This window comes from Parasteatoda tepidariorum, chromosome 1, assembly GCF_982258835.1.
Source record: "Parasteatoda tepidariorum strain Cologne lab strain chromosome 1, Ptep-v5.0, whole genome shotgun sequence".
Taxonomy (NCBI): Eukaryota; Metazoa; Arthropoda; class Arachnida; order Araneae; family Theridiidae; genus Parasteatoda; species Parasteatoda tepidariorum.
The window spans coordinates 108,161,238-108,449,595 of record NC_141755.1 but is presented as its reverse complement, the minus strand read 5'-3'; the positions used below and the strand labels follow the sequence as shown (position 1 = coordinate 108,449,595).

The 288,358-nt window shown below is 31.6% G+C and overlaps 1 long non-coding RNA gene across 2 annotated transcripts; it reads left to right on the top strand.

Moving 5' to 3' along the window:
- Positions 1–69,948: 69,948 nt before the first annotated feature.
- On the top strand, positions 69,949–180,291 carry LOC147816692 (uncharacterized). 2 transcript variants are annotated; one of them, XR_015428749.1, is made up of 12 exons: positions 69,949–70,690; positions 76,169–76,259; positions 84,979–86,573; positions 100,042–100,093; positions 117,644–117,695; positions 134,588–134,630; positions 148,617–148,703; positions 154,201–154,281; positions 158,358–158,409; positions 161,341–161,404; positions 172,348–172,420; positions 179,351–180,291. It is a non-coding gene; the product is annotated as an uncharacterized LOC147816692 (long non-coding RNA). The 2 variants fall into 2 exon arrangements; XR_015428748.1 differs by lacking the exons at positions 172,348–172,420; positions 179,351–180,291 and adding an exon at positions 167,310–167,379.
- The last annotated feature ends 108,067 nt before the right edge of the window (positions 180,292–288,358 follow it).

The following is a 288,358-nucleotide window of genomic DNA, read 5'->3' as shown; positions in this document are numbered from 1 at the left end:
GTGATTTAGAAAATTCGAAAGAGTAAATAATTAATGCATTTTTCCGCCAACAAAATGCGGGAACATCGCCTATAATATGAAAATTTTAAAAAAAATATTACAATCAGAATTAAAAATTTTTATACATTTTTATTCTATACTTTCTTCTGTAAACACAAAGTCTCCGTTACTTTAAATTAGTAATTGTTATAATTAAAAATATCTTAAAGCAAAATATTAGTGGTTGGGAAGTTAGTTGCAGAAAGCCCGAAAATATTCTGCCACAGGGCTAAAAACTAGTTTTAGATGAGCGAATGGCTTTTTGAAATTTTAAGGAATTAAGTTTTGTAAAAATTATTTTTAACAATCTTTCTTTAAAACTTTATCAATGATAAGCTGCGTTCTTAAATAAGAACTTGTATTTACTATATACTTATCAAATACATCGATAATTATAAGTTCTCTCTCCTCTGTATTTCCTATAATTTTCAATTTAAGTACTTTTTGGCAATTCTTCTAAGTGTCTTAATGTTATGGAATTTTCGACTACTTTTTAAATAATTCCAAGTTTTCAGCTCAGATTTAGTAACTTTCCAGCCGATTTTACGACATTTAACGTAAAAAATATTGGAAAATTAATATACTAATTAATATTTTTTTTTATTGTGCATGGATTATGATGAACCCAATTCATTACGCATCGCTTTATGTATACAATTATACTTAATCATAAAAACACAAATTTTTATTGCATTTTGAGAGATGGTTTTCTAATAGTAAAATATTCAAATGAATAAATTGGAAGTAAATAATGTCGCATTGGTGCTTGAACATTCGCAATTGATTCTTATATTTTCAGTTTAACATTTATCTTGTAATTTCCGTTGCCTTAATCTTTAACTGAACATTTAATAATGTTATAAGGAGTTTTAGATGTCCATGTACTACTATGTAGGATTTTAAAAATATTAAACTAGAGTACATCAGTGATATGTTTTGTAGTTTATGATGCTAAAACTGGTAAGGGAGGAAGGAAGAGTTAAGAAGAAAGGGGTTACGAATCACGTGTTATAAACCCTGTGGAGCTTATGGTGAAACAAACACGAAGAAAAAGAGGAATTTTTTAAGCCCTTAAAGAGTAACCACATACATGAGTTCACATACATGATGGATAAGATCATTTTATCACATTTATTGTAGCCGTAACTAATTTAATTGTTATTAATTATATAACTATAATTAATTTCATAATTAATCATTATAAATATTCTTGGTGGATAGTGGGAATTAAATTTTATGCACTTCTAAACCGTTAAGGGTTAAGCACTGAAAGAAAAAGAAAACTTCTATAATGTTCGCATTTCTCTTCATTTATATAACTATTTTACTGATAATTTTGATTCACTTGATTACAAATAGTAATCCCGTGCGAAATTTTTTTCAAAACTGTTGACAAAATTTCACAATAAGCTCCTACAATGGCATCGCTCAACTCGTGGAACGATTCTACCACAGCTCAAAATCTTATTTTTCTTTTAGTTTTAAATGATCAAATGAAGGTATTGAGGTTAGAAATTTGTCAAAGGTTAAGCACACTTTTACCATTAAGCAGTTAAAATCTTTTTGTGGTGCAAAAGTTGCGCACATGATGAGATTGTGGTGCCACTGGGACTGCGATGCTTTATTTTTTTCTAGTTTTGTCGAAACAAGCTCTGTTCTGATGTCAGTGCCCAAGTTAAAATTTTTGATGTCATGGTTTTCCATTGATGGAACAACATAATCTTGATGGTAATCATCAATAATTCCATCATGAATATTTTTAATGGTATCCAACTTAAGTAACCATCACCCCAGTGTAGGAATTCTGACTGATTTATGACGATCTAATATATCAGTAGTTACTTGTTTTGATAGTTTGGTCATGTGAAGCCATCAGAAAATTTCCATCATGGTTTCCTAGGAATCTAATGTTAGAACCATATATGGTAACGTTACTTTAAAAAAGTAACGAGTAAAAGTATAAGTATTTTTAAAAAAAGTAACGAGTAAAAAGTTCTTATTTTAAAAAGTAACGAGTAAAAAGTACAAGTAAAAGTACAGGTATTAAACAAAAAAAGTAACGATTTAAAAGTACATTTCTAGGAAATCGAACCTAAAATTTTATAGAATATTATTTTTATGTTCTCTAATGTTTTTGCAAAATTGTTGTTATTTATTTAATTATTTTTAATTTTGAAAGTTATGGACATTTATTTATTTTTAAATTCGGATGAATATTATAATATAATTTTATAATTAAATCGTATAATATAATTTTACTATCAAACTTTTTATGGATTTGCACGAAAAAGAAATTTTTTCTATTTATTTTAATTTTGAGTTTATTTTTTATTATTTAAATTACCATTGATTTAAAATTGTTTTGCTTTATAGAAACGCGTTTTAAAAGCACAAACATAAAAAAAAGCAAGCATGGGGTTACAGAAAGCTTTGTGATCTTTGAGCTAGTAAAAAATAATTGAATGTGTAGTATAAGTTGAAACAGAACAGTCTACAATTATATTTGTAACAATGGCTAATGCTGAAGTCATGCAAGAAAATCATTTTCCGAACATTTCTGCCTAACGGAATAATTAAAATTTGTAAACGAATTTTAGTATAGGCGACTAAATTAATACCTTCGAGTTTTCAAGAGTTAAAATAGTAATTATAATAGTTTTCAGTAGCACAAATAGTTCTGAAGTTCTTAGACATTTGAATGGGCATTGTTTGACAAGGTCGGCATAAGCATAATTTTAGTAAAAAATTTACTAGGTAAAAATGTGTTTAGTAAAAAATTTATTAAGACGAAAATTGTATTATTAGTGAGTTCAAACAGAAAATTGAAAAACGTAATAACAAAATCCAAAATTTTTTATTTAAAATGTATTAAACAAATGCATAAAACTCGAAAATGAATGAAAATAACTTGCTAATTAATATTTTTATTCATTTTGCAAAATTGTAATTGCATTTCCAAAGCATTTTTTTTTTCAGAAAGCTTACCGAGTTTTAGAAAAAAGTAACGATTTTCCGTTACAAATACTTGTACTTCTTCCCTAAAAAAGTAACGAAAGTACAATTAAAAGTACTAAATTTAAAAAGTAACGAAGTACAAGTAAAAGTACGTACTTTTTACTCGTACTGGCGGTACAAGTAGCGAAAGTAAAAGTACTGCCATATGTGGTTAGAACGATCATGAACAACCATCATTCTAATGTAGGAATTCGGAATGATTCGTGATGGGCGAACGGAAAATAAAAACGAAATGTTTTGATGGTGCATTCCTGAGAATCAACAAAAGTTCTTATTAAAACCATCATGGAAATGTGTAGTTGGATCCATCATGGATCATCACGGACTCTGTTGATCCATGGGAATCAAACTCCTCTTGATGGTTAATCATCATAGTATAAGAGTAGGATTTTCATCATGGCATGATGAAAGTTTGCTGGCATATCATAAACCATGAACGCATGATGGAAAATGTTGGATGGTGACTATCAAATGATGTTGGACCATCAATAATTTTGACTTAGGTGGAGATGGAGGGAAAAAAGTAGTTAGTAGTATCTGTGGTTTTGCATCGTGGGTTTACTTTTATTAAAGAAGAGGTGCCAACAATTACGATTTGTTCGTTATTATTACGTTTTTATAGTAATTTAAATTTCGGATTTGGTGAATTTACGTTTAATATAAATTTTCTTAACCCTTAACTATTAGCTATGAAATTTTATTGTTTGCAACTAATAGAATTTTCTACTCCTCAAACAATTCTGAAAGCACTAAATAAAAGAAAGCATTCTGGTAGAAGTAAGAAATTTAGAAAAAAAAGGAAATAAATCTCATATTTGAGCCTTCCAACAAGGTATTTTGAAAACTTCTCTTTAAAAAAAAAACATAAAAGCGTTAACTCAAATCTGAAATGCACTGAGAGGCTAGTTCTAGTTTAACCAAAAGCTTGAAAATTGATTACAATTAATAATTTTGAATTTATCGTCAGATAATAGGGTGCGTGGCGTTTTTAAAAAAATGCTTAAAAGTGCATCTTTTTGACTTACGGTTTTTGAAAGTCCTTAAAGGTGCTTTTGTTCGTAAGTGTTTAATTTTCATTCTTTTAAAATAAAATTTTTTCTTTGGTGTGCAGATCGTCGTCATAAAAATTACAAAAAATGCATGATTTTCACAATTTTCCTCTGCAATATTTATCAGAAACTAGTTATTTTACTATGATTACGTGAAGTCTTTGAAAATATTTTTGCATTTTGTTGATTGTATGTATATAAATGAAGAACTTATATAGATAAATAAGCTTATAAATGAAAAACTTATGTATATAAATGGAGAACAATAGGAAGAAACAATTTTTATTACTGCACATATCCTGATTATGAATTTTGTTTTGAAAAGTGATTAAAAACATTGTTTGAGTGCTAAAAAAGTGGTTAGTTTTTGTGGAAGAATCTGGCTACGCACCCTGAATAATGAAGTATAAAATAGTAGGAATGCAGTATGACGTATTTTTTTTATTTAGACCCTTAAAAATTTGTAACTATTTTGTTTAATAGTAAACACATGCATGACTTTATTAGTATTACATGCCTATATAAACTTGAGTTGTATATACACTTTAAAATTGCGTAATTGTAAAATCGTGTAAAAAAACTAATTTCTGTTTCTGTAATCTGTTTTACACCAACTTTATATATTTTTATGTTCTGATTTCTAAAGCTAGTTCGGAAAGTTGGCACCTCTGTTAAAGGGACCACTCTAAAATTTAAACTTTTGAGTCAAATTTAGATTAGAATATTAAAGAAGCATGGATATATCTCAGAGATCGGATAAAATGTTTCAATTTTGGTAATAATTTTTAAGTCAAAAATAAACAATCGATGTTTGGTGTTTTATGTTGTTGTTATAGTTTTGGTGATAGATGAACCCATTTGGTGTGAAAAGGTTTAACCAAAAGTTTTTCTTAATGCGTAAATTGCGCTAAAATGGATTATCAACATTCACAAAAATGCTTAATATTCTTCCTTTTTTTAAAAAAAAGTTTTATGTGTGTTTAAAATGAAAATGAGAGTAGAGACATTTCCCGAGAGGAGGTGTGTGTTATTTTTCATTTACTAATTCCTTGCATTTTTCCCTTTGGGAACATTTTTCCCTATGAATAAGATTGAAAGCTCCCTTGCTAGTTCAATAAAATTTTGGTTGTAACATTAGTTGCTTAAAATGAAAATGTTGAGACATTTTCCATGAAGAGGCGTGTGTTATTTTTCATTTACAAATTCCTTACATTTTTCCCTATGGGAGCATTTTTCCCTATGAATGAGATTGAAAGCTCCCTTGCTAGTTCAATAAAATTTTGGTAGTAACATTGGTTGTTTAAAATGAAAATGTTGAGACATTTTCCATGAAGAGGCGTGTGTTATTTTTCATTTACAAATTCCTTACATTTTTCCCTATGGGAGCATTTTTCCCTATGAATGAGATTGAAAGCTCCCTTGCTAGTTCAATAAAATTTTGGTAGTAACATTGGTTGTTTAAAATGAAAATGTTGAGACATTTTCCATGAAGAGGCGTGTGTTATTTTTCATTTACAAATTCCTTACATTTGTCCCTATGGGAGCATTTTTCCCTATGAATAAGATTAAAAGCTCCCTTGCTAGTTCAATAAAATTTTGGTTGTAACGCTCTTAGGTTCGTAATGCCATTACGAGTTTATCGCTGTGTTGTCGCTTTTGACTCTTTTGCTTAAAAAGGTCTGCATTATAATTGATACCAAGTAACATTTTACTACAACTTCATAATAAGCAACATGAAAAATATTTATCTGCAGAGTCCGTGGTTAGATATATTTTTTGTCCGTAAAGCAAAGTAAATAAATTTGTGTACACTAAATTTGATGCAGATTCTATTATTTGTTAATTTTAGCTTCAAAAGAGATAGTTTTAAAACTCCCATATAATTTATCTTTTGGTATTTTTTAAATGCTACATACTTAACTCACATATTAGATATTTAATATTGAAACTGAAATATTTCGCTGGATAATTTTATAACACTTAAAAAATATTTTGGATTTTTTTAGCATCGTTATTTACAAAACAAATTAAGAAATTCGTAGTAGTATCTGTTATCAAAGTAAAACCTAGCTCTAACCTTTTCATATGTTTAAGACACGCATAATTGCTTATGATTAATAGAATATTCTAATGATATTTTTAAAACACAAATTTCTTCATTTTATTTTCCTTCCAAAATACTAGAAAATTGAAATTTATTTGCAAAGCTGCACACATACAGTTTATTAAGAGTGTTTTTGAATGGTTAGATTTCAGAAGAAAAAAAACTTTCGATCGAAAAAAAAAAACTTTTAAACTTCTGTTTAATCTGTTTATGGTTTGTTATGGTTTGGTATGCCGAAATATTTCGTCATACGTGAACTACTGCTGCAAATTACTTGAGGTGTAATGATTTTCGAACTTTTTTTATTATTATAATGAGTTAAACAAAAGTTTATTCCCCGGTTAACTAAACAGTCGATTCAGCGTTAGAATACTTGTATTATCCAAGCTAGATAACTTGCATTAATATCAGTTATGCAGGTTTACATGCAACTAAACTCATGTTGTTCATTTGACAATTATTAGCTACCCTACTGATGAATTCTATTCCATTTTAAGTATATTGCGCGTCAGTTTAAAAGTTATTGTAGCGAATAAATTTTGTCAAAAAGTTATCAACTTAAAACATTTTATTTTATCCCCGATCCCTGAGGGATACGGGCCTGGTACGTTTTCTGGAAAAATATTACTAAAATCTTTTTTCCATTATGCATTAAATAAAATTAAATTAAAATAAAATAAAATTAAAGCAAGTTTCAAATAAAACAAAATGAAAATAAAAGGAAATTTTCCTCACTTTGAAGAAGGGTTCCAAAGAGTAATCAAATTTAGGGTGTAAGAAATAGTTGATTTTACGAAATGATCTCTAATAGTGCCTAAGTTAAAAACTATAATGTTTTTCATTGTTTTGAAACTTTTCTTTAAACAGAAGTTATTAATTTTTAGTTTGATACTTTTTTTTAGAATTAAAATATCATTACGTACTAATAACCATTTTTTTTGCTTTCTATAAGACGGAAATTCAATGATGAATTATGATAAACTTTTAATAATTAAAGTTCTATTTGTTATAAAATTCTCTATATACTATATTTATGAAGCACATATATGCTTGGAAATAAATTCTGTTTCTATCATATACTCTGTGAGAAAATCAAATAGGAGTTGAAATCATCAGCAACCATTTCTGTACATTTTAATTTTAGTCTTTTTTTTTATTCGAAATGTTAAACTTGTTTTTAACACAAAAGATATTTTTTAATATGGGATTTAATTCCTAATTTTTGCAGCTCATTATTTTTAGAAAATAACGCTTTTAATTTTAAGCTGCAGATTACTATTGGAACTCTAACAATCGTCGAATTTTTAATTGCTTGAATTTTGGAAAGCGTTTAACTAGACGTACAAAACATTTCTTAATAAAAAAAATGTTTTTTTCTAAATTTCTTATTTAGCTGTAAGCAAGAACATCTGATATTTTTTAAAGATTTAAATTTATCTACAAATTCTAAAATAGCTTTCTTAAGAGCTATCAAGGTGCGTATCGTTTTAAAAAGTACTTAAAGGTGTTAATTTTTGGTTTACATTTTTTAAAAAACCCTTAAAGATACTGTTTCAATTTGGGGATTGTAGAAAGTGATTTTTTTTTCTTTCAAATTATTTTTTTCTTTGCCTTGTCGAGTGTCATCATAAGTTACCAAAATACAATGATTTTTACTATTTTCCTTTCAATATTTATCAGAAACTAATTTTTTTTATCACAATTATTTAAAGTCATTGAAAATATTTTTACGTTTGCTTGATTTTATTTTATAAATGAACTTTAAACAATCGAAAGAAATTTTTTTTTATTGCTGTGCATATCCTAATTATGATTGTTTTAAAAAAAGTGTTTAAAAATATTTTTAGATTGCTTAAAATTCTTAAAGAGTGCTTATTTTTTGTTGAAAAGTTTGGCTACGCACCCTGACCATGATGACAGCCTTGCTAATAATATTAACTTTCGGTGCATAAAACGGTAGCCTTCTCTTACAACCCCCATTTTCTTGTGGCAGTCATTTTTGTCTGTTTTCAACAATCACAACAAAGAATCATATTGATCTTATAATATTGAAAAAACATCCCTTTACGTTTTAGGTTTTGGAGAAATTGAAAAGTTAAAATGTTAATTCTCTAATTCTGTTTAAGAGTGAGCACGTTTTTCTCCCTTCTTAGTGAATTTTTTTCCCTTTATTATCCCGCATATTAAATTCATTCAATAAAAAATTTATTCCAACAAGTATGACAACATGCGTATACTTAATACACGAATCTTATAAGCTTAAGTGAATCGTTTCACTTTCAAAAATGCTCTGATTCTTTTATTCATTTATGTCGATACACAATCATTAATCTTAAGAAATATTTCATTATAAAAATTCTATCAAAATTTCATAAATGGCTGAAATCAAATTCGTTATTTTCTGTTGCAAAATGTTATACAATTTAATAAGCTATGGACTGAGAATAACAGTAACTTTTCCTTTTATTTTTGTTTAAGACTTAATTTTTAAAACCGTTTGATTTTGTTGCATTGACTACTTAATAAAGTTTACGATTAACTTAGTAACTGTTTCCAGATTTTAAGCAATAAGACTAAACATTCAACTTATTCACGTATCAACACCATTTCTTTTGAAATCTTTAACACAGTTCAGGACTCGGAGACAGATATATATATACTTATGAACTACACTTTTTAGGGTTATTTTTAATAACTAATCCACTCTTTGCTACAAGGAAAGGAAAACTATGAAACCATATTTTTGCCCGATGATGCTTGATAATTATACTGTAATGAAAGTCCAGTCTGTCACTTTTGGTAATTATGTAGATTTTTTTATTGAAAATAGAGGTAAATAACTTTCATGTTTTCTAAAAAATAAGGAATCTTTTATTTTTTTTTCGTTATGGTTTATACAAGTTTATACAAGATAGTTTCTACAAGAATTATTATTCATGACTGTCAATTAATCAAAAGAAATTACAAATAAGGAGGGTTGCAAAAGTGACAAGGTCTCAAGTATAAAAATAGTCAATTGCTTTATCTAAATATCTTACCTCGTCGTGTTATAAGTGTTCTAATTAAAAATACACCAGTCTTTGGTTTCATTTGAACTTGAGGGCCTGTTTAAAAAAGATCAATATCAACATTGATTTATTTCATTAGTATTATATTTATATTATATTGATATTACATTTATATTTCCATTAATTCATTTAATTCATAATCAATCATTCAGCAAAAGAGGAAGCACTTTAAAAAAATTATTTTAAAAAAAATTCACGATGAAATTTTTTTAATTTACTGTGATTTCAAAACTTAAAGGTTCATAAGAGGAAAAGGTTCGAAAGGTAAAGAGAATCGTAGAAAATTATAATTTTTTTTGGTTAAACGAAATTAAATGAATTCAGTTATTTTAAATTCGTTATATTGCTAAAAATTAATCGATTTAATGGTTTTTCTATAACTTATTGACAAATTATATTGGTATATCCTTTACTATAATGAAAAGTCCTCCTATAAAATGCAGCAATAGCTTCGGAAAAAGCTTATTGTTAAATTACGTTGAATGAAGGTTTTATCATCCTGAGCGTTTTTAGTTTGGCAAACGTTTTGAAAACACTAATGTTTTTAACTTTCGTAGATTGCATTTTACCTTATGATTCCATTCAAGATATTTAAAACATAAATCATTACAATGTGTATACTTTGCATTGATTTAAATTAAAAGCAATTTTCCGTAAAACTGCACTAGTTTCATGTGATAATTTAATATAGTTATAACACTAGCAAGAGCTATAACACTATATAATTAATTTAGTTATAACACTAGAAAGGTAAACACTTTTCATAAAAATTTTAATATATCAAACGTTTATCAAATCTACACAGTTTCTTCAAGTAAGCATTAGTGCTAAGTTTGATTTTTTTTTGTATTACTTGCGCTTTTGCAAAAAATTCTGTAATATAATTATCTGTAATATAAAATTACATTATATTGTAGCATTGACATTGGGTCAACAATATGTAAGAGTTTTTAGAGATTAAATTAATTTTTTAATCTTTAAAAACTCTTATATATTGTATTTTTAACAATATTTATCTTATAAAAAGAATCATTTACTTTGAAAAAACATCAATTTCTTATGAGGGTCAAGTTGACTCCTAATGGCGGTTTTAGGAAAGTCCAAAATCCGGCTGTTCTAGTGTAAAGCAAACGTTTTTTAATTCTTTTCAAAAATCAAGTGGTAGGTAACAGGAGAAAATATTCATTTAGTGAAAAAAAATTTTTTTTTAATATTTTTTACGTTACGGCATGTAAAAAAATTAAGGCGTTAATGGGTTTTAATAGTTGTTAGACGTGCATCGGTATTCCTCTAATGCATGATAAAAACTAATTTTTTTATCAACATATTAAACTTTTCTCAAAAACGGGGAGGAAAAATGAGTTTCTTTTAAACAATTTCTTTACTCAGAAAAATTTCAGCTAATCAGGGTAGAAATTTAATTTTAAAAGTCTTTCTTTTTTTCGAAAAAAAATGTCTAGAGACCATTTCAATTCTTATGCTCATTTTTTTTGTCGTATTGGTTTCTTTTTGGAGTATTAAAAATATTTACTTGATTTTTGCTATTAAGGATAAGTTACTGATCAAATGAAGAGTTTTGTTCACAGTTTAAAAACTTAAGATGTAAAAGTATAATTATTAATTTTGTGATTCGAATCTTAGAACTTTAAAATATATATATATATATATATTTATGCATGCTTGAATACTTCCGCAATTGCAGTTTTTTAATTGTTATTCAAATTTAAAAGAAAATTTTTGAGGTGTGTATTATATGTTATAAGGAGTGGAAGCACGTTTGCAATCTAAAATAACTAGATTTTTTTATCCGAAAAGAAACTTATTAAATAAAATTAACTAAGTTAGTTTATTTGATTATTAAAGTGATTCTAGAGTTCATTACTGTGAAGATGAAAGCCGTGATCTTACAGCATCATTGCACTGAATAGCTTTGTATTTGGCCCACTTCTCAAAATTATTCTAATATTAGTACTTTTTTTATCTAGAAATTTTTTTATCAACATTTAACTGTATAGTTAGCATATACTAGCATAAACAATTCAATATAACTTTCGACGTATAGTTATAATCTAAAGACACACTGTATAGTTATTTAACATTAATTCAGCGTATAATAGATACCTTTATTAGTTATGATTGGTTTTCAAAGCAAGAGAAAAATGCATAACTAATAACATTAAGATTCCAATTACTTAATATTGTGTTTACGATGTAATTTTTTCTCTCAATGGTCTCAGCCAATTGCAGATGGTTTACCCGTTTAGACTTAATTATGACTACGTTATATCGAGGAACATCGAGTTATGAGCAATTTTGAACTATATTTTGTGTAAATGGGATTTGGAAAACAAATCGGGAGATTATTCTAAAAAATTGCGGTAAAGATTGAAAACAAACCTTTAGTTTCAAAAAATTTTTCTTTTTTCTTTTTTATTTAAATTAAAACATTTCACGAAGAAACTGAAGCGTAATTAACTTTAATTCTGGGGTAAATTCGACAACTTTAAGCTTCCAAAGGGATTTGATTTTTTCTCTTTTTTTTGTTTTAAAAGGGCAAGAAATAGGATAGTGACTATATTCTGTGCAACCTCATTTGATGGAGCTAACAATTATTAAAAATGTACTGTTTTAAGAAACAATTTAAGTTAGAATCTGGTGTGCAGTTATGATTCAAAATTACATTACACAATTTATGCATAAAATTTTACAATTTAGATAGCTATTCCTGTTCATCACTCACTAAGGTTTTTGCAAGGCATGAATTTGTTGAATAATTTTTTTTATACAGTGTATTTTTTTCAAATATTAGATTTGATTCCTTATCTCGTGAAATATGGAATTGAGATGTTTCAAATAATTTATAAAGCTTGCTGAACAATGAAGAAAGAGTTTTTAAAAACTTTTTTGAATAATTGTAGTAAAACGTGATTACGCGATAAATTTAGAATGTCATTTCCGGAAGATTTTAATTGAGAAATTCGACTTTTAAAAAAATAATTAACAATAATAATAATTAATAATAACAGCTAAAATAATAATAAATAATAATTGAATAATTATTTTTCATGCTCAGAATATTTCATTTCAACCATATCCGTCTGTGCAAACATTGCAACATTTAAACTAAGAGAAAAAAAATTTTGAAACTAAGAGAAAAAAAAATTTCAACGTCAAGGGCATCAATAATATTTAATTTCATCTTTATTTGACATGGAAAACAGTAATTACGCAAAATATAAATATACCATTTATTTAACGAAACTTCTTCACTTAGAAATGCTGTTTGAAATACTTGATAATAAAAATGTCTTGTAAAATAATTTTTGATTTATTGTACGAGGTTATACAAACGAAGCAAAAACATTTTCTGCCACATGAAGATTTCTTTAGCTTCGAATTCACAGCAACAGGCTGTTGGAAATCAACCGTAGCTAATCTGTTCTTTGTTGCATATAAAATCTTGTATGATCAGCCTTTTGTCAGATAACATTTTATGATGATATTTGAGTAGTGTGTTTTAAACTTAAAAATCATATTATTCGTAGTTATGAGAACGCGTCATAAGCAATTTAAAATAAAGAAAAAGATTTTTCAAATTTTTTTAAAAGATTTTGCAAATTAACGTTTTTGTTGTGCGTGTAAAAAAATCTTTTTAAAGATGGAACATCTAAAATATTTGCTCTTTTTCAATGTGCACAATACCAATAATGCTAAATAGTTGCCTTAATATTAAAACGATCGTTAACGAACCTTTCCTACCACTGAATGTTCTATGATTAATAAGATGCCGAGCTCTAATTAAATAAATATATTGGTGCAAAATCTTTAATGTCTGTCATATCTAACCATTTTAATTTTATGCACGAGTTTGAGTATTTTTATGCATCGCCTAACGATATTTTATCAATTATGTATTTGTCTTCTGAAAAATTTTTTTTAATTTTAAATAAATATTTTTTTAAAGAATAGATTGGATTTAAACGGTTCCGTTTCTTTTTAAAATTTCGATCTCTTCACGTCTTAACAAGTTTTTAAATATGTTAAGACGTGAAAAGGAAATGTCACTTTGTAATTGAGTAGTTGGTAAGTTTTGGATATTCATAATGTTTCGTTGTCTTCCCGTTTGCATCGTTGAGGTTTAAAAAATTTTAACAAAATTTCATTATTTTAAAAAATTTTTAAATATCTTTTATCATCAACAAAGTTTTTCATCTTTTTTACATTAAAAAAGCATAACTTTTTTTAAGACTCGTTTTTTAAATTTATTTTGATTCTGTTGCTTTTTATGAATGTTTCGCCCCGAATAATTCTTTTTAGATAAAAAATAATTAGAAAATACTAAATTTTTGAAAGGTATATATTGAGCTTCAACTGTATCCGCGTTATGTCCTCTTAGTACAACAATGACTGTTGATAAAGTGGTGAAATTTTTTTTTAATTTTGAAATGTTAAGCAATTTTTTTAAATGTGTTGATTTGTTTCCAAAATAGTTCAGTTAAATTATTGGCGCATTAATTTACATTCGTTGAGTAACTTCAGGTAGTTTCATTATTTACGATACTGCACTCTAAATTCAAAAATGTTATGTCATTTCATTGTTAAACTCGATATTTCGTTTGCAAAATGCCGGAAATGTATTCATGGTAATGCCGGTATATATTCATGGTAAAAGATTTGTTTATAATACTATTTATGTAAAAATTTTAGAATATTAATCTTATCGTTATGAGGATCGTATTGAAAATCGTTATAAATATGTGTTCCCACTCAAAAATTGTTCTAATTATTTAAAACTTAAATCTTAGCTATTGTTAATTAAAATACATGAAAAACGTCTAAAAAAGTATCAATCAACACTGGTGCAAAGATTTTTCAAACAAAAAAATCGGAATATTTATTTAAAGATGAAGAATGTTTAAAAATGATCTAAGGGCAGTTTTTAAAAAAAAAAAATATTAACTGAATATTAGGAAAATAGTCAATTTTTGAGGCATTTAAAAAAAAAGTTTTAATGTTACTTTTCTTTTACTTTTTCTTTAATGACACTTTTTGAATTAAAAAGAATTATTTAGTATTTTTTAAACAATTTTATAAAATTATACATTTTAATAAATCAGTGCATGACTAGTCGTCCCAAAACTTGAAGAAACCGAGAAAAAAATTTTTTTTTTCGGAAATGTGATTTCAAAGCTACATCTTGAAACGAAAATAAGAAATCACGTTAACCCTTCTATTAGATTTTTCATTAAATCATTTCATAAGCAACTTACAATTTAAAAGAAAAAAAACGTGAGTCATCTAAATCTCACGAAAAAAGAAAACGAAAAAAATTCTAAAACTATGAACTACCAGAGAAGTAATAGCGATTCCACGATCTCTGCAATATTATTTGTTGATATTATCTATAATTCTAAATACACTGAAGAAGCAAATTAAATTTGTATCTAAAATTGTTGATGACAAAATGACATTTCTTAATTTGAAGCATAAAGTTTAACAAGTTTCATAGCCATTCGTGTGCATCATACACAAATTAACGTCTTAGCCCTTAGTTGTTTATTAAATGCTTGAAATTCATCTTAGTATTTATGATTAGTGGGAAAATCAAATTATAGCATTTTAGATATTTTATTTATTTGAAAGAGTGTTTAATTTACCAAAGAAAAAGAATTGTAGTGGTTTTAAACTTTAATGTTGTTTGATATAAGGGATTTAACATTTATTTAAAAAAAATTAAATGCTTTCAGTTTTTAAAATTTTTTTTTTGCTGTCTTGGCGTATATAACAGACCGATTAAATATTTTAGAAAAAAAAACTTTAAGGCTTTATTAATTGAATGCAAAATTTATTTAATAACTGGGCATTAAAAACTGAGAATGTATTTTTCAGGGGATGAATTTTGAAATGTAAAGATTGAAATTAAAGATTTTAAAAAAATCTTTATTACGTTTCAATGCATTCTTTTTTCAAATATTAGATTAGATTCCTTATATAGCGTGAAGTTCAGAGTTTAACTGTTTGAAGTATTTTTTAAAAAAAACTGAAAAAGTGCATTTTGATAAATATTAATGCTTGTGGGAAGGAATGATTAATGTCAAATTTTGAATAAATTATAATTGTTTTAACGAAAAATTAGCACAGTATTTGGTAAATTATGTTTTTTTTTTTTTGAAATTCGAAACTATATTCTCAACTATATCCTTATGAGCAATTAATATTGGTCATGTTTCATATGTCTTTGAATACTATCAGGTTGCGCATGCACGCTTAATGTCGAGTGTCGAACTGAAAATTGAAAATCCTAAGAACCTTTTCAGAAAGAAAACACGAATAAAGCGCCGTAGTAAAAAGTTATTTTGACTTTTTACTGTGTAAATGTTTAACAAAAAGCGAAAGCATTTTCTGCCACAAGGAGAGATTCTAATTGACAGCAGGAGACTGTTTAAAAACGACTTATGCTGTTCCGTTCTCGGTTGCATAAACAACCCTCTATGATTAAAGTCTTTGCTGGGAAACATTTTATTATAAGATTATACATGATTAGTAAGAGTTTTATTTTATTCTATATGTGTTTTAAACTTAGCATATTTATTATAAGAACAGTTACAGAACGGTAATAAGCAACATAAAATGGCGAATCTTTTGTAAATTTGAGTTTTGTTTCGTAGTCCAAAAAGTATAATTTACCTCTAAAACATCTTAAATAATGTTACGCCTTTTTTTATCACAATACTCATAGTAGCAAATGGTTGCCTCAATATTTAAACGATCGCTAAAAAAAAAAAGAACTTTTCCTATCACAAAATGTTTCCTGATTAATATGATGACGAACTCTAATTTAATGAATATATATTAGAGTTAACTTTTATCAGTTATCTTTCATGAATTGAACAAAATTTCCGATTACTCATGATAAGGACTGGGCATATCTAACGATATTCATTTTATGCATGAGAGTGCACAATCATCGCCCCCTTTTTTAAAGAAAGATACTATCTTAACATAATTTTTAAAGAAAACGAAGCATCAATTTGTAGTGGGTAAATTTTGGATGTTCATAATTTTTTGTTGGCTTCTCGTTTGAGAACGTGTATATCGATCGAGGTATAGGAAAATTTTATCAAAATTTAACCATTTTTACAAGACAAAGTTTTGTAAACCTGATTTTTACATTGAAAAGCAAACTTTTTTAAGAATCATTTTTTAATTTATTTTAATTCCATTTCTTTTTATAAATGCTCGCCCCGAGTAATTCTTCTTACATAGCAAATAATTAGAAAAATATTTATTTTTTGATAAGGTTAAATTGGGTTTCAATAATATCATAACGTCCTTTCATAATAATGATACTGTTGGTCATAGTAGCAATGCTGACAAAGCATATCAGCTTTACCGACATGTATGTCAAAATCTATGTCAAAATCTAAAATCTTGTATTATAACTCATTATTGTATAAAAACTGATGCAAAGATTTATATAAAATCATTATCTAAAAGTTATTATTGCAAGTATGTACTTTGTGTATTTTACGTAAAAGTTGTCCTATTTAATATTATTTTTTTTAATACAAAGATACTCCGGAAGAAAGATATTGGACCATTTTTAGAAAAATGAAACTTTTTCTTGAATTTCACTATCCCCCCTCTCCTAAACTGGCTAAAAATATAAAGTTACTGAGTTGGGTCAATAAGCTGGATTTTTTTTACGAAAAAAGCTACTTTTACCCTTTTTTAAAAGTTCTATAAACTACGTTGTGATTGTGACGACGAATGTGATTATGACGACGAAATTGAAGTTTTGGAATTCCAAGAATAGTGTGAACTCAGTTCGTAAACTCGCTGAACGATGTGAGCTCAAAAAGGAGTAGCTTCTTGAACAGTGAGTTCAAACATAAGCAGAATCAACTGGAAATACTGAATCTCTGAGAACAGAAGAAGCATAAAAATAAGACATAACAGGAAAATCCAAACTTTCGTCAAAATAAACACTTAATAAGCAACTAAGCAATTTTTAGCGGAAAGATTTGAAAGCTTCTAAAATAACATTCACAATTTTAAATATAAGCTGCAGATTTTTAATTTGAAAATCAGAAGTATTAAAAAATTATAAGCGTGTTATATGGATTGTTATTTTTTTCCAACTTACGCTTATTATGTCGTATAAATTGTTAACTAACTGCCTGAATAGTCAAGTGAGACAATGATTATGCTTACATAAAACGCAGTTTACTCAAATTCCCTAAATAAAGCTTTGAACACTTAAGAAAAATCATCTCAATACCTAGGAGTTCCATGAAAATCTGGGCTTCTGATTCTTAGCGAGTGATATCGACAAAATTGTAAAGTTTGCGACGAAACCTGATATCTAAGAAGTTGAACTGATCGGCTTAAAAGATCAGTTCATAAGCGAACATTTTTCAATTATCAGGTCAAATTTATGCCTTTTAACTCATACTTTTATACTCATATACTCATACTCAAAGATTTACTAAGCGTCAAGAATTGATTCTTCCTCTGACAAATACTGAGGCAACTTGATGTGAAAGCTGCCAAATATGCGAAAAAAGTGAACTAATGGGAAACAAGATCACACACCAATAATTCATTTTTCCTTTGTTGAATAATTAAGACTGAGACAGATACTTCATATGAGATGAGTGAAGGATTCGAAATGAAGAACTATTAGACATGAAGATCTCGTAACTGTTAGTGATCGGACTATTATATCGTTCCTCTATGATCCATGCAAAAGTGTACAAGGAAAAGAGAAAACTAGCTAAGATAATTATTCGTACGAACGCTGGAAAAAGAAAAGATACAGGAAGTGGTGGACCTATCTGCGATCGGGGACATCCGTGGAATGTATGCAAAATTAACTTCTATGAGAAGAGGGTACCAACCACGAACCACACTTTGTCATGGAAAATTTGGAATCTTGGTTGGAGAAGACGAAATTTTGGAAACGTGGGCAGAACATTTTGAAAACCTTTTAAACGGAAATGAAGTAATTGGACAAACAAAAGGTGAATTATTAGTTATATCAGAGAATGATTGTGGACCGTTAGAGATGGAGGAAGTTAAAGAAGCTGTTTAAAAGTTACGTATCTTAAAAGCACCTGGAGAGGTTTTAATTTCTCCATAACTAAGAAAGTACGGCAGTGAAAAGTTATTCAAAATGGTGTATGACCTTGTAAATGAAGCTTGGGCGAATGAACAGATGCCAAACGAATGGAACAGCTCAGCGATATGCCCAATTTTGAAAAAGGGAAACATACTGGACTGCAATAACTATAGAGGAATTTCTCTGCTCAACCTGACTTATTAAGTATTAGCGAATGTCATAGCTACAAGACTTATGCCATTGATAGAGAGAGAAATTGGATACTACCAATGTTGCTTTAGGCTGAATAGATCAACCATAGACCAGATATTCAGCATAAGAAATATCTGGGAAAAATTCAAGGAAATGAATGTTAATGTCTATCAGCTCTAGGCTGATTTCAAGCAAGCATATGATTCAATAAATAGAGTATTGATGCTACAGACCTTACACGAGTTTAACATCTCTCATAAATCAATCAGGTTGATTAGAATGACAACTTCATCTACTAAAGCGAAAGTAAAGGTACAAAATAAAATGTCCAGGGAGTTTGATATTGTGACTGGATTGAGACAAGGTGACATTCTGTCAAGCTTGTTGTTTAATGTATGCCTTGAAAAAGTGATGCGTAACACGGCATACAATAGAGGTACTATTTTTAATAGAACGGAAGAATTCCTTGCTTTCGCCAATGATGTAATATTGATTGCAAGAAGTAAAAATGCACTTGTTGACCTTTTTAAAGACTTAACTAAAGAAGCTAGTCTTTTTGGTTTAGAAATAAATAGTGATAAGACCAAATACATGATAATGGATAGTAAGGGAACGGATATGGACACAGAACTACAAATCAATGAAATGACAAAATTTGAAAGAATTTGGGAATTTAAGTACTTTGGTTCAGTTGTCACTTAAAACAATGATATTATGCCAGAGATTAAGCAAATACTAAATGCTGAAATCGCAGTTATTTTGCACTTAAGAGATGCTAACATCAAAAGTAATAAAGAGGAAAACACAGCTTCAGGTTTATAAAACTATAATCAGACCAACTGTTATCTATGGATCAGAGACGCTCCACCCAGAAACAAGAAAAAATGCTGATTACCTGGGAAAGAAAAAATTCTTAGAACTATTTTTGAACCTGTCAAAGATAGTGACCTGGGGAGAAGGCGATACGATTTCGAAATTGCAAGACTATTTAAAGAAGCAGATATAATAAATTATGTAAAAGCAAAGAGAATTCAAGGGCTAGGACACATTGAGAGAATGGAGGAAAACTGAGGCACTAAGAAGATATTCAAGTGGCAGTGCCAGGGCCAAAGGAAAAGAGGAAGGTCGGTCAAGAGATGGTTTGACGAGGTGGAAAAAGACCTTAACACTCTAAAAGTCCGAAACTGGAAACAAAGAGCTAGAGACAGACGACTGTGGAGGAAAATTGTTAGTGAGGTCACGGTCCAACGTGGACTGTAATGCCAGGGAGTTAGTTAGTTTATGATCCATGCATCTTGAAGATCAAAAACATCTTGAAACGAAAATTCAATTCTAAGAATTCCTTTTTCTTGTGTTTAATAATATAGTTTGAAACTGATACTTCAGGTAAATGTTGTCGAAGGAATTTAAATAAAGTAAACTATTTATTTGACATGAAGATCTAGTGGTTGTTCATGTAGTTCGAAAGGTGCCATTTTGATCCGTAATTAAACAATTTAGCACAGCATCTGCAATACTGTGCATACTGTGCACAAAATGTGCGACGCACTTGAGAAAACTTGCTTGATTGACTCATAAAAGCAGTTTTGACCCGACTCCCATCGAACTTCAATTTTTCTTCTTTATTTACGCCAAAAAACAGTGTAGAACATCGAATAACAGAAACAATGTTATAAAATGGGGGGGGGGATTAAAAAAATTTGTAACTATATGAAGAAATATGTTTTAGTTTATTTATTACTTCTTGTTTTAAAAGCTTGTAATTTTCTGCTTATTTTTCTTGAAGTGTTTACTATGTGAATGTAATGAATACGTTGTGAATATTGCAGTTTTTCATAGAGGCTTGTTCTAAGAGTGTTTTATAGTTCATTGTTAACTTACATGCATACTTCATCTGTAGTATTCTAATTTTGATGTATAATATAGTTTACTTAGCTACTGGAAAATTAACATTATTCTTTTGGTTGCAAGTAGTTTTATTTTTTAAATTGAATTATATTGATAAATATTTTAAACGTATAGTGCAATTTTTACCTTTTTTTTAATGTTCAGCCAGTTATATCATAATATATAATTAAATGTATGATAGCATTAATGACTTTAAATGAAAGAAAATCCATTCCACCCTATCCAAAAAAAAAAAAAAAAAAAAAAAATGGGGCATAAAATTTTTTATTCCAAATTTTTTATTTTTTTTTATTTCTTTAAATGTGATTTTATTTAAAAATTATTTTCGGACAGAATGGATTTTCTTTACTGTTTTTAAAATTTTCATGCTTGAATAATTTATAAATAGTTAATTCTTGCCATCAAGAAAATCCATTTCCCCCCATCGTAAGAAAAAAAAGATGGGGTATAAAGCTTATTCCAAATTTTAAATTTTTTTTTATTTCATTAAATGTGAATTTTTTTTTCTTTTAAATTATTTTGGACTGAATGGGTTTTCTTTCGTATTTTGATAGTTTTTTAACTTATATAAAACACTTATTTGTAGTTAATTCATATTATCTTTCATATAATTTTATCATAAGCAAATGTTTCATATTTCATACATCTTTTTCCATTATTTACATCATACCCTATCTTAAACATTCTTTTGGTTATTTCAAATAAATATTTATATTTATATTATTATTATATATTACTATTATATTATTATTACAGATAAATTTACATTTTTTAAAAAAAAAATTCTTTAAATGTGTAATAAAGAAAACGAGCTGAATGGTTTTCTTTTAATTTGGAAAACTTTATTATTAGAGCAAGCAATCGCTTTCAAATTATTTTCGGTAGTTTCATTACATTATTTATTAAATGGATTTATTTTTGCTTGCTATTATTAAGAATATTTCTTTCTAAGTTTAAAAAAGCATTTTAGTTGAAATGCATTCAAATTTAATAAAAAAGATATATCACCCAATTATTACAAATTAAATTCAGTATTATCTATAGATAAAATATGTTTAACTAATTTAAACCTCCATGAAAAACTTGCAAATCCTTTTTGGTTTGAATTTTCTCTAGATTGTAATCTATTGTAGCTATGTATTATGTAAACAATTTAATAGTTTGCTTTAAAATGAAAAATATATAAAAGAAAAAAAACATAAAAGAAAAAAAACATAAAAGAAAAAAATGTAAAAAAAAAAAATATTAAAAATGTATATAAGAGAAAGAAATTATAAGGGGAAAAAAATGGAAAAAAAAAGAATTAAGAAAAAATTTGAAAAAAAAAAGAATAAAAAAAAAATGAAAAAAAAAGAAAAAAAAAGAAAAGAAAAAAAATGAAAAAAAAAATTGAAAAAAAAAAAAAAAAAAATTGAAAAAATAAAGCAAACTGTGGTAATAGTACTTTGTATATTACTTTTGTATTTATATTTCAATTTGTATACCATGCATTTTTTGTAGTATTCAACTAAAAAGCTAAAAATTTAAAACTAAGCATGCATTTTTGTTTTTAATTTTCTATTTATTGAAAAATTGTTTTCATTTTATTTATCTATAAACAATAAGAATGTTTCTATATTTACAGTAATTTCATACATTACTTCAAGAGTTTAACAGTGTTTTCTTTTTTTATGGCTTTGAATATTTTATTTAATTATTAGCTATTTGTTAAATATATTAACTTTTCTAAGACTTTTTTAACTAAATCATTTTGTTTAATTAAAAAAAAATTAATCTTTGCATCAGTGCTTCATGAATTGGGTAAAATATGTTTTAATTTCAGAAATGTTGAAAACCCTCAGTAAGAGTTATTTTTTTATGAATTAAATTTTGAAGAGTAGAGTTTCCAAGAACGAATTTAAGTAATTCGAACCAAACAAAATTTCTTTTTCAATTTTTGAATATCTTTAAACTAATAGATTCGAATCAATTAATAATCATCAAAAATATTAAATCAAATGGATGATTTGGGAAATGTTTCTATTAAGATCATCGACTCAAAATTTTACTATAATCGGCAGTATCATAAAATGATATTGAAAGGATGTTTGTACAAAGTTGAACCTGTTATTTTTTTTAAAAAATATTTACTATGAAATATAAAATTCTTTTAAAAATGGGGTGAAGCACAATATCTCTCGTTTCACTTCACTTACTGGAAGCCATTCAAAAAATTTTATGTGCTGATATTAACTGGAATTCTCAAATCCATTTAAGTGTAAATTCTATTAAATATTTACTAAGCTTCAGTTTGTTGAACTGAACTTCAATTATATTTCAATATGGTTAACCAAAGCTGTTTTTATTTTGGAAGTGGGGGTGGGGTGGTGGGTGATACTCAAGCCAAAATGAATGTAGGTCATTGAATGCCAACCTTTATCATGAGATAATCTTACACTAGTACCAGATGTTTTCAGAGTAAAGAAATAATTATTCTTTCCAGTTCAATTAAACCACATTGAATTATTTCAACTAAAGCAACCATTTACTAAAGATTTTTACATTTTTGTTTCGATTTTAATGAGTGCAAAATTTTTATAATTTCTGGAAAAGCATAAAATCATTTGAATTACATTTTTTTATTTTTCCGCCTGCAAAATTAAAATGTAAAAATTAACAAGCTGTTAAGAAGGAAGACAATGCTAAGATTAAATGAAACAATAGTTGTCGTTTTTTTTGCTCAAGTCTATTTGCGTACCGTCCTAAAGTTTTTAATCGTTTTTAGAAGAATTTTTTTTAATTGTATTTGTAGTGTGCTTTAATCAAATTAAAAGTTCCATCGACAACTTTGCTTTATTAAAATCCGCATCACAATGTCATCTAACTAATATTTAAAATTTCTGTCTTCGCAAAGAAGTAAATTTTTCCCCAATGCAAAGCAATTTTATTTATGTCTATGGCAGAAATGTAAAAATTAACAAGCTGTTAAGAAGGAAGACAATGCTAAGATTAAATGAAACAATTGTTGTTGTTTTTTTGTTCAAATCTATTTGCGTACCGTCCTAAAGTTTTTAATCGTTTTTAGAAGAATTTTTTTAAAATTGTATTTGTAGTGAATATTGTAGTAAATTTAATCAAATTAAAAGTTCTCTCGACAACTTTGCTTTATTAAAATCCGCATCACAATGTCATCTAACTAATACTAAAATTTCTGTCATCGCAAAGAAGTAAATTTTTCACCAATGCAAAGCAATTTTATTTATGTCTATGGCAGAAAATGTTTTGTCGCTTTTTGTATATCAGCCGCAACTGCGATTAAAAGAAAAATCTACAATCCGAACGTCCAGTGAGTGGCGATAAATATAAATCTTGAGCCGCGATGGCCAAGGGGATAGAGCGTTCGCCTTCCAATGAGGTGAACCGGGTTCGTATTCCAGCGATGACATGGCTGGTAGATACGAATCCGCATCCGGCTTGGACCGACCACAGGAAATACTGCAAATCTTGCGCCGCGATGGCTCAGGGGATAGAGCGTTCGCCTCCCAATGAGGTGAGCCGGGTTCGTATTCCAGCGATGACATGGCTGGTAGATACGAATCCGCATCCGGCTTGGACCGACCACAGGGAATTACTGTAAATCTTGCGCCGCGATGGCTCAGGGGATAGAGCGTTCGCCTCCCAATGAGGTGAGCCGCGTTCGTATTCCAGCGATGACTTGGCTGGTAGATACGAATCCGCATCCGGCTTGGACCGACCACAGGGAATTACTGTAAATCTTGCGCCGCGATGGCTCAGGGGATAGAGCGTTCGCCTCCCAATGAGGTGAGCCGGGTTCGTATTCCAGCGATGACATGGCTGGTAGATACGAATCCGCATCCGGCTTGGACCGACCACAAGGAATTACTGCAAATCTTGCGCCGCGATGGCTCAGGGGATAGAGCGTTCGCCTCCCAATGAGGTGAGCCGGGTTCGTATTCCAGCGATGACTTGGCTGGTAGATACGAATCCGCATCCGGCTTGGACCGACCACAGGGAATTACTGCAAATCTTGCGCCGCGATGGCTCAGGGGATAGAGCGTTCGCCTCCCAAAGAGGTGAGCCGGGTTCGTATCCCAGCGATGACATGACTGGTAGATACGAATCCGCATCCGGCTTGGACCGACCACTGGGAATTACTGTAAATCTTGCGCCGCGATGGCTCAGGGGATAGAGCGTTCGCCTCCCAAAGAGGTGAGCCGGGTTCGTATCCCAGCGATGACATGACTGGTAGATACGAATCCGCATCCGGCTTGGACCGATCACAGGGAATTACTGCAAATCTTGCGCCGCGATGGCTCAGGGGATAGAGCGTTCGCCTCCCAATGAGGTGAGCCGGGTTCGTATTCCAGCGATGACATGGCTGGTAGATACGAATCCGCATCCGGCTTGGACCGACCACAGGGAATTACTGTAAATCTTGCGCCGCGATGGCTCAGGGGATAGAGCGTTCGCCTCCCAAAGAGGTGAGCCGGGTTCGTATCCCAGCGATGACATGACTGGTAGATACGAATCCGCATCCGGCTTGGACCGATCACAGGGAATTACTGCAAATCTTGCGCCGCGATGGCTCAGGGGATAGAGCGTTCGCCTCCCAATGAGGTGAGCCGGGTTCGTATTCCAGCGATGACATGGCTGGTAGATACGAATCCGCATCCGGCTTGGACCGACCACAGGAAATACTGCAAATCTTGCGCCGCGATGGCTCAGGGGATAGAGCGTTCGCCTCCCAATGAGGTGAGCCGGGTTCGTATTCCAGCGATGACATAGCTGGTAGATACGAATCCGCATCCGGCTTGGACCGACCACAGGGAATTACTGTAAATCTTGCGCCGCGATGGCGCAGGGGATAGAGCGTTCGCCTCCCAATGAGGTGAGCCGGGTTCGTATTCCAGCGATAACATGGCTGGTAGATACGAATCCGCATCCGGCTTGGACCGACCACAGGGAATTACTGTAAATCTTGCGCCGCGATGGCTCAGGGGATAGAGCGTTCGCCTCCCAATGAGGTGAGCCGGGTTCGTATTCCAGCGATGACATGGCTGGTAGATACGAATCCGCATCCGGCTTGGGTCGACCACAGGGAATTACTGCAAATCTTGCGCCGCGATGGCTCAGGGGATAGAGCGTTCGCCTCCCAATGAGGTGAGCCGGGTTCGTATTCCAGCGATGACTTGGCTGGTAGATACGAATCCGCATCCGGCTTGGACCGACCACAGGGAATTACTGCAAATCTTGCGCCGCGATGGCTCAGGGGATAGAGCGTTCGCCTCCCAATGAGGTGAGCCGGGTTCGTATTCCAGCGATGACATGGCTGGTAGATACGAATCCGCATCCGGCTTGGACCGACCACAGGGAATTACTGTAAATCTTGCGCCGCGATGGCTCAGGGGATAGAGCGTTCGCCTCCCAAAGAGGTGAGCCGGGTTCGTATCCCAGCGATGACATGACTGGTAGATACGAATCCGCATCCGGCTTGGACCGATCACAGGGAATTACTGCAAATCTTGCGCCGCGATGGCTCAGGGGATAGAGCGTTCGCCTCCCAATGAGGTGAGCCGGGTTCGTATTCCAGCGATGACATGGCTGGTAGATACGAATCCGCATCCGGCTTGGACCGACCACAGGAAATACTGCAAATCTTGCGCCGCGATGGCTCAGGGGATAGAGCGTTCGCCTCCCAATGAGGTGAGCCGGGTTCGTATTCCAGCGATGACATAGCTGGTAGATACGAATCCGCATCCGGCTTGGACCGACCACAGGGAATTACTGTAAATCTTGCGCCGCGATGGCTCAGGGGATAGAGCGTTCGCCTCCCAGTGAGGTGAGCCGGGTTCGTATTCCAGCGATAACATGGCTGGTAGATACGAATCCGCATCCGTCTTGGACCGACCACAGGGAATTACTGTAAATCTTGCGCCGCGATGGCTCAGGGGATAGAGCGTTCGCCTCCCAATGAGGTGAGCCGGGTTCGTATTCCAGCGATGACATGGCTGGTAGATACGAATCCGCATCCGGCTTGGGTCGACCACAGGGAATTACTGCAAATCTTGCGCCGCGATGGCTCAGGGGATAGAGCGTTCGCCTCCCAATGAGGTGAGCCGGGTTCGTATTCCAGCGATGACTTGGCTGGTAGATACGAATCCGCATCCGGCTTGGACCGACCACAGGGAATTACTGCAAATCTTGCGCCGCGATGGCTCAGGGGATAGAGCGTTCGCCTCCCAATGAGGTGAGCCGGGTTCGTATTCCAGCGATGACATGGCTGGTAGATACGAATCCGCATCCGGCTTGGACCGACCACAGGGAATTACTGTAAATCTTGCGCCGCGATGGCTCAGGGGATAGAGCGTTCGCCTCCCAAAGAGGTGAGCCGGGTTTGTATCCCAGCGATGACATGACTGGTAGATACGAATCCGCATCCGGCTTGGACCGATCACAGGGAATTACTGCAAATCTTGCGCCGCGATGGCTCAGGGGATAGAGCGTTCGCCTCCCAATGAGGTGAGCCGGGTTCGTATTCCAGCGATGACATGGCTGGTAGATACGAATCCGCATCCGGCTTGGACCGACCACAGGAAATACTGCAAATCTTGCGCCGCGATGGCTCAGGGGATAGAGCGTTCGCCTCCCAATGAGGTGAGCCGGGTTCGTATTCCAGCGATGACATAGCTGGTAGATACGAATCCGCATCCGGCTTGGACCGACCACAGGGAATTACTGTAAATCTTGCGCCGCGATGGCTCAGGGGATAGAGCGTTCGCCTCCCAATGAGGTGAGCCGGGTTCGTATTCCAGCGATAACATGGCTGGTAGATACGAATCCGCATCCGGCTTGGACCGACCACAGGGAATTACTGTAAATCTTGCGCCGCGATGGCTCAGGGGATAGAGCGTTCGCCTCCCAATGAGGTGAGCCGGGTTCGTATTCCAGCGATGACATGGCTGGTAGATACGAATCCGCATCCGGCTTGGGTCGACCACAGGGAATTACTGCAAATAATGCGCCGCGATGGCTCAGGGGATAGAGCGTTCGCCTCCCAATGAGGTGAGCCGGGTTCGTATTCCAGCGATGACTTGGCTGGTAGATACGAATCCGCATCCGGCTTGGACCGACCACAGGGAATTACTGTAAATCTTGCGCCGCGATGGCTCAGGGGATAGAGCGTTCGCCTCCCAATGAGGTGAGCCGGGTTCGTATTCCAGCGATAACATGGCTGGTAGATACGAATCCGCATCCGTCTTGGACCGACCACAGGGAATTACTGTAAATCTTGCGCCGCGATGGCTCAGGGGATAGAGCGTTCGCCTCCCAATGAGGTGAGCCGGGTTCGTATTCCAGCGATGACATGGCTGGTAGATACGAATCCGCATCCGGCTTGGGTCGACCACAGGGAATTACTGCAAATCTTGCGCCGCGATGGCTCAGGGGATAGAGCGTTCGCCTCCCAATGAGGTGAGCCGGGTTCGTATTCCAGCGATGACTTGGCTGGTAGATACGAATCCGCATCCGGCTTGGACCGACCACAGGGAATTACTGCAAATCTTGCGCCGCGATGGCTCAGGGGATAGAGCGTTCGCCTCCCAATGAGGTGAGCCGGGTTCGTATTCCAGCGATGACATGGCTGGTAGATACGAATCCGCATCCGGCTTGGACCGACCACAGGGAATTACTGTAAATCTTGCGCCGCGATGGCTCAGGGGATAGAGCGTTCGCCTCCCAAAGAGGTGAGCCGGGTTTGTATCCCAGCGATGACATGACTGGTAGATACGAATCCGCATCCGGCTTGGACCGATCACAGGGAATTACTGCAAATCTTGCGCCGCGATGGCTCAGGGGATAGAGCGTTCGCCTCCCAATGAGGTGAGCCGGGTTCGTATTCCAGCGATGACATGGCTGGTAGATACGAATCCGCATCCGGCTTGGACCGACCACAGGAAATACTGCAAATCTTGCGCCGCGATGGCTCAGGGGATAGAGCGTTCGCCTCCCAATGAGGTGAGCCGGGTTCGTATTCCAGCGATGACATAGCTGGTAGATACGAATCCGCATCCGGCTTGGACCGACCACAGGGAATTACTGTAAATCTTGCGCCGCGATGGCTCAGGGGATAGAGCGTTCGCCTCCCAATGAGGTGAGCCGGGTTCGTATTCCAGCGATAACATGGCTGGTAGATACGAATCCGCATCCGGCTTGGACCGACCACAGGGAATTACTGTAAATCTTGCGCCGCGATGGCTCAGGGGATAGAGCGTTCGCCTCCCAATGAGGTGAGCCGGGTTCGTATTCCAGCGATGACATGGCTGGTAGATACGAATCCGCATCCGGCTTGGGTCGACCACAGGGAATTACTGCAAATAATGCGCCGCGATGGCTCAGGGGATAGAGCGTTCGCCTCCCAATGAGGTGAGCCGGGTTCGTATTCCAGCGATGACTTGGCTGGTAGATACGAATCCGCATCCGGCTTGGACCGACCACAGGGAATTACTGTAAATCTTGCGCCGCGATGGCTCAGGGGATAGAGCGTTCGCCTCCCAATGAGGTGAGCCGGGTTCGTATTCCAGCGATGACATGGCTGGTAGATACGAATCCGCATCCGGCTTGGACCGACCACAGGGAATTACTGCAAATCTTGCGCCGCGATGGCTCAGGGGATAGAGCATTCGCCTCCCAAAGAGGTGAGCCGGGTTCGTATCCCAGCGATGACATGGCTGGTAGATACGAATCCGCATCCGGCTTGGACCGACCGCAGGGAATTACTGTAAATCTTGCGCCGCTATGGCTAAGGGGATAGAGCGTTCGCCTTCCAATGCGGTGAGCCGGGTTCGTATCCCAGCTATGGCATGGCTGGTCAATACGAATCCGACTTCCACCAACCACAGTGAGTTGCTAATAATGTAAATCTAATCAAAATATTACTATGGAACCCAGGATTTGCATTTAGATTATATTAACGGATTGTGATATTTTACAGTATTTTCTTTTATCGCTGCCAAATTTATTAATTAAAAAGATGAATTTTAAGCATATTTAAGTGAGATTTTAGTTATTAAAAATTAAATTTGAAAAGTTGTTTATAATTTCAATTTGTGATGAAAAAGAAATATAAGTTTCGAAATATTTAAATATGATTTTAAACTTGAATCGTATATCTAAATTATTTTCAAATTCCTTCAGTTATGTCTATTGGTAAATATACAAAAATGAGTGAAAAGTTCTTATGACCAAAAAAAAATATTTTTGGCTCAGTTTTCTTTATTAAATTATCATTTCCACTTTTGATGCATACCTTTTTTATGATTTTAAGGACAAAGAATTATTGAATATAAAAAAATCCACGCAATGCTTATAAAATGTACTACAAAAATGCAATTTGCACGAAAGCCGTTGAAGCGTTTATTATAATCTCTAAAGCTTTTCAGTCAGAAAACAATGAATTTTTCAAGCAAATTATTTTTCTGATTGTCAATTAGAAAACTAGTCATGTACTGTTATATTCGTCATATTTACTGTTATTTTTAGAAATTTATTAATAAATGATTAATAAATTTCTAAAAAAAAAATATAAAAAAGAATGAAAAAAAAATTTTAAAAATATAAAAAATATGAAAAAAGAAAATATAAAGAAAAAGAAAATATAAAAAAAGAAATATAAAAAAAAGAAATATAAAAAAAAGAAATATAAAAAAAGGAAATATATAAAAAAGAAAAAATATGAAAAAGAAAAAATATAAAAAAGAAAAAAATATAAAAAAAGAGAAATATAAAAAAAGAAATATTAAAAAAAGAAATATTAAAAAAAGAAATACAAAAAATGAAAAAAATAAATAAAAGCAAACTGTGTCCATAATGTTTTATCTAGTTTTATATTTTTACTGTCAAAAAATTTTGTAAAATTTTTTTGCCCTCTTATAGGCTAATTTTGAAACATATTAATTGCTTTGAACTCTTTCAACTGAAAAAATTAATATTATGCATTAAAAAAAATCTTAGCATTAGTGTTTCATACTTTTTTCCCAATACTTCCTTGTAAAATGAGTGAGATATATTCTTCTAAGTTCGGAAATAATGAAAACCTTAAGTACAAGGTTATACTTTTGTGAATTAAATTTTAAATGACGAACTAATTTAAGTACTTCGAATCAAACAATTTATTTTCAATTTTTTAACCTCTTTAAGCTAATAAATTTGAACCTATTATCGGAATCTTCAAAATTATTGAACCAAATGACGATTCGTGAAATGTTTCTATTTAGATAATCAACTTAATATTGAACTACTATCAAGCAGTATAAGATGATATTAAGAGAACGTTTCTTAAAAGTTGAACCTGTTATTTTAAATATTTACTATGAAATCAATAAAATTCTTTTTAAAACAGGCCGAAGCAAAAACCTATCGTTTCACTTATCGTTCCAATTACTGGAGGCCAGAAATTATGAAATCAGAGTATTTCTAAAAGCAGAGTGAAGCAAAATCTTTCGTTTTGAAATGAAAACTTCGTTCTATTCACAGGAAATTAATAAGAATTTTTCGCAGACTTTCTTAACTTGTATCTTTGGAATCTAATTCCAAATTGCTAATTTTTAAAAAATAATTTTGAAGCTTTTGTTTAGCTGAAACCTTTTTTATTTTTTTGTGACGATACTCAAATTTATGCTTAAATGATTGTTCTTAAATGAATGGCAATCTTTATCACGATATCCTCTTACATGAATGCCAGATATTCTAAGAGTAAATGAATATTTAATTAAATACTTTTTACAGTTCAATTGATTGAATATATTGTATTTCCATTTTAGACCATTATTGTATTTCCATTTTAGATAAAACACCAATTTACTAAAAATGTCCCGATTTCCTTTTTTTTCTTCTGAAAATTAGTTTGTGCGAAGTGTTTTTGTACTTGACAAAAATCTGAAATTTGGTTATAGAAACATCTTAATTAAACTTATTTTTCTGTCATAGAACCTAATATATACAGCTGGAATCAACAATTACAAATGGAAACGAGTTGATTAAAGAACATAATAATTGCTTTTATGTTTAGCCATTAGTAAAAATGGAAACTTATTTTTTTTAAAATTTAGCATCTTTTTGGTATTGTGTTTATCTCGACCTCTAATCAGATTAAAAAGATCTACTTTTATAAACGCTTCTAATGTTGAGTTTTCTATTTTAATTTCTTTTTCTGTCTTTGCAAAAATTTCTTCTACTTTTCTGCGACGTAATCCATACGAGAGATAGGCAGAAAATGTTTTTTCTTCGTGTTTATCAGACTCCTTGATTAAAAGAAAATTATTTTTGCAACTTAAGTGCAGTTAATTGTTATAGAACATTTTTATTAGGTTCTGCTCAAAAAAAAATTCGTGATAGCCACCTTGAGTAATTTAATATTTATTATAAGTTATTAGGTATCGTATATTATTTTTTTTTAAATTTTCTTCTTTAATTGATGTTTAACACTTTTAGTAAAACGACTTCTTATTCTACCACATTTAGACGACCATCTTGTTTTAATTTTGATTTCTATTAAGGCTATGAAGGCATTTACGAGTCAAATAACTGACTCTTTCTAATTCTAAGTTCTAATTTTTTCTAATTATTTTTTACACGTGCCTTCGATGAAGATTCTTTTCAAGAAACCTATCGCTATTTGAGTGAGAATCACCTACCTTTAAAATAATGATCCATATACTCAAGAGGGAATTCGATAACTGCCCTTTAATCCGTATAGATCAGGATAAGGAATCTAATCCAAACCTTCTATGGAACCAGGATTTGCATTTAGTTTCTATTTACAGATTGAGAATGGTGGAACATTTTTAATCACTGCCAAATTATCAATTTAAAAAAAAGCATATAGTTTAGATCACTGTATTTGAAGCATACTAAAGTTTATTATTAGTTTTTAAGTGTAAAGGTTTTTAATTTCAACTTGTGATGAACAGGAAGCATTGAAAGAGCTATAGATTAATCAAGTATTAATAGTTCTTCTAATGTGCTTTCGAATTTTTTCAGTTATCGATGTGTCTACGGTAAATGTTCAAAAAATTAGCGAAACACTTAGATGCTAAAACTAAGCCTTGTTTTGCAGCTTTATTTATAAATGTTTGCTTCCCTTTTTTGATGCACACCTTTTTATGACTTATATATTTGATATAAATGAAAAAAGAGAAAAAAATGCTCGCCATGCTTGAAAAAAAAGCACTTCAGATATAAAATTTTCAAAACCTCGTTAGATTGTTTTAAAATTTTTAAAGCTCTTGAATCAGCCATTAGTTTTCTGAAACAAAATATTTTTTTAAAAAACAAAACTAGTCATATAATGAAATATTTATAATTTTTACTCTTAATTTTGAAATTTAATTGCTAACTGATTGTTGGTAAATGTTTAATTTGACTGCTATAATTATTAATAGTTAGATTTTTTTCAATTCTTTTTTAAAAAACTTTGTTATTTTTCAAAACAAGTACTTTTTTAAAACTTGTTAATAAGAGTTACTTCAATGAAAGATAATTTTATGGTCTTTTGCTTTTACTTAAAACTTCAAAACTGCTTTTTTTTTTAAATTTATCTATTTTTTTTTATCCATTTCTAAAATGTATTTGATCAATTAAATGTTCTTACATAAAATAATAAGAATAAAGTATTCGTATCTTGCTACAATCTATGCATAGAAGGTATACGTTTTGTGGGAAGGTTAGGCACAATGTGTTACAAATCAAATATAAAAAGCATTTTATTTCAGCTATTGTTGGCAATGGTTACTTCAAAAATTAAAAATTAATGGGTTGATTTATACTTTTTTTAAAAATATTTTTAATTTTGTAGCTCTTTAAATTGAATGGTCACTTTTCCTAACGAGAACTAGTATTCCAGGTAAAATTTTCCTTGCCTAAATGTGCTTCCCCTCTTTGATTCAATATTTTATAAATAATTGAAACTGTTACCTAATTGCTAACTAATTCAAAATTGCCTAATCGTTTCCAATGTAATTTTAAGCTATTAGCTAGCACCAGCCAAACTCCCCCCCTCCCCCCCCAAAAAAAAGTAACCTGAATTTTTCATGCTAATGTGCAAAATATCAGCTTTTAAATATTTAACCAATTATTATAACAGCAATTGACTGTCTGTGAAAAACACTGACATTAATGATTGCTTAAAGATAAAATTATCCCGCGTATAATTGTATTTTTGACTTAAATATTTATTATCCAGGGTGCGCAGCGTTTTTAAAAAGTACTTAAAGGTGCTTATTTTTTATTCGGGGTTTGTAAAAAGTGCTTAATTTTCTACCTTTTAAAAAGTAATTTTTTCTTTGCCGTGTCGACTGTCATTTTAAATTACAAAACATGCATGATTTTTCGAAATTTTCTCTGCAATATTTATCAGAAACTAGTTATTTTATCATGATTATATCAAGTTTTTGAAAATGTTCTTGAATTTTTTTGATTATGTTTATAAATTAAGAACTTTAAACGATAGAAAAAATTACTTTTATTACTGCACAGATCCTAATTATGTTTTTTTTATAGTGATTTAAAATATTTTTTGAGTGCTTAAAAAGTACTTGAAAGGAGGTGCTTATTTTTTGCTGAAAAAACCTGGGTGCGCACCCTGTTGTTCCTATGGTTTAGTATTTGATCAGTATGTAAACTACAGTGATGAACAGTAATTTGTCTTAAAACTACTGCAAATTGCAAAATTTAAAGTCGTTGGTCGGCTAAAACACAATTTCAAAAAGAAACCAATATATCACGAAAAAAAGCTTTTATTTTTAAATTGATTGCGTAAAATCTTTTTTATTATCTTGATATTCAAATCAGTACTTTTTTTGCATAAATGCATTGAAAATTCATTGCATTTAAAAACATTTTAATTGTAATAAACTTTTAATTCCTTCTTGCATTTAGTCTTACAAGTCAGTCATTAGCCATATTGTAATCGGAGTACAAATACTTTACAAATATCAGATTTAAAAAAAAAAATTTCCCCACGCTTTGGTTTGTTTATGACCAATAGTTAATATGTAAACGGTAATCATTCAATTTAAGCTTGTTATGAGTTTTAGATCAATTTTATCGTATTTTTAAGTTGTTAGCAAATCTATTAATACGTATTGCAAGAACGAAATTAATATCCTGAGCATTTTTTAGGTTTACTGCGTTTATGACTCATTTCACTGAGTATTAAATATAAAATTAGATGCCTGAAATTTCACTAATGAAGCTCTTTTTTTATGTAGCTATCTTAAATACATAAAAGAAGTTATATAATCGACAAGTTATAAAGCATTCACCGTGATGAATGTGTTATCAAATTGATTATAACAACACAGATTTCTCAAAATGGATCAAATCTAAGCACAAAAATACTCCACGGAGATTTATCTCTTATTTTCATCGGTTTTACTTTATTTCAGATAATTTTTATATACTTAATAAAGCAAATTTGTAAAATTTACGAATATTACATGTAATCAGCTATTTTTACGGAACATAAAATGAGAAATCATGTATATAAAAATGTTATAAGAAAGTCTTTTTGCTATATTTTACTTAAATTTTATGAATTTCGCTTAAACAAGCCACACGTATGGTCTTTCAAAGCTTTTTTCATCCCTTTATAATTCCTTTTTTTTAGCTTGAATCTGAAAATTAAAAAATTAAGCTATAATTTCAAAAATGGCTCGTTATTCATTGGTAAATGCTTAAATAGTGTTAGTGTATAGTATCAAAAACCTGTGCAAAGCCATGTCTAGTAAACGTATTTCGCTGCTTTGGAGTGATAAATAAAAATGTGAAATCCATGAAATCGCCAATATGTTCTTTTTCTGAATTTGTAACTATTAAACTAAGTTAAACTGTCTTCGGGATATGCATAAAAAATTCTCAAATATTTTGACAATATACAAAATGCGTAAAGTTTGAGGGCTTTCTTATAGTGCTAAAAATACAAAATCCAAGAAATTGTCAATACGTTTTTCACCATTAGATTTTAATAAAATTGAAGTAAATAATACACTAGAAAAGATATAATTTTCGATTTTTTTTTCTTTATTCAAAATTTTATAAAAATACAAGAGATTTGTGTTACAAAGTATACCAATCCTCAAATTTAATAAATTTTTAAAATTCATTTCGAGGGTGTAAGTATTCTTTTTGCTGTTGGCGGGATCGAATGATGTGTAATTCACTTCTCAAACTGGTTTTTCAAAGTCGCAAGTTCGATGATTTGTTTGAGACTTAGGGCATTTAAGATTTACTGAAATAGCGTTTGAAAATTGAAATTTATTTTCCGCATTTTACCGCTTTATCTCTTATTTATTTTATTATAATAACCATATTAATTAATAAGTCTTAAATATTAACTAATACAGGACTGGCAACTTTCTAAGCTTTTTGTAAAAAAATTTATTCTAGTGGTAACCATGTTTTAATGTATTGTTTTTGATTTCTTTCCACACAACTACATGTAAATGATTTAAAAGTTTGTATTCAACTCCACTTTGCTACAGTTATTTCGTGATGAGAACCGTGAACTTAATACAGCTCTCACGACAAACGCTCAAAACGGTGAACTTAATACAACTCTCACATGTCACTAAATACGGTAAACTTAACACAGCTCTCCCTGTCTTTCGCAAATACTGGTAACTGTACATCGAATTCTATCCCTGATAAAATTATGGTGGGAGGAGTGTTGTGGCGTATCTACCACTACGATTGTTTAACATCAATTCACTAGTATATGAGACATGCTAATTTGATCCAATCTTGGGGAAGCTTATGATAGATGAAAGTAGGCATTGTCAATTTCTACTCCCTACAAGATGTATCAACTAATGAGAGCTTAGCACTTCATTGTTTAAGAACGCTATTATCACTACTCAACTAGTAATGGTTGTGTAAACTACTTTTGAACTTGTAGAAGTTTCCAAGTGATAAACGATACTATTACGATTAACGATACTAAGTAGTATCATTTTTTAGCCATTCTTTTCAGTTCTTATTTCAATTTAGTATTTATTTTACTTCCCCCAATAATAATTAATTAAATGCTTATCATTATTTTTTTGTTGAAAGTAATGTTTGATAGCACAATTGCTGCAGGCACTTTCACTGCGCCAAGCCTAAACATCGCTGCGTGTTCAATGCAATGAAATCATACGGTGATATAAAATAAGTTTGATGGAAAAATAAGAGGGGCAAAATTATTTGTAATTCACATGCTCCTTTTGGATGAAAACTATAATTTTGAATAAATTATTTATTTCTAATTAGCTAATTAATTATTTTAAATAAAATCTCGGTTCAGCATTCATTACTATTTTTAAATTAGTATTTTTTTTATTTCATACCTACCTTTATTGGTCACTGTTATAACGTAATTAAAAGAGCTTGAATAGAGACATCATTCCAACTTATTTTCTAGTGTTTCTTTAAGCAGTTATCAACCTTTTTTTTAAACCACCTGAACGTTAAAAATTTATTTATTGTTATTAAAAAGGAAATACACGTAAAATGGAAATATATTTTCGGAATTAATCTAAAGAAATCCTCAAAATTTTGTCTATAAAAAATATTTGTCGTTCGAAAAACTTCTATTAAATACGTTATTGTATTAGTCTGAAAACAATTATTCAGATTAAGTATTTATAAACTTTCATTTTTAAATATTTTTTTTTCAATCTTATTTTGCATTATTTTCATCTTTATAAATATTTTATTTTTGTTTAAATATTTTAATTGCTATATTTTTTTCAAAGATTTATTCTATAATATTTCAAACACAATAGCAAAATTTTTTATATATATTTATTTTTAAAAAAAAATAATTTTAGAACAAATGAAGTATTTTGTAAAATTTTTTATACTGAGTTGAATTAGTAATGGTAGTATTTTGAAAAAAAATCAGAATGATCCGATAAAAGTTGTATTATTTTGTATTTTAAATGACCATCGTTCTGTCCTTCATTATTTAATCACTTTTTAGGGGTGTGTGAAACTTAATTCCTGCCTTAGGGGTAAACAGTGAGAAAGAATGCAAAGTATTGACCACATCGCTCGTTAGAAAGGAAAACCTTTTAAAAGCCATACTAAGAAATCAAAAACTTAAGAGTGCTTTTATGTCTTGATTGAAACAATCTCGAACAGTTTTGCAATACACTACAAAAGAATCCGGTCCAAATTCCGATAAAAAGTACCGACATCCACGATTCTGGTACTTTTCCCCGTAAAATCCTTTTTCACCGAAACATGTTCATTTGAAAGAAAAAAAGGATATCGTCTGACAAGTTTCATACTAGCTCATCTAATTAGTAAAAAAAGTTTATATTTAGATTCATATATTTTTTAAGATTAGTTTTTAAAACACATTTCGAATTTTTTGATTAATAAAATTTTTTTTTGGATTGGTTACACTCAAACCTTGTACAAAACAAACTTATAATTGTTTTTAAAATGCTACCTTTTCTTAAGAAAATTGTTATTTTTTTAATTCAAATTTTCAATGTTATTTTTTCATTCAATTTTTTTTTTCTTCAACCAATCCATTTTTAGGAAGGTTGTCATATTACACAGGGTGCGTAGCGTCTTTAAAAAGTGCTTATTTTTGGTTTACGATTTCTAAAAGTCCTTTTTTTATTCGGGGTTTGTAAAAAGTGCTTAATCTTTTAAAAAGAGATTTTTTCTTTACCGTGACGATTCTCGTCCGAAATTACAAAAATGCATGGTTTTCGCATTTTTCTCTGCAATATTTATCAGAATGTAGTTACTTTATCATGATTATATCAAGATTTTTAATTTTCTTTTGAATTTTATTGTTTTTTTTTATAAATTAAGAACTTTAAAAGATTGTTTTTTTATTTCTGCACAAATCCTAATTATGATTAGTTTTAAAAAAGTGATTAAAATATTTTTGAGTGCTTAAAAGGTACTTATTTTTTTTTTGTTCAAAAATCTGGCTACATACCTTGTTACATAAAATCGACAACTGAATAAAAACAACGATAACAAAATAGCAGTTTTTGCTGACCGTTTCGATATTTTAAAAATAAAAATAACAGTAATTTTTGAAATTGTTTGATTCCTTCTCTCCAAAAGAGGGACGTTACTATAATTTTTATTCTAAGCTTATTCATGAAATAAAAAAAAAGATCATTTTAAAATCCAAATGGTAGCTCATATATTTTTTTTCTAAATTAGATATTTTGTGATTTACAGGTGTTTTGAAATTGACAATAATAGATTTTTATAATTGTCAAATGGCTACTGCTTCTTATGAAAGTGGAATATTAATATAAAAAAATATTATTGTTTTATAAAATATTCAAAAATAGTTTAAAAAATATTTTAAAAAATCAAATGACAACAAATTACTCAAAAGAAAATTTTATTGTACTCAGGTATGATTCATACTATAAACGTGAATATATTTTGATATTCATCTCTACTTTAAAATCTTATTGAACAAATATAATTTTAAAAGGGTACAGAAAATCTTAATCCCTTATTCTAAAAATACGTCTTCTCAAATTACATCAGATGAAATAACTAGGATATTTGTAATAGCGTTTAAAATTTCAAATTTATTTTTCGACCAATATTTACAAATTGATCAATGTTTACAAGTTCATCATCTTTTCAATCATTTATCGAAGAGGCCCATCCTAATAATTTATTAAATAATTCCCATGTTTAGTAGGAAATTAATGCAGTTAAAAATTTGTAATTTCTCTAAGTTAACGATACTAATTTTTTTATTAGTAGGTTATTAATTAATGCATGAATGGAATATTATATCTAATGTTTGTTCACACGCAGCCGTATTTGTGTATCTTGCCTTTTCCTTGAATACGTTTTACTGTAGAGAATTAAGTATTTCATATATACAAATTGCAGTTGTATTTGGCACTTTCACTTTTAATGACATTTTATTACTGTTAACATTAAGTCTTCTAATTTTTTTAAAAATAGTTTAACATATAAAAAGTCAAAAATAGTTTTGAAAAAATATTATTGGTTTTGAAAATAAAACTAAATAAATGCTATAAAAATCTCTTCAACAATCTTCTACAGTTATTATTTGGATTTTGAAATCCTTTAACAGTACTAAAAACTATTTCTTGTTTTGTTGTCAAAATCAGTTACCATTGTCAGTTGAATGGAAAGATTTTCGTACCGGTAATTAAACTAAAATAATCGCGAAGCTTTTCGTAACTTCAGCACAATGGCCCACGAGAAACTTAAAAACAAATAACTGGTAGAAGTGAATCACCTCGCATAGCTCCAGAAAAAGATAAGATTCGAACATGTGTCCACCAATTCTTTTGCTTTTATTACTTCAGTTGCTTTATTTCCTGGCATACCTTAGTTTAAAATGAAGCAATTATTAATTGTTCTGCAAATGATCTAGCTTGGATAAAATTACCAATATTTAACAGCCACCTAAAAAAAACGTTTTAAATCCTATCCACAGTTCATGGTTACATTGTTCATGAAACCAGGCGTTAAGTTTCGAAATAAGCCTAACTGAAGTTTTTAGAAACCTTCTATTTCAACTTAAAATGAATTTGCAAATATGTTGTTAACCTTTTGCTTACGGTGCTTAGCATAATAAAACATGTTGGTCTACTTACCGTGCGAGCCGTAAGAAAAAGGTTACAAAATCAGCATTGAGCGAAAGTAAAAATGTTTCAAAAGCAATTTCCTTGTATACACAGTAGCAGAAACCCTTCAGCATAATCACGGGCACTGCAGGAGTTTTTTGTTTTGTTTTTGTAACTTCTTGGAAGAAATAGAAAAAAAATATTTAATATTAATTATATATTAATTTTAAAAATATTAACAATATTAATTAAGATAAAACGTTTACACAAAACTGTCAAATTCAGCATTTTATTTTACATATATATTTATGTTTTAATACTAAGCTTTTTTCATTGGGCTTACCGTAAATATCGGTTAGGCCGAAGCTATTCATTTCTAACTATGCCATTTTTTGAAAACGTCCTTAAACTCTTTTTCAATCAAAAATATATAGCTGATTTGACAGAGAAGAATCAATCAATTGTTTACTTTATCATATAACAAACAATAATCAATTGTTTGTTATATGATAAAGTAAAACTGAAGAAAGAAGATTTCAGATTATTTTGCATTTCTCGCAATTTTTGGAAATTTTAGTTTCATAAGTTGGAAGAAAAGAAAGAAAATTTGGGGAAAGGAAAAAGGATTAAGAACAGTAAGCGAAGAGAGAGGATTACTCCCTTCGTATATGCAAAAATTTCGAATCCATACAAAATTTGAAGCTGTGCAGATATATAAACTAAATAAAGTTTACTTTCAAACAGTCCTGATATATTTTTTTATTTTAAAAAATAAAGGAAATTAACAAGAAAATTACTTTTATTTTCAAAAATTTTGGATACTTCGATAAATTTGGTTTTTTGTGTAATATGGTTGAACACGCGAATTTTCCACATAATGAATGTCATTTAACTTTAAATGTAAAAGTTTTGTTAGTTCATTATTTTTATTTTTGGAAAGGTCAAAAATAAACTGTTCAACTTTTAATTTATTCCATTAATGAAATAGTTCGATAAATACAAAAAATCTTATACTTTTCTTTGAATTTTGAATGCTTTTAGATTTCGAAATTCCTGTAAAAGTTTAGACAATTTTAAATTGCATCTGGAAAATTGTCAAATAATTAAAAAAATTTTTTTATCAATTCTAACACAGATTTTCTTTTAAAATAATTTTCTAGTTTATTTCCGACTTATCTGCAGACGTCCCTTAAATTGAGCAAATAAAAAGAAAGCTCAAATAATTTACGAGCATTCATCAATCACATTAGTATAAGTAATTCAGTTATAATATTTCAACTATTTTAAGCATTTAAAAGTTTGTACTGTAATTCTTATTGCAGCAGTTTAGTATCATTGAAACGCTGTTATGAAAATATATTTCTTTTGCTTATCAATTATTTGGTAAATCCTTTTACCGTTCATGGTTTATAATCTCCGCTCTTATTGTTGAGTGTGTTAATCTAAATATCGTAAATACCATCTTCATTTTTTTTTCAGTTCCAACCCTCGTAAATTGTAGAAATCAACATCGTTTTTTTTTTTTTTACAAACATTATTCTTTAACATGGCATTTTTACCACGGTTATCGCGTTGAATATTTACCTTTTCGTACAAGACATAGAAAAAATCGCATTAGCATGGCGAGTATGAAGGTTGCTTACGTTACTTGAGAGAGAGAATTTTACATCGATATTAAATCATTCCAGATTTTATATTCGTGATATAATAGGTCATTGTGTAAATTTATGATAAATTCTTATGGTAAAAGTTTAAAAATGTTTTTTTAATGATGTTTTAAGATATAATGAGATATATAGATTGAAAATAAATTATAGCAAGGGAGTTGGATGATGAGTTTAACCTTTATATATAGCAAGGGAGCTGGATGATAAGTTTAGCCCTTATATATAGCAAGGGAGCTGGATGATTAGTTTAACCTTTATCTATAGCAAGGGAACTGGATGATGAGCTTGACTTTAGATATAGTAAGAGAGCTGGATGATAAGTTTAACCTTTTAGATGAGTTTAACCTTTTCACACCAAATTTTTTTTTAAGACGTAAGTAAAATAGAACTGGAAAAATGAGAAATTGAATGAATTTGAAGTAAATTATGAAAATTCAACCGAAAATACCTCTTAAATTTTTATTTTCCCTTTTAATATTCATAATCACAAGGATAAAATTAAATAATTATTTGTCCCATTTTTCTATTATATATAAGGATAAGCAGTCTCGGACTATGAATTATTTAGATCTGACTGCACTCAAATAATGTGCCCTATGTACATAAAAGAAATATGTTGAATGTCTTGTACTGAAATATGTTGAATTTAATGCTTTCTTGATGCTATGGGCTGAACCCGAGAGCTGAAAAATATTTCAAAAATTAGTGTTGCATCCAATAAATGCCTATAACCAATATCAGCGAAATTTTTACCAAAGGAAACTTTTTAATCGCTTAAACTGATTGGTAGGAATAACTAGACTTCTTAAATTAATATATTAACTCCTGAAAAATGGAGGATGAAATAAATCACATGATTAAATAAGTAAGATGCGGGTATGCCCACAATCCATTTTTGCAAGTCTATTTTCCGCCTTTTCTTTTTTAGTAAAAAGTTTAAAAATCGCAATGAAGAAAGTGGCGAACATAAAAACAATGGGTCCATGATAGTTGAAAACTAAAGAAAAAAATCTGAAATGCAGAAATGGTGAATAACAGAAACCGATGAGAGGGTGTTGGTGTACGATGATGTGAGGAGGAATCAAAATAGGAATGTTCGATTCAGAATCAGTGCTTGTTTCGAATGCCTAGAAAAAGAAATAAGGGTTTCTAACACGAATTAAGAATATGCCTCTGAAAAATTTCATTTTTCCGATCATGAATGACGTCATGGAGTTACTCGGTCTTCTCAATGAACTCAAAACAATAATATTTAAACTTTAAATACGATGTAAATTCCCCTTTTTGTTTTGTTTTCTTAGCAATTGAATTTAAAATTTATGTCTATATACTATCTGCAAAAGGAAGTAAACAAAAATAAATCAAAATTAAAAATTTTGTATTTTTGAAGGAATTAATTTTTATTCTTTTGTATTTTTTGTATTTGTAGCCTGATGTATATATGCTTCGAGTAACGTGGAAATGAAAATATTCATTATTGCCTCATTCAATGAAGTGTCGTCGGGGAAAAAAATATATGGACCCACTACTCCATGAGAGCATCATTAAGGGAATCCTGCGATTTATGGGGTGTAACGCTCTACCATAGTTTCCTCAATGGTGATTTCATAAAGAAGTGCTTTCATATGTATGATCTGTGGCATTCCATTGATGAGGGGCTGTGATCGATGCATCAACCATACTCATAGGGTATATACGTGAGAAAATTAGGTCGAAAATCAACTCTTGCGAAAATACGAAATTTAACTTTAGTTATTTTTAAATTAATGCAAAATATCAAAATTTAAGGGGTGGATTAAGTTTTAAATATATATTTTACAATTTTCCTGCATATTTACTTCCTTTTACATGTTTTCCTCCCTCTGATTTTTACTTCTCTTCCTTAAATCTCTGGAATTATTTTTCTTGCTTATTTTTTGTCTTGCTATTTCATATTATTTTATTAAATATATTTTTATTATAAATGCAAATTTTTCTTAAATAACCATTTCTTTTCCTCCGTACTTTTAACCCATAATTGCCTTTTTACCGTCCCTCCATAGATTTTGCTTGTTTCTAATAACTAGATTCGACGTGCGCTTTATTTAACCACCCAACTTTTTATTCTTATTTACCGTTTATTATTTCTACTGAGTTGTCGATGAAATTATTTTGAAAATGCATAATAAATTTGTCATTGTTAAAATTTGATATAAAAAATAAATTTGTTGTACATACGTTGAAACCTGATTGAAAACTGTCTTTTAACTTATTTTAATGTATATTTAATTTTTCTAGTTTATAGCTTGCTTCTCGCAAAATAGTGCCAAAGTTCAAATTTGAGCTTTGCGTAACTGAAAATGTGAGCTTGTGAAAAAGTCCACATGCGACAAACTGCGCTCATTATATTTTTAACGACATGCAGAATTAAAATGGACTATCACATAGCGATTTATACAGATTTTAATGTATTATCTATAAATTCTCGTAATTTTGAACTGAACTCAGAAGCGAAGAACCTTAAAACCAAAAAAAAAAATTTTTTTAAAGATACAATAGAAAAAAGTTTCCGGTTTTGTATAATCCCGATGTGACAGTATAATGTATGATCTATTTGTTTGTAAAGAATATTTTTCAAAATAGACGCGAGACAATTAAACATAATGCAAACGTAACTCCCCAGGCCAAAATTCAAATCTTAAAACAACAAATTGTGTTCTACAGTTTTTTTAATTTTTTTTTTACGAAAAGTTGTGGTTGACTTGGCTAATTTGTTTTTGTCTTTTAACTGAATTCAACATTTTCCCCAGGGGGTTTGCTTAACCCTACAATGCGTTTAAAAAATGTTTTTAATTAAAAATTTAACAAAAAAATCCTTTTTAAAAAATTTAATTTTTAAAAATTTTAATTTTTAAATTTCATGAAATTTTAACTTTTGTTTGCAAAAATCTGTTAATAAATTTTTCTATGCATTTTTTGCTAAAATGACCATTGGTTCATCTTAAGCATTTTGAGGGTTATTAAGTTTTGACAAATAATTAAACGTGGAAAATCTTCACGGGAGTTATTACGCTGTGAAGATGGGCCGTGCATAAAAAAACCCGGTTCCTATGTAGACAAGAACTAAGAAAAGTATAGGGAAGACCAATGAGGAAGAGGAATAATTAGTGGGAAAGGATTCTGAGGAAAAAACAATTCGTGTCCAAACCGATTTAAAATTTATTTTCGAAATATCAAAAGTTGTTAACTTTAATTTGAAATTTTCAGTGGACGTAGATCAATGCTTGTAATATTCCTGTATATTTTAATTTCTTTCGATTTTCATCATATGCTTCCTTTGAAAATTAACTTGCTTTCAAATTTATTTATCTTAGAAATAGATTTAATGGACTAACTTTTCCCTCCTCTTGATCTTCAATTGTAATTGCATCAGCTAAAATTGTAGTGTTAAGCAAATACGGGCCTCACGTACCCGGGTGCCCCAGTGACGTCCATCTTTGTTTATATATGTAATTTTTGGAGCAAGTCATGCTTGAAACAAGTCATGCTTGATGATGACTAGGCTACGGAGTTGAACATTAGTAGTCGTAAATCCAAAAATTGGGTCGGCTGTTCAACAACGGTTATAAAAAATATGTTACCGAGTTAATGTTAGTTAATGTTATAGAGTAAAATATTATCGCTTGTTAGCCAAAATTATTCTTTTTAAGGAATTTAAAATTCTTTTTCAAATAAATTCTCTAAAGTCTGATATCTCTACATTATATCGTCTCTTCCCCACAAAAATGAAGATGGACGGTTCCTTATCGGTGACAGTATTTTCGGTTATAGGTAATTTTTCAACTCTGATCTCGGCGTCTTTTTAAGTATTTGTTAAGATTTTATTTAATTTTAAAAATAGCCTCCAAAAAATAAATTATCAATCCGTTAAATAAATGGTTCACCCGACTTGCTCAAAATTTTAAACATCTGATTTTTTTGTATGAAATAATAATCCTTTTAGATAGCTGAAAAATAATCGAAATTAGGAGAATTGTTTCATTATCCAGCTTTACTTATAAAAAAAATATTCGATCAGTATTATCTAAGATACTTCTTAGAAAAGTTCATGTGCTTTAAAAGAGAGAAATTTTGTAATACTTTCATAGATTTGAAGATCTAGAGCTTTCAATTTTTATTAAAATCTTTGAATCGTGATATTTTTTAATGTATGGAGAAACAAATGCATTCAGTAGAAAATATTTTTTATAAAGTTTCATTATTAACATTTTAAGTGTTTATTTTATTAGGTTTTTTTGGTAATTGATTTAGTAAAATCAGCTCACCTAGAATTGTTTCATCTAAAAAATTGCATCACTATTAATTTCTTTCTATGGTCATAGTCTTTTGATTAAAGACTAAAAATGGATTTTTCTAATTTTTACCAAATTTAAATTCCGATGCATTTGTTTTTCCAAATTGAAAAGTTTCTGTTCTTAATTTAAAGAAGTGGTTGCATCTATTTTAAATAATAATTAATAAACCTTTTTACTCAAAAATTGCATTTTGATTTAAAACCAAGCATGAAACGTGTGTGGTTAAAAAACTATAAACGTCATATTTATTTTAAAAATTATATGTAAACATCATGCAGTATGATCAACGTATTTTAAAAAAATGTAAGAAAGGTAAGGTAAAGTTTATTTTTGGAAACAGTTGCAATAAAAATTGCTTCTTTAAGTGCAGAAACTTCTTTATAATTTTTGAGTGCATATTTTTAATATAGTTCTATACTTTAAAAATACTTTTTCTAATATAAATAGTTTATTAAATAGTTTTCGACAAATCTTTTCTGTACTGTTGTAATTTTTGAGGAAAAACTATTTTTAAAAATATTACAATAAATAGAATAAATTTTGTTACAAATTTTAAATGCAAATTTCTTTTTATGAATAAAAAAAAAAGATTACTCATTTTGAATAATCTTTGTATTTAAATACTCTTCTTTTACAATAATCATTGTTTTCCTATCTAGGTGAAAAATAATTTTCGTAATCTGTTTTTTTAATACACGAGCTTCGCTAAAATCAGTACAGAAAGCATTTTGCGAATATTAAGCACAAATCATATTGAAGTATCCAGTGCGATAGTTGAATTTATATTCAACTATCGCACTTGATACTTAGCTTAATTGTTTTGGAATTGCTTGACTCTTGCTAGGATAATTATTTCGAAATACATTTTAGAAATACTGATTTGTTCAAGAAATTTTGTTTTACATTGCAATATAAAAAATTTAAGTTATATTTAAAAAAAGAATGTGCGTGTTTGTGGTGAACTCACTGTTATTCTAAATGGCTGAGTTTTTCGTTCATAAAAATGGCTCTTTCACCTTTGAATTGTCTTAAATTGAAATTGTCTTAAAAAGAAATATTTCAAAATTTTACATCTTAAGAAGGAAGCTAAAATGTGTTTAAAGAAGTTGAAATTTCTTAGCTGTTATTTTCAAAATTCATATTTAAACATACTCATATTTCGGTCTCTAAAATGTATCCTTGAAATAGAAAAACACAGTATACTCTCAATATCTCAAAATTGAAGGGACGCTAAAACAATTTAGATGTAACAAGTTCAGAACTAAATATGTTCTAAAAAGTAGAAAAATATATTCTAAGTATAGTACTCTAAAAGGTAGTCATGAAAGATAAGAATAACTACTATTATAGTCAAGTAATTATAATTGACTATAATTTAAAATTGAGTCATAAAAATTTTATTTTTAAAAGTAAGACAAAAATAATTATGCATTAAATAGAAAATTGGTTTATAATAAACTTACATTGTGATTTTTCTGAAAAATTTAATTTTCTATTACGAAAAATATTCCACATAACAAGGTTTTGAGAAGAAACTCTGGCACATATGTATTCAAATTAACATTATTCGAATGTGTACAGCCAGGTGGGGGAATATTTTTTTGACTTTGCAAGGTTTTCGAGATATAGAAGTTCAAGATATCGAGAGTATACTGTAATTAAATTTACTATATTTTATTTAATGTTTTACTATATTTTAGTTTATGTTTTACTATATTTTAGTTAATGTTTATTAATCATTAACTGTTTTATTTAATGTTTAATTAAGAAAATTATAAAAACAATTATAAATTTTTTAATTATAAAATTAATAGCCAAAAAGTAGGCTTTTGCATTTTTATTGTCACATTTTTGTATTTACATTGTTACTGTGGATGATTGAGAGAAAAACAAATCTATTTTATCTCCTATATTGCACGCAATCCACCAATTTAAGAGATTTCAATAGGAAAATTTTAGTAATTAATTCAATTGAATGATCAGTTCTTTTTCCTTCCTGGATTTGAATAAGCCAAACTGTGGTGATTTAAATCTTGAATACTTTTTGTAAATCAGAAATTCGTGTTTTTACAATATTGTATAAAGCAAATACATAAATGTTTGCGCATCATGCATTATGTGCTTTTTTTTTTCGGATGACAAGATTTTGTTAAAAATGTTTTAAAATGTTGTTTTTAAATAGAAAGTTTCATAATTAACCTTACATTGCACAAACATACAAAAGATTTCGAAAGGATAAAAATAAGTAGTTGTTTGGTATTTAGCCAAAGTTTGTTTAATGCAATGGTTTAATTATATAAATGATAGCTTTTTTGTTGGTAATTATTTAAACTAAAAAAAATGGTGATATTTTTCAGTTCTAAACGCATATTTTTAAGATATCAATTTGTGGTACAAATTTTAGATCTTAAGGAAATGCAATGCTACTGCTTAAAAAATTTTCCGTTCTTACGAGTAACAACTGAATTATAAATGCACGAAAGGTTGAAAAGATTCATGGGTACCTATTTTCAAACTTTATTTTCATTTTAATCTGACTTATATGAAACATTCTGAAAATTTCCTTAAAATTAAAAAATCGACATTTTTGTTTTTTGAACGTTAAATATTTATTTGTTACATGAAGCGAACTAGATTTATATTTTGAAACTTTCTATTTATTCTTCTTTTTAAAGAGGTGCCAACTATTACAATTTATCCGTAATTATTACGGTACGTAATAAGGAGTACGGTTAAGTAATTAAAATTTTAATTTATAAGAATTTTTAAAATAATCTGTTAAAAATATTTTTTTTTCCTTGACTACCAAGAGTTATGAAATTATATAACGTTTGCAGCTTATGTTTGAAAAAAAAGTAACACTTAATTATTTTTTCATTTAATTCTAAACTGACGTATATTATTAGATATATATAGAATTAAGTATTTAAAATTTGATTTGATTCCTTTTGGTTATATACATTATTGCATACGTTCTATATTATATATATATTTATGTTATTTATATTATTATATATGCTACCTGTTGTGTATGCTAAAATTTTGTATATTATTGCCTATATTGCATATTGTATAGATTATGGTATATTAGTGATATCTTGCTAGGAAAGTTGGCACTTCTATATAATTTATTGACATTAAGTTTTCATTCCCTGATTTTAAAAACCTTAAATTTTTTGATCTTTTTTTGTATTACTTAGATTTTTGTTCCAATGTAAAAAAAGCAGAGAAGTGTATAATTTAAAGAATTAGAAGACTAATATAAATAATTTATATTAGTATTCTCAAGTATGTTTGTTAATATTCTCTGTTTTCCTAAATAGAAAGCTTCTAGTAAATGTGATTGTTGGCTTAACATTCAAATCAGGAGCTCAAAATGATCGATAGACTAATAATATCGGATTAGACTGCTACCCGAATCATAAGACCCACTCCTCTTAAAACTAACTTTCCCTGATCAAATTAAATTAATCAAAATAGACTCCTTTAGTAATAAGTTACAAGTAAGATTCATTGATTTTTAGTTGGTTTTTTCAAAGATGATTTTTTTGTAAAAACGTAAATAAACTAGCTTAAAAAAAGTTGTTGGTGAAAAAATTTGGTAGTTGGTTCAAAAAAATTAGAAAAAAAAGGGAAAAAATAAATCACAAAAAAGGGAAAATATTGCCAGCTGTTTCTCATATTTAAAAGATTTCATTAAATTTTCTATTTTTTCTACGCAGTTAAATAACTTATAGTTCTAAATTGAGTTATGAAAGAGTTAGGTGAACTTTCTGAGAAACTAGTCAACTTATATAGTTATAAATTGAGTTATGAGAGTTAAGTAAACTTGTTACCCACTATGTTAAGTTTAAGTTCGTATATTTTAAATTTTATGTTAGTTTCGTATATTTTAAATTGTTAAGCTGTTTTATTTTTAGAAAAATGAAGAGTTGTGATTAAGGAAAAATAAAATTAATTTACGTAGGGCAGAATATAATGTACAAGTAAAAAAACAGACTAACTAATTGCAAATTTTATTTTACGAAGTAATTGGAAAAATTGAAAGCAATTAAAAAAAAATCCAACTTCAAAGAGTTTGCGCTAAATGTAATATTTTTTAAAAAATAGTTCATAAATTTTAATGTTACTCCAATTGTTTTCAACTGAATTTTGAATTTAATAGGAAAATATTTTCGTTATGAAATCGCTGTTTTTTGTTATGGTTGCGTTTTTAAAAATTAAATAAGAAACAAAATTTGATGCTACGAGATTATTGAATGTTTATTCAATTTGAACTTATGTCACATATCATTAAGATTTTAATTTGAAAAACCCTAAACTAAATCAAACAAAGCAAACATTAAGTTTCATGCATTAGCAAATTAAATGTATTGTAACATGAATTCGGATAGCTTAGGTTATGCCTTAAATTTAATTATAAATTAAAGCAAAATATTGAACTAAAGATTATAAGTTTACAGTTGTAATTTATTTTTTCCAAATTTGTAATTTATTCCATAACATATTGTAAAAAATCCAGCATATATTGAACTTTGAATTCTCTACCTCGTTTTGAAAGAAAATATGAGTTATTTTATGTCCAATTTCAATGAAGTAATTATTAAAAATACATTAAAAACTTTAAAGCACTAATATTTTCTTTTATAAATGTATTATGAAACACCCGTTACATTTTTCAATCTTAAATTAGTTTGTGAAATATTATAGAATTTCATTTTGATTTAACTGGTGATTTAATTCAGAACGTTGCAACATAGTAATTTTCAGTCAGAAAATATTGTTTTTTTTATTTTATTGTCGCTTTGAGTACAATTAACAGTATACAAAATATATAATGATATATTGACTACATCACACTATATATAAAGAATGAAAATAAGAATATAGCTCGAATTTTGTCTCACTAAAGAAAATATTATTTTATCACGTTAAAGAAAATATTAATCACCGATGAATTTTTAAAAAGAAATTATCAGAATATAGTACAAATTAAAAAGAAGGAAAAATCACGTGTAGAGGGTTAAAAACATTTTTTTTAAAAATATTTTTAAAGAAATTAAATATGAATTTTCGGCCGTTTTTATTCGGCAATCCCATGTGGTTGCCTAGGTTCACCAAATGCTATGCCTAGCCCTGCCCAAACCTTGGTCATAAGAGTCTTCCTAGTTGCCAATTGGCAATCATAGATGAGCAGTCTACCTATATTATTATTCTATGAAAAGCCTCTCTTCTGAATGTGTAGCTAACTTCATTTATTCTGTTTTGTGCCATGCATAAAACAGAAGGTAATATTTTAAGTAAATATGGATAATGGAATGTTTTAATGCCTTCTGAGTTCGGAGTTAAAAAAAAAAAAAAAATTAGAACTAACGTCTAGAAAGAACGAATGAACGAATTGCGATTTGTCTGCAAATTTGAATTTTATTTTGCATATTAATGATATTAACGCGCTGTGTTATCAACCGCTAACGGTAAACTTAGTGGAAGAAATTCAGTTAATTTCTTAATCATCAATTTCAATCGAGAAAAATTGATGTTCATTTTTAAATTTCCGAGGTCGATTGTCATATGTCTACTTTTTACTCTTTAAAAACTGTTGTACAATGTTTACTTTTTAATTATGTATTTCATTTCAGATTTTAATCTAATATTTTTTTCAGGTGAAACTAATGAATATTTTAGATATTTTCAGTTTATCGATGTCGTTATCCTGTGTTCTCTGATCTTATTCGTATGGATGAATAGCTTTTTGTATGCTTAAACACAGATGAAGAGAGCAGGAAATATTTAGAAAATACCCCATGCTCATCTTTTAATATATCAGGTTAGTTTAACAATTGTACGATAGTGAATTCATGCTGATTTGAAACCGATTTCCGTAAAAGTTGTTTTAAATAAAAGTAATTTTTTTATTTATTTACAATTGAGTAAAATCCGCAACTTCACCATGAGCGGAAGTTTCATGCCGTGCGTAAAAGAAAAACGGAACTTCCTGATTATATTTTGACCTAATCATCAAATTTTTACGTAGTATGACTCAATCTTAACGGTTCAAGAGTTAAACCTTAAGTATGCTAATTAATTAGTGCCGTATGCTAATTAATTAGTTTTTTTTGTTATGAAATCAGATACAAAAACGCGCTTTTCTCTGAATAAAAATACCTCTTTTCCCTTTGAATTTGGATTGTTAACCCTCAAAATATGGGTGGGGTTAGCCGAAATCTGGAAAATAGTACCCAACTACTTGTTCCAGTTTAACGTTAATTTTACTTTTTGCGTATTTTGCCAAAATTTTTCGACTCAATTTTAAAAGTATTTAAAGATAATTCCATGCGAAAAATATTTTTAATAATTATCTATAATTTATTATTTTATCTAATAATGGTTGAAAAAAACTTGAATAGTAAAGTATAAAAAATTTTACATAATTTTGGCGAAAATATTTTTGAATGATAATAAACAAAATATCAAAAAAATCGGCCGAATAATTCTTGAGAAATTAAATTTTAAATGCATGGTATTTTTCACGCACTGCAAGCACTAAAAAAAAACTAAACTCAGTGGCGCGACAGCCCATGGAGAGCCAAGGCCTACTGTGCCCATCTCAGTTGTCTTGACCTTGGGCTCTGGGGTGCAGGAGCAGATGTTCCGGTCAGTACTTCAAGTACTAATTCATGTTTTGTAAACCGATCCATATATTATTGACTCTTTATTATTCAAATAAAGCACTGGGATCAAACGATAACTAAAGTCCAATTTTTCTTCGAGTTATTACGTTCTTTTCAACTCTCAACAGTGATAATGATTGCTTGTACGGTCGTTTGGAACGTATTTAAATCGTAAAATAATGTAACCTAATCATTTGCTTATGGTGTATCAATTAAACCATCACTCGTGTTTCACATGTTGTAACAGCCATAAGCAAAAAGTTAAGATTATTAAGATTAAGAATTTAAAAGAAACAATGAACTACTTCAACACCCTAAAGTAGCTCACGGGTTCTAATTTTTTCAGTAATGGAACCCCAAACTGTCGACTTTTGTTTTTGTTTGCATACAAAACATCCAATTTTCAACGAATATAAATTGGAATTATAACCGTTGTTGAACTGCCAACCCACTTTTTTGATTTACCACTATTAATGATCAACTCCGTAGCCATGTCATTTTGAACCCAATCCAGAAGACAAGGGAACTACTGGATCGAGTATTGGGAGAAATTTGCCTTCGTGGAGGACTTTTTGAAAAGCGTTTGCGTTACATGGAGAGGAAGACCACGAGAACTTTCTAAGGTTAGCCTGACGTCAAAGGACTCTAACCCATGATCCGTCTATCACTGAAGATATTTCACTTCTGCTCTGTAGTCGATGTAAGCTGGATGCGGATTCGTATCGACCAGCCATCGCTGGGATTTGAATCCGATTCACCTCATTGGAAGGCGAAAGCTCAATCCCCAGAGCCAGCACCCCCCTCTCCATCCCCTGAGCCATTTGAAGAATCAACATAGCTATATTTTCGATGCAACATCATTTTAAGTTAATTAATACCGCTGTAAAAATCGCTAGATTCAATTGTTTATGCTTACAAATTTTTTCACGAATTGTATATATATATATGGTTCAGTCATATAATATCATTTGATTTAAAGTTTCAAACTTTATGGGACTTAGTTGAAGTTTTGTCGTTTCATAATTATTGATTCTTCGCTTTTGTCTAATTTAAAAACAATCTATTCTTATCAACAATACAGTAATATCATAGAATTCTTAATAGATTTAGGTATCATGTTCTAAATTACTGCTGTCAAAAATATGAAACGGCATATTTCTTGTATTTTTATTCCGAGTTTTTCAAATCCTTTTTTTAAAATCATATGAAAAAAAGAAATTTTGAACTCAATTAGAACTCCCACAATAAGACTTTATAAATTCTATAGTTACAAAAATTTGAACAAAGGAACTATCAACATATAGATTAAAGATAATTAAAGTTTCTTATCTACAAACAGTTTGTTATTTCAGGAATTTTAGAATTTTTCAACATAATTACGCTAAAGAAAACCTTGAATAAATAAATTTTATTAATGAAATATTATGAGTGTAAATAAGTGAACATATAGTTGTTTATTATTTGAATCAAATAAAATCTTCTCTAATACAGATTAGTTGTTGGAATGGATCTCTTTGTACTGTTGATTTAAATTTATTTTAATCCCTTTAACAGCCAGTTCAATAATCAAAACTGATTGATAACAAATTAACTTAAAATTGATGTATTTGAATAAAAAATATTACGTTCTAATTCTCTTTTAAGAGATTAAATCTTTAATTTGAAATATTAGGATTGAATTAAAAACAAATATTAAATTAAAATGATGAGTGTCTTCAAATAGCTTCTTAGTAAGAAAGGTTTCCTATTGATAGTTCAATTAGTTATAACATTTTGAAACGTAACAAGCGAAATTAATTTATTGTGTATGAAATATATATTTTTTCATTTAATTAATATTTTATTACCCATTGGCAAAATGGGTGCTCTTTTGGGTTTGATGGCGTACGCACCTTATTTGGACATCGCACTTTTCTATTGTGTTCAAGAGAAATCGTAAACAGTGAGCATGCGTCGTCATTGCATGCGTTGATATGGCGACCGCTGCTGCTGAATAATTTTTTTTACAATTCTTTTATTTGTCTTGCTTTTGTTTTCTTTTTGATATTAATTAGATATAGTATAAATGGTGATTGATAGTCAGGTGCGCTTTGCATCCATTTAATTAAAATAAAATATATATTTTTCAATACAGCATGACAATTTCATGGTCTTTAAATTCCTATTTTATTTAATTATTTATTTTTTATTCTAGTGCCATTGGGGCTGACGCTCTTTTTAACAAACTGGATGTGGAGGGTATGATTGTATTTCATCATCAAATACTGTTGAATGTTTTGATCCTGAAAAATATGGGTAAGTTATTTGTTTCTTCTAATTCAAATAAGTTATAAATAGGTTCAAATTTGTTAAATTTAAAATGCAATTTTTTTTTCATTATTATAATCATTAAAAACTGTAGTTTTCGTTAACTAGTAACATTTTTTGATTGAAAAATATGCTTCCGATGTTTTAAGTTAACACGCAAACTTTTGATATTTGTTCCCTTCAAAATTCTATCATGTGTATGATTTTAAATATACTTTTAAAAATGAGATACATTAATTGTATCAAGTATTGAGGTTTATTGTGAATCTTGCTGGATTTTTAGTTTAAAAACTTTCAATGCTCTTGAATCATTTTATGAAAAAACAAATTTTTTTTCTCAATAATCAAATATTTCTCGAAATCAAATTTCGCTAATATTAAGTTTTTGAAATACGAATTTAAGGCACCTTTACTTATCTAATCTCGTATAAGTCTGTTATCAGAAAACTCGTGATAACAGGAATTTTATTGATAAGAAATTTTTTATACTTTTCTGCTATTTAAATGAGCAAAACTGCAAGAAAGAACAAAATAGATATTATTTATTTCTGATATAAGTGCAGAAAAACGAACATCATTTCACCTTATTTTCTTCATCAAGTTTTAATTTATTATGTTAATAAAACAAATATGTGTAGACAACCCTTGTCCAGAGTTACCTTCCCCTTTACTGAAGAAAAAAAGTCTTTGTTTCTTTCAAGAATCCTGCCGCACGCCTCAAATGAGTGTGTTATTCGTTGGCTACTTATCTGCAATAACATATATTTAATTTTATTTATCTGGAATAGCATCTTATATAGATTTTGATTTTACTTCTTTGCAATGGGATCTTATTTTGATTAAGATTGTAATCTACGTTCAGTATTCTCAATATGCGATGGCTCGGGGATAGAGCGTTCTCCTTCCAATCAGGTGAACCGGGTTCGAATCTCTGCGATGGCGGGTCGAAGCGAATCCGCATCCGGTTCGCACCGACCACCGTGGTGACGTGACATATTCTCTGTGGCAGACGGATCGTGGGTTAGAGTCAGGGCTAAAGAGAATGGAAGGGCTAGTTCATTCCGCTCTTAGAGCTGAAGCTACGATTTCCCTCCTCATGACGTCACACTGCACACAGATCTCGGAGATCGCAAGCAAAAATATTATGAAAACTTTGTATCATTCACTCTGTAAAAATAAGTTCGGCTTTTTCTTGATACTAGCTCTCAAACTTTATGCAATTAACATATTATTTATTTGATTTTCTTGGCCAAAATATAAAATTAAATACAATTTTAAACTAATAAAAATATTTTACTAGTTGTCGTAAATGACGCTATAAATACTTTATTTTAAAATTTTCAGTTTTAACTTTTATTATTGAAAAATATTTAATGCATGTATCGACACTTTTTTAACTACATGTACAGTTAGGTTAAATTTAGAATCTTGATTTTAAAATATGCTGCTAATGGCAATTTGTTTATACTTAATCATTAGGAAACAACAACCTTAAGCTCTAATTATTCTAACAAAATAATAATTTAGGTTCATGAAAATATTAGAAATTTTACAATTGCTTATTGATATTTAAATTTAAAAGAATATAATTATATTAAAAAAATAATTATATTATAATTTAAAAAAATAATAAATATTTAGAATAACTACATTAAAAACTACGTTATGAAACTAGGAGAATTTTAATTAATAATTATCTATACTTTTAATTTAAGTTCGTATTTTCTTTGCCTTATTAATTTTTTAATTTTTTCGTTTATCTTTTTTTTTTTTTTTGGAGTAGCTGGGTGGTTTCAATTTAGATGGCGAATTCTTATAAAAATTCTGAAATGCAAAATATTGCTGTTTTATTTACTGCTGGATATCGTCCCTCTAGTTCACTTATAAATTCTTTGACACTTTCTGATTTTCTGTCCCATGCACGCTTTGAAATATGTTCTCAAACTCTTGACACACTTCCATCCAGGCTGCTGACAGAACACTTAGTCCTCCCTTAGATAAGAGAGTACCTGGTAGAGTTGGAGCAATTTTAAAATCATTCTAATCGGCAATCCAAGCAAACGATTTCTCATATCATCTTCATAATCTTGTTTTAAGAAATCCTTACTGCATTTTCGTTCATATTTAATATTAACTGGGTTATTCCTTTGCAATGTTGAAGCCATTCTTTACATAGTTGTTCATTTGCTTTAGGGAACACGTGGAAAATTATATTTTTTCCTTTTGTGTTTCTATTAAAATTTTTGTAAGTTGCAATCGCACAAACTGGCATTTCATAAATAATTTTAAATTTTTGCAATTCACTTCACAAAACTGAGAAAAATCATTATAGGAAACACCGAATGTCTCGAAATGTATCACAAAAAGGAATTTTCCAATATTAGTTAAAGCTAGTTAGACCGAACGCTTCGTTCTTGAAGTAAAAGCTCAAGCTTTGCTCCACCGTGACGTCAAGGGCGAAAATCGGAGGTTTGGAGTGGCGAGAGTTTCTTCAAAGGAGTGAACTAGCCCTTCTATTCTCTTTAGCCTGGGTTAGAGTCCCTTTGCCGTTAAGCTAACCTTGTAGTCTTCCTCTTCACGTAATGCAAATGCGGGCCTTCAAAAAAGTCCTCCATGAAGGCAAAATTTCTCCCAATACTTGATTCAGAAGTTCCCTTGTTTTCTGGATTGGGTGTAAAATTAGAAGGGTGCGGAGTTGAACATTAGTAGTCGTAAACCTATAAATTGGTTCGGCAGTTTAACGACGGTTTATAAATATAAATAACATCAATAACTATTCTACAGTATTTTCCGGTCTACCGTAAGGTTGTTTTATGGTTAAATATGAGTACTTGCTTATAACGACAGGCTTGCTAAGATGACAATCTACTTGTTACTACGGATTGTCGTTATTGCGAACTTTTATTGAATCATAATTTAATGTTAAAACAATGACTAGAGCAGGGATGGGCAAACTCTTTTGATCGAGGACCAAAAATCGAAAAAGAAAAGTTCGTTGGGCCAAGTGAAAATTTTTAAAATAAGGAAACAATATGCAAGTTTTAATTTAAATATTTTATGACAGGAATAAAATTGCGATTTAATTTATATAAGTTCCTTATATTCAGGTTCGAAGTGAGATGTACTTATTTCAAGTCTAAATGCTTGTCTGTTATTATACTTCTGAAATTATTTTTTCTAAGATTCATAGTTGAAAACATTTGTTCACATATATAAGATGAAGCAAACATAAACATAGCACTGATTTTCTGGGCATGAGATATTAAATTTTGGAAACTAGCTTTTGGTAAAGATTTGTAAAACTCAAACTTTGACATATTTCGAAACAACTGCTTCAGAAGATTGTTGTATTGCAACTCAATTAATTCAAAGCTGCAAATCCGACCTCACTGTTTCACAATTTACTTTGAAAGGCATGGTAAAAATATATAATTCTGTTTGAATGGCACTAAAATCTGAAACTCAAAATATTTTCAAAGCTATATTTATAATTCTTATGCTTTTCCCTATTCGCTGAGGGTATTGAATTTAACCTCGAGAAATGAGACAAGTCGTTTCTAGTTAGTTGCCCGGCAAACAAATTAAGCTTCAATTTAAAAGCTTTGAGATGGGCCCAGATATCATCGAGCAATTGAATTTTCTCTTGCATCTTAACATTGAAGTTGTTCATATGACAAAAAAGATCTGAAAAAAATGCAGGCACTTTCAAATTTAAAAGTCATTCCTAAACCTCACAAAAAATATCACATCTCATTGTAGTTCTTTTTAAAGAGCGCATGCACGCCTGTTCCTCGGTAATTTCGAAGTTCTCATCAACAGTTTTTATAAATAACACTAATTGAGCAGTATCATTTATATCAGTGCTTTTAACCATATCTATTGAGCAAAATGTAATTTGTGCAATTTTTGACTCCAATTGTGATATCAAATTTTAATCGATGGCTTCTATTCTAGAAGTCACCGTTTTTAGCGATAAGCCTCAAAATTATTTTTCATGTCTGGACATAAAACATCACAAAATTGGAGTATACATTGTTTAACAAACTCGCCATCACCGAAAGATTTATTATTTTTAGCACTATTGCATGCTACAATGTAACTTGCATTCGTAGTTGTTTCTTGAACACTGTTTATCTTCTTGAAAAAAATTTGTGGACCTGAGAACTCTATAGGAAGACTTTTTGCATTTTGTCTTCTTTCACATTCAGGCATCGCTTCGCAGTTTACATTCTTGTGCTTGACAGTAAAATGTCGGTTAATGTTGTGTTCTTTAAAAACTGCTACAGCTTCATTGCAGATAAGACATACTGGTTTATCATTTACATCTGTCAAAAAATATTTCTAAGTTCATTCATCATTGAACGAACCGCACTCTGAATCAACTTTGCGTTTTTAGTAGCCATTTTGGGGTTAAAAAATATTTCAAATAACTCAAACAAGTACTAGCTATTTTATACATTTTATAACTTCCATTATTTACAATAACGTTATATGTGTGCAATCTTTCAATATGCAATAAATTATGTTGGAACTCGCCCCGGCAGAGAAATCTCCTTGTTAGAGCTTAAAATGCGCAGTCTGCCACACGTGAAGTACTATTCACCTATATTAGATTCAGTATGCCTGCTCCTCGAGAAAGACAAACGCTCGTTGGAGCCTATCTACGGCTATTCTATAAAGAACTTCTGCTTTCAACATTTTAGCAATTGAAGCTGTCTTTACTAGCTATTTCCATCAATTTTTGTTTTATAGAGAAAAAAAAATATCGAAAGTAAAAAGGTTATCAGTACTTTGTTAAAAAAAGAAAGAGCGAAAATTGCTTTAAACACAGTAGACAAGAAGATGTTTGTATATTGTTTATATTCGCTACGGAAGTTAGTTAAAAATTAAAATTCTATCCGCGGGCAGGATAAAACCTTCCTGCAGGGTGTAGTTTACCCATCCTAGAGCCCCTGAATTAGACAGGCCGACTCATCATCTATTTTTGCTCCAAAGAGCTAACATAAGCACAATACTAACATAACGTTAACTTGCGAACTTTTTTGCTCCAATATTGCTTGATAGGTCAGCTCTGATAGTATAGGAGCCTTAGCCCATCCGACTGAAATAGTGTGACGTCATTCATACCACTGACTTGTATTGCAAACCGCGAAGATAAATTAATGTAGAGCAATGTAACCAGCAAAAAGCGGTTATTTTGAAGTGTGTGGCAGAAATACAAAATAAAAGTTTTTTTTTTTTTTTTTTTTTTGCAAGTGGTAATTTGGTATTAAGCCCAAATTTGTTTAATGTAAGGATTTATTTATGTAAATGATAGCTTTTTCTGTGAGTAATTATTTCAATTATGAAAAATGTTAGTGATAATTTTCACTTCTAAACATTGATTTTTAACACATCAATTTATGGTTTCTTGTTATTAGAGCTTAGGGAAATGCAATGTTGCTGCTTTTTAACATTTTCAGTTTTTACGAATAATAATTTATGTATAAAGGCAAGAAAGGCTGAGCAAGCTCACAAATACCTATTTTCCAATTTTATTTTAATTTTAATTGGTCTTAAATAAAACATTCTGAAAATTTCCTGATAATTAAGAAAATCTACATTTTTGTTTTTAGAATGTTAAAAAATAATTCTTTGACACATTAATGAAGCGAAAGAGCTTTCGATTTTGAAACTTTCTATTTATTCTTTGATTTAAAGAGACGACGACCATTACCATTTATCCGTAATTATTACTGTTTCGTAATAAGAATTACGGTTGAGTAATAAAAATGTCAATTTTTGAGCGATCGGGTGAACGGGTGAAGATAGTAAGAATAATGAAAAATGAAATGATGTTGATTTCTAACTTTCCTGCACAAAGATATCAGAAATAAATAATAATGCCTTTATTTCTTCATTTTTGCTTTTTTTTCATTACTCACTAAAACAGCAGCAAAAACGAGTTTTCCTCTTTTCTTTCTTTTTTGCAATAGAGGAAAGGATAGTGGTAGTTTTTACTTTTTACGAGAGCAAATTTTTTTTTTTGTCTTTTTGTTGCTTGCTTGGAAACTTGTAGTAATAGGTGGTTTCTCGTTATTAGAGTATGCGGTTAGAAATTTTAAGATTTAGATTTATCATTTCAAAAAATTTAATTAATCTCTTAATGATTTTATTAAAAAACATTTGAAATTAAAAACTCTATAACCAAAGATTTGGAAAGTTGCTGAATGTACTTTTGATAATTGGAGATTAGTGGCAAGAACGGTTATGGTTCATAAAAGCTGATTCTCAAAAAAAATAACAAATAAATAAATAAAAAAAACGAATTCACGCGGACACTAATCGTTTATCCACAGCATGGCCAATTTTCACACCATAATTCCTCTCGGGGAGCATTGGTTTTCCCTGTTATTGATTTATCTAATACTCAAATTGTTACAGACTGAGAGTCAGTCATCATTTTTGCGAAAAATAGGCAAAAAGCATTCTCTCATTTTGATCTTCAATTGTTTTAACTTTAATTCCCTAAAACGTTTTTTTTTTTATTTATTATTATTTAATTAAGGAACTCAATATCTCCTTCACTCAATTTTATATTTTAACTAAATACCTTAAGTCTAAATCTTCAAATTGGAGTAACATTTCAAAATCAGTTAAATTTTTTTAATCTCTTATAATGTCGTGGTAAATATAATTAAAACCAAATTCATAAATTTGTTGATGTCGGTGGGGATATATTTTCTCGCCGACAATTTTTGCGGCCTTAAGAAATCATAGGGGTTGAGCCGTGGTGGCTCAGGGCATAGAGCACTCGATTCCCGATGAGGTGACCCAGGTTCGATCCCATCCCAGCAATAACTGGTTGATTCGAATTCCGCACTCGGCTCGCATCGACTATAGTGCTAAGGTAAAATATCCTCAATGATAAACGAATCATGGGTTACAGTGCCCTTACCATCAGGCTAAATATGGGTGGCTATCTTTGTTTTCCACTCCATGAAACGCAAATGCTGGTTAGTTCTATCAATAAGTCCTCCACGAAGGCTAAATCTCTGCCAGAAATCCAGGAGTTCTCTTGTCTACTGCATTGGGTTCAAAATTACAAGGCTACGGAGTTGAACATTAGTAGCCGTTAACCGTTAATTGGGTCTGCTGTTCAATGATGGTTATAAAATCACAGACGTTGATAACTTCAAAAAATACAAGAGGAGAAAAAAAACAATGAAGACATTTGTTTTCATAAATCTATGTAACAGTAACGGTTAGCGTCGGATCAGGAAGAGAGGTGATTGCTCGGAAGATATTGTCTCCTCTGCGTATTCACCTCGTTTTCTAAATAAACAAACAAACAGCTAGTTCAGCGGAAGTAACCTCCCCCGGTCCGTGCGAACTTCCGCTACATCGCTATAGCCTTCTTATTATTACGTTTTGCATTAGATTGTTGGCGTTTTCTCTTTTCTTGACAGCGTTTGTTGTTTGGAAATAAAAATTTGTTTTATTAGTTCGATATGAGCTTTCCTATTATCACAAGTTGAATGATGATGGCAATAAAAAATTGTCATATAATAATATTCAGTTGTCTGATCCTTTTTCTGGAGAGTTATTTTAAAGATTAAAATATGAAATGCAATTAAGTTTTTAAAAGACACTGGTCTCTAGCAGCTAAATATTAAGTTAAGATATATTCACCTCGCAGATATACTACTTATTCATGGTATTCTAAAAACATGCACAGCTTAAAACTTGTAACTTTTAGATATGACATTAAGAGAAGTACAAAATGTGGCTTTATTGTCAATTTGCAGCAGAAATTTTATTTTCTTCAAAAAATTAAATTTCATAATGGAGATATTTTTTTTCTTTCTTAAATAAAAGCAATATCTTCAATTCCCGCCCGCAAACACAAAAACAAAAGATATGTACTTCATTAAATTTTCTTAAAATGCATTTAATTTCTTTTTCTTTAGGAAGTTTAATTGTTTTGAGCAGATTTGGTCATCACTGAGCATCTTGTGCACCACTTTTAGAGTAAAAAATCTTGAACATGGCAATTATTAATATAAATTTTATATCAAGTCAATAAGTGTTAGTGTGTTAATGTTGTTCATTGAATTATTACACGTACAGTAACTCTTTTTTCTAGATCAAATTAAGCTATAAGTTAGTAAATATCACAGATGTTACCTTTAAAATCTTGAAAAAATGAAATTGTTTCTAGTGAAATTTAAACAATGGCTAACATTTAACCAATCACAATTTTTTGCTCATCATTTTTATATATTTAAATGAGCAAGAAAATAATGAACAGAAAATTACATGTAATCACTTTTTTTTTTTTTAAAGAAACAATTTTACAATTACAAATAATAAGGAGCAAACTTACAAGGATACAAACACTAATGTGATTTCTGTATTGTTTTAATTTTAACAAATTCTTTTATATTAAAAATTTGTTTAAAAAACTTTTTTTCTTCAATTTAAATTGAATTTGTGTGCCCCACAAAATGCCACCTCTGGTTCAAAGTAACTTTATTTTTTGTATGTCAAATATATAGCACACACAAATCTGAATTATTTAGTGTTAAAAGTCATGTTTCTATATTTAGATATTACCCTAAATTTTACATTGCATTATGGGAAAGTACCAATTTTATTTTAAATTACGTTTGATGAAATCTTGAAATTTAAAGAATTTTTTCGAGATTATATATATCTTTTAAACTCAAAATTTCAGAGAAGGATAACACGGGCCCTTGGCTTCATCACCAAGTAGAAATAAATATAGTCAGTGTTAAAAAAAATAGTGTAGAGCTTTATACTGTAATAATTCCAGGTAATGTTTGCGTATAGATCTTTATATTGAGTTATTTAGAGACTTTAAAAACAAACACACTTCAAAGAACCTTTATTTCTTTTTTAACTTTTATGTATTCAAAGAATCTTTATTTAACTTTTATGTATTTTTTCTAAAAATGAATTTTTCATATTAATCAACGATGATTGAATCAGCCTAAGGAAAAACATTAGAAAAGAAATAAGTTCCGGTTGCTCCGGAAGTTTATACGGACCATAACGTCTGCAAGCGAAAATAAGCTCCGCCTACAGATAAGGTGAATTGTGCGTTTTTCCATTCCGTATTATCGATTTATTTGTAGTTATGAGCACAGAATTAATAAATTTGGTTATTCATAAGTGCAGAAATTAAAGTTTGTAATCAATTTTTTACAGTAGGGCGCGTTCCACCTTCTCCCCCAAAAAAGTTTTTTTAAAAGTCAAATAAACTTCAGGTAATAAGCTAAATTAATTTCTTTTTATAAGCCAATCTCACTCCACCCGTAAGCTACGTGGTTCCCAGCAGATCACCGAAGTCGAGCATCACTGGCTGCGGTCAGTGTGCGGGTGGGTGACCACTTGGATTAGTCTGCGTAGGGACTAAGGGTGTGCGGTATGGGTCCTCGTTAAACTGTTCTACTGTAAAGTGCTAGACTTCACGTGCAGGTCGTCTGGCTAACCGAAGTGGGGGTGCCATCCCCTCTGCAGAGGATCAAAATTGTGATGGCATGTCTCCGGATCATCCTCAGGGATGTTTCCCAGACCGTCGCCAATAGCCCATTGTGCAGTTCTAGTGCGACGTAAAATGAACTACAACTACAACAAGAACAACCGTAAGCTATGTTTCTAATAATCCAAGTTTCCTTCCAAAGTGAATTTTCCAAGCCGATCCCTTCCCTTGTAAACTCATTCTGTTTAACTAATAATTTAATTTTAAAAAAATTAACTTCACTATACGATTTATTGTGGTGATTACTAATTTATTTATTTTGAATATGAGTATTTCTATTTTCAACTATAAGATGGCTATTTTTTCTCTGTCTTAATTATGTTGGTAACTCTGCCATGAGAATACAAGTTAATATAAGCGATCACTGTAATTCTTACGGATATATTTTTTACAACCGTCGTTAATTAGCAGACCCAAATTTTGGTTTTATGACTACTAATGTTTAATTCCACAGCCTTGTAACTTTGAACCCAATCCTGAAGACAAGGAAACTCCTTGATCGAGTATTGGATGAAATTTGCCTTCGTGGAGGACTTTCTGATGGAGCTAACACGCATTTGCGTTACATAAAGGGGAAGACCACGAGAACCTCCCACGGTTGGCCTGATGACCAGGAAACTTTGACCCAGGATCCGTCTACCACTGAGGATATTTCACACCAGCACTGTGGTCGGTGCAAGACGGATGCGGCATTCGTATCGACTGGGATTCGAACCCGGTTCGCCTCAAATGGATCAAGTATTGGGAGTAAATTGCAGAATTAATGAAAGATTACTTAAATGTTTCATTTTGCACTTTAGTATTAAGGATACAACTGAAAACTAATTTTTATAGTCTTGAACAGTTTCACGACTATAAAAATCCACAGCATTAGACTACACAATTCAACGTATTTTTGAAAACTGCAGAAATGCTTTTTCTCTTCTATTTTTAAATATATCTTGTTTAAATAAAGCATGTTATGCTTAAGGAACTAACTATTTTTCTTAAAAATGGAAACACTAATGAGTATTAATGACTGACAGCAGTGTACATTTAATCAAAAAATGTTATGCTTAAGAAACGAACTATTCTTCTTAAAGATGGGAAAAAATTAGCGAGTATTAATACATGACAACAGTACTCTTTCGATTGCCCATTATCAATAGAGTTTAATTTTTTTAATTTTTCCTCCCTAGAATCTGAAGAAAATTTCTAAGAACTCCAGTAAGTACCCGTCTGACGTACATGAATGAAATCAGTGTAGAGTAAATGAATATTGTCGGTAAGTTTTAATTCACTTTAAAAGATTTCTTACTTGAGGTTCAGAAAATAGTTACGTGCTTAGCAATGTTAGTAAGTAAACTCTCACTTGTAAGGTAAGACACTTATTTATCCTTAAGTTCTGAATGGTGCTATACTGGAAGCAAGCACTCATTTATTATTGCAAGAAGGTAGAGTGGCTTTTTTTAATGACTTTTTTTTTTTTTTTTTTTTTTTTTTGGATTGAAACTAGAAACAATTTTATTCGATTATTTTTTACCTGATGTGTTTCCTTTTATCCGGTGTTGGCCTTTCCAAATTATTTCTCCCAGTGTTTGTGTTTTAACCTTTTAGACCCAGTGTTGGTGTTCTAATTAGATGCTTTCAGTGTGGTGTGTGCTTTCCAAAATATTCCGTATGTGTGTTTTGAATTTTTTTCAATATTTTCCTGCAATTTTTTTTTTCAGATTTTCCGATTACTAACATTTATGTTCAAATGCATTCAATCTAATTCGCAATTTATTTAATCATCCTTTTTTGTTTATTGAACAGCTTTGTGTGTGGTTTTTGCGTGTTCATTTTTTCCATATTTCCAATTTTATTCACTTTTCTAAATTTTGTTTTTGAATTGTCCAGTTTTTTTAAAAAACTTTCTACGATTTCCTGTTCTTTTATTATTTTTCTGCGTTATGCATTGCGTTTCAGCTTTTCATCGATTTTTTTTAACATTTAGTATAGTATAGTATATTACAGTATATAGTATAGTATGTAGTATAGTATAGTATAGTATTTAGTATAGTAAATAGTATAGTATAGTATTTAGTATAGTATAGTTTTTGTCATAGTATTCTGTTTTTTTTTTCAATACATGATCCGTTTTTATTTCCATATGTATTCTGATCCATTTCCGGCTTCATTTCCAAATTTTATTTTCCAACTTTCAATTTTCAATGTACGTTTCAAATTTTTCTTTCGATGTGTATTTCGTTTTATTTTCTTTCAATTTGTGTTTCAATATTTTTGTTTCACTGTGTGTTTAAATTTTTCTGCTTTCAATGTTTGGCCCAATTTTTATTTTCCAATGTATGCTTCAAACTGTTTTCCAATGTTTTTTGTAACAATCCTTTTCTATCCTGTATTTGTGTTCTAATAATTTTTATCCTGTGTTTGTGTCCCAAATATTTTCGTCTTATGTTTTTGTTCCATAGTTTTTCGTTCGTTCTTGTTTTGAAATTAGTTTCCTTCAATGTGTGCTTTAAGTGTGATTGGCATTTTTTCAATGTTTTTCTGAAGCTTTTTCCAAGGTGTTTTTCGAATGTTTCCCCCTTTGTTTTATCGCCTTGTTTCTTGAACGTCTCCCTCTTTATACATTTGTTAAGTGTTCAGTTTTTCCAGATATATTCAATCTTTTTCATTTTTCCAATTTCTGCTTTAGATCATTCCAGTTTTTCATTCTCGTTTTTCAATATTTTCTACCATTTACTGTTTTTAATTGTTTTGCTGGTTTATTCATTGCCTTTCGCTTTTCGTTGCTTTTATCTTTCTTTTTTTGCTCCATTTTTTTCAATATAGTATGATCTGTTTTTATTTCAAAGATATAAAATTTTTATTTCCTGGGTAAGTTTTATTTTCACTCTGAGTTCGATTTTTATTTTCAGTGTTTGTTACAAATTTTATTTTCTAATATGTGTTCCCAATTTCATTTTCCGAGTGCATTTCACTTTTTTTCTTCCAATGTTTGTGTTCCAATTTTTTATTAGCCAGTGTTCATGCTCCTAAATTTTTCCTTCTGTGTTTATGCTCCAATTTTTTTCATTCTGTGTTCTAAATATTCTTTACCCTGTGTCAATGTTCCAGATTTTTTCACCCATTTGTATTCCCAAAATTTTTTATCTACTGCTTGTGTCCCAAATATTTTCGTCTTGTGTTTGTGTTCCATATTTTTTCGTTCGGTGTTTCTTTTTTTGCAATTAGTTTCTTTCAATGTGTGCTTTAAGTGTGTTTTGCATTTTTTCAATGTTTTTCTGCAGCTTTTCTAAAGCGTTTTTCGAATGGTAACATTTTCGTTCAAGTACATTTCATCAAATTCCCTCTTCGTTTTATCCTCTTGTATTTTGAATTACTCCCCCTTTATGTATTTGTTACGTGTTCAGTTTTTCCTTAAATTTTACATTTTTTGCAACCAATTTCTTAAAATTTTTCCAATTTCTACTTTTCATCTGTTTGTGTTCTCAACTTTTTCATCTGGTGTTTGTGCTCCAAATATTTTGATCCTATGCTTGCGTTTCAAATTTTTCCATCCAGTGTTTGTGATCCAAATATTCCAGAATTTGTGTTCCAAATTTTTCCATACAATATCTCTGATCCAATTTTTTTACTTCCAGTGTTTGTGTTTCAAATGTTTTTATTTCTTTTTATCCAGTGTTGGTGTTCCAATTAGTTGCTTCGAATTAGTTAGCTCCAATTAGTTGTGCATGCATGTGTATTTTCAAAGTGTGCCATATTTGTGTTTTGAATTTTTTCAATATTTTCAGATCGCTAACATTTTTTTCAAATACATTCGATCCAATTCGCAATTTGTTTTATCGCCTTGTTTAAGCAGTTCTTTATGAATGGTTTTTACGTATTCCTTTTTTCCATATTTTTAATTTTTTGTATTCAATTTTCTCATTTTCTTCAATTTTGTTTTCGAATTTCCCAATTGTTGTTTTTTTTTTTTAATTTTTTCTAGGATTCCCTGTTCTTTAATTATTTTTCCCATGTTATCCATTGAGTTCCAGATTTTCATTCGATTTTTTTTTAATATAGATTCTGTTATTTTTTTCAATATATCTGTTTTTATTTCCAATATGTTCCAATATGTGTAACTTATATTCTCAGTGGGTTATTTTTTGTATTCCCAGTTTGGGTTCTGATTTATTTCCGGTGTGTGTTTCAAATTTTATTTTCCAATATTTTTTTTCCAACTTTTAATTAAACTTACAATTCTAAACTTACGTAAGATTAGAATTGTAAGTTTCAATTTTTTTTTCCTTTCAATGTGTATTTCATTTTATTTTTCTTTCAATGTGTGTTTAAATTTTTTCTGCTTTCAATGTTTGGTTTAATTTTTTTTCCAATTTGTGTTTCAAACTTTTTCCAGTATCTTACGCAATTTTTTTTTCAATCCTGTGGTTGTGTTCCAAATTTTTTCACCAAATGTTTGTGTTACAAGTTTTTTACCTCTTGTATTCATTTCACTTTTTTTCACCCAGTGTTTGTACTTCAAACTTTTTATCCAGTGTTTGTGCTTAAAATATTTTCATCCAGTGTATGTTATCCAAATTTTTTCCTCTTGTGTTGATATTCAAAATTATTTTACCAAGTATTTGCATTCCAATTTTCTTTTTTTACCCGTGTTCATTTTCCAAACTTTTTCATTTAATGTTCGTGCTCCTACTTTTTCTTCCCCTGTTTGTGTTCCAATTTGTTTCTTCCAATGTGTGTGTGCTTTATTTTCTTCAATGTATGCTTAAAGTTTGTTTTGCATTTTTTTTACTTTCTTCTGTAGCTTTTTCAGTGTGTTTTTCGATGGGTTATACTTTCATTGAAAGAAAACTCACCAATGTTTTATCGCCATATTTTATTTTTTTTAGCTTCCATCTCTGTTTATATACGTGAATCACTTTGTTTTCGATGTTCCATATTTTCAGTTTTTTTTAGGAAATTTATTTTAAAAATTTTTATTTAATTGCTTTCATTTTTCATATTTTCGTTTTTCGATTAGTCGAGTTTTTTTTTTTCATTGGTTATTAATTTACTATTACTTATTGAATTCCAATATGTCTTCTCTTTTCATTTCAGATGAAAGTTCTTGTTTTTTCAATGTGTATTAGTTTTTTTGCCCATGTTTTTTATTGTTTTTTTTCTCAATGTTTTTCTTCTTTCTGAGTTTTTTTAGCTTCTTGAATGAGTGTTTTGTTTCTCCAAATAGTGTATCACATTTTTTCCAATGTTTCATATATTTTTCCATTGTGTACTCTAGTTGATTTTGATTGGTAAAATTTGTGTGTGTGTGCATCTGATCAAATTCATTTGTTTTAATTGACCCAACAACGTGTTTCGCATTACCCTTCCTTGCTTACGTTTGATTTGAATTTTTCACAGGTTTAGCTTTTTTTTAAATAATTTTTTCAACCTTTTTATTTTTTTGTACTTCATTTCTCCTTAATTCTTCCTCGTTTTCTGTTTTGTTCCAATTTTTTATAGTTTCAAATTCTTTTCATGTTTTTTTTTATGTTTGCAGATTTTTATATGTATTTAAATTTTTTTTCTCTTAAAAAATTTTTTTCTAATGTATCTGATAGATTTTTCCAGAATTTTTCTTTTAAAGTTCTGCTCTTTTCAGGTTCTTATCCAATGTAAATTAGTTTTTCACCCCATGTATGTTTTAGTTTTTTTTCTCCTCCTCTCTGTGTAACTTGAGTGATTATTTTCAGTCATTATTCTTGTACTGTGTTTCAATTGCTTTTAATGTCGTTAACGTTTACTTTCTCCAATTTTAATTTTTCTATGCTCTTTTTGGAACTTTAAATTGTTTGATATTAATCCTGTCTCTAGTTTATTATAATCCAATGTTACTAAGCTTTGTAGGTTAATTTCTGCTCAAATAGTCTGACAAATCGGGAATAACCTGACAAAGTGAGATGTTTGATGTTTGGAATCTGCCGGACTGAGATGAATCCATTTTCTTTTAAATTGCCTACTATGAAATGATGAAGCTAAAAAGAAGGCTGATTTTTTGATAATTGAATCTTCAGCTGTAAGTACAGTTTAATTTTTAATCTATTATGTCAACTATTACAAATCTTGCTTTTAATTTTAAATATGATCGCAAATTTCACGCTAGTTTTTATGATGCAACTATATAGATTTTAAAGTTAAAAATTATTCCAAAAAAAATAATTTATACATTTTGCAGTTCGAAAAAAAAAGAAACGAGTCACCCCTAATCTTTACTTTCTGAGACTCAGTCTTAATACGAACCATTAGGGAAACCATTGGGAAAACGAGGGGCAAATTAATTAGCGTAGACGATATTTTAAGCTAGGAAATTAGACACAAAAACGTACTTTCTCTGAAAAAATGTATGGTTTTTTCGACGGATTCAGAATTCTGGCACCCAAGATATAGGAGGAAGGCGCAATTTGGGAAATTTGCTCCCCATAGTTTGGCCAGGAAAAATCTTCAAAGTTTTGACCTCTTCATATTAGTTTTACTTTTTGCGTATTTCAACATATCGCCAGATTTTTTTAAGCAAAATGAAACATTTTTACCCACAATTATAAATTTCGTTTATCCAAGGATAATTCTGTGCAAAAATATTATTTTTAAAGATTTGTTATTTTTTATTGTTCTATTTAAAAATAGTCTGAGGTTTTTGAACTGTAGGATATACAAGTCCTTATTTTTTTAAAAAAAAAACAATTTTGCATTGCAAAATGCAAAATTTGTGCGAAATCGGTCGAATAATTCCTGAGAAATCTTATTTAAAAAAAATCGTATATAAAAATTCGATTTCTCAGGTTCTATTCGACCGATTTTACTGTAATTTTGTATCAAATCACTGTAATTTGATTCACTAATTTGATTTCGTAAATTGAAATCACTGCAATTTTGTAATTGACCGATTTCACTGTAACATGGAAAATATGCCATGTAAAATTAAATTACATGGTGTAAAAAGTTGTATGCCTTATAGTTCAAAATTCTTTCAACTAGGATAATAAAAAATAATAAATGCTTACTCAAAGTTAATTTTCGCATGAAACTATCTTTAGGTAACCAAATTTTATAATTGTGTGAAATTTCTCATTTCACCTAAAAAGTTCCCGAAATATGAGGAAATATGCTAAAATTAATATTTAGGGGTCCAAACTTCGGATTGCTGTCCTGATCAAACTATGGGGACCCTATTTCCCAGATTGAGTGTCATAAATCTAAATCCGTATTTTATTAAAAAAAATCGACTTTCATTGAAGAAAATAGTAAAATTAGCATTAAGAGGCTCGTACCATCAACCGCTTTTCTGACCAAGCAATTGCGGCCATAATGCAGTTACTGTTTTTATTATAAGGGTGAGGAATCCGTAAAAAAGGTATGATTATTAAGAGAAAGTACATTTTTGTTTCGGATTTCGCAGTTTAAAATATCGTCAGCATTAGTCAGCCTATTTGATATCACTCCATTAAGATAATCCTAGAATGTGAAGATCCGATTAGTTGTTTATGCAACTTTCTTAATAGAGAAATAAGCATTTTTATTATAGTTTCTTCAAAATTATGAGGTACCCTTATAGGGAGATTTCGCACTTTTAAGTTAGCTTTCGTTCGCTCCTGTAAATAAGATTGAAGCATTCGCGCATGCTCGTATTTATTTTATATGATACCTATCTTTATGTTGGCATGATTTAAGTTTTGTTGACTTGACAAAGCTGCAAACACGCTGTTTATAGCTGTTAAATGTTATCTGTTTAAGCCTGTCTTCGAACTAAGAGCGTGAACCTAGAATACGAATATGAAGAAATACATTGATAAAATTTAGAAATGAATCCTGTATTCTCACAAACGTTGGTTCATTCAATAAAAATATAATTTTATTGGTTTTTGTTTATGGTAAAAAATTATGGTTGTCTAATTGCATTAATTCCACAAGGATCTAGATATATTTTCGCTATTTCAAAATTATATTTATTTTAAGTATGTAATTTAATTAAAATAAATTCAATAAGCAATAGAATTATAATATTTTTTAAATATTAATAATAAGCGGCATTATTCATCGCCGAATTATTCATCAAAATCTATAATTTACCAAATTTTTCTGCTCACAGATCCAAAGTTTTACGTTGAGCAAAGCATCTTGAGTCGTATGCTACAGCTTTAAAGAAATAGTGTGCGGAGGGGTGGCGTAAAAATGAAGAGAAGCGTTTGTATAAAAGGAATTTATTTGCGTTTCCCTTTCGGGTGTAGAGCGTTGACTGTAATGGCGTACAAACATAGACAGCTTGCCAAGTTGGCGTATTTACAGTGTGCCAAGGGGAGATGCTCGAACGCCAAGAGCGTAACTTACAAATACGGAACAAATAGTGTATAGTTTGTCTAAAGTAAGAACTCCCTTAGCCATTCGTCTGAACTTGTGGCGGTGACTATGGTAACGAGGTATAACTATGTCAAGTAGGGGTGTGTGGACATTGTTTAGGACAGGTTATGGCTCAAATCGGTGAGAGAAAGCGATAATCTTTTTTTTTTCGGTCTAATGTGTTATCGCTAGAGGGAAGAGGAGCTACCCTCCCTGAAATGAGCTATTCTTGTTTCCATTAGCAGCAGAACGCCTCAGACTTTATGGTGGGGAATTTCTTACCTTATACAAACTATACATCCATTGTAAATATTTCTTTTGAATTTGTGGTCAAAGTTTAAATGATATTCCACTACGTTAGCGTTTTTAACTAATGGATTTTTGCAAAATCTCTTATTTTCACTTACGTAAGTTTTATATTTTTCATGGGCTCATGCGCATTTCAACAGAACTGACGCATGCGCACTAGAAAAGTGCAACGCACAAAAGAGAGCGTTACATTCAAAACACGTGTTAGCTGAATTGTGACCTACAAAAAGAGGCAAAATGTAGGAAATCCTTAGCTCACTTGACAAAAATTTCTGTTTAAAACAAGGTTTAAACGATTTTTGAGCTAGAAGGAATGTAGCTTGAATTCAACTTCCCTATAATTTTTCCCTTCGAAATAAAATTTTTGGCTGTAGCTGTTAACTGATAGAATCCGAAATTACAGGATTGCGTGCCGGTGTTATTATTTAACCTACTTATGTTAAGACAACAAAAATTTTCTTAAGATATGGTTCGAAAAAAAAAAAAACTAAAAAACGCATTTTTTACCACACAACCACGTGTTTTAATTTTGTTCCAAACATTAACTGTTTGTATTGAATCATTAGCCAAAATTCCTTATCTCCTTACGCTAAAAAAGTTATGGACTAATTATCCTGTATCCAACTTCTGATAATTTGATTAATTTTGATAAGAATTTTGATTTTAATAAGTATTTGAAATTATTCTACGATACGTTAGCTCATCGTTGAAAATTGTGATCCAGATAAACTTTTTTTCCCAGTCAACTTTTAGAAATAAATATACATTTTAGCTATTTTGCGAATAAAATATCAAATTTCACCAAATTTTTAGAACAAGAGAACATGTTACACATATCGACAACTGGAGCTTTCAATAAAAAGGAACTTCCATACAAACCTATGCGTAAGCTTGCCTTTACATGGCTATATTGAATAAGAAATCGCTAGAGAAAGAAGAACCATAAACTTGTAGTGGGTTAGACTTGACAGCTTTTTCAAATATTAATTCATTCATTAAATAGGAATCAGCAAAAATCGAAATGGAATTTTCTGATGGATTAGTTATTGTTTTAAATTTTAGTATAAGCGATTCAGTTTTAGTAGCCCTTGATTCCCACATTGGATCTGAATGAGACTGGATCATTTCATTTATTTCAAAGGTGGGGAAAGTAGAATTTACTGCGCATCATTTCGGCGCAGGAACTATACAGTGAATCCGATTGCAATATTTTCTTTGAAGATACACATAAGCTCCTATTCTTTCTGCAAGCAGATTTTTAAAATTAAAACTATGGCGCCATTTACCAATTTGGATTTATATATACATTAACTTATACATTTCTAATAATTTTTAAATTAATCAGATGTTTTTAAAGATAATATTTTTTACACTCTGATTAAATTTTTTTAAATCGTAACTGATTTCATATAGTGTCTGAAATATTTTTTTATATCTCTTTATGTATTTTTATGAAGTTGAGGTAAGAAAATCTAAGTAAAATCTAGAAAGATTAATCATAGTATAGAATTGCCCTGCCCGGTATACATTTGCCCGATATACCCTACACTGATGTTTTTTTAAGGTCAATGGCCACTGCCCGGTATACATTTGCCCGGTATACCCTACACTGATGTTTCTTCTAATCTATCGTCAGTGAGTATTAAAATATCGAATAAATGTTATTATACCCTCGAATAAATTAGTATCAAATCGGATGTAATAAATATTTTGGACATTCACCAAAGCGACTATGTGATTGTCAACAACCACCGATTTCGGTCATTCACAGTAACATGCACATCATTCACATAATAACCTTATCAGGACGTTTATTTCATACTTTGCCTAAATAACATCTGACATTATATATAATGCCTAGGCAATGTGTGAAATATTAATAATTTCATACTTTGCCGGCTAGTTTTAGGCATTATATATAATGCCGGATATCATACTTTGTCGGTAACAGATATAAAAATTGATTTAAAAAACAAAAGCATAAGTACAACACTTTAAAAAAAATACTACGAAAAATACCACATCCCTATTTTAAGTTAAACAATACTTGCCATTCATATTATTAAAAATACTACGTATAAAAGTAAATTCTACTTTCCCCACCTTTGAAATAAATGGAATGATCCAGTCTCATTCAGATCCAATGTGGGAATCAAGGGCTACTATTCAGTTTTTCACATATTTTAAAAATAACATCAGGGATAATTTTTTAACTTATAGCTCTATTTGAACAGTTTATTGCGCACATTTAAATATTTAATTTATTTATATTCACTGTGTCAGATAAATTCAATAAAGAACATTACGTGTCACCAAATTTATACTTCTATAGTTGTCTGATATCACTTTTCCGATTCCTACTTATTAGTACACACTCTCCCTACATATATATATCTTGCTCAAATCATTAATAAAATACTTTTTAATCATCCGTTCAAATACATTTTTTGTAGTGGAAGCCACTTCATGTTAATTCAGTTTTTTAAATATTAATTAATTAAATGTAATTAATAAATTTTTGTGTTATGGGAGAAAAAAATTGTAATTATATAATAAAGTAACTAAAATAAAATAAAAATTTGTTATATTGCATTAATTGACTTTAATTTTTTTACATAACTTGTTTTTAATGTTCAGATCGTGTTTTAAAAATAATCTAGCAAGTCTAATTAAAACATATTAAAATCTTTAGTCGTTTCTTTTACGTTACTCACTTGTTTGCCTGTTCCGATGATCTTTAGCATCATGCACACATTTATTTTGTTGAGAAAAAATGTTGTGAGTTGTGATAATTTTATGATTTAAAATGCTCATTAAAACATTGCTTATGATTATTTTTTTTTCTTTGCAGTGTATGCAGGAAAAGATGTGGCTTTCGTTTGCAAGATAGGACAGAGTTATGACGTTAATTGAGCAGTATGCATTGTTGCAACATGGTTCTGGTAAGAATTTTATTTTCTCTTTCTATAAAATAAGATTTCCACGCGTTATGACCCCAAAACAAAATGTTTTAACTTTTACCTTTTAGTTTTTATTGTAATTCCAGTAGAGGTATTTTTTATGCTTCTTTAAAAACTTTTGGAGCAAATTGTCAACATCGCTAAAACATTTTCTTCTCTAAACTGCCAATTTCAACAGACAAACACTTTGTCTTTAACTTCTACTCCAATAAACTTAAATTTTGATAAACATAATCTTTTTTTTAATTTTCATTAATTTAAAGAGAAATGACTCGAGCAGTTATTAAAAAAAAGTACTGAGAAAATCGCGTTGATTTTATGACGCTTCTCGAGTGATATGATCTGTAAATATTTTCTAAAAGTATTTGAATCAATATTTTCTCTCGTTAAATTCATGAAAAGTGTCTACTGATTGCTAGGAAACATAACAATTTTCATAGCAAACATACAAATATTTTCTTGATAGTTTATAAAATAAGTTTTAAATTACAGTAAATGTTGTAAGAAATTGTTAGCCCCCAGAAATTTTTATTTACCCTACTGCTAAAAAAATTTCTGGACAAATAACTGAAAATTTGAATTTAATGTCTTTATGTTATCCTTATTTAGAAAATCAGTACTTCAATAAATACTTTCGTTAATCTCACCACAAAAATAATGATAATAATACAATGCATATTATAAGTTATATTAATATACAAGTTTTAGAGCTTTATTGACAAAAGTAACCACAATATCAGTTTAGCCTTCAAACATAAGTTCTTTGTGTGACAAAATAATCCTTATAAGTTATTCGCTTTAAATTTGTCAAAGGAAAATGTTTTGAATTGATAAACTTTAAATATAATTTGACCTAGAAACAAGTTCATTTTTATCACTCTTAAGCTTTTCGTTTAACCTAACCGTCAAAAAAATATGGCTCAGGCAAGTTAATACGAATCTTTGTCTTGGAAACCGCAAGTTTGAAATTTTCCTCTAAACAAGTTTTAGCATATTTCTGTTTAAAAAAACAACAACATCAGTTTGAACTTTACCTCCAAACGCTAGCATAGTGTAGGGAATTACTAGTACATTCTAATGCAAATTAAAAATATTGTTAAAGAGTATGGCATGGCAAAAACAAGCTATAAATAATTGCTGTTCTTGCAACCTTAAATTCGAATTTTGCCTTCAAACATTAGTAGTAAGCCACCAGAATCTTTCCATAAATCAAAATGCTCGCTCTTATGCATTCGTTAGATCACTTACTCAAGTGTAGTTGTTACTTTGAATGACAGAAATTGGTTGACTTCCACCGGTGAATGTTGACATTCACAATGTCCAAAATGTATACTAGGTCTAGTTAAGTGCCACTGCTCGGTATGCATTTTACCGGCACTCCGAATACTGGTGTTTCTCCCAATCTAACCTCAGCAGATATTAAAACATCGAATAAATATAATAATAGCAACGAATAAATTAATATCAAATCAGACATAACAAATATTTCGGACATTCACCAAAGCGACTATGTGATTGTTGACATTCACCGGTAAAATAGAAATTCTATTGATTTAGGTCATGCACGGTAACATAGCTAAGACGAAAATTGGTTTTGCTTATTTTATGATTTACATAACATGCCTTTCAAAAATGGTCAAAAACAAGTTTTAATTACTCTTTGACTCAAAAACCACAATATTGAATGAGACCACAAAATGTTACTTTCTTGCGGAAAGAAATTTTGATACTCCAGAGAAACCCACCAAAAGAAGTTTGCCACGACAGCTAATATTTGAAGATTTGAACGAACGTTATCCTACTCGAAACGTTAACAAGAAATGACCTACCCTAATTTCTCGTCTACGAAAAAGAAAATTGTTGCAGTTTTTTATTGACTTAGAAACCACAAGTTTTGATTTTTTTCCGAACGTTAGATAATTGTAGAAAATAGTTACAGTTCAGAAATAACAATTTTAAAAACCAAAAACTAAGCATTTGAATTTTGCTTCTAAAAGTCCACTACAGATAGTTATTGCGATAGACACCCTACCGAAAAAAGTGTGGACCAAAACTACCTTTTGCTAATTTTTAATAAATCTAATAAGTTTTTTAATCGGAATTTCGAATTTTACAATGAAATCTATGTTTATAAAAGAAATGTGAGGCCCTAATTGTTTCTCTAGCTATCCCGTCGAAAAATTATGATAATGACTTATACAGCAAATTTTATTTTACAAGCCACGAGTTTTACCTTAAAATTTAAGCAAAAATGTAGGAAATTTTAAACCCACCAAAAATTTTCGTTAGCCTACCAACTGAAAAGTAATAGTCAAAACAGATTTTAATTAATCTTTGTCAAAAATCTTCTAGTTTGAATTTTTCCATCGAAATTCGTCTTTGAATGAGCCTCTTCGTTTTAAACACTAAAATCATTTGAAATAAAATTCACAACAAAAAAAAAATTGATAAAGTTCAACACTGTCAAAAATTAAAGGAAATAATATGAGTTACTAACTCAAAAATAATTTATTTTTTAAATTTGAAAAGGACCAATTTTTATCTTATTAGAGAATTCTGAGTTGAACTCTGGTAATTAAAATATAATAAGTATCGAAATCATTTACAATGAGTGAAAAAAATGTGTTGGTCAGAAATTTATTTTTCAAACACAAATTTTTAAGAAATATTTTACCAAATACTTTCCGTGTACAAATGTTAATGTTGAAAAACTTTGTAGCGTAACTACCACTGCAATTATTCAACTCTCATTCATTAGTATATAAGCATGTTAACTCTATTCTATTTTGAGGTTCGTTTTGATAGATAATGGTTGAGATTTTCGTTAACGTACTCCTCGCATAGGCCAACCGACCTGCGTAGGGGTTAGGTAACTGTCCTTGCACCAGAAAGGTTCTGGGTACGAATCCCGGGCAAGGCCTTTCCTTCTCTGTACTATCTGTACTTACTGTGGGCAACGTTGGTCCACTTAATGTGTTGCCCCTTAAATAGTGGCCCACAAATCTGCCCTTCAGATACCTGTATGAGGTAAGTCATTCTCCAAGTGGGCATTGGAGGAAAAAAAAACTCATCGCATTGAAGACCTCCGGACGTGAACTTAACATGCCTATCTTGTCAGCAACGATCTAAACACGCCTGCTTGGAACAACACGTCTACTCACTGAAACGATTTGAATACATCTAGAGTGATGGATAGAAGACAATGAACAGTTCACTTTTTATTTGTGATTGCGACATTATCCTCCTCGGTCTGTTGCTGCTCAGTCTCGATCACACGCAACGGGGATCCGTACACACTCCTAATAGCAAGAGAGGAGCAATCACGCACACAACAGTAATCTTATTACAGCTCTTACAATCAGCGCTCAAAATCTTGTGATCTTAATACAGTTCTTCTGGCCTCTCATAAAAACTGCAATAAATCAAATAGCGATATCCATTCATCGAATTGTATGACAAATAAAATTCTGGTTGGGGAGTATTGTAGCGTAGCTACCACTACAATTATTCATACCAATTTACTAGTATAGAACAGTGCTTCCCAACCTTTTGTTTCAGTGTTATCACCCAGGGCTAAAGAGAATAGAAGGGCTGGTTCACTCCTTTGAAGTATCTCTTGCCGCCACGATCCTCCGACGTCACTCTAGTGACGTCACTTTGGCGCAAAGCTCGCACTTTTACTTCAAGAACGGAGCGTTTGGCCTTACTAGCTCTAACTAATATTGGATCATTTCTTTTTGCGAGATATTCTAAGACATTTGTTATTTTCTATAATGACTTTCCTCAGTTTTTGCAGTGAATTTACAAGAATTTAAAACTATTATCGAAATGCCAGTTTGCGCGATTGCAACTTGCAAAAATTCTGATATAAAAACAAAAGGAAAAAGTATAATTTTTCGCGTGTTCCCTGAAGTAAATGAACAACTATGTAAGGAATGGATTCCGAAATGACACAGTTAATATAAAACAGCAATACGTTTATTCTGTCATAAAGAACTTTTATAAAAATTCATTATCTGAATAGAAACCGCCTTGTTACTTCATAAAGAAAGGCAGGTGAAAAGAATTAAAAAATAGATAAAGTCAAAGAAAATTAAAATGTAAGTAAAAAGTATAAACAAAATATATAGTATATAGTTGAAATTCTCCTAATTTCATAACATATTTTTTAATGTAGTTATTCTAAATATTTATGATTTTTTTTAAAAATTATATTCTCTTCAAATTAAATATCTATAAATTATATCATCGTAAATTTAAATGTCTATAAACAATTGTAAAATTTCTAATGTCATTATGAACCTAAATTATTATTTTGTTTCAGTAATTAGCGTTTAAGGTTGATGTTTCCTAATGATGAAGTATGAACAAATTGCTATTAACGACATATTTTAAAATCAGGGATTCTAAATTTAACTTAACTTATTTTTATAAAAGAATATGTAGATAAAAAAAGCGTCGATATATGCCTTCATTTTTCTTAATAGTTAAAGTTAAAACTGAACTTTTTAAAATAAAGTATTTATCGTGTCATTTTCACCAAGTAGCAAAACATTTTTATAAGTTTAAAATGGTATTTTTTTAATATAATAACCAAGAAAGTTTTTTTTTTGAACTATGTTTATGAACGGAAATAATGTGTTAATTACGTAAAGTTTGAAGGCTAATAACCAGAAAAAGTCTAACTTATTTTTACAAAGAGAAAGATGCAAAGTTATCATATCTTTGCTTGCGATCTCCGAGATCTGTGGACACAGTGACGTCATGAGGAGGGAAATCGTAGCTTCAGTTCTAAGAGCGGAGTGAACTAGCCCTTGTATTCTCTTTAGCCCTGGTTATCACCAAGGTTAGGTCAACGTTTGATAATTTTACCCACTGAAGGAGGAAGCGAACGTTGTGTGTTATATTTTAGATGGTTTTGATTTAATAATTTTAATTTAATTGCTTTTAAACATCCTTCAAAACAACTACATTTGCGGTATGGGTGTGGCGTAGGTGACTGATCTTAGTTTTGAGTTTAATACAGATTAGTTTGATCTCACCGCCTAGTCAACCTTAAGTTCACAGAAAGTCACACTAATCTGAGAGAAATACACAATAAAAAAGTGGAAGCAATTTTATGTTCCATATGGGGAGTACTATTTGATCCACGGACAGGAGGTTGCGGACGAAAACCGAGCTTATATTTGGAAGCAAAACTAACTAAAATTTGTCTCAGCTATAATTTTTAAAGTGTTTAATATAACAAAACAATTGATCGGGTATAGCTAATTAACCACAGTAGACCCTTGATCAAGTCTATCTGCAGCACCCCCTGTTAACCCACATGACGGATCATGTGATATGAAAAAATCCGTCATCTTTCTATTCATATAAATAAAAATTAAGCGTAAAATGAAAAAACTCATTAATGCATATTAAAATATAAGGAAATATAGAAAACTAACCATTACGGGAACAGCACCAAAATCCCCATTAAAATATCAATTAAATCCCGATAATGAATTAATTTATATATTGATTTCTAAACGAGTGTGAGCGATTGCAGCTAATCCAAATATATCTAATTAGAATGTCTAATTAGTTTTAGTTCATAAAACAGTTACAATCTTAGGAAACTTTATTTTTCCTCCCGAAACGATAAATGATAAAAAAAACACAATTATTTCATTATCAGGATTTATTTAAAATAAATGAAACAGTCTTAAGCACCGTAATTTATTAATTTATGTAGGTATTTATGATTAGAACTGTAACCTCCTAGTATTACATTCTGAAAATAAATATTTAAATTATTTTCATAAGATCAGTTAACAGAATCTCAACTTTTTATTTTAATCCATTTATCTCTAATTTTGTCGAACGTATTAACCCATTCCTTCCTTAGCGTCTTCTTAAAAGACAGTAAAAAAGTGAGAATTTTTTCATTATTCGGATTTATTTTGCACGAAGTAGTTCTATCAACTGCAATATATTACATGAGGACCGGGATACTCTGGTTGGAAGGGCATTGAGCCAATGTTTAAGAGGTCGTAGATTCGATTCCCACCAGCCGATGACTCCCCATGTAGTAAATGGTGACTGATGCATTTTAAATCTGTCGATCACAATATCCTTAATGTTCCCATAACAAATCATACCTCTTTGGGTACTGATCCTGGAGTTTCCTTGTCTTCTGAATTGGTTCAAAATTATAAGTGTTCGGATTTTATTACAAAATTATTAGTAGTCGTAGACCCAAAAATTGGGTCGGCTGTTCAACAATGGTTATCAAATATATTAACATGGTGCGTAGCGTTTTTAAAAAGTGCATAATGTGCTTTTTTTTACTTTAGTATTTTAAGATCCCTTATAGCTGCCTTTTTCATAGGGTATTTTTAAAAAGTTCTTAATTTTCCCTCTTCGAAAATGCGATTTTTTTTCTTCTTTACCATGTCGATTTTCGCAACTTATTATGTAAAAGCGTGGTTTTCCAATTCATTCAACCACAATCCATCTCGGCGTACTGTCTGTCCATAGCATATGAAAGCGGCAATCATTTTACATGTTTGATGGTTACTTATGTAGGTTACCAAAAATTATAATGGTTCATGATAAAATTATTGATGGTTACCGTCAAGATTATGTGGGTCCATCAATGGAACGCCATCAAAAATTTTGACTCTTGTATTCTCCGATTAACAAACTGACTCCTAAAAATGCTTATTTAAATTAAAGGATAAATTATTTATTTCATGCCTATTAAAGAAGACGGAGAATTTTAAAGTTCTTGGAAGAAATTCTTGAATATTAAAATAAGAAATTAATAGAATACTAGTTTTAAACTGTTATTCTTTCTGAGTTCTTACCATAATTAGTTTATAGTAGCGGTTTGCGCGAAGTGTCCCTTGCACAGTAGATTGACCAATGAAAGGCAGATTGACCTTTGCCCAAGTATTTAGACAGGCATGCTGACATTAATCGTAGTAATTTTTCTATAAAATTAATGCGAACAGCACTGAATTATTTTTAACAATTATCTTAGAATTATGTTTGCGCAAAATTAAATACTTTTAACTACTAGATATTTCATTTAAAATTAAAAAATTAAAAACTAATTTTAAAAAATATTCCTTTATTAAAATAAAGTACAGATCAATCGAAATAACTAAAACCCATAGGATGTTTTTAATTGCTTTACATAATAAAAATTTTCCATATAATTTTAACAATAAAAAAACTTTACACCTTATAAAATTAAACTTAAAATTAATATGTTAGTAAGCAAAAGTAAATGCGTGTTAAATTCTTTAATTTACCTAGGATAGTTTTTAGGGCTTAAAATTATTAATTTTAGAACCAAATCATTGTAGTGCAAAATAAGTCTCAACATTTAGTGAAAAATATATTTCAATTTTAAGATATTTTTATTAAGTAAATTATAAGAGGTTTTACATCGCTTAAATATTTTTAAAGAAATTTCTAAGCTACAAATAATTTAAACGGAATCTATTTTTGTGAGTTGTAATAGTATTATGTTAAAATTTTAGAATTTTTGACACCATGTACTCTCTTAAAATGAAAGAGTGATTTCCCCTACTCAAAAAAGAGTAAAAAATTTTTTAACTCAACTTGAGTGAAATACGCTTTAATTTGAGCGATATTCTTGCTTTGCGTTCACTCAAATTTGAATGCTTTCTTTGAATTGCTTTTCACCAAGTTAAATTGCGTCCTTTGATAACAATTTGCAGTTGAAAAAGATCTCTCCTTTTCCTGTGTACTGCTATTTAAGCGTAAGCTAATGGTGTGAAGGCAAAAAAACTTTTACAAGAAATATTTCTTACATTTTGTTTATATCACCGTGATTATTTGGGTAAAAGATATGACTGAGATTTGTATTCAAAATTTAATTACAGACTGTATTTTTGTCTTATCAGTTATTGATTATGAATATCAAATAGCCGAGAGGTGGAATTAAGCAGGTTTCAGGCACCAGGCTATACCTGAATATCATTTGAGACACATACTGTGATATTATGTATAATTTTTCCTTCCTTTTCCCTTCTTCACTCAGATACTTTCCAAAATCACAATTGGCGAAATAAATGGTAACCAATTAACAACACAAAAGAAACATTTATTAATAATGATAAAAGATTAGAAAATTAATATGACCAAGACATCTAAACAATTCGCTTCCGCTCTCCATCAGAGCGTTCCCTCCTCTGTCTTCTTACAACATCTACCTTGATGACAGCGCCATCACAACATGGAGGCATGACATATACCTAAGGAGCGAGCATTCAAGTCACATACTCGTCGTGCTCCTCAATAAAAATTAGGGAAAATCTTCCGAAGTAAATCAGTAAAATGCTTCATTATAGGGAATAAAGGAAATCATTGTACTAATTGGTCTAGGGAAATTTAGCTTTCTCACGAGTTATCAAAGGGAAAAATGTCAAGGTTAATTAATGCATACTTGAACTAAAAATAGATTAAAAGACAGCATGTGAGTTTTAAAGTCTGAGAAAGAGAGTTTGTTTTCATTAGAAAATTAAGAAAGAGATTTACAGAAAAGAAAAACAAAAAAAGATTGGTTGAAGTTTTCTATGTTAAATATATATAGTAAATATTGTTGTTCTTTGAATTTAATAACTATTTTATTTAACTAGTTTTTGCAACGACCTTATTTTTCTTATGAAATTTTTTTTTTCGATTTCAGATATGACAGCCTAAATGACAGACTTGCGCCAGCTTTTAGATTATTCTAGACTTTCTTCTAAGCTTGTTTTAACGCCATAAGAAGCTGGTAGCTCTCCACTATCTCGATCAACAGCTCCAGAAAGGTCTGCAGACACAAAAAGCGTGCATTCAAGAGGCCTAGTGTCGATATACCTTTCTCCAACTGACACCAACAAAAACGATGTTCAAGTTGATGCAAATCTTACCAAATGATGATTATGATGAAATTCGTTTATCGGCGGCTGAAATATCTATTATGAGAAGGATTCTAACGACCCATCTGTTAGTTTCATCCCATGAAGTTGAAGTTTTGCGAAAGAACTCTGCTCTGTATTCGGTGAAATCGTTCTCTCCATCTGCCCCTGTTAAAAATAACATGCAATGGCCTTTAATGTTCCTTCCAAGAGTCAAGAAAAAACTCTTGCATCTTTGCTAGCTGATCTCCCAGTCAACATAATCGGACTGGTTAAACTACATCTTTCGCTTTGTCTATTTTTATTTTATATTTTATGGCCGTCGTTGAACGGGCTACCCAATTTTCGGGTTCACAACTACGAATGTTCAATTACATAGCCTTGTAATGTATAACTCAATCCAGAAGACAAGGAAACTCCTGGATTGGGAGAAATTTGGAGAAATTTGCTATAAAACTATTGGGAGAAATTTGCCTTCTTGGAGGACTTTTTGGTGGAACTAAACCGCATTTGCGTTACATGGAGAGAAAGACCACGCCATGGTTAGCTTGACAACAAGGGGACTCTAACCCATGATCCATCTACCACGGAGTATATTTCACGTCAGCACTGTGGTCAGTGCAAGCCAGATGCGGATTTCATATCGACCGGCAATCGCCGGGGTTCGAGCCCGATTAACCTCAGTGGAAGACAAACGCTTTATTCCCTGAACCATCACGGCTCTTTTGTCTAGTTAAGCAAGAATAGATCCGGACTTGCATCACCACTTATGAGTTGCCCTGCAGATTGTTGAGGTGGCGAAAAAAATGATGAAACATTTGTGAAGAGATTGAATTCCGAATGGCTGTTACAGGCGAGAACTTGCCAAGAGGTTCCACGATGATGGAGCATTTTGTGATCTGAACGCCTGGAAGAGTGTTTCATTGGACTGGTTAAAAGTGATTTTTCGATTTGGAAAAACTGTGAATGTTCGTTTTGGGTAAAGCTGAAGTCATGATTTCGACTTAGAGGCATCATAATCAATGTTCGCGTAATCACCACATGGTGTCTAAAAGTTGTCAAATGATGCTGTTTTCTGCCAATTACTCACCTAATGTGTTTTGCAAAAATGATTATAACAGAACTCATAATATTGCAGCTGAAGACGGAACAATGGAGGCCAGAAATGTCACACCTACGAAGGTAAATATTCAGAAGTGTCCAATATCTGTGGTTCCATATCAATCGATCAAGCTATTATATTTTGCCGAACAAGAAGACCTGCAGCTTGGTTAGGAGCCAACTGACTGCTGATGGACATTCCGTTGGTGATTTGTCCCGAGAATTAGAGCTCAGCCAGTGACTGGGTGACCTGACTCGCTTCAGAGATGGGAAAGAAAAGGTACGTGACCTTTCTTTTTATCATTATTACATTATTAATTCTTTTTCCTTATTTGCTGGTAAGACAGTGAAATATCTTTTATTTAAATCTAAAAAATACACTTGATAACCTTTTTAATGGTTAAATTAATTCTAATTTTGAATAATTATTTTTTTTACATAATTGTGTAAAATAATTATTAATTTAAAAAGTAGAATGATTCACTCAATATTGAATATAATTAAAATTGCGCGCAAATTGTTTTTATGGTGGCCAATGTAATCAAGGAAAGAATTCCTTGTCAGAAACTAGTTATTTTATCGTGATCATGTAGCTTTCAAAATTATTTTGCATTTTGTTGACATAAATATAAAAAACTTTCAGCAATATGAAGGAGAAAAATTATTAGTGCACCTATCCTAATAATTAGATATTTTTTATAAGGTGCTTAAAAATATCTTTTGAGTTCTTTAAAAGTGCTTATTTTTTGTTGGAAAAATGTGGCTATTCACCCTGTATTAATAATGTAAATATTTATGTTTGGCTTTGTAATCATGAAAGTTGTAACATTTATTTTAACGTTAAAATGAACGGTACAAATAAATTTACTATAACTTTTTTAAATTCTGTAGTTTTCACGCGTTGATTTAACGTGCAGAATGCTCAAAATGAGGAACACAGTGTTCCAAAAGGTCGGTCAAAAATGAGTGTAGTAATTTATTAATCAAAGTACGTGGAAATATTTCTAAATTTGTAACGACCTAAATTTACATAAATTTCTTGGCGTACTTATCAGATTTCTTTTTATATGAAAAGACTTCCTCAACTATTGTGGTGATCTAGAACATCTGGTGATAAATTTCAAAAAGCAAGAAACATCTTTTATAATAAGTATTTTGCTACAACTGAACAATTTGGATAGCTTTCGGAAAACATGGAAACTTTCGCAACAGCCAATTAATCTCTCAAAAACAGATAAAATTAAAAACATTCAGGCATGCTTGGTTTGTAAACAGCTTCAAAATTACATGAATTAAAAGATGGTAATTGCGATTTAAGTAGTAAAAATATTAAATTTAGAAGTAGTGACAATTTTATTTATTAAAATCTCTTCGTTTGAGAGCCTGCCCAACATAGAGCCTTAACATCTTTCGCGTTTGCGAACGCTTTATTTTTTTAATGTGTCTTTCCGTATGTGGGGTAAGCACTGTTAAGATTTAAGAAATAAACCCAATGCTTTCAAAGACCAACCTGTTTTTAAAATAATACGCTTAATGTATTTTAAGAGCTTGAATAAGAGGCTTGAAAAGACGCTGAATTGATATCCGTTTAATTTTTTGCATTTTAAAAATCTTTATTCAGCTGCAAATAAAGATTTTGAAAATTTCACTTCCACGTTAGTGGAGCCCCATAGTATGAAAAGAATTATAATTTCTAGCTCATAATATGGAATTGATATTAACAATGTATTTCATGTTGCATTTCTAAAAGGCTAAGGGGATAAAAATAGAATTAGACTGAAATACTATCTAGTATTTTTACGATTTTTTTACGTTGAACGAAGAGACTAATATTATCGAAGTTATTTATGTTTTATGTATAAAAGTACAGTTTTTTATTTATACCTATGTACGTATCTAACATAGCTAATTAGGCAAATAAGATATCGTTACCTATGCATATCATTACGCTAAATCGAATTAGAATGAAACCAAGCTGATTGATTTAATAGTTTAGAAGTTTGAAAATTTATTAAGGTTTTATGTGTAGAAAGTACAATTTTTCTACTTTGACTTACACCACTTTATGCAACGAACACTGCTATCTAGACAAGTGAGACATTACTTCAAATTTAATTTTTTACTCTTAATCCAGTAAAATAGTCCTTTGATATAATTTTTTAGAAGAAATGAGGGTTTAATGCGTGAAATATAAAATTTTTGACTTACATTTTACTCATGAAATATTTAAAGCATTAAAACTATTAGATCTATCAAATCAATTCTAATTTTGTTTTTTAATTTGTCTAAAAAATACATATTATATAATGCTGGACTTGATTGTACAAAAATGACTCAAATTTTCATTGTTACGTAATTGTAATAAAATTAATTTACATTGCATTAGCTCTGATTATTATCAAAAATATCACATTTACAAAAGACCAATTTTTAAAAAAGAAATATTTTTTAAATAAAAGAGGATTGGTTTTCATGAATTCAATGTCATACTTTCAACTTATTATTGCAAAATTTAAGACATTAATTATTGGTATGAGATGATTTAATAAAAAATTACAAGATATATTTTGCGACAAATTTATTGTAACATATACTATATAAATTCAAATTTATTAATAACTAGACAAAAATATGTTGTATTAAGAGAATTTTTTTTATGTACCCTATTATTTTTCTTATAGGCTTTAAGCGCATTTTACATTTTAAATAACACAAAAATCAGTGTAAAAATAAAACATTTACTATCAAGTGTATTTATTTTCAATTTTGAATTATTCTTTTTTAACTTCAATTATAAAAACAATATTGCATCTCTTTCCTTTTACACCAGACAAACTTTACAGAGTTCCACAAAATACCTGAAATAAAAGAAATTACTATCATGATAAAATTTTACCAACACATTATTAGAATAAGTGAGATTAAATAGCACTAATTTGAAATCAGTTAAGCCTTCAGGTATCACTCAGAAACTTATTTTAAGTTTGATAGATATTTTGATGATAGTTCTAAGATTATTCTATGCACTAATGAAAGATTGGTATTATTGGTTTTATAGTTTTTATGATAGGACAGAAATTTATTTTATTTTAAAAAATAAATGGTATTTATAAATGAAGACTATTGAAAATGAAACTATATTGAAAAATTAGTAATTTAAACTTACATTCTTACATTGTAGAAAAGTAAAGGATCAATAGATAAATGTAAAGTATAAATAAAAATTAAAATATGAATAGTTAACTTTGAATAATAATGAACAAAATATTAAGCAAATCATCATACACCAATTAAAAGAGGGTTATGAATGTAAAAATAGATAGGGGTTTTGGGAATTTGTATTTTTAAAAATTACTGAAAAATGGGGTAACTTTGTGAGAGAGTAGGTAAATATTTGCCACACATGTTTCCTGAGTTTTCTAACTTGTTTTAAAATAAGCTTTTCTAAAATTAAAGTAATTCGTAGGAAAAAATAAATAATTATTTCACAAATTAAAAAAATTAAGCTTTTTCAAATAATCAAACACATGCTTTTACATTCAACAGGTACCAAAATTAAAAACAAATATTAAAATTCTAAAAATAAAAAATACAATCTTCGTTATATTTTATACGTTATAACAATGCAACAAAAGTTTGTATTTATAAAACATTTTTCGTTCTATTGAAATGCTAAATGAAACTATATTGAAAAATTAGTAAGGTAAACTTATATACTTGCTACCATTGTAGAAAAGTAAAGTGTCTATAGATAAATGTATGTTAACTTTGAATAATATTAAACAAAATATTATGCTAATCAAAATATACCAAAATAAAGAGGGGATGAATGTAGAAACAGATAAGAAAATAAAGAGGAAAGGGATTGTGGAATATAGAGCAGTTTGAAGTGTGGAATCTTTTATTTTAAAAATTATTTTTATATAATACACTGGTTATCATAAATTAAGGAAAATTCACAAAAATCGCGATAACTCAAGAAATTACACATGGAATTTTATGAAACTTACCCACAATATACAACACATAGTAAGGTATTAAACAACATAAAAAGAAATTATCAGAAATTAATAGTAGTATAGAAATTAGCACATGTATAAAATAAACAAATTGGAAGTATCGGTTTGCAATAGAAAAAGTACCTTTAATATGGAATATGATTGCCTCTAGAAGCAATACAGCACAAACAGCGATGTGTGATGCTTTCAATTATGCGGTCTATCAGTTCAATAGGAAGTGAGAGCCATTGCTCTTGTAAAGCAGTTGCAAGCGTGGCAAGGGTCTGAGGGGGCGGATTGATGGCAGATACACGCCTCCCTAGAGCATCCCAAACGTGCTCGATAGGATTCAAGTCCGGGGATCGAGCTGGCCACTCCATGCGAGTAATTGTTTCCTGTTGAAGATAATCATCAACAATGCGAGCTCTGTGTGGTCTTGCATTATCGTCCTGTAACAGGAAGCAATCACCAATTGCCCCGGCATATGGGCGCACATAAGCATCAAGGAAATTGTCTCGATAAACCTGAGCATTCACGGTTCCCCTTGGAAAGACATGGAGGTATGTGCGCCCTCCTAAGGATATGCCTCCCCAAACACAGACACTGCCTCTTCCGTATGCATCTCTTTCACGGATGTTTGATGGATGATAACGGGTCCCAGGTTCTCTCCATATCAAATAACGTCTACTGTCACTTTCTAGACTAAACCTGGACTCATCCGTAAAGAGAACAGGCCTCCATTGATCTGACGTCCAGTGGACATGTTGTCGGGCCCACTGCAAACGGTCTCTCCTATGGCGTGATGTGAGCGGCACGCAAATGGCTGGTCGTCTCGCATACAGACCACCTTCGTGGAGCCTTCTGCGCACAGTTGACGTTGACACCAACCTTCCGGTGGCTGCAGCAAGAGAGGATCTAAGATGTGTCGGAGTAGCGGTTCTATTCCTGCGTGCACTTAATGTCAAATATCGGTCATCGGCACTGGTCGTAACAGTTGGCCGTCCTTGACTGAACCTCCTAGATGCCGAATCTGTGGTTTGAAATTGCCTCCAAAGTCTATGAACCACAGATGGACTCACATTTAGCCATCTGGCCACTTCTGATTGACTCTGCCCTGCCTCTAGTCTCCCGATGGCTCTCCATCGTAGTTCTTCAGGCAAATGATGCCTAGAGGTCATTATTACGAATTGGCTATCTCAGATTTTCAATGTCGCAATCACAGTAAAATTTGTGTGCTTTCTCTCAAACTTGGACTTTTATGCTCCAGGCAGATGACGTAAGCCGAGTGCAGCGCCACTAATTTGCATATTGCAATTTTACTCAGCTACTCTTAGTGGACAACATATGCAAATTTTGCACGGTTTGGCTTACTTTTGAAAGAGTTATCGCTATTTTTGTGATTTTTCCTTAATTTATGATAACCAGTGTATATTACTACCTTTTTTAAAAAACCTTTTCAATAATTACCGTAAAATATAGTAACTTTGTGGGGGACAAGGTAAATGTTTACTAAACATGTTTTCTGAATTTTCTAACTAGCTTTAAAATAAGCGATTGAAAAATTAAGGAATTCTTAGGGAAAAATAAAATTAATACACAAATAAAATTTAAAAAATTCAAGCAATGGAACACATGTTTCTTTAATCAACAGAAATAAAGATTAAAAGTTAAAATTAAGAAATGCAATCTCTTATGTTTTATATGTTAAAATAATAATGCAACAAAGTTTGGCTAGTTGCTTGGCGAATATTTTAATGTGAAATGCCAGAAAAATTCATCTATATTAATTTAGGAATTATTTCTATCCAAAGTAATGAAAATTTTGATTGGAACAAATTATAATAATAACTCTTAATGTTATTAGTTTAAAGCGAATAAATAATTATTACATCATACTAATGAAGCAAATTTGAATAATGGTTTTATCTTATTATTCAAAGTTAACTATTGATACTTTACTTTTTATTTATACTTTACATTTATCTATTGATACTTTACTTTTCCACAATGGCAGTTAGTACGTAAGTTTACCTTACTAATTTTTCAATATAGTACTTTTCTTTTCAATAGTCTTAACTTACAAACACAATTCATTTTTTAAAAGAAATTTCAGTCCAAACATAAAAACTACAAAACCAAATATACCTCCCTTCGTTCAAATCAAAATATTTATCTAAATAAATATCTATAATCAAAATATCTATCAAACTTAAAATTAGTTTTTAACGGATACCTGAAGGCTTAACTGATTTCAAATTAATGGTATTTATAATCTCCCTCATTCTAATAATATGTGGGTAAAATTTTATCATGATAGTAATTTCTTTCTTTTATTTCCGATATTTTGTGAAACCATATAAGATTTGTCTAGTGTAGAAGGGAAGAGAAGTAATATTGTTTTCATGATTGAAATTGAAAAATAAAATAAAAAATGTAAATGAATGAAGTTTAAGTATTGATATTAAAAGTTTCATTTTTTAAACTGATTCTTGTATTATTTAAAATGCAAAACACGTTTAAAGAGCCTATAGCAAAAATAACAGGGTACATAAAAAGTATGCTATTAATAAAATATTGTTTTTTTTTCCTTCTAGTTACTAATAAATTTGAATTTATTTAGTGTGTAAACTAACATACAACAAATTTGTCCTAAAATAAATCGTGTAAATTTTAATTAAATTATCTTACATAAATAATGAATGTTTCAAATTTTACAATAATAAATTGTAAGTATGACATTGAAAATCTTGTATTTTTAAAAAGCAATTTTTAAAAAAAAATTGTTATTTCATGAAAGTGATATTCATGATAATATTTGTAGTTAATGACAATAAAATTCCGAGACATTATTGTATAGACAAGTCAGACATTATTTATTATATATTTTTTAGGCTAAATTTAAAAAAAAAATTAGAATTGATTTGATAGATCTAATGGTTCTGATGTTATAAATATTTTGTGACTAAAAGGTAAGTCACAATTGCATATTTCATACATTAAATCCTCATTTCTTCTAAACAATTGCTTCAAAGGACTATTTTATGAGATTAAGCATAAACATTTAAATTGGAAGAAAAGCCTCACTTGTCTAGATAGCAATGTCAGTTGCATAAAGTGGTATAAGTCAAAGTAAAAAAATTGTTCTTTCTACGCTGGAAACTTTTATAAATTTTTGAATTGCTAAAGTATTAAGTCAGACAGCTTGGTTTTATTCGATTTAACGTACACGATACCTCACTTGCCTAGCTAGCAATGCTAGATACGTAAATATGGATAAATAAACTTTACGTTAATAGATAAAACATAAATAACTTCTAGAATATTAGTCACTCGATTCAACATATAAAAAAATACTAGATAGTATTTAATTCTATCCTCCTTTTACCCCCTTATCCCTTTAGAGATGCAACATGGAATTTATTTACATCTTAATGTCATTTTCATATAATGAGCAAGAAATCATAACCCTTTTTATACTATGCTGCTCCACTAATATGGGAGTGTAGTGTTCAGAATATTTATTTGTAGCTGAATAAAGACTTTTAAAATGCACAAATTTAAACGAATATCAATCAATATTCTACAGCGTCTGTGATTTCATTTTCCTCCTTTTAAAAAAAGAAATTGAAAAAGAATGAGATGATAGGATCACATGAAAAAAATAAAATGTAATTTAAAAGTTAAGATATGCAACAAAATATGATAACCGCTACCAACAAATGTTTTGGCAATTCAGCAACCCTATCAACAACTCTGCGAAATTGCCTTAAGAGTTGAGGTTCCGCTTATGGTTGCTCTTATTTTTCCCTTGTGTGATATCCGCTTAAGACACATTTAATTTATAATTAAATGTGTCTTAAAAATAATATCGTTGTAAATACTATTTCAACATATTTGTTTTTTAACGAACTCAAAGTGATAAAAAATCACTCATATTCTGTCAGAAAATTATTCCTCATAATTAGTAAGAAACTCCCTAGAATAAAACATATGCAGTCGGACCTCTATTTAACGAGGTCGCTGAATCCCGATAATGAGTTCGTTATAAGGAAAATTCGTTAAATAGAAAAATCACCTTTTGAAATACTTAAACGACTCAAAACGCATTTTAAATTCATAAGCACTAGGCATAATTAAAAAAGCAATTGATACATTTTTATCTGGTAAACTAGTATCTACTGTTTTTTTCATAAATCTTAACCGTAAAATAAATCTGCATGGAAAGCAAGAATATAGCAAAACATAATCCAGTGTTATACTATCATTCTGCATACATTTTCAACTAAAAAAAAAGCTAAATTTATGTATAAAACTATAGCTGCATTTATTAAAGAGTAATTTTAAACATACATTACCACATGCGTTCATATAAGTTTAATGGCTACTGATAAAATCAGTTAATTTTATCTGCGTTTTTCGTTTGAAATGCAAACAAAAAAGGATTTCATTTTTTTCTCTAAAAGTTAAGCGGATTCAAAAATCAATTCAAGGTAATTTCCCCTATAAAATGCGTTAACAAGTTTAAAATGTTCTGAAATATTTTGGTAAATTGGGAAAGTGGATCTCGAAGAAAAGTTCGTTAAACAGAAAATTCACTTCGCTGTTTGGAAGTTATTTTTCGAAGAAATTTCCAAAATGTTCTTGGTTCCTCGAAAAAATTCGCAAAATACAGAAATTCGTAATGGAAGTTCGTTAAATAGAAGTTCGAGTGTAGTTCTAATTCAATAGAAATTAGGTCATTGTCTTTCTTTTTTTTAAAAAGCTAAATTTCATGCTTACTGAAGAAAACATCCTCTTAGTATAAATTCAATATTAATAGTATTTATCCATATATAAAGGTATATACCGTATAATAAAGGTATTTTTACCTGATAATAAAGGTATATTTACCAGATAATAAAGGTATGTACTTTTCTGTTTTACTATATACGAAGGTATGTACACAGTCTTCTCGGTGAGAAACAGGAAAGGTTTTACCTTCATTCTGACAAATCAAATGAGACTCATATTTATTTATTTATAAATTTTTTTCAAGCTAAGCGATAAAATATGAAGGGGAAAATAAGAATAAAAATATGAACTAAAATTATTATTTAATTATAAATGAAAACTTTGAAAACACACTCTTTTTCAGGCTCTTAAAATATATCAAATGGATTATTTCGAAAACAGGTTGGTTTTAAAAGCATTCAGATTATTTTTTAAATCTGAAAAGTGCTTATCTGACTTAAGAAAAGGCACACTAAAAGAAATAAAGCGTTCGTAAACTCGAAAGGTGTTGAGGCTCAATGTTGGACAGGCTCTAAACGAAGAGATTCTTATAAATAACATTGTCACAACTTCTAAATTTAATATTTTGACTTCTGAAATCACAATTGCAATTTTTTGTGCAATATAAAAGCTGTATAAAAACTAAGCATGCCTGAATGGTTTCCTTCTAACTTTGTCCCATTTTCCTTTTAACTTTGCCTTTCCTTTTTTGAGTTTGCCCACAAAAAGAAACTAACGTATGGAAAATACCGAATTTAAAAAAGTGGTAATAAATTTATTTGTATCTTTCAGATTTACGTGAAAACAAATGCTACAACTTTCATGATTAGAAAAATAAATTCGAATAATGATTTTTTTTTCACTTTTTTACTGTCTTTTAAGAAGACGCTAGGGCAGGAATGAGTTAATACGTTTGACAAGATTAGAGATAAATGAAATAAAATAGAAAGTTAAGATTCTTTTAGCTGATCTTATGAAAATAATTTAAACTTTTATTTTCAGAATGTAATACTGCAGTTCTAATCATAAATACCTATATTCATTAATACATTACGGTGCGTAAGACTGCTTCATTTATTTTATATAAATGCTGATAATGAAACAATTTTGTTTTTATCATTTATCTTTTTGAGAGGAAAAAAAAGTTTCCGAAGATTATAATGCTGAGAGCTATCTGTTTTATGAACTAAAACTAATTAAACATTCTAATTTGACATATCTGGATTAGCTGCTCCCTTCTTCCGTGGGCCGTAGTAAAATTATCAAACGTTGACAGGACCGTGATGATAAAAAGGTTGAGAAACACTGCTATATACTAGTTAATTGGTATTGAATAAATGTAGTGGTAGCTACGCTACATTACTCTCCCGCCAGAATTTTATTTGGGATGGAATTCTATGAATAGATATCAGTGTACGATTTATTGCTGTTTTTAAGAGAGGCCGGGAGTGCTGTATTAAGATCGCCAGATTTTGATCTGTGATTTAAAGAGCTGTGTTAAGATCACAGTTGTGTGCGTGATCACTCATCTGCTGCTATTATCAGTGTTTGCAGCTCCCCGTTGTGCGCAATCTACACCAAGCAGCAAAAGCACGAGAAGGATAACGTTGCAATCACAACTGTTCACTGTGTTCCATCCATCAAACTAGACGTATTCAAATCAAAGTGAATGCGACTATCAAGATAGGCGTGTTCAGTTCATGTCCGAAGGCGTCCAATGCGAGTAGTATGTTAACGAAAGTTTCAGAGTTATCTATCGAAACGAACCTCAGGATAGAATCGAGTTAACATGTTTTATATACTTGAGAATAGGAATTGAAAAATTGTAGTGGCAGTTAGTCTACAAAGTTTTTTAACGTTAAAATTTGTACACGGAAAATTATTGGTACAATTTTTAAAAAAAAAAATTGTGTTAGAAAAAAAAGCTTCTATGAAACGCAATTTTTTTCGCTGATTGTAAATGATTTCAAAACTTAATTATATTTTAATTATCAGAGTTCAACTAAATTCAGTAGCAAGAAGAAAAAAAAATTTGCCTCTTAAATTTCTTATTAAAATTTTTTTGTTTACTTATTAAAAATTTAAGATTTTTAGAGCAAAATATATTTCAGATTTTACAATACCGAGTTAGCTTTACATGAGGATATAGGAAGCCTATGCTTGCGCACAAAAGCTTTTCATTACCCATCCCGCTAAAAAGTATTTTTTTAAAAAAATAGAAAACCTGCTATTTGTTTTTTTTTATCGAAAACACTTCTTTGCTAGGTAAACTAATTTTTTTAATTTTATTTTATAACCGGCGTTGAACAGCCGAGCCAATTTGTTGGGCTATCCATCACGACTACCAATGTTCAACTTCTTAGCCTTGTAGTTTTGAACCCAATCCAGAAGACAAGAGAACTACTGGGTCAAGTTTTTGGGGAAAATTTTGCCTTTGTGGAGGGCTTTTAAATGGAACTGAACCGCATTTGCGTTACATAGAGAGGAAAACCACCCACGGTTAGCCTGATGGCTAGGGGTACAAGGGGATTTTTTCCTCTTAGTTTAAGCTCTTTATAGAAAATGGTTAGTAATCATCCAAACGTTTTCGTTAGCCAATGATCCGAAACAAGATTCGTCTTGAAAAAATTAGGGCTTAATTGTGAAATTGGCTACCACAAAACTAAGTCTTACCTCCTAGTGTTAGTTCACTACGAGAAAATATTAGCCTATTCCAGAGGTCGCCAAAGTGGTCTATATAGACCCCTAGGGGTCTATGTAACAAAAGAGGGGATCGATCTGAGCCGGGGGGTCGATCCGAATCGGAAAGATCGATTGGGGGTCGAAGAAAAAACAGTTCTTAATACGCGAATCACACATACCTAATTGAGTATGTAAAATTTGCGAATTTTTTATAATTGACTTAATATCAGTTTCTTTATAGAACATAAATTAATAAACGTATATTTATTCGGGTGAAACAAGTATTTACGTACCAGTGACACGAACTCTGCACTTTTGGTTTATAAGTCAATGTGCGCTTGTCCAAATGCCACGTGTGACGAGCATTGACGTTACAAACGCAAATATCATACGCAGTTTCAGTTATCTTTGCAAACTGTGTTGAATATTTGCAGTGTCATTATTAAAACTTTTACATATATACAGGTCATCTCCAAAAATTGAGCGACGAATTTAAACTGCGCTTTGTTGATTTGGAAAACATTGACATCCCTGAATGGATTATTGTGCCATTTTCTGCTCAAATTGAAAACGTGAAAATCATTCTACAAGAGCAGCTTGATGAATAATTATCGGATCTTGAAGCAAAGACGCTTTTTTAAAATTTAACAATAAGCAAGTTTTGAACAAATATAAATATAATGCAAAAATATGTAAAACTTTACGAAATAGCTCAGCCATTTATGCTAGAATTTACAAGTTCCTATAAGGTTGAAGCCGGTTTCAGTTACGCAAATTCAATCTTAACTAAGTACAGAAATATATGTGGAGTTTTGAGGGAATTTAAGATTAAAATTGACCAATTTTGAACCCACTATAGCGAACCTTGCAAAAAAACACTAGGCACACCCATCTCATTGATTAAGGAGCAATAAATCTGTAGTAACTTTACTTATTTTCTCATAAAACTATTGTTACACAATGTACTATTACTTTAATAAATGTTTAAATTCATAAAATAAATGTACAAACACCGTATCTAATAGAGTTTTATTTTAATTAACAGAAAATCACTTTTATGGGGGTCGATGGTGATTTCGGAAAATTATATAAATGCAAATAAATGCATATAAATGCAAATTCCATGATCAAAAAAGTTTGGCGAGCCATGGCCTACTCTAACCAAACAAAACTTTTTACCCAAAAAGATTACCCAAGTCAAAATTTTTGATACTTTTCCCTTGATGGACCAACATAATCATGATGGTAACCAACGATAATTCCATCATCAATAACCATCAATAATTCCATTATATTTTTTGTTGGTAACCAACATAAGTAACAATAACCCCATTGTAGAAATTCTGATCGATCTATGATGGTCCAACACAAGAATAGCAACTTGTTTTGATGGTTTGTTCATCATAGTTTCTACCATAGTTCCTAAGAAATCAAATGTTGGAACGAACGTTTAACTATTTCAAGTATGGGTGTTGGGTGACTCGGGTAAATGAGAGAGAAAGAGAACCAGGGAGAAAAGGAGCTCCTTTATTCCAGGTGCACTATTTCTTGTTACCAAAGTAGCAGACTGCTGTAAACTTCGTGCCGAGGGGAGTTCTTTCTATAGTCAAACAATAAGTGCTAGTTCTTCACCTGACGGAGGATGTTTAACACAGAGTTGCCTTTCCCTCAAAAGTTATTCCCTGAGTCGCCGCGATGATTCAGGGAATAGAGCGTTCGCCTTCCAATTCGGCGAACCGGGTTCGAATCCCAGTCGATACGAATTACTTATCCGGTTTGTATTGTACCGACCACAGTGCTGACAGATCGGGTTAGAGTCCCCTTGCCGTCAGACTAACCGTGGGAGGTTCTCGTGGTTTCCTTCTCCATGTAACGTAAATGCGGATTAATTCCATCAGAAAGTCCTCCGCGAAAGCAAATTTCTTCCTATACTTGATCCAGGAGTTTCCTTGTCTTCTGAATTTGGTTCAAAATGACAAGGCTACGGAGTTGAACATTAGTTGTCGTAAACCCATAAAATTGGGTGGGCTGTTCAACGATGGTTATAAAATAAAATTAATTTAAAAAAAACCTTTATTCGCCAAGCTGGCGGGAGTAAAAATACTGATGAGAGTGGCGAGCACTGCAAAGGAATAAATTAAGAAACTAAATATTTTTTTGTTTAAGATTATAAAAGCACATAAGAATGCAACTTTTAAATTATAAATGGAATTGTGACACACCATGCATTTTTTAGTGTGCGATATAGACTGCTTTTTTTGAAGTATGGTTCTACTATAGCACCTATTTTTGTTATAGGAAAGAGTTATGATGTCGATTGAGCTGAATAACGTAGAGCAACAAAATATAGGTAAGAATATAATTTTCATGTTTTATTTATTTTGATACCTTTACGTGTTTTGACCAAAAATTAAAATTTTTCAATATTTTTTTTTTAAACTACAACACAAATGGATAACTACTGCAGCTATTAACAAGAATTCGGATTTACAGTGTACAAAAAAATAATAAATGGACCACTCTGAATAATTTTTGATCTGATGATTGGATCTTCACTCTCTTGGTCTCAATATGAATGATTCAAGGGGGTCATTTCAAACATGCTAATTTGTTCAAACAATAATTCATCCATTTTAAGTTACGAGATCAGACACAAAAACGTACTTTTTTTGAACGATCATATCGTCTGATTTGAAATGGAGGTAAATCTTCCATATATACAGCTCGAAAGCCCAAGAGAATAGCCGGTAAGAAGGCTGACCAATGGTCTTGTGGCATAACTATAACTACGTTTATTAAGCATCAATTCACTGTAAGACATATTAACTCGATTGAATCTTGAGGTACTTTTGATAGATGAAAGCTGACATTGTCGATTTCTGCATTTCCCATATTTGTGACCTGCTGACGTGCTATGAAGAAGCATACCTTTAAGTATGGTACGCATTAAAAAGTTGACTTTCTATTTATGACTGAGTCATCGTCCTCCTCGCGCTGTTGCTTCTCAGTTTCATTTACACACACAACGTGATCCTACACGCTCTAGACCAGGGGTTTCCAACTGGGCCGCATCCGGCCTGCGGGGCCTTTTTTCGTGGCCCTCGAACTAAAATATATTAGTTGTCATTTTTTACGGACAATTTTCGTAAGAAATCTATGTGGGTTTAAAATACTTTTCTTGTTAATAAAAAACTTATTTCTTCGTTTCTGTGAAATTTAACATACCAACGGTGCAAAAAAATTTATTTCTCAGGTTTTGCATCCAAGAAAATATTTATTCAAATGCAATATAAATATTTATTCAATAATTGTGTATGTTGCTCTTTTTTATTTAATTTCTTTTTTTTTTTTTTGTATTTTGTGAATATAATTTAGCATGCGTGTATCAGAAATTTTCTTGAAGAAATTCTCCGATTTAACTTTTTGAAACCACTGATTTAGGACGAAAATATTTACACGCACATTTTTAAATGTAAATATCTATTCTCTGGTGGTTGCAGCAGACAAACCTCAATTTTCTCATTGAATATTTTGTGTGCTACTATGTAAGTTTTAATACTAACCTTTTTTAAGTTTTATATCTTAACAATTAGATACCTGTTGCACATAAATTGTTTAATACATAGGTGCACATTAAAGTTATTGTAGCCCGAATTTTTATTATTTATTTAATATTTTAAAAAATATTATTAATAACAATTAAATATTTTTAAAAATCTACTTCTCATTTTAATTTGTAATTCAATACTTTTGTTTTGTACAACTTGGTAAAAATCTGACAGTAATATTTAATCTTCCTTCAAACATAAAAGAGTCCTGCATAAAATTATGTTGCGGCCCGCCAATTGATTTTTGCTTTTAATTGTGGCCCCCGGTTTTCATGTAAGTTGGAAATCCCTGCTCTAGACTGTTAATAGCAACACAGGAGAGACCACATACACTACCATGAACTTAATACAACTCTCACCACAAATGCTCAAAATCCGGTAAACTTAACACTGTCCTAGTAGTATCCATTCAATGAATTGTATCCCTGATAAAAGTCTGGTGGCGGAGTAGTATGGCTTAACTATCATTGCGATTATCGAACATCAATTCAATAGATCCAATCTTGAGATACCTTTTGATAAATATGGGTTGGCATTGTCGATTTCTACTCTCCCCACAGTCTTTATTGTAGGCCTTGAGAGCAGCTGTCGAGGGTCGGTGCCATTGTTTTATCATTCCATTACTTTGAGGATGGAACAACTCTTTTCATGTCCACGAGATATACTAGAGTTTTGAAGAGTCTACTCTCGAACTGGTGACCCTGGTCGATCGTTATCACTGAAGGTCACCTAAACCGGGCAGTCCCGCAGATCGTAAAGATACCAGTACAACACCGAACTCAAGCATCACTCGCTGCGTTCAGTAAGCGGGTGGGTGACCCATTTGACCTGCCTGCGTAGGGACCGAGGGTGTGCGGTATCGGTCCTCGTTAAACTGTTCTACCCTTAAGTGCTCTAGTTCGAGAGCAGGTCGTCGGGCTGCCAAAGCAGGAGAGCCATCCAATTTGTGATGGAATGTCTTCGGATCACCCTCAGAGAAGTTTTCCAGATCGTCGCCAATAGCTCGTTGTGTAGCTCTAGTGAGAGGTAAATAAAGTACCTACCTACCAAAGCGAGCAATACAGCTTTTAAAGAAAACCTCAGCTACCGTCTCTTCTGTAATCAGCCTTAGACTGAGGATGTTTATCACAGGGTTACCTTTTCTTCAAAACCTTTACTCATGCGCCGCGATGGTTCAGAGTGTTCGCCTTCCAATGAGGTGAACCGCGTTAGAATCACAGCCAGGGCTGGGTAATACGAACTCTGCATCCGGCTTGCACCGACCACGGGGCTGATCGATCATGAGTTAGAGTCCCCTTGTAGTCAGGCTAACAGTAGAAGGTTCTCGTGGTCTTCCTCTCCATGAAACGTAAATGTGGATTAGTTCCGTCGAAAAGTGCAAATTTCTCCCACTACTTGATCCAGGAGCTCCTTTGTCTTCTGGAGTAGGTTCGAAATTACAGGGCTACGGAGTTGAACATTAGTTGTCGTAAACCCAAAATTGGGTCGGCTGTTCAACGACGGTTGTAAAATAAAATAAAACTTTTTCTCGCCAACCTTGCGGAAGTAAAAATATTGATGAGAAACTGGTTAAAACTGTGGCGAGTACATCAAAGGAATAAGTAAATAAATTAAGAAACAATATTTTCTTCTGAGCTTAAAGTTAGATAATGTAACTTTTAGATTATAAATTTTCATTATTCACATCATACATAATTTTGATAAAGTACTCAATGCAGTGTATAAAATAATTTGATGTTTAATTAGCATTAAATATACTTCTTCAGCAATAAATATATTTCATTATTTTATGCCCATTTAATTTTATCTATCTAATCCTATTTAATTCTATCTATTCCTGTTTTTGACTAAACTGTGTTACATTTGTGATATATTGCAAACACAGAAGAAAATTTGGTTTGAGAATTAATATTTTTTATTCAAAAATTAAAATTTTGTTTTGTCATTTTGCGCTGTAAGTAAACTGGTTAATACGTATACATACATAAGAACTTTTTTGAAATTCTTTCACGTGAAAGTTTGATTCTAAATGGTAAGTAGGAATTGAAAATATTTAACATTTAGAATTTTAAGGAGGGCCAGGATATCCTGGTTGTTAGGACGTTGGGCAAATGTCCAAGTGGTCATGAGTTCGAGCACCGCAAGCAGAAGACTCCCCGTGTAGTAAATGGTGACTATCGCACGGTAAATCTGTCGGGTCACAAAGTCTTCTATGTTCCCAAAACAAATCATACCTCTGGAAGTGCTGAATTGGAGATTGATCGTTCTCTGGTTCAGGTCAAATCTACGACCTGTGGATGAATAAATGCGTCCACTCTGTAATTGGGGTGTGATGTGTGCGTGTGATTGAATTCGTATGTTTGGCCATAAATGGCGTCACTGAAGCACAAGAAACGCACCTCTGCCTAAAATTCGCTTAGTTTCACCACGCCGGCTTGTTGGTATTAGCCAGTAGCATTAGAAACAACAACAACAGAATTTTATGTTTTTTTACTGGCGATGCAAAAAATACTAAAAACTTTATTTATTTTTGCTTATCTTTTTTTTATCCCTTCTGCCTGAAAAACTACAAAAAATAAATAAGTATAGTATAACCCGTAAGTATCACGGGCACGAGAAGTGGGAGACGAAAGCTGATCCCTTGATTTTGACGGGAAAGAGAGGGAAGGGGCTAAGCTAATTTTTGACCTAGGAACCACAAGTTTGGATTTTGCCTCTAAAGGTCAGTCCATTTTATAGTAAATCGTAAAAGCACGTTATCTCATTAATAAATACTATTTGCCTGACCGCTAAAAAGTTTTATATCCAAAATTAGTTTTAGCTCATTTCTGACCCAGAAATCACGAATGAATTACTCCTCAAAATGTTAAGCTTAGTATAAGATATCGTTAACCCATCAAACCGTTTCTCCAAAATTTTAATTTGGGCCATGCGCCGAAAAATTGTATGCCTAAAAAAATCTTACAGAATTTTTGTCCACGGCACCACAAGTTTGAGTTATGCCCTAAAACGTTAGCCCGTTGTATAAAATTGCTTCAAAAAAAAAATAACTTCCACCAGAATAAAAATTAGAGCCAAAATAGCTTTTAGTTTTTTTTAAAAAAATATGACACTTTGCCCTTAGGAAAATTTGCCATAGGTTTGCCATAAGAAATGCCATAGGATTTTCCTATGGGGTTTTGCCTAAGGCGAAATTTTGCCATACACTTTTGCCATACATGTATGGCAAAATTTTGCCATACGTATATGGCAAAAGTGTGTGGCAAAATTTTACCGTAGGCAAAACCCCATAGGAATATCCTATGGCAAATTTTTTATATGGCAAATTTCTGCCATAAAACTAAGATGTGCTACAGCTTATGACGAAATATTTTTCCATAGGCACTATTCTTCCATAGGCATAGGCATAGTACACCTTTGCCATACAGCTATGGCAACATTTCTCGTTGATATTTTATCATACATCAAAAAATAGTTACTTACAAGAATCTTTCGCAATGGATATTAAAAATGCAAAACTTAATAATTGTAGAATAAATATATATCCAGAAAGCTTTTTTTTAAAAACATTTCTTTGATAAACTTCTCCTGTTTCACATGCAGCATCCTTTCTGAATGCTGTTCTTATTCAAATAAATTTTAAATGGTTAGTACTAACCGTTAGAAAATGGGTCCGGCCGTCGGAGCGAGTGGGGAAAGTATTGGTTATGTTGATTAGGAACAAAATATATTGAGTACAGGCAACCAATATTTGTTAAAACCGTAAAAAACAAGAAAATAGAAATTGAGTCTGGAGGTCGGAGCGAGTATAAAAAACGTTAATTTGGTTGATTGGTATCATAATTAGTTAGATAAGCGTCAGATATTATAGGAACCTAAAAGAAAGCAAATTTAAATAATGGTCCGATGGTCGGAGCGAGTATGAGGTTTTTTTAAATTTTGATATGTGATACTAAGCTAAAAATTAAACAGACTACTAAAACAATAAAATACTATGAAAACTCAAAAGATAAAGAGTGGGGCCGGTGGTCGAAGCGAAATTAGTTTAAAATAGACCAAACGGGACAAAAGCCGAATATGTAACGGTGCTACCAGTGGTGGCATGTGAACAAAATTTTATCTATAAAAAAGATGGTATTAGACTATGAAAGGCTAAGAATAGAAAACAGGCTAAATTAGTTGATCCCCTACTAGTGAGGGATATAAAACTCAGAAAATTTATGTTGAGTTGTGTTAAGCACAGTTAGAAAAGAGAACGCAATATAGAAACATTGGTAAATACAAAACATGTTTAAGACATGATTAAAATTGGTAAAATTAATAATTGCTATTGACAAATTGACACTTGGTCAGGGATAGTAAATAAAAATTAATTGAGTATAGGACATCGCTATGACGAAAAAGTTGTAAACTTAAGGAAAGATTAAATTGTTAAAAGCATTTTTGGTAACAGCAGCAGATGATATGGCCTGGGACTGTCCCGTTGATAATATTGTAGCAAAATAATTTTCAACCAGTAATCCAGCAAATCTAGTTAAGTGATGACCCTAAGCTATGTATAAATATGTAACAGAACATTGTACAAATGTATGTGGATAGTTAAGAAATATTAGTTGTAAGATAGTAAAACACAGATACATGATAAAAACAATTTAATGGCAAGCAAAAATTGAACCCAAAATAAAAATATAAAGCCCTAACGTATGTAAGATAATGTAAAAAAGCATTGCAAGAACCTAAGTGGAATTAAAATCAAAAACTAATAAGAATGTAAACACTGACTTTGATATTGATATATGACAGCAATAAAATGAAATTATCACCGAACAAGTTAAAAGAATTAAAAAATTTTAATTATTAAAGAAATGATGATCTGGCTTGATCATAAGCACTTAACCGCGTTTTTCATCATGAAGATAGTTTATAAATTGCTATGGGGAATAGAACACCATTAATAATGGAAAAGTGATGTGACTTTAAAAATTTATATAAAATCAGAGGGAGGGTGATAAAATAAAAAGAAAGACGTCGTTTAATCAGAAACAGTTGGGGGAAAGAAATATGAAAAATTTAGATAAAAATATAAACAGCAAGATATTAATTAAAGTGTACAAAGTCAACAAATGGCAAAATTTAACATAGCGAAAACCTATACCCAATCGCGACATATTTTAAAAAGATACAGATAATAAAAGTACCAGACTGCCGGAAATTAAAAACTTAATAAATTCAGAAGAATTGCAAACGCATCAGCAGAATTGCAAACGCATTTATTGCAAACGCATAGACGTTTGCAATAAAATGTTTTTGACCAAGAATGAGATTGAAAAAATATTAAAATAAGTCGCCAAAGTTAGCGAAAGATTCCACTTGAAGTGGATGACACGTTAACATGGCGGTCTGATACTCTAAGCCTAAAAGAATGGAACATCGGATTTCAAACACTCAAAAATAGCAAAATTGGCCACCCGGAAGCCGGAAAAGACTCACCAGGAATGCGTTGCGGGATTACATGTTGAATTTAATTAACTTCGGGGTGAAATAATGGATATTTATTTCTTTTAGAAGATGTTTTTGAAGACTCCATAGAAGTTGTTGTTTCGTTGGTGGAGATCTAGATCAGCTTTTCTCTATGGTATACTGCCATACGAATTTCTGTGGTTGCCATAGACCAATGGTGACGTGCCATACAAATCCTTATGGTTACCATTGGTCCATGGTATACTGCCATACAAATCTTTATGGTAGCCATAGGCTTTTGGGGTTTTGCCATACGAATCTCTATGGTAACCATAGAGGTCTCTATGGTCTCTATGGCGTATGGCATCTTGCCATACAAATTTCTATGGTAGCCATAGATTGCCATAGATTACCATAGGCTTCCCTATGGCAAATTTTCCTAAGGGGAAGCTCAAATTTTCTCCTCGTAGACCATTCCTTTTCCAAAACTTTTCAGCTTCTCAGTTTCATTTACACACAACGTGATCCTGCGCACTCTAGACCAGGGGTTTCCAACTGGCGGCCCGGGGGCCGCATCAGGCCCACAAAGCCTTTTTTTATGGCCCTCAAACTAAAATATATTAGTTGTCATTTTTTACGGACAATTTTCGTAAGAAATCTATATGGGTTTAAAATACTTTTCTCGTTAATAAGAACCTAATTTCTTTGCTTCTGTGAAATTTAACATACCAATGGAGCAAAAAAAATTTATTTCTCAGGTTTTGCATCCAAGAAAATATTTATTCAAATACAAAAATAATTGTGTATGTTGCTCTTTTTTATTTACTTATTTATTTATTTTTTCGTATTTTGTGAATATAATTTAGCATGCGTGTATCAGAAATTTTCGTGAAGAAATTCTCCGATTTAACTTTTTGAAACCACTGATTTAGGACGAAAATATTTACACACACATTTGTAAATTTTAGATGTAAATATCTATTCTCTGGTGGTTGCAGCAGACAAACCTCAATTTTCTCATTGAACATTTTGTGTGCTACTATGTAAGTTTTAATACTAACCTTTTTAAAGTTTTATATCTTAGCAATTAGATATCTGTTGCACATAAATTGTTTAATGCATAGGTGCACATTAAAGTTAGTGTAGCCCGAATTTTTATGATTTATTTAATATTTTTAAAAATATTATTAATAACAATTAAATATTTTTAAAAATCTACTTCTTATTTTAATTTGTAATTCAATACTTTTGTTTTGTGCAACTTGGTAAAAATCTGACAGTAATATTTAATGTTCCTTCAAACGTAAAAGAGTCCTGCATAAAATTTTGATAAAGTTGCTGCCCACCATTTGATTTTTGTTTTTAATTGTGGCCCCCGGTCTCATGCAAGTTGTAAACCCCTGCTCTAGACTTTTAATAGCAACACAGGAGAGACCACATACACTACCATGAACTTAATACAACTCTCACCTCAAATGCTCAAAATCCGGTAAACTTAACACTGTCCTAGTAGTATCCATTCAATGAATTGTATCCCTGATAAAAGTCTGGTGGCGGAGTAGTATGGCTTAACTATCATTGCGATTATCAAACATCAATTCATTAGTATATAAGACCTGCTAACTCGATCCAATCTTGAGGTACCTTTTGATAAATATAGGTTGGCATTGTCGATTTCTACTCTCCCCACAGTCTGCATTGTAGGCGTTGAGGGCAGCTCTCAAGGGTCGGTGCCATTGTTCTATCATTCCATTACTTTGAGGATGGTAAGGTGAGGATCCCAGATGATGCCCAGGAGATGTGCTAGAGTTTTGAAGAGTCTACTCTCGAACTGGTGACCCTGGTCGATCGTTATCACTGAAGGTGACCTAAACCGGGCAGTCCCGCAGTGGACTGATCATAAAGATACGTTTCCCAGTAGAACACCGAACTCAAGCATCACTCGCTGCGTTCAGTAAGCGGGTGGGTGACCCGTTTGACCAGCCTGCGTAGGGACCGAGACTGTGCGGTATCGGTCCTCGTTAAACTGTTCTACCGTTAAGTGCTCTAGTTCGAGAGCAGGGCTGCCAAACAGGAGAGCCATCAAATTTGTGATGGCATGTCTTCGGATCACCCTCAGAGAAGTTTTCCAGACCGTCGCCAATAACTCATTGTGTAGCTCTAGTAAGAGGTAAATAAAGTACCTACCTACCAAAGCGAGCAATAAATAAAGCCTCAGCTACCGTCTCTTCTGTAATCGAAACAGGTACCACCCATCTAGTAAGTCTGTCGATCATCGTTAAGCAGTATGAAAATCCTTTGGATGGTGGCAATGGGCCAACGATATCAAGATGAATAAGGTCAAAGCGGTTGGACTTTATTGGAAAAGAAAAAAAATGGGGGATTTAGTATGTCTTATGATTTTTGACATGGCATGCAGTAACTAGACCGCATATTGAAATCTCAACTTAAGTTAGGCTAAATAAATCCATTAGCAATCAATTTATTAATTGCTTTCGTACTGGAGTGTGATTAGTAATGAATGCTATCAAATATTTGTGTACGCAATTGTCTTGGAATAAAAGGTCTAACATTTTTAGTAGAAATGTCGCAGTATAAAAAAAAAGTGTTTGTATCAGCCATATTTACGTTTTGAAAATCTAAATCTTGGGAAATATTGATTAAACGATTAAATTCTTTATCATTTTCCTGAGCTTCTGCGATTTTGCTATAATCTATAGGATTTGGTATTGTTTATAGAAGCTATTTTTGATAACGCATCTGCTGTTATATTATCGGAACCATTTGGGTATCCTATATCAGTTGTAAACCGAGATAAAAAATCTAATTGACGAGCTTGCCGAGGGTGAACATTTATCTCACTTTTGCTTAAATGCATAGGTGAGTGGTTTGTTTTCTGTGAACAAAACAAAATTTCGAGCACTTAACTGAATTGCTTGATTACAACTCCCTATGATAAGCGCTATAGCGTTTTTCAGTTTCGTATAGTTAGTGCAAAAAATGCTAACAGTTGAAGAAGTACATTTTCTGTTTGAAATAAAGATTTTTCCGTTGCAAAATCCGAGGCATACGCGCGGCAATTCTAAATTTGCATCGAGGTTAGGATGCGCAAGCTGCTTAGCGTTTGCTGAAAGGGTTTTGCAATTTTGAAATTCGCTCATGGCCTGTTCTGATCAGTTAATCACACGATTATCATTCCGCTCTTTGAGCCTTCCAAAAAATCATTTAAATAAGTTCAGGTAGAACACAAAAAATTAAGAAATCAGAGAAATCTTCGCAATTCTTAATTGCTTTTGTCTGCGGGTAACTTAAAATAGTGTATATTTTATCAGGTTGTGGTTTGTTGCTATCTTTAGTTATTAATTCTCCAAAAAGCGAAATTTCTGACACTCCAAACGGACATTTTGATACGCTTACCGTTAAAGCATATTCGTTTAATTTTTGAAATACGGCTCGAACATGCGTTTTGTGCTGTCAAGGTGCGTAGCGTTTTTAAAAAGTGGTTAAAGGTACTTATTTTCGTTTTTTAAAAGCCCTTAAAGGTGCTTTTTTCATTGGATATTTTTAAAAAGTGCTTCATTTTTCCTTTCGAAAATGAGATTTTTTCTTTACCATGTCGATTTCGCAGCATATTATGCAAAGCCGTGTTTTTCACATTGTTCTATTCAACATTCTCACAAATCATTCAGCCACAATCTCTTGTGACGTACCGTCGGTCCATAGCGTATGAAAGCGCCAATCATTTTACATGTTTGATGTAATACTTACGAATCCGCATGTGCGTCTACTGAGCTGGGTTCGGTAAGATTATTGCACTCTTATGTGCAAATCTGCAACATTTTGCAAAATATTCCCCATTTCAGACATTTTCCACCTTCTGATATCGAACCGAAATCTATTTATCTGTTTATGGTGTCTAATATAATCAAGAAAAGAGTCAGAAACTAGTTATTTTATCTTCATCATGTCTTTGAAAATTATTTTGCATTTTCTTAAAGTATAGAGTGCTTAAAAATATTTTTTGAGTGCTTGATAAGTACATAAAAGGTGCTTATTTTTTGTTGAGAGATTTGGCTACGTACCCTGGCTGTTCCTCTGATTCACTAAAAAAATAAAGATATCACCGAGGTTAACGTAGCGATAAGGCAAATCTCCAAAAACGCAGATCTAATAAATTTTGCATTTATTAATGAACCTCTGAAAAGTTTGCGACCAAAACTCGAAAAGCCAAAAAGTGTTCTCAACTTTTTGTTTGTCGTCTGGAGTGTACTGGAATATGAAAACAATCTTTAAAAAAATATTTGTTATGAAACGCGTGGGTGAAATCTTATTGTTGGGGAATCGAGTACCGTCTTGTTGTTGCTGTGTTTAATTTCCTCTAGTCCTCAACTGGTTGAATATTTCCTAAGCTTTAAGTAGTAGAGACGACCATAGAGACACCGAGGGCAGGCGAATACCCTGCTCTAGCATAAACTGAAATTCTTGTTTTACAACATCCTATATTTTTGGACTAGGTTTACTCTGCGTAGGCGGACCAGTTGCATTGATGTAATGTGCAGTATTATGATATGCCTGCTTAGTTTTTGAGGTTAATTTACTTATTCCCAGAAAATTTAATACGTGTCTCCTGAGCCATGGTGGCTTAGGGAATAGAGCACTCGCCTTTCAACGAGGTGACCCAGGTTAGATCCCCGCAACAACTGGTTGATTCGAATTTTGCACGCGGCGCGATCGACCATAGTGCTGACGTAAAATATCCTCAGTGGTAGACGGATTATAGAGTTCCCTTGCCATCCATCTTACCAGGGCAGGTTTTCGTGGTTTTCTTCTCCTTGTAACGCAAATACGAGGTAGTTCCGTCAAAATAAGTCTGCCACGAAGGCAAAATTTCTCCCAATACTTCATCCAGTAGTTCCCTTGTCTTCTGGATTGGGTTCAAAATGACAATGCTACGGACATGAGTAGTCGTAAGTCAAAAAAAAAATTGGGTTGGCTGTTCAACGCCGGTTATAAAATAAAAAATATGCCTCACCTAAAATTTATTTCATTTAAAAAGTATCCATTTCGGTAGTTATGCCAAATAAAGAAAAGGAACAATTAATTTACGCCATTTTTGGTCAATCAACAGCCTTAAGTGCCTCTGAAAATAATTGGAATAGGCAACGGAGTAATTAAATTTTTTTATTTGCAGTCCTTTCGTAATTCTGAATTACGAAGAACGATTAATGCTGTTCAATAACTTACTTCCGTAGTTCAACATTTTTGAATTATTAGCTTTAAAAAATTCTAATGGTTACAAATTTCTAATCACTTTCAAGACGGGCAAGTTACTCACGTCCAAACCTGAATCCACTGAAAAATTTTAATTCGTCTTTTTATCAAATACAAATAAACGACACGAACATCATTCGGCATTTAGATCACTTGTCGCCGTCCCAGCGACAACCGTTTTTAGTTCTTCTGGCTATTGTTGTAAGAACACGAGAAACCTAGCTTTTTGACAAAATTTTGAATGATAAAAACTGAATTTAGACGTTTCTTCTTTTCCCTATAGCTGGATCTATCTCTAAGAAAATTATTATATCTTGTTCGAGATCGATTGCGCGATCTCTCACGAGAAAATCTTTCAAATTGCTGGCTAAGTGCTGTTATTTGCTGACGAAGTGTTATTACATCGATACCAGGTGTTACCTGTTATCGTTATCATCGATACGAAGTGTTGATATCCCAGGTTGTTGAAAAATCTTTTCGTGGATTTATTTATTACACAAACATTTAGTAGGGGATCTGTTCTAAATTTGGCTATTTTATCAGCTAGTTGAGCTAAATTTTCGAGTTGCGCTAAGCTAACGGAAGGATTTGTTGGTATTGTATTTCTGCTGGCAAACGTTGTAGCCGTAAGGTTTTCAAAAAATGTTCATTTAAAGATGTACAGTGCACAAAAAAAGGACCACCCTGAATAACTTTTGATCTAATGATCGGATTTTCACGTTCTAGCACTCAATCTTCATGGTTCGATGAGGTGACATCAAACATGGTATTTAGTAAGTGCAGACGATATTTTTAGTTACGAAATCAGATACAAAAAACGTACTTTCAATGAATAAACATACCTTGTTAACGACGGATTCAGATTTCTGACCCCCAAAATATAGACGCAATTTTTGTCATATGGTCCCAATAATTTGGTCAGGGGAGCGCTCCAAAGTTTGAACCCCTTAATGGTCCTTTTACTTTTAGCGTATTTCGCTATATCTCGAAAACTTTTTAAGCTAACTGAAATTTTCTTTGAATACAATTATGAAATTCGTTTCCGTATGTATAGTGAAATCCACAACAAGTAAAATTAACATTAATTGGTCCATACCTTGGAGTGTTCTCCTGACCAAGCTATGGGCCTCCTATATTTCGGGGATCAGAAATTCAATTCCGTCGGGAAAAAAGTATGTTTATTCAGAGAAAGTACGTATTTGTGTCCGATTTAGTAACTTAAAATATCGTCTGCACTTATTAATTAGCATGTTTAAGGTCACCCCCTCGAATCATCAAGATTGAGTTCTAGAATGTGAAGATCAATTACTATTAAAACTATACTATATTTATTACTATAATAACTATTAAGATCAATTATTACATTATTATCAAAAATTATTCAGGGTTGTCCGTTTTTTATTTTTTATTTATTGGCCTTCTGTGCCTGCAAGCGTTTGCATTTGTGACGGTTATTGTCGTCCCCTAACTGCGATGCAGAAAGAAGTTTGCGAATTTGTTTATTTTCAGAGTCTGTGAACCAAAGTGTGATATTATTCTGCCATGCTTAGTGGTAGTTTAAAAACTATACTTGCAAATAGAGATTCAGTAAGATTCTGCTCAATTTCGTTTGCCATGTTCAACTTTAATAACAAGTTTAAACAAATTAAACGAATTCACGCACTAACGCAATTTTCATACGTATTTTCATTTCAGAATTAAATTTATATTAAAATTAATACTAACAACGAAAAAAGAATTTCTAAGGGGGAAAAATTGCATAATTAAACCAAACGAATGACCTTAAAAACAAACTTGAATCGTCGCCACGTAGTATGCAATCCAATAACTCACGTAGTATAATCTAATTATTTTTCCAAGAAGGTTGCTTTTAGCGTGCTGCGATGAACGCGGTCACCACTGGAGAGAATATAAAAGGTTAAACTTTCTCAGAACAATTTATTCAAAATAATAGTGTAACTTTATCAGAGGAATAAACATTTTTAACAAACTTAAACATTTTGCGTTCGTTATGCGACGAAGGTAAGTGCCAGTTATTAACTTCCCTGAGACTGAGGATGTTTATCAGGGGTTACCTTTTCTTCAAAATCTTTATTAATGAGCCGCAATGGCTCTGGGGATAAAACGTAAGGTGAACCGGGTTCGAATCCCAGCCACGGCTGGGCAATACGAATTCCGTATCCGGCTTGCACCGGCCACAGGGCTGATGGATCATGAGTTAGAGTCCCCTTGCCACCAGTCTGACAGTAGAAGGTTCTCGTAGTCTTCCTCTCCATGTAACGTAAATGTGGATTAGTTCCGTCGAAAAGTACAAATTTCTCCCACTACTTGATCCAGGAGCTCCCTTGTCTTCTGGATTAGGTTCGAAATTGCAGGGCTACAGAGTTGAACATTAGTTGTCGTAAACCCAAAATTGGGTCAGCTGTTCAACGATGGTTATAAAATAAAATGAAACTTTTTCTCGCCAAGCTTGCGGGAATGAAAATATTAGTGAGAAACTGGTTAAAACTGGTGAGAGTGGCGAGTACATCAAAGGAATAAGTAAATAAATAAAGAAACAATATTTTCTTCTGAGCTTTAAAGTAGCTAATGTAACTTTTAAATTATAAATTTTCATTATTCATATCTATTATATATAATTCTCTTACGTGGCTCCCAAATTTTGGCTTTATTTCTATTCCGCCGGTGGCAACGTTTGCTTTGTTTTGAAAACACCAAAGCATTCTACCTTTCAATGATGTGTTTCTGATCTAATATATATAATTCTCTTACGTGGCTCCAAAATTTTGGCTGAAGTACTTTGTACAACTAAATAAGATTCTTTTTACAACAGTTAAATATTTACTTTATTTTCTTCATTCATAGATAAAACAGTCGGCAAAGAATTCTGTTAGGTTAAAAAACATTTCGCTAAAAAAATAACGAATTCTAAAAGAAATAAAAATAAACAACTTAAAAAATAAAAATGCTGTTGCCAGCCATAGAATTTTTTGAAAGTTAACTTAGCAACATAAATCAAAATGACATAGAAGTGCAACTAGATCAAAATTATGATACCTGAGCGCTTGACGTAACAAATCCTTCAATTCTAAGTGTTGTATCGCCAAATGCCCAAATTAACAATTGTGTTCTTAAAGAAATTCTATAAAAAGTTTTAAATAAACAATCTACTTTTACAACTGCTTCTTGAAGAACTTGGCTCATTGATTAAAAATATTGTTTTAATTTTACAGTACTAACTTTACTTCTACTTTCATTATTGCTATGACCCTCTTTCATTACATTTTACAACTTCATGCTAAATTTGAGGATCTTAAGTTGTTTTGTGGTTGAATACTGACATTTAGAAATGTGTACATAAAAAATAACATTTAGAGGTTAAGAGTTGCCTCAGAAAAATTTGAATTGTTGACATTGAACTTAACAATGGAAACAATCGTTTTTGTGAAAAATTGAATTGTATTGTTGACATCAAAACTAAAAATATTGTGTTTCAACTTAACAATACTGCCTTAATTTATACTTTAGAATTGCCTCGGAGAAATTTGAATTGTTAGCAATGACTTAAACAAAAGGTTTTATTTTAACTGACAAATACTATATTATAATTTTAACTTTTTCTATGACTATACTCATTTTCTTACTCTTTTCTTTGTTTTTCATACATTTTATTTTTTTGTGATAAAATAAAAAACTTATAGTTGTTCTGCTTCTGAACACTGATGAAAACACAAAATGATGGGCTTCATCAACAATCAAAAATATCTACATTTATTTTACAAATTCCATATTATTATGGTGGCGCCCTTTAGAGAATTAAAAATACAAAATTATCTTCATCAAAGCCGATGCTTTACATCCGGCGTTCAGTGGCAGACTACGATTTCATATTGTTTTACAACACAAGGCTTTAGCCCTCTGGTGGGAAAGACTTTAAAACAAAACTTACAACAGTTACTTTTCTCAACAACTGAAATTTAGAATAATGTGATTAAGAAAAATATCTGAACTGTTTGCAATTTCAAATGAATATTGAAATGTACAGGTTTAGAATTTTCTACAGTGAAAAGTTTTCGGAACTTCAGTATTCAAAAAAGTACACAAAAACTAGACGTTAAGAACGTATCCAATGAGCGAGCAAAGCGAGCATTGGATTGCAAAGCAATCCAAAATGAACTGTGAAAGCAGTTCCGGGGGTTGGTGAGCGCCAGCGAGCAGGGGGCGAAGCCTCCTAGTCATATATAATTTTCATAAAGTACTCAATGCAGTGTATAAAATAATTTGATGTTTAATTAGCACTAAATATATTTCTTCGGCAAGAAATATATTTCTTCGGCAAGAAATATATTTCTTCGGCAAGAAATATATTTCTTCGGCAAGAAATATATTTCTTCGGCAAGAAATATATTTATTCGGCAAGAAATATATTTCTTCAGCAATAAATATATTTCATTATTTTATGCCCATTTAATTTTATCTATATTCATTTAAATAAAAGTAATTTTAAAATTTATTAAATCTGTAGTTATCTACTTGTAAATAAGGAATAAAGACTTGTTCTACCAAGAAGAGTTTTTATTTAAAAATGTTTACTCTTCTAAATTAATTTACTTTTCATTCGACAAGTTGGTTCTCTGTCTTTGCCATTCATTATTGCTTTGAGTTTGATTCAAAAAAAATAACTGATTAAACTTATATATTCCATAATTAGTTTGCAGTGAATAAATAATAAATTTTTTTATTGGTAATACTATTAAGAGTTTTAGTTGCAGTACCATTGTTAAATAATATTGAAAGTTATTTTTACATTTTGTCAGCGTTCTCTGATCGCTAAATGTGAAAACCTTTGTAAAAAAATGAAAAAATATAATTGGAATTAAAAAAAGACTTTTGTTTGATTTATACTTTGTTAAACAAATTCTGATTTTTATTAACCATGATAAAATGCCTCAATGTTTCTCTCAGAGCCGCTAAAATGTTTTAGTACGTTTCAGAATGTCGTAATATATTGAAAATATTTGAGTTTTAAATACCATGCAAACATGGTCTGAAAATTATTTAAACTATATAGATTTACGTAACGTGATGTGAGAAGAGGCAACTGGTACTAACATCACATCAAAATGTCGGAATTAAAACTTAATCCTGGCTGAAAAAAACTCGCTGACAAAATAAATTTCAAACAGTAATGGATTTCACGATGAATTTGGTACACTGATAAAAAAAGCGATTACCTAAATATGATATTTTGAGTATGAAAACCCGAATGGGAGAATATTATCTATAAAAAGGTTATAAAAGCAGCAGAAAAACGATGTGGTTTTTCCATTAAATTGTCACTCATTGAGCTTGTAAAGTTATAATTTAAATTCATAGTATGCTCGTTATAATATCTTGGTATTGGAATTTGAAAAACATGAGGGAGCTATGTCTGGAGACGGAACCCAATCTTTTCCAACCCCCATAGGGAGTAGTAGCATACCCTGAATTTTTAATTGTACTATTTAGACTGCTCTTATTTTTTAACTATGGTTTTACTACAGCAACAATTTTTCTTATAGGAAAGAGCTATGATGTGATATGAGCTGTATAACGTAGTACAACAAAATACAGGTAAGATTAAAATTCTCATTCTTATCAATTTTGAAATCATTACGTGTTTTGTCCAAAAATTTAAATTTTCTAATATTTGTTGCTTTTTAATATCGCTATCTAATTTTTAATTGATAAACGGATTATGCCAAACCGAAACTTGTCTCACGGTAAAGTGATGCTGTTTACAGAGGTCTTTTATTCTATTCCTGTTTTTGACAAAACTGTGTTACCTTTTTGATATAATGCAAACACAGAAGGACATTTGGTTTGAGAATTAATATTTTTTATTCAAAAATTACAATTTTGTTACGTTGTTTTGCACTATAAGTAAACTGGTTCATACATAAGAAATATCTATACATGCATAAGAAATTTTTTGAAATTTTCTTCACATAAAGGTTTGATTCCAAATGGGAAATGGAAGTATTTAAGATATAGAATATTAAGTATTGCCAGGATAGCCTGCTTGTTATGGTGATGGACCCATGTCCAAGTGATCATAAGTTCGATCATCGCTGACCGAAGAATCCACGTGTAGTAAATGGTGAATGGTGCACGTTGAACCTGTCGGGTCACAAAGTCATCTATGTTCACAAAACAAATCATATCTCTGGGGTACTGAATTAAAGATTGATCGTTCTCAGTTTCAGGTTAAAATCACGATCTGTGAATGAATAATTGAATATATGAATGTGTCCACCGTGTAAATGAACTGCGACGTACGCGTGACTGAATTAGCATTTTTGGTCATAGATGGCGCCACTGAAGCACAAGAAACGCACTTTTGCCTTTAATTCGCTTAGTTTCACCAAGCAGGCTTGCTGGTATTGTCAGGTGGCATTAGAAACAACAACAGAATTTTAAGTTTTTTACTGGAGATGCAAATAATTATTAACCCTTTATTTATTCATTTTTGCAAAGATATTTTTTTTTTATTTTTTTAAACCTTTCCCACTAAAAAACTGCCAAGAAATGAATACTTATTGATTTATAATAAACTTTTCTTATGTGTAATATTGAATCTATTCGGGCAGTAAACTGAAAAAGAAAGTTGTATTTATAAATTTCATGCTATTATTAGCTAAAATATGTTAGCAAATTGCATTTTGCGAAATAAAATTCACGAAAAAGTTTTTTTTTAATAAATATAAAAATACAATAGCAATTTTTTATCTGTGTTTATATCATAGATAGTTTAAAGAATTTAAAGAGTGACTTAAAAAAAAATACTACGTCTTGTAGAATTAAAATAAAGTATGATTTTTAAATTTTCCTTTTTCAAAATTTAAATATTGTTAAAATTGCAAATTTTGTTTTGAAATTCGCTGGTTTATCCACAAAGAATATATCATTGAATTTGATTTTGTAAAATTTCTAAAATTATGGAAACAAATTTGAAACATGGTTTTTGAAAGATTTTTTCCAGTTGAATAATTTTTAATGCTTACATGATTGTTACTAATATTGTTTAAGCGGAATTTATCAACTATATGTTTATTGTAAATCAATTCCAATAACTTAAAATAAATTGACATTTGATAGAAAATATTTCATTTACCAATCAATATACGAAATGCACCGTAAAATTGGTTATTAGTATATCACACTCGTTTCAAAAATATTTTACCAATTTAGTTCAATACCAAAATAACTTGAATGAAGTAAAAGTATCAAAACAAATTATTTAATACAAATTTTAAAAAATGCTTTTAAAAAAACCCAGAAGCAATACTTCTTTATGGTTATTTTTTTATGCATATTCTACAAAATTTGTAATTTTTTTATAACCGTCATTGAAAAGTTGACCCAATTTCGGGTTTACGAGTACTAATATTCAACTCCGTAGCCTTGTAATATTGAACCCCATCCAGAAGACAAGGAAACTCCTGGATCATGTATAGGGAGAAATTCACCTTCGTGGAAGACTTCTCGATGAAACTAACCCGCATTTGCGCTACATGGAGCGGAAAAAAACGAAAGCCTTTCAAGATCCCTTGAACCCATTATCCGTCTACCACTAAGGATATTTTTACGTTAGCACTGCTGTCGGTGCAAGCCGGGTGCAGAATTCAACCAGCCACTTCATATGAGGGTGAGCGCTCTATCCCCTCAACCACCACGGCTATCCAAGATTTTGCAACATTTAATATTCACAGTTTTTTACATAAAAAGAAATCAATTTTGTATTTTAGCAACATTAAACTTAAATTGATTCTAACGCGCGCTTGTCTGACATTTTCTTAATTGATACCGGCCATTTAATAAGGAATAACGGAATCTTAATTTTAGACTTAATTATTGAATGATAATTCTAAATTAATATTGGAAATGCAGAAAAGAAATATTTAACAGAAAATAGTTTATTTACTATTTATTATATGATATATAACATGAATTAAATAACTATATTTGCACCATAAATGGAAAACACCAACTAAGAGCAAAACATGATTTATTTTAATAACGCATAGGTTTGCAATTAATCTAAAACAATACTAATTTAATGGGATTTGAAAATCAACTATGAATTAAATTCAAGCGACACTAAGACTAATAATAAACTAACTTCAAAAGATCGACATACTTTAAACTGATAAAGGAAACCCGCTTGACCTCATAAATAGAAATATATTTATCATATAGCAGCGATTTCAATTTCGTTTCGTTCCTACATGACTATATTTTAATTTATAACCGTCGTTGAACAGCCGACCAAATTTTATGAGCTTACGACTACTAATGTTGAACTCCTTAGTCTTGTAATTTTGAACCCAATCCAGAAGACGAGGGAGCCCCTAGATCGAGTATTGAGAGAAAGAGTCATCAGTGGCCACGAATTCAACTTCTACCCCATCCATACGTCACACCCGTTTATGGAGCGGACCTATTCATACATTCATTCATTCACATACAGTAATTTTGATCTGAACCACAGAACGATCAATATACAATCCAGTACCCTTGAGGCATAATTTGTTATAGGAACTGGAAGGACTTTGTGATACGACATATTTAACGTGCACTGGTCATCATATAACTATACAAATTCGTTGTTATACTAATGACTTGAAAATAAAAAAAAATAGAATATATATTCTGAATTAATAAATAAATTTTTAATACTTAGTAATGTTTATACATACAAAAAGTAGAATTCGTATCTTTTTTTATCGAATAATATCGGAAGTATTATGATAATAAACCAAAAAATAATAATAATAAACCACTTTGTTCATATTTTTCACGTTATTATGAGTCATATCTGAGCTGATTTCTTACACAATTTTTATTCATTTGATCCCGTGTTAGAAGTTTAAAAAACTTTATTTAGATGGAGCTGTTCTCAGAAAGAGCCTAAGAAAGCATAATTGATTAGTTAACTAAAATATAAATTGACTAGCGCTGAAAAGGAAGACATAAATTGTTCTACTTCCACTTTTAAAACTCTAGTATTGTTCCAAAACCTTTAGATTAAGAGGAATTTCGGGGATGTAACAGCTAACTTTGGATGTTTCTGCATTTCACATTCATGGCTTTACAGTAATAAGAAAGCTATGTATTTATGTATTAAAAAAAATGTATTTTATATTGCTCCCACTACTTAACTGAAATTTCAGAAATTTAATCAAAAGTCATTAAAGCAGAAAAATTTAGAAATAATGATTTGTTCAAAAACATTTAGACTATGATGAATTTCGGGAGTTATCTCAATGCGTATATTTCTAAAAAAATATTACCTATTAACTTCAGAAAATAATCTTTCAATTGGATTCTTAAATACTTATGTCTCTTTGTGTGACCCTGTCTTAAAATTAATAAGAGAAATCTATTTTAAGCTTTTATAAATGTTTTTATAAAAGTTATTTTTTTTCTAAATTTATTTTAAAATAATTAATAAATTTTGAGTTTTAAAGTATGCAAATCATTTTACAAATTTACTTTATTTTAAAGTAATTTCAAATGAAAAAAAAAATGGAATAAAATCGGTTGAATAGTTTCTGCAAAATCCAATCTTTAAAAATGCCTCGTTGAAATTTCTTAAATTTTGTATTCTAACATTTAAAATTAAATACTTCAAAATTATGTGAAAATCAGTATACCTTGCTATTCGAACGTGTTTAAACTCCTATTAAATAATATGATAAAAAATACTTAAAATTATTCTTTACATGCAATTATTTACGGATAAATTCGTTTTATATGTGCGAAAATGTGCAATATGCTTAAAAAAATTATCGTGATTTATCGAATTATGCTAAGAAGTGAATCTGTATTAATGAGTCTTAAGTTTTTATTGTTCCCCTGTGAAATTATTAGGAGCAGTGTACTACTACCCCCATATTTTGGACGTCAAAAATCCAAATTTGTTTTAAAAAATACCTATAAAGTTTTAAGTACTAAGGACCCGTTCATTGCAAATTCTAGCGCAATCCTTCTTATTTGCCTTAATTCGCTTTTAAATTTTTTTATCACTTTTAATCCTCTTAATTTTGTTTTTTCTTTTCCCTAAAGTTTCGTGTGGTCTACACTTATATTCAATTAATTTTTACCCATTTTCTGCCAAAGTTGTGCAAACGCACCGTTTTAATAAATATTTTTTATTATTACTATGACGTATATTTCTCACTAATTTTATTTTTCTGCTATTATCAAGGATTCTTAAAAACCCCAAAAATTAATTGTAATTCAATTGGAGTGAACTCTTTCTGTTGGGAAATTTTTAAACTATTAAAGTTTTTTTAAACATAAAATGGTTATTGACAAATTAAGTTTTTTGAAAATGTCTAATTATTACTTTTGAGATAAATTATTATGATTTTATGATGGATTAAAGTTGCAAATCAGTAAATGAAAGAAATATTACAAAATAAAAAAATTCATAAGAAAACAAGCGTTCAACAAATGGTTCGTTCATTGGTTTGGTGTATAGTGTCTATACGCACCATTTTATTTCTTAAATAAAATATAATTAAGATATCCTAATGAATGTAATGTAAGCGTTCGACAGCTTCCCTTAATTTTTAAACATAAGACTTTTTCAAACAATACGACTTATGCATTTTTAAAAAAATTCTCAGGAATTCGAATGATTTTCCTAAATTTTGCATTTCGTCATTTTAAATTGCATTTTTTTTTAACGATGCAAAAATTGTATGCCTTACAATTCATTCATTACATTTTATTCAAAAATTACAATTTTATATCATTTTGCATTATAAGTAAACTGGTTTATACATAAGAAATATCTATAGTATCTATAAGAACTTTTTTGAAATTTTTTTCACAAAAAGGTTTGGTCCCAAATAGGAAATAGAAATATGTAAGATTTGGAATTTTAAGTAGGGCCTGTATAGCCTGGTAAATAATGCGTTGGGTCCATGTCCAAGAGGTCGTGAGTTCTATCACCGCCGACCGAAAACTCCCCGTGTAGTAAATGGTGAGTGGTGCACGTTAATTCTGTCGGGTCACAAAGTCTTCTATGTTCACAAAACAAATCATACCTCTGGGGTACTGAATTAGAGATTGATTGTTCTCGGGTTCAGCTTGAAATTATGATCTGTGGATGAATAAGTGGATATATGAATGTGTCCGCCCTGTAATAGGCTGTGACGTGTGTGTCATTGAATTCACAGTTTTGGCCAGAGATGGCGTCACTGAAGCACTTCTTCCTTACATTAGCTTAGTTACACTAAGCAGGCTTGCTGACATTGGTAAGTGGCATGAGATATAGCATATGGCAGCCATTATTTATCATATAGCATTATTTATCATGTAGCCATTATTTACCATAGAGCAGGCATTTCAATTTCATTTTTATAGATAACTATTATTTTTGTTATTGTCGTAGCCATTAAGGCACTGGGGGTGTGATCTTGTTCTCCAGTTTCGGCATCTATGGCCAAGAATTCGACAACTGCCACACCCATACGTCACACCCACTTATAGAGCGAACCCATTCATACATCCATCCATTCAATCAATCATCTACAGGACGTAATTTTGACCTGAACTAGAGAACGATCAATCTCCAATCCTCAAAGGCATAATTTGTTAACGGAACATGGAGGACTTTGTCACCCAACAGATTTAGCGTGCACTAGTCACCACATAACTATACTAATTCATTGTTATACTAATTATTTTAAAGTAAATTTATGTAACGAAAAAATAGTTAATATGTATTCTGATTTAATAATTTAAATACTTAGTAATTTTGATGCATACAAAAGTGGAATTCGTATCCTTTTATAACATAATAATATCGGAAGTATATTATAATTATAAAAAAAAATAATAGCACTTTGTTCATATATTTCTCGTTATTATAGGTCGTATCTGAGCCGATTTGGGTCGGAGTTTTGATTCATTTAATCCAGTGTTAGAAGTTTTAAATCCTTTATTTAAATAAAGCTGTCCTCAGAAAGCGCCCAAGAAAGCATAAGTGATTAGTTAACTAAAATATAAAGTGACTAGTGCTGAAAAGAAAGATATAAATTATTCTACTTTTGCTTTTAAACGGCATTTTGAAATTCATATTTGCCCAGACTAAAATAAAATTATCTTAATATGAATCTGATGAATATGAAGCATTTGATTAATATGAATCTGATTAATATGAATCCCTTGATTAATATGAATCCCTTCATTAATATTACAACTAATCTAGATATTTCAGTTTCAATATCTTATGAAATTATTACTGATTCAAAAACAACGGTATTTTTATATTTATCATAAATTATTCACTTTTCGTGTATATCTTAAAGTGGAAGTTTAATATTATATTTGATAGGGACCTATTTTATTGGTAAAAAAGTTTTAAGTACTAAGGGCCAGTTCATTCTAAAGTCTAACGCAGTCCTTCTTATTTGCCTTAATTCGCTTTTCAATTTTTTTTATCACTTTTAATCGTCTTAATTTTGTTTTTACTCTTATCTAAAATTTCGTGTGGTCTAATTTTAGATTCACTTCATTTTAACCCATTTTCGGCCAAAGTTGAGCATACGCGCCATTTCAATAAATATTTTTTTATTAACATTGTGGGGTATTTTTTTCACTAATTTTATTTTTCTGCAATTGTCAAAGGCTGTTAAGACACCCAAAAACTAACAATAATTCAATTGGAGTGAACACTTTCTGCTGAGAAAATTTTTTATGCTATTGAAGTTTTCTTTTAACTTAAAACGTTAAATGACAAATGAAATTTTTTGAAAATGCATAATTATTCCATTTGAGATTTATCATTATGTTTTTATGATGGATTAAAGTTGCAAGTCAGTAAATAAAATAAAAAAAATTCATAAAAAACAAGCATTCAGCTAAATGGTTTGTTCATTGTTTTGGTGAATGGGTGCCTATACGCCCCATTCTATTTCTTAAAAAAAAATTCATGCATGAAATTTTTTTGTGTCTTAATGAATGTAATGTAAGCATAGTTCAATGAAAATAACACCACATTTTATAGAATTTCTATGCTTGGCCTAAAATAGGAGAATCGAATGTGGTGTTTGTGGTAGGATAAGAAGAAATGTCTCATTCAGTTAAAAGAAATCTTCATTTGTTAAATAATCACACAAGCAAACTTTGATGCATACTTTTCAATTTATTTCAAAAGAAAATTGTCACAATTGGGGAAACATAATACTTTTTTGGCAATGTATTTTTTTATTGCTGCTTAAAAACTCTTCATAAATTTATATTTATTGAGCGTTGAAATTATAAATATTTCATTTTTTTTTAATTTTGAAAGTATTGCCCAAACGGGGCTATGTAGTTACTTTACGTGCATTGTAATGGTATACCGGACAAATGTAATCCAGGCAATGGCACTTGATCTTTAAAAATAAACATCATTGAAGGATATATTGAGCAAATGTCTGACCAAATCATTTAAAAAAAATTATTTTTAATTGTTTTAAGTAGAGGGGCACAGCATACGAAGCCGTATGTATAGCCTGCGGCAGCAACCTAAACATAATTTTAAAAATTAGCAATTTTAAAAAATAAAGAAAAGTTCGGAAATTTTAAACTGCGCAATCAGGCTGGGATAGCCTGGTTGGTAGGGCACTGGGCCCATTTCAAAGAGTTCTTGGGTTCGATCCCAGCCTACAATGGTTACTGATGCACATTAAATCTGTCGAGTCACAAAATCCTTCATGTTCCCATAACAAATCATACCTCTGGGGGTACTGATCCAGGAGTTTCCTTGTCTTCTGGATTGGTTCGAAATTAGGAGTTGAAGATTAGTAGTCGTGAACCCAAAAAACTGGGTCGGATGTTCTACGACGAATTTAAAATTAAATAATATTGCGCAATCAAATTTTTGATGCACAAAATCTCAACCAATGTAGTTTCTCAATGGTTAATGCTACGGATATACGCATAGTTTTGTAAATCCCAATATTTTAATTCGACATTATTATTGACCCTCTTCGTGTGTGGTGATTTCGTCGAAAATTCAATGACTTTTCGATAATTATTGCTACCCATTTTCACGTAGTTTCTGAAATCTCGATATTTTTTTTTTATGAAATCGAAATATGTTCGAACGTTTTGAAAGTTATGAGACGCTTTAATTGAGTAAACAGCATCGTAAATCTAAATGACTTTTGATCATTTTTTCGGCAGTTATTGCTAGTTTTCAAAATCGCGATATTTTTAGCACGACATTATTGTGAATTGCGAGTAACGATTCACTCATTGAGCTAACCATTTTTTGAAGTGGTTTATTTGTGACGATTTTATCGCAAATCAAATTATTTATGAATCGTTATTTTGGCAATTATTATTGCTACACATTTCAACAAGGTTTCGAACGTCCTAATATTTTTTACGCGAATCCCGGTCATTTAAATACATTACTTTTTGACGCTAGTTATGCCGATTTCATCGTAAATATAAAAGGATTTTAATAGTTTTTTTCGGTAGTTATAACTATTAAAATCCCTTTTTATTTACGATGGGAACCTACGCCTTTCCCCACGGTTCAAAACATCCTCATATCTTTATCACTATATTTTCACGGCATGCGAGTTTTGAATCGCGCATTAAATTAATCACTCACTTGCTCTGTGTCGATATCAACCCAAATATAAGTATTTTTTCGCACGTTTATTTTTTGACAGTCGCAATTTAAAAGTCACACATCGTAATTCGTATTCTCGCGGTCTGAAAATTGCATTTCATATTAACATTAACGAGATTTTATACTAACATTAAAAATCATCTATCGCGATTCGTATTCTTGAGATTTAAAATCACAAATCGCGATTCATATTTTAGCGTTTAAAAAATCATACGTTATTACTCTTCTCGCAATTCAAAAATCACACACCACGATTTATATTCACGTGATTTAAAAACCACATATCGCTACTCATGTTTACACGTTTTAAAAAATATACATTGTGAGTCTTCTCGCAATTTGAAAATCACATATCTCGATTCGTATTCTCGCAATTTAAAAATCTGGAAAGGAAGAGCTCCATATGGGACAAATTCCCAAACTAATTAAGTTATATGCCCTAAAATTAATACTGACCACAACAGCTTCTGTATAAATGAATTTGTCATGTTCAAGGTTAAGGAGCAGTCTTTAAACAAAATCATTAAATTTTCATTTAATAACCCGAAAAAGCTATCACATGATCAAGTAGATCAAACCATCACAATATTTTAAAATGTTTCAAATTGTGGAATATGCCATTAAGAAAATTTTTTAACCATTTTACATCATTTATAATTATATACAGAAAAACGATTTGTATATCATTAAATTTTAACTGTAAAAAAAAATAATAAATTTAAGTATCATAAAGTAATGCAAATTTTAATTTATTGCTAACACACGTGAATTAATTGTTAATATTGTTATGTTTAAAAAGTATGCGTCATAAGGAATTGTAAGCAAGTATCTTATAGTTTTTTTATTTATTAAGGAAATAGTTCCTTCAAAATTAATGTTTTCTTTCTTTCCTTTCTCTCCTTTCTCAGCCCTTTGCCCCTTTCTCAGCCAAAAATAAATCTTTCAAAGTTTAAGTATATTCCTTAATAAATGTTGAATCTTATTTTAAGCTGCAAGGGTTTCAATTTTAATCATTTTTAACGCTAAGAACTTTCTTTAAATCAAAGTATTTAATTTTCATTAATGTTGATAACTAGAATATTAATTTTTTTTAAATTTAATTCACTGAACAAATTTTTTATGTTAAAATTTATGATTAAATGGACTTAAGTATTATATAATGTGATTAAAACAAACATGAATATTCCCATTGTTTTTAATTATTTTAATTTAATCTGAATTTTTTTCCTGATAAGTTTATTCTGATTGTATTTTATTTTCTAAGTAATCAATTTCAATGTTTTTATTTTTATTTTAAACGTTTAAAAATATTTAATTTTATACCAACGTATTATTACACGGTTAACTGATAAAAATAATTTAGTGCCTTGAACAGTGATGTTTATATAGTAATCACTACTTACAATTACTAAACATGTTTGTCTAAGTACTTTGGCTTGCAGCTCTTCGTTGGTTAATCTGCTGTCCATGTGGCCCTTCGTTCAAAAAGATTGTGCACCCCTACTAATATAATTTGAAGATGCTCATTTGTTATAAAATAAATTGAGTGAAGACGTATTTTCGGCTAATTATTTATCAAACTTTTTTTATGCATTATTATATAGTTAAAAGTAATGTGAACTTTCCATTTTTGAATTATAACAAAGATTTTACAAGATTAAAAATTTCGTTCGCTTCAAAAAACATATTAATGGGAAATAACAGTCGGCATGTTTCAAGCGCTCAAAGCAGGCGCCCGTTTTCAAGACAAGCCGAACGTGAATGATAAGAAACGTAAGTTTAAAATAAAACAAAAAGTTGTCCACGAAAAATGGAAAAAATAAAAGTGAGAAACAGAGCTAGAAAAAAACCACAGTACTCGAGAGAGATAAAAGATCCACAGAACAAGAGAAACCACAGTGACCGTGAGAGACAAATCAAGGTAAAATGCATTTCCCCTCGTTATGGAGAAGTGGTGAGGATCTGATATTGTTGAGAGGGGAATAAGCATTTATTTGAATAAAATAAGATTCCAAGATGAGCTTATGTGGCAGTGATGGAAATAATTTCGACATCGTCGAAATTGAATTTATGCCCATAATTCCAACAGTTTGCTGCAATGGATGTTTTGATAGCAGGCAATTATGTTTCTTTAAGTCTAAATTTTAAAGCGCGTCTAGTTTATCCGATATAGCCGATCTCTCACTGACAATGAATGTAGTAAATACCACAGTGATCATTAAAGCTAATAGAATCTGTAAGAGATCTAAATTTGGTTTTTGTTAAAAGGCCTAATTTTATAACGAACGGGGAAAAAACTGTTAAGTTCTTAAAGAAAGATCTCTGTAAGGATTTGAAGAGGTTTGAGTCTAGTTAGTTTAGCCAAGATGAACCCACTATAGAAGCGATTAAATCCACTGTCAACATCAAACGAGCGGAAGATGGTAAGTTAAGTAAAGTTAGAAGGTTGTAAATGTTAAATGTGTGCAAAACGGAAATATAGAATGCAGAAATGTTATGACAATTATGGTGAATAAAATTAATATGAGGTGGCAAAAACACGGCTATACGCTTATGAGAAACAGTGGTGGAAAAATGGTCAGGGTATCTTTTTTTATTTCTTTCTTTTTCTTTTGGCTTCTGTGGTTTTTTTTAACTTTTGTATCTTCCTGCTATTCATTCCATTTTTCATAAGCAGCTCTTCGTTTTATAATTCAAATCCCTTTTGTTTCTTCCGATTCACATCTGGCAAGTTTTGAAAATGGGCGCCTGTTTTTGAGTGTTTGAAACATGTATACTGTTATTTCTTGTTTGAGTATTTTTCGAAGCGAACAAAGTTTTTAATCGAGTAATATTTTGCCGCTTTAGTTTCCTGAGATTATTTATTTAATGTAACAAAATTGTTTAAATTTTCAATATGCAATGATAAAAATTTACGTTTAATTTTTAAAATGAAAAATAAGTACAAAATTCTGGGACTAAAAATAAAACCATGCGTGCATAATTTAACTCTAATTTATTAAATAAATCAATTTGTTGCCCAATGCGAAGATTACATGCAAAGTATAAATACAAATATTGAATTGATGCAAATATTTGCTTACCACCAAATGAATCAATTCATTTTAAATGTTTAGTATCGAACAAAATGTCACAACTTATTTTTAAAAAAGATTAATTAATCAATGCAAAATGCGAATAAAAACTATTGCAAGTAAATATTAAAACGCATGATTAAAAAAATGTATTATATTATGTATTAAATATTCTTATTATTAATATATTATAATTGATAGAACTACTTTGCTTACGCAAAATAATTCCGAATAATGGAAATTTTTACAATCTTTTAAGAAGGCGCTAGAGCAAGACTGTTTCATTTATTTTATATGAATGCTGATTATGAAACAATTGTGTTTTTATAATTTATCTTTTCGAGAGGAAAAAGAAAGTTTCATAAGATTGTAATGCTAGGAGCTAACTGTTTTATGAACTAAAACTTATTAGATATTCTAATTAGATATTAGATATTATATCCGGATAATAGATCATTCACCAGGAGTTGGCAGTTGTTACCGCCTTCATCACGTGGTATCCGACGATACTATTTCTCTATCTTTGGGAGAAGGAAGTGAACAATCCTGACCAAGCTTGCTATTTGGCAATCGGATGACAAAAATATTTATTTAGCAATCTTTACGTGCATTTTATTAACATTAAATATTTCATAAATTTCATGATATTTCTCTCTTTTGAGTCTATAGTTTGTCCTTTTTGAGACATTTTGCTGTAATATATTTCATTAGAGTAACGAAAGGTAGAATTATAGATGATGAAGCGAAGTAAGTGACTGAAAAAGAATTCACCCTTTACGTTTAGCATGCATTAAGGGTTGTCTCAATTCCAAGCGCGGAGACTTTTCTCCTCTTATGCCTGCGCCGGAATAAACTCTTCGTCAGAATCGGTGGAGCCAAGTGCCAGTTCCTGGTGAACGAACTGCAGCTACTCCCTCCTTTAGTGGGCCCTGGTAAAATTGTCAAACTTAGACCGGACCGAAGAAGGTTGATGAACGGTGTTATATACTAGTAAATTGGTATTGAATAATCGTAGTGCTTCATTACTCTTACACCAGAATGTCATTTTGGATAGAATTCTATCAATGGATATCGCTGTATGATTCATTGCTGTTTTTATGAGAGGCCGGGAGCGCTGTATTAAGATAACCATATTTTGAGCGCTGCTTATGAGAGATGTTTTAATATCATGGTAGTGTGTTTGATCACTCCTCGGTTGCTTTTATCAGTGTGTGCAGCGTCACGTTGCGTGTGATCGAGACTGGGTAGCAACAACACGAGAAAGATATTGTCGCAATTACAAATCACAATCGGGAAAATCGATTTTTACATCAAATATTATTCAGGATGATCCGTTTTTTTTTCGCACCGTACCATTCAGCGTTTGCATTTGTGACGGTTTTTCGTCCGATAATTATAATGCAGAAAGAAGTTTGAGAATTTGTTTATTTTCAGAGTCTATAAATTCCGCAATAAGACTTCCTATAAGAGTATTATATTTGTTAGCAGCTGGAAGATGAAACAAAATATCTGAAACTGCCGTTTAAGTCTGTGTCTATAGCTGCTATAATATTGCTATATTTCGTTTAGTCGTTAGTAATTCCTGATAAATCGAAATTCCTTAACAAACCAAAGTTTGATATTATTCTTCCATGTTAGTGGTAGTTTAAAAAGTATACATGCAAATAGAGATTCAGAAAGAGTCTGCTCAATTTCGTTTGCCATGTTCAACTTAAAATAATAAAAAGTTTAAGCAAATTAAACTAATTCATGTGCTAACGCAATTTTGACACGTATTTTAATTTTAGAAATAAATTTCTATTACAATTAATACTAACAACGAAAAACCTAGTTATTAAGGGGAACAAATTGCATATTTAAACGAAACGAAAGACCATTAAAACCAACTTGAATCGTCGCCACGTATTATACAATCTAATAATTCGAATAATTTTCCCAAAAAGATTGCTTTAAGCGAGCCACTGAAGAGAAACAATTTATTCAAAATATTAGTATACAGTCTTTAGCTAAATTATTCGACGCACTATAAGATTCTGCCGCATCTTTTCTTTCTTTTCGGCCTCAAATGGTCTCCTGACTCAATTTTCTTTTCTATGCGTCGTTCGCTAACTTCAGAAACCTTCAATCTTCGTGATATTTCGAGGCTTGAAAATATTTTAGCATTCACGAGGGCCTTTACTTTAGCTTTTTTACATCGCCTTTTTTTTCCACGAGTGACTTTATTTTATTTTATATCCGTCGTTGAACAGCAGACCCGATTTTGGGTTAACCATTGCTAACATTTAACTCCGTAGCCCTGTCATTTTGAACCCAATCCAGAAGACAAGGAAACTCCTGGATCAGAACCCCCAGAGGTATTGATTTGTTATGGGAACATGGAGGACTTTGCGACTCCACAGATTTAACGTGCATCGGTCGCCATTTACAGCACAAGGAATGTTCGGCCGGTCGGGATCGAACCCACGAACTCTTGGACGTGGGCCCAGTGCCCTACCTACAGGCTATCTCGGCCTTTTTTTTTCTTTACACGTGATTGAAGTTTTTCGATTTATTATATAAACACTGCACAAAATAAGCAAATAACTGCGTATTACAAAACTGTAAATCCTATAAGTACAGCACATAAAGTCACAGAAACACAACCGCAACTGACGCAAGCGATAACACGACTGAAACCGGTTTGCACTAGAGTGCCTTCAGTGAACAAAATAAACAAGTAAACAGGTGAACAAATAAACAAGTGCAAACTAGAGTGCCTTCACTGAAGGCACTCTAGTTTGCACTTGTTTACGGCCGTGTATCAATCGGTGTATATAAAGATTTCCGGAATAAAAACTCATCACATGTAAATTTAAATATATAATTATTGCATACAAACTCGTGCAAGACATGTAATTATTAAAACACTACAGTGCTTTCCTGGGACTGTAACTTTAAGAAAAGAATAAGCATTATTACAGGCTTAAACTGGAGATCGTGCCGAGCACCCCAAAGGAATAAGTTAATAAATTAAAAAACAAAATTTTTTCTGTTTTGCTTAAAAGCTTAAAAGTGGATAAGAATGTAACTTTTAAATTATAAATTTTCATTATTCATTTCATACTTTAAAGCACTCATTGCAGTGTGAAAACTAATTTGCCGCTTCATTAGCAATAAATATATTTCATTTATGTCCATTTCATTTTATATACATTTATTTAAAATGATTAATTAATTATAAAATTTATAGAATGCTTAGTTAGACTATCACTGCTTGTAAATAAAGAATACGTGTTCTAAAAGAATAATTTGTATTTAAAAATGTTTTCTCATCTAAATTAATTAACTTTTCATTCGACAAGTTGGTTCTCTGTCTTTGTCATTCTTTAACAGGGGGTGTAGCGTTTTTAAAAAGTGCTTAAAGGTGCTTATTTTTGAATTGAGTATTGTAAAAGCCCTTAAAGGTGCTTTTTTTATTCAGGATTTGTGATAAGTGCTTAATTTTCTATCTTTTATAAAGATTTTTTTTCCCTTTGATGTGTCGATTGTCGTTCTAAATTACAAAAACTGCATGATTTTCACAATTTTCTCTGCAATATTTATCAGAAACTAGTTATTTTATTATGATTATGTAAAGTCTTTGAAAATGTTTTTGAATTTTATTAATTTTATGTTTATAAATTAAGAACTTAAAACGATAGGGAAAAAAATATTCCTGCACAGATCCTAACTATGATTTTCTTTTTTTGGAAAGTCATAAAAAATGTTCTTTGTGTGCTTAAAAAGAACTTGGAAGGTGCTTGTTTTTTGGTGGAAAATCTGGCTACGCATCCAGTTTAATGTTTAACTGGCTAAGTAAGCTTATTTATTCAGTAATTAGTTTGTAGAGAATAAATAATAAACTTTTTTTATTATTATTACAGTTACGAATTTTAGTTAAATAATATTAAAAACTATTTATGCATTTTGTCAGATTTTTGACCGTTAAATACGAAAACAGTTTTAAAAAGTAAAAAAAAATAATTGGAATAAAAAATTCTTACGCTTAATTTATACCTTGTTAAACGAAATCTGATATTTATTAACCATGATAAAATGCCTCAACGTTTCGCCCGGAGTCGCTTAAGACCTTAAGTATGTCCCTGAGTGTCATAATAAGTTTGAAATATTTAAGTTTTATTACCATGTGAAAATGGTCAAAAGATTCTTTAACATTCTTTAAAGATTCTTTCTCAGATTCCTTTCGTGTTTTTAGCACGTCAGAATATGGTCAGCACTCAATTTCGAAGCGTCACATCATCATCATCATCACATCAAAATTTCTGAATTAAAACTTAACCATTTCTGAAAAAAATTAGTTGCCAAATTAAATTTGAAATTGTAATGAATTCTGCGATGAAGTTGGTACAATGAAAAATGAGCGATTACTTAAATGTGATATTTGAAGTATGAAAAACCGAAAGAAAAAAATTGTCAATAAAAGGGTTGTAAAAGCAAATGAAAAACTATATGGTTTTTCGATTAAAATTTTACGCAGTGAGAGTGTAATTTGATAAATATGGAGTATGTGTTTTATAATATCTTATATAATGTCTTAATCAAAGTATCAGAATTTGAAAAACACATAGGGGGTTACGTCTGGTCTAAATTTTTCTCAACCCTGGAAGGAGTCATTACATGTCCTGCCTTTTTGATTGTACTATATATACTGCTGTTTTTTTATTTCTTTTTTTTGAACTATGGTTTTGCTAAAGCAACTGTTTTTCTTGCAGGAAAGAGTTATAATGTCAATTGAGCTAGTACAACAAAATACAGGTAACATTATAATTCTCTTGTCTTTTCAATTTTGAAATCTTCCACGTGTTTTGTCCAAAAATGTAAATTTTTTAATACCTGTTGCTACCTGTTTCATTTGCTGGATTTTTTTTTTCTTTCAAAAATGCAACACAAATGGAAACTTCTGTTGTGTAAACAAGAATTTTGATTTGCAGTACACAAATATATATATATATATATATATATATATATATATATATATATATATATATATATATATATATATATATATTAATGGATTAACATAAATAATTTTTGATCTAATGATTAGATCTTCACGTTCTAGGGCTCAATCTGAATGCTTCGAAGGGGTTATATGTGCTTATTAATTTGTGCAAACTATATTTTAAGTTACGAAATCAGACACAAAAGCGTACTTTCTCTGAATAGACATATCATTTTCTTGGCGGATTCGAGTAGGAGGTAGCCGCAATTTGAGAAATAAGATTTTAGTGGTTAGAACAGGAGAGTGGTCCTGAATATGGACCCCTTAATATTAACTTTACTTTTTGCGTATTTCATCATAGCTTGAACTTTTTAAGCGAATTGAAAGATTTTTCACACAAAGCTTCACACGAGCTTCGTTTATCCAGAAATAATTTCAAGCAAAATAAAACTCTCAGTAAATACTTATCTTTTATTATTTTATTTAGTAGTAGTAAAGAAAATTGAATTCGTATACAAGTTTTGCATCAATTTGCAATTTTAAATGGTGAAATACGAAATTTGAAAGATATCGTCCGAATACTTACTGAGAAATTAATTCTTAAACATAAGACTTACGCAGTTTTGAAAAAAACGACTTTTTCAAAATTCAATTTCTCAGAAACTATTTGTCTGATTTTACCAAATTTTGTATTTCGCCATTTTAATTTGGATTAATGAAAACGATGCTAAAATGTAAACCTTACAATTTTAATTTTTTTCGGCTTTTATTAAATAAAATAAATTTTTATTATAATTTTTAATTAATTTTTATGGAATAAAATAACTATAAAGTTTATAATAAATAATTATTAAAATTTTGACTTGGATTTATCTATTGATAAAAAAATTTATAATTTTGCACAAAAACTTTTTAATTTTCGTTAAAAGTTCTTGTGATATAGCGGAATACTCAAAGAGGTAAAATTAATATTACGAACGAGCAACCTGCATGCGTAGGGTAATCGAGTAATGTTGATTATTTTAACTAGTCTATAACTAAAAACTTTCAAAAATCAACTGATCATTCTTCAAAATTAATCTGAATTTATTAAAATTAGAACTCAAAATTAGCTTAAAATGTCTTCACGTGACTCAAAAAGAGGCGGGATTGATTATGACGTCAAAATCCACTTTCTGGATAAGAGGATTTAGCTGAACCAAAATTTGTCATAAGGTTAAGCGATGTTGTTCACAAAGTTGTTTTATTCTAATCTTATTTTTGACAAAAATGGGTAAACTTTTTGATATAATGCAAACAGAGAAGGACATTTGGTTTGAGAATTTTTATTCAAAAATTGCTATTTTTATTCAATGTCATTTTTTATTAAAAGTATACTGGTTTATATATAAGAAATATGTATACATACGTAAAATCTTTTTTGGTATTCTTTCACCTGAAATTTTGATCCGAAATAGGAAATGGGAATATTTAAGATAATTTTAAGTAAAGCCAGGTTAGTCTGGTTAATAAGGCGTTGGGCCCATGTCCAAGAGGTCGTGGGTTAAATCGCCACCTGCCGAAGACTTCCCATATAGTAAATGGTGACTGGTGCTCGTTTTATCTCTCGGGTCACAAAGTCTTTTATATTCAAAAAACAAATCATACCTCTGGAAGTACTGATCCGGGAGTTTCCTTTTCACTGGATTGGTTCAAAATTACAAGGCTACGGAGTTGAACATTAGTAGTTGTAAATCAAAAAACTGGATTGGCTGTTCAACGACGGTTACAAAATACAAAAAATGAATTGGAGATTGATCGTTCTCTGGTTCTGGTCAAAAATACGATCTGTGGATGAATAAATGGATATATGAATGGGTCCGCCCTGTAAATGGGCTATGACGTGCGTGTGACTGACTTCGTATTTTTGGCCATAGATGGCGCCACAGAAGCACAAGAGACGCACTTTTGCCCTAAATTCACATACTTTCACCAAGCAGGCTTGCTGGTATTGGCAAGTGGCATAAGAAACAACTGCTAACGGTGGTTCATCTATAAATCTAATTCTAGAAATTTTATTAAGAAGTGATCAATGTAGGTCTAAAAATTCTATTAAGAGGAAATCGACGCAATTCTAATTCAACAGTCAAATCTAAGAATATTTTGAATATTTAATAAAAGAAAAGAAAGTGTTTACATTTCAAATTAAAGCTCAACAGCTACATGAAATTCTACATATCGACTGACGATTAAAATTCAGTTCTTTTTCTTTTTTGTTTTAAGCAGTGCGCATGCGCGTCGTTACTTCTACGTTCAACCAGAGTGAGAAAGAGAAAAAATGTTACTTGACGGGAACAACAACAACAACAGAATCTTAAGTTTTTTACTAGAGATGCAAATAATTCTTAACCCTTCATTTATTTACTTTTGCTTACCTTTTTCCTTATTTTTCAACCTTCTCTCTGAAAAACAGCAAAAAATAAATACTTATTCATTTATAAAAAATTTTCTTAAGCATAATATTGAATTAATTCAGGATAATAAACTGAACACGAAAGTTGCATTTTTAAATTTTATGCTATTATTAGCTAAAATATGTAACCAAAAATGCATTTTGCAAAATAAAATTCATACAATTTTTTTTAAAAATAAATATACAATCACAATAGCAGTTTTTTGTGTGTGTTTATATCATAGGTAGTTTAAACTATTTAAAGTGCGGCGTAAAAAAAAAGTATTACTACTAAAGTAGTAAAAAAAAACAAAGTATGATTTTTATATTTTACTTTTTTAAAGTTTGAATATTGTTGAAATTGTAATTTATGTTTTAAATTTGCTGGTTTATTGACAAGGATTATGTAATTGAAATTGTTTTTTAAAACTTCAAAAATTACGAAAATAAATTTGAAACATGATTTTTGAAAGATTTTTTTCCGGTTGAATTATTTTTAATGCTTACATGGTTGTTGCTAATATTGTTTAAATAGAATTTCAACCATGCTTTTATTGTAAATCAATTCCAATTGCTTAAAATAAAATTAAGAATGCAAAATTGACATTTGATACAAAATACTTCATTTACCAATCAATGTACGAAATCCAGTGTAAATTGGCTGTTAGTACTTCACACTCGTGTAAAAAAAATTATTTTTCCGACTTCATTTAATAGCAAAATAACTTGAATAAAGTACAGGCATACAAACAAATTATTTGACATAAATAAAAGAAAATGCTTTTAAAAAAAACCCTTAAGCAAACTTCTGTACAGTAATTTTGTCATACATATTCTATAAGATTTCTTTTTAATATTTTATATTATTTTATAACTGTCTTTGAACAGAAGACTCAATTATGGGCTTAAGTCTACTAATATTAAACTCCGTAGCCTTGTAATATTGAACCCAATCCAGTTAACAAGGATCTCCTGGATCGAGTATTGGGAGAAATTTGCCTTCGTGGAGGACATTTTAATGGAACTAACCCGCAATAGCGTTACATGGAAAGGAAAACCACGAGAACCCCACACGATTAGCGTGACAGCAAGAGAATTCTAACCCATGATCCATCTACCGCTGAGGATATTTTACGTCAGCACTGTGGTCGGCGCGAGCCGGGTGCGGAATTCATATCGACCAGCCATCGCTGGGATTCGAACCTAATATTTCCTATTCACATTTTTTGTTTCCAATAATCTTAAATCGATTCTAACACATGACATTTCTTAATTGATATCGATAACTTGATAAGGTATTACGAAATCTTAATTTTTGACTTAAAGATAGAATTTTAATTTTAAATAAAATTATGAATAAAGAAGGTAAATAATTGTCAGAAAATATTTTATTTTCTATTTATTATGTGATTCATAACGTAAATTAAATAAATGTATTTGCACTATAAATGGAAGAGAACTAACTAAGAGCAAAAACATGATTAATCCTGATTAATCATAGGTTCCCTGATTAATCATAGATTAATCATAACTTCTAAGACAGTACAAATTTAAATGAATTTTTGAGACTTTCAAATCAACTATGATTTAATTTCAAGTGACACTAAGACTAATAATGGCCATAGTATATCACATTTAATATTCTAAAAAATAAAGATGATCCATTAAATCTTAGGTTGGCACAGGAATTTTTCATTGGGGTGGGGAGGCCACGAAACAAAATTTTCATATTTTCATGAAATTTAAAAATTTTGATGTATGCATCGTATTAATAACTATTCATTTTAATTCTCGCATTAATAACTATTCGTATATATTTCATCGGTTATTTTTATTATAAATTTATTTAAAAATAATAATTTTGAGTTGTACGGTATGCAAATCATTTTACAATTTTACATTATTTCAAATAGCAAAAATATTTGAATAAAATCGGTGAAAAAACTTTTGAGATATCCATTTAAAAATGTATAGTTGAACTTTATTTCCCTATAACTTTCCAACCGATTTCCTTTAAATTTTGCATTTTGTCATTTGAAATTAAATACTTCAAAATTATGTAAAAATCCAGATTCCTTACAATTCAAACATTTTCAAACTGCTGTTAAATAATATAATAAAAAGGTATTTAAAATTATTCTTTACATGTAATTATTTACGGATAAATGAGTTTTATATTTATGTGCATTATGCTTAAAAAATTATCGAGATTTAGCGAATTATACAAAGAAGTGAATTTATATTAATGAGTCTTAAATTTTGATTGTTCCCCTGCGAAATTAACTGGAATAGAGTACGGCTACCCACATATTTTGGCAGTCAAAAATCCAAATTTCTTTTTAAAAAATACCTCTGCTCTACGTAAGAATACTACGTTAGGTAAGAAAGTGCGTTTTCGCATCTGATTTTGTAACTTAAAATATCGGGTTCTCTACATAATCAGCTAATTTAAAGGTAGACTTTCGAACCATTAATATTGAATCTTTGAAGGCGAATAACCGATCATTAAATCAAGAGTTATTAAAGGAGTTCATTTTTTGTGTGCACTGCTTACAGTATAGAGGTGTCTGTGATAATGATGGTATTTTAAATTACACAGTCAGAGTTATGAATGTCTGTGTAGTATTAAGAAAAAAAGAAGTTTTGTTTCATATTAAATCCCACTGATTAATATGAATCTGATCAAAATGAATCCCTTGATTAATATGAATCCCTTGATTGAAATGACAGCTAATCGGGATATTTTGGTTTTAATAGTTTATGAAATTATTACTGATTCAAAAACAATGGTATTTTTTTATCATAAAATATTTACTGTTCGGCTATATCTTAGAGTAGATATTTAATATTTTTGATAGGTACCTATTTTTGGTTAAAACGCTTTAAGTCCTAAGCACCAGTTCATTCATAAGTCTAGCGCAATCCTTCTCATTTGCCTTAATTCGCTTTTCAATTTTTTTATCACTTTTAATCGTCTTAATTTTGTTTTTAATTTTGATTTAAATTTCGTGGGCTCAAGATTTAGTTGATTTCAACCCATTTTCGGCCAAAGTTGCGCAAACGCACCATTTCAATAAATATTTTTTATTAACATTGCGACGTATTTTTTTTTCACTAATTTCATTTTTCTGCTATTGTCAAGGGTTCTTAAGACTTCCTAAAATTAACAGTAATTCAATTGGAGTAAATACTTTCTGTTGAGAAATTTTTAAACTTTTAAAGTTCTTTTTAAAACTTAAAACTGTTATTGACGAATGAAATTTTTTGAAAATGTATATTATTCCTTTTAAAATTTATCATTATGTTTTACTGACGGATTAAAGTTGCAAGTCAGTAAATAAAATAAAAGAAATTCATAAAAAAACAAGCATTCAACTAAATGGTTTGTTCATTGATTTGGTAAATATTGCTCATACCCCCCCCCCCATTTTATTTCTTAAATAAAATAACAAAAATTTATACACGACATTTTTTTTTGTGTCTTAATGAATGCAATGTAAGTATATTTCAATGAAAATAATACTACATATTATAAAATTTCCATGCTTGGCCTAAAATGGGTTAATTGAATTGAATGTGGTGTTTGGTAGGATAAGAAAGATGCCTCATTCATTTACAAGAAAACTGCATTTGTTAAATAATCACACAAGTAAACGCTTAATGCATACTTTTCCATTTATTTCAAAGGCAAATTTTCACAATTATTTTTTTGTTAATGCATTTTTTTATTGCTGCTTAAAAACTCTTCTTAATTTTATATTATTTGATAAACTTTTAAATTATAAATATTTACGTTTTTTTAATTTTGAAATTATTGCCCAAATGGGTCTATGTAGTTACTTTACGAGCTTTGTAGGGAATACCGGGCAAATGTATGCTAAGCATCTTTCGAAAAAACATCATTGAAGGATATATTGAGCAATTGTATAATACACTCGTTTAACAAAATTTAATTTCAATTGTCTGAAGTATGGGGTACAACATGCTCTCTATGTGCGACCCGCGGCAGCAGTCTGAGCAAAATGAAAAAAAAATATTTATAGTTTTTTTTTTTTTAAATTGTATTTTTATTGCGCAATAAAGTTTTTGGTGTACCCAATCTCAACCAGTGTAGCTTTTCGATCGTTTTTTTTTTCCGATGGTTAATGCTGCGGATTTACGCATAGTTTTCGCCGTAAATCCAATGACTTTTCGTAATTATTGCTACCCATTTTCACGCAGTTACGGAAACCGCAATTTTTTTTATGAAATCGAACTAAGTACTAATGTCTTGAAAGTAATGAAAATGCTTTATTAAAGCTAAATATGCTTTATTATCGATTATTGTCTATTATTAAATGCTTTATAATGAAATGCTTTATTTGCGCAAACTTCATCTCAAATCTGAATGATTTTTAATCCTTTTTTCTGAAATTATCGCGACACATTTCGCATGGTTTTTAAACTTTGGATATTTTTAGCACGATATATTATTATGAACAGCGAATAACGAATCGCTCTTTTAGATAATCATTTTTAACATGGTTTATTTATGACGATTTTATCACGAATCAAATTATTTACGAATCTTTACTTTGGCAATTATTGCTACACATTTCTTCAAGGTTCAGAAAGTCCCAATATTTTTATACGCTACTGCGACACTTTAATTTTCGAATCAAGCATTTAAATACATCTCTTTTTGACGCGCTATATTTATGCCGATTTCATAGTAAATATATAGGGATTTTTATAGTTTTTAGGGAAGTTCTTTCTACGATACTCACCACGGTTTAAAAAAATCCTGATATTTTTATTACTATTGTTTCAAGGCGCGCGAGTTTTGAATCGTTCATTGAAATAATAACTTAACTGCTCTGTGTCGATTTCAACAAAAAAATAAGAACTTTTTCGAACTTTTATTTTATTTTATTTTTTTGGCCATCAATTCTAAAAGCCACATGAATCGGAACTAATATAAAAGTCACACACCGCAATTCGTATTCACACGATCTAAAAATCGCATTTCGTATTCACATTAACGAAATTATCCCTTGCGATTTGTATTCACGAGATTTAAAATCACAAATCGCGATTCATATTTTGGCGTTTACAAAACCATACGCTGTTACTGTTCCCAAACTCGTTAAATTATTTGCCTTAAGTTTAATACTGCTCATTATAATAGCTTCTGTCGAAAGACTGTTTTCCAAAATGAATTTGGCTTGTTCAAAACTAAGGAAAAGTCTTTTAACAAAATCATTAAATTTTCACTTAATGGTCCGAAAAAGCTATCACATGATCAAGTAGATAAAACCATCACACAGTTTTAAAATTTTGCAATTTGCAGGATAAGCATTCAGAAATTTTTTAAACCATTTTTTTACCTACGTCGGCCATTTTATGCCAATTATGATGATGTGCTGGGAAACGATTTGTATATCATTAAATTTTAACTGTAAAAAAATGTAATCAAGATAAGTAACATGAAGTAATGTAAATTTTAATTTATTGTTAATACATGAGTATTAATTCTAAATAGTGTTATGTAAAAGCATTGGTCCCAAAAAGTTGTAAACAAGTATCTCGTTAGTTTTTTACTATTAAGGAAAATAGTTCCTTCAAAATTAATGTTTTCTTTCTTTTTTTTTCCTTTCTCAACCCTCGCCTCTAATAATTTAGTTAAAATAAATATTTTAAAATTTAAATATATTCCTTAATAAACGTTGAATCTTATTTTGAGCTAAAAGGGGTTTTTATTTTAATTTTAATCATTTTTAACCTTATGAACTTTCTTTAAATTAAAGTATTTAACTTGCATTTATTTTAATAACTAGAATATTTATTTTCTTGAATTTAATTTTATGAACAAATGCACTTTTGTATTATGTAATGTGATATAAAAAACATGAATTTTCACACTGTTTTTAATTATTTTAATTTGTCTAATTTTTTTCCTGAAAAATTGATTCTGATTGTCTTATATTTTTAAAGTAATCAGTTTTGAAGTTTTTTATTTTAAACGTTCAAAAATATTTGATTTTATGCCAACATAATACAAGGTTATCTGATGAGAATTTAGTGCCTTGAACAATGATTATATAGAAAACACTACTTACAATTAATAAACAAGTTTGTCTAAGTACTTCGGCTTGCGACCCTTCGTTGGTTAATCTGCTGTCTATGGGGCCCTTCACTCAAAAAGGTTGTGCACCCCTACTAAATATAATTTAAAGATGCTCGTTTGTTATAAAATAAATTGAGTGAGGACGTATTTTCGGCTAATTATTTAACAAACATTATTAAGCATTATTTAGTTGAAAGTAACGTAAACGCTCCATTTTTGAATTGCAACAAAGATTTTACAAGATTAAAAGTTTCATTCGCTTCGAAAACCATATTAATAGGAAAATGTTTCAAGCGCTCAAAACAGGAGCCATTTTCTAGACATGCCAAACGTGTATGAAAAGAAACAAAAGTGATTTGAAATATGAAACGAAAAGTTGCCAACGAGAAATGAAAAAATAAAGATGAGAAATAAAACAAGAAAAAAAATCACTCCAGCCGAAAGAGGTAAAAAAATTCACAGAACAAGAAAAACCATAGTGGCCGAGAAGAGCAAATCAAGGTAAAATGCATTTCCACTCGTTATGGAAAGGTGGTGAGGATCTTTAACAAGGGAATAAGTATTAATTTTTATTTTATTTTATAGCCATCGTTGAACAGCGGACCCAATTTTTGGGTTTACGACTACTAATGTTCAACTACGTAGACTTGGTATTTTAAACCCAATACAGAAAACGAGAACTCCTGGATAAAGTATTGGGAGAAACTTGCCATCATGCAGGACTTTGTGAGGCTACTAACCCTCGTTTGCGTTACATGGAGAGGAAGACCACCAAGAACCTCCCACTGTTAGCCTGACAGCAAGGGGACCGTCTACCACTGAAGATATTTCACATCAGCGCTGTGGTCGGTGGAAGCCAGATGATTAATTCGTATCGACCAGTCATCGCTGGAATTCGAACTCTGCTCACGTCCATAGGAAGGTGTTGAGCGATCGCGGCTCAAGCATTCACCTGAATAAAACAAGATTTCAGGGCATCAAGATGAGCTGATGTGACAGTGGAAATAATTTTGACATCGAAATTGAATTTATTCCCATAATTTCCACACTTTGCAGCAATTGGTGATTTTTTGATAACGGACTATGGTATTCCTTAAGTCTAAATTTATTAGGGCGTCTGGTTCCGATGTAGCCAATGTCACGCTGACAATGAATGTAGTCTATGCCCCCAGTGATCATTAAAGCTAATAGGATCTTTAAGAGACCTAAATTTGGTATTTGTTACCTAAAAAGGACTTTAAAATCTTAGTTGTTATGTTACTTAGTTAGATGTTAATTTCTTAGGTTAAGTAAAGTTAGAAGATTGTAAAAGTTAAGTGTGTGCAAATCGGAAGTATGAAACGCAGAAATATTTTGACAATTAGGGTGATTAGAATTAATATGAGATGTTAAAACTCTTAACCAGAGGTGGAAAATGATCATGCTATCTTTTTTGTTCTCTTTTGGCTACTGTGGTTTTTTTTTTCTAGTTTTGTATCTTCCCTTTATTTATTTCATTTTTAAATAGGAGCTCTTAGTTTTACATTTCAAACCATATTTGTTTCTTCTGATTCACGTCTTGGAAATGGGCGCCTGTTTATGAGCGCTTGAAACCTGTATACTGTTTTTTCTTGTTTGAGTATTTTTTGAAACGAACAAAGTTTTCAATCGGATAATAGGTTAATGCTTTAGTTTCTTGAGATTATTTATTTAATGTAATAAAAAATGTTTAATTTTTTGATAGACAATGATAAAAATTTACGTTTAATTTTTAAAATCGAAAATAAGTAAATTTTGGGATTAGAAATGAAATCATGCATGTATATTCAATTATATTTTATTTGATAAATCAATTTGCTTCCCAATGCAAATATTACATGCAAAGTATAAATACAAATACTGAATTAATAAAATATATTTTTTACCTCCAAATGAATCAACTCATTTTAAATGTTTAGTATCTGATGAGATGTCACATTTATTAAAGAAAAAGATATATTAATCAAAATATATAATGTGAATAATAACTATTACAGGTAAATATTAAAACGCATAATGAAAAAAACAGTTTCAGTTGAAATATTTAATAAAAAAAATCAAATGAAGGAAACTCCCATAAGAAAAAGATTTCAAACTAAAGATTTGAATTGGAAATGTTAAAGTTTACATTGAAAAGGTAAAAATAAATTATCTCTTTTCAATGACAGAAAAAAATACGGACAGAATAGTTTTATGTTTTTAAAAAGTTAATAGATCTGTAGTTCTAGAAATTCTAGATGATTATCAATCAGATCAAATTATTAGCGTAAATCGAGCAAAGAATTAATTCCTCCTAAATTTTGAAAGGCCATAGATGGCAGTAAAAAAAAGCTAATCCAAAGCAATATTGACAATAACTGTGACAATTTATCGAAGTAAACAAGATAATGTAATATGGGCAGGCTTCTGAATAAAAGGGTGCACAGTGGTCGATAAAATTACATTTTCTTTGTAGTTAATTACAACTACTTTATTACAATTGTAGTTAACTCTAACTACTTTTCTTAAAAATATAGTTACTACTTCAATACTTTTCGCAGACATACGTACGTTACTGATTAGCATAATTCCCATAAATGTTTAAAATGTTTTGGAATAAAAAATTGGCCAGCATGAGAAGTTATTATGAAATGGTGATTCATCTATTACATGAGATAATTTTTTATTCTACAGTACTTTTGACGAATTTATTTTTTTTTAGCCTTTGAACTCTAAGTTCTTCTTGACAGTGAATATTTAATTAAGGAAATGATAAGAAATCGTGAAATATCGTGAAATGGAACACCCTGAATAACTTTATATCTAATGATCGGATCTTCACGTTCTAGGACTCAATCTTAATAATTTGATTTCCAATTATTCCTTTGCTTACAAGATTTACAATGATAATGAACGAAATAATTTAAGAACAAGAGAAAATAACTTCTGCCCACAAAAATAAAAAAAGAAACTTGCTTTGGAACATCAAAAGAAGCAATTTTCAGGGGATAGAGCGTTCACCTTTTCAATGAGATGAACAGGGTTGGAATCCCAGCGATGGCTGGTTGATGCGAATTCTGTATCCGGCTTGCACTGACCACAAGGCTGATGTAAAATATCAGCAATGGTAGACGGATCATGGGTTAGAGTCCCCTTGCCGTCAGGCTAACCGTGGGAGATTTTCGTGGTTTTTCTGCTTTATGTAACGCAAATGCGGGTCAGTTCCACCAAAAAGTCCCCCATGATGAAAATTTCCACCCTACAAGAGTTCCCTTGCCTTTTGGATCGGGTTCAAAATTAGAAAAGCTACGGTATTGAGCATTAGTAAACCCAAAAAAAATTGATTTGGCTGTTCAACGACGAATGTAAAATAAACTTAAAAATACTTTTGCCAGAAATCGCTACAAACTGTTTTTTTCCTCTTCTTTTTTTCTCTATCGCACTTCACGCTACAACTTCCGTATTTAAGAAGTAGTGCACTACACTACAAACTACGAAAATAAAGTATCGACTACAGTAGTTTCGCTACCTGTAGCTCACTTTTTCCGACCACCGAGGGTGCATTATTTTGATTTTCTTACCTCTTTGATGAATTTTCAAAGGAAAAGAAAAACTGCTGATTGATGCAACGGTGATCAAATGAATGGATTCGCAATTCAGGTTGTAAACATACATAGTTGGGTACGCTGCTTATTTCCAACCGCTATTTTATTCTTTCTTTCTTTTGAACTACCATGTTAAAATTTCAATGTTAAAATGTGTTAGCAGATTTAACTAACATGGGAGATATAAATGTATTTTCAACGAAAAATATTAACAGTAGAGTACTGCTTATTAATTGTGTAAAAATACAGAACAAACCAACGATAAAAAAAAAATTTAAAAAAAAACTTCTGTTCCACAATGCTTCACTATAGCTCATTCACCGAGAGTTGGCACTTGTCTCCACCTTCATCACGTGGTATGCAATGATACTTTTTTGGTATTTTTGAGAAAAGTTTATGAGCAATCCTGAACAAGGTTGCTATTTAATTTTATAATCGGCTTTGAACAGCCGACCCAATTCTATGGGTTTACGACTATTAATGTTCAACTCTGTAGTCTTGTAATCTTGAATCCAATCCAGAAGACAAGGGAACTGCTGGATCAAGTACTGGAGGCTTCGTGGAGGACGTTTTGGTGGAACTATCTCGCATTTGCATTACATGGAGAGAGAAACCACGAAAACCTCCCACGGTTAGCATGACGCAAAAGGACTCTAACCCATGATCAGTCTACCATTGAGGATATTTCACGTCAGCACTGTGGTCAGTGCAAGCCGGATGCGGAATTCGTATCGACTGGGATTTGAACCCGGTTCGCCTCATTGGAAGGCGAACGCTCTATCCCCTGAACCATCGCTGCTCAGGGTTGCTATTTGGCGCGTTACGGCAAAAATATTTATTTCTCAAACTTCATGTTCATTTTTTTTAACATTAAATATTTCCTAAATTTGATATTTCGCGCCATTATTTTAACGATATTTCTCTCTTTTGAGTGAATAGTTTGTCTTTTTTTGAGACATTTTTCTGTGAAAACAGCAGTTTTTAAATTTAAAATATATTTTAATTAGCTAGAGAAACGAAAGCTGTAATAGCAGATGATAAAGCGAAGTAAGTGACTGAAAAAGAATGAACTGTTTGTGTTTGACTTGCATTAAAGGTTGTCTCAATTTCAAGCACGGAGATGCTTCTCTTCTTACTCCCGCGCTGAAATGAACTCTGCTTCCGAGATGGTGGAGCCAAGTGTCAACTCCTGAAGAGTGAACTATATTCCTAGTATTGGTTAAGAGGAGAGGATGGTCCAAACTCGTTTCAAAAACCTCTGCTACTCTACCCCCTAAATGTTGTTTTCTCCTTTATACACAAGAAGGCACCTAACATTGGGGAACTTGTTTACATCATGTCAATGAAAGCTAGAGTTCTTTCCCTATGTATATTCTTTGATACAACTACTCGTTCAGATTATTGAAATAGTTCATTTTCATGACATTGTTTTATATAATTTAAATTACTAAAAATGAACTCAATCTTTTTCCTAAATGTTTTTTTTTAAATTTATTGTGATACTTTACACTTTTACCGATTGACTTATTGGACGGAAGATACTTTTATATAATAATAAATAAATGGATTTTAAAAAAATTATTTTTAATTTCTAATGCAAAAAAGAGAGAAAAAAATCAAAATTTTTATTTTTTTTAAATAGTTTTTAATTTTTTTACAGGTTATCAACAGAAGTTTAGAAAGACTATATGAGAGGATGATTCCATGTCCACACATACCAATGATTGGAGTTCTTTCTAAATGAGCGGTAATTCCAATATTCTTGGCTCCTTAAATAACCATTAGTTTATCATTTACCACTTGGTTGATCGTGTGACACTGTTGATGAAAAACTACGCGGTACTTTTCTTTTTACAGACAAAATTGAGTTTTAATTCATCTAAAAAATCAACGACATATATTTCTAAAATTATTATTTGCATTTTTGTCGAGGATAAAAGATTTTTCTTTAAGAAATAAGGACGCAATTTTTGCAAGTAGTATATCGAAATTTTTAACTGTGTTATAGTGATAGTACAGGGAGTTACATAGCATAGAGGGAGTTACGTTTAGTAACCCTCACCCTCGGTAGTGTTAACATATCTCGGAAGTAATTTTTAACATAATAAAGTGTTTTCTTTTAAACATGTTGGTGTAAGGTCATAAGATAACATTTTTTTTTAATTTCCTGATAAAGGAGTAATGAAATATTCACGAAAGTTTGAATGCTAAAAATGAGAGGAAAATTCACAAGTATTTGGCCCAGAATTTGCATATTAGAAAATATCTGCACTTAAAGCGACAATGGACTTTCAAAAAAATTTTTAGAAATTCTCAAGGGAATTTGAAATTTTTAGTATATTGAAATTCTCAGTATATATCTATATTGTAAAAACAATTTATATACAAAATTTCAAAAAAATATTTCAAAATTTCCGAAATTAAAAAAAAACACGTCTGAAATTTTGTTAAAATGACAAAATTCCTTTAAAATATTACATATTAGGTAATATAAAAAATTGTTGGGAGTACTTTTTTTTAATTTTATTATTGAAACAAATAACAGAAAAAAAGCAATAAAAAGAACATCATTTTTAAAAAAAAATCATCTTACCGCTATAAAATATCATGTATAAAAATAATACTATTTACTTAATTCAAGAAACTTTTCCAACGAAATGTTAATAATATTCATAAATGTATAGCATCAAATTCTCAGGTTAATAGAATAAAAATTCATTTCGCTGGAGGAGTTTGAAATTTGTAAATTTGTCAAAAAGGACATTTTGAGAAAAATGACTTTTACTACTTTTTCATTGCAAGGCGCCAAAGGGGCGTGGTCAAACCAGAAATGGCCATGACTTCGTCAATTTTGCTCTAATTCAAGATTTTTTTTTCCTAATGTTCAGTTAAATGCCTAGGTTTCGAAAATATAAAAAGTGAAAAATAAATTTTCTTGGCAAATTTTTGCTTATTTGAAAGTTCCTTGTCACCTTAACTGCTTATTTTGAATGTAATATAAAAAGAAATTTTTATCACACGAGACATTAACAAATTTGATGCATGCGTACAGACTTTTGCACCATACTTCAATACTTGAAAGTTTGAGAACTTTTTATCGTAGTGCATATGACTCTCCAAATAAGCATTACATCTTATTTATTCAACACAAGCAACACTTCAAAAACTTTTTCTTTTCATTGGTAAATTTTGTTCTGAAACTAAATTACAGATTTGAGATTGATAAAATGAAATAAAAGGAATAACCAAATTTATCAAGGCAATTCATTGTATTAAAAAGAAAGATTGTGCTAGGGAATTAACAGAATTCTGGAAGGATTGAGTAGTAAAGCCCGACCCTCATCGCCTCCTATAGTTCCTACGTCACAGCTACGGAGAAAATCAGTTGTTAGGATTTTTCTCAAGCAGGCGTTGCTATATCTGTCCTCAGACTTTCTTGCGTAACAAGCAAAAATCTCTTTTACAGTGGATATATTAATTGCAACCTCTTTATAAAAACTAATTATTATTATTCGATACATCAGATCCGTTAGAGAAATTGAATCTTGGAAATTATTTACTCCAAATATCCTTGAAAATCATCGAATGTGAGGTAAAAGTCACGAAAATATTCGTGATCGGTAAACGCACTGGTCCTGCACATTTTAATTAATAACTTATAACCGTTGTTGAACAGCCAACCAGTTTTTTTTTCTTTTTTTATGGGGGGGGGTTACAACTACTAATATTCAACTCCGTAGCCTTGTAATTTTGAAACTAATACAGAAGACAAGGGAACTCCTGTATAAAGTATTGGGAGAAAATGTACTATCTTGGAGGGCTTTTTTGGTGAAACTAACCAGCATTTGCGCTACATTGAGAGAAAATCCAAGAAAACCTCTCACGGTTAGCCTGACTGCACGGTTAGCCTGACTGATATAACATTTATATTTCCTTAATGAAATTTATATCAAATACCATATAGCGATTTAATTTCAGAATAATCTATCCCTTAGCAATATTTTTTATTTCACTTTATAACCTTCTTTGAACAGCAGACCTAATTTTAACTTTACGTTTACTAATGCTCAGCTTCGTAGCCTTGTAATTTTGAGCACAATCCAGAAGACAAAGGAACTTCTGGATCAAGTATTGGGAGAAATTTGCCTTGATGGAGGTCTTTTTGATGGAACTAACTCGCATGTACGTTACATGGGGAGGAAAAACACGAAAAGCTCCCACGGTTAGCTTGACGGCAAGGGGACTCTAACCCATGATCCGACTACCACCGAAGATAATTTACGCCAGACCTGCGGCATAAAATATCGGTGCAAACTAACCGGTCTGCGCAAGCCGGATGCGGAATTCGTATCGACCAGCTGTCGCTGGGATTCGAACCCGATTTACCTCATTGGAAGGCGATCGCTCAATCCCCTAAGCCATCACGGCTGAAATAAAGTATTATGAGAATTTTTAAAAAGCAACTGCTCTGTGCTTTAAAAAGTTATATTACGCGCAACTTATAAAAATTGAGATTACATAGTCTCGGCTAATTTTTTAAGGTATTATGTTAATTTGATATAAAGTTCGTCTTAAAATGTGTTGCAAAAATATTTTATAAAATCTTTAAAGGAAGCAGATGAACGTTGGTGGGTTTTTTGCTTCATCAGCTTTTTGTTGGCCACCGTTCAAAATAATGGTTATAGTCAAAACAAGTTTTAGCTAAATTCTAGAAAACACAAGAGAGAAATTGTTAGCACACGCTACAAAAATTTCGGTCTGTACATGTTTTGACCGCTTTATGATTTAGAAAGATAAAAGTTTGAATTTGAACTCAAAATCAAACCGTTTCGACTATATCTAACAAAAAGAGAAGGTCATAAAAGGTTTTCACTCATTTTCGACCAAACAACCACGTGTTTAAATTTTTCTCCAAACATTACAGTTAGCAGGAAATCATTAACCTAACAATTTTTGTTGTTGCAAATGCCAAAAAGTTACGGCAAAACATTCTGTATCCAACTTCAGATAAATGGATTATGTTTGAGAATTAAAAATTTTGATTTGAAGCAACATTTGAAATCATTCTGCGATATGTAAGCACACCGAGGAAAATCTTTATCCAGCTAAACTTTTTCCTCAGTTAACCCTTAGAAAAAAGTTACGGTTGTAGCAAGTTCTAGAGAACTTTTGATCAAATAAACCAGAGAACACATCTGAAACTATACCTAACAACAAAAGAAAATCTACACAATCCTGTATGTCATCTTTTTACGTGTTTTCCTTTTTTAATCAATCAGATGCAGGAGCTAAGTGAACGAAATACTATGGTTAGTGCTGAAATCACGTTTAAAATAAGCTGTTACATTGAAGATAATCTGGTGCAGCCATCTTGTGTGTAATAAAAGAATTTAAAAAAATTCGGGCACAACAGACGGATATGTTTAAACCATTTTAGTGCTTTACTTTTGAACGCTCTATCCCGGAAGTATCACGGGCACGAGAAATGGGAGACGAAAGCTCACCCCATGATTTTGACGGGAAAGAGGGGGAAGGGGCTTTGACCTAGAAACCACAAGTTTGGATTTTGGTCAAAAGGTCAGTTTGGTCTAAAGATCAGTCCATTTTATAGTAAATCGTAAAAGCACGTTATCCCATTAAAAAATACCGTTTGCCTGACCGCTAAAAAGTTTTATATCCAAAATCAGTTTTAGCTCATTTTTGACCCAGAAATCACGAATGAATTATGCCACAAAATGTTAAGCTTAGTATAGGATATCGTTAACCCATCAAACCGTTTCTCCAAAATTTTAATTTGGCCCATTCGCCCAAAAATAGTATGCCTAAAAAAATCTTGCAGAATTTTTGTCCACGACGCCACAAGTTTGAGTTATGCCCTAAAACGTTAGCCCGTTGTATAAAATTGCTTTAAAAATAAAAATAAAAAAAATAAAAAATCTTCCACCAGAATAAAAATTAATGCCAAAATAGCTTTTAGTTTCTTTAAAAAAAATATGACACTTTGAAAGAAAGCTAAACTTTCTCCTCGTTGTACCATTCCGTAATCCCATGTTTGTGCACAAAAGTGTTTCGTCACCGAATTAACACAGCTAATTTTTCAACCACATTTACACATTTAATTTACAATTATTAACCTATTGAGCCTCTCATGTTTACCCACTAAAGAGTTTTTCTCAGCCAACCCTCTTCCCCCCCCAAAAAAAAAAGAAAGCTACGTCAAAAACTGGTTTTCAATAACAACAAAAATCAGAAGTTAGAGTTTGTGTCTCAAAACGTTAGCCTATTGTAGGAAATCGTGATCACTTTCGATCACCAAAACTTTTCAAAACTAAAATAAGTTTTAGCTAATTATTGATTAAAAACTGAAACTTTTAATATTGCCTTTAAAGTTTGGTCAATATTAAGACAGTAAATGTCCACGGTAGGATAACCTATTCAAAAACAATAATGGCCAAACCAGCATTTTATACACATTTGATTAATCTAAGCATTTTTTTTTAATTTAAAATATTAAACCAGTACCGATTATACACCCAATTAAGAAAATCTTTAGCCTACTTAAACTTTACAACGACGCAAGTTGTCTGAAATATTACCAAAAAACGAAACATTTCAATCCTACCGCTGTTAATCCATGCTCGGAAATCGTTACCCCACCGTCTAAAAAATAATTATTAAGACAAATATTAGCTACTTTATAAACTGCAAACAAGCTCGAACTCGACCCTCTAAACCTTAACCCATAAAAAAAATTTTAATCCTGCGTTGAAATATCCACCAAGATAGGCTACAAAACAAGTAAAAAGAGTTTGTTCCCCCCCCCCCTAAAAAAATCGTTAACTTTTCCACCAAAAAGTAATTATGGCCAAATAAAGTTTAAGCTTAATTTTTTTAACTGGAAAACACTATTAAGATTCGCCTCTAAACAATTGCTCTTTGTTTCTTCATAGTTATTCCATACCGCAAAAAAGTGGAAATAGTTTAAACTTATTTTTAATCAAAAAACTAAGAATTAGAATTTTCCCTGCTGACGTTAGACTTTTATAGGAAATCGTTAACCCACCCAATTTTTGTTAGCCTGTCAGGCAAAAATCGAAAATTCTAATCAAAATATAGTGAGAACTTAATCTATATCTCTTTCGAGTTATCCTCTTTCTCAATTTCTTTAGGGAATTTCTAAAATTGTGCGCTTTGAAATACTTAATATAATATTTGATTTCTAACTATTTCCTTTGCTATTTCAGGTTTTGGCCTTTAGTTTCGTAAGAGGGAAGATAAAGCCACTGATAGCAACTAAAATAGGACTATTTGCTACTAAGTTCGAGGTAAGGCGACTATGGCTATTATTTTTACAAACAAAAATTAGCTCAAAAGTGACAATTTTTAAAAAAATTACAACTTTATAAAAAGATTTATTTAAGAAAAAATGTTGCCAAGTTAATAATTTGCCCCTTATTTCTCAAATTTATATATAGATATCAAATTTTGAAAAATCATGTGGAAATGGCGGAAAAGCAAACACTCAAATTACAAATTGCGTCTCGTAATAATATCCAATCATACATCAAAATATCGGAAATGAAACGAAACAGAATGGACAAAAACAGTCAAGATGTGCTGCTAAGGAAATATGAAAGCGTCGAATCGGTGCATTGTGGGTAAAAAAAAAAGTGATTTGTTAAATGTGATATTTTGACCTTAAACCTATTTTTTGTACCTATTTTTGAAAATGACCAAAAATAGATAAAAAAAAAAAAGTGGGTTTTTCAATGAAACTGTCGCGTTTTGAGTGTGTGAAAAAAGTGATAATTCAAAACTCGCGTATCATAACATCATATTCAAAATGCTGAAATTTCTTAAACTGCATTGAAATAACCAAAAAGCAACCAAAAATAAACATTGCTTTCCAGGGAGTCGGTGTGAAAAGTCCGATTATTTTTTTATATTACGCATGTGTATACAATGCGAGGGTTATAGGTAAGAAGGTGATAGAACACAACTATACAAACACGAATCACCCTACAATCCTTGATCGTAAATCGCTAGAGAACGAAACATGTTGTGTCACGAAAGGATGGGAAACAAGGTAGGCAGAGACTGGAATGGTAAAAAACCTATAAAATGAAGAAAAGTATTTTTAACAAAATGAAATTAAACGGTAAGACCCCCATCACGAGAACTGCTCTAACTTGCAACCGACAACATTAACGCAGGGATTAGCGAAAACACCACCTAAATCAAAATTTTTGATAGTTTTCCATTGATGGACCAACATTGCCTTTGTGTTGATGATCAATAATTCCATCATGAAACATATTTTTTATGGTAACCAACATAATTAACCATCATCTCAATGTGACTGATTTATGATGATCCAATATAAGAATAACAACTTGTTTGGATCGTTTGTTCATGTTTATCAATTTCCATCATAGTGTCTTAGAAATCAAATGCTAGAGCGATCATGAACCACTATCATCCCAATGTAGGAATTCAGATTAATTTATGATGGTCCAATATTAAAAAACACAAATTGATTTGATTCCTGAGAACCAACAAGAATTCCCATTAAGCTATCCTGAAAATGTACAGTTGGAACCATCGAGGATCATCATGGATTGTTGTTTCATGAGAATAAAACTTCTCTTGATGGTTCACCATCATAAATTTAAGTAGCATTTTTCATCATGGATTGATGGAAGCTTGTGGGCATATCAAAAACCATGAACACATAATGAAAAATATTGGATGATGGTAACCATCATGAGTCGCACTGAAACCAACATAAACCATCAAAAAAATTTGATGGAACCATCAAGAATTTAGACTTGGGTATGCATTTCTCTTGTGGTGTCAGCAGCTACTGATATCAGAGGAAACAAGGACTTCAACAAAATCCATGGGACCATCGTCGTAGATGAGGCTCACTTCTTATGACGCTAGAAAAAAAAGTGCGCAAATGACAAATCAGGTATCAACCAGTTGATTGGACCACCACGACCTATTCGTCATCTCCAATACATGATATCTAAGGCGTTACGCACATCTACAATATAATCAGGAGTCCCGTCGTATTGAAACCACGTGCGTTGTTTGATTTGTAATGGAACGCAAGTAAATAGTTCTGCTAACACCTCTCGCAAATACACAAGGTATGAATCTCTCTCCAGGCGTGTTTGCAGTAGGTATGGCCCAATCAGATGATCGTACACCATTCCGCCAAACATTTAGCCTGAAAACATTGTTGGAACAAACTTGAACGCAATATGTGCGGGCTCTCAGTTGCCCAATCATGATAGCTGTAGATATTGAAATACCATAGCATGTAAATGTCCATTCCTCAGTGAACAATACTTGTGCACAACGACTTGGGTCCACAGACATCTGCTGGAGAAACCACGTGGTAAAATTGATAAGTGCCTGATAATCTAGGCCCTGAACTCTCTGCGCATGGTAGAGATGTATTCCTTGATCTCGTAGTATTCGCCACAACGTATTGCGGGAAACATAACCGGCCTGAGACATTTGCCTCGTGCTAGATTCAGTTCTCGCACTGATACGATGCGCAATTGGGTCCGTTACAGATCTTAGAGCTTCTCTTGCAATGTCGTCTGCAGTTCCGTACATGTAATATCTGCCTTCTCCTAATTCGAGTCAGCATTCATCTGATCGGAGATCCACAGAGCAATTAAAAATAGTTACTCTGTCATGCAATTTAATAACCGACATTGAACAGCCAACCCAATTTTTGGGTTCACGACTACTAATGTTCAACTCAGTAGCCTTTTAATTTTGAATTCAATCCAGAAGATAAGGGATTTCCCGGAGCAAGTATTGGCAGAAATGTGTCTCCGTGGACGGCTTTTTGATGAAACTAACCCGCATTTGCGTTACATGAAGTGGAAAACCACGAAAACCTCCCACAGTTAGCGTGATGGCAAAGGGACTCTAACCCGTGATCCGTTTATCACTGAGGATTTTTTAAGTCAATACTGTGGTCTGTGCAACGCGGATGAGGATTTGATATCGATCAGCCACTGCTGGGATTCGAACCCGGTTCACATCATTGAAAAGCGAACGCTCTACCCCCCGAGCCATGTCGGCTTTTTGCCGAGCAATTGAAAATACAACGATTGATTCCGAGAAAAGTGGATAGACAACTGTTTTTTTTCTATTTTCAATGCTATGAAAGCTAAAATGGAATGCCAAAAAACTGATATCTATTGTTCTGGCGATAAGAAGTTTACTATGCTATGTAGTTCCTGTTGCAAGGATATTTTATCGAAGACCCCAACAACTCGGCTAGAGGTTTTATAAAGTTACATGCAGGATACTGGACGTGGCAGGTATCTAAGAACGCCATCTGTAACGGTGACGAAATTGTGCATCGTATCAACGCGAGAACTGAATCTTGCACGCGGGAAATATCTCAGCTCATTTACGTTTCCCGTAATGATAATAATGGCAAGGTTCTGCTTAACAACCATACATTGATTCCAAATGCATAAAATTCTAAGTTTGATTTTTTTGACAGCATGACAGTACTGTGAACAGCCTTCTTATGGATCGCTGGGAGGCTCGCTCTAGTGAGTTGCGACTTACGTTCGAACCATATATTCTACTAGGATTTACTGTTCTGTTTAGTTCTGTTCTATCCTCTCCTAACGTAAGTACCATGAGTTTTGGGACATCTGTATATAAAGGAACATAATCAAGATTAACGAACATACGATGGGAATCTTTTATACCAAGCTCAAACTGGTCAGCGCTTGACACACTTTTCAAATAATGGACCCTATTATTACTTTTTATGTAATTTTTTTAATTCATGTGCTACTTTTATTAATCAAGACAAAGTTGTCTCGAATAATAGAAATAACACATAAATTAAATGGTAAGGTGATATGCAAGGTGAGAAACAAATCCATCCTGTGTTTGAAAGGCTTATCAACAAATTTTACTTGATAAATAGACTTTTTTTAAGAAACGTTCAATTTGTGAATCTTTGGTGATGCGGCAGAATTCGAATTCTTCCCACACTTGCTACAATATATCGCTATAAATGGTAGTGGATGTGGCCTTTCATCGTAATCCTGCTAAATAATAAATACTTTGATTTAATCTCATAAGGGATTTAAATCTGGAGATCTACAATTTAGACTGCTTTTTTTAAAATATGGTTCTACTGACGTAACTATTTCTCTAATAGGGAAGAGTTAGGAAGTTAATTGAGGGCCGCTAAGACCCTAAGTTCGTTCCTGAATGTCGTAGTGTATTGAAAATAATTGAGTTTTTAATACCATGTGCAAATGGTATAAGAATTCTTTTATATAGATTTGATTTGAGCACTTCAATTTTTTTTGAACTATTATTTTATTAAAGCAACTATTTTTTTTTATAGGAAACAGTTATGGTGTCAGTTGAGCTGTATAACGTAGTACAACAAAATACAGGTAAGATAATAATTCTTATGTTTTATTAATTCTGAAATCTTCACCTGTTTTGATCAAAGATTTAAATTTGTCAATGCCTATTTGCTAGCAATTTAATTTGCTGGAGTCTTGAAAATGGGTGCTTGTCTTTGAGCGCTTGAAACATGTATACTGTTATTTCTTGTTTGAATATTTTTTGAAGCGAACAAAGTTTTAATCGGATAATAGCTTAATGATTTAGTTTCTAGAAACTATTTGTTTAATGTAAAAAAAAAAATAATTCATTTTTGATAGGCAATGATAAAATTTACGTTTAATTTTTAAAATAGAAAATAAGTACAAAAATTTGGGGCTAATAATAAAACCATGCGTGTACATTTAAGTCTAATTTATTAAATAAATCAATTTGTTGCCCAATGTAAATATCACATGCAAATATTGAATTGATACAAATATATGCTTACCTCCAAATGAAACAATTCATTTTAAAGTATCTAATGAGACGCCACAATGTATTTAAAAAAAATTAATTAATTAATCAATGTAAAATGTGAATAAAAACTATTGCAAGTAGATATTAAAGCGCATGATTAAAAAAAGTAGTTTCAGATAAAATATTTAATAATAAAATCAAATAAAAGAAACTTCCTTAAGAAAAAGTTTTCAGACTAAAATATTACATTTTACACTAAAAAGCTGAAATATTATAGCTCTTTTCAATGATCGATTAAAAGACTGTCTCTGATACAAACAGAATGATTTTATGCTTCTGAAAAATTGATACATCTGTAGTTCAAGAAATTCTTGATGATAAAAGGCAATTTTACTGGAGAGAATAATTCACACAAATGTTCCAAAATGGTTTTGAATAAAAAAATTGACTTAGTTAAGCATGAGAAGTTATTAAGAAATGTTAATTCATCTTTACATGAGATAGTTATTTATTCTAAAGCACTTTTTACGAATCTATTCTATTAACCTTTAAACTCTTATGTTCTTCTTGACAGTGAATATTTAATTATGGAAATGATAAGAAATCATCTAATATTTAGGATTTAAGAATTAATGCATTTTGATTGCCCTCTAGAAATGAAGTACAAGTGCACAAAATAAAAAATGGAACACCCTGAATATCTTTAATGATCTGATCTTCACGTTCTAGGACTCCATCTTAATGGTTCGATTTCCAATGATTCCTTTGTTTACAAGATTCCCAATAATAATGAACGAAATAAATTAAGAACATGAAAAAATAACTGCTGCAAATAAAAATTTAAAAGAACTTGCTGCTCTGGAGCATCAGACGAAAAAAAATTTTTTTTCAGTGATAGAGCTTTCGCCTTCCAATGAGGTGTCCCGGGTTGGAATCTCAGCTGTGGCTGATTGATACGAATTTCGCATCCGGCTTGCACCAACCACAGTGCTGGCGTAAAATATCCTCATTGGTAGACGGATCATAGGTTAGAGTCCCCTTACCATCAGGCTTACAGAGGGAGGTTCTCGTGGTCTTCCTGTCCATGTAACGTAAATGCAGTATAGTTCCACCAAAAAGTCCCCCACGAAGGAAATTTCTACCAATACTTGATTCAGGAGTTCCCTTGTCTTCTGGATTGGGCTCAAGAATTCAAAGCTACGGTGGTGAACATTATTAGTCGTATACCCAAAAAATTGGGACGGCTGTTCAACGACGGTTATGAAATAAACTTTAAAAGTAGTTGCCAGAAATCACTCCAAACTACTATTTTTGTGTATAACACTACACGCTAGACTACGAACAACGAAAAAAAAGTATCGGCTACAGTAGTTTCGCTACTTGTAGCGCTCTACTTCCGACCCATGAGGGTGCATTATTTTGATTCTCTTATCTCTGTGATGAATTTTCAAAAGGAAAGGAAAACTGCTAATTGATGCAACGGTGATCAGGCGGATGGATTCGCAATTCAGGTTGTTGGACAACTCTACATGCATAGTTGGGTACGCTGCCTATCTCCAACCGCTATTTTATTAAAATTTCAATGTTAAAATGTGTTAGTACACTTAATTAACATGGGTGATATAGATGCATATTCAAAGAAAAATCTTAATAGTACAGTACTGTTTATCAGTAAAGTAAAAATACAGAACAAACCAATGAGAGAGAAAAAAATAATGAAAAAAAATCTTTCCCACAATGCTTCACTATTCCCAGTATTGGTTAGGAGGAGAGGAGGGTGCAAATCTACCGGGTCACAAAGTCCTACATGTTTCCGCAGCAAATCAGTACCTCTGGGGGTACAGGATTGGAGATCGATCATTCTCTGATTCAGGTCAAAATTACGATCTGCGGATGAATGAATGGATGTATGAATGGGTCCGCCCTATATTTTGGTGCGACGTATGGTGTGGCAGAAGTCTAATTCTTGGCCATAGATGGCGCCACTGAAAAACAAGAAACGCACACTCTGCACAAATTTGCCCGGTTTCACCAAGCAGGCTTGCACGTGTGGCAAGTAGCATTAGCAACAACAACAAGAACCTCTGTTACTGTGCCCCTAAACGTTGTTTTCTCCTTACACACAGGGACCATGCCTAACATCGGGGAACTAGTTTACATTATGTCATTGAAAGCTAGACTTGTTTACCTATGTACATTATTTGATAAAACTACTCGTTCAGATACTCGCATGAATTACTGAAATAGTTTATTTTAATGACATTGCTTTTTGTAACTAAAAATAAGCTCAATCTTTTTCCTGAATTTTTTTTTTATTACAATGCAGCAAACGGAAAAAGTGTAAAATATCATAATTAGAATTAATATATTTTACACTTTTTTCCGATCAACTTATTGGACGGAAGGCACTTTTAGATAATAATAAATAAATGGATTGAAAAGAATTATTTTTAATTTCTAATGCAAAAACAAAAATGCAACATTTTTATTTCTTAAAATAGTTTTATATTCTCTTACAGGTTGGAAAGACTATTTGAGGGGATGACTCGCCTACCTATGATTGAAGTTCTTTTTAAATGAGCGGTAATTCCAATCTTTTAAATATCTATTAGTTAATCATTTACCACGTGGTTGATCATGTGTAACACTGCAGAGGAAAAAACTAAGCGCTAATTCTCTTTATACGGACAAAATTGTGTTCTAGTTTATTTTAAAAATCAAGGTCATGTATTTATAAATTTATTATTGCGCTTTTGGCATAGATAAAAGATTTTTCTTTAAAAAAAATGAGGACGTTGTTTCCGGAATTAATGTACCGAAATGTTTCACTGTGTGATACAGGGAGTTACATAGCATAGAGGGAGTTATGTTTGATTAACCTCCCCCCACCGTAGTTTTTACATATCTCGGAAACTTTGCAAGTAACTTTTAACGTAATAAAGTGTTTTCTTTAATACTTGTTTGTGTCACAAGACATCAAAAAATAAATTTATTTCCTGATAAAGGAGTAATGAAATATCCAGAAAAGTTTGAATTCTAAAAATGAGAGAATTTTCAAGTATTCAGCTCAGAATTTGCACTTAATTGTTCATTTTTAATATAATCTAAAACAAGACATTTATATCACACTATACATAAACAGATGGAATCAAATTTGATACATGCGTACAGACTTTTGCACCCTATTTCAGTATTTAAAATTTTGTGAATTTTTTATACGCATTGCATATGATTTTTACAATCCAAATAAACATTACATCTTTATTCAACACAAACAACACTGCGAAAACTTCCTTTTTTCATTGATAAATTTTGTACGTTAACTAAATTGTAGATTTACGATGTATAAAATGAAATCATTTATATATTGAAGTCATACTCAATTAAACTTGCAAGTAATTCAGCCTAGAATTTGCCTATTAGAAAATATTTGCGCTTTAATGTTTATTTTTAATATGGTGTAAAAGACATTTTTATCACACGAGGCATTAACACATGGAATCCCATCCTTACAGACTTTCGCACCATCCTGTAAAACTTAAAAACTTTGTGAATTTTTCGTGTGCAGTGCATGTAATTTTCTCAATCCAAATAAACATTGCATCATATTTATTCAACTCAAATCTGCAAACAATTTTTTTTTTCGTTGGCGAATTTTATTTTTCAACTACATCAAAGATTTGCGATATACATTCCGTGCCCAAATTAATAAAGGCACTCTAAGATTCTATGTAAAATCTTAATTATCAGGTGAATACTCTACAGTTTTCTTGTTTTCGCACGACTGAAACCGGTTTGCACATGTTTACGTTCGTGCTTTTTTTTCACGAATTTATATATTGCGAATTTATTTGACGATTTTTTATTTATATCACGAATTTATTTGTTTAACTAGAATTTATTTGTTTATGCAGGTTTTTTCATTGCATTTCACTTATTTCAGTTTTTAATAGACTTAATTCTAGCCAAAGTTTTAACCTTTTTTAAAGAGATATCAGTTTTAGAAATTTTATCTGAAGATTTTATATTATAGCACATTTCTAATAGGTTTAACGAAATACATGTCATTTATTTGAATTCAAATTTATTTTAATGACTTAGTATTTACTAAAAAGATGCAATTTTTTAAAAAAAAAAAAGTTGCTATATAGATTTGAATGATTGTTTTGAATTCTTAGAATTTTGTGCATTTGCAATGTACCTAAGTTAGTAGCGAGCGAAGCAAACCATACAAGATTGCGTAGCAATTTTCGGGATTGGAGAGCGTTAGCGAGCAGGGGGCGCAGCTCACTAGTTCTATTGAATTTATATTTACACAGAACATTTCTCACCAGTTTTAACAATGATCCGCTTAGGATAGAACACAAATCAATGCAAATTTGAAGATTAATGAATCATTTTTTGGAATTTGCAAATCTGCATTTCAGACAACATTTAATGATTAAACAAGCTTTTTGTTATCTATGTATTAAACGCAATTGCAACTTATTATGAGAATCTGAAAATTATTCAAAATTTTGCTGTTAGATATAAAAATGAACACATTAAGAAAGTTTGTTTATACTTTACCTTATAGATTATTCGGGTATCTGTTCAAATAGAAGATTCAAACTTCTATCCGAAATTTTTGCCCTCTCTGACCAAGAACCTATATTTGTAGCACTTTTGCACAAGATCGGTATAGTCAAAAGAAATAGTTCAGTTTAAAAATAAGAGTTAGAGAACTTCTGAAACACTCATTTCAGTCGAAATCTATTTATTTACTTAGCACCAAACTTACGATTTTTCAAATCTTAAATTGGCAACATTTAATTTATACGTGAATACGTTGAACCTATTATTTTTTTAAAACATATAAATACACATTTCGTTTTATTAGAAACATATGAATGTTGAAAGATTTAAATCCCTTCCTTAAAAATATATTTTAAAATTTTAATAAATTATCTTGAATTTGGATAGGTCGAATAAATCTGGTATTTATACTAAGCTAACATTCTCAACTGAAATGGTTTTAAATTTTCGAAGAGATTTAAAGAGACTTTTGCTGCAATATTAAATTTAAGTTCTAATTTTGTCATCTAACTTGTTCTAATTTTTTCATCTAACTTATACTTAAACTTTGTTTTGAAGTAAGTTTTATAATTTATTTGGAACTTGAAGTACCTTATAGTTTATGTACCCATTTTCGAAATTATCAATTAAAACTAGTTTTGTTTACCAGGATTATGGAAACTTCATAAAATATTTTATTTTATAACAGCCGTTGAACTGCCGACCCAATTTTTTTTTATTTGGGGCGGGGGGAGGGGCTTACGAGTATTAATGTTAAACTCCGCAGTCTTGAATTTTGAACCTAATCCAGAATACAAGGGAATTCTTGGATCAAGTATTGGGAGGAATTTGCATTTGTGGAGTACTTTTTGACGGAACTAACCCGCGTTTGCGTTACATGGAGGGAAAAACCACGAAAACCTCCCACGGTTAGCCAAGCTGCAAGGGAATATAAAATTTAGATTTCTTTGATAAGATTTACATCAAACACCATATATGGATTTATTTTCAGACTAATCGACCTTTTAGCAATCATTTTTTATTTCAATTTATAACCATCGTTGAACAGCTGACCCAACTTTGGGTTTACGTCTACCAATGTTCAACTCCGTAGCCTTGTCATTTTGAACCCATTAAGGAAGACAAAGGAGCTTCTGAATCAAGTATTGGGAGAAATTTTGCCTTTGGAGATCCTTGTGATGGAACTTAAATCATTTGTGTTACATAGAGAGGAAAACCTCCTACGGTTAGCCTAACGGCAAGGGGACTTTCTTTCTTTCCAGACGCGGATAAGTACCTACGTTAGTAAAGCCCTTACCCGTATAATCCGCGTCTGGCCACTATTCCAGCCAACCTCAACCAATTATTTAAAATTTCAAAAGAAAGGAGGTTACAATTTGGTTTATAAATATACAGAAATATTATTTTGTTTACAAATATACAGAAATACCAATTATAGTTTAAACAAGAATTTTTTTAAACTATATGGGATATAGAAAGTGAGAATAAATAAATTTTGAAAAGTAAATTAATAAGAAAAAAAGGTTAATAAAAAAAAAAATTTCTTAGTTCTCCATTAAAATTTTGATTTCCAGGTATTAAATAATAAAGGAAAGTATAATTAAAATGTTATAATAATAAATAAAAAATTGAATAGAAAAGATATGCGCAATATTTACAACATACGGCAAGGGGACTCTAACCCATGATCCGTCTGAGGATATTTTACGCTAGCACTGTGGTAGGCGCAAGCCTGATGCGGAATTCGTTTCGACCAGCCATCACCGAGATTCGAACCCGATTCACCTCATTGGAAGGCGATTGCTGTACCCCCCCCCCTGAGCCTTCACGGATCAAATGAAATATTGTGAAAAAATTAACAAAACAACTGCTCTATGCTCATAAAAGTAATATTGCGTGTAACTTATAAAAATTGAGATTACATAGCCTCGGCTGATTTTTGAGGTTTTATGTTAATTTGATATAAAGTTCGTCTTAAAATGCGTTGCATAAATATTTTAAAAAATCTTTAAAGGAAATGCAAATGAACGTTGGTGGATTATTTGCTTCATCAGTCTTTTGTAGGCCATCAGGCAAAAACGTTTATAGTCAAAACAAGTTTTAGCCAGATTCTGACCTAGAAAACACAATACTGAACTTTACGTCAAAAGTAAGCCACTTGTAATAAATTGTAAGCACACACTACTAAAAGTTCTGTCCATACAGTTTTTGACCGCTCTATGAATTAGGAAAAAAAAGTTTGAATTTAAACTGAAAATCAAACCTTTCTAACCATATCTAACAAAAGGGATATGGTCAAAAAAAGTTTTCACTAAGTTTCGACTAAACAACCACGTGTTTTTACTCCAAATATTAACAGTTATTAGGGAATCGTTAACCCAACAACCAATTTTGCTGTTACAAACGCCAACAAAGTTACGACCAAAACAGTTTGTACCCAACTTCTGTTAAATGGATTAAATTTGAGAATTAATAATTTTGATTTGAAACAACATTTGAAATCATTCTATTATACATAAACACATAGAGGAAAATTGTTATACAGCTAAATTGTTCCTCTAGTCAACCCTTAAAGAAATTATGTTTTGTAGTGTGTCTACCACTACAAAAATATAATTCCAATTCACTAGTATATAAGACATGTTACTTGATTCTATGGTGGGGTAACTTTTCATAGATGAAGGTTGACATTGTCGATAACTGCTCTCCCCACATTGGTGACCCGGACGTGATGTGAACACGCTTACCTTGACGGAAACTCCCACTTCGATTTGAACACGCCTACTTCGATGGATGGTTCCCGTTGAACAGTTGATTTTCTACTTGTGACTGTTACAATATCTACCTCGCGCTGTTGCAACTGAGTCTCGATCACACACAACGTATAGACTCGACTGCTAAAGGTAGCACTGGAGCGACCACGACCGTGAACTTTATACAGTTCTCACAATCAGCAAGCAAAAAGTACGGTGATCTTAATACAGCTCTCCCGGCTTCTCACAAAACAGCAATGAATCAGCTAGTGGTATCCGTTCATCGTATACTATCGTAGATAAAATTCTGGTGGGGGAGTACTGTAGTGTGTCTACCACTACAAAAATATAATTCCAATTCACTAGTATATATAAGACATGTTAACTCGATTCTATGGTGGGGTACCTTTTCATAGATATGAAGGTTGACATTGTCGATAACTACTATCCCCACATGTTTGTCTCCCCACTCCTAGCGAGCCTTTGATCTAATAAAGAAGAGAACACATATCGGCGTCTGGAACTCTCCCTTTCAACAAAAGAAAATCTACACCAACCTGCATCTCTGTCTGGTTTTACATGCCTACCTTTTTAACCAATCAGATACATGTAGTGTGAGGGTTGGATGAACTCAAAAACAATACTCATGTAATTGCTTTATAATTTGTTTTTAATAATCAATATATATCTTAAAATAAATAAACAAGCAAGTCTTGCTAAACCACGATGAAAAATAAAGCTATCTCTTACACAGTCTGTCTATGGGAAGAATTACCCTAGCCATATGTCTAGGGCAGTGGCGGTGACTATGGTTACAAGGTTTATTTATTTCAAGTAAGAGTATTGGGTCACTATTTAAGATGGGATTTAGCTGGTTTCTGTGGCAGCAGACGGCCATAGATTTTGTTCTAAGGGGAGTTTTTTATATAGACGGTAAAGTTTAAGTCTAGTCTAGTTTTTATGTAGACTATAAGTCTTTATATAGACTCTATAAGTTCCTCTCTTCGTTTTCCTCTAATCCAGTGATCTTTCTCACAGTGCACTTATTCGTTTTGTAGAATATAATTGTCTTAAATGTATTAATAAATTCTTATTTAATTTTGAGATTTGAAAATGCTTATCACATTTATATCTTATTGTTTTCTTTGCAATTTTTACAGAACAAGTGTGGCCTTGGTTTCCTTATAGGGAAGAGTTATGACGTTAATAATGTAATGCACCATAATTTAGATACGGATTTCATTTTTATGTTCCATTAATTTTAAAATCTCCATGTGTTCTGACTAATCATTAAATTCTTCACTTTTTACTTCGCAATAAAGATTCCGAAACAGTTTAATTTTTATTCGAGATGCAGTAGAAATACTATTTTAGTTTTTTTGAAAACACTTAGTGCAGCTTAATGATGCTAACTGTCCCTTTTGCTGGCTTTTTTATTCTCGTTAAAATGTGAATTTCAAAACCTATTCTCTTAAACTCTCAGTAATCTGAATTCTCATTATTCAGCGATCAGACTCCTTTAAACTTGAATTTTGATGTAAACAATATTTTTTTTTCTCATTAATTTAAGAGCTTTTACCCAAATGGTCAACAATCATTAAAAAATTGCTTTACTTTCATGATGTTTTCTGAGAATATTTTGAATGATACCTTACAAACAGAGAAATGTTCTAGTAGTATTTTAAAAATGTTTTAAATTTCAATAAAGATTAGAAAAATTCGGTAATCTCCATTTGCCCATCAAACTTTTTGTTTGATTGCCCGCTAAAAAATTCCCCACAGAAATTGTAGCTGATTTTTTGACCAAATCAGCAAACATTTGGATTTACAATCTGAAGGTATTAAGTTTAATCTATCATCGCTATCCCGATAAGAATTTTGTTAATTTGTCCACAAAAAATAAATAAATAATAATAATATTCTTCAAAATAAGTTTCAGCTAATTTTCGACGAATTTTTTTCTAACTAATTCGACGAATAAGTTTAATTTTCGCCTTCAAATTTAAACCCAGTTTCGGACATTGTTAACCTAAGTAAAATAATTGTTTGCCCATTTGTCAAATTATGTTTAGGATTAAATAAGTTTTAACGATGTATTAACTTAGAAGATAATTTGCTTCCAAACAGTGCATAAAATTATTAGTGCATTTTAATAAATGACAAAATGGAAAAACAAGAACAAACTATAAACCTCTTTGTCCTTGAAGCAATAAATTTGAACTTTGTCTTGAAATGTTAGCCCATAATAGCAAACCATTATCCAACCAGAAAGACTTAAAAATATTTGTCCAGTGTAAACATTCGTTACGAGGTTTTCAATAAAAATGGCCTTTTCTGAAGAAGCTGGCCAATTTTTTCAAAAAAGCTAGAGTAGGAAATATACTTTTTCCATCTAAACTTTTCTTTACCAAACCTCCCATATAAATACATGGTTACGTCGGAATAAACCCCTTAACAATCTTACTATGTTAAAAAAAGCGCCTATTTCTTATTCAATAAAATTATATACATAGAAAAGATGTAAGTACAATATTTATGTGATTTTCGAGATTTTTTCTTAGCTTGAAATTTAAAATAAACTCTTGTTACATTAAAAATAATCTGGTGCAGCCATCTTCTATGTAAAAAAATAATTTAAAAAATGTGGGGCACAAGAGACGGATATGTTTAAATCATTTCGGTGCTTTACTTTTGAGCATTCTCTATCCCGGAAATATCACGGGCACGAGAAATGTGAGACGAAAGCTCATGCCTTGATTTTGACGGGATTCAGCAGGAAGGGCTAAGTTAATCTTTGACCTAGAAACCACAATTTTGAATTTTACCTCTAAACGTCATTTCAATTTATAGTATACCTTGGAAGCACCTTTTTCCCATTAATAAATACCATTTGCCTGACTGTTAAAATGTTTTACATCCAAAATCAGTTTTAGTTTATTTCTGACCTGGAAATCACGAATGTATTATGTCTCAAAACGTTAACCCCATTACAGGATATCGTTAACCCATCAAACCGTTTTTCCAACCATTAAAATATGGCCAAAGTCAGTTATCTAGTTTTTGATTAAATTACTTCAAGCTGGAATTTTAACTCGAAAGTTAATAAATTTTTGAACATTGTTAACTATCCTCGAAAAAGTAGTAAAAATGAAATTTCAATTAATATATAATCTAAAAACCAAAACTTTAAACTTTGCTTCGAAATGTTAGTCTATTGATCAAAATAACTAGCTCACTGAATATTTCGGTGGCCCATTAGGCAAAAAAAACTATTGGTCATTTGTTAGATACACGGCATATATGGCAGTACTTTTACTTTCGTTACTTGTACCGCCGGTACAAGTAAAAAGTACGTACTTTTACTTGTACTTCGTTACTTTTTAAATTTAGTACTTTTACTTGTACTTTCGTTACTTTTTCAGGGAAAAAGTACAAGTATTTGTAACGGAAATGTGGAATGAAATCGTTACTTTTTTCTAAAACTCAGTAAGCTTTCTAAAAAATTTTAATATCTAATTATTCATAAAAATTTTATATTTCATATAAATTTTAATACCTAATTATTTTCTATTTATAAAATAACATTTTATATTTATTTGAAACATTTTTCATTCATTTAAATATGTTAATTAAAAATTTTGTTAACAATGTGTGCCCATTGGATGCTTTTTTAAATAATTTAAATAACTAATTTCATATTACTATTACAAAAAATTTTGACACAAGTTTTACATTTTTTAACGTTAAAGTATTAAATTATAAAAACAATGCTTTATTTAATGGAGATGTAGTATGCATTAAAAAAAATCTAAAATATTATAATTTTTTTAATTTTGCAACAAAATATTTTTTTTTTAATTATATTAAACGTAACATATTTACTATTACGTAAACGTATTAGTTATTCATTTCATAAAATTTTAAAATGAAACATTTGTTTATAATTTTTAGATTTAGTATTGCACATCGTGGATTATTAGTTATTAGTTATTTATTTCATAAAATTTTAAAATAAAACATTTGTTCATAATTTGCACATCGTTATTACAAATCCAAAAATTACCACTATGAAATATTTTAAAATAAAAAAAATTTATAGTTAAAAACAAAATATAATTTTTAGTTTATTGGATTTATAGGGGTTTCCTGTATATGAATGTATTTTTTTAAAATTTATTTTCTAACATAAGTTGTAATGTTTATCAAATTTGTCGAACAAGGTAATTTATTTATAAAATAAAGCTTCCGAAAATAAAAACAAAATTAAAAAAAAATTTTTATAGTTCTATTATTAACATAAATCTAAGCTCTTTTTTATATGTAAACAGATAATTTTGATTTCTGGTTTGGCTCCTGGGTATTTCAAATGTTCACTATTGCAGGAGCTTTTTAGCATTCGAATTAGATTTGATTCCGTAATAATATGATTTCTACCACTTTCATCTTTTTTTTTTCATTTAAATAAGTTAACAAATATTTATTTTGAATTAGCAAAGATAAATTTTTATTTAAATAAAAAAAAAGACTATCTTTAAGTTCATATAAACTAGGGAAAGAAGAAAGAGCTGTCGTTTCCGTAAATTTTGATATTCGTTTCTCATTAATCAACTATATTGAGGTTTATTAATTATAATTGTGTACTATAAGTCGCGCCAACCATATTTTAAAGTTAGAGGGACTTGCTTACTCGTAAATATTTAATCAGTTTATTTCTTTTCTTTGAACCAGTTTTCAAATTTTAGATAAAATTTCTTTTTCGTGCAAATCCATAAAAAGTTTGATATTAAAATTATATTTGATTTTAAAATTATATTATACGATCATATTATAAAATTATATTATAATATTCTTCCAAATTTAAAAATAAATTAATGTCCATAACTTTCAAAATTAAAAATAATTAAATAAATAACAACAATTTTGCAAAAACATTAAAGAACATAGGAATATTATTCAATAAAATTTTAGGTTACTTTGAATTTTCGATTTCCTAGAAATGTACTTTTAAGTCGTTACTTTTTTTGTTTAGTACTTGTACTTTTACTTGTACTATTTACTCGTTACTTTTTAAAATAAGAACTTTTTACTTTTTACTCGTTACTTTTTTTAAAAATACTTGTACTTTTACTCGTTACTTTTTAAAAGTAACGTTGCCATATATGATACACGGTGATGAATCTGAAGTTTCCAGCAGTTTTAGTCTTTAAAGAAGTCCATTAATCCGTGATAAACGATATTGGGTCTTTAAAAAAGAGTAAAAAGAAAGTTTAAAAGTTTCAAAATATTTTTTTAAAAAAAACACTCTTTTAAATTTTAATGCTAGATTGGCTTTTTACTTCGTTGCTTTCGCGTGTCATTCGTGGCACGTGTTAGTCACTTTTGTGTTAACCCATCTGAAATTATCGCTTCTTTAAACAGGTAAAAAAATATTTTTTCAAAACCAAGCTATATAAGTCATTTCTGACAACAAAAACCGTCAGGTTTGAAATTTTCCTCCAAAAAACATCGTTAGTCCATATTAAACTATCAAAATTTTAATTTGGCAAATGTTAAATGTCATTGCTAAAAAAATATAATGGCTAAAAAAAATTTAGCAGTATTTTTGTCCTTGGCGCCACAAGTTTGGGTTATGCCCTAAAACGTTAACCCGTTGTAAAAATTGCTTTTTTTGTAATATTACTACGGAAATATAATTTACTTTTCATTTTTAATATAAAATTACGAAAATTATTATATTTTCAATGCTATATTTAATTATTTAAACGTACTATATTATTTATTTTTTATTTTTGCTCGCCATATTTCAGCCGCCATTTTGTTTTGTTTTTTTGCTATTTTTAGTGTATTTCAAAATTTCAACTATGAATTCAATTTACCTGCACATAAAGGCACCTAAATTTTGAAACAAATTTCATCGAATTACTAAATTTGGCCACGAAACCTAGGATGCTGGCCCACTGTGCAAACGTTAAATTTTTATAGGAAATCGTTGACCCACCTAATTTTTTGTTAGCCTGTCAGACAAAAATAGAAAATTCTTATCAATATTTATTGAGAACTTCATCTCTTTTAAGATACTCTCCTTCTCCCTGTTTTAGGGAATTTTCTAACTTGTGCTCTTGTAAATACTTATTACAATTCTAGATTTGATCTATTTGATTTCTAGTTATTAATTTATTTATTTTTTTGCAATTTCAGGTTGCTGATGTTGCCTTTATTTAAGAGTTAAGAGAAAGCCTTAAAAATACGACTATTTGATACTAAGTTCCAGGTGAGGAGAAGGTGGCTATTATTTTAACAAAAAAATTGCTCGATAAGTCAGAAAAAATACGAATTTATGAAAAGATAAATTTAAAATGTTTTTTTATTCCTGCTAAGCTAATAAGTTGCTTCATATCTAACTATATAACTCGTATACAAATATAAGATTTCGAAAAAAATCATATGAAAATGGTTGAAAAGCGATGAATAAATTCATAAAAAAATGCATAGTGACAGATTTTAATTTGTATTAAGACCTTCATTAGCAATATCAAAAAGTGATAATTCAACTTCCTATTCGCATGACGTAATAACAGGATATTTCAGAATTTTATTATAATAAGAAAATAAAAATAAAAAATAATATTTTTAAAAACCACGTTTTTGTAGTGGAGAATAATAATTAAAAAATAAAAATTTGAAAAACGAAAAACGTGGGGCGCATGAAATACTTAACAGTAATGTTTTATTAGTGTGTGTATGTGTGCTTATGAGAATATGTGTATGTAAATCTGTAATTATATCTGAATGTGGATGTGTATGTAGAATACGTTTGTGTGTATGCATGTATGTGGATGTGCATGTGTATGAGTAAGAAAATTAGTATATGTACTGTTATGTATTTCATGCACCCGACGTTTTTCGTTTTTCAAATTTATATTTTTTAACTATTATTCTTCACTACAAAAACGTGGTTTTTAAAAATATTATTATTACTTTTTTGTTCTCACTTCCAAGGTCTCTTTTCACTCACTGTACACAAAACTTTTCAACTGACATGTGACACTCATTTGAAATAATCGAATCGACAACAAAAGACAATTGCGAAAATATTAATTTTTCTTTAATTTCAATTTTATTTTACTTTGTATGTCTTCTTTCTCTTCATTTTCATGCATTGTCATCCAATTCTGAACTATATGCCAAATTTGAAGTCTGTAGCTAGTCGGGAAGTTAGTTTAAAATCGATTACAAAATTTCATCCGAACAGACATGCACGAAGGCAAGGTTAATGTAAACGTGATAAAAACTATAGAAAATTAATTAAAAATAATCAGTAAACGACGTCGAATTATTATTGAATGCCTCAAATTAAATATGTCGGAATGATAATTCGAAGTTCAAGCGTCGCAATCTCATATAAAATATTATTGGAATTTCAAAATCAGGGAGTAAATGATCAGTAAACGACATGGGTTAGTCGCTATTCAGCGTGTTAGATCAACAACTTCTAGACAAAAGGTCTCGGCATGGATCAATTTAGTTCTCAGACATAAAGAACATAAACTGCGCAGTGGATGAAAAATAGGAACGATGTCACTGCTTTCGGGCTACTAACAAGGGAGATTAAGGAGATGTGACTCAACAATTTTGAAATAAACTAGTGGGATGTATGCCTTGGTCTGGACAGACATATCGACCTTCATGTGTTCGATAGAAGTACAGGTCAACGATGCATGAACGCTATCCTCCCCCTCCCCCCATGTGAGACTTTTCCGCACAGTATATGAACCAAATTTCAACTTTATCTACGATAACGATCCTACACATGGGGCCCAGTTCGGAACGAATGCCTCTAACCGGATGACATACAACTATTGACGTGCCCTGCGATGTCCCCCGATCTGGATTCCATCGAACACGTATGCGACGCAAATCAAAGTTCAATTGCTATGAGCTCAAGTCTGCCTTGGTGCATGAGTGGGTGTGGTTGCCACAGTGATTGATAAGGACCCAGGTAAACAATATGAAAAACCAATGAGAGAGTGGTGTAACTGTTAAAGGTGATCATACACGCTATTAGACATGTATTTCTCTGACAGGGTGTCGGTCTGCTTCTTTGCTGTACAAATAACCAGTTTCGTTATTTAGGGTACAGATTTTGCACATTTTTCCTGTTATATTGGTCTAATGTCGAACGATATTTTGGCCAGGTTTGGTTTCATTCTACTTTTCAGTTTTTTTAATGTGAAAGGAAACTATGTCTCATCAAGTGTTGTCACCAGTTTATATCACAAAAATTAAGTTCGAACAAAATGGGTCCAATACTTTTTGACAACTAGAATTCGAAGTAAGATTTTTTTTTTAAATTTTATCTAGAGAAGAAGGCTAGCTTCCATAGACCTAATCTAAATCACTTTCCCAAGGGTTGGGAGACGGGATCTGTGTATAAAGGAAAAGACAGCATTTAGAGGCACAGGCGATGAAGATCTTCTTAAAACTGATTTGCGCCCACCTCTCCCAGTCGCATCTGAGATCGGGATCAGGAGGAATGTTTTCGATTCACTTAAAAATTTCCCAAGATGTAACGATATGCGCCAAAAGTTAAATTAACATAAAGGGATCCAAACTTTCGATCGCGAAGAATCCGAATTCGACGGGGAAAAAATGAACGTTTTTGTGTCTAACTTCGGTTATGGTTATCTCGTAACTTAAAATATTGTCTATACTAATTCTGCGAGGGTTAATAATGAATCTAAAGGTGAAAGAAGTTAAACGTTTTTGAAATGTTCATCAGTCAGCGATGGTGTGTTTTTAATAACGTTGATTAGCAATAGTTAAGTAACAAATATTCATAAGCAAAAATTATGTAGGAAAAATTCATTACAAACATTAAATAAAATTTTCTCCTTTCTTGACATTATTCAACGCTGTCTACGGTGCTGGAAAACAAGTATAAAGTCGAGCTGAATGTCACCGAAACACCGCTGTTATAGCTGAATATACAAATTTATTTTCTGCTCACAAATATAGCGTCTAATTGCTCAACATGACAAGTTTATTCCATATGGATGGTTAACTGAATATAAACAATGAAAAGCTTCTTAAAACCGGAAGAAATTTAGGAAACTTCCGGTGTATCCCTCCGCTTATGTTACGCTTACGAGGCGACGTGTGAGCAGGCTTAATATTCTAGGAAGTTTAATTGTTTCGATTTGTGTTTAAATTTACACGTAAATTTTACCACTCATAAGAGTTTTCTGTAATTTATAAATTCAAACAGGTCTTGAGCCAAAAATAAATTTTAAAAAATATGATAGCATAAATAAAGGGCAAGGTTACTTTTATTTTATTTTATAACCGTCGCTGAGCAGTCGACCCAATTTTCCGGTTTTCGACTACTAATGTTCAACTCCGTAGCCTTGTAATTTTGAACCCAATCCAGAAGACAAGGGAACTCTTGGATCAAGTATTTAGAGAAATTTGCCTTCGTGGAGGACTTTTTGATGAAACTAACTAGCATTTGTTTTACATCACGAGAACCTCCTTTATATTAATTTTATATTATATTTATTATATCATGAGAGCCTCCCACGGTTAGCCTGGTGGCAAAGGGACTCAAACCCATTATTGGTCTACCACTGAGAATATTTCACGTCAGCTCTGTGGTCGGTGCAAGCCGGATGCGGATTCGTATCGACCTGGGTTCGATGGGGGTTCGCTGGGGTTCGAACCCGGGTTCACCTCATTGAAAGGCGAACGCTCTATCCCCAGAGCCATCATGGCTCTAAGTGTAAGGGTAGCCGTGCTGTGAATGTTATCCCTTATTTGACTATATTTGTGTAAAATAGCACCGTTTGTTATTTTTTAGATAGTATCATAGCAGGCTTGAGTAGTTTCCCGAATTTGTCATTTGTTTCATTGACACTTGAGTTGAAAGAACCCGTTATACTTGAAAACACTACAAGTATGATAATAATGGATGGTGCTTTTTTTTCAAGCTTGGGCTTAAAAGACAGAAGTTGTAAACCGGAAGTCTTACGATGAATTTTAACCCCCTAGCGCCCATCGCTCTTGCGAAATTGGCATAGTCATTGAAAAACAATTTGGAAAAAAGTTTTAGGTTTTAAAGGAATGATCTCGAGTGAATCTCAAAAAATCAGAATATAATGCGGCTACAGTAAATAGCTATCTCAGGAATCCTGAAAGCTGTGGCAGTAAATAGTGTATTGAAGGGGGGGAAATCCTCACAGCAAGAAATTTGAATCTGGAAGCTTGCTAGTCTCGGTACAAATTAAATGCAAATACCATGCAGAAGCCGCTCGGTTTAAGTAATAATCCAAACATTTAATTTAAAAATATCAAGGAAAACTCAGATTGCTAAATGACACGAAAATGCTCGTTTAGCATATTGCAAAGAAATACCTTTTGGAGTGAAGTGGCCTCTTTTCTGATGAAAAAAAAAAGTTTAGATATATCAGATGGCTGTCAATATTTTTGGCTAATGCGGTACTCCATACTCAACTTACTCTCTTACTTACTCGAGTAATGCAATTCACTTCATTCTGTTATATTGTTCTTATTATGTCATAATCTATGACTCCACGTAGAAAGAATAGAATTTACGACTGGCGTAGAATAGGTTTGTTAATAAACATCCAAAATACACAAAACATGGTATAACTGCCACTTGACACTAAGGAATTTATATACAGTGTAATCAGGAAACAGAAATGACGTAACAATGAGAATATTCTAAAGCATTCTATAAGTAATAAATAATAACATGGAGAAACGAACTCGGGACCTCCGCGTTTCCAGGGTAGTGCTTTTAGCCGGTCGGCCATGCCGACACATTCCGTGACAGTATTATAAAAAAAATTATATAAGTCCTTTAGTCTTAAGTAGTATTACTTTCTGAGACTTCATACTCTTTCTCCATCACTGTATCACGCAGAGGAATTTTGAGTGTGTCACTCAGAATTCCTCTGCGTGATATTTGTCTCGCGTATTGTCCTTCCATGCGTTAATCCTTCCAAATTGAGTCCCGCAGTGAACTGATCGTGAAGACACGGTTCCCAGTAGAACACCGAAGTCAGGCGTCACTGGCTGAGGTCAGTAAGAGTGTGAGAGACCATTTTGATCAGCCTGCTTAGAGACAGAAAATGCGCTTTATCGGTTCTCGTTAAACTGTTCTACCGTAAAATGGCCCCGCAGTGGACTGATCGTTAAGACACGGTTCCCAGCAGATCACCGAAATCAAGTATCACTGGCTGCGGTCAGAGTGAGGGTGCGTGACCACTTGGATCAGTCTGCGTAGGGACAGAGGGAGTGCGGTATGGGTCCTCGTTAAACTGTTCTACCGTAAAGTGCTCGACTTCACGTGCAGATCGTCGGGCTACCGATGCAAGGGTGCCATCTCCTCTGCAGAGGATCAAAATTGTGATGGCATGTCTTCGGATCATCCTCAGGGATGTTTCCCAGACAGTCGGCAATAGCCCATTGTGCAGCTCTAGTGCGATGTAAAGGAACTACAACTACAAATCTACCGTAAAATGATCCACTTCGCGCGCAGGTCGTCGGGGGATCAAATCAGTGGAGCCATCCCCTATGCAGAGGATCAAAATTACGATGACATGTCTTATTCCTCAGGGATGTTTCTCAAACCGTCGCCAATAGCCCATTGTGCAGCTCTACTTCGACTTAAGTAAAGTACCTACCTATTTATTTATATTTGGTCTATACGGGAATGAGATCGCTAACTCGCTGGCAAAACTTGGCACAAATGAACCTCTGCCGGAAAGATTGGCACTCACATCCTCGGAAATTCACTCCATTAGAAAGAAAGGTGTCCAGCTAGTCTGGAAGACTCCCCCGGTGCATATCTGGTACTCTGGGGATAAGCCGGATTGTGCTTTGACCTTCAGAGGTAATAGAGGCTATCAGACCGCGCTCACTAGATTCATCAGCGGTCACATAAAGTGCATGAGGTATGAACAGCAGCAGATCCCACCTGCAACAAATGTTTTTCCAGTGCAGCCAGCCCGGCCCACCTCCTTAGCTGTGTGGATTTTGAAAAGGAGGATTTTCTGCCCGACCCGGCCTTGTTTTTTGATTTCCTGGGGGTGAATGGACTCATGGACCAGTGGGGATGAGAAATAGCAACAACACCTACCTATTTAGCAATTTTTTTATAACATAATAAAATTTTATAGGGATTGGCTTATTTTTGGGAGAGTTATTGCTGTTTTTGTAATTTTTCCTTAATTTATGATAGCCAGTATTATTGTGGAATAATATAATTATGAAGAAAGATACTTTTGAAGAAATTTTACTCAGCGTTAATTCTTTCACTTACGTTATCACGAGGGAGGGGCGTTAATTCTTTCACCTTTCACTAACGTTACTGGTAACAGTGCAAGAATTGTTAATATATATCATGCTATTAGAGAAATATGAGTTTTTGAAAATGCACCACTTTACTGGATTCTGTTATGGTGCTGTAGCTTTTTTTTCCATAAAAATCTTATGTCAGAAAAGTTTTCAAGATTTAACTACCATAAACAAAAGTTTAAATTATCTTGATACCAAGGACTTTTTTTTTCATGTTCTGGTATTTATGAAATAAATGAATAAATAAGAAAGAAGTTATAACCCAAACCAAATTTAGAGAATTTATAACCAAAAAAAAACAGATATTTGAATTCCGTCTCCATTTATTAAATCGTTTTGGGAAATCATTCACCCATCAAAAAGTTTTGGTAGCTACCCCGCTTAAAAAATTTGTGGTTAGGAGACATTTTACCTAATTTCTGAGCTACAAACCAAAATCCTTACTTTTTTCACAAGCATTAATCCATATTACGACACCATTAGCCTAATGAGCAACGTTGAATTTTTTTCTAATCACACAAGTTTGAATTTTACTTTAAAATGTATGTTTTCTTCTCAACCAAAAGCTTTTAACTTCAACAGCTAATAAAAAGTAATGGATGAAACAAGCTGTAAATAATTTTTGACTATAAATGCACAAGTTTTAAATTAGCCTTCAAATGGTATAGAAAATCGTTGGAACAGCATAGTCGGTTTTTTGCTTATTTTCAAACATTAGAGTAAGTAATTTGGAAAAAAAGTCATAATTCTTTTTGATAATAGTTTTGATTTAAATAACTGTAGTAATATTTTAAAAAAGTTATTCAAAATATACTTTTTGTTACAGGGTCTGTCACAAAAGGAGTTAAATCTGTGGAAAAGTTTGATACGTTGCCAACACAAATTAAAATTTAAGAAGTGATCAGAAGAAGTTGTAGTATCTAATGCGAAATTGATGGATTTGAGGTGAAAGTTGACATCTTCGATAACATCTTCCTCAACATGGGTGTTCAGCTGCTGTAACGAAAGTCTACTAAGACATCCGTCCTCTACCGAATCAATTAATTTGAAGATACTAGATAATAGACTAGTCTCTTGGTAATCATCTAGAATCTTGCCCCAGACCAAGACAAGGGTGATGAGCCTATAGGATTCAGGCAATCTTAGATATCTCTTTAGTTTACCAATAAGGGCGACCACGTTATATAATTTTCCATTATTTTTGGAAAAGTTCCCGCTTTCAGACATTTATTGAAGAACTCCAGTAGCCAACGACGATTGATACAGAAGATATCTCCGAAAATGTCCACCCGGCGCCTGATTTTAGAGTTAATCCATTGGGAATGGTGGACCACTATTTGCCAAGTTACCTCACCGGTGCATGTTCTAAATCAACCTCCGGAAAATGATGTGACGTAATATTTTCAACAGTGCCCACTAAACCTATTAGTAGTTGAATCATCCTGCTTAGTTTGGACTTGGTCTCAAGCACTCGCATTTGGTAATAGAGAAGATTAGTCGATTGTAAACCATGTTTAAAGACATCTTCTGAACCATACTTTTAGGAAATTTTCTTTTACTGTCTTATACTCTATAGGTTTGTAATACGATGCACACAAAAAATAAGCTGCATCAATGTATAATAGTAATCTTATTATTGACAAAAGGCTCAACGGTAAATCAACATGCCTCTTTAGGTTAAGCCTCCTGATTACTATAACAGATCTTATATTTTATTACTATGAATATGCTAAGCCAGTGATGTAATTAAAAAATTATTTTGTGTGTGTTTCATTTTTACAACAGAAGAAAAACATTTTAGCTGAATAGGGAAGTAATTGGGTTCTTTTTAGACATATTTATTGAAGTTGGACTCTACTGTAAAATTTAATTCATAAAAAATTGGTAAAGGGGACAGCTTATTGTGGAAATATATCTTCGCTAAAAAGAGGTGAGTGCTTAGGAGTAAGATATGTAATATCAGCAAGCTAATGCTAAAAACAACAGTTAAAATTAGAAATGGTGAATCTATTAACTAAATTAAAAGGAAAAATACGATATAAAATAAGTTATCGCAGACTAAATTTGCTTTAATTCTAAATATTGGAAGAATAAACTGAGACATCAGTGTTTTGCAAACTGGAGTCTATTTAGCCTGGTTATATTCTGTTAAAAAAAGTTAGATTAATTTTAAATCACCGTTTTTAGTAAATTTTAAAAACAGATTAGTACTAAAATTTATTATTACAAATTCTGTAACAATTCTAATGCTTAAAACAACTGAGGTAAAGGTTTTAGGTAGGTACAAAACATAATTAATTTCACCAATGTCTCATTTATTTTAATGTGAACAATATTGTATGAGACAATGTTACCATTCTCAAAGACTGATTAATTCCTCCCTGGTAACAAATATTAAATGAATTCCAGCAATAATAATGAAATTAATAAAAGATGATAAAAACCGTGATGTAGACTGAAAAACCCTGAGTGAGGAATCCGGTATAAATATAAAGTATTAATGAAATCAAGTACTAATACTGATTGTGCCTTCGAGTACTTATAATTCGATCCTGGTGCGTAGCGTTTTTATTGGTGCTTTTTATTGGGTGGCATTAAAAAGTGCTTATTTTTCCCTTTTCAAAAATGAGAATTTTTCTTTACCACGTCTACTTTCGCGAGGTAATTTGCAAAAGCGTGTTTTTCATATTTTTTCTATTCAATTTTTTTGTACATTTCACACAACCAAAATTCATTTCGGCGTACCGTGGGTCCATAGCTTATGAAAGAGCCAATCATTTTTCACGTTGGATGAAATACTTGCGAGTTTGCACGTGCGTCTACTAAGCTGAGATCGGTGAAATTTTTGCACTTTCATGTGCAGCTTTTGCATTTCGCATGATAATCTCCATTTCAGGCTTCATTTTCACCCTCTGATTTGAACCGAAAAACCTCTTGATCTTTCTATAATGGCTAATATAATTAAGAAAAGAGTTCTTTGTTAGAAACTAATTATTTTTGTCATGAACATGTAAAGTCTTTGAAAACAATTTGGTTAATGTATATAGTGCTTAAAATATTCTTTTAATGCTTAAAATTTAACTCTAAAGGTGCTTATTTTTTGTTGAAAGTTTTGGCTACGCACCCTGATGGTCGTAGGTTAGATAACCATTAGAATTATTTTGGTTTCATTAATTGTGGGATATAATACTAATCAAATAACAGTAGCTGCAAGAATTTATTAAATAATGATGTTTGTATAGATCAAATATATAGTGTATTAATCATCTTCGTGTAAGACTAATAGTAAACGATCTACCCCTGAAGGAGTTTGTGGATAGGGGTTTCAAACTTCACGTGAACTAAACACAACAAAACTACAGAAAAGTAAAATCGAAACTAAAACGATCGATACACATAGGAAAAATCCCAAAATCGAAAAGATGATAAAAGAAAACAATAAAAATTTAAAGTGATTAAAACATCTAAGTGAATAAAATTAACCAACAGTAAAAGTGTCAAAAATACAGGTAAAAACATATAAAATAAGTAAGGTTAGGTAAAACATCAAATAGTAAAAATATGAAAAATCACATTAAATGCAAATAAGAATAGAATAATTAAAATAGTCGACTAAAAGTTAAAGTGTCCCCCATTCAAGGCTAAGTGCCTCTAAGATTAAAAGTGTTCTAAGGTAAACCAAAGTATCTCTAAAAAGGATAAACACTCAAAGATGATACCAGGTAAGACAGAGGGTGTTCACCAAGATCAAAATTTCATTTCGAATGTCCTACGTGTAATGAAGATTTCAGGTCAAGGGGAGAACATAGTCAAGGAAACGGTAAGTGACGAGGTAAAATACCAAAAGCAAATATTGAAATTAAAACCAGTAAACCAAAAGTTTAAAAAATAAAACCAGATAAAATTAGTCAGGTGTACTCTCAGGTGCAAGCAGATCATCCAGGTTATATTTATAAATCTTATGATACATTAACTATAATAATACTTATAAATAATAACTAAAATAAGTAATAAATAAATATGATTAACATTGCGTAACAAAATTATCGTATTCATTTAATATTTATTTGAAATTTTTTATTTTTTTAAATCATTGTTTTTCGTATTTTTTTGAAATTTATTTTCAAAAAAATCCATTTTAAGGGGGCCATTGCCTAATGGGTGATCGGGCACTGCGAAAAATATATCGAAATATAATATGCCAGGACTAAATTTGAGTTTGCAGTCAAGATTAGATTTAAAACTAGAAAATAATGCATTTTGAATATATTCATGATTTAAATCGTTTGATTTTTTAAAAAAAAATGACTGATTTAAATCAGCTGCGATTTTTTTTTAAAAAAAACATTAACTTAAACAAACTTAATTTTCCTTTCATAACATTTAATATGAACATACTTAGTAAAAAAAATTACTATTTAAGATTAAAATATTTTCATATAATGTAATTAATAAATACATTCTTAAAGGTGTGATTTTTTGAAAAGTCTAATTTCATTGATTATGAATACTCATTGATTATTGATAATCATTGATTTTTAAGGAGCTAATTTTTACTACGAAATAATAAAAGGCATATGCATTGAATTTAAAAAATGTATTGATTTAAATTATTATTTTAAAACAAATAAATCAATAATTTAAACAAATTAAAAAAGATATCGATTAAAAAAAATTTAATTATAAAATATTTTTTTCTTCTATAAAATTAATAAATACAATATTTAGGGAGCGATTCTTTTAAACCAGATTTTAATGATAATGAGGATTTTTAACAAAGAAATATCGAAATGGATATGCCTGTAAATTATGATTACAGTGAATGCGAATAAGATGGATATGAAACTTTTAAATTGTAATCCTCCATTAAATATATTTAAAATAACTTTCTGACTAGAAACATATTTCAATTATACCCATTTAGTTTTTTGTTCTTTAAAATGCAGTGTTTTTATAGCTTATTAAATCTGAAGTTAGCCTGTATTAAGACTTGCTTAATCCAAAGTGACAATTTTTTTCCAGTTATGTTTTCTGATCTGAACTAATTTACTCTTCATTTGGGTATCCAGTTGACAAATTGTCTTCCAATTTTTAGCAGTCGTCAGCAAGTTGAGCTTGAAAAATACATCTGCGATTTTTCTCAACTCGGTGATTAGTATATAATAATAACTTCCTCCATTTTTGCAAGAAATAATAACTGTTTTAGTTACATTATTTTTAAACAATATTAAGTCTTATTAAAATCTTTTGTCAGATGCTATAGAAGGTAACTTTAAAAAAAAAATCTGATATAAATCAAATAGGTATGATTTTTGCAAACCGCAGCTTCTGGTGAGCGTTGTAATTATTAACTTTTCAGTAGAAGAACGGTAAAAATTCAAACATTTTCTGTGCATATTTTTTTGAAAAAATAATATGCAGAAGTTTGGTTCATATAGATTGGTTTAAAATTCATTTAAATGTTACCACTTTAAAGTAAGGTTCTTGCAATTTAATTAAAATTTAGTATTGCACCCAGAACTTGCACTTTTTAACAAACTTAAGGCGACAAGAGATGCAAAGATGCTTTTTTTTATTCGTTTTTTAACTTTTTATCCAAAAAGAGACAAGAGGGCATCAAATGCTTTTTTTTTGTTTTTTCTCGAATATTCCCAATATTCTCGAAAAAAATCGCATTGTGCAAATTGAAAACCTTTTTTCAAAACTTCAAAAATCCCTTGTCACCTTAAAATTGACAAAAAGTTTCTTTCAGCTTTTAAATATAGTTTGTATTTTAAAATTGCTGAAGTAAAAGCTATTTAAAACATAAAAAATTACTATTAAATGAAAATTGCATAATTGACCAAAAATGGAGTAGCACTATATCCTCCCACCTCATACTTGCTTCTGACGATTATTATAGGCGAAACCACTATTTTATCAGAAATTATTTTACTGCATGATTGAAGTAAGAGGGATGGTCACAAGGGTTGTTTTGAGCTCACCACTCCAAGGGGCTTAAAAGTTAGCAACGCAGTCCACCAGGTTTTAGAAAACCATTAGAGCAATCCGCTATCACCGGATTAAAAGAGACTAGTTTTGAAATTTCATCAAATTACAGCTGGTTCACTTACGGATTGAAAGATAGTGGGTCTGAGCATTTAAAAAAAAAAGGTTCGAAATTAGTTTAATGACAGAAAGATTGAAAAGTTAATGGGTTCAAATATTGGTCAAAAGAGACTGGTATAGTTGGTTTAAGCACCAGGAAAAAGTTAGTGGGTTCGAGTACATATCGGAAAAGAATGTGATCGGAAATTTTTCAAATGATAACGGTTTCGAGTAGAGATATAGATAGTGGGTTCGAGCTAGATAGACTGGTTGTTAAAGATTGGTCAAATTATAACAGATCAGGGGGAAAATAGAAAGTTATCGGTATTTTCCACCAAACACTGAGCAAAGCGTGAAGGTAGCGGGTTCGAATCCCGCTTTTACACTGGATGTATCTTCGTGCTGTCCTTCATTTTGACAAAGGTTTATAAGCCTAAATTGATCACACAAGCTTGCAAATGTATGAAAATCCAATAAACTGTTATCCATTATACTTCCATGAAACACTAAGCTGAGGTAATAAAAACCTCTAATTTGCAAGAAAAATTTAGCATGAGAGTAAAACACATGCATCGTAATTTTCGATAGTTATCTTTTAATTTCATTCATTATCAACTTTAAATAAATATCAATGCAATTCCCTATTTTTATTTAGTTAATATTTACATTATTTTAAGTATTAGACTTCTGGATCTGCATGTTCTTCTAAGCGGATCTCTTAAGCAAATATGCTTTCCAAAGGGGGTCCACTTTGCTGAAGTTTCCGTGAATTAAAATTCTGCATTAAAGTGAAATAAGACCAGTTATTTCAGCTTGACCACTTAGAAAGTGGGAGAATATTTTCAAAATTACAAATTATCTTTAGGAATAGTTTTAACAATACTATAATTTTGAATATGCCTGCATAAATGAGTGCTACCATGCACTGGATACTCTCTAAAATTGGTCAACTCAGAGTACGAGACTAGAAATCAAATATTAAAATACTTTTATCTGAAAATCTTGCCTGGCAACAAATAATTACCAGGTACATCTTCAGGTCCCTCGCGAAGGATTTTAAATATTTAGCCAGTAAATTGCCAAATATCAACAGTATTCGCTCATTTTCGAAAGTCTTCGCCAAATGCAAGTCTTAACAATTTTTTATTATTAATTTTCTTCCTCATAGCAAACTATTTTACGATAGTTTGTATCAAGATTTTGGATTCAGTTCTAATTGGTTATGAGTCCTAATTGGTTATGCAGCGTTTCTAACGAATATGTGACTGCAATCAAATAAAAATACTGATTTTTTTTTAGAAAAATTCATTTTGACGTAGTTTTGAGGATAGAGTAAAATATATATTTGTCTTTCTAGTGGAAAAAATCCTTCGTCAATACTTTTGCCGAAACACAATTTCATTCGCCAAATTTACGATTTCATTGCATTTTGCGAAGTGCCGAACGCTTACCCAAGTCGAAATTCTTGATGGTTCCAACAAAACATTTTGATGGTTTATGTTGGTTTCAGTACGATTTATGATGATCCAACATCATTTGATGGACACCATCATCCAACATGTTTCATTTTGAGTTCATGGTTTTTGATATGCCAACAAATTTCCATCATTTCCTGATGGAAAGTGCTACTTTAATACTATGATGGTTTACCATCGAGAGAAGTTTGATTCTTATGAACCATCAATCCATGATGTTATATTGGGAATTCTTGATGGATCTCTGGAAACCATCAAAACAATTTGTTTATATTAGACCATCATAAATCAATCCGAATTCTTACATTAAGATGATGGTTTTTCATGATCGTCTCAACATTTGATTTCTAGGAAACTATGATGGAAATTTCTGATGGTTCAACTTGAACGAAATATCAAAACAAGTTGCTATTCTTATGCAGGACATCATAAATCAGACCAAATTCTTACATTGGGGTGATGGTTACTTATGTTCGTTACCATCAAAAATGTAATGGTTTATGATGGAATTATTGATTGGGCGATTTATTAAGTTACGTACTTCGTACGTAACTTGACACTCAGAATAGGAGGGCCGGGATAGCCTGGTTGGCAGAGCACTGGGCCCATGACCAAGAGGTCGTGGATTCGATCCCTGTCTGCCAAAGACTAATGCACGCTACATCTGTCGGGTCACAAAGTCCTCCATGTTCCCATAACGAATCATACCTCTGGGGGCATTGACCTAGGGGGCTCTTTGTCTTCTGGATTGGTTGAGAATTAAAAGGCTGCGGAGTTGAACGTTAGTAGCAAAATTAAACGCAAAATTGGGTCGGCTGTTCAACAACGGTTGTTGTTGTTGGCATATGCCTGTTAAGGCAGAGGGGTGCGATTGTTCTTGTTTTCCAGTGGCGCCATCTATGGCCAAGAATTCGACTTCTGCCACACCCATACGCGGGTGTGACTCATTCATACATCCACGGATCGTAATTTTGACCTGAATCAGAGAACGATCAATCTCCAATTCAGTACCCCCATAGGTATGATTTGCTATGGGAACCTGGAACAGGTTCCGAGAGACTCGACAGATTTAACGTGCATCAGTCACAATCATCTACACGGGGAGTCTTCGACCGGCGGGGTTCGAACCCACGAACATGGCCCCAGCGCCCTACAGACAGGCTATCCCGGTCCTCAACGACGGTTATAATATATGGGTTGCATTCATTTCATCGACAATCACATCATCGACTAGGTCATTTCGACGACAGGGCGTTTCCTCGACAGGGTCAATTCATCGACTAGGTCATTTCGACGTCAGGGCGCTTTCTCGACAGGGTCAATTCATCGACAAGGTCATTTCATCGATATTACGCCGACTAGGTCCTTTCATCGTCAAGGTCATTTCGTCGACGGGATCATTTCATTGACAAGGCCATTTCGTTGACAAAGAAAAGGTTATTTCGTAGGCAAAGTCATGCGTAATTTTGAAACCAGTTTTATGATTTTTTTTTTACGTTAAACGTTATGCCCCTTGCACTTCTTTGTTAGGCAGCTAATCCTCTTCTTTACAGAACATGGCCCCTTTAAAGCGTATCTTAAGCGATTCTGCCTGGCAACTCACAATACATGTGCCTGTGGAGGAGTAGGCTCCAAACAAAAGCTAGAACAACCAAAGCTAGAATTCCTCATAGCCTGGAAGAGATCCATCCATAAGAATCCAAAGTTGAAACAGAAGGCAACCAACCTCATTAATTTTCTAGAAGAATACGAGGAAATCCTGAAATAATTTTCATGAAAAAATGACAAAATTATGCAATGGTGAACAACAACCACAACTAAACTTGGCCAATTAGCTCTGGATACTTTTTAATCAAATGCCCTAACAAATAGAATAATCGTTTCTTTTTTTTTCCTTCATATTTCTTTTTATTTTCTTCTCTTTTTTGTTTCTATTTGCTATTTTTTCCTCTCTTTTTTCTATCTGTCTCGTCTTCCAATCTTAACCGATAAATGCCCTTTTAAGGGCAAGAGGGGTTAAATGTTGGTGTGTGGACACTTCTTCGTAATTCAGTATATTTGCGATGATTTCTTTTAAGCCTAGCCTGATGCAAAATCTTAATAGTATGTTGAAGTTACCAGAAAAGAAACCTTTTATTTGAAAATTGCCTACTCCTCTATTCACATCACGTTGCAGAAACGAAACATTAATTGCATTTTACACATTTAAGTTGTATGTTACACAATTTTTTTCTAGTCATAAATTAACACATTTATTTCTAAGATTAATTCATGTGAATGATTCTTGATGTAGGGAGTGAATGACGGGTTAAATTAGCAAGGAATAAAAGACAGTATATAATGAATCTATGAGATAATGAAACCACGTGGTAGATAGGTAATTTCAATGACAAGGTCTTTTCGTTAAGAGGCCATTTCAGCTGTAAATATTCTTTGCCGATAAAAAGAAAATTATATTTATATAATGTTCCCCCCACATGGAGTAATACGCATTAATACAGTTTAAAATCTTGTCCAAAAAAAAAAAGAAAAGGAGCAAGCTTTTACGATGATGACAATGGTGGTGATTACAAAGAATTTAAACCGAAGAACACAAATCTTTTAGATAGTTATCTTGTAAAGTTACTTCTTGTTTTATCAAGAATTTATATATGTCCTGTGTTTATATATTTATTTTTTCAAGCTCGGTTGATTTTTTTTTCATACGCAAGTAATCATTAATTTTGTTACTATTCACATATTAACAAAATTTTCGTACATAAAATTTCAATATTAATATATTTTCTCTTTAAAAAAAATATTGGTATAGGAAAAAACAAACTAAGTTGTATGAGTGGTTATTACAAAGGTTGGTGAGCGAAGTGAGCAGGGGCAAAACTTCCTAGTATTATAAAAATCTTGAAAAAAATGCATGTGGATTCATGCAAAAATAAAATGAAAATCCAACTTGGAAAACATATTGGGAAATATTGTTGATAAAAAAAATTTTTCTAACCTTCTTCCTCATGTCTTTGTCAGCTATGCTGCTGAAGAGGGAAGTTTCTGACAATTCTTGTGAAATTTAAATGAAATATTTGAAACAAAAATCTTGTTCTCGCATTTCCAGTTTATTTTATTTCTTATTTAATAAATAATTTATAACGTTTTAATGCTTAATATGTATTTTATCCTATGTGCTCTCCAAACATTTATAAGTTCTTCTACCTCATAAAATGAACTTCCTCATGCAAAAAAAAAAAAAAAAAAAAAAACTCAAAATGACTGCACATCCTCGGTATGCGATGCAATCGAAATGATAGGGTAAAAAATGGTTCCAAATCAGAGGAGGGGAGGAAACCTGTCTAATTGGTTTTTATGATATAAAACATTTGGGAAAAAAATGCAACTTATTAAGATATAACAAATAAATTGACTTTTAAGTTTATAATTGAGGAGAGTTATCCATATGCATCTGACTTTATTCTCATTAAAGTTTAATTAAAATAAGTTTAGCAAGCCTATTTTTTTACTCAAATATTAAAATGCTTTTCTTTTCGATTTTCCTGAGAATAAAAATTTATTTAAATTTATAAAATTTGCAGTGAGAGTATATATTTTAAAGGCGAGCACTCAGGAAAGTTCTTTGAAAAGTGTAATCGGAAATGTTTTTAAACATCATGTTTGATAAGTGTACTGAAAAAGAAATGTTAATTTTTGTCACCAAAACGAAAACAGGGGAATTTTGAATATTGACAAGTTTATTGTGAAATTTTGTCCTTGTGGTTTTTGCAATGCGTGAAATTTTTTTCTCATTTTTGGTCTACTGAACAAACATAATATTTTGAATATATATACATTTTTGATTTTCATTTTTTCTACATTTTAGTTTTGAGTCTCCTGGCTTGTTCACGCAAAAAATAATCGAAATTTTTATTGGTGATAAGTTCTGCTAATAGAGATCAGAAAGCATTTGAAAATTGTGTTTTCATCCTGCACAGAAAATCAGTTATAAATTTGAGCAACTGAATTAGTCAAAAATTAATCAAATTTTAATTGAAAGATTTTTCTTTTCTTTCTTGTAGAGTTATTTATTCTTACGTTTAAATTCCAGGTTTGATTATTTGTTCATTTTCTTTTAAACAAAATGTGTCTAATTTAAATCCAGCAAATAAAAAGGCATTAATTCATCATTTATTTACTACTATTGTTTTTCTTATTAAATTATACTTAATTATAATAATAATGGTATAATTTAATAATATTATATTAGAATTTAATAATTAATACTATTATAAATTCACTATCCATAGAAAAAAATTATTTTGTGAAGAGCAAACACTAACACGCTTGCAACTTTGCACCTGTGTTCCTAAATATTGTAGGAGTCTACAACCGCCTCGGTAAATATCTAACATCATGTTTGCGTTCCTGTAGTTCTTCGAAAACTCTAATAGTGGTAACGAAACTAAGACTGAGTTCGATTGTTCGAATAAGCACATTTCTGTCCTAATGTTAAAGATTCTGAATAAAAAGTTTAAATTGCAATTAAAGTGAACATTAAGAAATTACTTTTCCACCATAAAAAAAACTAGATTTTTTTCATTTTTTAATGCAGATCTAATTATTAGGTCTATGATTATGTTCATTTCTGTGAGAATTTGACTGAAGTCTATGTTTTTGTTAAAATGCATGTAAAAATATTGCAAATTTTAACAGCAATAAATTTAGCTTTTCCCTCCTTGAAATAGTGTCTAAATTTTCATTGTAATATACTTTTATTACTTTTAATTCTAAGAATATCTTATTTTATTCATTTGATTTGATATTAAAAATAATTTGATTGCTAACATCACACCACATTAACTGTTGACCACGGTCCGGATATCATGCTTGGTAATGTTCTGAAGTTATACCGATCCGGATTAAAAATAAAAATATTTAATTGATGATTAATAATTAACCTTACCTACCCGGTAAATAAGTTTCGAGCTATTACGATTTAGATATAGAAAAGTAGATTTTGATACATCAACCGTTTTCGATTAAACGCTTCTCAATCACTTATCAATTAATTTACAAAGCAAACTTCTTTTAATGCAATTGGAACAATACACAACAATAAAGAATTTTACTTTAGTATAAAACTTAAATAATAGCATTTTTCTAATTAATAATAAAAATATTTAGATTAAATCTCTAAAATAGTTTTAGAATTACGCATGACACTATCAACGAAATGACCCTGTCGACGAAATTACATTGTCGACGAAATGACCCTGTTGATGAAATGATCCTGTCGACGAAATGATATTATCCATGAAATAACCCTGTCGATGAAATGAACCTGTCGAGGAAATGATCTCGACGAATGTCATTGTCCATGAAATGACCCTGTCGACGAAATGACCCCGTTGACAAAATGACCCTTTCGACGAAAGGACATTGTCGATGAAATGACCATGTCTACTGACAAATATTTTTCCCCTTTGGCACTATATATCCACCTAATGTTAATTTGTATCCCTACGTCGAATAAGTTTCTTCTTAAAACCTTGTTTTGTCCAATTTTTTTCAAAACAGAAATTGAATTTTTTCAAAAAAATCGCTATGTAAGTTTATTGTAAACCAATTCTTTTCTACTTGATGCATAATTACTTTTGTCTTATTTTTAAAAACAAAATTATCACTGTCGCATTTAAACTCATTGTCAACTATCTTTACATACTTATTCATAGCTATTCTTATATTTCACGTCTCTAGTTTTTAGAGTAATATTTTTTGGAACATTATTTTTCTGCTTTTTAGAACATATTTTGAGCAACATATTTAGAACATATATTTAGAACATATTAGAATTCGTTATCTCGAAAACTTCCTGTCTCGAAATTCTTTTAGCGTCCCTTCAACTTGAAGATATCGAGAGTGCATTCTATTTCCTATTTTGATTTTTTAAACTGAAAAATGTATAGTTTTATATTTTGAATTCATAAAGTCTTCAATAAAATATTTGTTTATTAATTTTTTAGCATGAAAAATGTTTTATTTTATTTTAAAAAAATAATTCTTTTTTTTTAATCTAAATATAATAATTCCGATAATCAGTGGCACTGCCCGACCTACATTTGCCCAGTATAGACTACACTGATGATTTCTAATGTAAAACACTACTGCCCAGCATGCAGTTAACCAATACTTCGAACATTGATTTTTCTCCTAATCTATTCTCAGCAGATATCAAAATATCGAATAAATATAATAATATCAACGAATAAATTATATCAAATACAAAATAACAAATATTTCGGACATTCACCAAAGAAACTGTGAGACCGTCGACATTCACCAGTGAAAGTCAACATTCCCTTGATTTCGGTCCTTCAGGGAAACATATAGTATATATTATTTCCGCCGGAAAAAACACAATAACTTATTGTAGGGGTGCCCAAACTTTTTAAGTAAGTCGACATCGACAGAATTTTTCTAAGTACCGAAAACGTCAGATATTTTCTAAGTACCGAAAAGGTCAGAAATTTTCAAAGATCCGAAATCACCAGAATTTTTCTAAAAACCGAAATCGTCAGAATTTTTCTAAGTACCGAAATCGGCAGAATTTTTCTAAGTACCGAAATCGTCAGAAATTTTCTAAGTACCGAAAACTTCTGAGTCTTTTCAAAGTACCGAAAAAGGCAGAAATTTTCCAAGTACCGAAATCAAAAGAATTTTTCTAAGTACCGAAATCGGCAGAATTTTTCTAAGTACCGAAATCGTCAGAAATTTTCTAAGTACCGGAAACTTCTGAGTCTTTTCAAAGTACCGAAAAAGGCAGAAATTTTCCAAGTACCGAAATCAAGAGAAATTTTCTAAGTACCGAAATCGGCAGAATTTTTCTAAGTACCGAAAATGTCAGAAATTTTCTAAGTACCGAAAACGTCAGATATTTTCTAAGTACTGAAAACTTCTGAGTCTTTTCAAAGTACCGAAAAAGGCAGAAATTTTCCAAGTACCGAAATCAAAAGAATTCTTCTAAGTACCGAAAACGTCAAAAATTTTCTAAGTACCGAAAACTTCCGAGTCTTTTCAAAGTACCGAAATCGACAGAATTTTTCTAAGTACCGAAATCAACAGAATTTTTCTAAGTACCGAAATCGGCAGAATTTTTCTAAGTACCGAAATCGTCAGAAATTTTCTAAGTACCGGAAACTTCTGAGTCTTTTCAAAGTACCGAAAAAGGCAGAAATTTTCCAAGTACCGAAATCAAGAGAAATTTTCTAAGTACCGAAATCGGCAGAATTTTTCTAAGTACCGAAAATGTCAGAAATTTTCTAAGTACCGAAAACGTCAGATATTTTCTAAGTACTGAAAACTTCTGAGTCTTTTCAAAGTACCGAAAAAGGCAGAAATTTTCCAAGTACCGAAATCAAAAGAATTCTTCTAAGTACCGAAAACGTCAAAAATTTTCTAAGTACCGAAAACTTCCGAGTCTTTTCAAAGTACCGAAATCGACAGAATTTTTCTAAGTACCGAAATCAACAGAATTTTTCTAAGTACTGAAATCGGCAGAATTTTTCTAAGTACCGAAAACGTCAGAAATTTTCTGAGTACCGATAACGTCAGAAATATTCAAAGTACCGAATCGTCTGAATTTTTCTAAGTACCGAAATCGTCTGAAATTTTCAAAATACCGAAAACTTCTGAATGTTTTCTAAGTACCGAAAAAGGCAGAAATTTTCTAAGCACCGAAATCGTCGGAATTTTTCTAAGTACCGAAATCGTCTGAACTTTTCTAAGTACCGAAATCATCAGAATTTTTCTTAGTACCGAAAACGTCAGAAATTTTCTAAGTACCGAAAACTTCCGAGTCTTTTCTAAGTACCGACATCGACAGAATTTTTCTAAGTACCGAAAACGTCAGATATTTTCTAAGTACCGAAAAGGTCAGAAATTTTCTAAGATCCGAAATCACCAGAATTTTTCTAAAAACCGAAATCGTCAGAATTTTTCTAAGTACCGAAATCGTCAGAAATTTTCTAAGTACCGAATACTTCAGAGTCTTTTCAAAGTACCGAAAAAGGCAGAAATTTTCAAAGTACCGAAATCAACAGAATTTTTCTAAGTACCGAAATCGACAGAATTTTTCTAAGTACCGAAAGCGTCAGAAATTTTCTAAGTACCGAAAAGGTCAGAATTTTCTAAGTACCGAAATCGTCAGAATTTTTCTAAGTACCGAAATCGTCAGAATTTTCTAAGTACCGAAATCGTCAGAATTTTTCTAAGTACTGAAATCAAAAGAATTTTTCTAAGTCCCGAAAACGTCAGAAATTTTCTAAGTACTGCAAACTTCTTAAAAATTCAAAGACATTTTTCTATGTTAATTAACGGCTCGGTATCGGACCTTAATATTGACCTATAATTTTTAAATTGGACCACGTATTATATTACAGGGAAATAGTGTACCCTATCACAGGAAATAATTATAGGTCAATTAGGGGGTACACAGCGTGACCCTGAAGTTTACTATGTATGCCTATGCGAAATAAAGTGTTCTGAGAAGCTTAAAATGAAGAAATAAGCGTTCTAAAATGCATTAAAAATTCAAAGACATCTTTCAATGGTTAACTAACGCAAGGCGCAATATCAGACCTTAATATTGACCCATAATATTTAAATTGGATAAGCTATTATATTATAGGGTATTAGTGTATCCTACCACGGGAAATAATTATAGGTGACTTAGGGGGTACACTATGTATATTTTAAATAGTGCATTAAAACAAGGAAATTCGAAGACACTTTTCAATGTTTACTAACGGCATGGTATCGGAACTTAATATTGACCTATAATTTTTATATTGGAGAACGTATTATATTACAGGGTAATAGTGTACCCTACAACAGGATATAATTATAGGTCAATTAGGGGGTACACAGCGTGACCCTAATGTTTACTATGTATGCCTATGTCAAGTAAAGTGTTCTGAGAAGCTTAAAATGAAGAAATAAGCCTTCTAAAAAGCTTTAAAAATTCAAAGACATTTTTCTATGTTAACTATCGGCACGGTATCGGACCTTAATATTGACCTATTATTTTTAAATTGGACCACGTATTATATTACAGGGTAATAGTGTACCCTACCACAGGAAATAATTATAAGTCAATTAGGGGGTACACAACGTGACCCTAAAGTTTACTATGTATGCCTATGCGAAATAAAGTGTTCTGAGAAGCTTAAAATGAAGAAATAAGCGTTCTAAAATGCTTTAAAAATGCAAAGACATCTTTCAATGGTTAACTAACGCAAGGCGCGATATCAGACCTTAATATTGACCCATAATATTTAAATTGGACCAGGTATTATTTTACAGGGTACACAGCGTGATCCTAAAGTTTACTATGTATGCCTATGTCAAATAAAGTGTTCTGAGAAGCTTAAAATGAAGAAATAAGCCTTCTAAAAAGCTTAAAAGCTTTCTAAAAAAGAAATAAGCCTATAGGTTAATTAGGGGGTATCATCAGAATTTTTCTAAGTACCGTAATCGTCAGAATTTTTCTAAGTACCGAAATCGTCAGAATTTTTCTAAGTACCGAAATCATCAGAATTTTTCTAAGTACCGAAAACGTCAGAAATTTTCTAAGTACTGAAAACTTCTGAGTCTTTTCAAAGTACCGAAATAGGCAGAAATTTTCCAAGTACCGAAATCAACAGAATTTTTCTAAGTACCGAATTCGACAGAATTTTTCTAAGTACCGAAAACATCTGAATGTTTTCTAAGTACCGAAATCGTCAGAAATTTTCTAAGTACCGAAAACTTCTGAGTCTTTTCAAAGTACCGAAAAAGGCAGAAATTTTCCGAGTACCGAAATCAACAGAATTTTTCTAAGTACCGAAATCGACAGAATTTTTCTAAGTACCGAAAGCGTCAGAAATTTCTAAGTACCGAAATCGTCAGAATTTTTCTAAATACTGAAATCAAAAGAATTTTTCTAAGTCCCGAAAACGTCAGAAATTTTCTAAGTACTGCAAACTTCTTAAAAATTCAAAGACATTTTTCTATGTTAAATAACGGCTCGGTATCGGACCTTAATATTGACCTATAATTTTTAAATTGGACCACGTATTATATTACAGGGAAATAGTGTACCCTATCACAGGAAATATTTATAGGTCAATTAGGGGGTACACAGCGTGACCCTGAACTTTACTATGTATGCCTATGCGAAATAAAGTGTTCTGAGAAGCTTAAAATGAAGAAATAAGCGTTCTAAAATGCTTTAAAAATTCAAAGACATCTTTCAATGGTTAACTAACGCAAGGCGCAATATCAGACCTTAATATTGACCCATAATTTTTAAATTGGACCACGTATTATATTACAGAGAGGTAGTGTACCCTATCACAGGAAATAATTATAGGTCAATTAGGGGGTACACAGCGTGACCCTGAAGTTTACTATGTATGCCTATGCGAAATAAAGTGTTCTGAGAAGCTTAAAATGAAGAAATAAGCGTTCTAAAATGCTTTAAAAATGCAAAGACATCTTTCAATGGTTAACTAACGCAAGGCGCGATAACAGACCTTAATATTGACCCATAATATTTAAATTGGAACAGGTATTATTTTACAGGGAACACAGCGTGACCCTAAAGTATACTAAGTATGCCTATGTCAAATAAAGTGTTCTGAGAAGCTTAAAATGAAGAAATAAGCCTTCTAAAAAGCTTAAAAGCTTTCTAAAAAAGAAATAAGCCTATAGGTCAATTAGGGGGTGTCATCAGAATTTTTCTAAGTACCGTAATCGTCAGAATTTTTCTAAGTACCGAAATCGTCAGATTTTTTCTAAGTACCGAAATCATCAGAATTTTTCTAAGTACCGAAATCGTCAAAATTTTCTAAGAACCGAAATCGTCGGAATTTTTCTAAGTACCGAAATCGTCAGAATTTTTCTAAGTACCGAAAACGTCAGAAATTTTCTAAGTACCGAAAACGTCAGAAATTTTCTAAGTACTGAAAACTTCTGAGTCTTTTCAAACTACCGAAATAGGCAAAAATTTTCCAAGTACCGAAATCAACAGAATTTTTCTAAGTACCAAATTCGACAGAATTTTTCTAAGTAACGAAAACTTCTGAATGTTTTCTAAGTACCGAAAAAGGCAGAAATTTTCTAAGTACCGAAAAAGGCAGAAATTTTTTAAGTACCGAAAACTTCTGAATGTTTTCTAAGTACCGAAATCGGCAGAATTTTTCTAAGTACCGAAATCGTCAGAAATTTTCTAAGTACCGAAAACTTCTGAGTCTTTTAAAAGTACCGAAAAAGGCAGAAATTTTCAAAGTACCGAAATCAACAGAATTCTTCTAAGTACCGAAATCGACAGAATTTTTCTAAGTACCGAAAGCGTCAGAAATTTTCTAAGTACCGAAAAGGTCAGAAATTTTCTAAGATCCGAAATTATCAGAATTTTTCTAAGTACCGAAATCGTCAGAATTTTCTAAGTACTGAAATCAAAAGAATTTTTCTAAGTCCCGAAAACGTCAGAAATTTTCTAAGTACTGCAAACTTCTTAAAAATTCAAAGACATTTTTCTATGTTAAATAACGGCTCGGTATCGGTACCTTAATATTGACCTATAATTTTTAAATTGGACCACGTATTATATTACAGGGAAATAGTGTACCCTATCACAGGAAATAATTATAGGTCAATTAGGGGGTACACAGCGTGACCCTGAAGTTTACTATGTATGCCTATGCGAAATAAAGTGTTCTGAGAAGCTTAAAATGAAGAAATAAGCGTTCTAAAATGCTTTAAAAATTCAAAGACATCTTTCAATGGTTAACTAACGCAAGGCGCAATATCAGACCTTAATATTGACCCATAATTTTTAAATTGGACCACGTATTATGTTACAGAGAGGTAGTGTACCCTATCACAGGAAATAATTATAGGTCAATTAGGGGGTACACAGCGTGACCCTGAAGTTTACTATGTATGCCTATGCGAAATAAAGTGTTCTGAGAAGCTTAAAATGAAGAAATAAGCGTTCTAAAATGGTTTAAAAATGCAAAGAAATCTTTCAATGTTTACCTAACGCAAGGCGCGATAACAGACCTTAATATTGACCCATAATATTTAAATTGGACCAGGTATTATTTTACAGGGAACACAGCGTGACCCTAAAGTATACTATGTATGCCTATGTCAAATAATGTGTTCTGAGAAGCTTAAAATGAAGAAATAAGCCTTCTAAAAAGCTTAAAAGCTTTCTAAAAAAGAAATAAGCCTATAGGTCAATTAGGGGGTATCAACAGAATTTTTCTAAGTACCGTAATCGTCAGAATTTTTCTAAGTACCGAAATCGTCAGAATTTTTCTAAGTACCGAAATCATCAGAATTTTTCTAAGTACCGAAATCGTCAAAATTTTCTAAGTACCGAAATCGTCGGAATTTTTCTAAGTACCGAAATCGTCAGAATTTTTCTAAGTACCGTAAAGGTCAGAAATTTTCCAAGTACCGAAAAGGCCAGAAATTTTCAAAGTACCGAAATCGTCAGAATTTTTCTAAGTACCGAAATCATCAGAATTTTTCTAAGTACCGAAATCGTCAAAATTTTCTAAGTACCGAAATCGTCGGAATTTTTCTAAGTACCGAAATCGTCAGAATTTTTCTAAGTACCGAAAACGTCAGAAATTTTCTAAGTACCGAAAACGTCAGAAATTTTCTAAGTACTGAAAACTTCTGAGTCTTTTCAAAGTACCGAAATAGGCAGAAATTTTCCAAGTACCGAAATCAACAGAATTTTTCTAAGTACCGAATTCGACAGAATTTTTCTAAGTACCGAAATCGTCAAAATTTTCTAAGTACCGAAATCGTCGGAATTTTTCTAAGTACCGAAATCGTCAGAATTTTCCTAAGTACCGAAAACGTCAGAAATTTTCTAAGTACCAAAAACGTCAGAAATTTTCTAAGTACTGAAAACTTCTGAGTCTTTTCAAAGTACCGAAATAGGCAGAAATTTTCCAAGTACCGAAATCAACAGAATTTTTCTAAGTACCGAATTCGACAGAATTTTTCTAAGTACCGAAAACTTCTGAATGTTTTCTAAGTACCGAAAAAGGCAGAAATTTTCTAAGTACCGAAAACTTCTGAATGTTTTCTAAGTACCGAAATCGGCAGAATTTTTCTAAGTACCGAAATCGTCAGAAATTTTCTAAGTACCGAAAACTTCTGAGTCTTTTAAAAGTACCGAAAAAGGCAGAAATTTTCCAAGTACCGAAATCAACAGAATTCTTCTAAGTACCGAAATCGACAGAATTTTTCTAAGTACCGAAAGCGTCAGAAATTTTCTAAGTACCGAAAAGGTCAGAAATTTTCTAAGATCCGAAATTATCAGAATTTTTCTAAGTACCGAAAACGTCAGAAATTTTCTAAGTACTGCAAACTTCTTAAAAATTCAAAGACATTTTTCTATGTTAAATAACGGCTCGGTATCGGACCTTAATATTGACCTATAACTTTTAAATTGGACCACGTATTATATTACAGGGAAATAGTGTACCCTACCACAGGAAATAATTATAGGTCAATTAGGGGGTACACAGCGTGACCCTGAAGTTTACTATGTATGCCTATGCGAAATAAAGTGTTCTGAGAAGCTTAAAATGAAGAAATAAGCGTTCTAAAATGCTTTAAAAATGCAAAGACATCTTTCAATGGTTAACTAACGCAAGGCGCGATATCAGACCTTAATATTGACCCATAATATTTAAATTGGACCAGGTATTATTTTACAGGGTACACAGCGTGACCCTAAAGTTTACTATGTATGCCTATGTCAAATAAAGTGTTCTGAAAAGCTTAAAATGAAGAAATAAGCCTTCTAAAAAGCTTAAAAGCTTTCTAAAAAAGAAATAAGCCTATAGGTCAATTAGGGGGTATCATCAGAATTTTTCTAAGTACCGTAATCGTCAGAATTTTTCTAAGTATCGAAAAGGTCAGAAATTTTCTAAGATCCGAAATCATCAGAATTTTCTAAGTACCGAAATCGGCAGAATTTTTCTAAGTACCGAAAACTTCTGTATGTTTAATAAGTACCGAAAACGTCAGATATTTTCTAAGTACTGAAAACTTCTGAGTCTTTTCAAAGTACCGAAATCGTCAGAATTTTTCTAAGTACCGTAAAGGTCAGAAATTTTCCAAGTACCGAAAAGGTCAGAAATTTTCTAAGTACCGAAATCGTCGGAATTTTTCTAAGTACCGAAATCATCAGAATTTTTCTAAGTACCGAAATCGTCAAAATTTTCTTCGTACCGAAATCGTCGGAATTTTTCTAAGTACCGAAATCGTCAGAATTTTTCTAAGTCCCGAAAACGTCAGAAATTTTCTAAGTACCGAAAACGTCAGAAATTTTCTAAGTACCGAAAACTTCTGAGTCTTTTCAAAGTACCGAAAAAGGCAGAAATTTTCCAAGTACCGAAATCAACAGAAATTTTCCAAGTACTGAAAAGGTCAGAAATTTTCTAAGTACCGAAATCGTCAGAATTTTTCTAAGTACCGAAATCATCAGAACTTTTCTAAGTACCGAAAACGTCAGAAATTTTCTAAGTACCGAAAACGTCAGAAACTTTCTAAGTACTGAAAACTTCTGAGTCTTTTCAAAGTACCGAAATAGGCAGAAATTTTCCAAGTACGGAAATCAACAGAATTTTTCTAAGTACCGAATTCGACAGAATTTTTCTAAGTACCGAAAACTTCTGAATGTTTTCTAAGTACCGAAAAAGGCAGAAATTTTCTAAGTACCGAAAACTTCTGAATGTTTTCTAAGTACCGAAATCGGCAGAATTTTTCTAAGTACCGAAATCGTCAGAAATTTTCTAAGTACCGAAAACTTCTGAGTCTTTTCAAAGTACCGAAAAAGGCAGAAATTTTCCAAGTACCGAAATCAACAGAATTTTTCTAAGTACCGAAATCGTCAGAATTTTCTAAGTGCCGAAATCGTCAGAAATTTTCTAAGTACTGCAAAGTTCTTAAAAATTCAAAGACATTTTTCTATGTTTACTAACGGCACGGTATCGAACCTTAATATTGACCTATAATTTTTAAATTGGACCACGTATTATATTACAGGGTAATAGTGTACCCTACCACAGGAAATAATTATAAGTCAATTAGGGGGTACACAGCGTGACCCTAAAGTTTACTATGTATGCCTATGCGAAATAAAGTGTTCTGAGAAGCTTAAAATGAAGAAATAAGTGTTCAAAAATGCTTTAAAAATGCAAAGACATCTTTCAATGGTTAACTAACGCAAGGCGCGATATCAGACCTTAATATTGACCCATAATATTTAAATTGGACCAGGTATTATTTTACAGGGTACACAGCGTGACCCTAAAGTTTACTATGTATGCCTATGTCAAATAAAGTGTTCTGAGAAGCTTAAAATGAAGAAATAAGCCTTCTAAAAAGCTTAAAAGCTTTCTAAAAAAGAAATAAGCCTATAGGTCAATTAGGGGGTATCATCAGAATTTTTCTAAGTACCGTAATCGTCAGAATTTTTCTAAGTACCGAAATCATCAGAATTTTTCAAAGTACCGAAAACGTCAGAAATTTTCTAAGTACCGAAAACTTCTGAGTCTTTTCAAAGTACCGAAATCAACGGAATTTTTTTAAGTACCAAATTCAACAGAATTTTTCTAAGTACTGAAATCGTCAGAATTTTTCGAAGTACCGAAAACGTCAGAAATTTTCTAAGTACCGAAAACGTCAGAAATTTTCTAAGTACTGAAAACTTCTGAGTCTTTTCAAAGTACCGAAAAAGGCAGAAATTTTCAAAGTACCAAAATCAACCCAATTTTTCTAAGTACCGAAATCGACAGAATTTTTCTAAGTACCGAAATCAACAGACTTTTTCTAAGTACCGAAATCGGCAGAATTTTTCTAAGTACCGAAAACGTCAGAAATTTTCTAAGTATCGAAAACGTCAGAAATTTTCTAAGTACTGAAAACTTCTGAGTCTTTTAAAAGTACCGAAAAAGGCAGAAATTTTCAAAGTACCGAAATCAACAGAATTTTTCTAAGTTCCGAAATCATCAGAAATTTTCTAAGTGCCGATAACGTCAGAAATATTCTAAGTACCGAAATCGTCGGAATTTTTCTAAGTACCGAAATTGTCAGAATTTTTCTAAGTACCGAAATCGACAGAATTTTTCTAAGTACCGAAAACGTCAGAAATTTTCTAAGTACCGATAACGTCAGAAATTTTCTAAGATCCGAAATCATCAGAATTTTTCTAAGTACGGAAATCGTCAGAATTTTCTAAGTACCGAAATCGTCAGAATTTTTCTAAGTACTGAAATCAAAAGAATTTTTCTAAGTACCGAAACCGTCAGAAATTTTCTAAGTACTGCAAACTTCTTAAAAATTCAAAGACATTTTTCTATGTTAAATAACGGCTCGGTATCGGACCTTAATATTGACCTATAATTTTTAAATTGGATCATGTATTATATTACAGGGAAATAGTGTACCCTATCACAGGAAATAATTATAGTTCAATTAGGGGGTACACAGCGTGACCCTGAAGTTTACTATGTATGCCTATGCGAAATAAAGTGTTCTGAGCAGCTTAAAATGAAGAAATAAGCGTTCAAAAAAGCTTTAAAAATTCAAAGACATCTTTCAATGGTTAACTAACGCAAGGCGCGATATCAGACTTTAATATTGACCCATAATATTTAAATTTGACCAGGTATTATATTACAGGGTAATAGTGTACCCTACCACAGGAAATAATTATAGGTCAATTAGGGGGTACACAGCGTGACCCTAAAATTTACTATGCAAGCTTATGTTAAATAAAGTGTTCTGAGAAGCTTAAAATGAAGAAATAAGCCTTCTAAAAAGCTTTAAAAATTCAAAGACATTTTTCTATGTTAACTAACGTCACGGTATCGGACCTTAATATTGACCTATAATTTTTAAATTGGACCACGTATTTTATTACAGGGTAATAGTGTATCCTTCCACAGGAAATAATTATAGGTCAATTAGAAGGTACACAGCGTGACCCTAAAGTTTACTATGCCTATGCGTATAAAGCATATATGTATGCCTATGCGAAATAAAGTGTTCTGAGAAGCTTAAAATGAAGAAATAAGCGTTCTAAAATGGCGGTTTTGACTTTGAAAAATTCAGAAGATTTTCGTACTTAGAAATATTTCATGGGATTTCAAGCTTAGTAATATTTTCAGATGGCTTTGACTTTGAAAAATTCAGAAGCTTTTTGGACTTAGAAATATTTCATGGTATTTTAAACTTAGTAATATTTTCAAACGGTTTTGACTTTGAAAAATTCAGAAGATTTTCGTACTTAGAAATATTTCATGGTATTTCTGACTTAGTAATATTTTCAAACGGTTTTGACTTTGAAAAATTCATAAGATTTTCGTACTTAGAAATATTTCATGGTGTTTCAAACTTAGTAATATTTTCAAACTGTTTTGATCTTTAAAATTTCAGAAGATTTACGTACTTAGAAATATTTCATGGTATTTCAAACTTAGAAATATTTTCAAACGGTTTTGATTTATTCAGAAGCTTTTCGTACTAAGAAATATTTCATGGTATTTCAGACTTAGTAATATTTTCAAACGGTTTTGACTTTAAAAAATTCAGAAGATTTTCGTACTTAGAAATATTTCATGGTATATCAAAATTAGTAATATTTTCAAATGGTTTAGACTTTGACAAATTCAGAAGATTTTCGTACTTAGAAATATATCATGGTATTTCAAACTTACTAATATTTTCAAACGGTTTTAAATTTGAAAAATTCAGAAGAACTCCTGAATGTTTAATAAGTATCGAAATCGTAAGAATTTTTCTAAGTACCGAAATTGACTGAATTTTTCTAAGTACCGAAATCAACAGAATTTTTCTAAGTACCGAAAACGGCAGAATTTTTCTAAGTACCGAAAACGTCAGAAATTTTCTAAGTACTGAAAACGTCAGAAATTTTCTAAGTACTGAAAACTTCTGTGTCTTTTCAAAGTACCGAAATAGGCAGAAATTTTCCAAGTACCGAAATCATCAGAATTTTTCTAAGTACCGAATTCGACAGAATTTTTCTAAGTACCGAAAACTTCTGAATGTTTTCTAAGTACCGAAAAAGGCAGAAATTTTCTAAGTACCGAAAACTTCTGAATGTTTTCTAAGTACCAAAATCGGCAGAATTTTTCTAAGCACCGAAAACTTCAGAGTCTTTTCAAAGTACCGAAAAAGGCAGAAATTTTCCAAGTACCGGAATCAACAGAATTTTTCTAAGTACCGAAATCGACAGAATTTTTCTAAGTACCTCAAACTTCTTAAAAATTCAAAGACATTTTTCTATGTTAAATAACGGCTCGGTATCGGACCTTAATATTGACCTATAATTTTTAAATTGGACCACGTATTATATTACAGGGAAATAGTGTACCCTATCACAGGAAATAATTATAGGTCAATTAGGGGGTACACAGCGTGACCCTGAAGTTTACTATGTATGCCTATGCGAAATAAAGTGTTCTGAGAAGCTTAAAATGAAGAAATAAGCGTTCTAAAATGCTTTAAAAACTCAAAGACATCTTTCAATGGTTAACTAATGCAAAGCGCAATATCAGACCTTAATATTGACCCATAATATTTAAATTGGATTAGCTATTATATTACAGGGTATTAGTGTATCCTACCACGGGAAATAATTATAGGTGAATTAGGGGGTACACTATGTATATTTTAAATAGTGCATTAAAACAAGGGAATTCGAAGACACTTTTCAATGTTTACTAACGGCACGGTATCGGACCTTAATATTGACCTATACTTTTTAAATTGGACCACGTGTTATATTACAGGGTAATAGTGTACCCTACCACGGGAAATAATTATAAGTCAATTAGGGGGCACACAGCGTGACCCTAAAGTTTACTATGTTTGCCTATGCGAAATAAAGTGTTCTGAGAAGCTTAAATTGAAGAAATAAGCGTTCTAAAATGCTTTAAAAATGCAAAGACATCTTTCAATGGTTAACTAACGCAAGGCGCGATATCAGACCTTAATATTGACCCATAATATTTAAATTGGACCAGGTATTATTTTACAGGGTACACAGCGTGACCCTAAAGTTTACTATGTATGCCTATGTCAAATAAAGTGTTCTGAGAAGCTTAAAATGAAGAAATAAGCCTTCTAAAAAGCTTAAAAGCTTTCTAAAAAAGAAATAAGCCTATAGGTCAATTAGGGGGTATCATCAGAATTTTTCTAAGTACCGTAATCGTCAGAATTTTTCTAAGTACCGAAATCATCAGAATTTTTCAAAGTACCGAAAACGTCAGAAATTTTCTAAGTACCGAAAACTTCTGAGTCTTTTCAAAGTACCGAAATCAACGGAATTTTTCTAAGTACCAAATTCAACAGAATTTTTCTAAGTACCGAAATAAACAGAATTTTTCTAAGTACCGAAATCGGCAGAATTTTTCGAAGTACCGAAAACGTCAGATATTTTCTAAGTACCGAAAAGGTCAGAAATTTTCAAAGTACCAAAATCAACACAATTTTTCTAAGTACCGAAATCGACAGAATTTTTCTAAGTACCGAAATCAACAGACTTTTTCTAAGTACCGAAATCGGCAGAATTTTTCTAAGTACCGAAAACGTCAGAAATTTTCTAAGTATCGAAAACGTCAGAAATTTTCTAAGTACTGAAAACTTCTGAGTCTTTTAAAAGTACCGAAAAAGGCAGAAATTTTCCAAGTACCGAAATCAACAGAAATTTTCTAAGTACCGAAAAGGTCAGAAATTTTCTAAGATCCGAAAATGTCTGAAATTTTCTTAGTACCGAAATCGACAGAATTTTTCTAAGTACCGAAATCAACAGAATTTTTCTAAGTACCGAAATCGGCAGAATTTTTCTAAGTACCGAAAATGTCAGAAATTTTCTAAGTACCGAAAACGTCAGATATTTTCTAAGTACTGAAAACTTCTGAGTCTTTTCAAAGTACCGAAAAAGGCAGAAATTTTCCAAGTACCGAAATCGACAGAATTTTTCTAATTACCGAAAACGTCAGAAATCTTCTAAGTATCGAAAAGGTCAGAAATTTTCTAAGATCCGAAATCATCAGAATGTTTTTAAGTACCGAAATCGTCAGAATTTTCTAAGTTTTGTTTTCTAAGTTTCAAAAAATAAAATCTTTTTCGAAATTCGAACACACGATCATCAAAAGACATGAAGAAAAAAACAATTGCGATATTCGCACACACGATCAACGGAAGACATAAAGAAAGAAAAAAATTTAGAAATTCGCACACACATTCAACGAAAGACATAAAGAAAAAAAAATTTAGAAAATCGCACGCACGATCATTGAAAGAGATGCAGAAAAAAAAATTTGTGAAATTCGCACACACTATCTACCAAAGACATGCAGAAAAAAAAATTTGTGAAATTCGCACACACGATCAACGGAAGACTTATGAAGAAAGAAAAAAAAATTTAGAAATTCACACACACGATCAAGGAAAGACATGAAGAAAAAAAAAATTTGTGAAATTCGCACACACGATCAACGGAAGACTTATGAAGAAAGGAAAAAAAAACAAGTGTGAAATTCGCACACACGATCAACGGAAGACTTGAAAAAAAAAATAGAAATTCGCACACACGATCAAGGAAAGACATGAAGAAAAAAAAATTGAGAAATTCGCACACACGATCAAGGAAAGACAAGAAGAAAAAAAAATTTGTGAAATTCCACCACACAATCAAGGAAAGACTTTTGAAGAAAGAAAAAAAAATTAGAAATTCGCACACACGATCAAGGAAAGACATGAAGAAAAAAAAATTTGTGAAATTCGCACACACGATCAACGGAAAGACAGGAAGAATTAAAAACAATTGAGAAATTCGCACACACGATCAAGGAAAGACATGAAGAAAAAAAAATTTGTGAAATTCGCACACACGATCAAGGAAAGACTTTTGAAGAAAGAAAAAAGAATTTAGAAATTCGCTTACACGATCAAGGAAAGACATGAAGAAAAAAAAATTGAAATTCGCACACACGATCTAGGAAAGACAGGAAGAAAAAAAAAATTTGTGAAATTCGCACACACGATCAACGGAAAGACAGGAAGAAAAAAAACAATTGAGAAATTCGCACACACGATCAAATAAGACATGAAGAAAAAAAAAATTGAGAATTTCGCACACACGATCAACGAAACACATGAAAGAAAAAAGAATTTAGAAATTCGCACACACGATCAAGGAAAGACATGAAGAAAAAAAAAACAATTGAGAAATCCGCACACACGATCAAATATTGTCTTTTAAAATAAAAAAAAATTTACTTAATGATTCGAAAGACTCGATTCAAAGTACGAAATTCGCACACACGATCAAATAAGGTCTTAAAAAAATTTTTTTTAAAGGTTTTAAAGCTTGAATGAAGCTTTACAAACCTTCCAGTCAGAGGACGAGTCTCAATAGATCGCAGTATGGTAGCTGCTCTACTATGTACAACACCCAGACTAGTACCTAAGTCGTCTACAGACGATTTGGCACCCGTGCATCACACCCACAGGGTTTGGACTCGGAGCCGAGAGCGCGCGGTCTAGGCGCCCCCTAGAGTGCTCCAAATCGAACAGGCCTCGTCGCCGGGGTATTCCGCCTGCAAGGGGCGGATTTACGCCCCGGCTAACTTTGCCCATCGACACGACGGATGCGAACGGTATCGTTGCAGTGACTAGACGGGATTCTGACTTAGAGGCCTTCAGTCATTATCCCACAGATGGTATCTTCATACCACTGTTCATTCGACCAAATCATGTACCAAAAATGTACCAACCACGTGTACCAAATGAACCCACATTGCGCCAATCACATTCAGAGACTGGAGTCGTTTTGCGTTCGAGAGTTTCAATTCAAGAGTTTTCCTCCGAGAAGGGGGAAAATGCGTCGGCACCAACGGGGCGGGGAGCTCTCTCATATCGAGCACCCTCTTCAAGCCTAGCCCTGCGAGGGACCTCCCTCTTCCCCAGGACGAAGGGAAGGGAAACAGGCACGCCCACACGGCACTGACAGTTGCGTTCGAGGCGGGGATCTCGAGTGAAGGATCCCCGGGTGTAGGCCGATGTCGGAGCCTTTTGGCACTCATCTTTAATTGTCTCACTGCGTCCCCCTTGGCGTCAACGCCTGGACGCGAGAGTGCTCTGCCGTCGAGAGTCGTGCTCGCGCCGGAACAAACTGCAGAAAACCTCGTAAATGCTTCCATCACTGTTCAGTCTCCACGCGGCTACAAACTACTGTCCGAGCTGCTACTGAATAGCCGAGGCCGTCGCTTTCAGTGAGGCAACCCCCGTCTGCGTCGAGACGAGAGCACTGCGTTTCTTAAACGCTCACTATGCCGCACAAAGTTCAAAGCTGGCGCGGCTACGGAACGACGTCCGAGCCACTCGCTGAAAAGCCGAGACCTTTTGTTTCCGTGAGGCGAGCCCTCGCCCTTGTCGAGACGAAGCGTTGCGTTTCTTGAGACACGCTCACTGTGCCTCACATGTATAGTCCCGCACAAAGTTCATGTTCCAAGCGAAAGATTTTTCTCCCGGGCGGTGGCCGTCGACGTCCGCATCCCCGACCTCTCGCCGAGGAAATTTAAATTTGAACGGAAAACGCATATCGGCCTCGCTCGGGCTTCGTCTCAGACTTCCCGTCGCCGGACTTAGAAAAATTTCCACAATTTTCGAGACTTAGAAAAATTTCGGAAAAAATTGGACTTTGACAAAAAAACACTCTAATTAAAAAAAATGTAACTAAAAATTACTATTACATAATTATAATTAAAAATATTATTTATATACATTTATCATATTATATAAATTTCATATTAAAATAATTTAAAATAATTAAAAAAAAATAACATAAAATTATTATTATATAATTATATTATCAAATTTATATTATATAACTATTATTACTTAGAAAATTCTGACGATTTCGGTACTTAGAAAATTTTGACGATTTCGGTACTTAGAAAAATTCTGATGATTTCGGTACTTAGAAAAATTCTGACGATTTCGGTACTTAGAAAATTTCTGACCTTTTCGGTACTTGGAAAATTTCTGACCTTTACGGTACTTAGAAAAATTCTGACGATTTCGGTACTTAGAAAAATTCCGACGATTTCGGTACTTAGAAAAATTCTTACGATTTCGATACTTAGAAAAATTCTGACAATTTCGGTACCTAGAAAAATTCCGACGATTTCAGCACTTAGAAAATTTCTGTCGTTTTCGGTACTTTGAAAAATTCTGATGATTTCAGTACTTAGAAAAATTCTGATCATTTCGGAACTTAGAAAAATTCTGTTGATTTTGGTACTTGGAAAATTTCTGCCTTTTTCGGTACTTTGAAAAGACTCAAAAGTTTTCAGTACTTAGAAAATTTCCGACGTTTTCGATACTTAGAAAATTTCTGACGTTTTCGGTACTTAGAGAAATTCTGCTGATTTCGGTACTTATTAAACATTCAGAAGTTTTCGATACTTAGAAAATTTCTGACTTTTTCGGCACTTAGAAAAATACTTACGATTTCGATACTTAAACATTCAGAAGTTTTCGGTACTTAGAAAAATTCTGCCGATTTCGGTACTTAGAAAAATTCTGTCGATTTCGGTACTTAGAAAAGACTCGGAAGTTTTCGGTACTTAGAAAATTTCTGACGTTTTCGGTACTTAGAAAAATTCTTTTGATTTCGGTACTTAGAAAATTTCTGCCTTTTTCGGTACTTTGAAAAGACTCAGAAGTTTTCGGTACTTAGAAAATTTCTGACGATTTCGGTACTTAGAAAAATTCTGAAGATTTCGGTTCTTAGAAAAATTCTGTCGATTTCGGTACTTAGAAAACATTCAGAAGTTCGATTTTCAAAATGTTTTGGACTTCGAAAAATTCTGAAGCTTTTTCCACTTAGAAATATTTCATGGTATTTCAAATTTAAAAATATTTTCAAACGGTTTTGACTTTGAAAAATTCTGAAGATTTTCGTACTTAGAAATATTTCATGGTATTTCAAACTTAGTAATAGTTTCAAACGGTTTTGACTTTGAAAAATTGAGAAGTATTTCGTACTTAGAAATATTTCATGGTATTTCAAACTTAGAAATATTTTCAAACGGTTTTGACATATTCAGAAGATTTTCGTACTTAGAAATATTTCTTGGTATTTCAAACTTAGTAATAGTTTCAAACGGTTTTGACTTTCGTACTTAGACTTTCGTACTTAGAAATATTACAGAAGATTTTCGTACTTAGAAATATTTCATGGTATTTCAAACTTAGTAATATTTTCAAACGGTTTTGACTTTGAAAAATTCAGAAGAACTCCTGAATGTTTAATAAGTATCGAAATCGTAAGAATTTTTCTAAGTACCGAAATCGGCAGAATTTTTCTAAGTACCGAAAACGTCAGAAATTTTCTAAGTACCGAAAACGTCAGAAATTTTCTAAGTACTGAAAACTTCTGAGTCTTTTCAAAGAACCGAAATAGGCAGAAATTTTCCAAGTACCGAAATCAACAGAATTTTTCTAAGTACCGAATTCCACAGAATTTTTCTAAGTACCGAAAACTTCTGAATGTTTTCTAAGTACCGAAATCGGCAGAATTTTTCTAAGTACCGAAATCGTCAGAAATTTTCTAAGTACCGAAAACTTCTGAGTCTTTTCAAAGTACCGAAAAAGGCAGAAATTTTCGAAGTACCGAAATCAACAGAATTTTTCTAAGTACCGAAATCGACAGAATTTTTCTAAGTACTGAAATCAAAAGAATTTTTCTAAGTCCCGAAAACGTCAGAAATTTTCTAAGTACTGCAAACTTCTTAAAAATTCAAAGATATTTTTCTATGTTAAATAACGGCTCGGTATCGGACCTTAATATTGACCTATAATTTTTAAATTGGACCACGTATTATATTACAGGGAAATAGTGTACCCTATCACAGGAAATAATTATAGGTCAATTAGGGGGTACACAGCGTGACCCTGAAGTTTACTATGTATGCCTATGCGAAATAAAGTGTTCTGAGCAGCTTAAAATGAAGAAATAAGCGTTCAAAAATGCTTTAAAAATTCAAAGACATCTTTCAATGGTTAACTAACGCAAGGCGCGATATCAGACTTTAATATTGACCCATAATATTTAAATTGGACCAGGTATTATATTACAGGGTAATAGTGTACCCTACCACAGGAAATAATTATAAGTCAATTAGGGGGTACACAGCGTGACCCTAAAATTTACTATGCAAGCTTATGTCAAATAAAGTGTTCTGAGAAGCTTAAAATGAAGAAATAAGCCTTCTAAAAAGCTTTAAAAATTCAAAGACATTTTTCTATGTTAACTAACGTCACGGTATCGGACCTTAATATTGACCTATAATTTTTAAATTGGACCACGTATTATATTACAGGGTAATAGTGTATCCTTCCACAGGAAATAATTATACGTCAATTAGAAGGTACACAGCGTGACCCTAAAGGTTACTATGCCTATGCGTATAAAGCATATATGTATGCCTATGCGAAATAAAGTGTTCTGAGAAGCTTAAAATGAAGAAATAAGCGTTCTAAAATGGCGGTTTTCACTTTGAAAAATTCAGAAGATTTTCGTACTTAGAAATATTTCATGGGATTTCAAGCTTAGTAATATTTTCAGACGGCTTTGACTTTGAAAAATTCAGAAGCTTTTTGGACTTAGAAATATTTCATGGTATTTTAAACTTAGTAATATTTTCAAACGGTTTTGACTTTGAAAAATTCAGAAGATTTTCGTACTTAGAAATATTTCATGGTATTTCTGACATAGTAATATTTTCAAACGGTTTTGACTTTGAAAAATTCAGAAGATTTTCGTACTTAGAAATATTTCATGGTATTTCAAACTTAGTAATATTTTCAAACTGTTTTGATCTTTAAAATTTCAGAAGATTTACGTACTTAGAAATATTTCATGGTATTTCAAACTTAGAAATATTTTCAAACGGTTTTGACTTATTCAGAAGATTTTCGTACTTAGAAATATTTCATGGTATTTCAAACTTAGTAATATTTTCAAACGGTTTTGACTTTGAAAAATTCTGAAGATTTTCGTTATTCAGAAGATTTTCGTACTTAGAAATATTTCATGGTATTTCAAACTTAGTAATATTTTCAAACGGTTTTGACTTTGAAAAATTCAGAAGATTTTCGCACTTAGAAATATTTCATGGTATTTCAAACTTAGAAATATTTTCAAACGGTTTTGACTTATTCAGAAGCTTTTCGAACTAAGAAATATTTCATGGTATTTCAGACTTAGTAATATTTTCAAACGGTTTTGATTTATTCAGAAGCTTTTCGTACTAAGAAATATTTCATGGTATTTCAGACTTAGTAATATTTTCAAACGGTTTTGACTTTGAAAATTCAGAAGATTTTCGTACTTAGAAATATTTCATGGTATATCAAAATTAGTAATATTTTCAAATGGTTTAGACTTTGACAAATTCAGAAGATTTTCGTACTTAGAAATATATCATGGTATTTCAAACTTACTAATATTTTCAAACGGTTTTAAATTTGAAAAATTCAGAAGAACTCCTGAATGTTTAATAAGTATCGAAATCGAAAGAATTTTTCTAAGTACCGAAATCGACTGAATTTTTCTAAGTACCGAAATCAACAGAATTTTTCTAAGTACCGAAATCGGCAGAATTTTTCTAAGTTCCGAAAACGTCAGAAATTTTCTAAGTACTGAAAACGTCAGAAATTTTCTAAGTACTGAAAACTTCTGAGTCTTTTCAAAGTACCGAAATAGGCAGAAATTTTCCAAGTACCGAAATCAACAGAATTTTTCTAAGTACCGAATTCGACAGAATTTTTCTAAGTACCGAAAACTTCTGAATGTTTTCTAAGTACCGAAAAAGGCAGAAATTTTCTAAGTACCGAAAACTTCTGAATGTTTTCTAAGTACCAAAATCAGCAGAATTTTTCTAAGCACCGAAAACTTCAGAGTCTTTTCAAAGTACCGAAAAAGGCAGAAATTTTCCAAGTACCGAAATCAACAGAATTTTTCTAAGTACCGAAATCGACAGAATTTTTCTAAGTACTGCAAACTTCTTAAAAATTCAAAGACATTTTTCTATGTTAAATAACGGCTCGGTATCGGACCTTAATATTGACCTATAATTTTTAAATTGGACCACGTATTATATTACAGGAAAATAGTGTACCCTATCACAGGAAATAATTATAGGTCAATTAGGGGGTACACAGCGTGACCCTGAAGTTTACTATGTATGAGTATGCGAAATAAAGTGTTCTGAGAAGCTTAAAATGAAGAAATAAGCGTTTAAAATGCTTTAAAAATTCAAAGTCATCTTTCAATGGTTAACTAATGCAAGGCGCAATATCAGACCTTAATATTGACCCATAATATTTAAATTGGATTAGCTATTATATTACAGGGTATTAGTGTATCCTACTACGGGAAATAATTATAGGTGAATTAGGGGGTACACTATGTATATTTTAAATAGTGCATTAAAACAAGGAAATTCGAACACACTTTTCAATGTTTACTAACGGCACGGTATCGGACCTTAATATTGACCTATAATTTTTAAATTGGACCACGTGTTATATTACAGGGTAGTAGTGTACCCTACCACAGGAAATAATTATAAGTCAGTTAGGGGGTACACAGCTTGACCCTAAAGTTTACTATGTTTGCCTATGCGAAATAAAGTGTTCTGAGAAGCTTAAAATGAAGAAATAAGCGTTCTAAAATGCTTTAAAAATGCAAAGACATCTTTCAATGGTTAACTAACGCAAGGAGCGATATCAGACCTTAATATTGACCCATAATATTTAAATTGGACCAGGTATTATTTTACAGGGTACGCAGCGTGACCCTAAAGTTTACTATGTATGCCTATGTCAAATAAAGTGTTCTGCGAAGCTTAAAATCAAGAAATAAGCCTTCTAAAAAGCTTAAAAGCTTTCTAAAAAAGAAATAAGCCTATAGTCAATTATAACAATTTTCTAAGTACCGTAATCGTCAGAAATTTTCTTAGTACCGAAATCGGCAGAATTTTTCTAAGTACCGAAAACTTCCGAGTCTTTTCTAAGTACCGAAATCGACAGAATTTTTCTAAGTACCGAAATCAACAGAATTTTTCTAAGTACCGAATTCGACAGAATTTTTCTAAGTACCGAAAACTTTTGAATGTTTTCTAAGTACCGAAAAAGGCAGAAAGTTTCTAAGTACCGAAAACTTCCGAGTCTTTTCTAAGTACCGATATCGACAGAATTTTTCTAAGTACCGAAATCAACAGAATTTTTCTAAGTACCGAAATCGGCAGAATTTTTCTAAGTACCGAAAACTTCTGAATGTTTAATAAGTATCGAAATCGTAAGTATTTTTCTAAGTACCGAAAATGTCAGAAATTTTCTTAGTACTGCAAACTTCTGAGTCTTTTCAAAGTTCCGAAAAAGGCAGAAATTTTCCAAGAACCGAAATCAACAGAATTTTTCTAAGTACCGAATTCGACAGAATTTTTCTAAGTAACGAAAACTTCTGAATGTTTTCTAAGTACCGAAAAAGGCAGAAATTTTGTAAGTACCGAAAACTTCCGAGTCTTTTCTAAGAACCGAAATCGACAGATTTTTTCTAAGTACCGAAATCAACAGACTTTTTCTAAGTACCGAAATCGGCAGAATTTTTCTAAGTACCGAAAATGTCAGAAATTTTCTAAGTACCGAAAACGTCAGATATTTTCTAAGTACTGAAAACTTCTGAGTCTTTTCAAAGTACCGAAAAAGGCAGAAATTTTCCAAGTACCGAAATCGACAGAATTTTTCTAAGTACCGAAAACGTCAGAAATTTTCTAAGTATCGAAAAGGTCAGAAATTTTCTAAGATCCGAAATCATCAGAATGTTTCTAAGTACCGAAAACGTCAGAAATTTTCTAAGTACTGCAAACTTCCTAGTCTTTTCAAAGTACCGAAAAAGGCAGAATTTTTCAAAGTACCGAAATCGTCAGAATTTTCTAAGTACCGAAAACTTCTGTATGTTTAATAAGTACCGAAAACGTCAGAAATTTTCTAAGTACTGAAAACTTCTGAGTCTTTTCAAAGTACCGAAAAAGGCAGAAATTTTCCAAGTACCGAAATCAGCAGAATTTTTCTAAGTTCCGAAATCATCAGAATTTTTCTAAGTACCGAAATCATCAGAATTTTTCTAAGTACCGAAAACTTCTGAATGTTCAATAAGTATCGAAATCGTAAGAATTTTTCTAAGTACCGGAAACGTCAGAAATTTTCTAAGTACCGAAATCACCAGAAATTTTCTAAAAACCGAAATCGTCAGAATTTTTCTAAGTACCGAAATTGGCGGAATTTTTCTAAGTACCGAAATCGTCAGAAATTTTCTAAGTACCGAAAACGTCAGATATTTTCTAAGTACTGAAAACTTCTGAGTCTTTTCAAAGTACCGAAAAAGGCAAAAATTTTCCAAGCACCGAAATCGACAGAATTTTTCTAAGTACCGAAAACGTCAGAAATTTTCTAAGTATCGAAAAGGTCAGAAATTTTCTAAGATCCGAAATCATCAGAATTTTTCTAAGTACCGAAATCGTCAGAATTTTCTAAGTACCGAAATCGTCAGAATTTTTCTAAGTACCGAAATCAAAAGAATTTTCTAAGTACCGAAAACGTCAGAAATTTTCTAAGTACTGAAAACTTCAGAGTCTTTTCAAAGTACCGAAAAAGGCAGAAATTTTCCAAGTACCGAAATCAACAGAATTTTTCTAAGTACCGAATTCGACAGAATTTTTCTAAGTACCGAAAACTTTTGAATGTTTTCTAGGTACCGAAAAAGGCAGAAATTTTCTAACTACCGAAATCAAAAGAATTTTTCTAAGTACCGAAAACGTCAGAAATTTTCTAAGTACCGAAAACTTCCGAGTCTTTTCGAAGAACCGAAATCGACAGAATTTTTCTAAGTACCGAAATCAACAGAATTTTTCTAAGTACCGAAATCGGCAGAATTTTTCTAAGTACCGAAAACTTCTGAATGTTTAATAAGTATCGAAATCGTAAGTATTTTTCTAAGTACCGAAAATGTCAGAAATTTTCTAAGTACTGCAAACTTCTGAGTCTTTTCAAAGTACCGAAAAAGGCAGAAATTTTCCAAGAACCGAAATCAACAGAATTTTTCTAAGTACCGAATTCGACAGAATTTTTCTAAGTAACGAAAACTTCTGAATGTTTTCTAAGTTCCGAAAAAGGCAGAAATTTTGTAAGTACCGAAAACTTCCGAGTCTTTTCTAAGTACCGAAATCGACAGATTTTTTCTAAGTACCGAAATCAACAGAATTTTTCTAAGTACCGAAATCATCAGAATTTTTCAAAGAACCGAAAACGTCAGAAATTTTCTAAGTACCGAAAACTTCTGAGTCTTTTCAAAGAATGAAATCAACGGAATTTTTCTAAGTACCAAATTCAACAGAATTTTTCTAAGTACCGAAATAAACAGATATTTTCTAAGTACCGAAATCGGCAGAATTTTTCGAAGTACCGAAAACGTCAGAAATTTTCTAAGTACCGAAAACGTCAGAAATTTTCTAAGTACTGAAAACTTCTGAGTCTTTTCAAAGTACCGAAAAAGGCAGAAATTTTCCAAGTACCGAAATCAACAGAAATTTTCAAAGTACCGAAAAGGTCAGAAATTTTCTAAGATCCGAAATCATCAGAATTTTTCTAAGTACCGAAAACGTCAGAAATTTTCTAAGTACCGAAAATGTCAGAAATTTTCTTAGTACCGAAATCGGCAGAATTTTTCTAAGTACCGAAAACTTACGAGTCTTTTCTAAGTACCGAAATCGACAGAATGTTTCTAAGTACCGAAATCGGCAGAATTTTTCTAAGTACCGAAAATGTCCGAAATTTTCTAAGTACCGAAAACTTCCGAGTCTTTTCTAAGTACCGAAATCGACAGAATTTTTCTAAGTACCGAAATCAACAGAATTTTTCTAAGTACCGAATTCGACAGAATTTTTCTAAGTACCGAAAACTTTAGAATGTTTTCTAAGTACCGAAAAAGGCAGAAATTTTCTAAGTACCGAAATCAAAAGAATTTTTCTAAGTACCGAAAACGTCAGAAATTTTCTAAGTACCGAAAACTTCCGAGTCTTTTCTAAGTACCGAAATCGACAGAATTTTTCTAAGTACCGAAATCAACAGAATTTTTCTAAGTACCGAAATCGGCAGAATTTTTCTAAGTACCGAAAACTTCTGAATGTTTAATAAGTATCGAAATCGTAAGTATTTTTCTAAGTACCGAAAATGTCAGAAATTTTCTAAGTACTGCAAACTTCTGAGTCTTTTCAAAGTAGCGAAAAAGGCAGAAATTTTCCAAGTACCGAAATCAACAGAATTTTTCTAAGTACCGAATTCGACAGAATTTTTCTAAGTAACGAAAACTTCTGAATGTTTTCTAAGTTCCGAAAAAGGCAGAAATTTTGTAAGTACCGAAAACTTCCGAGTCTTTTCTAAGTACCGAAATCGACAGATTTTTTCTAAGTACCGAAATCAACAGAATTTTTCTAAGTACCGAAATCATCAGAATTTTTCAAAGAACCGAAAACGTCAGAAATTTTCTAAGTACCGAAAACTTCTGAGTCTTTTCAAAGAATGAAATCAACGGAATTTTTCTAAGTACCAAATTCAACAGAATTTTTCTAAGTACCGAAATAAACAGATATTTTCTAAGTACCGAAATCGGCAGAATTTTTCGAAGTACCGAAAACGTCAGAAATTTTCTAAGTACCGAAAACGTCAGAAATTTTCTAAGTACTGAAAACTTCTGAGTCTTTTCAAAGTACCGAAAAAGGCAGAAATTTTCCAAGTACCGAAATCAACAGAAATTTTCAAAGTACCGAAAAGGTCAGAAATTTTCTAAGATCCGAAATCATCAGAATTTTTCTAAGTACCGAAAACGTCAGAAATTTTCTAAGTACCGAAAACTTCTGAATGTTTTCTAAGTACCGAAAAAGGCAGAAATTTTGTAAGTACCGAAAACTTCCGAGTCTTTTCTAAGTACCGAAATCGACAGATTTTTTCTAAGTACCGAAATCAACAGAATTTTTCTAAGTACCGAAATCGGCAGAATTTTTCTAAGTACCGAAAATGTCAGAAATTTTCTAAGTACCGAAATCGGCAGAATTTTTCTAAGTACCGAAAATGTCCGAAATTTTCTAAGTACCGAAAACTTCTGAGTCTTTTCAAAGTACCGAAAAAGGCAGAAATTTTCTAAGTACCGAAATCAAAAGAATTTTTCTAAGTACCGAAAACGTCAGAAATTTTCTAAGTACCGAAAACTTCCGAGTCTTTTCTAAGTACCGAAATCGACAGAATTTTTCTAAGTACCGAAATCAACAGAATTTTTCTAAGTACCGAATTCGACAGAATTTTTCTAAGTACCGAAAACTTTAGAATGTTTTCTAAGTACCGAAAAAGGCAGAAATTTTCTAAGTACCGAAATCAAAAGAATTTTTCTAAGTACCGAAAACGTCAGAAATTTTCTAAGTACCGTAAACTTCCGAGTCTTTTCTAAGTACCGAAATCGACAGAATTTTTCTAAGTACCGAATTCGACAGAATTTTTCTAAGTACCGAAATCGGCAGAATTTTTCTAAGTACCGAAAACTTCTGAATGTTTAATAAGTATCGAAATCGTAAGTATTTTTCTAAGTACCGAAAATGTCAGAAATTTTCTAAGTACTGCAAACTTCTGAGTCTTTTCAAAGTAGCGAAAAAGGCAGAAATTTTCCAAGTACCGAAATCAACAGAATTTTTCTAAGTACCGAATTCGACAGAATTTTTCTAAGTAACGAAAACTTCTGAATGTTTTCTAAGTTCCGAAAAAGGCAGAAATTTTGTAAGTACCGAAAACTTCCGAGTCTTTTCTAAGTACCGAAATCGACAGATTTTTTCTAAGTACCGAAATCAACAGAATTTTTCTAAGTACCGAAATCATCAGAATTTTTCAAAGAACCGAAAACGTCAGAAATTTTCTAAGTACCGAAAACTTCTGAGTCTTTTCAAAGAATGAAATCAACGGAATTTTTCTAAGTACCAAATTCAACAGAATTTTTCTAAGTACCGAAATAAACAGATATTTTCTAAGTACCGAAATCGGCAGAATTTTTCGAAGTACCGAAAACGTCAGAAATTTTCTAAGTACCGAAAACGTCAGAAATTTTCTAAGTACTGAAAACTTCTGAGTCTTTTCAAAGTACCGAAAAAGGCAGAAATTTTCCAAGTACCGAAATCAACAGAAATTTTCAAAGTACCGAAAAGGTCAGAAATTTTCTAAGATCCGAAATCATCAGAATTTTTCTAAGTACCGAAAACGTCAGAAATTTTCTAAGTACCGAAAACTTCTGAATGTTTTCTAAGTACCGAAAAAGGCAGAAATTTTGTAAGTACCGAAAACTTCCGAGTCTTTTCTAAGTACCGAAATCGACAGATTTTTTCTAAGTACCGAAATCAACAGAATTTTTCTAAGTACCGAAATCGGAAGAATTTTTCTAAGTACCGAAAATGTCAGAAATTTTCTAAGTACCGAAATCGGCAGAATTTTTCTAAGTACCGAAAATGTCCGAAATTTTCTAAGTACCGAAAACTTCTGAGTCTTTTCAAAGTACCGAAAAAGGCAGAAATTTTCTAAGTACCGAAATCAAAAGAATTTTTCTAAGTACCGAAAACGTCAGAAATTTTCTAAGTACCGAAAACTTCCGAGTCTTTTCTAAGTACCGAAATCGACAGAATTTTTCTAAGTACCGAAATCAACAGAATTTTTCTAAGTACCGAATTCGACAGAATTTTTCTAAGTACCGAAAACTTTAGAATGTTTTCTAAGTACCGAAAAAGGCAGAAATTTTCTAAGTACCGAAATCAAAAGAATTTTTCTAAGTACCGAAAACGTCAGAAATTTTCTAAGTACCGTAAACTTCCGAGTCTTTTCTAAGTACCGAAATCGACAGAATTTTTCTAAGTACCGAATTCGACAAAATTTTTCTAAGTCCCGAAATCAACAGAATTTTTCTAAGTACCGAAATCGTCAGAATTTTTCTAAGTACCGAGAAGATCAGAAATTTTCAAAGTACCGAAAAAGGCAGAAATTTTCTAAGTACCGAAATCGACAGAATTTTTCTAAGTACCGAAATCAACAGAATTTTTCTAAGTACCGAAAATGTCCGAAATTTTCTAAGTACCGAAAACTTCTGAGTCTTTTCAAAGTACCGAAAAAGGCAGAAATTTTCTAAGTACCGAAATCAAAAGAATTTTTCTAAGTACCGAAAACGTCAGAAATTTTCTAAGTACCGAAAACTTCCGAGTCTTTTCTAAGTACCGAAATCGACAGAATTTTTCTAAGTACCGAAATCAACAGAATTTTTCTAAGTACCGAAATCGGCAGAATTTTTCTAAGTACCGAAAACTTCTGAATGTTTAATAAGTATCGAAATCGTAAGTATTTTTCTAAGTACCGAAAATGTCAGAAATTTTCTAAGTACTGCAAACTTCTGAGTCTTTTCAAAGTACCGAAAACGGCAGAAATTTTCCAAGTACCGAAATCAACAGAATTTTTCTAAGTACCGAATTCGACAGAATTTTTCTAAGTAACGAAAACTTCTGAATGTTTTCTAAGTACCGAAAAAGGCAGAAATTTTGTAAGTACCGAAAACTTCCGAGTCTTTTCTAAGTACCGAAATCGACAGATTTTTTCTAAGTACCGAAATCAACAGAATTTTTCTAAGTACCGAAATCGGCAGAATTTTTCTAAGTACCGAAAATGTCAGAAATTTTCTAAGTACCGAAAACTTCTGAGTCTTTTCAAAGTACCGAAAAAGGCAGAATTTTTCTAAGTACCGAAATCAAAAGAATTTTTCTAAGTACCGAAAACGTCAGAAATTTTCTAAGTACCGAAAACTTCCGAGTCTTTTCTAAGTACCGAAAAAGGCAGAATTTTTCAAAGTACCGAAATCGTCAGAATTTTCTAAGTACCGAAATCGGCAGAATTTTTCTAAGTACCGAAAACTTCTGAATGTTTAATAAGTATCGAAATCGTAAGAATTTTCCTAAGTACCGAAATTGACTGAATTTTTCTAAGTACCGAAATCAACAGAATTTTTCTAAGTACCGAATTCGACAGAATTTTTCTAAGTACCGAAAACTTTTGAATGTTTTCTAAGTACCGAAAAAGGCAGAAATTTTCTAAGTACCGAAAACTTCTGAATGTTTTCTAAGTACCGAAATCGACAGAATTTTTCTAAGTACCGAAATCGTCAGAATTTTTCTAAGTACCGAAAACTTCTGAATGTTTAATAAGTATCGAAATCGTAAGTATTTTTCTAAATACCGAAAATGTCTGAAATTTTCTTAGTACTGCAAACTTCTGAGTCTTTTCAAAGTACCGAAAAAGGCAGAAATTTTCCAAGTACCGAAATCAACAGAATTTTTCTAAGTACCGAATTCGACAGAATTTTTCTAAGTAACGAAAACTTCTGAATGTTTTCTAAGTACCAAAAAAGGCAGAAATTTTGTAAGTACCGAAAACTTCCGAGTCTTTTCTAAGTACCGAAATCGACAGATTTTTTCTAAGTACCGAAATCAACAGAATTTTTCTAAGTACCGAAATCAGCAGAATTTTTCTAAGTACCGAAAATGTCAGAAATTTTCTAAGTACCGAAAACGTCAGATATTTTCTAAGTACTGAAAACTTCTGAGTCTTTTCAAAGTACCGAAAAAGGCAGAAATTTTCCAAGTACCGAAATCGACAGAATTTTTCTAAGTACCGAAAACGTCAGAAATTTTCTAAGTATCGAAAAGGTCAGAAATTTTCTAAGATCCGAAATCATCAGAATGTTTCTAAGTACCGAAATCGTCAGAATTTTCTAAGTACCGATATCGTCAGAATTTTTCTAAGTACCGAAATCAAAAGAATTTTTCTAAGTACCGAAAACGTCAGAAATTTTCTAAGTACTGCAAACTTCCTAGTCTTTTCAAAGTACCGAAAAAGGCAGAATTTTTCAAAGTACCGAAATCGTCAGAATTTTCTAAGTACCGAAATCGGCAGAATTTTTCTAAGTACCGAAAACTTCTGTATGTTTAATAAGTATCGAAATCGTAAGAATTTTTCTAAGTACCGAAATCGACTGAATTTTTCTAAGTACCGAAATCAACAGAATTTTTCTAAGTACCGAAATCGGCAGAATTTTTCTAAGTACCGAAAACGTCAGAAATTTTCTAAGTACCGAAAACGTCAGAAATTTTCTAAGTACTGAAAACTTCTGAGTCTTTTCAAAGTACCGAAAAAGGCAGAAATTTTCCAAGTACCGAAATCAACAGAAATTTTCTAAGTACCGAAAAGGTCAGAAATTTTCTAAGATCCGAAATCATCAGAATTTTTCTAAGTACCGAAAACGTCAGAAATTTTCTAAGTACCGAAAATGTCAGAAATTTTCTTAGTACCGAAATCGGCAGAATTTTTCTAAGTACCGAAAACTTCCGAGTCTTTTCTAAGTACCGAAATCGACAGAATTTTTCTAAGTACCGAAATCGGCAGAATTTTTCTAAGTACCAAAAATGTCAGAAATTTTCTAAGTACCGAAAACTTCTGAGTCTTTTCAAAGTACCGAAAAAGGCAGAAATTTTCTAAGTACCGAAATCAAAAGAATTTTTCTAAGTACCGAAAACGTCAGAAATTTTCTAAGTACCGAAAACTTCCGAGTCTTTTCTAAGTACCGAAATCGACAGAATTTTTCTAAGTACCGAAATCAACAGAATTTTTCTAAGTACCGAAATCGGCAGAATTTTTCTAAGTACCGAAAATGTCAGAAATTTTCTAAGTACCGAAAACTTCTGAGTCTTTTCAAAGTACCGAAAAAGGCAGAATTTTTCTAAGTACCGAAAACTTTAGAATGTTTTCTAAGTACCGAAAAAGGCAGAAATTTTCTAAGTACCGAAATCAAAAGAATTTTTCTAAGTACCGAAAACGTCAGAAATTTTCTAAGTACTGCAAACTTCCTAGTCTTTTCAAAGTACCGAAAAAGGCAGAATTTTTCAAAGTACCGAAATCGTCAGAATTTTCTAAGTACCGAAATCGGCAGAACTTTTCTAAGTACCGAAAACTTCTGAATGTTTAATAAGTATCGATATCGTAAGAATTTTCCTAAGTACCGAAATTGACTGAATTTTTCTAAGTACCGAAATCAACAGAATTTTTCTAAGTACCGAATTCGACAGAATTTTTCTAAGTACCGAAAACTTTTGAATGTTTTCTAAGTACCGAAAAAGGCAGAAATTTTCTAAGTACCGAAAACTTCTGAATGTTTTCTAAGTACCGAGATCGACAGAATTTTTCTAAGTACCGAAAACTTCTGAATGTTTAATAAGTATCGAAATCGTAAGAATTTTTCTAAGTACCGGAAACGTCAGAAATTTTCTAAGTACCGAAATCACCAGAATTTTTCTAAAAACCGAAATCGTCAGAATTTTTCTAAGTACCGAAATCGGCGGAATTTTTCTAAGTACCGAAATCGTCAGAAATTTTCTAAGTACCGAAAACTTCTGAGTCTTTTCAAAGTACCGAAAAAGGCAGAAATTTTCCAAGTACCGAAATCAAGAGAATTTTTCTAAGTACCGAAATCAGCAGAATTTTTCTAAGTACCGAAAATGTCAGAAATTTTCTAAGTACCGAAAACGTCAGATATTTTCTAAGTACTGAAAACTTCTGAGTCTTTTCAAAGTACCGAAAAAGGCAGAAATTTTCCAAGCACCGAAATCGACAGAATTTTTCTAAGTACCGAAAACGTCAGAAATTTTCTAAGTATCGAAAAGGTCAGAAATTTTCTAAGATCCGAGATCTTCAGAATTTTTCTAAGTACTGAAATCGTCAGAATTTTCTAAGTACCGAAAATGTCAGAAATTTTCTAAGTACCGAAAACGTCAGATATTTTCTAAGTACTGAAAACTTCTGAGTCTTTTCAAAGTACCGAAAAAGGCAGAAATTTTCCAAGTACCGAAATCAACAGAATTTTTCTAAGTACCGAATTCGACAGAATTTTTCTAAGTAACGAAAACTTCTGAATGTTTTCTAAGTACCGAAAAAGGCAGAAATTTTGTAAGTACCGAAAACTTCCGAGTCTTTTCTAAGTACCGAAATCGACAGATTTTTTCTAAGTACCGAAATCAACAGAATTTTTCTAAGTACCGAAATCATCAGAATTTTTCAAAGAACCGAAAACGTCAGAAATTTTCTAAGTACCGAAAACTTCTGAGTCTTTTCAAAGTACCGAAATCAACGGAATTTTTCTAAGTACCGAAAACATCAGAAATTTTCTAAGTACCGAAAACTTCCGAGTCTTTTCTAAGTACCGAGATCGACAGAATTTTTCTAAGTACCGAAAACTTCTGAATGTTTAATAAGTATCGAAATCGTCAGAATTTTTCTAAGTACCGAAATCAAAAGAATTTTTCTAAGTACCGAAAACGTCAGAATTTTCTAAGTACCGATATCGTCAGAATTTTTCTAAGTACCGAAATCAAAAGAATTTTTCTAAGTACCGAAAACTTCCGAGTCTTTTCTAAGTACCGAAATCGACAGAATTTTTCTAAGTACCGAAATCAACAGAATTTTTCTAAGTACCGAAATCGGCAGAATTTTTCTAAGTACCGAAAACTTCTGAATGTTTAATAAGTATCGAAATCGTAAGTATTTTTCTAAGTACCGAAAATGTCAGAAATTTTCTAAGTACTGCAAACTTCTGAGTCTTTTCAAAGTACCGAAAAAGGCAGAAATTTTCCAAGTACCGAAATCAACAGAATTTTTCTAAGTACCGAATTCGACAGAATTTTTCTAAGTAACGAAAACTTCTGAATGTTTTCTAAGTACCGAAAAAGGCAGAAATTTTGTAAGTACCGAAAACTTCCGAGTCTTTTCTAAGTACCGAAATCGACAGATTTTTTCTAAGTACCGAAATCAACAGAATTTTTCTAAGTACCGAAATCGGCAGAATTTTTCTAAGTACCGAAAATGTCAGAAATTTTCTAAGTTCCGAAAACTTCTGAGTCTTTTCAAAGTACCGAAAAAGGCAGAATTTTTCTAAGTACCGAAATCAAAAGAATTTTTCTAAGTACCGAAAACGTCAGAAATTTTCTAAGTACTGCAAACTTCCTAGTCCTTTCAAAGTACCGAAAAAGGCAGAATTTTTCAAAGTACCGAAATCGTCAGAATTTTCTAAGTACCGAAATCGGCAGAATTTTTCTAAGTACCGAAAACTTCTGAATGTTTAATAAGTATCGATATCGTAAGAATTTTCCTAAGTACCGAAATTGACTGAATTTTTCTAAGTACCGAGATCAACAGAATTTTTCTAAGTACCGAATTCGACAGAATTTTTCTAAGTACCGAAAACTTTTGAATGTTTTCTAAGTACCGAAAAAGGCAGAAATTTTCTAAGTACCGAAAACTTCTGAATGTTTTCTAAGTACCGAAATCGACAGAATTTTTCTAAGTACCGAAAACTTCTGAATGTTTAATAAGTATCGAAATCGTAAGAATTTTCCTAAGTACCGAAATTGACTGAATTTTTCTAAGTACCGAAATCGTCAGAATTTTTCCAAGTACCGAAATCGTCAGAAATTTTCTAAGTACCGAAAACTTCTGAGTCTTTTCAAAGTACCGAAAAAGGCAGAAATTTTCTAAGTACCGAAATCAAAAGAATTTTTCTAAGTACCGAAAATTTCAGAAATTTTCTAAGTACCGAAAACTTCCGAGTCTTTTCTAAGAACCGAAATCGACAGAATTTTTCTAAGTACCGAAATCAACAGAATTTTTCTAAGTACCGAAATCGGCAGAATTTTTCTAAGTACCGAAAACTTCTGAATGTTTAATAAGTATCGAAATCGTAAGTATTTTTCTAAGTACCGAAAATGTCTGAAATTTTCTTAGTACTGCAAACTTCTGAGTCTTTTCAAAGTACCGAAAAAGGCAGAAATTTTCCAAGTACCGAAATCAACAGAATTTTTCTAAGTACCGAATTCGACAGAATTTTTCTAAGTAACGAAAACTTCTGAATGTTTTCTAAGTACCAAAAAAGGCAGAAATTTTGTAAGTACCGAAAACTTCCGAGTCTTTTCTAAGTACCGAAATCGGCAGAATTTTTCTAAGTACCGAAAATGTCAGAAATTTTCTAAGTACCGAAAACGTCAGATATTTTCTAAGTACTGAAAACTTCTGAGTCTTTTCAAAGTACCGAAAAAGGCAGAAATTTCCCAAGTACCGAAATCGACAGAATTTTTCTAAGTACCGAAAACGTCAGAAATTTTCTAAGTATCGAAAATGTCAGAAATTTTCTAAGATCCGAAATCATCAGAATGTTTCTAAGTACCGAAATCGTCAGAATTTTCTAAGTACCGATATCGTCAGAATTTTTCTAAGTACCGAAATCAAAAGAATTTTTCTAAGTACCGAAAACGTCAGAAATTTTCTAAGTACTGCAAACTTCCGAGTCTTTTCTAAGTACCGAGATCGACAGAATTTTTCTAAGTACCGAAAACTTCTGAATGTTTAATAAGTATCGAAATCGTCAGAATTTTTCTAAGTACCGAAATCAAAAGAATTTTTCTAAGTACCGAAAACGTCAGAATTTTCTAAGTACCGATATCGTCAGAATTTTTCTAAGTACCGAAATCAAAAGAATTTTTCTAAGTACCGAAAACTTCCGAGTCTTTTCTAAGTACCGAAATCGACAGAATTTTTCTAAGTACCGAAATCAACAGAATTTTTCTAAGTACCGAAATCGGCAGAATTTTTCTAAGTACCGAAAACTTCTGAATGTTTAATAAGTATCGAAATCGTAAGTATTTTTCTAAGTACCGAAAATGTCAGAAATTTTCTAAGTACTGCAAACTTCTGAGTCTTTTCAAAGTACCGAAAAAGGCAGAAATTTTCCAAGTACCGAAATCAACAGAATTTTTCTAAGTACCGAATTCGACAGAATTTTTCTAAGTAACGAAAACTTCTGAATGTTTTCTAAGTACCGAAAAAGGCAGAAATTTTGTAAGTACCGAAAACTTCCGAGTCTTTTCTAAGTACCGAAATCGACAGATTTTTTCTAAGTACCGAAATCAACAGAATTTTTCTAAGTACCGAAATCGGCAGAATTTTTCTAAGTACCGAAAATGTCAGAAATTTTCTAAGTTCCGAAAACTTCTGAGTCTTTTCAAAGTACCGAAAAAGGCAGAATTTTTCTAAGTACCGAAATCAAAAGAATTTTTCTAAGTACCGAAAACGTCAGAAATTTTCTAAGTACTGCAAACTTCCTAGTCCTTTCAAAGTACCGAAAAAGGCAGAATTTTTCAAAGTACCGAAATCGTCAGAATTTTCTAAGTACCGAAATCGGCAGAATTTTTCTAAGTACCGAAAACTTCTGAATGTTTAATAAGTATCGATATCGTAAGAATTTTCCTAAGTACCGAAATTGACTGAATTTTTCTAAGTACCGAGATCAACAGAATTTTTCTAAGTACCGAATTCGACAGAATTTTTCTAAGTACCGAAAACTTTTGAATGTTTTCTAAGTACCGAAAAAGGCAGAAATTTTCTAAGTACCGAAAACTTCTGAATGTTTTCTAAGTACCGAAATCGACAGAATTTTTCTAAGTACCGAAAACTTCTGAATGTTTAATAATTATCGAAATCGTAAGAATTTTCCTAAGTACCGAAATTGACTGAATTTTTCTAAGTACCGAAATCGTCAGAATTTTTCTAAGTACCGAAATCGTCAGAAATTTTCTAAGTACCGAAAACTTCTGAGTCTTTTCAAAGTACCGAAAAAGGCAGAAATTTTCTAAGTACCGAAATCAAAAGAATTTTTCTAAGTACCGAAAATTTCAGAAATTTTCTAAGTACCGAAAACTTCCGAGTCTTTTCTAAGAACCGAAATCGGCAGAATTTTTCTAAGTACCGAAAACTTCTGAATGTTTAATAAGTATCGAAATCGTAAGTATTTTTCTAAGTACCGAAAATGTCTGAAATTTTCTTAGTACTGCAAACTTCTGAGTCTTTTCAAAGTACCGAAAAAGGCAGAAATTTTCCAAGTACCGAAATCAACAGAATTTTTCTAAGTACCGAATTCGACAGAATTTTTCTAAGTAACGAAAACTTCTGAATGTTTTCTAAGTACCAAAAAAGGCAGAAATTTTGTAAGTACCGAAAACTTCCGAGTCTTTTCTAAGTACCGAAATCGGCAGAATTTTTCTAAGTACCGAAAATGTCAGAAATTTTCTAAGTACCGAAAACGTCAGATATTTTCTAAGTACTGAAAACTTCTGAGTCTTTTCAAAGTACCGAAAAAGGCAGAAATTTCCCAAGTACCGAAATCGACAGAATTTTTCTAAGTACCGAAAACGTCAGAAATTTTCTAAGTATCGAAAATGTCAGAAATTTTCTAAGATCCGAAATCATCAGAATGTTTCTAAGTACCGAAATCGTCAGAATTTTCTAAGTACCGATATCGTCAGAATTTTTCTAAGTACCGAAATCAAAAGAATTTTTCTAGGTACCGAAAACGTCAGAAATTTTCTAAGTATCGAAAATGTCAGAAATTTTCTAAGATCCGAAATCATCAGAATGTTTCTAAGTACCGAAATCGTCAGAATTTTCTAAGTACCGAATTCGACAGAATTTTTCTAAGTACCGAAAACTTTTGAATGTTTTCTAAGTACCGAAAAAGGCAGAAATTTTCTAAGTACCGAAATCAAAAGAATTTTTCTAAGTACCGAAAACGTCAGAATTTTTCTAAGTACCGAAAACTTCTGAATGTTTAATAAGTATCGAAATCGTAAGTATTTTTCTAAGTACCGAAAATGTCAGAAATTTTCTAAGTACTGCAAACTTCTGAGTCTTTTCAAAGTACCGAAAAAGGCAGAAATTTTCCAAGTACCGAAATCAACAGAATTTTTCTAAGTACCGAATTCGACAGAATTTTTCTAAGTAACGAAAACTTCTGAATGTTTTCTAAGTACCGAAAAAGGCAGAAATTTTGTAAGTACCGAAAACTTCCGAGTCTTTTCTAAGTACCGAAATCGACAGAATTTTTCTAAGTACCGAAATCATCAGAATTTTTCAAAGAACCGAAAACGTCAGAAATTTTCTAAGTACCGAAAACTTCTGAGTCTTTTCAAAGTACCGAAATCAACGGAATTTTTCTAAGTACCGAAAAAGGCAGAAATTTTCTAAGTACCGAAAACTTCCGAGTCTTTTCTAAGTACCGAGATCGACAGAATTTTTCTAAGTACCGAAAACTTCTGAATGTTTAATAAGTATCGAAATCGTCAGAATTTTTCTAAGTACCGAAATCAAAAGAATTTTTCTAAGTACCGAAAACGTCAGAATTTTCTAAGTACCGATATCGTCAGAATTTTTCTAAGTACCGAAATCAAAAGAATTTTTCTAAGTACCGAAAACGTCAGAAATTTTCTAAGTACCGAAATCGGCAGAATTTTTCTAAGTACCGAAAACGTCAGAAATTTTCTAAGTACCGAAAACGTCAGAAATTTTCTAAGTACTGAAAACTTCTGAGTCTTTTCAAAGTACCGAAAAAGGCAGAAATTTTCAAAGTACCGAAATCGTCAGAATTTTCTAAGTACCGAAATCGGCAGAATTTTTCTAAGTACCGAAAACTTCTGTATGTTTAATAAGTATCGAAATCGTAAGAATTTTTCTAAGTACCGAAATCGACTGAATTTTTCTAAGTACCGAAATCAACAGAATTTTTCTAAGTACCGAAATCGACTGAATTTTTCTAAGTACCGAAATCAACAGAATTTTTCTAAGTACCGAAATCGGCAGAATTTTTCTAAGTACCGAAAACGTCAGAAATTTTCTAAGTACCGAAAACGTCAGAAATTTTCTAAGTACTGAAAACTTCTGAGTCTTTTCAAAGTACCGAAAAAGGCAGAAATTTTCCAAGTACCGAAATCAGCAGAATTTTTCTAAGTTCCGAAATCATCAGAATTTTTCTAAGTACCGAAATCATCAGAATTTTTCTAAGTACCGAAAACGTCAGAAATTTTCTAAGTACCGAAAACTTCCGAGTCTTTTCTAAGTACCGAGATCGACAGAATTTTTCTAAGTACCGAAAACTTCTGAATGTTTAATAAGTATCGAAATCGTAAGAATTTTTCTAAGTACCGGAAACGTCAGAAATTTTCTAAGTACCGAAATCACCAGAATTTTTCTAAAAACCGAAATCGTCAGAATTTTTCTAAGTACCGAAATCGGCGGAATTTTTCTAAGTACCGAATTCGACAGAATTTTTCTAAGTAACGAAAACTTCTGAATGTTTTCTAAGTACCGAAAAAGGCAGAAATTTTGTAAGTACCGAAAACTTCCGAGTCTTTTCTAAGTACCGAAATCGACAGATTTTTTCTAAGTACCGAAATCAACAGAATTTTTCTAAGTACCGAAATCATCAGAATTTTTCAAAGAACCGAAAACGTCAGAAATTTTCTAAGTACCGAAAACTTCTGAGTCTTTTCAAAGTACCGAAATCAACGGAATTTTTCTAAGTACCGAAAACGTCAGAAATTTTCTAAGTACCGAAAACTTCCGAGTCTTTTCTAAGTACCGAGATCGACAGAATTTTTCTAAGTACCGAAAACTTCTGAATGTTTAATAAGTATCGAAATCGTCAGAATTTTTCTAAGTACCGAAATCGACTGAATTTTTCTAAGTACCGAAATCGGCAGAATTTTTCTAAGTACCGAAAACTTCTGTATGTTTAATAAGTATCGAAATCGTAAGAATTTTTCTAAGTACCGAAATCGACTGAATTTTTCTAAGTACCGAAATCAACAGAATTTTTCTAAGTACCGAAATCGGCAGAATTTTTCTAAGTACCGAAAACGTCAGAAATTTTCTAAGTACCGAAAACGTCAGAAATTTTCTAAGTACTGAAAACTTCTGAGTCTTTTCAAAGTACCGAAAAAGGCAGAAATTTTCCAAGTACCGAAATCAGCAGAATTTTTCTAAGTTCCGAAATCATCAGAATTTTTCTAAGTACCGAAATCATCAGAATTTTTCTAAGTACCGAAAACGTCAGAAATTTTCTAAGTACCGAAAACTTCCGAGTCTTTTCTAAGTACCGAGATCGACAGAATTTTTCTAAGTACCGAAAACTTCTGAATGTTTAATAAGTATCGAAATCGTAAGAATTTTTCTAAGTACCGGAAACGTCAGAAATTTTCTAAGTACCGAAATCACCAGAATTTTTCTAAAAACCGAAATCGTCAGAATTTTTCTAAGTACCGAAATCGGCGGAATTTTTCTAAGTACCGAATTCGACAGAATTTTTCTAAGTAACGAAAACTTCTGAATGTTTTCTAAGTACCGAAAAAGGCAGAAATTTTGTAAGTACCGAAAACTTCCGAGTCTTTTCTAAGTACCGAAATCGACAGATTTTTTCTAAGTACCGAAATCAACAGAATTTTTCTAAGTACCGAAATCATCAGAATTTTTCAAAGAACCGAAAACGTCAGAAATTTTCTAAGTACCGAAAACTTCTGAGTCTTTTCAAAGTACCGAAATCAACGGAATTTTTCTAAGTACCGAAAACGTCAGAAATTTTCTAAGTACCGAAAACTTCCGAGTCTTTTCTAAGTACCGAGATCGACAGAATTTTTCTAAGTACCGAAAACTTCTGAATGTTTAATAAGTATCGAAATCGTCAGAATTTTTCTAAGTACCGAAATCAAAAGAATTTTTCTAAGTACCGAAAACGTCAGAATTTTCTAAGTACCGATATCGTCAGAATTTTTCTAAGTACCGAAATCAAAAGAATTTTTCTAAGTACCGAAAACTTCCGAGTCTTTTCTAAGTACCGAAATCGACAGAATTTTTCTAAGTACCGAAATCAACAGAATTTTTCTAAGTACCGAAATCGGCAGAATTTTTCTAAGTACCGAAAACTTCTGAATGTTTAATAAGTATCGAAATCGTAAGTATTTTTCTAAGTACCGAAAATGTCAGAAATTTTCTAAGTACTGCAAACTTCTGAGTCTTTTCAAAGTACCGAAAAAGGCAGAAATTTTCCAAGTACCGAAATCAACAGAATTTTTCTAAGTACCGAATTCGACAGAATTTTTCTAAGTAACGAAAACTTCTGAATGTTTTCTAAGTACCGAAAAAGGCAGAAATTTTGTAAGTACCGAAAACTTCCGAGTCTTTTCAAAGTACCGAAATCGACAGATTTTTTCTAAGTACCGAAATCAACAGAATTTTTCTAAGTACCGAAATCGGCAGAATTTTTCTAAGTACCGAAAATGTCAGAAATTTTCTAAGTTCCGAAAACTTCTGAGTCTTTTCAAAGTACCGAAAAAGGCAGAATTTTTCTAAGTACCGAAATCAAAAGAATTTTTCTAAGTACCGAAAACGTCAGAAATTTTCTAAGTACTGCAAACTTCCTAGTCCTTTCAAAGTACCGAAAAAGGCAGAATTTTTCAAAGTACCGAAATCGTCAGAATTTTCTAAGTACCGAAATCGGCAGAATTTTTCTAAGTACCGAAAACTTCTGAATGTTTAATAAGTATCGATATCGTAAGAATTTTCCTAAGTACCGAAATTGACTGAATTTTTCTAAGTACCGAGATCAACAGAATTTTTCTAAGTACCGAATTCGACAGAATTTTTCTAAGTACCGAAAACTTTTGAATGTTTTCTAAGTACCGAAAAAGGCAGAAATTTTCTAAGTACCGAAAACTTCTGAATGTTTTCTAAGTACCGAAATCGACAGAATTTTTCTAAGTACCGAAAATTTCTGAATGTTTAATAAGTATCGAAATCGTAAGAATTTTCCTAAGTACCGAAATTGACTGAATTTTTCTAAGTACCGAAATCGTCAGAATTTTTCTAAGTACCGAAATCGTCAGAAATTTTCTAAGTACCGAAAACTTCTGAGTCTTTTCAAAGTACCGAAAAAGGCAGAAATTTTCTAAGTACCGAAATCAAAAGAATTTTTCTAAGTACCGAAAACGTCAGAAATTTTCTAAGTACCGAAAACTTCCGAGTCTTTTCTAAGAACCGAAATCGACAGAATTTTTCTAAGTACCGAAATCAACAGAATTTTTCTAAGTACCGAAATCGGCAGAATTTTTCTAAGTACCGAAAACTTCTGAATGTTTAATAAGTATCGAAATCGTAAGTATTTTTCTAAGTACCGAAAATGTCTGAAATTTTCTTAGTACTGCAAACTTCTGAGTCTTTTCAAAGTACCGAAAAAGGCAGAAATTTTCCAAGTACCGAAATCAACAGAATTTTTCTAAGTACCGAATTCGACAGAATTTTTCTAAGTAACGAAAACTTCTGAATGTTTTCTAAGTACCAAAAAAGGCAGAAATTTTGTAAGTACCGAAAACTTCCGAGTCTTTTCTAAGTACCGAAATCGGCAGAATTTTTCTAAGTACCGAAAATGTCAGAAATTTTCTAAGTACCGAAAACGTCAGATATTTTCTAAGTACTGAAAACTTCTGAGTCTTTTCAAAGTACCGAAAAAGGCAGAAATTTCCCAAGTACCGAAATCGACAGAATTTTTCTAAGTACCGAAAACGTCAGAAATTTTCTAAGTATCGAAAATGTCAGAAATTTTCTAAGATCCGAAATCATCAGAATGTTTCTAAGTACCGAAATCGTCAGAATTTTCTAAGTACCGAATTCGACAGAATTTTTCTAAGTACCGAAAACTTTTGAATGTTTTCTAAGTACCGAAAAAGGCAGAAATTTTCTAAGTACCGAAATCAAAAGAATTTTTCTAAGTACCGAAAACGTCAGAATTTTTCTAAGTACCGAAAACTTCTGAATGTTTAATAAGTATCGAAATCGTAAGTATTTTTCTAAGTACCGAAAATGTCAGAAATTTTCTAAGTACTGCAAACTTCTGAGTCTTTTCAAAGTACCGAAAAAGGCAGAAATTTTCCAAGTACCGAAATCAACAGAATTTTTCTAAGTACCGAATTCGACAGAATTTTTCTAAGTAACGAAAACTTCTGAATGTTTTCTAAGTACCGAAAAAGGCAGAAATTTTGTAAGTACCGAAAACTTCCGAGTCTTTTCTAAGTACCGAAATCGACAGAATTTTTCTAAGTACCGAAATCATCAGAATTTTTCAAAGAACCGAAAACGTCAGAAATTTTCTAAGTACCGAAAACTTCTGAGTCTTTTCAAAGTACCGAAATCAACGGAATTTTTCTAAGTACCGAAAAAGGCAGAAATTTTCTAAGTACCGAAAACTTCCGAGTCTTTTCTAAGTACCGAGATCGACAGAATTTTTCTAAGTACCGAAAACTTCTGAATGTTTAATAAGTATCGAAATCGTCAGAATTTTTCTAAGTACCGAAATCAAAAGAATTTTTCTAAGTACCGAAAACGTCAGAATTTTCTAAGTACCGATATCGTCAGAATTTTTCTAAGTACCGAAATCAAAAGAATTTTTCTAAGTACCGAAAACGTCAGAAATTTTCTAAGTACCGAAATCGGCAGAATTTTTCTAAGTACCGAAAACGTCAGAAATTTTCTAAGTACCGAAAACGTCAGAAATTTTCTAAGTACTGAAAACTTCTGAGTCTTTTCAAAGTACCGAAAAAGGCAGAAATTTTCAAAGTACCGAAATCGTCAGAATTTTCTAAGTACCGAAATCGGCAGAATTTTTCTAAGTACCGAAAACTTCTGTATGTTTAATAAGTATCGAAATCGTAAGAATTTTTCTAAGTACCGAAATCGACTGAATTTTTCTAAGTACCGAAATCAACAGAATTTTTCTAAGTACCGAAATCGGCAGAATTTTTCTAAGTACCGAAAACGTCAGAAATTTTCTAAGTACCGAAAACGTCAGAAATTTTCTAAGTACTGAAAACTTCTGAGTCTTTTCAAAGTACCGAAAAAGGCAGAAATTTTCCAAGTACCGAAATCAGCAGAATTTTTCTAAGTTCCGAAATCATCAGAATTTTTCTAAGTACCGAAATCATCAGAATTTTTCTAAGTACCGAAAACGTCAGAAATTTTCTAAGTACCGAAAACTTCCGAGTCTTTTCTAAGTACCGAGATCGACAGAATTTTTCTAAGTACCGAAAACTTCTGAATGTTTAATAAGTATCGAAATCGTAAGAATTTTTCTAAGTACCGGAAACGTCAGAAATTTTCTAAGTACCGAAATCACCAGAATTTTTCTAAAAACCGAAATCGTCAGAATTTTTCTAAGTACCGAAATCGGCGGAATTTTTCTAAGTACCGAATTCGACAGAATTTTTCTAAGTAACGAAAACTTCTGAATGTTTTCTAAGTACCGAAAAAGGCAGAAATTTTGTAAGTACCGAAAACTTCCGAGTCTTTTCTAAGTACCGAAATCGACAGATTTTTTCTAAGTACCGAAATCAACAGAATTTTTCTAAGTACCGAAATCATCAGAATTTTTCAAAGAACCGAAAACGTCAGAAATTTTCTAAGTACCGAAAACTTCTGAGTCTTTTCAAAGTACCGAAATCAACGGAATTTTTCTAAGTACCGAAAACGTCAGAAATTTTCTAAGTACCGAAAACTTCCGAGTCTTTTCTAAGTACCGAGATCGACAGAATTTTTCTAAGTACCGAAAACTTCTGAATGTTTAATAAGTATCGAAATCGTCAGAATTTTTCTAAGTACCGAAATCGACTGAATTTTTCTAAGTACCGAAATCGGCAGAATTTTTCTAAGTACCGAAAACTTCTGTATGTTTAATAAGTATCGAAATCGTAAGAATTTTTCTAAGTACCGAAATCGACTGAATTTTTCTAAGTACCGAAATCAACAGAATTTTTCTAAGTACCGAAATCGGCAGAATTTTTCTAAGTACCGAAAACGTCAGAAATTTTCTAAGTACCGAAAACGTCAGAAATTTTCTAAGTACTGAAAACTTCTGAGTCTTTTCAAAGTACCGAAAAAGGCAGAAATTTTCCAAGTACCGAAATCAGCAGAATTTTTCTAAGTTCCGAAATCATCAGAATTTTTCTAAGTACCGAAATCATCAGAATTTTTCTAAGTACCGAAAACGTCAGAAATTTTCTAAGTACCGAAAACTTCCGAGTCTTTTCTAAGTACCGAGATCGACAGAATTTTTCTAAGTACCGAAAACTTCTGAATGTTTAATAAGTATCGAAATCGTAAGAATTTTTCTAAGTACCGGAAACGTCAGAAATTTTCTAAGTACCGAAATCACCAGAATTTTTCTAAAAACCGAAATCGTCAGAATTTTTCTAAGTACCGAAATCGGCGGAATTTTTCTAAGTACCGAATTCGACAGAATTTTTCTAAGTAACGAAAACTTCTGAATGTTTTCTAAGTACCGAAAAAGGCAGAAATTTTGTAAGTACCGAAAACTTCCGAGTCTTTTCTAAGTACCGAAATCGACAGATTTTTTCTAAGTACCGAAATCAACAGAATTTTTCTAAGTACCGAAATCATCAGAATTTTTCAAAGAACCGAAAACGTCAGAAATTTTCTAAGTACCGAAAACTTCTGAGTCTTTTCAAAGTACCGAAATCAACGGAATTTTTCTAAGTACCGAAAACGTCAGAAATTTTCTAAGTACCGAAAACTTCCGAGTCTTTTCTAAGTACCGAGATCGACAGAATTTTTCTAAGTACCGAAAACTTCTGAATGTTTAATAAGTATCGAAATCGTCAGAATTTTTCTAAGTACCGAAATCAAAAGAATTTTTCTAAGTACCGAAAACGTCAGAATTTTCTAAGTACCGATATCGTCAGAATTTTTCTAAGTACCGAAATCAAAAGAATTTTTCTAAGTACCGAAAACTTCCGAGTCTTTTCTAAGTACCGAAATCGACAGAATTTTTCTAAGTACCGAAATCAACAGAATTTTTCTAAGTACCGAAATCGGCAGAATTTTTCTAAGTACCGAAAACTTCTGAATGTTTAATAAGTATCGAAATCGTAAGTATTTTTCTAAGTACCGAAAATGTCAGAAATTTTCTAAGTACTGCAAACTTCTGAGTCTTTTCAAAGTACCGAAAAAGGCAGAAATTTTCCAAGTACCGAAATCAACAGAATTTTTCTAAGTACCGAATTCGACAGAATTTTTCTAAGTAACGAAAACTTCTGAATGTTTTCTAAGTACCGAAAAAGGCAGAAATTTTGTAAGTACCGAAAACTTCCGAGTCTTTTCAAAGTACCGAAATCGACAGATTTTTTCTAAGTACCGAAATCAACAGAATTTTTCTAAGTACCGAAATCGGCAGAATTTTTCTAAGTACCGAAAATGTCAGAAATTTTCTAAGTTCCGAAAACTTCTGAGTCTTTTCAAAGTACCGAAAAAGGCAGAATTTTTCTAAGTACCGAAATCAAAAGAATTTTTCTAAGTACCGAAAACGTCAGAAATTTTCTAAGTACTGCAAACTTCCTAGTCCTTTCAAAGTACCGAAAAAGGCAGAATTTTTCAAAGTACCGAAATCGTCAGAATTTTCTAAGTACCGAAATCGGCAGAATTTTTCTAAGTACCGAAAACTTCTGAATGTTTAATAAGTATCGATATCGTAAGAATTTTCCTAAGTACCGAAATTGACTGAATTTTTCTAAGTACCGAGATCAACAGAATTTTTCTAAGTACCGAATTCGACAGAATTTTTCTAAGTACCGAAAACTTTTGAATGTTTTCTAAGTACCGAAAAAGGCAGAAATTTTCTAAGTACCGAAAACTTCTGAATGTTTTCTAAGTACCGAAATCGACAGAATTTTTCTAAGTACCGAAAATTTCTGAATGTTTAATAAGTATCGAAATCGTAAGAATTTTCCTAAGTACCGAAATTGACTGAATTTTTCTAAGTACCGAAATCGTCAGAATTTTTCTAAGTACCGAAATCGTCAGAAATTTTCTAAGTACCGAAAACTTCTGAGTCTTTTCAAAGTACCGAAAAAGGCAGAAATTTTCTAAGTACCGAAATCAAAAGAATTTTTCTAAGTACCGAAAACGTCAGAAATTTTCTAAGTACCGAAAACTTCCGAGTCTTTTCTAAGAACCGAAATCGACAGAATTTTTCTAAGTACCGAAATCAACAGAATTTTTCTAAGTACCGAAATCGGCAGAATTTTTCTAAGTACCGAAAACTTCTGAATGTTTAATAAGTATCGAAATCGTAAGTATTTTTCTAAGTACCGAAAATGTCTGAAATTTTCTTAGTACTGCAAACTTCTGAGTCTTTTCAAAGTACCGAAAAAGGCAGAAATTTTCCAAGTACCGAAATCAACAGAATTTTTCTAAGTACCGAATTCGACAGAATTTTTCTAAGTAACGAAAACTTCTGAATGTTTTCTAAGTACCAAAAAAGGCAGAAATTTTGTAAGTACCGAAAACTTCCGAGTCTTTTCTAAGTACCGAAATCGGCAGAATTTTTCTAAGTACCGAAAATGTCAGAAATTTTCTAAGTACCGAAAACGTCAGATATTTTCTAAGTACTGAAAACTTCTGAGTCTTTTCAAAGTACCGAAAAAGGCAGAAATTTCCCAAGTACCGAAATCGACAGAATTTTTCTAAGTACCGAAAACGTCAGAAATTTTCTAAGTATCGAAAATGTCAGAAATTTTCTAAGATCCGAAATCATCAGAATGTTTCTAAGTACCGAAATCGTCAGAATTTTCTAAGTACCGATATCGTCAGAATTTTTCTAAGTACCGAAATCAAAAGAATTTTTCTAAGTACCGAAAACGTCAGAAATTTTCTAAGTACTGCAAACTTCCTAGTCTTTTCAAAGTACCGAAAAAGGCAGAATTTTTCAAAGTACCGAAATCGTCAGAATTTTCTAAGTACCGAAATCGGCAGAATTTTTCTAAGTACCGAAAACTTCTGTATGTTTAATAAGTATCGAAATCGTAAGAATTTTTCTAAGTACCGAAATCGACTGAATTTTTCTAAGTACCGAAATCAACAGAATTTTTCTAAGTACCGAAATCGGCAGAATTTTTCTAAGTACCGAAAACGTCAGAAATTTTCTAAGTACTGAAAACTTCTGAGTCTTTTCAAAGTACCGAAAAAGGCAGAAATTTTCCAAGTACCGAAATCAGCAGAATTTTTCTAAGTTCCGAAATCATCAGAATTTTTCTAAGTACCGAAATCATCAGAATTTTTCTAAGTACTGAAAACGTCAGAAATTTTCTAAGTACCGAAAACTTCCGAGTCTTTTCTAAGTACCGAGATCGACAGAATTTTTCTAAGTACCGAAAACTTCTGAATGTTTAATAAGTATCGAAATCGTAAGAATTTTTCTAAGTACCGGAAACGTCAGAAATTTTCTAAGTACCGAAATCACCAGAATTTTTCTAAAAACCGAAATCGTCAGAATTTTTCTAAGTACCGAAATCGGCGGAATTTTTCTAAGTACCGAAATCGTCAGAAATTTTCTAAGTACCGAAAACTTCTGAGTCTTTTCAAAGTACCGAAAAAGGCAGAAATTTTCCAAGTACCGAAATCAAGAGAATTTTTCTAAGTACCGAAATCAGCAGAATTTTTCTAAGTACCGAAAATGTCAGAAATTTTCTAAGTACCGAAAACGTCAGATATTTTCTAAGTACTGAAAACTTCTGAGTCTTTTCAAAGTACCGAAAAAGGCAGAAATTTTCCAAGCACCGAAATCGACAGAATTTTTCTAAGTACCGAAAACGTCAGAAATTTTCTAAGTATCGAAAAGGTCAGAAATTTTCTAAGATCCGAAATCTTCAGAATTTTTCTAAGTACCGAAATCGTCAGAATTTTCTAAGTACCGAAAATGTCAGAAATTTTCTAAGTACCGAAAACGTCAGATATTTTCTAAGTACTGAAAACTTCTGAGTCTTTTCAAAGTACCGAAAAAGGCAGAAATTTCCCAAGTACCGAAATCGACAGAATTTTTCTAAGTACCGAAAACGTCAGAAATTTTCTAAGTATCGAAAATGTCAGAAATTTTCTAAGATCCGAAATCATCAGAATGTTTCTAAGTACCGAAATCGTCAGAATTTTCTAAGTACCGATATCGTCAGAATTTTTCTAAGTACCGAAATCAAAAGAATTTTTCTAAGTACCGAAAACGTCAGAAATTTTCTAAGTACTGCAAACTTCCTAGTCTTTTCAAAGTACCGAAAAAGGCAGAATTTTTCAAAGTACCGAAATCGTCAGAATTTTCTAAGTACCGAAATCGGCAGAATTTTTCTAAGTACCGAAAACTTCTGTATGTTTAATAAGTATCGAAATCGTAAGAATTTTTCTAAGTACCGAAATCGACTGAATTTTTCTAAGTACCGAAATCAACAGAATTTTTCTAAGTACCGAAATCGGCAGAATTTTTCTAAGTACCGAAAACGTCAGAAATTTTCTAAGTACTGAAAACTTCTGAGTCTTTTCAAAGTACCGAAAAAGGCAGAAATTTTCCAAGTACCGAAATCAGCAGAATTTTTCTAAGTTCCGAAATCATCAGAATTTTTCTAAGTACCGAAATCATCAGAATTTTTCTAAGTACTGAAAACGTCAGAAATTTTCTAAGTACCGAAAACTTCCGAGTCTTTTCTAAGTACCGAGATCGACAGAATTTTTCTAAGTACCGAAAACTTCTGAATGTTTAATAAGTATCGAAATCGTAAGAATTTTTCTAAGTACCGGAAACGTCAGAAATTTTCTAAGTACCGAAATCACCAGAATTTTTCTAAAAACCGAAATCGTCAGAATTTTTCTAAGTACCGAAATCGGCGGAATTTTTCTAAGTACCGAAATCGTCAGAAATTTTCTAAGTACCGAAAACTTCTGAGTCTTTTCAAAGTACCGAAAAAGGCAGAAATTTTCCAAGTACCGAAATCAAGAGAATTTTTCTAAGTACCGAAATCAGCAGAATTTTTCTAAGTACCGAAAATGTCAGAAATTTTCTAAGTACCGAAAACGTCAGATATTTTCTAAGTACTGAAAACTTCTGAGTCTTTTCAAAGTACCGAAAAAGGCAGAAATTTTCCAAGCACCGAAATCGACAGAATTTTTCTAAGTACCGAAAACGTCAGAAATTTTCTAAGTATCGAAAAGGTCAGAAATTTTCTAAGATCCGAAATCTTCAGAATTTTTCTAAGTACCGAAATCGTCAGAATTTTCTAAGTACCGAAAATGTCAGAAATTTTCTAAGTACCGAAAACGTCAGATATTTTCTAAGTACTGAAAACTTCTGAGTCTTTTCAAAGTACCGAAAAAGGCAGAAATTTTCTAAGTACCGAAATCAAAAGAATTTTTCTAAGTACCGAAAACGTCAGAATTTTTCTAAGTACCGAAAACTTCTGAATGTTTAATAAGTATCGAAATCGTAAGTATTTTTCTAAGTACCGAAAATGTCAGAAATTTTCTAAGTACTGCAAACTTCTGAGTCTTTTCAAAGTACCGAAAAAGGCAGAAATTTTCCAAGTACCGAAATCAACAGAATTTTTCTAAGTACCGAATTCGACAGAATTTTTCTAAGTAACGAAAACTTCTGAATGTTTTCTAAGTACCGAAAAAGGCAGAAATTTTGTAAGTGCCGAAAACTTCCGAGTCTTTTCTAAGTACCGAAATCGACAGATTTTTTCTAAGTACCGAAATCAACAGAATTTTTCTAAGTACCGAAATCATCAGAATTTTTCAAAGAACCGAAAACGTCAGAAATTTTCTAAGTACCGAAAACTTCTGAGTCTTTTCAAAGTACCGAAATCAACGGAATTTTTCTAAGTACCGAAAAAGGCAGAAATTTTCTAAGTACCGAAAACTTCCGAGTCTTTTCTAAGTACCGAGATCGACAGAATTTTTCTAAGTACCGAAAACTTCTGAATGTTTAATAAGTATCGAAATCGTCAGAATTTTTCTAAGTACCGAAATCAAAAGAATTTTTCTAAGTACCGAAAACGTCAGAATTTTCTAAGTACCGATATCGTCAGAATTTTTCTAAGTACCGAAATCAAAAGAATTTTTCTAAGTACCGAAATCAACAGAATTTTTCTAAGTACCGAAATCGGCAGAATTTTTCTAAGTACCGAAAACGTCAGAAATTTTCTAAGTACCGAAAACGTCAGAAATTTTCTAAGTACTGAAAACTTCTGAGTCTTTTCAAAGTACCGAAAAAGGCAGAAATTTTCCAAGTACCGAAATCAGCAGAATTTTTCTAAGTTCCGAAATCATCAGAATTTTTCTAAGTACCGAAATCATCAGAATTTTTCTAAGTACCGAAAACGTCAGAAATTTTCTAAGTACCGAAAACTTCCGAGTCTTTTCTAAGTACCGAGATCGACAGAATTTTTCTAAGTACCGAAAACTTCTGAATGTTTAATAAGTATCGAAATCGTAAGAATTTTTCTAAGTACCGGAAACGTCAGAAATTTTCTAAGTACCGAAATCACCAGAATTTTTCTAAAAACCGAAATCGTCAGAATTTTTCTAAGTACCGAAATCGGCGGAATTTTTCTAAGTACCGAAATCGACAGAATTTTTCTAAGTACCGAAAACGTCAGAAATTTTCTAAGTATCGAAAAGGTCAGAAATTTTCTAAGATCCGAAATCTTCAGAATTTTTCTAAGTACCGAAAACTTCTGAATGTTTAATAAGTATCGAAATCGTAAGTATTTTTCTAAGTACCGAAAATGTCAGAAATTTTCTAAGTACTGCAAACTTCTGAGTCTTTTCAAAGTACCGAAAAAGGCAGAAATTTTCCAAGTACCGAAATCAACAGAATTTTTCTAAGTACCGAATTCGACAGAATTTTTCTAAGAAACGAAAACTTCTGAATGTTTTCTAAGTACCGAAAAAGGCAGAAATTTTGTAAGTACCGAAATCTTCCGAGTCTTTTCTAAGTACCGAAATCGACAGATTTTTTCTAAGTACCGAAATCAACAGAATTTTTCTAAGTACCGAAATCATCAGAATTTTTCAAAGAACCGAAAACGTCAGAAATTTTCTAAGTACCGAAAACTTCTGAGTCTTTTCAAAGTACCGAAATCAACGGAATTTTTCTAAGTACCGAAAACGTCAGAAATTTTCTAAGTACCGAAAACTTCCGAGTCTTTTCTAAGTACCGAGATCGACAGAATTTTTCTAAGTACCGAAATCGGCAGAATTTTTCTAAGTACCGAAAACTTCTGAATGTTTAATAAGTATCGAAATCGTAAGTATTTTTCTAAGTACCGAAAATGTCAGAAATTTTCTAAGTACTGCAAACTTCTGAGTCTTTTCAAAGTACCGAAAAAGGCAGAAATTTTCCAAGTACCGAAATCAACAGAATTTTTCTAAGTACCGAATTCGACAGATTTTTCTAAGTAACGAAAACTTCTGAATGTTTTCTAAGTACCGAAAAAGGCAGAAATTTTGTAAGTACCGAAAACTTCCGAGTCTTTTCTAAGTACCGAAATCGACAGATTTTTTCTAAGTACCGAAATCAACAGAAATTTTCTAAGTACCGAAATCAAAAGAATTTTTCTAAGTACCGAAAACGTCAGAAATTTTCTAAGTACCGAAAACTTCCGAGTCTTTTCTAAGAACCGAAATCGACAGAATTTTTCTAAGTACCGAAATCGGCAGAATTTTTCTAAGTACCGAAAACTTCTGAATGTTTAATAAGTATCGAAATCGTAAGTATTTTCCTAAGTACCGAAAATGTCTGAAATTTTCTTAGTACTGCAAACTTCTGAGTCTTTTCAAAGTACCGAAAAAGGCAGAAATTTTCCAAGTACCGAAATCAACACAATTTTTCTAAGTACCGAATTCGACAGAATTTTTCTAAGTAACGAAAACTTCTGAATGTTTTCTAAGTACCGAAAATGTCAGAAATTTTCTAAGTACCGAAAACGTCAGATATTTTCTAAGTACTGAAAACTTCTGAGTCTTTTCAAAGTACCGAAAAAGGCAGAAATTTTCCAAGTACCGAAATCGTCAGAATTTTTCTAAGTACCGAAATCGGCGGAATTTTTCTAAGTACCGAAATCGTCAGAAATTTTCTAAGTACCGAAAACTTCTGAGTCTTTTCAAAGTACCGAAAAAGGCAGAAATTTTCCAAGTACCGAAATCAACACAATTTTTCTAAGTACCGAATTCGACAGAATTTTTCTAAGTAACGAAAACTTCTGAATGTTTTCTAAGTACCGAAAATGTCAGAAATTTTCTAAGTACCGAAAACGTCAGATATTTTCTAAGTACTGAAAACTTCTGAGTCTTTTCAAAGTACCGAAAAAGGCAGAAATTTTCCAAGTACCGAAATCGACAGAATTTTTCTAAGTACCGAAAACGTCAGAAATTTTCTAAGTATCGAAAAGGTCAGAAATTTTCTAAGATCCGAAATCATCAGAATGTTTCTAAGTACCGAAATCGTCAGAATTTTCTAAGTACCGATATCGTCAGAATTTTTCTAAGTACCGAAATCAAAAGAATTTTTCTAAGTACCGAAAACGTCAGAAATTTTCTAAGTACTGCAAACTTCCTAGTCTTTTCAAAGTACCGAAAAAGGCAGAATTTTTCAAAGTACCGAAATCGTCAGAATTTTCTAAGTACCGAAATCGGCAGAATTTTTCTAAGTACCGAAAACTTCTGTATGTTTAATAAGTATCGAAATCGTAAGAATTTTTCTAAGTACCGAAATCGACTGAATTTTTCTAAGTACCGAAATCAACAGAATTTTTCTAAGTACCGAAATCGGCAGAATTTTTCTAAGTACCGAAAACGTCAGAAATTTTCTAAGTACCGAAAACGTCAGAAATTTTCTAAGTACTGAAAACTTCTGAGTCTTTTCAAAGTACCGAAAAAGGCAGAAATTTTCCAAGTACCGAAATCATCAGAATTTTTCCGAAGTACCGAAAACGTCAGAAATTTTCTAAGTACCGAAAACTTCCGAGTCTTTTCTAAGTACCGAGATCGACAGAATTTTTCTAAGTACCGAAAACTTCTGAATGTTTAATAAGTATCGAAATCGTAAGAATTTTTCTAAGTACCGGAAACGTCAGAAATTTTCTAAGTACCGAAATCACCAGAATTTTTCTAAAAACCGAAATCGTCAGAATTTTTCTAAGTACCGAAATCGGCGGAATTTTTCTAAGTACCGAAATCGTCAGAAATTTTCTAAGTACCGAAAACTTCTGAGTCTTTTCAAAGTACCGAAAAAGGCAGAAATTTTCCAAGTACCGAAATCAAGAGAATTTTTCTAAGTACCGAAATCAGCAGAATTTTTCTAAGTACCGAAAATGTCAGAAATTTTCTAAGTACCGAAAACGTCAGATATTTTCTAAGTACTGAAAACTTCTGAGTCTTTTCAAAGTACCGAAAAAGGCAGAAATTTTCCAAGCACCGAAATCGACAGAATTTTTCTAAGTACCGAAAACGTCAGAAATTTTCTAAGTATCGAAAAGGTCAGAAATTTTCTAAGATCCGAAATCTTCAGAATTTTTCTAAGTACCGAAATCGTCAGAATTTTCTAAGTACCGAAAATGTCAGAAATTTTCTAAGTACCGAAAACGTCAGATATTTTCTAAGTACTGAAAACTTCTGAGTCTTTTCAAAGTACCGAAAAAGGCAGAAATTTTCCAAGTACCAAAATCAACAGAATTTTACTAAGTACCGAAAACGTCAGAAATTTTCTAAGTACTGAAAACTTCTGAGTCTTTTCAAAGTACCGAAAAAGGCAGAAATTTTCCAAGTACCGAAATCAGCAGAATTTTTCTAAGTTCCGAAATCATCAGAATTTTTCTAAGTACCGAAATCATCAGAATTTTTCTAAGTACCGAAAACGTCAGAAATTTTCTAAGTACCGAAAACTTCCGAGTCTTTTCTAAGTACCGAGATCGACAGAATTTTTCTAAGTACCGAAAACTTCTGAATGTTTAATAAGTATCGAAATCGTAAGAATTTTTCTAAGTACCGGAAACGTCAGAAATTTTCTAAGTACCGAAATCACCAGAATTTTTCTAAAAACCGAAATCGTCAGAATTTTTCTAAGTACCGAAATCGGCGGAATTTTTCTAAGTACCGAAATCGTCAGAAATTTTCTAAGTACCGAAAACTTCTGAGTCTTTTCAAAGTACCGAAAAAGGCAGAAATTTTCCAAGTACCAAAATCAACAGAATTTTACTAAGTACCGAATTCGACAGAATTTTTCTAAGTACCGAAATCTTTTGAATGTTTTCTAAGTACCGAAAAAGGCAGAAATTTTCTAAGTACCGAAATCAAAAGAATTTTTCTAAGTACCGAAAACGTCAGAATTTTTCTAAGTACCGAAAACTTCTGAATGTTTAATAAGTATCGAAATCGTAAGTATTTTTCTAAGTACCGAAAATGTCAGAAATTTTCTAAGTACTGCAAACTTCTGAGTCTTTTCAAAGTACCGAAAAAGGCAGAAATTTTCCAAGTACCGAAATCAACAGAATTTTTCTAAGTACCGAATTCGACAGAATTTTTCTAAGTAACGAAAACTTCTGAATGTTTTCTAAGTACCGAAAAAGGCAGAAATTTTGTAAGTACCGAAAACTTCCGAGTCTTTTCTAAGTACCGAAATCGACAGATTTTTTCTAAGTACCGAAATCAACAGAATTTTTCTAAGTACCGAAATCATCAGAATTTTTCAAAGAACCGAAAACGTCAGAAATTTTCTAAGTACCGAAAACTTCTGAGTCTTTTCAAAGTACCGAAATCAACGGAATTTTTCTAAGTACCGAAAACGTCAGAAATTTTCTAAGTACCGAAAACTTCCGAGTCTTTTCTAAGTACCGAGATCGACAGAATTTTTCTAAGTACCGAAAACTTCTGAATGTTTAATAAGTATCGAAATCGTCAGAATTTTTCTAAGTACCGAAATCAAAAGAATTTTTCTAAGTACCGAAAACGTCAGAATTTTCTAAGTACCGATATCGTCAGAATTTTTCTAAGTACCGAAATCAAAAGAATTTTTCTAAGTACCGAAAACGTCAGAAATTTTCTAAGTACTGCAAACTTCCTAGTCTTTTCAAAGTACCGAAAAAGGCAGAATTTTTCAAAGTTCCGAAATCGTCAGAATTTTCTAAGTACCGAAATCGGCAGAATTTTTCTAAGTACCGAAAACTTCTGTATGTTTAATAAGTATCGAAATCGTAAGAATTTTTCTAAGTACTGAAAACTTCTAAGTCTTTTCAAAGTACCGAAAAATGCAGAAATTTTCCAAGTACCGAAATCAGCAGAATTTTTCTAAGTTCCGAAATCATCAGAATTTTTCTAAGTACCGAAATCATGAGAATTTTTCTAAGTACCGAAAACGTCAGAAATTTTCTAAGTACCGAAAACTTCCGAGTCTTTTCTAAGTACCGAGATCGACAGAATTTTTCTAAGTACCGAAAACTTCTGAATGTTTAATAAGTATCGAAATCGTAAGAATTTTTCTAAGTACCGGAAACGTCAGAAATTTTCTAAGTACCGAAATCACCAGAATTTTTCTAAAAACCGGAATCGTCAGAATTTATCTAAGTACCGAAATCGGCGGAATTTTTCTAAGTACCGAAATCGTCCGAAATTTTCTAAGTACCGAAAACTTCTGAGTCTTTTCAAAGTACCGAAAAAGGCAGAAATTTTCCAAGTACCGAAATCAAGAGAATTTTTCTAAGTACCGAAATCAGCAGAATTTTTCTAAGTACCGAAAATGTCAGAAATTTTCTAAGTACCGAAAACGTCAGATATTTTCTAAGTACTGAAAACTTCTGAGTCTTTTCAAAGTACCGAAAAAGGCAGAAATTTTCCAAGCACCGAAATCGACAGAATTTTTCTAAGTACCGAAAACGTCAGAAATTTTCTAAGTATCGAAAAGGTCAGAAATTTTCTAAGATCCGAAATCTTCAGAATTTTTCTAAGTACCGAAAACTTCTGAATGTTTAATAAGTATCGAAATCGTAAGTATTTTTCTAAGTACCGAAAATGTCAGAAATTTTCTAAGTACTGCAAACTTCTGAGTCTTTTCAAAGTACCGAAAAAGGCAGAAATTTTCCAAGTACCGAAATCAACACAATTTTTCTAAGTACCGAATTTGACAGAATTTTTCTAAGTAACGAAAACTTCTGAATGTTTTCTAAGTACCGAAAATGTCAGAAATTTTCTAAGTACCGAAAACGTCAGATATTTTCTAAGTACTGAAAACTTCTGAGTCTTTTCAAAGTACCGAAAAAGGCAGAAATTTTCCAAGTACCGAAATCGTCAGAATTTTTCTAAGTACCGAAATCGGCGGAATTTTTCTAAGTACCGAAATCGTCAGAAATTTTCTAAGTACCGAAAACTTCTGAGTCTTTTCAAAGTACCGAAAAAGGCAGAAATTTTCCAAGTACCGAAATCAACACAATTTTTCTAAGTACCGAATTCGACAGAATTTTTCTAAGTAACGAAAACTTCTGAATGTTTTCTAAGTACCGAAAATGTCAGAAATTTTCTAAGTACCGAAAACGTCAGATATTTTCTAAGTACTGAAAACTTCTGAGTCTTTTCAAAGTACCGAAAAAGGCAGAAATTTTCCAAGTACCGAAATCGACAGAATTTTTCTAAGTACCGAAAACGTCAGAAATTTTCTAAGTATCGAAAAGGTCAGAAATTTTCTAAGATCCGAAATCATCAGAATGTTTCTAAGTACCGAAATCGTCAGAATTTTCTAAGTACCGATATCGTCAGAATTTTTCTAAGTACCGAAATCAAAAGAATTTTTCTAAGTACCGAAAACGTCAGAAATTTTCTAAGTACTGCAAACTTCCTAGTCTTTTCAAAGTACCGAAAAAGGCAGAATTTTTCAAAGTACCGAAATCGTCAGAATTTTCTAAGTACCGAAATCGGCAGAATTTTTCTAAGTACCGAAAACTTCTGTATGTTTAATAAGTATCGAAATCGTAAGAATTTTTCTAAGTACCGAAATCGACTGAATTTTTCTAAGTACCGAAATCAACAGAATTTTTCTAAGTACCGAAATCGGCAGAATTTTTCTAAGTACCGAAAACGTCAGAAATTTTCTAAGTACCGAAAACGTCAGAAATTTTCTAAGTACTGAAAACTTCTGAGTCTTTTCAAAGTACCGAAAAAGGCAGAAATTTTCCAAGTACCGAAATCGTCAGAATTTTTCTAAGTACCGAAATCGGCGGAATTTTTCTAAGTACCGAAATCGTCAGAAATTTTCTAAGTACCGAAAACTTCTGAGTCTTTTCAAAGTACCGAAAAAGGCAGAAATTTTCCAAGTACCGAAATCAACACAATTTTTCTAAGTACCGAATTCGACAGAATTTTTCTAAGTAACGAAAACTTCTGAATGTTTTCTAAGTACCGAAAATGTCAGAAATTTTCTAAGTACCGAAAACGTCAGATATTTTCTAAGTACTGAAAACTTCTGAGTCTTTTCAAAGTACCGAAAAAGGCAGAAATTTTCCAAGTACCGAAATCGACAGAATTTTTCTAAGTACCGAAAACGTCAGAAATTTTCTAAGTATCGAAAAGGTCAGAAATTTTCTAAGATCCGAAATCATCAGAATGTTTCTAAGTACCGAAATCGTCAGAATTTTCTAAGTACCGATATCGTCAGAATTTTTCTAAGTACCGAAATCAAAAGAATTTTTCTAAGTACCGAAAACGTCAGAAATTTTCTAAGTACTGCAAACTTCCTAGTCTTTTCAAAGTACCGAAAAAGGCAGAATTTTTCAAAGTACCGAAATCGTCAGAATTTTCTAAGTACCGAAATCGGCAGAATTTTTCTAAGTACCGAAAACTTCTGTATGTTTAATAAGTATCGAAATCGTAAGAATTTTTCTAAGTACCGAAATCGACTGAATTTTTCTAAGTACCGAAATCAACAGAATTTTTCTAAGTACCGAAATCGGCAGAATTTTTCTAAGTACCGAAAACGTCAGAAATTTTCTAAGTACCGAAAACGTCAGAAATTTTCTAAGTACTGAAAACTTCTGAGTCTTTTCAAAGTACCGAAAAAGGCAGAAATTTTCCAAGTACCGAAATCAGCAGAATTTTTCTAAGTTCCGAAATCATCAGAATTTTTCTAAGTACCGAAATCATCAGAATTTTTCTAAGTACCGAAAACGTCAGAAATTTTCTAAGTACCGAAAACTTCCGAGTCTTTTCTAAGTACCGAGATCGACAGAATTTTTCTAAGTACCGAAAACTTCTGAATGTTTAATAAGTATCGAAATCGTAAGAATTTTTCTAAGTACCGGAAACGTCAGAAATTTTCTAAGTACCGAAATCACCAGAATTTTTCTAAAAACCGAAATCGTCAGAATTTTTCTAAGTACCGAAATCGGCGGAATTTTTCTAAGTACCGAAATCGTCAGAAATTTTCTAAGTACCGAAAACTTCTGAGTCTTTTCAAAGTACCGAAAAAGGCAGAAATTTTCCAAGTACCGAAATCAAGAGAATTTTTCTAAGTACCGAAATCAGCAGAATTTTTCTAAGTACCGAAAATGTCAGAAATTTTCTAAGTACCGAAAACGTCAGATATTTTCTAAGTACTGAAAACTTCTGAGTCTTTTCAAAGTACCGAAAAAGGCAGAAATTTTCCAAGCACCGAAATCGACAGAATTTTTCTAAGTACCGAAAACGTCAGAAATTTTCTAAGTATCGAAAAGGTCAGAAATTTTCTAAGATCCGAAATCTTCAGAATTTTTCTAAGTACCGAAATCGTCAGAATTTTCTAAGTACCGAAAATGTCAGAAATTTTCTAAGTACCGAAAACGTCAGATATTTTCTAAGTACTGAAAACTTCTGAGTCTTTTCAAAGTACCGAAAAAGGCAGAAATTTTCCAAGTACCAAAATCAACAGAATTTTACTAAGTACCGAAAACGTCAGAAATTTTCTAAGTACTGAAAACTTCTGAGTCTTTTCAAAGTACCGAAAAAGGCAGAAATTTTCCAAGTACCGAAATCAGCAGAATTTTTCTAAGTTCCGAAATCATCAGAATTTTTCTAAGTACCGAAATCATCAGAATTTTTCTAAGTACCGAAAACGTCAGAAATTTTCTAAGTACCGAAAACTTCCGAGTCTTTTCTAAGTACCGAGATCGACAGAATTTTTCTAAGTACCGAAAACTTCTGAATGTTTAATAAGTATCGAAATCGTAAGAATTTTTCTAAGTACCGGAAACGTCAGAAATTTTCTAAGTACCGAAATCACCAGAATTTTTCTAAAAACCGAAATCGTCAGAATTTTTCTAAGTACCGAAATCGGCGGAATTTTTCTAAGTACCGAAATCGTCAGAAATTTTCTAAGTACCGAAAACTTCTGAGTCTTTTCAAAGTACCGAAAAAGGCAGAAATTTTCCAAGTACCAAAATCAACAGAATTTTACTAAGTACCGAATTCGACAGAATTTTTCTAAGTACCGAAATCTTTTGAATGTTTTCTAAGTACCGAAAAAGGCAGAAATTTTCTAAGTACCGAAATCAAAAGAATTTTTCTAAGTACCGAAAACGTCAGAATTTTTCTAAGTACCGAAAACTTCTGAATGTTTAATAAGTATCGAAATCGTAAGTATTTTTCTAAGTACCGAAAATGTCAGAAATTTTCTAAGTACTGCAAACTTCTGAGTCTTTTCAAAGTACCGAAAAAGGCAGAAATTTTCCAAGTACCGAAATCAACAGAATTTTTCTAAGTACCGAATTCGACAGAATTTTTCTAAGTAACGAAAACTTCTGAATGTTTTCTAAGTACCGAAAAAGGCAGAAATTTTGTAAGTACCGAAAACTTCCGAGTCTTTTCTAAGTACCGAGATCGACAGAATTTTTCTAAGTACCGAAAACTTCTGAATGTTTAATAAGTATCGAAATCGTCAGAATTTTTCTAAGTACCGAAATCAAAAGAATTTTTCTAAGTACCGAAAACGTCAGAATTTTCTAAGTACCGATATCGTCAGAATTTTTCTAAGTACCGAAATCAAAAGAATTTTTCTAAGTACCGAAAACGTCAGAAATTTTCTAAGTACTGCAAACTTCCTAGTCTTTTCAAAGTACCGAAAAAGGCAGAATTTTTCAAAGTTCCGAAATCGTCAGAATTTTCTAAGTACCGAAATCGGCAGAATTTTTCTAAGTACCGAAAACTTCTGTATGTTTAATAAGTATCGAAATCGTAAGAATTTTTCTAAGTACTGAAAACTTCTAAGTCTTTTCAAAGTACCGAAAAATGCAGAAATTTTCCAAGTACCGAAATCAGCAGAATTTTTCTAAGTTCCGAAATCATCAGAATTTTTCTAAGTACCGAAATCATCAGAATTTTTCTAAGTACCGAAAACGTCAGAAATTTTCTAAGTACCGAAAACTTCCGAGTCTTTTCTAAGTACCGAGATCGACAGAATTTTTCTAAGTACCGAAAACTTCTGAATGTTTAATAAGTATCGAAATCGTAAGAATTTTTCTAAGTACCGGAAACGTCAGAAATTTTCTAAGTACCGAAATCACCAGAATTTTTCTAAAAACCGGAATCGTCAGAATTTATCTAAGTACCGAAATCGGCGGAATTTTTCTAAGTACCGAAATCGTCCGAAATTTTCTAAGTACCGAAAACTTCTGAGTCTTTTCAAAGTACCGAAAAAGGCAGAAATTTTCCAAGTACCGAAATCAAGAGAATTTTTCTAAGTACCGAAATCAGCAGAATTTTTCTAAGTACCGAAAATGTCAGAAATTTTCTAAGTACCGAAAACGTCAGATATTTTCTAAGTACTGAAAACTTCTGAGTCTTTTCAAAGTACCGAAAAAGGCAGAAATTTTCCAAGCACCGAAATCGACAGAATTTTTCTAAGTACCGAAAACGTCAGAAATTTTCTAAGTATCGAAAAGGTCAGAAATTTTCTAAGATCCGAAATCTTCAGAATTTTTCTAAGTACCGAAAACTTCTGAATGTTTAATAAGTATCGAAATCGTAAGTATTTTTCTAAGTACCGAAAATGTCAGAAATTTTCTAAGTACTGCAAACTTCTGAGTCTTTTCAAAGTACCGAAAAAGGCAGAAATTTTCCAAGTACCGAAATCAACACAATTTTTCTAAGTACCGAATTTGACAGAATTTTTCTAAGTAACGAAAACTTCTGAATGTTTTCTAAGTACCGAAAATGTCAGAAATTTTCTAAGTACCGAAAACGTCAGATATTTTCTAAGTACTGAAAACTTCTGAGTCTTTTCAAAGTACCGAAAAAGGCAGAAATTTTCCAAGTACCGAAATCGTCAGAATTTTTCTAAGTACCGAAATCGGCGGAATTTTTCTAAGTACCGAAATCGTCAGAAATTTTCTAAGTACCGAAAACTTCTGAGTCTTTTCAAAGTACCGAAAAAGGCAGAAATTTTCCAAGTACCGAAATCAACACAATTTTTCTAAGTACCGAATTCGACAGAATTTTTCTAAGTAACGAAAACTTCTGAATGTTTTCTAAGTACCGAAAATGTCAGAAATTTTCTAAGTACCGAAAACGTCAGATATTTTCTAAGTACTGAAAACTTCTGAGTCTTTTCAAAGTACCGAAAAAGGCAGAAATTTTCCAAGTACCGAAATCGACAGAATTTTTCTAAGTACCGAAAACGTCAGAAATTTTCTAAGTATCGAAAAGGTCAGAAATTTTCTAAGATCCGAAATCATCAGAATGTTTCTAAGTACCGAAATCGTCAGAATTTTCTAAGTACCGATATCGTCAGAATTTTTCTAAGTACCGAAATCAAAAGAATTTTTCTAAGTACCGAAAACGTCAGAAATTTTCTAAGTACTGCAAACTTCCTAGTCTTTTCAAAGTACCGAAAAAGGCAGAATTTTTCAAAGTACCGAAATCGTCAGAATTTTCTAAGTACCGAAATCGGCAGAAATTTTCTAAGTACCGAAAACTTCTGTATGTTTAATAAGTATCGAAATCGTAAGAATTTTTCTAAGTACCGAAATCGACTGAATTTTTCTAAGTACCGAAATCAACAGAATTTTTCTAAGTACCGAAATCGGCAGAATTTTTCTAAGTACCGAAAACGTCAGAAATTTTCTAAGTACCGAAAACGTCAGAAATTTTCTAAGTACTGAAAACTTCTGAGTCTTTTCAAAGTACCGAAAAAGGCAGAAATTTTCCAAGTACCGAAATCAGCAGAATTTTTCTAAGTTCCGAAATCATCAGAATTTTTCTAAGTACCGAAATCATCAGAATTTTTCTAAGTACCGAAAACGTCAGAAATTTTCTAAGTACCGAAAACTTCCGAGTCTTTTCTAAGTACCGAGATCGACAGAATTTTTCTAAGTACCGAAAACTTCTGAATGTTTAATAAGTATCGAAATCGTAAGAATTTTTCTAAGTACCGGAAACGTCAGAAATTTTCTAAGTACCGAAATCACCAGAATTTTTCTAAAAACCGAAATCGTCAGAATTTTTCTAAGTACCGAAATCGGCGGAATTTTTCTAAGTACCGAAATCGTCAGAAATTTTCTAAGTACCGAAAACTTCTGAGTCTTTTCAAAGTACCGAAAAAGGCAGAAATTTTCCAAGTACCGAAATCAAGAGAATTTTTCTAAGTACCGAAATCAGCAGAATTTTTCTAAGTACCGAAAATGTCAGAAATTTTCTAAGTACCGAAAACGTCAGATATTTTCTAAGTACTGAAAACTTCTGAGTCTTTTCAAAGTACCGAAAAAGGCAGAAATTTTCCAAGCACCGAAATCGACAGAATTTTTCTAAGTACCGAAAACGTCAGAAATTTTCTAAGTATCGAAAAGGTCAGAAATTTTCTAAGATCCGAAATCTTCAGAATTTTTCTAAGTACCGAAATCGTCAGAATTTTCTAAGTACCGAAAATGTCAGAAATTTTCTAAGTACCGAAAACGTCAGATATTTTCTAAGTACTGAAAACTTCTGAGTCTTTTCAAAGTACCGAAAAAGGCAGAAATTTTCCAAGTACCAAAATCAACAGAATTTTACTAAGTACCGAAAACGTCAGAAATTTTCTAAGTACTGAAAACTTCTGAGTCTTTTCAAAGTACCGAAAAAGGCAGAAATTTTCCAAGTACCGAAATCAGCAGAATTTTTCTAAGTTCCGAAATCATCAGAATTTTTCTAAGTACCGAAATCATCAGAATTTTTCTAAGTACCGAAAACGTCAGAAATTTTCTAAGTACCGAAAACTTCCGAGTCTTTTCTAAGTACCGAGATCGACAGAATTTTTCTAAGTACCGAAAACTTCTGAATGTTTAATAAGTATCGAAATCGTAAGAATTTTTCTAAGTACCGGAAACGTCAGAAATTTTCTAAGTACCGAAATCACCAGAATTTTTCTAAAAACCGAAATCGTCAGAATTTTTCTAAGTACCGAAATCGGCGGAATTTTTCTAAGTACCGAAATCGTCAGAAATTTTCTAAGTACCGAAAACTTCTGAGTCTTTTCAAAGTACCGAAAAAGGCAGAAATTTTCCAAGTACCAAAATCAACAGAATTTTACTAAGTACCGAATTCGACAGAATTTTTCTAAGTACCGAAATCTTTTGAATGTTTTCTAAGTACCGAAAAAGGCAGAAATTTTCTAAGTACCGAAATCAAAAGAATTTTTCTAAGTACCGAAAACGTCAGAATTTTTCTAAGTACCGAAAACTTCTGAATGTTTAATAAGTATCGAAATCGTATGTATTTTTCTAAGTACCGAAAATGTCAGAAATTTTCTAAGTACTGCAAACTTCTGAGTCTTTTCAAAGTACCGAAAAAGGCAGAAATTTTCCAAGTACCGAAATCAACAGAATTTTTCTAAGTACCGAATTCGACAGAATTTTTCTAAGTAACGAAAACTTCTGAATGTTTTCTAAGTACCGAAAAAGGCAGAAATTTTGTAAGTACCGAAAACTTCCGAGTCTTTTCTAAGTACCGAAATCGACAGATTTTTTCTAAGTACCGAAATCAACAGAATTTTTCTAAGTACCGAAATCATCAGAATTTTTCAAAGAACCGAAAACGTCAGAAATTTTCTAAGTACCGAAAACTTCTGAGTCTTTTCAAAGTACCGAAATCAACGGAATTTTTCTAAGTACCGAAAACGTCAGAAATTTTCTAAGTACCGAAAACTTCCGAGTCTTTTCTAAGTACCGAGATCGACAGAATTTTTCTAAGTACCGAAAACTTCTGAATGTTTAATAAGTATCGAAATCGTCAGAATTTTTCTAAGTACCGAAATCAAAAGAATTTTTCTAAGTACCGAAAACGTCAGAATTTTCTAAGTACCGATATCGTCAGAATTTTTCTAAGTACCGAAATCAAAAGAATTTTTCTAAGTACCGAAAACGTCAGAAATTTTCTAAGTACTGCAAACTTCCTAGTCTTTTCAAAGTACCGAAAAAGGCAGAATTTTTCAAAGTTCCGAAATCGTCAGAATTTTCTAAGTACCGAAATCGGCAGAATTTTTCTAAGTACCGAAAACTTCTGTATGTTTAATAAGTATCGAAATCGTAAGAATTTTTCTAAGTACTGAAAACTTCTAAGTCTTTTCAAAGTACCGAAAAATGCAGAAATTTTCCAAGTACCGAAATCAGCAGAATTTTTCTAAGTTCCGAAATCATCAGAATTTTTCTAAGTACCGAAATCATCAGAATTTTTCTAAGTACCGAAAACGTCAGAAATTTTCTAAGTACCGAAAACTTCCGAGTCTTTTCTAAGTACCGAGATCGACAGAATTTTTCTAAGTACCGAAAACTTCTGAATGTTTAATAAGTATCGAAATCGTAAGAATTTTTCTAAGTACCGGAAACGTCAGAAATTTTCTAAGTACCGAAATCACCAGAATTTTTCTAAAAACCGAAATCGTCAGAATTTATCTAAGTACCGAAATCGGCGGAATTTTTCTAAGTACCGAAATCGTCCGAAATTTTCTAAGTACCGAAAACTTCTGAGTCTTTTCAAAGTACCGAAAAAGGCAGAAATTTTCCAAGTACCGAAATCAAGAGAATTTTTCTAAGTACCGAAATCAGCAGAATTTTTCTAAGTACCGAAAATGTCAGAAATTTTCTAAGTACCGAAAACGTCAGATATTTTCTAAGTACTGAAAACTTCTGAGTCTTTTCAAAGTACCGAAAAAGGCAGAAATTTTCCAAGCACCGAAATCGACAGAATTTTTCTAAGTACCGAAAACGTCAGAAATTTTCTAAGTATCGAAAAGGTCAGAAATTTTCTAAGATCCGAAATCTTCAGAATTTTTCTAAGTACCGAAAACTTCTGAATGTTTAATAAGTATCGAAATCGTAAGTATTTTTCTAAGTACCGAAAATGTCAGAAATTTTCTAAGTACTGCAAACTTCTGAGTCTTTTCAAAGTACCGAAAAAGGCAGAAATTTTCCAAGTACCGAAATCAACAGAATTTTTCTAAGTACCGAATTCGACAGAATTTTTCTAAGTAACGAAAACTTCTGAATGTTTTCTAAGTACCGAAAAAGGCAGAAATTTTGTAAGTACCGAAAACTTCCGAGTCTTTTCTAAGTACCGAAATCGATAGATTTTTTCTAAGTACCGAAATCAACAGAATTTTTCTAAGTACCGAAATCATCAGAATTTTTCAAAGAACCGAAAACGTCAGAAATTTTCTAAGTACCGAAAACTTCTGAGTCTTTTCAAAGTACCGAAATCAACGGAATTTTTCTAAGTACCGAAAACGTCAGAAATTTTCTAAGTACCGAAAACTTCCGAGTCTTTTCTAAGTACCGAGATCGACAGAATTTTTCTAAGTACCGAAAACTTCTGAATGTTTAATAAGTATCGAAATCGTAAGAATTTTTCTAAGTACCGGAAACGTCAGAAATTTTCTAAGTACCGAAATCACCAGAATTTTTCTAAAAACCGAAATCGTCAGAATTTTTCTAAGTACCGAAATCGGCGGAATTTTTCTAAGTACCGAAATCGTCAGAAATTTTCTAAGTACCGAAAACTTCTGAGTCTTTTCAAAGTACCGAAAAAGGCAGAAATTTTCCAAGTACCGAAATCAAGAGAATTTTTCTAAGTACCGAAAACGTCAGAAATTTTCTAAGTACCGAAAACTTCCGAGTCTTTTCTAAGTACCGAGATCGACAGAATTTTTCTAAGTACCGAAAACTTCTGAATGTTTAATAAGTATCGAAATCGTAAGAATTTTTCTAAGTACCGGAAACGTCAGAAATTTTCTAAGTACCGAAATCACCAGAATTTTTCTAAAAACCGAAATCGTCAGAATTTTTCTAAGTACCGAAATCGGCGGAATTTTTCTAAGTACCGAAATCGTCAGAAATTTTCTAAGTACCGAAAACTTCTGAGTCTTTTCAAAGTACCGAAAAAGGCAGAAATTTTCCAAGTACCGAAATCAAGAGAATTTTTCTAAGTACCGAAATCAGCAGAATTTTTCTAAGTACCGAAAATGTCAGAAATTTTCTAAGTACCGAAAACGTCAGATATTTTCTAAGTACTGAAAACTTCTGAGTCTTTTCAAAGTACCGAAAAAGGCAGAAATTTTCCAAGCACCGAAATCGACAGAATTTTTCTAAGTACCGAAAACGTCAGAAATTTTCTAAGTATCGAAAAGGTCAGAAATTTTCTAAGTTCCGAAATCTTCAGAATTTTTCTAAGTACCGAAAACTTCTGAATGTTTAATAAGTATCGAAATCGTAAGTATTCTTCTAAGTACCGAAAATGTCAGAAATTTTCTAAGTACTGCAAACTTCTGAGTCTTTTCAAAGTACCGAAAAAGGCAGAAATTTTCCAAGTACCGAAATCAACAGAATTTTTCTAAGTACCGAATTCGACAGAATTTTTCTAAGTAACGAAAACTTCTGAATGTTTTCTAAGTACCGAAAAAGGCAGAAATTTTGTAAGTACCGAAAACTTCCGAGTCTTTTCTAAGTACCGAAATCGATAGATTTTTTCTAAGTACCGAAATCAACAGAATTTTTCTAAGTACCGAAATCATCAGAATTTTTCAAAGAACCGAAAACGTCAGAAATTTTCTAAGTACCGAAAACTTCTGAGTCTTTTCAAAGTACCGAAATCAACGGAATTTTTCTAAGTACCGAAAACGTCAGAAATTTTCTAAGTACCGAAAACTTCCGAGTCTTTTCTAAGTACCGAGATCGACAGAATTTTTCTAAGTACCGAAAACTTCTGAATGTTTAATAAGTATCGAAATCGTAAGAATTTTTCTAAGTACCGGAAACGTCAGAAATTTTCTAAGTACCGAAATCACCGGAATTTTTCTAAAAACCGAAATCGTCAGAATTTTTCTAAGTACCGAAATCGGCGGAATTTTTCTAAGTACCGAAAACTTTTGAATGTTTTCTAAGTACCGAAAAAGGCAGAAATTTTCTAAGTACCGAAATCAAAAGAATTTTTCTAAGTACCGAAATCGGCAGAATTTTTCGAAGTACCGAAAACGTCAGAAATTTTCTAAGTACCGAAAACGTCAGAAATTTTCTAAGTACCGAAAACTTCTGAGTCTTTTCAAAGAATGAAATCAACGGAATTTTTCTAAGTACCAAATTCAACAGAATTTTTCTAAGTACCGAAAAAACAGATATTTTCTAAGTACCGAAATCGGCAGAATTTTTCGAAGTACCGAAAACGTCAGAAATTTTCTAAGTACCGAAAACGTCAGAAATTTTCTAAGTACTGAAAACTTCTGAGTCTTTTCAAAGTACCGAAAAAGGCAGAAATTTTCCAAGTACCGAAATCAACAGAAATTTTCTAAGTACCGAAAAGGTCAGAAATTTTCTAAGATCCGAAATCATCAGAATTTTTCTAAGTACCGAAAACGTCAGAAATTTTCTAAGTACCGAAAATGTCAGAACTTTTCTTAGTACCGAAATCGGCAGAATTTTTCTAAGTACCGAAAACTTCCGAGTCTTTTCTAAGTACCGAAATCGACAGAATTTTTCTAAGTACCGAAATCAACAGAATTTTTCTAAGTACCGAAATCGGCAGAATTTTTCTAAGTACCGAAAATGTCAGAAATTTTCTAAGTACCGAAAACTTCTGAGTCTTTTCAAAGTACCGAAAAAGGCAGAAATTTTCTAAGTACCGAAATCAAAAGAATTTTTCTAAGTACCGAAAACGTCAGAAATTTTCTAAGTACCGAAAACTTCCGAGTCTTTTCTAAGTACCGAAATCGACAGAATTTTTCTAAGTACCGAAATCAACAGAATTTTTCTAAGTACCGAAATCGGCAGAATTTTTCTAAGTACCGAAAACTTCTGAATGTTTAATAAGTATCGAAATCGTAAGTATTTTTCTAAGTACCGAAAATGTCAGAAATTTTCTAAGTACTGCAAACTTCTGAGTCTTCTCAAAGTACCGAAAAAGGCAGAAATTTTCCAAGTACCGAAATCCACAGAATTTTTCTAAGTACCGAATTCGACAGAATTTTTCTAAGTAACGAAAACTTCTGAATGTTTTCTAAGTTCCGAAAAAGGCAGAAATTTTGTAAGTACCAAAAACTTCCGAGTCTTTTCTAAGTACCGAAATCGACAGATTTTTTCTAAGTACCGAAATCAACAGAATTTTTCTAAGTACCGAAATCATCAGAATTTTTCAAAGAACCGAAAACGTCAGAAATTTTCTAAGTACCGAAAACTTCTGAGTCTTTTCAAAGAATGAAATCAACCGAATTTTTCTAAGTACCAAATTCAACAGAATTTTTCTAAGTACCGAAATAAACAGATATTTTCTAAGTACCGAAATCGGCAGAATTTTTCGAAGTACCGAAAAGGTCAGAAATTTTCTAATATCCGAAATCATCAGAATTTTTCTAAGTTCCGAAAACGTCAGAAATTTTCTAAGTACCGAAAATGTCAGAAATTTTCTTAGTACCGAAATCGGCAGAATGTTTCTAAGTACCGAAAACTTCCGAGTCTTTTCTAAGTACCGAAATCGACAGAATTTTTCTAAGTACCGAAATCAACAGAATTTTTCTAAGTACCGAAATCGGCAGAATTTTTCTAAGTACCGAAAATGTCAGAAATTTTCTAAGTACCGAAAACTTCTGAGTCTTTTCAAAGTACCGAAAAAGGCAGAAATTTTCTAAGTACCGAAAACTTCCGAGTCTTTTCTAAGTACCGAAATCGACAGATTTTTTCTAAGTACCGAAATCAACAGAATTTTTCTAAGTACCGAAATCGGCTGAATTTTTCTAAGTACCGAAATCAAAAGAATTTTTCTAAGTACCGAAAACGTCAGAAATTTTCTAAGTACTGCAAACTTCCTAGTCTTTTCAAAGTACCGAAAAAGGCAGAATTTTTCAAAGTACCGAAAAAGGCAGAATTTTTCAAAGTACCGAAATCGGCAGAATTTTTCTAAGTACCGAAAACGTCAGATATTTTCTAAGTACTGAACACTTCTGAGTCTTTTCAAAGTACCGAAAAAGTCAGAAATTTTCCAAGTACCGAAAACGTCAGAAATTTTCTAAGTATCGAAAAGGTCAGAAATTTTCTAAGATCCGAAATCATCAGAATGTTTTTAAGTACCGAAATCGTCAGAATTTTCTAAGTACCGATATCGTCAGAATTTTTCTAAGTACCGAAATCAAAAGAATTTTTCTAAGTACCGAAATCGGCAGAATTTTTCAAAGTACCGAAATCGTCAGAATTTTCTAAGTACCGAAATCGTCAGAATTTTTCAAAGTACCGAAAACTTCTGAATGTTTAATAAGTATCGAAATCGTAAGAATTTTCCTAAGTACCGAAATTGACTGAATTTTTCTAAGTACCGAAATCAACAGAATTTTTCTAAGTACCGAATTCGACAGAATTTTTCTAAGTACCGAAAACTTTTGAATGTTTTCTAAGTACCGAAAAAGGCAGAGATTTTCTAAGTACCGAAAACTTCTGAATGTTTTCTAAGTACCGAAATCGACAGAATTTTTCTAAGTACCGAAATCGTCAGAATTTTCTAAGTACCGAAATCATCAGAATTTTTCTAAGTACCGAAATCAAAAGAATTTTTCTAAGTACCGAAAACGTCAGAAATTTTCTAAGTACTGAAAACTTCTGAGTCTTTTCAAAGTACCGAAAAAGGCAGAAATTTTCCAAGTACCGAAATCAACAGAAATTTTCTAAGTACCGAAAAGGTCAGAAATTTTCTAATATCCGAAATCATCAGAATTTTTCTAAGTTCCGAAAACGTCAGAAATTTTCTAAGTACCGAAAATGTCAGAAATTTTCTTAGTACCGAAATCGGCAGAATGTTTCTAAGTACCGAAAACTTCCGAGTCTTTTCTAAGTACCGAAATCGACAGAATTTTTCTAAGTACCGAAATCAACAGAATTTTTCTAAGTACCGAAATCGGCAGAATTTTTCTAAGTACCGAAAATGTCAGAAATTTTCTAAGTACCGAAAACTTCTGAGTCTTTTCAAAGTACCGAAAAAGGCAGAAATTTTCTAAGTACCGAAAACTTCCGAGTCTTTTCTAAGTACCGAAATCGACAGATTTTTTCTAAGTACCGAAATCAACAGAATTTTTCTAAGTACCGAAATCGGCTGAATTTTTCTAAGTACCGAAATCAAAAGAATTTTTCTAAGTACCGAAAACGTCAGAAATTCTCTAAGTACTGCAAACTTCCTAGTCTTTTCAAAGTACCGAAAAAGGCAGAATTTTTCAAAGTACCGAAAAAGGCAGAATTTTTCAAAGTACCGAAATCGGCAGAATTTTTCTAAGTACCGAAAACGTCAGATATTTTCTAAGTACTGAACACTTCTGAGTCTTTTCAAAGTACCGAAAAAGTCAGAAATTTTCCAAGTACCGAAAACGTCAGAAATTTTCTAAGTATCGAAAAGGTCAGAAATTTTCTAAGATCCGAAATCATCAGAATGTTTTTAAGTACCGAAATCGTCAGAATTTTCTAAGTACCGATATCGTCAGAATTTTTCTAAGTACCGAAATCAAAAGAATTTTTCTAAGTACCGAAATCGGCAGAATTTTTCAAAGTACCGAAATCGTCAGAATTTTCTAAGTACCGAAATCGTCAGAATTTTTCAAAGTACCGAAAACTTCTGAATGTTTAATAAGTATCGAAATCGTAAGAATTTTCCTAAGTACCGAAATTGACTGAATTTTTCTAAGTACCGAAATCAACAGAATTTTTCTAAGTACCGAATTCGACAGAATTTTTCTAAGTACCGAAAACTTTTGAATGTTTTCTAAGTACCGAAAAAGGCAGAGATTTTCTAAGTACCGAAAACTTCTGAATGTTTTCTAAGTACCGAAATCGACAGAATTTTTCTAAGTACCGAAATCGTCAGAATTTTCTAAGTACCGAAATCATCAGAATTTTTCTAAGTACCGAAATCAAAAGAATTTTTCTAAGTACCGAAAACGTCAGAAATTTTCTAAGTACTGAAAACTTCTGAGTCTTTTCAAAGTACCGAAAAAGGCAGAAATTTTCCAAGTACCGAAATCAACAGAATTTTTCTAAGTACCGAATTCGACAGGATTTTTCTAAGTACCGAAAACTTTTGAATGTTTTCTAAGTACCGAAAAAGGCAGAATTTTTCTAAGTACCGAAATCAACAGAATTTTTCTAAGTACCGAAATCGGCAGAATTTTTCTAAGTATCGAAAACTTCTGAATGTTTAATAAGTATCGAAATCGTAAGTATTTTTCTAAGTACCGAAAATGTCAGAAATTTTCTAAGTACTGCAAACTTCTGAGTCTTCTCAAAGTACCGAAAAAGGCAGAAATTTTCCAAGTACCGAAATCCACAGAATTTTTCTAAGTACCGAATTCGACAGAATTTTTCTAAGTAACGAAAACTTCTGAATGTTTTCTAAGTTCCGAAAAAGGCAGAAATTTTGTAAGTACCAAAAACTTCCGAGTCTTTTCTAAGTACCGAAATCGACAGATTTTTTCTAAGTACCGAAATCAACAGAATTTTTCTAAGTACCGAAATCATCAGAATTTTTCAAAGAACCGAAAACGTCAGAAATTTTCAAAGTACCGAAAACTTCTGAGTCTTTTCAAAGAATGAAATCAACGGAATTTTTCTAAGTACCAAATTCAACAGAATTTTTCTAAGTACCGAAATAAACAGATATTTTCTAAGTACCGAAATCGGCAGAATTTTTCGAAGTACCGAAAACGTCAGAAATTTTCTAAGTACCGAAAACGTCAGAAATTTTCTAAGTACTGAAAACTTCTGAGTCTTTTCAAAGTACCGAAAAAGGCAGAAATTTTCCAAGTACCGAAATCAACAGAAATTTTCTAAGTACCGAAAAGGTCAGAAATTTTCTAATATCCGAAATCATCAGAATTTTTCTAAGTTCCGAAAACGTCAGAAATTTTCTAAGTACCGAAAATGTCAGAAATTTTCTTAGTACCGAAATCGGCAGAATGTTTCTAAGTACCGAAAACTTCCGAGTCTTTTCTAAGTACCGAAATCGACAGAATTTTTCTAAGTACCGAAATCAACAGAATTTTTCTAAGTACCGAAATCGGCAGAATTTTTCTAAGTACCGAAAATGTCAGAAATTTTCTAAGTACCGAAAACTTCTGAGTCTTTTCAAAGTACCGAAAAAGGCAGAAATTTTCTAAGTACCGAAAACTTCCGAGTCTTTTCTAAGTACCGAAATCGACAGATTTTTTCTAAGTACCGAAATCAACAGAATTTTTCTAAGTACCGAAATCGGCTGAATTTTTCTAAGTACCGAAATCAAAAGAATTTTTCTAAGTACCGAAAACGTCAGAAATTTTCTAAGTACTGCAAACTTCCTAGTCTTTTCAAAGTACCGAAAAAGGCAGAATTTTTCAAAGTACCGAAAAAGGCAGAATTTTTCAAAGTACCGAAATCGGCAGAATTTTTCTAAGTACCGAAAACGTCAGATATTTTCTAAGTACTGAACACTTCTGAGTCTTTTCAAAGTACCGAAAAAGTCAGAAATTTTCCAAGTACCGAAAACGTCAGAAATTTTCTAAGTATCGAAAAGGTCAGAAATTTTCTAAGATCCGAAATCATCAGAATGTTTTTAAGTACCGAAATCGTCAGAATTTTCTAAGTACCGATATCGTCAGAATTTTTCTAAGTACCGAAATCAAAAGAATTTTTCTAAGTACCGAAATCGGCAGAATTTTTCAAAGTACCGAAATCGTCAGAATTTTCTAAGTACCGAAATCGTCAGAATTTTTCAAAGTACCGAAAACTTCTGAATGTTTAATAAGTATCGAAATCGTAAGAATTTTCCTAAGTACCGAAATTGACTGAATTTTTCTAAGTACCGAAATCAACAGAATTTTTCTAAGTACCGAATTCGACAGAATTTTTCTAAGTACCGAAAACTTTTGAATGTTTTCTAAGTACCGAAAAAGGCAGAGATTTTCTAAGTACCGAAAACTTCTGAATGTTTTCTAAGTACCGAAATCGACAGAATTTTTCTAAGTACCGAAATCGTCAGAATTTTCTAAGTACCGAAATCATCAGAATTTTTCTAAGTACCGAAATCAACAGAATTTTTCTAAGTACCGAATTCGACAGGATTTCTCTAAGTACCGAAAACTTTTGAATGTTTTCTAAGTACCGAAAAAGGCAGAATTTTTCTAAGTACCGAAATCAACAGAATTTTTCTAAGTACCGAAATCGGCAGAATTTTTCTAAGTATCGAAAACTTCTGAATGTTTAATAAGTATCGAAATCGTAAGTATTTTTCTAAGTACCGAAAATGTCAGAAATTTTCTAAGTACTGCAAACTTCTGAGTCTTCTCAAAGTACCGAAAAAGGCAGAAATTTTCCAAGTACCGAAATCCACAGAATTTTTCTAAGTACCGAATTCGACAGAATTTTTCTAAGTAACGAAAACTTCTGAATGTTTTCTAAGTTCCGAAAAAGGCAGAAATTTTGTAAGTACCAAAAACTTCCGAGTCTTTTCTAAGTACCGAAATCGACAGATTTTTTCTAAGTACCGAAATCAACAGAATTTTTCTAAGTACCGAAATCATCAGAATTTTTCAAAGAACCGAAAACGTCAGAAATTTTCAAAGTACCGAAAACTTCTGAGTCTTTTCAAAGAATGAAATCAACGGAATTTTTCTAAGTACCAAATTCAACAGAATTTTTCTAAGTACCGAAATAAACAGATATTTTCTAAGTACCGAAATCGGCAGAATTTTTCGAAGTACCGAAAACGTCAGAAATTTTCTAAGTACCGAAAACGTCAGAAATTTTCTAAGTACTGAAAACTTCTGAGTCTTTTCAAAGTACCGAAAAAGGCAGAAATTTTCCAAGTACCGAAATCAACAGAAATTTTCTAAGTACCGAAAAGGTCAGAAATTTTCTAATATCCGAAATCATCATAATTTTTCTAAGTTCCGAAAACGTCAGAAATTTTCTAAGTACCGAAAATGTCAGAAATTTTCTTAGTACCGAAATCGGCAGAATGTTTCTAAGTACCGAAAACTTCCGAGTCTTTTCTAAGTACCGAAATCGACAGAATTTTCTAAGTACCGAAATCATCAGAATTTTTCTAAGTACCGAAATCAACAGAATTTTTCTAAGTACCGAATTCGACAGGATTTCTCTAAGTACCGAAAACTTTTGAATGTTTTCTAAGTACCGAAAAAGGCAGAATTTTTCTAAGTACCGAAATCAACAGAATTTTTCTAAGTACCGAAATCGGCAGAATTTTTCTAAGTATCGAAAACTTCTGAATGTTTAATAAGTATCGAAATCGTAAGTATTTTTCTAAGTACCGAAAATGTCAGAAATTTTCTAAGTACTGCAAACTTCTGAGTCTTCTCAAAGTACCGAAAAAGGCAGAAATTTTCCAAGTACCGAAATCCACAGAATTTTTCTAAGTACCGAATTCGACAGAATTTTTCTAAGTAACGAAAACTTCTGAATGTTTTCTAAGTTCCGAAAAAGGCAGAAATTTTGTAAGTACCAAAAACTTCCGAGTCTTTTCTAAGTACCGAAATCGACAGATTTTTTCTAAGTACCGAAATCAACAGAATTTTTCTAAGTACCGAAATCATCAGAATTTTTCAAAGAACCGAAAACGTCAGAAATTTTCAAAGTACCGAAAACTTCTGAGTCTTTTCAAAGAATGAAATCAACGGAATTTTTCTAAGTACCAAATTCAACAGAATTTTTCTAAGTACCGAAATAAACAGATATTTTCTAAGTACCGAAATCGGCAGAATTTTTCGAAGTACCGAAAACGTCAGAAATTTTCTAAGTACCGAAAACGTCAGAAATTTTCTAAGTACTGAAAACTTCTGAGTCTTTTCAAAGTACCGAAAAAGGCAGAAATTTTCCAAGTACCGAAATCAACAGAAATTTTCTAAGTACCGAAAAGGTCAGAAATTTTCTAATATCCGAAATCATCATAATTTTTCTAAGTTCCGAAAACGTCAGAAATTTTCTAAGTACCGAAAATGTCAGAAATTTTCTTAGTACCGAAATCGGCAGAATGTTTCTAAGTACCGAAAACTTCCGAGTCTTTTCTAAGTACCGAAATCGACAGAATTTTTCTAAGTACCGAAATCAACAGAATTTTTCTAAGTACCGAAATCGGCAGAATTTTTCTAAGTACCGAAAAGGTCAGAAATTTTCTAATATCCGAAATCATCAGAATTTTTCTAAGTTCCGAAAACGTCAGAAATTTTCTAAGTACCGAAAATGTCAGAAATTTTCTTAGTACCGAAATCGGCAGAATGTTTCTAAGTACCGAAAACTTCCGAGTCTTTTCTAAGTACCGAAATCGACAGAATTTTTCTAAGTACCGAAATCAAAAGAATTTTTCTAAGTACCGAAAACGTCAGAAATTTTCTAAGTACCGAAAACTTCCGAGTCTTTTCTAAGTACCGAAATCGACAGAATTTTTCTAAGTACCGAAATCAACAGAATTTTTCTAAGTACCGAAATCGGCAGAATTTTTCTAAGTACCGAAAACTTCTGAATGTTTAATAAGTATCGAAATCGTAAGTATTTTTCTAAGTACCGAAAATGTCAGAAATTTTCTAAGTACTGCAAACTTCTGAGTCTTTTCAAAGTACCGAAAAAGGCAGAAATTTTCCAAGTACCGAAATCAACAGAATTTTTCTAAGTACCGAATTCGACAGAATTTTTCTAAGTAACGAAAACTTCTGAATGTTTTCTAAGTACCGAAAAAGGCAGAAATTTTGTAAGTACCGAAAACTTCCGAGTCTTTTCTAAGTACCGAAATCGACAGATTTTTTCTAAGTACCGAAATCAACAGAATTTTTCTAAGTACCGAAATCGGCTGAATTTTTCTAAGTACCGAAATCAAAAGAATTTTTCTAAGTACCGAAAACGTCAGAAATTTTCTAAGTACTGCAAACTTCCTAGTCTTTTCAAAGTACCGAAAAAGGCAGAATTTTTCAAAGTACCGAAATCGTCAGAATTTTCTAAGTACCGAAATCGGCAGAAATTTTCTAAGTACCGAAAACTTCTGAGTCTTTTAAAAGTACCGAAAAAGGCAGAAATTTTCCAAGTACCGAAATCAAGAGAAATTTTCTAAGTACCGAAATCGGCAGAATTTTTCTAAGTACCGAAAATGTCAGAAATTTTCTAAGTACCGAAAACGTCAGATATTTTCTAAGTACTGAACACTTCTGAGTCTTTTCAAAGTACCGAAAAAGGCAGAAATTTTCCAAGTACCGAAATCGACAGAATTTTTCTAAGTACCGAAAACGTCAGAAATTTTCTAAGTATCGAAAAGGTCAGAAATTTTCTAAGATCCGAAATCATCAGAATGTTTTTAAGTACCGAAATCGTCAGAATTTTCTAAGTACCGATATCGTCAGAATTTTTCTAAGTACCGAAATCAAAAGAATTTTTCTAAGTACCGAAATCGGCAGAATTTTTCAAAGTACCGAAATCGTCAGAATTTTCTAAGTACCGAAATCGTCAGAATTTTTCAAAGTACCGAAAACTTCTGAATGTTTAATAAGAATCGAAATCGTAAGAATTTTCCTAAGTACCGAAATTGACTGAATTTTTCTAAGTACCGAAATCAACAGAATTTTTCTAAGTACCGAATTCGACAGAATTTTTCTAAGTACCGAAAACTTTTGAATGTTTTCTAAGTACCGAAAAAGGCAGATATTTTCTAAGTACCGAAAACTTCTGAATGTTTTCTAAGTACCGAAATCGACAGAATTTTTCTAAGTACCGAAATCGTCAGAATTTTCTAAGTACCGAAATCATCAGAATTTTTCTAAGTACCGAAATCAAAAGAATTTTTCTAAGTACCGAAAACGTCAGAAATTTTCTAAGTACTGAAAACTTCTGAGTCTTTTCAAAGTACCGAAAAAGGCAGAAATTTTCCAAGTACCGAAATCAACAGAATTTTTCTAAGTACCGAATTCGACAGGATTTTTCTAAGTACCGAAAACTTTTGAATGTTTTCTAAGTACCGAAAAAGGCAGAAATTTTCTAAGTACCGAAATCAAAAGAATTTTTCTAAGTACCGAAATCATCAGAATTTTTCAAAGAACCGAAAACGTCAGAAATTTTCTAAGTACCGAAAACTTCTGAGTCTTTTCAAAGAATGAAATCAACGGAATTTTTCTAAGTACCAAATTCAACAGAATTTTTCTAAGTACCGAAATAAACAGATATTTTCTAAGTACCGAAATCGGCAGAATTTTTCGAAGTACCGAAAACGTCAGAAATATTCTAAGTACCGAAAACGTCAGAAATTTTCTAAGTACTGAAAACTTCTGAGTCTTTTCAAAGTACCGAAAAAGGCAGAAATTTTCCAAGTACCGAAATCAACAGAAATTTTCTAAGTACCGAAAAGGTCAGAAATTTTCTAATATCCGAAATCATCAGAATTTTTCTAAGTTCCGAAAACGTCAGAAATTTTCTAAGTACCGAAAATGTCAGAAATTTTCTTAGTACCGAAATCGGCAGAATGTTTCTAAGTACCGAAAACTTCCGAGTCTTTTCTAAGTACCGAAATCGACAGAATTTTTCTAAGTACCGAAATCAACAGAATTTTTCTAAGTACCGAAATCGGCAGAATTTTTCTAAGTACCGAAAATGTCAGAAATTTTCTAAGTACCGAAAACTTCTGAATGTTTAATAAGTATCGAAATCGTAAGTATTTTTCTAAGTACCGAAAATGTCAGAAATTTTCTAAGTACTGCAAACTTCTGAGTCTTTTCAAAGTACCGAAAAAGGCAGAAATTTTCCAAGTACCGAAATCAACAGAATTTTTCTAAGTACCGAATTCGACAGAATTTTTCTAAGTAACGAAAACTTCTGAATGTTTTCTAAGAACCGAAAAAGGCAGAAATTTTGTAAGTACCGAAAACTTCCGAGTCTTTTCTAAGTACCGAAATCGACAGATTTTTTCTAAGTACCGAAATCAACAGAATTTTTCTAAGTACCGAAATCAACAGAATTTTTCTAAGTACCGAAATCAAAAGAATTTTTCTAAGTACCGAAAACGTCAGAAATTTTCTAAGTACTGCAAACTTCCTAGTCTTTTCAAAGTACCGAAAAAGGCAGAATTTTTCAAAGTACCGAAATCGTCAGAATTTTCTAAGTACCGAAATCGGCAGAATTTTTCTAAGTACCGAAAATGTCAGAAATTTTCTAAGTACCGAAAACGTCAGATATTTTCTAAGTACTGAACACTTCTGAGTCTTTTCAAAGTACCGAAAAAGGCAGAAATTTTCCAAGTACCGAAATCGACAGAATTTTTCTAAGTACCGAAAACGTCAGAAATTTTCTAAGTATCGAAAAGGTCAGAAATTTTCTAAGATCCGAAATCATCAGAATGTTTTTAAGAACCGAAATCGTCAGAATTTTCTAAGTACCGATATCGTCAGAATTTTTCTAAGTACCGAAATAAAAAAAATTTTTCTAAGTACCGAAATCAGCAGAATTTTTCAAAGTACCGAAATCGTCAGAATTTTCTTAGTACCGAAATCGTCAGAATTTTTCAAAGTACCGAAAACTTCTGAATGTTTAATAAGTATCGAAATCGTAAGAATTTTCCTAAGTACCGAAATTGACTGAATTTTTCTAAGTACCGAAATCAACAGAATTTCTCTAAGTACCGAATTCGACAGAATTTTTCTAAGTACCGAAAACTTTTGAATGTTTTCTAAGTACCGAAAAAGGCAGATATTTTCTAAGTACCGAAAACTTCTGAATGTTTTCTAAGTACCGAAATCGACAGAATTTTTCTAAGTACCGAAATCGTCAGAATTTTCTAAGTACCGAAATCATCAGAATTTTTCTAAGTACCGAAATCAAAAGAATTTTTCTAAGTACCGAAAACGTCAGAAATTTTCTAAGTACTGAAAACTTCTGAGTCTTTTCAAAGTACCGAAAAAGGCAGAAATTTTCCAAGTACCGAAATCAACAGAATTTTTCTAAGTACCGAATTCGACAGGATTTTTCTAAGTACCGAAAACTTTTGAATGTTTTCTAAGTACCGAAAAAGGCAGAAATTTTCTAAGTACCGAAATCAAAAGAATTTTTCTAAGTACCGAAATCATCAGAATTTTTCAAAGAACCGAAAACGTCAGAAATTTTCTAAGTACCGAAAACTTCTGAGTCTTTTCAAAGAATGAAATCAACGGAATTTTTCTAAGTACCAAATTCAACAGAATTTTTCTAAGTACCGAAATAAACAGATATTTTCTAAGTACCGAAATCGGCAGAATTTTTCGAAGTACCGAAAACGTCAGAAATTTTCTAAGTACCGAAAACGTCAGAAATTTTCTAAGTACTGAAAACTTCTGAGTCTTTTCAAAGTACCGAAAAAGGCAGAAATTTTCCAAGTACGAAATCAACAGAAATTTTCTAAGTACCGAAAAGGTCAGAAATTTTCTAATATCCGAAATCATCAGAATTTTTCTAAGTTCCGAAAACGTCAGAAATTTTCTAAGTACCGAAAATGTCAGAAATTTTCTTAGTACCGAAATCGGCAGAATGTTTCTAAGTACTGCAAACTTCTGAGTCTTTTCAAAGTACCGAAAAAGGCAGAAATTTTCCAAGTACCGAAATCAACAGAATTTTTCTAAGTACCGAATTCGACAGAATTTTTCTAAGTAACGAAAACTTCTGAATGTTTTCTAAGTACCGAAAAAGGCAGAAATTTTGTAAGTACCGAAAACTTCCGAGTCTTTTCTAAGTACCGAAATCGACAGATTTTTTCTAAGTACCGAAATCAACAGAATTTTTCTAAGTACCGAAATCGGCTGAATTTTTCTAAGTACCGAAATCAAAAGAATTTTTCTAAGTACCGAAAACGTCAGAAATTTTCTAAGTACTGCAAACTTCCTAGTCTTTTCAAAGTACCGAAAAAGGCAGAATTTTTCAAAGTACCGAAATCGTCAGAATTTTCTAAGTACCGAAATCGGCAGAAATTTTCTAAGTACCGAAAACTTCTGAGTCTTTTCAAAGTACCGAAAAAGGCAGAAATTTTCCAAGTACCGAAATCAAGAGAATTTTTCTAAGTACCGAAATCGGCAGAATTTTTCTAAGTACCGAAAATGTCAGAAATTTTCTAAGTACCGAAAACGTCAGATATTTCCTAAGTACTGAACACTTCTGAGTCTTTTCAAAGTACCGAAAAAGGCAGAAATTTTCCAAGTACCGAAATCGACAGAATTTTTCTAAGTACCGAAAACGTCAGAAATTTTCTAAGTATCGAAAAGGTCAGAAATTTTCTAAGATCCGAAATCATCAGAATGTTTTTAAGTACCGAAATCGTCAGAATTTTCTAAGTACCGATATCGTCAGAATTTTTCTAAGTACTGAAATCAAAAGAATTTTTCTAAGTACCGAAATCGGCAGAATTTTTCAAAGTACCGAAATCGTCAGAATTTTCTAAGTACCGAAATCGTCAGAATTTTCTAAGTACCGAAATCGGCAGAATTTTTCAAAGTACCGAAAACTTCTGAATGTTTAATAAGTATCGAAATCGTAAGAATTTTCCTAAGTACCGAAATTGACTGAATTTTTCTAAGTACCGAAATCAACAGAATTTTTCTAAGTACCGAATTCGACAGAATTTTTCTAAGTACCGAAAACTTTTGAATGTTTTCTAAGTACCGAAAAAGGCAGATATTTTCTAAGTACCGAAAACTTCTGAATGTTTTCTAAGTACCGAAATCGACAGAATTTTTCTAAGTACCGAAATCGTCAGAATTTTCTAAGTACCGAAATCGTCAGAATTTTTCTAAGTACCGAAATCAAAAGAATTTTTCTAAGTACCGAAAACGTCAGAAATTTTCTAAGTACTGAAAACTTCTGAGTCTTTTCAAAGTACCGAAAAAGGCAGAAATTTTCCAAGTACCGAAATCAACAGAATTTTTCTAAGTACCGAATTCGACTGAATTTTTCTAAGTACCGAAAACTTTTGAATGTTTTCTAAGTACCGAAAAAGGCAGAAATTTTCTAAGTACCGAAATCAAAAGAATTTTTCTAAGTACCGAAAACGTCAGAAATTTTCTAAGTACCGAAAACTTCCGAGTCTTTTCTAAGTACCGAAATCGACAGAATTTTTCTAAGTACCGAAATCAACAGAATTTTTCTAAGTACCGAAATCGGCAGAATTTTTCTAAGTACCGAAAACTTCTGAATGTTTAATAAGTATCGAAATCGTAAGTATTTTTCTAAGAACCGAAAATTTCAGAAATTTTCTAAGTACTGCAAACTTCTGAGTCTTTTCAAAGTACCGAAAAAGGCAGAAATTTTCCAAGTACCGAAATCAACAGAATTTTTCTAAGTACCGAATTCGACAGAATTTTTCTAAGTAACGAAAACTTCTGAATGTTTTCTAAGTTCCGAAAAAGGCAGAAATTTTGTAAGTACCGAAAACTTCCGAGTCTTTTCTAAGTACCGAAATCGACAGATTTTTTCTAAGTACCGAAATCAACAGAATTTTTCTAAGTACCGAAATCATCAGAATTTTTCAAAGAACCGAAAACGTCAGAAATTTTCTAAGTACCGAAAACTTCTGAGTCTTTTCAAAGAATGAAATCAACGGAATTTTTCTAAGTACCAAATTCAACAGAATTTTTCTAAGTACCGAAATAAACAGATATTTTCTAAGTACCGAAATCGGCAGAATTTTTCGAAGTACCGAAAACGTCAGAAATTTTCTAAGTACCGAAAATGTCAGAAATTTTCTAAGTACCGAAAACTTCTGAGTCTTTTCAAAGTACCGAAAAAGGCAGAAATTTTCTAAGTACCGAAATCAAAAGAATTTTTCTAAGTACCGAAAACGTCAGAAATTTTCTAAGTACCGAAAACTTCCGAGTCTTTTCTAAGTACCGAAATCGACAGAATTTTTCTAAGTACCGAAATCAACAGAATTTTTCTAAGTACCGAAATCAACAGAATTTTTCTAAGTACCGAAATCGGCAGAATTTTTCTAAGTACCGAAAATGTCAGAAATTTTTTAAGTACCGAAAACGTCAGATATTTTCTAAGTACTGAAAACTTCTGAGTCTTTTCAAAGTACCGAAAAAGGCAGAAATTTTCCAAGTACCGAAATCAAGAGAATGTTTCTAAGTACCGAAATCGTCAGAATTTTCTAAGTACCGATATCGTCAGAATTTTTCTAAGTACCGAAATCAAAAGAATTTTTCTAAGTACCGAAAACGTCAGAAATTTTCTAAGTACTGCAAACTTCCTAGTCTTTTCAAAGTACCGAAAAAGGCAGAATTTTTCAAAGTACCGAATTCGTCAGAATTTTCTAAGTACCGAAATCGGCAGAATTTTTCTAAGTACCGAAAACTTCTGTATGTTTAATAAGTATCGAAATCGTAAGAATTTTTCTAAGTACCGAAATCGACTGAATTTTTCTAAGTACCGAAATCAACAGAATTTTTCTAAATACCGAAATCGGCAGAATTTTTCTAAGTACCGAAAACGTCAGAAATTTTCTAAGTACCGAAAACGTCAGAAATTTTCTAAGTACTGAAAACTTCTGAGTCTTTTCAAAGTACCGAAAAAGGCAGAAATTTTCCAAGTACCGAAATCAGCAGAATTTTTCTAAGTTCCGAAATCATCAGAATTTTTCTAAGTACCGAAATCATCAGAATTTTTCTAAGTACCGGAAACGTCAGAAATTTTCTAAGTACCGAAATCACCAGAATTTTTCTAAAAACCGAAATCGTCAGAATTTTTCTAAGTACCGAAATCGGCGGAATTTTTCTAAGTACCGAAATCGTCAGAAATTTTCTAAGTACCGAAAACTTCTGAGTCTTTTCAAAGTACCGAAAAAGGCAGAAATTTTCCAAGTACCGAAATCAAGAGAATTTTTCTAAGTACCGAAATCAGCAGAATTTTTCTAAGTACCGAAAATGTCAGAAATTTTCTAAGTACCAAAAACGTCAGATATTTTCTAAGTACTGAAAACTTCTGAGTCTTTTCAAAGTACCGAAAAAGGCAGAAATTTTCCAAGCACCGAAATCGACAGAATTTTTCTAAGTACCGAAAACGTCAGAAATTTTCTAAGTATCGAAAAGGTCAGAAATTTTCTAAAATCCGAAATCTTCAGAATTTTTCTAAGTACCGAAATCGTCAGAATTTTCTAAGTACTGAAATCGTCAGAATTTTTCTAAGTACCGAAATCAAAAGAATTTTTCTAAGTACCGAAAACGTCAGAAATTTTCTAAGTACTGAAAACTTCTGAGTCTTTTCAAAGTACCGAAAAAGGCAGAAATTTTCCAAGTACCGAAAACGTCAGAAATTTTCTAAGTACCGAAAACTTCCGAGTCTTTTCTAAGTACCGAAATCGACAGAATTTTTCTAAGTACCGAAATCAACAGAATTTTTCTAAGTACCGAAATCGGCAGAATTTTTCTAAGTACCGAAAACTTCTGAATGTTTAATAAGTATCGAAATCGTAAGTATTTTTCTAAGTACCGAAAATGTCAGAAATTTTCTAAGTACTGCAAACTTCTGAGTCTTTTCAAAGTACCGAAAAAGGCAGAAATTTTCCAAGTACCGAAATCAACAGAATTTTTCTAAGTACCGAATTCGACAGAATTTTTCTAAGTAACGAAAACTTCTGAATGTTTTCTAAGTACCGAAAAAGGCAGAAATTTTCTAAGTACCGAAAACTTCCGAGTCTTTTCTGAGTACCGAGATCGACAGAATTTTTCTAAGTACCGAAAACTTCTGAATGTTTAATAAGTATCGAAATCATCAGAATTTTTCAAAGAACCGAAAACGTCAGAAATTTTCTAAGTACCGAAAACTTCTGAGTCTTTTCAAAGTACCGAAATCAACGGAATTTTTCTAAGTACCGAAAACGTCAGAAATTTTCTAAGTACCGAAAATTTCCGAGTCTTTTCTAAGTACCGAGATCGACAGAATTTTTCTAAGTACCGAAAACTTCTGAATGTTTAATAAGTATCGAAATCGTAAGAATTTTTCTAAGTACCGGAAACGTCAGAAATTTTCTAAGTACCGAAATCACCAGAATTTTTCTAAAAACCGAAATCGTCAGAATTTTTCTAAGTACCGAAATCGGCGGAATTTTTCTAAGTACCGAAATCGTCAGAAATTTTCCAAGTACCGAAAACTTCTGAGTCTTTTCAAAGTACCGAAAAAGGCAGAAATTTTCCAAGTACCGAAATCAAGAGACTTTTTCTAAGTACCGAAATCAGCAGAATTTTTCTAAGTACCGAAAATGTCAGAAATTTTCTAAGTACCGAAAACGTTAGATATTTTCTAAGTACTGAAAACTTCTGAGTCTTTTCAAAGTACCGTAAAAGGCAGAAATTTTCCAAGCACCGAAATCGACAGAATTTTTCAAAGTACCGAAAACGTCAGAAATTTTCTAAGTATCGAAAAGGTCCGAAATTTTCTAAGATCCGAAATCTTCAGAATTTTTCTAAGTACCGAAATCGTCAGAATTTTCTAAGTACCGAAATCGTCAGAATTTTTCTAAGTACCGAAATCAAAAGAATTTTTCTAAGTACCGAAAACGTCAGAAATTTTCTAAGTGCTGAAAACTTCTGAGTCTTTTCAAAGTACCGAAAAAGGCAGAAATTTTCCAAGTACCGAAAACGTCAGAAATTTTCTAAGTACCGAAAACTTCCGAGTCTTTTCTAAGTACCGAAATCGACAGAATTTTTCTAAGTACCGAAATCGGCAGAATTTTTCTAAGTACCGAAAACTTCTGAATGTTTAATAAGTATCGAAATCGTAAGTATTTTTCTAAGTACCGAAAATTTCAGAAATTTTCTAAGTACTGCAAACTTCTGAATGTTTTCTAAGTACCGAAAAAGGCAGAAATTTTGAAAGTACCGAAGATTTCCGAGTCTTTTCTAAGTACCGAAATCGACAGATTTTTTCTAAGTACCGAAATCAACAGAATTTTTCTAAGTACCGAAATCATCAGAATTTTTCAAAGAACCGAAAACGTCAGAAATTTTCTAAGTACCGAAAACTTCTGAGTCTTTTCAAAGTACCGAAATCAACGGAATTTTTCTAAGTACCGAAAACGTCAGAAATTTTCTAAGTACCGAAGATTTCCGAGTCTTTTCTAAGTACCGAGATCGACAGAATTTTTCTAAGTACCGAAAACTTCTGAATGTTTAATAAGTATCGAAATCGTAAGAATTTTTCTAAGTACCGGAAACGTCAGAAATTTTCTAAGTACCGAAATCACCAGAATTTTTCTAAAAACCGAAATCGTCAGAATTTTTCTAAGTACCGAAATCGGCGGAATTTTTCTAAGTACCGAAATCGTCAGAAATTTTCTAAGTACCGAAAACTTCTGAGTCTTTTCAAAGTACCGAAAAAGGCAGAAATTTTCCAAGTACCGAAATCAAGAGAATTTTTCTAAGTACCGAAATCAGCAGAATTTTTCTAAGTACCGAAAATGTCAGAAATTTTCTAAGTACCGAAAACGTTAGATATTTTCTAAGTACTGAAATCACCAGAATTTTTCTAAAAACCGAAATCGTCAGAATTTTTCTAAGTACCGAAATCGGCGGAATTTTTCTAAGTACCGAAATCGTCAGAAATTTTCTAAGTACCGAAAACTTCTGAGTCTTTTCAAAGTACCGAAAAAGGCAGAAATTTTCCAAGTACCGAAATCAAGAGAATTTTTCTAAGTACCGAAATCAGCAGAATTTTTCTAAGTACCGAAAATGTCAGAAATTTTCTAAGTACCGAAAACGTCAGATATTTTCTAAGTACTGAAAACTTCTGAGTCTTTTCAAAGTACCGAAAAAGGCAGAAATTTTCCAAGCACCGAAATCGACAGAATTTTTCTAAGTACCGAAAACGTCAGAAATTTTCTAAGTATCGAAAGGGTCAGAAATTTTCTAAGATCCGAAATCTTCAGAATTTTTCTAAGTACCGAAATCGTCAGAATTTTCTAAGTACTGAAATCGTCAGAATTTTTCTAAGTACCGAAATCAAAAGAATTTTTCTAAGTACCGAAAACGTCAGAAATTTTCTAAGTACTGAAAACTTCTGAGTCTTTTCAAAGTACCGAAAAAGGCAGAAATTTTCCAAGCACCGAAAACGTCAGAAATTTTCTAAGTACCGAAAACTTCCGAGTCTTTTCTAAGTACCGAAATCGACAGAATTTTTCTAAGTACCGAAATCAACAGAATTTTTCTAAGTACCGAAATCGGCAGAATTTTTCTAAGTACTGAAAACTTCTGAATGTTTAATAAGTATCGAAATCGTAAGTATTTTTCTAAGTACCGAAAATGTCAGAAATTTTCTAAGTACTGCAAACTTCTGAGTCTTTTCAAAGTACCGAAAAAGGCAGAAATTTTCCAAGTACCGAAATCAACAGAATTTTTCTAAGTACCGAATTCGACAGAATTTTTCTAAGTAACGAAAACTTCTGAATTTTTCTAAGTACCGAAAAAGGCAGAAATTTTCTAAGTACCGAAAACTTCCGAGTCTTTTCTGAGTACCGAGATCGACAGAATTTTTCTAAGTACCGAAAACTTCTGAATGTTTAATAAGTATCGAAATCGTAAGAATTTTTCTAAGTACCGGAAACGTCAGAAATTTTCTAAGTACCGAAATCGGCGGAATTTTTCTAAAAACCGAAATCGTCAGAATTTTTCTAAGTACCGAAATCGGCGGAATTTTTCTAAGTACCGAAATCGTCAGAAATTTTCTAAGTACCGAAAACTTCTGAGTCTTTTCAAAGTACCGAAAAAGGCAGAAATTTTCCAAGTACCGAAATCAAGAGACTTTTTCTAAGTACCGAAATCAGCAGAATTTTTCTAAGTACCGAAAATGTCAGAAATTTTCTAAGTACCGAAAACGTTAGATATTTTCTAAGTACTGAAAACTTCTGAGTCTTTTCAAAGTACCGTAAAAGGCAGAAATTTTCCAAGCACTGAAATCGACAGAATTTTTCTAAGTACCGAAAACGTCAGAAATTTTCTAAGTATCGAAAAGGTCCGAAATTTTCTAAGATCCGAAATCTTCAGAATTTTTCTAAGTACCGAAATCGTCAGAATTTTCTAAGTACCGAAATCGTCAGAATTTTTCTAAGTACCGAAATCAAAAGAATTTTTCTAAGTACCGAAAACGTCAGAAATTTTCTAAGTACTGAAAACTTCTGAGTCTTTTCAAAGTACCGAAAAAGGCAGAAATTTTCCAAGTACCGAAAACGTCAGAAATTTTCTAAGTACCGAAAACTTCCGAGTCTTTTCTAAGTACCGAAATCGACAGAATTTTTCTAAGTACCGAAATCGGCAGAATTTTTCTAAGTTCTGAAAACTTCTGAATGTTTAATAAGTATCGAAATCGTAAGTATTTTTCTAAGTACCGAAAATGTCAGAAATTTTCTAAGTACTGCAAACTTCTGAGTCTTTTCAAAGTACCGAAAAAGGCAGAAATTTTCCAAATACCGAAATCAACAGAATTTTTCTAAGTACCGAATTCGACAGAATTTTTCTAAGTAACGAAAACTTCTGAATGTTTTCTAAGTACCGAAAAAGGCAGAAATTTTTTAAGTACCGAAAACTTCCGAGTCTTTTCTAAGTACCGAAATCGACAGATTTTTTCTAAGTACCGAAATCAACAGAATTTTTCTAAGTACCGAAATCATCAGAATTTTTCAAAGAACCGAAAACGTCAGAAATTTTCTAAGTACCGAAAACTTCTGAGTCTTTTCAAAGTACCGAAATCAACGGAATTTTTCTAAGTACCGAAAACGTCAGAAATTTTCTAAGTACCGAAAACTTCCTAGTCTTTTCTAAGTACCGAGATCGACAGAATTTTTCTAAGTACCGAAAACTTCTGAATGTTTAATAAGTATCGAAATCGTAAGAATTTTTCTAAGTACCGGAAACGTCAGAAATTTTCTAAGTACCGAAATCACCAGAATTTTTCTAAAAACCGAAATCGTCAGAATTTTTCTAAGTACCGAAATCGGCGGAATTTTTCTAAGTACCGAAATCGTCAGAAATTTTCTAAGTACCGATAACTTCTGAGTCTTTTCAAAGTACCGAAAAAGGCAGAAATTTTCCAAGTACCGAAATCAAGAGAATTTTTCTAAGTACCGAAATCAGCAGAATTTTTCTAAGTACCGAAAATGTCAGAAATTTTCTAAGTACCGAAAACGTTAGATATTTTCTAAGTACTGAAAACTTCTGAGTCTTTTCAAAGTACCGAAAAAGGCAGAAATTTTCCAAGCACCGAAATCGACAGAATTTTTCTAAGTACCGAAAACGTCAGAAATTTTCTAAGTATCGAAAAGGTCAGAAATTTTCTAAGATCCGAAATCATCAGAATTTTCTAAGTACCGAAATCGTCAGAATTTTTCTAAGTACCGAAATCAACAGAATTTTTCTAAGTACCGAATTCGACAGAATTTTTCTAAGTACCGAAAACTTTTGAATGTTTTCTAAGTACCGAAAAAGGCAGAAATTTTCTAAGTACCGAAATCAAAAGAATTTTTCTAAGTACCGAAAACGTCAGAAATTTTCTAAGTACCGAAAACTTCCGAGTCTTTTCTAAGTACCGAAATCGACAGAATTTTTCTAAGTACCGAAATCAACAGAATTTTTCTAAGTACCGAAATCGGCAGAATTTTTCTAAGTACCGAAAACTTCTGAATGTTTAATAAGTATCGAAATCGTAAGTATTTTTCTAAGTACCGAAAATGTCAGAAATTTTCTAAGTACTGCAAACTTCTGAGTCTTTTCAAAGTACCGAAAAAGGCAGAAATTTTCCAAGTACCGAAATCAACAGAATTTTTCTAAGTACCGAATTCGACAGAATTTTTCTAAGTAACGAAAACTTCTGAATGTTTTCTAAGTACCGAAAAAGGCAGAAATTTTGTAAGTACCGAAAACTTCCGAGTCTTTTCTAAGTACCGAAATCGACAGATTTTTTCTAAGTACCGAAATCAACAGAATTTTTCTAAGTACCGAAAACTTCTGAATGTTTAATAAGTATCGAAATCGTAAGAATTTTTCTAAGTACCGGAAACGTCAGAAATTTTCTAAGTACCGAAATCACCAGAATTTTTCTAAAAACCGAAATCGTCAGAATTTTTCTAAGTACCGAAATCGGCGGAATTTTTCTAAGTACCGAAATCGTCAGAAATTTTCTAAGTACCGAAAACTTCTGAGTCTTTTCAAAGTACCGAAAAAGGCAGAAATTTTCCAAGTACCGAAATCAAGAGAATTTTTCTAAGTACCGAAATCAGCAGAATTTTTCTAAGTACCGAAAATGTCAGAAATTTTCTAAGTACCGAAAACGTTAGATATTTTCTAAGTACTGAAATCACCAGAATTTTTCTAAAAACCGAAATCGTCAGAATTTTTCTAAGTACCGAAATCGGCGGAATTTTTCTAAGTACCGAAATCGTCAGAAATTTTCTAAGTACCGAAAACTTCTGAGTCTTTTCAAAGTACCGAAAAAGGCAGAAATTTTCCAAGTACCGAAATCAAGAGAATTTTTCTAAGTACCGAAATCAGCAGAATTTTTCTAAGTACCGAAAATGTCAGAAATTTTCTAAGTACCGAAAACGTCAGATATTTTCTAAGTACTGAAAACTTCTGAGTCTTTTCAAAGTACCGAAAAAGGCAGAAATTTTCCAAGCACCGAAATCGACAGAATTTTTCTAAGTACCGAAAACGTCAGAAATTTTCTAAGTATCGAAAAGGTCAGAAATTTTCTAAGATCCGAAATCTTCAGAATTTTTCTAAGTACCGAAATCGTCAGAATTTTCTAAGTACTGAAATCGTCAGAATTTTTCTAAGTACCGAAATCAAAAGAATTTTTCTAAGTACCGAAAACGTCAGAAATTTTCTAAGTACTGAAAACTTCTGAGTCTTTTCAAAGTACCGAAAAAGGCAGAAATTTTCCAAGCACCGAAAACGTCAGAAATTTTCTAAGTACCGAAAACTTCCGAGTCTTTTCTAAGTACCGAAATCGACAGAATTTTTCTAAGTACCGAAATCAACAGAATTTTTCTAAGTACCGAAATCGGCAGAATTTTTCTAAGTACTGAAAACTTCTGAGTCTTTTCAAAGTACCGAAAAAGGCAGAAATTTTCCAAGCACCGAAATCGACAGAATTTTTCTAAGTACCGAAAACGTCAGAAATTTTCTAAGTATCGAAAAGGTCAGAAATTTTCTAAGATCCGAAATCTTCAGAATTTTTCTAAGTACCGAAATCGTCAGAATTTTCTAAGTACTGAAATCGTCAGAATTTTTCTAAGTACCGAAATCAAAAGAATTTTTCTAAGTACCGAAAATGTCAGAAATTTTCTAAGTACTGCAAACTTCTGAGTCTTTTCAAAGTACCGAAAAAGGCAGAAATTTTCCAAGTACCGAAATCAACAGAATTTTTCTAAGTACCGAATTCGACAGAATTTTTCTAAGTAACGAAAACTTCTGAATGTTTTCTAAGTACCGAAAAAGGCAGAAATTTTCTAAGTACCGAAAACTTCCGAGTCTTTTCTGAGTACCGAGATCGACAGAATTTTTCTAAGTACCGAAAACTTCTGAATGTTTAATAAGTATCGAAATCGTAAGAATTTTTCTAAGTACCGGAAACGTCAGAAATTTTCTAAGTACCGAAATCGGCGGAATTTTTCTAAAAACCGAAATCGTCAGAATTTTTCTAAGTACCGAAATCGGCGGAATTTTTCTAAGTACCGAAATCGTCAGAAATTTTCTAAGTACCGAAAACTTCTGAGTCTTTTCAAAGTACCGAAAAAGGCAGAAATTTCCCAAGTACCGAAATCAAGAGACTTTTTCTAAGTACCGAAATCAGCAGAATTTTTCTAAGTACCGAAAATGTCAGAAATTTTCTAAGTACCGAAAACGTTAGATATTTTCTAAGTACTGAAAACTTCTGAGTCTTTTCAAAGTACCGTAAAAGGCAGAAATTTTCCAAGCACCGAAATCGACAGAATTTTTCTAAGTACCGAAAACGTCAGAAATTTTCTAAGTATCGAAAAGGTCCGAACTTTTCTAAGATCCGAAATCTTCAGAATTTTTCTAAGTACCGAAATCGTCAGAATTTTCTAAGTACCGAAATCGTCAGAATTTTTCTAAGTACCGAAATCAAAAGAATTTTTCTAAGTACCGAAAACGTCAGAAATTTTCTAAGTACTGAAAACTTCTGAGTCTTTTCAAAGTACCGAAAAAGGCAGAAATTTTCCAAGTACCGAAAACGTCAGAAATTTTCTAAGTACCGAAAACTTCCGAGTCTTTTCTAAGTACCGAAATCAACAGAATTTTTCTAAGTACCGAAATCGGCAGAATTTTTCTAAGTACCGAAAACTTCTGAATGTTTAATAAGTATCGAAATCGTAAGTATTTTTCTAAGTACCGAAAATGTCAGAAATTTTCTAAGTACTGCAAACTTCTGAGTCTTTTCAAAGTACCGAAAAAGGCAGAAATTTTCCAAATACCGAAATCAACAGAATTTTTCTAAGTACCGAATTCGACAGAATTTTTCTAAGTAACGAAAACTTCTGAATGTTTTCTAAGTACCGAAAAAGGCAGAAATTTTTTAAGTACCGAAAACTTCCGAGTCTTTTCTAAGTACCGAAATCGACAGATTTTTTCTAAGTACCGAAATCAACAGAATTTTTCTAAGTACCGAAATCATCAGAATTTTTCAAAGAACCGAAAACGTCAGAAATTTTCTAAGTACCGAAAACTTCTGAGTCTTTTCAAAGTACCGAAATCAACGGAATTTTTCTAAGTACCGAAAACGTCAGAAATTTTCTAAGTACTGAAAACTTCTGAGTCTTTTCAAAGTACCGAAAAAGGCAGAAATTTTCTAAGTACCGAAATCAACAGAATTTTTCTAAGTACCGAAAACGTCAGAAATTTTCTAAGTACTGAAAACTTCTGAGTCTTTTCAAAGTACCGAAAATGTCAGAAATTTTCTAAGTACCGAAAACTTCTGAGTCTTTTCAAAGTACCGAAATCGTCAGAAATTTTCTAAGTACCGAAATCAAAAGAATTTTTCTAAGTACCGAAAACGTCAGAAATTTTCTAAGTACCGAAAACTTCCGAGTCTTTTCTAAGTACCGAAAATGTCAGAAATTTTCTTAGTACCGAAATCGGCAGAATTTTTCTAAGTACCGAAAAGGTCAGAAATTTTCTAAGTACCGAAAACTTCCGAGTCTTTTCTAAGTACCGAAATCGACCGAATTTTTCTAAGTACCGAAATCAAAAGAATTTTTCTAAGTACCGAAAACGTCAGAAATTTTCTAAGTACCGAAAACTTCCGAGTCTTTTCTAAGTACCGAAATCGACAGAATTTTTCTAAGTACCGAAATCGGCAGAATTTTTCTAAGTACCGAAAACTTCTGAATGTTTAATAAGTATCGAAATCGTAAGTATTTTTCTAAGAACCGAAAATGTCAGAAATTTTCTAAGTACTGCAAACTTCTGAGTCTTTTCAAAGTACCGAAAAAGGCAGAAATTTTCCAAGTACCGAAATAAACAGAATTTTTCTAAGTACCGAATTCGACAGAATTTTTCTAAATAACGAAAACTTCTGAATGTTTTCTAAGTACCGAAAAATTCAGAAATTTTGTAAGTACCGAAAACTTCCGAGTCTTTTCTAAGTACCGAAATCGACAGATTTTTTCTAAGTACCGAAATCAAAAGAATTTTTCTAAGTACCGAAAACGTCAGAAATTTTCTAAGTACTGAAAACTTCTGAGTCTTTTCAAAGTACCGAAAAAGGCAGAAATTTTCCAAGTACCGAAAACGTCAGAAATTTTCTAAGTACCGAAAACTTCCGAGTCTTTTCTAAGTACCGAAATCGACAGAATTTTTCTAAGTACCGAAATCGGCAGAATTTTTCTAAGTACCGAAAACTTCTGAATGTTTAATAAGTATCGAAATCGTAAGTATTTTTCTAAGTACCGAAAATGTCAGAAATTTTCTAAGTACTGCAAACTTCTGAGTCTTTTCAAAGTACCGAAAAAGGCAGAAATTTTCCAAATACCGAAATCAACAGAATTTTTCTAAGTACCGAATTCGACAGAATTTTTCTAAGTAACGAAAACTTCTGAATGTTTTCTAAGTACCGAAAAAGGCAGAAATTTTTTAAGTACCGAAAACTTCCGAGTCTTTTCTAAGTACCGAAATCGACAGATTTTTTCTAAGTACCGAAATCAACAGAATTTTTCTAAGTACCGAAATCATCAGAATTTTTCAAAGAACCGAAAACGTCAGAAATTTTCTAAGTACCGAAAACTTCTGAGTCTTTTCAAAGTACCGAAATCAACGGAATTTTTCTAAGTACCGAAAACGTCAGAAATTTTCTAAGTACCGAAAACTTCCTAGTCTTTTCTAAGTACCGAGATCGACAGAATTTTTCTAAGTACCGAAAACTTCTGAATGTTTAATAAGTATCGAAATCGTAAGAATTTTTCTAAGTACCGGAAACGTCAGAAATTTTCTAAGTACCGAAATCACCAGAATTTTTCTAAAAACCGAAATCGTCAGAATTTTTCTAAGTACCGAAATCGGCGGAATTTTTCTAAGTACCGAAATCGTCAGAAATTTTCTAAGTACCGATAACTTCTGAGTCTTTTCAAAGTACCGAAAAAGGCAGAAATTTTCCAAGTACCGAAATCAAGAGAATTTTTCTAAGTACCGAAATCAGCAGAATTTTTCTAAGTACCGAAAATGTCAGAAATTTTCTAAGTACCGAAAACGTTAGATATTTTCTAAGTACTGAAAACTTCTGAGTCTTTTCAAAGTACCGAAAAAGGCAGAAATTTTCCAAGCACCGAAATCGACAGAATTTTTCTAAGTACCGAAAACGTCAGAAATTTTCTAAGTATCGAAAAGGTCAGAAATTTTCTAAGATCCGAAATCATCAGAATTTTTCTAAGTACCGAAATCGTCAGAATTTTCTAAGTACCGAAATCGTCAGAATTTTTCTAAGTACCGAAATCAACAGAATTTTTCTAAGTACCGAATTCGACAGAATTTTTCTAAGTACCGAAAACTTTTGAATGTTTTCTAAGTACCGAAAAAGGCAGAAATTTTCTAAGTACCGAAATCAAAAGAATTTTTCTAAGAACCGAAAACGTCAGAAATTTTCTAAGTACCGAAAACTTCCGAGTCTTTTCTAAGTACCGAAATCGACAGAATTTTTCTAAGTACCGAAATCAACAGAATTTTTCTAAGTACCGAAATCGGCAGAATTTTTCTAAGTACCGAAAACTTCTGAATGTTTAATAAGTATCGAAATCATAAGTATTTTTCTAAGTACCGAAAATGTCAGAAATTTTCTAAGTACTGCAAACTTCTGAGTCTTTTCAAAGTACCGAAAAAGGCAGAAATTTTCCAAGTACCGAAATCAACAGAATTTTTCTAAGTACCGAATTCGACAGAATTTTTCTAAGTAACGAAAACTTCTGAATGTTTTCTAAGTACCGAAAAAGGCAGAAATTTTGTAAGTACCGAAAACTTCCGAGTCTTTTCTAAGTACCGAAATCGACAGATTTTTTCTAAGTACCGAAATCAACAGAATTTTTCTAAGTACCGAAAACTTCTGAATGTTTAATAAGTATCGAAATCGTAAGAATTTTTCTAAGTACCGGAAACGTCAGAAATTTTCTAAGTACCGAAATCACCAGAATTTTTCTAAAAACCGAAATCGTCAGAATTTTTCTAAGTACCGAAATCGGCGGAATTTTTCTAAGTACCGAAATCGTCAGAAATTTTCTAAGTACCGAAAACTTCTGAGTCTTTTCAAAGTACCGAAAAAGGCAGAAATTTTCCAAGTACCGAAATCAAGAGAATTTTTCTAAGTACCGAAATCAGCAGAATTTTTCTAAGTACCGAAAATGTCAGAAATTTTCTAAGTACCGAAAACGTTAGATATTTTCTAAGTACTGAAATCACCAGAATTTTTCTAAAAACCGAAATCGTCAGAATTTTTCTAAGTACCGAAATCGGCGGAATTTTTCTAAGTACCGAAATCGTCAGAAATTTTCTAAGTACCGAAAACTTCTGAGTCTTTTCAAAGTACCGAAAAAGGCAGAAATTTTCCAAGTACCGAAATCAAGAGAATTTTTCTAAGTACCGAAATCAGCAGAATTTTTCTAAGTACCGAAAATGTCAGAAATTTTCTAAGTACCGAAAACGTCAGATATTTTCTAAGTACTGAAAACTTCTGAGTCTTTTCAAAGTACCGAAAAAGGCAGAAATTTTCCAAGCACCGAAAACGTCAGAAATTTTCTAAGTACCGAAAACTTCCGAGTCTTTTCTAAGTACCGAAATCGACAGAATTTTTCTAAGTACCGAAATCAACAGAATTTTTCTAAGTACCGAAATCGGCAGAATTTTTCTAAGTACTGAAAACTTCTGAATGTTTAATAAGTATCGAAATCGTAAGTATTTTTCTAAGTACCGAAAATGTCAGAAATTTTCTAAGTACTGCAAACTTCTGAGTCTTTTCAAAGTACCGAAAAAGGCAGAAATTTTCCAAGTACCGAAATCAACAGAATTTTTCTAAGTACCGAATTCGACAGAATTTTTCTAAGTAACGAAAACTTCTGAATGTTTTCTAAGTACCGAAAAAGGCAGAAATTTTCTAAGTACCGAAAACTTCCGAGTCTTTTCTGAGTACCGAGATCGACAGAATTTTTCTAAGTACCGAAAACTTCTGAATGTTTAATAAGTATCGAAATCGTAAGAATTTTTCTAAGTACCGGAAACGTCAGAAATTTTCTAAGTACCGAAATCGGCGGAATTTTTCTAA